General features: G+C 45.3%; 2 protein-coding genes across 10 annotated transcripts in view; both read left to right on the top strand.

Annotated features, from left to right (window-relative positions):
- PRDM2 (PR/SET domain 2) overlaps positions 1-19,329 on the top strand; it is a 31,394-nt gene extending 12,065 nt beyond the window's left edge. For 2 of the 4 annotated variants that reach the window (XM_089534467.1, XM_089534468.1), the window contains 4 exons: positions 4,254-4,380; positions 9,501-9,608; positions 11,459-15,851; positions 17,864-19,329. In XM_089534467.1, the coding sequence (XP_089390593.1) occupies positions 4,254-4,380; positions 9,501-9,608; positions 11,459-15,851; positions 17,864-17,876 (4,641 nt within the window). In that variant the 3' untranslated portion in view covers positions 17,877-19,329. Of the gene's footprint in view, positions 1-4,253; positions 4,381-4,743; positions 4,758-9,500; positions 9,609-11,458; positions 15,856-17,863 lie in introns of those variants that run through there. The other 2 variants (XM_089534471.1, XM_089534469.1) reach the window with 2 other exon arrangements.
- A 4,427-nt stretch (positions 19,330-23,756) lies between these two features.
- Positions 23,757-206,366, top strand: KAZN (kazrin, periplakin interacting protein). 6 transcript variants are annotated; one of them, XM_089534461.1, is made up of 10 exons: positions 23,757-24,496; positions 46,278-46,438; positions 96,811-97,090; positions 178,976-179,167; positions 196,001-196,137; positions 197,284-197,454; positions 197,558-197,747; positions 198,913-199,060; positions 200,787-200,837; positions 202,050-202,136. In XM_089534461.1, exons 1-10 carry the CDS (start codon positions 24,421-24,423, stop codon positions 202,054-202,056), a joined length of 1,413 nt encoding a protein of 470 aa, XP_089390587.1. In that variant the 5' UTR covers positions 23,757-24,420; the 3' UTR covers positions 202,057-202,136. The 6 variants fall into 6 exon arrangements, with proteins under 6 accessions (XP_089390587.1, XP_089390585.1, XP_089390590.1 ...); XM_089534459.1 differs by having other exon boundaries at positions 23,760-24,496; positions 198,913-199,043; positions 202,050-206,366; XM_089534462.1 differs by lacking the exons at positions 23,757-24,496; positions 46,278-46,438 and adding an exon at positions 94,255-94,278 and having other exon boundaries at positions 198,913-199,043; positions 202,050-206,366.
- The last annotated feature ends 2,123 nt before the right edge of the window (positions 206,367-208,489 follow it).

The following is a 208,489-nucleotide window of genomic DNA, read 5'->3' as shown; positions in this document are numbered from 1 at the left end:
TTACTTTAGTGTCACATTTTATCCTCTGATCTTGGGTTAATTTCAAAGCAGCTTGTGAATTCCCAAGGAAAGCATCACAGGAGTTATAAAGAAGAAGGTAAAGACGTTATAAAATGTCAACATTGGCAAGGGATGTTCAATAGTAATTGTGTTAGTAGTCTGTCTCAGCGTTCCTTTATTTATCAGTAGTGAAGTTCTTATTGCTTGGACTGCATTGATGACATAACCACTACCTGTATGGTTCTCTGTGTGTGCATGCACATACATGCTTGCCAAAATCCTGCTATATATTTCTCTAGCCCAATGGGCACATGTTTCAGACCTCTATGGAGTGGAAAACCTGCCCCAGAGGGTTTCCTTGTCCTTCAGATCAAGGTGTTTATGATGTATGTGGGGCCACCAGGGAATGGGAGACAAGCGGGTCTTGTAACAGGAGAGGATCCAATGAAGTACACCTTAGTTATTTGAGAGTAAATGAAGAATCCATATTAATAAATCTGGTGTGTATCTGAGAGGTGGGGAGGGTTGGCGGACCTTTTGGATCGAGCTACCTCTACCTGGCATGTGCAGAGTATATTATGAATGGGAACTGAAGCGGAGGAGCAGAGGTTTAACTCCATCAAGCGGCTAGTTTGTGTGTCACAAACAGTAACACATTCCTTAACACCAACAATAACGTTTCTCCTAAACTGGCGGAGGTCTGTTTCCTTGTGTTTAACGGCCCATGGAGCTTCTTTATGCCTGTTTGTCTATCTAGTCCTGGATTATTTGTTCTAACTGGCAATAACCAACCAGGGTCTTAAAGAGAGCTAGGGAACTGTCATATACTGAGTCATACCAATCAACCATCAGGACAATTTTATAGCAGAAGATACACACTCACATACACACAAATACATACAAAAATCCATCAGGGATACCTTTATTGACCGACCGAAATGCACAATATCCTTGTTGCCTCCCAAATATTTTTATCAATTTTCCAAATATAAAACAATCCAAATACAACAAGTTTACATAAATATTTTCCATAGTACTCCTTAACACAAAAACGTTCATCAATATTTTATCATGAAATTACATCAATACTGCTTCCCTTTGTTTATCTCCAACTCTGTATTTATCCTCCTATAAGCTCTGCTTTCATATTTCTACTTACCATATATGTATTTCTCTCTTTGTGTTAATACCATTCAGATTTCCCATTCTTTCATGTTTTTACCCCGATTTATCTATTTGACATCGCTGTTGCAGTTGTGTTTCAGTCCAGTTACGAAACAGTATCACCTTCCATTGACTTTTTCCTAACAAGGAAGGTTAATTTGTCTTTTTCCACGTATTCATACATTTTAACACAATATACATGTTGCAAGCTTTCGAAGCTCCATGGGCTTCTCCATCAGGCAAGGTGTTACAAACCAGATATTTGTAGACACAAACACACAAACCAAGTCGATAGTCAGTGTTATTTGAAATACACACATCATTCTGGTTAGTTCTGTACACTTGTGTAACTTGGTCTGTAGAAAATATACCGACTAGTTTTCATTGACTCTTGCCCACATTGACTGCTCTCCATGGTTTCAGATGAAGTCTTTTCCCATTAAGATGCCAGGGATTGAACTGGGACCTTCTATATACAAAATGGATTCTCTGTCAGGTGAAATTATTGTTGCATGTTGAAGCTGGGATCATCCGCATGCAAAGAATGCGCTTCCCCACTGAGCGCCTGGACCCTTTCCCAGGTTTACGTGACTTATAGTTAGTAAAAGAAATACACCAAAAACCCTTTCTAAGAAGGGATGCCAGAATAATATTACAAGCTAAATAATAAATGCATGTAGCCAAAAGTGCTCGAAATGAAATATTTGATTAGAGGGGCAAAAAATCAATAAACTTGGTATGATGTGTATAAGCAAGTCTAAAGCTTTCCTTGGAAACGCTGTTCACTAGACCTCTTGCGAATATCTTAAGAGCTGGCCGTTCCTTTCCCTTATATTGCTTAAATGCTTAAAAGAGTGGACTGAGATAAAGGCACTGAATGTCGATGGTGTGCTACTTTTAGTGCGCCGGCAAAGCGGCATGTAGAAATATGCACTTCTTTGCACATAGCCACCTGGCAAAAGTGAATCAAATTCAGATTTTAGAAATTACGGAGGCCATTGTTGCACGGCGTGGTAAGATAGGAAAGTTGTGAATCCTTGATTTCCTATAGGCGCCTGCTGTAGTAGTATACGCTGCCCAGTTGCTCCTGCGTGCAAAGAGAAAAGCTCAACACAAGCACCTAGAAAAGGTTGCTGCTCTTGTGGGGGGGAACTACATCTCACGTTTTTGGACACAAGAGATTGCAGAATCAGTCTGGCTTCTCCAGGTAAAGTCAGGAACCATTTTGCAATCCCAGAGAGCACTGTTGGTCCGGGTAGAAAAGATGACCAAGGATCTGCCATGACAGGTTAAGCTCCAATGTCCTTACATTAAGAGTAGATCCCCCTCCGCAAGACTGCATCCGCTTGTTCCTATTGTGTGCCTTCAAGTCATTTCCGATTTACGGCGACCCTGTCACAAGGTTTTCTTGCAAGGTTTGTTCAGAGGGGGTTTGCCATGGCCGCCTTCCCCTGAAGCTGAGAGAGTGTGACTTGCCCAAGGTCACCCAATGGGTTTCATGGTCGAGCTGGGACTCGAACCCTGGTCTCCAGTGTAGTCCAACACTCAAACTAACTACGCCACGCTGGTTCTCTAACTGCAGAAACAACCCAGTTTGGCACCATTTTAATGTCTCGGCTCCATGCTATGGAATCATGGGGTTTATAGTTTGCTGTGGCACCAGAGCTGTGACACGTTTAACAAAACTGCAGTTCCCATAATCCCATAGCCTTGAGCCATGGCAGTCAAAGTGGTGTCAAACTGGATTATTTCTGCAATGCAGATGCAGCCTGAGAGTGATGTTCTAAGTAGTTTTTTGGTTCCCTGTTTTTTTGTAGCGTGTTTGAAATATCCTTGTGTTGATCCTTCTGTTTTATGTTTATACATTCCATTTGCTCTGGTTTAAGTATAAGCCCCAGGAGAAAGATGGGCTATAACTAGAAATCTTGACTAAGGAAGACTTCCGACATCATGACGGCTTTGGTTGGGTAGATTGCTTTTGTGATTGTGAGCCATTGTGGTGTGAGTGCACACACACACATTATATATGTTTCTCATTTTTTGCTGTTGTGTGACTTCAAGTCTTCTTGGCAAGATTTGTTCAGAGGAGGTTTGCCATGACCTTTTCCTGAGGCTGAGAGAGTGTGACTTGTCCAAGGGTTTCCATGGCTGACCAGGGATCCAAACCCTGGTCTCCAGAGTTGTAGTCTTAACACTCACACCATGCCAGATATATATATATATATATATATAGTGTGTGTGTGTGTGTGTGTGTGTGTGCGCACAATCTGAGCAGGATTCCATTTCCGTCTAAAGGAGCCAGTGCTGCTATTATTATTGTTGTTGTTATTATTATTATTATCATCATCATCATTTATTTATAAGGCGCTGTCAGGTTTCCATAGTAACTGCACTTTCCATAGTAAGGTCCAAATAAGAATTAAAACCTGCCGAGTGGCGTACAGTCTGAAACAACAACATTTTGTGATGAAAATACTTCTCAAAAAATAATAATACTAACACAGTTACTATGTGCATTTGCATTTATCTTGTGTTACTCCGTACGACCTGACGGCTGGCGTGGGTTTGGGTCAGGCCAGGAGTCCTAAAAATAGACTGTAAAGCCCTCCTCTTTTTCTTTTGCATTTTGTGCATTTTTTTAAAAATGTGGTCTTGCAAATGCTCCTGTGGCGAATCCGATGCTCTGACAAATGTGCAAGTCATGCTCCCTTGGCTGGGCCAATGCGGTCCTCCTTCCAGCAGAGGGGTTTGGCATGCCTTGCTCTCCTTCTCCTCCTCCGCCTCCTTCCCTTCTTTCTCCGTTCTCTCTCTCTGACTGAGGCTGCTGCTGCTGCTGCAGTCTGTGGCCTGCTTTTGCCCAAGCCAGGGAAAGGGTTAAAGCCTCCAGAGTCCTTCCTGTTTGGCCAGGCAGGCAGTTAGGAAATCTGCTCCTTAGTGCAGAGTACAGCTGTTTGGGATCCACACCCTCTGGCCCTGAGCCTGGCTCCTCGCCTTCTTCTTCTCCTGCTGCGCTCCCTCTTTCCCTCTGCTAAGATCAACCTTGGGCTTCATTGGTGTCTCCTCTTCCTCTCTTGTTTCCTTTCCTCCAGCCGATTGAGCCGGGCGAAGAGCTCCTGGTCTGGTACAATGGGGAAGACAACCCAGCCATAGCTGCTGCCATTGAGGAAGAGAGGGCCAGCAACCGCAGCAAAAGGAACTCCCCCAAAGCCAAGAAAGGTGAGACCTTTGGCTCTCTTGCTTCGCTCCCCTAAAACCCAAGAAAGGTAAGAAGTCTGGCTCGCTTGCTTTGCTCCCCGAAAGCTAAGAAAGGTAAAGATCTTTGGCCCTATTGCTTTGCTCCCCCAAAAGTCAAGGAAGGTAAGATGTTTGGTTCTCTTGCTTCGCTCCCCCAAAAGCCAAGAAAGGTGAGACCTTTGGCTCTCTTGCTTTGCTTCCCCCAAAACCAAGAAAGGTAAAGGATCTTTGGCTCTCTTGCTTCACTCCCCAAAAGCCAAGAAAGGTAAAGATGTTTGGCTCTCTTGCTTCTTTCCCCCAAAAGCTATAGAAGGGAAGAAGTCTGGCTCTCTTGCTATGCTCCCCCAAAGCCAAGAAAGGTAAAGGTATTTGGTTCTCCTGCTTCACTCCCCCAAAAGTCAAGGAAGGGAAGGAGTCTGGCTCTCTTGCTTTGCTCCCCAAAAAGCCAAGAAAGGTAAGATGTTTGGTTCTCTTGTTTTGTTCCCCAAAAGCCAAGAAAGATAAAGATGTTTGGCTCTCTTGTTTTACTCCCCCAAAAGCCAAGAAAGGTAAGAAGTCGGGGAAGTCAAATCCAAAGAGGAGGATGTCTTGGGAGTTAGTGCACCGGAGCAAGCAAACTTTCCTCCCCCTTCTTCATCTTCCACCAATTTCTGCTTGTGGGATTAAGAATCGGGAGTATCGTACCAACAAATACGTCCCTTTGTGGCCATTTTTGAAGCACCACTGGCTGCTATCTCCATTCCCATTATCATCATCATCATCATCCCACCCTTCTCCCAGGACTGGGACTCAGGGTGGTTTACAAAACACCGTACGGTTAAAAACATACAAAAAAGGTACATTAAAATAGGATTGAATTACTATAATAATTAAAACAAATCCAGTGCTAAAATATCAAATCCTTTAAAATAATAAAAATGCTTACAATATATTCCTATGGCTTCTGGTCTCTTCCAACTCTATGATCCTAGACCTCCAGTTAAAGAAACTTTACTCGGTTGCCCCTAAATTCACCGCTTCAGCCCTCCTCCCTTTCCCTTTAAAAGCGCCCAACTGGGCAGAAACATCCCAGGAAACATGTATTTATGGGGATCACAATTCCTTGTCTGTTCTTTCTCTGGTTTTGAAGCGAGAAATTAGTTAGAGTTCAGCCTTGGGAAGGAGGAAATAACATACTGGTGACTCAGTTTTGTTTTTAGCGTTCTAACGTTGCCCATTTCTTTGCACAACGAAGCAGTCCTTGTTCTTTAGCCGGGCGACAGTATTTTTTAACCACCTTTAACGTGGTTTTACACAGCCCTGCAAAGGGTGATCTCAAAAGATTAGAAAGGCACTACATCTTTCTATTATGCACTTAACAGCAACAAAACCTCCCAAAGGTAGCTGCCGTGAATTCAGGTAGCAAAGGACACCTGGATGCAAGGAGAATTCAAAAGGCTGAATTCAGGCAGGTTGTGCCTGGGATTTCATTTTGGTGCAGTGTGTTGAAACCTGGGCAGTGACTCACCCAGAGACAGCCTTTGCATTTATTCTTCCATTAAGGTGCCTGAGAAAATTGGGGCCGTGTCTTTTAATTGTAGTTTTTTCCCATGGCGGGTGGGGTTGCTCTTTCGGTGGAAGGAGGCTTGGTTGGCAAACGGGTCGACCGTGTCGTGGCTTTCGAAGGCTGGGCCATATTCGGTGGTGGTGGTGTGATCTGGAAAAATAGCCCCGTCTCTGTTTATGAAAGGGCGTGTTTTGATATCTGACGGATCGAAGAAATGTTTTTAATAGCAACAAAATTAAAGTAGGCGAGGAGGAAGGAACCCTGGGGCTTTTCTTTGGTTTTTGACACTGAAAGCGACCCAGTTGTGTCGGCAGGATCTTAAATACAGCACTTCCGCAATCTCTCTTCTCCCTTTCTCCTTTCTTCCCTCTCTCCTTATTGGATCATTTTTAAACATAATTGTATCTAGTGGTTAAAACAAGACCCCCGTGAATATGGGGAAACTGCAAATAACAAAAACGCCATGTTTTTACCTGAGAGGGCACCTCTCTAGGAATCTCTAGGTCCTCCGGCGTAACTCTGTGGTCAACGTCTGACAGACACTGACCATAGAACTGCCCTGGAGGAGCTACAGAGGCCTAGTAGAGTATTATCTCTAGGAATCTCTAGACCTTCTTTCTTCTTGACCCAAAGATTCCAACTCAACGTTATCAATATATACTCTTCCCTCCATATTTGCGGATTTGATTATTCACAGACTTGATTAATATGTTATCTCTAGGAATCTCTAGGTCCTCCAGTGCAACTCTATGGTCAGCTTTAACTAATAGTTGCACTGAAAGACATAGAGATTCCTAAAGAGCCTACTCTACTAGGCCTTTGTAGCTCCTACAGTGCATTTCTATGGCCAGTGTCTGTCAGATGTTGGCCACAGAGTTGCCCTGGAGGACCTAGAGATTTCTAGAGAGGACACTCTACTAGGCCTTTGTAGCTCCTCCATTGCAGTCCTATGGTCAGTGTCTGTCAGACGTTGACCACAGAGTTGCCCTGGAGGACCTAGAGATCCCTAGAGAGAACACTCTACTAGGCCTTTGTAGCTCCTACAGTGCATTTCTATGGCCAGTGTCTGTCAGATGTTGACCACAGAGTTGCCCTGGAGGACCTAGAGATCCCTAGAGAGAACACTCTACTAGGCCTTTGTAGCTCCTACAGTGCATTTCTGTGGCCAGTGTCTGTCAGATGTTGACCACAGAGTTGCCCTGGAGGACCTAGAGATTCCTAGAGAGGTGTCCTCTCAGGTTAAAACCATGGTGTTTTTGTTATTTGTGGTTTTCCCATATTCACGGGGGTCTTGTGTCCCAAACCCTAGCGAATGTGGAGGGACAAGTGTAGTCATAGTTCTGATAGCTATCAGAGCAGAATTTTTTCTGCACATTTAGATACCCCATAAATAATAAATTACATCTTTCAGATTATGAATGCTAAAAGAAATGCCTTCGTTCCTCCCTCACTTCTTCCCTCGCTTGCTTCTTTCTTTTAGGGCCTGCTTTGAAAGAGCCTCAGTTTTATACTCAGGGGCATTGGGAAGAGGCAAAGTTATATCTAACCAAAGCGGCCAAAGATCTAGGGGCAAAAAAGTCTGCATGCTCGGAAGGCATCCCATTGAACAAAGCGGGACTTTTTGTAATCTGGAAGACTATACGGCTAAATAGCCATGCCCTGTTCCTTTCCTTTTTAATGCAGTCGCCACTTGGAGACTGTAGCTGTACATTGCAGGAGCTGTTTTGCGGCCCTTTCGGCTTCAGTCTTCAATTAGACCTAAATCTTACACTACCAAAAACCCTTGCAGATGCTTTGTATACTTGTCAGTATACTTTTCAAATTCTGGTTGTTGTTGTTGTTGTTGTTATTATTATTATTATTATTATTATTATTATTATTATTTTCCTGGGAGGGAGGTTAGCATTGCTCATGATCTCTCATCGGTAGTTTTTCACCTTACCCTTCTTTCCCAGTCATCTTGCGAAAGCCAGTCCTCCTTCTCCCGACTTTTCCAAAGTTCGAAATAAAAGTAATGCTATTTCTAGACACACACACAATAAAACACACACACACACACACACCCCAAATTGGTGTAGTTTCACTGTCGAAGGAAAAACAAATTGCTACACCGCACCTTCCCCTAACAGCACAGTGTGAATGTTTCTTACTGCATCCAAATCACAGCCTTTTGTGCAGCGTTTCACATTCCTACTCACACCTAAGTTAGTGTTTAAAAAGGCAAAAAATGTTGGGGAGGGTTATGGGGAAGAGCTGGAGCAGCTGTGCGGTGAAACCTTTGGGAAACCTGACCCTGGTTGTTGTTGTTGGTGGTGGGAACAGCTACAACGACAACCCAAAGTGTACAGAACCAGTTGGGAGAGTGATGGGAAGCAGCGGACGCAGGGCAGCTTTTGGGTGTTTCCATCTGCTCCTTGGACTCTGATCCGGTGGATCTAAAATTACACTTGCTCTCAAGTTGTCATCCTTTCTGTTTTTAGAAAGCGGGAGCAGCTGCAGGACGAATCCCGCTTCCAGGGTTCATTCTGTGCTAAGGTCAGCCAGGCCTAATGCCACCACTAGCGTTTGAAACCAAGAGACTCTGCTTAGAAGATCTGTTCCCCCCCCAGTTATTATTACTATTATTATTATTATTATTATTCTTTATTTATATAGCTCTCTGGAGCTTATCACATTGGGGCTAAATTTGGCCCTAAGGAGAGATTGAAGCGCATTGAAAGCATCCCATAAATAAAGCGAGTAAATGCACAAAGGAATATCGCACCCAATTGCACAAATAAAGCGATATTGGAAACGCATTGTCGCCGAGATCCCAAAGAAATGTGGTCTCTAATTATATTTTACTGCATTTGGATATAGTATTTCTGTATGGATTGCATTTGTATTTTGTAATCCTGCATTTTCTATATTTTGATACATGATTTTGCTGCTGTTCCTTATTATTATTATTATTATGCTTTATTTATATAGCACTGTAGATTTACACAGCGCTGTACGTACAAACAATAAAATAGATATATTCTGCCATAAGAGAGTTAGAAACATCCCACCTCTATTTATAAAGATACGGATTTTAAATGATGGTTTAGTCTATGTATTGTATTGATAGCGGTTTTACTGTTTTATTGAGTGTATTTGATATGAAATTGTAGTTTTTATCTTGTAATCTTGTCTCTATTGTAATATTGAGAGGTGGGATATATATATATATATATATATATATATATATATATATATATAAATATAATTTATTATAAAGTAAACCTGCCCATGGCGTACAATCTAAGAAATAATAGCATAATACATATAAATAATATATCGGTGTTTCCTTTGGCTATAGCACCTGCTTGTTTGCAAATAACAAATATGAATTCAAGTGATGCCACTGAAGTTATTAATATATAATCTCCAAATTATTTGATGCTAATAATATTTCAAGCTTTTAAACAAAGAGAAATGCACAATACTGATAAGATTCATTCTTTGCTTTTTTTAAAGAAAGAAAATTCAGTGCATTACAACCTAATTTCTGTTGTTTATTTTTTAATCTGTTCAGGGAAGAAAAAATCCCAGGAGGCCAAAAGCAAAGGAAAGAAGGCAACTGATAAAAAGCAGGAGACTGTTCTGGATTTAACTCCTGTCGACATGAGGGAGCCCAATGAAGGTAAGAGCTATGTGCATTTGTGTATTTGAGGGCTTCATTAGTTTTGTTAACATTAAGAAAACAAATACAATGACCATAAATGATTTGCATATCTTCAAAGTGGGCCCTGCAATAGTCCAAGGTTTTCTTTATCTTGGTTCAGTCATTAATAAGAATGGAGACTGCGGTCAAGGAATCAGAAGAAGGCTAGGACTTAGAAAAGCAGCTGTGAAAGGATCAGATGAGATACTGAAACGTAAAGATATATCATTGAATACAAAAGCCAGGATTGTCCATACCATCCTATGTATGGTTGTGAAAGCTAAACAGTAAAGAAAGCTGATAGGAAGAAAATCAATTCATTTGAAATGTAATGCTGGGGAAGAGGTTTGCAGTTACCAAAAGCAAAAAGCAGGTAGATAGGTTCAAGAGCAAATCAGACCTGTTGGAAATGTGCGAAAGAAGTAGATACATGAGGCAGCTAAAAGATAATTATTAATTAATTATAGATAATTAATTATTTTCGTAGAATGTATGCCACAGGCAGGTTTATATTATCTTATTTTAATTGATTCTATGTACAGCGCTGTGTAAATTTACAGCGCTATATAAATAAAGCTTAAGAAGAAGATGATACTGGAAAAGGATTCATGCATCTATAAAGAAAATCTTTAATTTAGGTCACACAGCCCCTAAAATGAATCTGTTGAATATAATAGAAAATGAAGACACTGAAATCAAGTACGGAAAAGTCTTCTTTCATATGATTATCGCAGCGAGGGCATTATATATAACATACTGGAAAAGTGAAGATTTACCTAAACTAGAAGATTAGAAATTAAAATTGTATGATTATTATGAAATGGACAAACTGACACGTTCAATTAATAAGAAGCCAGTGGGAAAATTTCACGCAGATTGGAAACCGTGGGCTAAAGATATCCGAGCGGAAGAAGAGAAATACATGTCTATTGCTTTGGAATAAAAACAAGATCATTTAATAATATGTTAGATAAAAGAGACAGAAAAAGTTATCGAAATAGAAATTTAGGAACCTGGATGAGACCGTTTTGATATATGTGAATAAGATACGAAATAGAAGTGATGATAAAATTAAATATAGAGTAGGATTTATTTATTAAAAAGAAGAAAGTACATTTTATAATTAATAAGAGTACTTATTGGAAGATCAGAACCCACATATTACCAGGCTAATGGCCAATTTTCTGGTGGAGGCAACAAGAATATGGCTTACATTTTATAAGAACGATTGTAAATGTATGTTGTTGTATGCCTAATAAAGGTTGAATGAATGAATGGATGAATGAGAAAGAATAGCCAAGAAGTTTAGGTGTTGTAGAGATAGTGAGTAAGTGCAAGTGTGAGTATAAGGATTTTTGTTAGTGTTTATGTCATGTTTTGGTTAGCCTTTATGTTATACTTTGTTCTAAGTGTTTGTGTTTTTATTTGTATGTCAAGGTCTAATTAATAATAACAATAATAATAATAAAGAGCAAATCAGACCTGAGCTCTCCCTAGAAGCCAAGGTGACTAAACTGAGACTGTCATACTTTGGCCATATCATTAGAAGGAATGGTTCACTGGAAAGGCAAGAATGCTTGGTAAGCTGCAGGTGGATAGACTCAGTCAAGGGAAGTGCAAGACCTGAGCAGATTGGCAATTCCATGTTATAGTTAAGCTTGAAAGACACCAAAAGGGGACCCGGTCTTATCCATGCCTCCAGGTTTGCTTTCAGAATAGCTAAAAGGCAATACTGTCACAGCTGGCAAAGAGCAAACCGCGGCAGTGTCATGCAAATGTACCTAGAGTGCCTTGTAAATTTCAATGTGTTCTTCTTCTCGGTTTCCCAGGCCACAAAGAGGAGGAGGACACACCTTCTGTTTCAGCCGTGTTGTCACTGGAACAGACAGCTGTCATACAAGAAATGGTGAATCAAGATGCACTTCCAGATTTGGTGACATCCAGTCCAGCCAGCGAGCCACATGCGTCGCCCACGAACGAACCCAATCCAGTAACATGTGAATTGGATGTTGCAAGGGAGCAGGAAGAAGAGTCCGAGGATGGCGAGGATTCTGAAGATGATATGGAGGATGAAGAGGAGGAGGAGGAAGAGGGAGAGCCTGAGGAAGAGGAAGAAGACGTTGAGGTACCTACAGAAAATCCTAACATTGACCCTCTCTCCATATGTGAAGACAAGCTGGACTTTGTGGAAGATCCGAGCAGCATGTCTGAAGATTCTCCCGAGAGCTCTCCCAAGAAGAGGCCTGGGGCGAAGTTTCCTAAAGCGAGAGGCGAGGCCAAGAGCAGCGTCCACCGAACGTTCATGTTTCCCTGTCAGCACTGTGAAAGGAAATTCACCACAAAGCAAGGCCTCGAACGCCACATGCACATCCACATTTCCGCTATCAGCCATGCTTTCAAATGCCGCTACTGCGGCAAAGCCTTCGGCACGCAGATTAACCGGAGGAGGCACGAGCGGCGGCACGAGGCCGGGCCAAAACGGAAGCCGTTCACAACTGTGGCTTCAGCCCAGACGGCTGAGGGAGACGCCTCCAACCCAAGGACTGCTGAGGATGGTGCGAAAGAAGAACCGAACGCCAGGCCAAACTTGACACCCGCCGAGCCTGATAAGCTTCCTGCAGAAATGCAGAACCCTGTTCCCGCAGAGGAGAGCAAGGAGACCAAAGAGCTGCACCCTTGCAACTACTGCAGGAAGGTTTTTGGAACTCACACCAACATGCGGAGGCATCAGCGAAGGGTTCATGAGCGCCATCTCATCCCCAAAGGTGTCAGGAGAAAAGCCGAAGAGCCACAGCCCCCGGTTGAGCAGACCCCAGAAGCCTCCAACGTATATGTAGCGAGCTCAGAGCTAGAGGAAGAGGCCGAGGGCGACGACGTGTACATCATGGACGTCTCCAGCAACATATCTGAAAACCTCAACTATTACATCGACGGCAAGATTCAGTCCAACAGTAGCACAAGCAATTGCGATGTCATTGAGGTGGAGTCTAGTTCAACTGAACTCTACGGCATAAACTGTTTGCTAAGCCCTGTCACGGTGGAGATAGCCCCAAATATAAAGGCGACCCCAGTGCAGCTAACGGAAGTAGCGAAAGAGTCGCCGCTCAGTGGAAGCACCGAACTCAAGAAGAGGAGGACGACAAGTCCTCCTCTCCTACCGAAGATAAAAACCGAATTAGATCTGGAACCAATCACATCCTTGTGCTCCTTGACTATTCCTCTCACGATATCTACGGCTGAGAGCTTGCCTTTCCCCAAAGAAAAAAGTATTTATTTATCGTCAAAACTGAAGCAACTTCTGCAGACCCAGGATGGTAATAAAGTGGTGCCATCTCCCCCGCTGCCATCAACGGAAATGCCCAAGCTGGGGCATCCTGCTGGAACTTCTCCTCTTCTGCCCACAGCCTCCAGCAGGTTCAAAAGGAGAACCAGTTCCCCTCCCAGTTCACCCCAGCACAGTCCAGCCCTTCGCGACTTTGGCAAAGGAGGCGAAGGGAAACCCGTTTGGAACGATGCAGGCCTAGGCTCAAAAATTCCCAAACTGGAGAGTCACAGTAACTCGCCCGCATGGAGCTTGTCTGGAAGAGAGGAAAAAGAGACCATGAGTCCTCTTTGTTTAGAAGAGTACAAAACCTCAAAGGACTGGGCACCAAGCCCTCCGTTTGGTAATGTGTGCAACCAGCAGCCCCTGGACTTATCCAGTAGCATGAAGCAACGGACCAATGGCAAGAACCGGGGCCAAGTCTCCTGGGAGTCAGTGTTAGATCTCAGCGTCCATAAAAAGCCATGCAATGATACAGAAGCCAAGGAGAGTAACGTGGCCCTGCCATCGTGTAGCAGTGTCAAGAAGAAGCCAACGACTTCCATGTTACAGAAAGTTTTGCTCAATGAATACAACGGGACTGAGCCAGTATCAGAAAACCCAATACCTGAAACCATAAACTTGTGCCCATTAGCAGAAACTCATCTGGAGCCGGAGGCTGATGCTGGTTTGCTTGTACCAGTTCTCGAGTCAGGTTCCCCAAAGCCCTCTACCGATATGCCTTTACCTCCAGCATCTATTGTCCCTTCATGCCAGGTGCCACCTCTCCTTACTCCAACAAACTCTCCTTCCCCGCCACCTTGTCCACCTATGTTAAAGGTTCCTACACCGCCACCACCTCTGCTTCCAACTGTCCATTCTCCGCTCCCAGAAGAACCTATCAGCATCACTCCAAATTCATGCCCATCTCCCTTGTCAAATACCACCGCTCAGTCCCCTCTTCCAATCCTTTCTCCTACAATTTCAGCATCTCCCATTCCTTCTGTAGAACCTCTTAGTTGTGCTTCGCCGGGGCCTCCGACTCTCTCCTCGTCCTCCTCGTCTTCTTCCTTTTCTTCCTCCTCTTCGTCGTCTTCGTCCTCATCGCCTTCCCCTCCTCCTCTCTCTGTAGTGTCTTCAGTCCTTTCCCCTGGAGATAACCTAGAAAATTCAGTTCCCATAATGTCTTTCAAGCAAGAAGAGGTGGAGAATGAGCATCAGAAGCTAAAGGAAGACCAGCACCACCTGAACGAAGCTGATCCCATTCAAGAAACATTCAACAAGAGCTTTGTGTGCAACGTGTGTGAATCGCCTTTCCTTTCCATTAAAGATCTCACCAAACACTTACTGGTTCATGCCGAGGAATGGCCCTTCAAATGTGAATTCTGTGTCCAGCTCTTTCGGGAGAAAACTGACTTGTCAGAACACCGCTTCTTGCTCCACGGGGTTGGAAACATTTTCGTGTGCTCTGTCTGCAAAAAAGAATTTGCTTTTCTATGCAATTTGCAGCAGCATCAACGAGATCTTCACCCTGACAAAGAATGCACTCATCATGAGTTTGAAAGCGGGACGCTGCGGCCGCAGAACTTTACAGACCCCAGTAAAGCAAATGTCGAACACATGCAAAGCCTCCCTGACATTTCTTCTGAACCTCCAAAAGAGGAGGAAGAAGATGAGGAACTGAATGATTCTTCTGAAGAACTTTACACAACTATCAAAATAATGGCGTCCGGGGTCAAGTCAAGGAACCCAGACGTCCGCATGGGCCTCAACCAGCACTACCCAAGTTTTAAACCCCCTCCGTTCCAGTATCACCACCGTAACCCAAATGGGATTGGAGTCACTGCCACCAATTTCACGACTCACAATATCCCGCAGACTTTCACCACCGCCATCCGCTGCACCAAGTGCGGGAAGAGCGTCGACAACATGCCTGAGTTGCACAAACACATCTTGGCCTGCGCATCCGCCAGCGACAAAAAGCGATACACACCAAAAAAGAACCCTGTGCCGCTCAAGCAGACCGTCCGCCCGAAAAACGGCATCGTTCTCCCAAGCCCTGCTGGCAATGCGTTCAGACGCATGGGCCAGCCCAAAAGACTCAGCTTCAATGTCGAGGTGAGCAGGATGTCCTCCAGCAAACTCAAACTCAGTGCGCTGAAGAAGAAAAACCAGCTTGTCCAGAAAGCCATCTTGCAAAAGAAGAAATCCCAGCAGAAGGCAGAGCTGAAAAACAACGCGGTGGAGCCCAGCTCTCACATCTGTCCCTACTGCAACCGGGAGTTCACCTACATCGGAAGCTTGAACAAACACGCTTCTTACAGCTGTCCCAAAAAGCCCCTTTCCCCTTCCTCGAAAAAGAAAGCTAGAAAGAAAAGCGGGAAAGGGCCCTCTTCCAGCAGCGAGAAAAGCGGCAACCAGCGCCGACGGACGGCAGATGCCGAGATCAAAATGCAAAGCACCCAGGCTCACTTGGGAAAGACTCGTGCCCGAAGCTCTGGGCCCTTACCAATCCAGCTGCCATCTGCCTCTTTCAAAATCAAGCAAAACATCAAATTGGTCCCGGCTGTTAAATCCAAAAAGTCCGGCGCCCCATCAGCAGCAAAGAACGCCAGTTCTGTAAGGGTGACCAAAATGGTATCAGCCGAGGGCAAGAAACCGAAAGGGCTAGCCAAAAATAGCCCCTCGGGACACCCGAGCAAAGGCCCCTGCAAGTTGCACGTCCGGATACAGAGGAACAAAGTGGCTTTGACCAGCAAGGGGGCTGTGGCGAGTAAAAAAAAGCGCGACCGGTTCAGCGCAAAGTCAAGGAAGAGGGTTGGAGGCCCCGTCACCCGGAGCTTGCAGCAGGCCTCTGGTCCAGAGGGAGCCGAGAACAAGAAGGAAGAAGCCAGCGCAAGGCAAGAGCCAAAAGATTTCAGGTAACCTTTTCTCCAGAGGCAAGGTGGCCCTGTGTTCCTAAGCCAGGACAACAGATGGGTGGCTATATCATTATAAAATAAGCCTTATATGAGACAGGGAGGTTTGGGTGGGTGTATTATTATTATTATTATTATTATTATTATTATTATTATTATTATGTTTATATATAGCCCACCTTCCTCACAATTCAGGAACTCATTTAAACCCCACGTAACGCCCCTACCCTTTCATTTCTTTGGTTATTTGCAAACCGTGTGAATTATAATGGGGTTTACATGTATCGCAAGGAAAGTGGAAAATGGGCAAATGAAACATCACTCACTTCGCTTTTGCTCTATAGCAGTACTTCTTATTTATTTCATTTCATTCCCCCCCCCCCATATATTTCCTTGTCATTTGAACCTGTGTAGATTATTTCATTTCATTTTTATGCCGCCTTTATCCCCAAAAGGGAGCCAAGATTGTTTGCTTCCCAAAATGTTGATCCTCCAGGTGATTTGGACTTCAGTTTCCATAATTCCTGACCATTGGCCAAGTTGGCTGGAGCTTCTGGGAGCTGAAGTCCAAACAAATAGAGAACCAGCGAACTAGTAGGGTCACCACAAGTTGGAAACGAATTAAAGGCACATAACAGGAAGAAAAACCTGTCGAAAACTGCCATTTAAATCAAGCATGGTGGGACTCGAGGCCATTTCTTTCCTCCCATCGCCCCACCGGCACCTTTGGATGCATCAGCAGTGATGCAGTATCACTTTTGGTCACAGTGTTTAGCTGGGTTTTCTTTTTGGTGGGGGGAGTGGTGGCTGCTGTTGTTATTGCGTGCCTTTGAGTAATTTCCAACCTAACGCAAACCTAGCGAGGGGTTTTCTAGGGCTGAGAGTGTTTGAAAGGGAAGACGCTGTCTTGGAAAGTGATGGAGTCTTCTCCTTCAGAGTGCTTGGATTGTGACTTCCTGCATGGCAGAATGGGGTTGAAATGGATGGCGCTTGGGGTCTCCAACTCTAGGATTGTATGATCTGCTGCTAGCAAACATGAGAGGGACAGGGTGATATTACACTCATGACCGCCATGTGAACAGTATCCAGCCCAATAGGACTAGATATAACCTCTCTAAGAGCAACTTTCTATGGTGTCCCTACCTTCAGAGGTTTTAGGACAGTGGTGGCAAACCTATGGCACACATGCCAGAGGGGTTACTCAGAGCCCTCTCTGTGGGCACACTTACCACCGTCCCAACAAAGAGTTCACTAGAGTTTGTCACTAGAAAGCCAGAGGGATGTGGCACTTTGTGATAAATAGGTTGGTTTGGGGTTGTAGTTTGGGCACTCGGCCTCTAAAATGTTTGCCATCGCTGTTTTAGGACATACCTACTAGGGTCTAGGTTGTTTGGAGGACCATACTCTCCCCTATGAACCTGGACATGGCTTGAGATCTTTGGGGAGGCCTTGCTCTCTGTCCTGCCACCTTCATGGGCACATTTGGTGAGAACATGGGAAACAGGTTCTTTTCGGTAACATGGGTGAATACAGCCATGGATGATCCTGTGGAGTTTATCACACTGGGGCTAATTTCGGCATTAAAGAGCGATTAAAGCGCATTTAAAGCGTCCTGCAAACAAAGCGGAAATGGCGAGTAGTTGCGCATAGGATTATTGCACGCAACTGCGCAAATAAAGCGATACCGGAAATGCATTGTCGCTGAAATCCCGAAAGTAAAAAGATGCGCGTTGGTGTTTCTTAGTGACCGCTTTAATGGCGGGTTTTGTGCGACATCGTGCAAAATTGTTTTGTGTAATTATCCGATTTTTCCAGTACTTTCGCGGGATAAACTCGCGATCTCCTTCGTGTGATAAACTCCTATATCTGAACCCAAGTTGTTGAAGCAGAACCCAAGTAGCTGAAGTGGAGGCCATGTGCTACAGTTGTGTGAACTGAGTGCTGCTCTTAAGATGCCTTTGGGCTCTTCTCAAGGGTCTTAACCTTCCTTCTCTTCATGTTTTCCACCTTTCTAGGAGCTTGCTCTGATGAACTGACTGGTGAGAGAGCCTCCCAATCATATATGAAATTTCTCAACTGACCGGCTTGAGACGTCTCACTCTTCGCTTGACCAGGATGAGCCCAAAAGCCCAATCCTCCAAGCTCAGAAGACCAAGCCAAGGCCAGACGCAGCGGACCACTGAAGATGGCGGACTCCTTGCCACTGCGCTGGCCTCGGAGCTGGATTTGATATGCGCCAAAAGGAGTCGGAAAAAGAAAGGTGGGCACTCGGCCGCTCCTGCCCCCATCCTATTTGATGTTTTCATTTTCAAAGGATCAAACTCGACCGGAGCAAAGCCTGCTGCGGAGTCTCCGGCGTGCGCCGCCCCTTGCTTTCTCACCTGACGGAAAAGCGTTGTGCCGGAACATAGGCAAAAGAGACCCTCCACATTATTCTGGGGCGAAAGAAACCTTAACTGCACTTAAAAACACATTGGTCGTATATCACGCTTTCTCTCTCAGACGCTGTGGAAAGACTGATCCACGCACCTCTCGGTCCTTTTGCGTTGGGGATGGAAACGTGAACGCAGGTTTGGAAGTTAACGTATTTCCCCCCTCAACCGTCTTGTTTATATTTTGGGAGTTGGGGAGGAGATGTTTTGGAAAGAGGAGGATGCTTTGACCCTTCTGGTGTCTGCGTTTCCTAAAGCGGTTGCCGAGTCTCTCCACAAATTTATCGCGAAATGAACTGTTCATCCTATAAAACTGTATAGCACAGACACATAACACAGACGGAGTTACTGTTCATCAGTTGACGTATCTAACAGCAAGAGCTACCCATTTTTATTTCTCCAACTTGTAAAGCAAGATGATGATGATGATAATGATTATTATTGTAACTATTATTCACCTGAAACTGTATTTTTCTTTTTTCCCCACACACACACGCCTTGGAGGAACTAGCTTTTTCACACACGCATTTTCATTTCATCGGCGCACCCCGTTTTTTAAAACGGCAACAAGACCCGACTTTACTTTGTTCTTGACTTTTTTAAAAAAAAGAAAAAGTGATCTACCTCTTAAAATTTGTAGTTTTAATATTGTTTGGTGACTTTGTGCCACTTTCACCGCCTTCTTCTTTCACTATCATTCCCGTTTTATTGTGTTACGTGTTGTTGTTACCATTCTTTTCCTCCCCTCCTTCCCCTGGTTTACGGGGACTTCTGCGTCAAACCGGTGTATATATACAGCATTTGTAGCAAGTTTGGAAAAAATAAAATATTTAAAATTATTTAAATGGTTTCCCTGGAGACTTCAGTCGCACAATGTGCGATTTGCATTTGGCATCGATTTTTGTTTGTCGGTGGGAAGGAGGGGAAGGCGTTAATCCGGAGAGCGTTCCTGTAACAAATTTTGCTGTTCTGTAGTTTCTTCTTCTCTTTTTTTGTTGGAGAGTGATATAAAGGCTATTCTACTGAAAACATTAAAAATTTCCAATTTGCCATACAAAAAAAAATGTCACCCCAAGGTTGTCGTTGCTTTTGAATGTGGCATTGTTGCATATATGTAAAATATACCAGACAGGTAATTTGTGTGTGTATGAAAGAGAGAGATTATGAACCATCTTATCCGTTTCTTAATCCGCTTGCACTGGGAGGAAAACACTTGAATTGTTTGACGTGAGAATTACTATGAATAACAAGGCGGAAAAGGAAGTTCCCATGTTCAAGAGTCAAGCGTCCTCTATCCAAAGACACAAAATGCAAGGAGGCAAAAAATGGTAGGTGGATGGATGGATGGATAAAGATGGTAGGTAGGTAGGTAGACAGACAGACAGACTATAAAGATGCTGATAGGATGGATGGATGGATGATAAAGAGGATGGATGGATAGATGATGGATACATACATACTGTACATGTGTAAATTTTACAGCGCTCTATAATAAATGTTATAGATAGATAAGCAGGTGGGTGGGTGGGTGGGTGGGTGGATAGATAGATAGATAGATAGATAGATAGATAGATAGATAGATAGATAGATAGATAGATAGGCAAGCAGATGGATGGACGGATAAATGGATGGACAAGAGCCAACATACTGTAGTAGTCTGAGTATTGGACTCTGACCCTGGAGATCAGGGTTCAAATCCCCGCTCAGCCATGGAAACTTCCTATGCTCTCCTTCCAAAAAAGCACGTGTGTGTGGCAGTGGTCCCCAAACTGTGCCCTTTAAGAGATTTTGGACTTCATCTCCCAGAAGCCTCAGCCATGTTGGCCAATAGTCTGGGATTCTGGGAGCTGAAGTCTAAAACCCCTTAAAGAGCCCAGTTTGGGAACCACTGGATGTGATGTGATGCGCTGTAGACTGCAGACTAGCCCTTTGCCGAAAAGAGCGGGCCAAGAGTGCCGTTGTGTGGGGAAGCCTCACTGTTATCCCAAGTAGTTTATTCCTCCAAAATAGAGCAGGTGTAATATTGCTTGGGCTGGGTTTTTAGACCTGGTGTCCATTTCAGATAGAGGAAAACATTCACTTTCTCCACCTGAACCCCTTCACATCATCCAGTTTTGCTCTGAAAATCAGTCCTTGCTTTCAGTGGCTGCTGGTTTTAATAAACAGAGAGAGTCCTAAGCACTGGACTTAGGAGAGGGCTTAAAAATTCATGCCAACAAGCTTTAAAAAGGCATCAGGCGCAGCTGGCACTAAATACTAATGCAGTGCAGCTGGAGGCACAGCCGCCTAAGGGCTGCATTAGCTTCTCAAGCCTTGCAAGAGCAACATGGCTTTCTCTTCTGGTTGCATTTTGCCTTGTCTTTCCATACTCAACCCTTCAGTCTAGCTCCTGTTTCTGGACCATTGGACTCCTGCCTTTGACCCATTGGAGTCCTTGGCTGCCACCTTGCTGTGTTTGGACCTGGTTTGGCTTCTGCCTTTGACCCATTGGACTCTTGAACTTCTGCCTTGCTGTCTTTGGACCTGGTCTGGCTTCTGCCTTTGACCCATTGGACTTCTGCCTTGTCCTCAGCCCTGGCTCAGTACCAGCTTCTGGCTCTTGGACCATGGCCTTGTGGCACCGGTTCCTAGGCTTTGCCTTGCCCAGATGTGTCCTGGTCTATGGGCTTGCCCTCTTCCTCTGGTGACCTGGCCCTGCACCCTCTTAAGCATCACCATCCATGGTCTGGACCTTGGAACGCAGGCCGCCCTTGGACCCTGACATCTGGGATTTAACTGTGAGATGCGGCAGCTAAAAAGGCCAATGCAGTTCCAGGCTTTGTCAGTTGAAGTATAGTGTCTCTATTAAGGCAAGTTATAGTACCACTTTATTCGGGTTTGGTCAAGCTTCACCTGGAATAATACTGTGTGTCCAGTTCTGGGCACCGCAATGCAAAGCGGAAGTTGAGAAGCTGGAACTATGTCCAGAGGAAGGCAACCAAAATGGTGAAAGGTCAGGGCAGCTTAGCTTAGGGAAGAGGAGCTTAAGAGGGGACATGATAGCCTTGCTTAAATATTTGGAGGGATGTCACATTGAGGATGGAGCGAGCTTGTTTTCTGCTGCTCCAGAGAATAGGACATGGAGCGACGGGTTCAAGCTACAAGAGAAGAGATTGCACCCAACATTAGGAAGAACCTCAATATGGTAAGCGCTGTTCAACGGTGGTGGGGAGACTTCTTTAAACACAGGGCTGGTTGGTCATCTGTCGGGGGGGCTTGGATGGTGTCTTTTTGCACGGCCGAATGGGGTTGGACTGGATGACCTCTGGGGTCTCTTCCATCAATGTGATTCTAACAGCGTGCTGAATTTGCAAAACAAAAGGGGGACTCCTCTTGATATGGATGCTATAGTTGATACAGTCCTGGCGGATGTAAGTTTAGCTTGACCGGTCATTATTCTTTTCTGGATGTGCAGCCGGAGGATGTGGACAGAAGGGTTAGTGGTCAGGAGGAAAGGCAACAGTGGCTGGCAGCACCCATTCTCCCTCCTTCCCTTCCTCCCTTACTTCTCCAGTACATTATATTATTATATTAATTTATATTAAAACTTTGTGGGACTTTGAGCCTTCTGTGTCAGAGAGCTCTGGTGCCATGTTAAACTACAATTCCTAGGATTTCCTAACACTAAGCCAAGGCAGTTAAAGCAGTCTCACACTCCTTTTTTCTGTCTCTCTTTTGCCACCCTCTTCTCTCTCTCTCTCTCTTTCTTTCTTTCTTGCTTCATCCTTTCCCCATCACTCACATTTTCTCTCCTCCTTTCATGCTTTCTCTTTCTTGTCGTTCTGCCCACTTCTCTCTTTGTGCCGCCCCTTTTCATTCTTTCCCTCCTGCATCCTTCCCTCTCTTCCCGCCGCCTCTTCTCTCTCTCTGGTTCCTTTCCCATCCCTTTCTCTCCCTTTCCTTTTCCTTCTACCTCTCTCATTCTCTCTCTGGAGTTTATCACACGGGACGAATCCCGTGCAGAAACTAAATTTAAACTGAAAACAAACCTGCAGTGGCGAGTTGGGGGTTTTGAGACGACGTTTGGGTTTAACCTGAACAGAAAGTTGGGGTGGAAACTTTGTTTGCAGGATGTTTTTCAGATGCCGTTTGCGCGAAAGAGAAATAACGCAAACACAAAGCCGTTGAAACCAGCTCCTTTTTACATTCGCTAACTTCCAAAAGTACAAAGGAGCTTTCCATTCACGTTATTTCTCTTTCACACCAACACATCTGAGAAATGACACCCGGATTTTAAAATCCCGTTTCTGCACAGGATTCACCCGCCGTGTGATAAACTGTGTCACCACCATCTTGCCTTTCCGTCTTGCATTCTTCTTTTGGCCGCTTTCCATGCGCTCTCTTTCCCCCAGTTTCTCTCCTTCCCCACCTGGCCATGGGTCTGACCCTATCCCCCCCCCAAAAAAAAAAAAAAGAATGGGGAGATGGAAAGGCCATAGACTACAAGTTCCCCTCTCCTGGTTTTGCAGGTGAGCATCCTTGCGCCATGCCCTTCCCATGCGGCAGGGAAGCGGGCATGTGCCAGCTCTGCAGTTCATCTCGAGCCATTTGTCACACTCACAGCCCAAAGTGCTCCCTCAGCATTTGCGAACGCCATTAAGTCAGACGCCCGAGTTCAGCCAGTGCAAAAAGCTTAATTTAAAATAATGCTGGCCTTTAATAGAGGCGTTAATTGCAGGGATGCATTGCCCACAAAATACCTGCAGATGCATCTGCTAGTGTTAAGTTCTTTCAGATGTTGGTTGGAGGCTGGATGGCCATCTGTCAATGGGGATGCTTTGACTGTGAGTTCCTGCATGACAGAATGGGGTTGGACTGGATGGCCCTTGAGGTCTCTTCCAGATCTATGGTTAGTCATAGAAGAGACCAGTGGGTCCCATGTTGGTGGAGCGATGAATTTACTACCATTTCAGTTCGGATGTCCAAGGAGTCATCCAAGGCACTGAATTGTTTCCCCAAAGTATGGGCTGGTATTGCTCCCAAAGGATTTTGGAGCTGGAAAATGTCCCCCTGAGTCTTGGAGCTTGCCAACCTCTGCAGTACTAGATCAGGGAAAGCTGGACGGTGTGGCTTTAAAATAGAAGCAGAGCTATTCATCCTTCTTGTTAAAAAAGAACCCTGGAACTCCATTGTCCCTTGTGCAATATTGCCACACGCATCCGTCTTTTCCTCCTTCCCCCTTCCATCTTTGACACAAGAGAGATGGGCATTAGGTAGCTAAGAGAAGCTGCTTTCTCCTTCCCTGCTATTTTCCATCTCTTTCTGGAAGAGCATATTTTTTCCTCCTCTGCTTGGGGAAGAGAAGCACACTGCAGCAAGAGGCAGCGCAACTGAATGATGCGCCGAAGCTCCTCCTGCTTCTCTGTTCCAGCTCAGAGCAAAGGAGGGAGAGCAAGGGAGAAATTTGGAAAGGATGCACTGAGGAAGGAGTGATGCCCAACAGCCAGTTGGACTGGGCTGGACTGGTCCGGACTGGGCAGTCAGTGGAAGCCAAAGAAGTGGTCCACCTGAGCTAAGGAACCGACACAGAGGTAGGCCGGGATAGGAGAAGAGGATGCCCTTTTGGCAAAGGTGACCATTGGGGTGGTTGAACATCTCTGTGCCCTATTGCTTGGATCCTCCATCTCTCTGACCACCAGCTAGGACTATTTGTGGTCCACCAACCTTTTCCCAGGAACCTAGGAAACCGAACATAGAGAAGGATTGTGTCAGCTTCTTCCTAGGACCAAGAAAGTTCTCGCCTTTCTCGGAAGAACCCAAGGAGAGAGAAGATGGGGGCTTGCCACCTTGGAAAGGTCAGTCCTTGACTCATTGCAAGGGATCTCTTGGGGGAAATGTCAGAAGGAGAGATGCAAAGGGTGCCTTTGGGGAGGAAATAGCTTTCTCTACGAAGAATCAAGTCTGACAAGCTTCCAAAGAGGTTGGTTCATTGGAGACCTTTGCAACCAAGGCAAGAACGTTTCAGAAACTCAGGAGGTATCTCAGATGAGGAAAAGAGAGGATCAGCTTCTGCCACGTTCCTGTGTTCTCCACCAAAAGGTGTTGGTCAAAAGTATGGAGAGAAAATTTGCATAACTGATCCAGGAGACTTCACCGGAGCCATGACCTCTGCCTCTTCGGTGGGCCCTGTCACCTTCTCCCAGGTTTTTGGGCATCAGTGCCAGCTTCTGGAGGCAGGTAAGCCCAAGAGCATGCTTTCTGAGCATCCATGAAACAAGGCATGTTTGGAGAGGTGTGTCTCTCTCCACTTCCCAGGCGATGCGCTGCGATTGCACGGTGGGACCATTTGGAAAGGAGGGAGACATGTTTTGGGTATGGTTTTGGCACCTTGGATGGCTCCTTAACCTTACTGAAAACCTGGAATAGACTCGCCGCTCCAGTGGTATGGGGAAGATGCTCTGGGCCACCTGCCTAGCAAACCTTCCTCCAGTTGATTTTGCCAGATGGCCTCAAAAGGGTGCGTCTGCACTGTTGAAACAGTGCAGTTTGACACCACTTTAAATGTGTCCGATAGAATCCTGGGATTTGTTGTTTTGTTGACCCGCTTTGGCAGAGAAGGCAAAAGACCTTGTAAAACTACATATCCCATGATGGTATAAGGTGGCACCACGGCATTTGAAACAGTGTCAAACAACATTATTTTGCAGTGTGGATGCACTCAAGGTCTAGGAACATGAGAAATCTTTGTCTATTTTCTGCATAAAATGCACAGTTGTGTAATAAGCTTTGCACTGTGTTTTGCTCCATCACCATTTTGCTAAGCTTTCACAGCCCCATGGTTGTGTTTCTCCAGGCAAGGGCCCTGATCCGATTGTATATCCATGTTAGCCATATAGCAAAAGTGCAACAACACCCAATATCCACAAAACCTTTCTTCTTGCTGTTAAAGTAGTTTCTGGTTGCAGCAACCCTCAGACAAACCTCTCTTGGGGTTTTCTTTGCTAGTTTCTTCAGAGAGGGTTTGCCATTGCCATCCTCTGAGAGAGTGTGACTGTCCCAGGGTCACCCAATATGTTTCATGGCCAAGCCAGGATTCGAACCCTGGTCTTTGGAGTCATCATCCAATGCTCAAGCTACTACACCTTAGTGGCACGTTTATAAGGGCCAACTCAGATGCACAAAATTCACGATGCAAGCTTTCGAAGCTCCACTAGCTTCTTCATCAGTCAGGTTTTGGCTTCCCGCCTCTGCATTGCTTCGGGCTCTACAGCGTCCCCCTTGGGCTGTCTGAGGCCATAATACCCCTGTCCCTGTGTTTTAAACCATGCACTGAGCATCCCTCTGACAGCCAAGGCCTTGTGTCTCCTCCCCAGCCATGCGTCTGCTCAGAAAGTACCAGCCAGGATGGAATGGCACTGGGAAGAAGCAGTCACTCGGGCACAGCATGACTTGAATGGACATAATGAAGCGCTAGGCATTTTGGGCACAGGAGGAGGATATGTGTGTGTGTATGTGTGTGTGTATACATATTGTTTCCAATGTATGGAAACTCTAAGACCAATGTTGTTGTTGTTGTTGTTGTCGTGTGCCTTCAAGTCACTTCCATGTTATGGAGACCCCTAAGACCAACCTTGTTGTTGTTATTATGTGCCTTCAAGACATTTCCAACTTATGGAGACCGTAAATCCAATCTTGTTGTTGTTGTTGTTGTTGTTGTTATGTGCCTTCAAGTCATTTCCAGCTTATGGAGACCCTAAGGTCAACCTTGTTGTTGTTGTGTGCCTTCAAGTCATTTCCAGCTTATGGAGAGCCTAAAGTCAACCTTGTTGTTGTTGTGTGCCTTCATGTCATTTCCAACTTATGGGGACCCTAAGGCCAACGTTGTTGTTGTTGTTGATGATTATGATGTTGTGCGCCTTCAAGTCATTTCCAGCTTATGGAGACCCTAAGGCTAACGTTGTTGTTGTGATGTGCCTTCAAGTTATTTCCAGCTTATGGGGACCTTAAGTCCAATGTTGTTGTTGTTGTGTGTCTTCAAGTTGTTTCCAATGTATGGAAACTCTAAGGCCAACTTTGTTGTTGTTATGTGCCTTCAAGTCGCATCCTGCTTATGGAGACCCTAAGGCCAATGTTGTTCTTGTTGCATGCCTTCAAGTCATTTCCGACTTATGGCAATGCTAAGGCAAACCATCCAGGGGCTTTCTTTGGCACAATTTGTTCAGAGGAGGTTTCCCATGGCCTTCCCCTGAGGCTGAGAGAGTGTGACATATATAGAAATGGATATTTCCCCCCCCCCCCAAAGAATTTTGGTTGTTTCATAGCAGCTGGTGCTACTAGTCCCTATGAATATGGATGAACCCACTGACGCAGAGAGGAGTGCTTTGCTTTGCCCTGAAGAAAGGGCACAGAGGAACGGATGCTGACAAACGGATGAAGACAAGGGAAAAAGGAAAGAAAGAAAGAAAAAGACTTGGTAGAACAGAAGGGGCTTATTTAATTTGGTAGTTTGTTGCTGTTCTTCCTCTGTCCTTTGAAAATCTACAAATCATTGCTTGCTTACGCTTCCTTCTTACATCCTTCCCATGTACAGAATATTTCTGATATCAAATACATCACGGAGTGATGATGATGAGGGCCATGCTCTCCATATTTGTTGCCGTCTAAATAATGCATCTTAAAATGGGACAAAAATGGAAAGTGTTTTCTGTGGGGTGAGAAGAGAAATGGAAGGGATCCAGTTACAGATCCTTAAGAGTTGGAAGGGAAACCCAAAGGGAATCTATCCCAGCCTCCACGGATCCACAATTGCAGCACTCCTGGGTGAAATATTCCTTGAATCGATAGATTTCTGACCTTTCAAGAAAGCGAAACATTGAAAACCAGTTTCTGTATTTGCGCTCCAGAGCCTCCAGCATTTTGCAGCAGAAAACCTGTGACCAAGAGTGTGTCTACGCTGCGGGAATAAATGCGGTTTTGCACCACTTTGGGGCTGTCCGCACTGCAGAAATAATCCAGTGTGACACCATATATATATATATATATATATATATATATATATATATATATTTTCAAGCATTTAAATTTTTTAAGTGCTATGAGTGCTATGGAGTTCTGAGGTTTGTAGTTTGGAAGGTGTTGAGCCTTCTCTGTCAGAGCACTCTGGTGCTGCAATAAACTGCAAATCCCAGAATCCCATAGCATTGAGCCAAATGGCAGCTAAAGCAGTATAGAACTGCATTATTTTTCCTGCAATACAGATGCAGTTTAAGTATTGTCCTTTTCCTCACTCATTTATGCACACTTTGTGCATGCTTTCACCATATATATATATATATATATATATTGTGTGTGCATTTTCCTGCAAACAGTCCATAATGGAACATTCCAGGATTCTGTAGGACAGAGCGACGACGGTCAAAGCGGTGTCAAACTGCGTTAATTCTGCAGTGCAGATGCGCCCTAAGCATTGCCCTGTTCCTCGCTCCTATATCCACTTGCACCTTATATGTGCATTTTTCTGCGGTGGCCCATAATACAAGATCCTAGGATTCTGTGGGATGGAGCCATGGCAGTTAAAGTGGTGTCAAACTGCGTTAATTCTGCAGTGTAAATGGACCCTAAAAGATTCTATGGTTTGGGCCAGTCTTTTACTTTATGGTCCAAATGCAAACCGAATGAAATTCTCCCCGATCTCTCCATGTCCCTGGTTGCATCTACACTGCAGAAATAATCCAGTCTGACACCACTTTAACTGCCGGGGCTGAATGCTAAGGAATCCTGGGAAGTGTAGTTTATTGTGACAGTATAGAATCATAGAATCCTAGAGTTGGAAGAGACCCCAAGGGCCATCCAGTCCAACCCCATTCTGCCATGCAGGAACTCTCAATCAAAGCATCTCTAACAGAGAAGATTAAATGTCTCACCAAAGTCCATAGCGTTGAGCTGTGGCAATTAAAGCAGCGTCGAAGTGGGTTATTTCTGCAGTGCGGAGAGGAGGGAAGGAAGAACCCCGTCACAAACGTGTGCCTCTTGGTGCCGTTTTCAAAATCTCCATCCGAAAGACAAAAATGAGACTATCGTCGCCATTAAATCCTGGATGTTATTTTCAGATTTCCTTTGCTGCGGCAACAGAAAACAGTTTTACAGCCATGCTGCAGGGCAATGATGTTGAAGCAAAGCTTTCGTGACCGTTCCCAGTTTGGGATGATTACGACCGTGGAAAGTCAGCATTAAAAAAGCAAAGGAACTACATTGTCGCTGGTCTTGTTGTGGCCATGCATGCCTGGTTGCAACGCACATTAAGGGTTTCTAATGCGCATTTACTCAGGTATTAATGTTTCATGGTAACAAGATGTTCCTTCCTCCTTTGCCTGCCTTCTTAGGACGTTATCAGACAAGAGAAATTGGGAGTATAATCCACTGGCAATCCAAACGCAATTGTGGGGTTTAACGTTATTGCGTGATAGACTACCACACGCAATTTCGGGCAATGGGAAGCCAGTCCGAACGCAATCATGGGGTTTCAGGCTATTGCGTGAGAGGTGATCACATGCAATTTTGGGCAATGGCAAGCTATATTTGGGCAATGGGAAGTCAGTTCAAACGCAATTTGAATTCACATAAATTCGCTGAACTGGCGAATTCACCTGAATGCGTTCTGGCCCCACTTTCTTTTCATTCGAAATTAAGAGAAATTCCTCCCGTGGGATAAACTCATTAATCTCTTGAGAAAATAAATCCACTCAGGACCTTATCACACCGGCGAGATCCCGCAAGAAAACGGGAGTTAAACGAGAGTTCAGTTAGATTCGAATTTAAAACAGAACTTGCAAATCCGGGAAGTTTGTCACACTGAATTGTGAAATAACGCGGAGTTAATCCAAATGCAGATTTGTTCCGAATTTGAAAAGCTGCCGGTTTGCGTTCGGAGTAACTTTGCGTTGACGGCGACGTTGTGCGATAAACTTTGGGCATCTCTTTCGTGTTACATCGCATTATGTCGCGTTTAGCTCACGTCTTCCCGCTAGTTTCATAAACGAGATATGAGCGAATATGTAACTACCAAAGTTGCTAAGTTCTTTGCAGCTGCTGTTATTTGCCGTTAAAAAACCTTTTTAAAACAGATGCCGTAAATTACTATGAAATAAATGCCCTCGGCTTTTATGAGCTACTTCAGCCGTAAATTGTTTATTTTTTATTTAAAATGATTTTGTCTATAGAAATCTATTGATCCGCATGAATAAATTAATCGCCAAATCTAGAAGGGCAGCTGTCATATCATCTCCTCGCAGTTGTATTTTGATAGTAAACGTGTGCAAAACTTATTCGGTCGTTGACCGATACAAAAATCAATAAAATAATAATTGCACGGTACAGTTATTTAAAAATGGTTAAAATTATTTTGATAGATAATCGATTATTTTTGTATTCCTAAATCGTTCCAGAAACACGGCTCAACGTTTTATCCTTAACATTTGGATGCATTTATATGATATGCTTGAATGTAATGTTTGTATGAAATGCGGGAATGTAAATGTTTCTAACTGGATGTAAGGTCATTTTTCTAAACGTTTTGTTACTTTATGCCATAATAAATTAATTCGTTTACTTTCGAAGCTAGTGTGATAAACGCCAAAGACGAGGTATGTCTTTTCCATTCCTCCATTGCTGGGCTGATTCGAACCCAGGCCTTGGAGTCCAAAGCCCAAACCAAGGATGCCTTTTCTCTTGCACAACTCTTTGACTTGCGTTCAGTTGCTGACCTCTAGCGGGAAAGTTTGGAGAAGCAGAAAATTGTGGAACGTGTCTTTAGAAAAGGAATAAAAATTGCTTTGGGAAACAGCAGCAAAAAAGAGTCTTAGGATGCCTTTAAGACTTTAAACTTTGCTTCTAGCATGAGACCAAATACTTGGAGGACTCAAGTTTGGGATGGTCCTGGAAAGCCCTTCCAACGCTACATCTTTTATTCTTCTGCGATGCCACGACCCTTTTTTCTTCTTGTGAAAGTATCCTTTTCCTTGGAACAAGAACCGTTCTCCGTTTAAAAACCAGGAATCAAAAGCAAATGAAAATATGGACTGAAGATGCCAAAGCCGCAGGAACAAACTCTTCTAGAACATGGCCGCATGGCCCCCCAAACCCACAAAAATCTATGGATGCCGGCCACGAAAGCCTTTGACTTCATGTTGTCATGTTGTTGGGGAGGCAGGGGATAGTGTGTTTGTATATATATATATATATATATATATATATATATATTAGCATTGTTGCAAGCCACCTTGATCCTACGGAGAGGTGGGATAGAAATTTTATTATTATTATTATTATTATTATTATTATTATTATTATTATTATTATTATAGCAGATCGGCAATAAAGGGACGCAAGAGGATAAATTCTAGCGTGACAAGGATGACTTTTGCTCAAGGCAGGGAGCTGTTTCTTTGTCTGGATCCCAATTGCTCCGCAGACCCAGGTTTGACCTCTCCCCTTTCTGACCTTTTTGCATTCGCTGGACCGTTTTTATCGCTAGAACAAATCCTCATTAGAAAAAGATAATTGCAAGGGAAGAGGATCTGGAGCGTCCGTAACGTCAGACCATTTCTCCTAGGGTTGCCATAAGTGAGGACCTCCAAACCGGGACAAATGTAGGACAAATGCAGGACAACATTTTCAAATGTAGGACACATTTTTAAAAAATGGAGGACATGCAAAAAAATTGAGGCTTTTTTAGAAATGTTAATATAAATGCATGTTTCTTAGGCATGATCAAAATGGAGGACATTTTGACATTATTCGTAGACAGATCACGGAAATGTACTTCCCTTTCTGGCCACCCCCCTCTCCCCATTCCAAACAGCACATTTGAGCATTGAACATGGCTTTATTTTAACATTGCCTCTTGCATATTTCAGAGGCTTATTCCACAACCAAACCCTTTGGTCAAGGGACTTTGGTTTTTCTTCATTTTGACTTGTTTTGTCTGTATTCCTCCCCACTAAATAAAGGAGACATGAAATGGAGTTAATGGGTACAAGTTGTTAAACAAAAAAGTCTTGTGAGACTCTGTAGGCAAGAGGTGCACCATGTTAAGAACTGCATTAAGCACACTTAGGCTGCTGCCACACTGCTTTCACTCTCATCACTCCATCCTATGGAATCCTGGGATTTGTAGTTTGTTGTGGTGCCAAGGCTGGGCTTTGAAATCTCAGGCATAAGAGAGGCAAAAGGCTTGGGCTGCATCTACACTGGAGAAATAATCTGGTTTGAGACCACTTTAACTGTCTTGCCTGAATGCTATGGAATTCTGGGAATGGTGGTTTGTTCCAGCACCACAGCAGAATGGCAGTTAACCCCTGGAAAGCTCTCTGACCAAGGTGACCAATGCCCTCACCCCAAAATGTAGGGCACCCAAGCAAAAAATGTAAATAAAAGCTAAAAACACCCATGTAATTATAAATCCATGCTTCTTAGCCATGATCCAAATGGAGGACATTTTGAAATGTGACAGAAGAGGACATGTCCTGGAAAAGGAGGAGGATGCCTGGTCACCTTGTCTCTGGTCCAAAATACACTGCAGGAATAAAACATGGCTGGACTGAAATGCCCAGAGTTCCTCACCAAAGCTGCATCCACACTGAGGAAATAATCCAGTTTGAGAGTGACTTAACTGTCCTGGGTTAGTGCTGGGGAATGCTGGGAATTGTAGTACACTGTGGCCCCAGAGCTATCTCTGACAGGGAGTCCCATAACCCTCCAAACGTAGTTGGACTGCAGCGCCCAGAATGCCTCCCCAGGTGCATCCACACTGAGGAAATGGTCCGGTTTGAGACTGCTCAGTGCTGGGGAATCCTGGGAATTGTAGTCTATTGTGGCCTCAGAGCCATCACTGACAGAGAAGTCTCAATGTCTCCCAAACACTAGCATTCCCAGGATTCCCTAGCACTGAGTTAAAGCAGTCTCAAAGTGGGTTATTATTATTCCTGCAGTGTGTGAGAAAGATATAAAAGCTAGGGACTGGATTCATTTGGAGGATCTCTGTGTCCAAAACACACTGCTTGGACTGCCAGGGCTCAGTGCTATGGAATCCTGGGAATTGTAGTTTATTGTGGCACCAGAGCTCTCTGACAGAGAAGGCCAAATGCCTCACAGACCCCAGAATTCCAGAGCATTGAGCTTTGGCAGTTAAAGGGGTCTCAAAGTGCAGAGGGGGGGGGGAGAGAAAAGCCAGGGAGTGTGAATGAGCTCTGAGAGGAGGAGGAGGAGGAGGAGGAGGAGGGAGGGAGCCAAGGGAAGTGGCCAGGAGCACCAGAGGAGCCCCTGCTTTTCCTCATCATCACAGCCTTCTCACTGCTGGCAAGAGGCTCTGCCCCCAGCCAGGCAACACCTCCATTCAGTCTCCTTTTGTCAAAAGAGCTCTGGTGCCACAAGAAACTACAATTCCCAGAATCCCATAGCACTGAGCCATGGATGTTTAAGGGGGGGGGGGTCAAACTATTTCTGCAGCCTTTGCTACCCCAAAGCCTTCTATTATTTACCAGCAACTTGCAAGGCGAAATCTCTTCCTTCCAAGCCCTTGAAAACCAACCCAAACGGAGGGCTGATTGCTTCTTTCCCATTGGTCAGCTTTGGGAGAAATTTGCATATTACAAGGAAAGGTGTTTAGGGCCTCAAAAACGACCCTGTGATAAAGAATTACAACAATACTGAGCAGTAGACATTTAAAAGATGAGGAGGCATTTAGACTCCCAGGGAAACAGGAACGATTGATGGCCTTTTTTTCTTTGCTCACTGTAACCTGAAAGTAATGCCTTTTGCAGGGTATATATACCAAGTGGGCTGGCAATAGCTCTGAGTGGCAGATGTCTTGAAGACGTGCTCTCTAGGCTAAGCCAGGCAGGGAGGCGGGGAGGGTGGCACACAGCCATGGGGAGGGCTGGAGCTGCCTCCAGGGCCTTGCTGGGGGGGGGGGAGAGGTCCTGGGGGAGGGGCCAAACTGGGGTGGGACCGTGTGGCCCCGCCCCAAACCAGGAAAGTCCCGCCCCCAGGCGGGATATGGCGAGCCTAATTTCTCCCTGAAATCGAACGCTTCCTAATACAGTGGTACCCCGGGTTACGAAATTAATTCGTTCCGCCGCCGCTTTTGTAACCCGGAAACTTTCGCTAGCCGAAAAGCCCATAGGCGCTAATAGCGAAAGCCGCGATTCCGTGTGAAATCGCGCCGAAAAGCACCAAATTTTTGTTCGTAACCCGAAATAACCTTCGTAACCCGGAAATGTTTTTTTCAATGGATTTTTTTCGTAACCCGGAAATTTCGTAAGGCGGCGCATTCGTATCCCGGGGTACCACTGTATATCCAAAGGGACTTTCCAGGCGAATGCATGGCCTTGGCCTTCCAAGGGAACCAAAGAGGAATTGACGAATATAAAAATCATTATTTTCACCTTGTTAATAGTTCATGGCACCCTTTGCTGTCAGGAAAAGCAAAGCACCCGCATGGCTCCCGTCCAAAACTCATCCGGAGACGCAACCCGATGCGTCCAGAATGAAAAGGCTCCAGACGTTTTGCAAACATTTTGCAATTTGCAAATGTGATTGCAAAAGGGAAGTGTGACGTTCCTATGGATTAATCCCTTCTGCAAACCTTAATAGAGAGCCAGCATGGTTTGAGCATTGGATGATGGATTTTGAGCATTGGATGATGGAGTTTATCACGTTTCCACAGGCAAACGGGAGTTAAGCATTTACTGCACTTGGCGCCACCAATTCAGCATGAAAAACTATCCAAATTTACAAGTCTTCTTTAAATTCGAATGTAGTTTAAACCCTGTTTGCCCGCTAGTGTGATAAACCCCGAAAACTCTGGAGATCAGGGTTCGAATCCCTGCTTGGCCATGAAATCTTGGGCAGGTCACTCTGTCTCAGCCTCAGAGGAAGGCAATGGCAAACCTCCTCTGAACAAATTGTGCCGAGAAAACCCCAGGATAGGTTCGTCTTAGGGTTGCCTTAAGTTGGAAACGACTCGAACAACAACAAACCAGCTTTAGTAAGCAACAACAAACAAACCTCAGTGTTGAAATCCAAAAAGCCAAGGCTTACAATTCTGAGTTGTGTATCTGAAGTTGTCTTTTCCTCTCCCAGCCTTTCCAAATCAATATTGCAAGTATTGGCCTTACAGAATGCTAGATCTCTTTTGGGTTCCAACTTGGTAATCTTGACTGGTTTGTGGCTGTGTGCCTTTGAGTTGTTTCTGACCTACGGCAACCCTGAGGCAAACCTCTCCTGGGAATTTGATGGCAAGATTTCATAGAATCACAGAACTGTAGAGTTGGAAGAGACCCCAAGGGCCCTGATCCAGTCCAACCCCCTTCTTCTGCCATGCAGGAAATCCAAATCAAAGCATCCCCATTGACAGATGGACATCCAGCCTCTGCTTAAAGACCTCCAAGGAAGGAGACTCCACTACAATCTTCAAGGAAGGAGTGTGTTCCACTGTTGAACAGCCCTTACTCTCAGGAAGTTCCTCCTAACATTGAGGTGGAATCTCTTTTCCTGGAGCTTGCATCCATTGCTCTGGGTCCTATTCTCTGGAGCAGCAGAAAACAAGCTTGCTCCCTCCTCTGTATGACCTCCCTTCAAGTATTAAACAGGGCTCTCATATCACCTCTTAACCTTCTCTTCTCCAGGCTAAACATCCCTGGCTCGTTCAGTCCTTCCTCATAGGGATTCATGGTTTCCAGACCCTTCAGCATTTTGGTTGCCCTCCTTTGGACACATCGTTGGGTTGCCATAACCCTCCTGGCGGCGGGACATTCCCGGTTTTTCACCACCTGCACGGTTTCCTCCTTGACTCCCGGCCTGTTGCCATTCTGGTGACTTTCACATCCAAATGGGTATTTTTCAGAGCCTTTGGTGTGATTTTGGTGGTTGGTTTTAATAGTAATTTTGAGAGTTGAAATAAGTTCCAATTATTTTTATTCAATTAGGGCTACGTTTTTTTGCCATATTAACATTCCAGGGACTTTCCAGAGATTTTGACTGAATATTTGGTGAAATACGGGGGGATTTGGTGAGTTTTGGCCAAACGTTTGGGGAATTATCTTTGAGGCTTGTTGGCAACAATTATTGCCAGACTCAGGAAGAGGAGCTCCTCCTCTGTTTGGTCCCCTCCTGGACCGGGGCCATTTCCTTTGGCACCAAGGCGAGGATGATGATGAGGAAGAGGAGGAGGAGGTGCGTGGCCATTTTCAATATTTCTTCTAACTTTGGCTGCCAGGGCTCAATGCTCAGGAACTCTGGTGTCTGTGAGGCATTTGGCCTTCTCTGTCAGAGAGCTCTGGTGCCACAATAAACTACAATTCCCAGGATTCCATAGCACTGAGCCCTGGCAGTCCAAGCAGTGTGTTTTGGACACAGAGATCCTCCAAATGAATCCAGTCCCTGGCTTTTATATCTTTCTCACACACTGCAGGAATAATAACCCACTTTGAGACTGCTTTAACTCAGTGCTAGGGAATCCTGGGAATGCTAGTGTTTGGGAGACATTGAGACTTTTCTGTCAGAGATGGCTCTGAGACCACAATAGACTACAATTCCCAGGATTCCCCAGCACTGAGCAGTCTCAAACTGGTGAGGCATTCTGGGCACTGCAGTCCAACTACGTTTGGAGGGTTATGGGACTCCCTGTCAGAGATAGCTCTGGGGCCACAGTGTACTACAATTCCCAGCATTCCCCAGCACTAACCCAGGACAGTTAAGTCACTCTCAAACTGGATTATTTCCTCAGTGTGGATGCAGCTTTGGTGAGGAACTCTGGGCATTTCAGTCCAGCCATGTTTTATTCCTGCAGTGTATTTTGGACCAGAGACAAGGTGACCAGACATCCTCCTCCTTTTCCAGGACATGTCCTCCATTTTGATCATGCCTAAGAAACATGCATTTATATTAACATTTTTTAAAAATCATCAATTTTTTTTCACATGTCCTCCATTTAGTAAAACTGTGTCCTACATTTGAAAATGTCCTACATTTGTCCCGGTTTGGAGGTCCTGACTTATGGCAACCCTATGGCTCGTTTCTCAACGTCCTTTTTGAATTGTTTTGCCCAGAACTGGACACAATATTATTCCAGGTGGGGCCTGACCAAAGCAGAATAGAGTGGGACTATTACTTCCCTGGATCTAGACACTATACTTCTATTGATGCAGCCTAACATTGCATTGGCCTTGTTAGCTCCCGCATCGCAATGTTGACTCATGTTCAACTTGTGGTCTACTTGGACTTCTGGATCCCTTTCACATGTACTTTCATTCAGCCAGGTGTCCCCCATAATCCTATATCTGTGCATTTCATTTTTCTGCCCTAAGTGCAGTACCTTACATTTCTCCGTGTTCAATTTCATTTTGTTAGCTTTGGCCCAGCTTTCTAGTCTATTCAGGTCATTTTGAATTCTGATCCTGTCCTCTGGAGTATTAGCTATTCCTCCTAATTTGGTCTCATCTGCAGATTTGATAAGTATGCCCCCAATTTTGTCCTCCAAGTCATTGATAGAGATGTTGAACAGTACTGGGCCCAGGACAGAGCCCTGTGGGACCCCACTGGTCACTTCCCTCCAGGATGAAAAGGAGCCATTGTTGAGCACCCTTTTGCTTCGGCCAGTCAACCAATGACAAATCCATGTAACAGTTGCCTTGTCTAGCCCACATTTCACTAGTTTATTCACAGGGAGGTTCATCGTGGCCTTCCCCTGAGGCTGAGAGAGTGTGACTTGGCCAAAGTGGTGTCAAATTGCATTATTTCTACATGTTTCCAGGTCTCTGTGAAGTGTTGGAGGCTATGGAGGACAAACCCACAAACCAGTGTGCAAACGTTTTTGCTTTCTGAAATGTTAGCAATGTGGGGATTAGAGGAACATTTCATTCAGGGGAGCTGCAATTGCACATCCCTGGATGGCAAAAGGTTGGGATAAATAATAATAATAATAATAATAATAATAATAATAATAATAATTTATTTATAGACTGCCCAATCACAAATTAATTACAGCAATTACTATACATGGAAAACACAATTCAAAATACACTGGACCCTTGTTATCCGCTGGGGTTTGGTTCCAGGATCCCCCATGAATAACAAAATCCGTGGATGCTCAAGTCCCATTAAATACAATGGCATTGCAAAATGGGGTCCCTTATAAAAAATGGAAAATCAATGTTTGAAATTTATACTTTTTGGGAACATTTTCAAACCGTAGATGCTTGAATCTGCGCATGACAAATCCGTGTATAAGAAGGGCCGACTGTAGTCTCTTCCCAGCCTCTCCATCCCAATACTAAAAGTACAATTAAATAACCACAATTTAAAAACAATAAAATACAATAGTATTAAAATTAGGGGGGAAATTGGTGGACAGAGCAACAAAAATCACAGTATGAGGGGAGAGGAGCAAAGTTGGGAAGGCCCTTGTGGTCCCTATAACTCTTGTTGCATGCCTTCAAGCCGTTTCCGACTTACGGAGAGCCTTAAGGTGACCCTACGATGGGGTTTTCTTGGAAAGATTTGTTCGGAGGAGGTTTGCCATGGCCTTCCCTTGAGGCTGAGAGAGTGTGACTTGAGCAAAGTCACCCATTGGGTTTCTATGGCTGAGCCGGGAATCGAACCCTGGTCTCCAGAGTCATAGTCCAACGCTCAAGCCAGATCCATCCCATTAATGCTGCAGCTCTGAATTAACAGAGTCTACTTTTTCCTCTTGGTGCCACGAAGTAGGTTGCTATAGTAACTTTACACACACACATAAACGCACACTTGCACACTAGACGCATACACACTGCCGAGGCTGAGGTGCCTGTTATCTAACACCAGCCTTGTTTCCTTGTTTTGCAAATTAATCACATTTTAAATTAACACGGAAAGGGGGGCGGATTTGCATAGGAAGCCAGGTTCCTCTTTACTTCTCTCCCTTTTATCTGTCTTTCAATCCTTCTTTCTCCGCTTTTCCATTCCTCCTGTTCTGGGCTGATTTTGTTCCACCAGGAGCCATAGTTGTTGCATTGAATAGGACAGCGTCATCCTTTAGGTCCTTTATTGCGTGCCCCTAAGTTTTACCCTCAACCTATCCAAGGGTCATATCAAAAGCTATGATTTTGCCCCCCCAAACCTGCCCTCGACTTATACATGAGGTCGACTTATATACGGTATTGATATTAATACACTGATACGAATGCAGCATGCCCCAGTGCAACGTGAACTTCTGACACGAAACAGGATAGAAGTACGCAGGATGCTGTGCGAAGGATAAAAAGCAAAAGGTAACTTTATCGTTGCAAAGAAAGCCATCCAAAATAGGAAAGTAGGCAGCAAAAGGAAATGACCTCGGTGTTTATCCTACAGAGGTTTTTGCAGCTCAGATCCAGAGTGACACCTGGTTCGGCTTTGCAAATTCACGTCGTAATGTGAGTGTTTTATCACACCTGATTGCCCTTCCGAATCGAGGGGGAATCGAATCCAAGGCAAGTCACGTGATGCGGATTCACGCAAAGCAGAGTGAGTGCACATTGTGTTACCACAACGGTGCATACCATGCGGATTCAACGATTCTAATTGAGACCCTTGCGCATGCTCAGTGGGGGTCTGAACGCATCCTGACCTTGTATGTTTTTGGAGTGAAAAGGGGCACAAGTTCTTGTTCCCTGTTTTGCGTAATTGCGTGAATATTTGTCTCGTGAATATTTCTGTGTCGTCTTCATCCCCCCTTTTTATTTTCCCTTCCATTTCAGCAATTTCAACACATAGATAGATAGATAGATAGATAGATAGATAGATAGATAGATGATAGATAGATAGATCTGTATATTCACGTTCACACACATCCCAAAAAATGAGTTGCCCTGAAAGTGAAAGGACCACCAAAAGGAAAAGGGGGCAAATTGCAGCGTGGCATCATAGGAAATTTGCAACCGGGGGGTTTGCAGAAGCAAAGTTGCATTCCACACCAGACCAATTCGGAGTAAAATCGTAGTGAGCTTGGAAGCAATTGCTGTGAATTCACTTGTTACCGATTTTGCCAAAATGAGGGGTCACTTTGGAATCACTGGGGAAGAGCCACGGAAGGAATCGCATGTGATAACACTTCATGTTATCGCGCGAATTCGCGCCGTTGGACCCGCAGTCACCTCAGATCTCAGCTGCAAAAACCTCCATGTGATAAACACCCTGGACTTGGTTGGCTGGCCAAACCCAAAGGGCACTCAACAATGTCTCCAGTGTGGGCTAGACATTGCAACTGTGAGGTGGATTTGTGGTTTTGTTGACCGTCTGAACCCAAAGGGTGGTCAACAATGGCTCCATCTTGGAGAGGAGTGACCAGTGGGGTCCCACAGGGGTCTGTCCTAGACCCAATGTCTTGATCAATGACTTGGAGGACAGAATTGGGGTTATACTTATCAAATTTGCAGATGAGACCAAATTAGGAGGAGTAGCTAATACTCCAGAGGACAGGATCAAGATTCAGAATGACCTGAATAGACTTGAAAGCTGGGCCACAGCTAACAAAATTAAATTCAATGGGGAGAGAAACGTAAGGTCCAGTGGGACCTTGGTCTCCGCCGAAGTTTGATTCCAGGACTCCCTATGAATACCAAAATCTCATGATACACAATGGGGTCCCTTATATAAAATGGCAAAAGCAAGGTTGGCTTTGGGGAAATTTATATGCTTTTAAAAATATTTTCAAGCCAGGAACAATTGAATCCATGGATAACAAACCCGTGAATATGGAAGGCCAACTACTGCACCACTAGCAGGAAGATTGTAGTTCAGTGTTAGTATTTTACAATTCGCACCAGGTTTTGTATTATGTTTTTAATGCTGTAATCCCGCTTCGATCCCTGGGAGAAGCCGGACATATACATTATTATTATTGTTATTATCATCATCATCATCATCATCATTATTATTACTGCACTTAGTCAGAAAAATATATATATGAAAGTCTCAGATATGGGATGGGGGGCACCTGGTTTGATGGTAGTACAGTGCGCCCGTGTTATACGCTGGTGCACTATACGCAACTTTGAGCTTATGCGCAAAGCCGCGAGGGAGTGTGTGAGGCATGTGGGGCGGCACATCCCATTCATATTAATGGGGCGCACCCCCATGGCGTGTGCGCATTGCTGCGCCTCTGCATGCACAAGCCCCATTCACTTGAATGGGGCTTGAGCATGCGTGGTATTTGGCTTATGCGGGGGGGGGGCGGAATGGATCCCCCATGTAAGCTGAGGGCGCATTGTACTTGCAATTGGGATCTAGCATCTAGGAGTATTAATAGATCACAAGCTTGAGCCAATAGTGTGGTGCAGCAGCTAACAAGCCCAATGCGATTCTAGGCTGCATCTACAGAAGTGTAGTGTCTAGATCGAGGGAAGTAATCATGCCACTCTATTCTGCTTTGGTCAGGCTCCACCTGGAATAACACTGCATCCAGTTCTGGACAATACAATTCAAGAAGGAAGTTGAGAAGTTGGAGCATCTCTAGAGAAGGACAGCTTAAAATAGCTTGCTTCATCCATTTCTATTTTCATCCTAAGCAATGGAGCCGTTGTTCTAGAAATCCACTCGCATGCACTTTAAAGCGCATCGGATAGACAAGATGGACAGAAGTGGTCAGGGGTGGTTCATTCCTGGAATAATTTTCTCCCTACTTTCTCCACTTGAGAGCATGATTTCTTCGTACCTCGGTTACATCTTTCAAGTCAATTTTAGTATAACAGGGGCAGCAGTGGCGCTTGCGTTCATCTATACGGCATTCATCCAACGCACATGTAATTTTTTTCTTTGCATCATTGCTAGATTCCTGCTTGTCAATACGGCTTTGAACATAATTACTCCGCTCCTGCGCTCAGTATTGATCCCACTGCAGGGTTCTTCAATTATTACTTTGCTTTGCGGAAGATGGATGGAAATGTGCGGACGGAGGGGCAGAGGCGGCTTTGGAATTGAGGATGGATTGCAAAGACATTTTTGGGAGGAGGCGCATCTGTCAAAAGAACTCTTGGGGGGGGGGTGTTTCTTTCCAGACCCACCATTGGGTTGCATGGCGGTTCTTCTTGGAAAAACACCAACATAAGATAAGAAATGCAGGCGTTTCCATCTCTCCTGAAACCTGCTGCATCCGCACCGTGGAAACAGCGCACTTCGGCGCCGCTTTAACTGCCACGGCTCTATGCAACAGAGTCCTGGGATTTGTAGTTTGCTTCTGACAGAGAAGGCTAGATCTCAGTATTTTCTGCAGGAGATTTCATTTTTAGTTGCACTGTGGCCCAAAGGTTTTTAAATGATATTGTGCTTTAAAATCATGAGCTTCTTTGAGTCTCAATTTTGGGAGGAAAGCAGGACCCAAATGTTGCTGTCGTTGTGATTTTCTATGCCAACCAGCAATGCGCAAATGTTGCACAGATGAAATCCCCAATTGCAGCATTTTGTTCTGCCCAGAAAAGGCTGTTTTTGGTGCAAAACGACCACATGAAAAATTCATGCACATTAAGTGCCAAATTGCAAAGGTTCTCTTCGATCCAGGATTCTTCCCGTTCGGGTTTCTCTGCATTCAAGAACCCATGTTTTTCAGCCATTTTCCAGATAATTCTTTCCATCCCGAAGCATGTCACAAAAGGAAGGTAGATTCATCCCAAACTTTGGTCCTCCAAGTGTTTGGGACTTCAGCTCCCAGAATCCCCGACTCTTGGCCAAGGTGGCTGGGGCTTCTGGGAGTTGAAGTCCAAAACACCTGGAGGACCAAGGTTTGGAAATTGTGGTTTATTCTATGAAAAGATAATGTGGGATTTTGGTGCATGTCTCAGCCATGCTCCAGAGGAAGCCATCTTTCATGGAGTTTGCAGCATCCTTGACAAGCCACATCTCACAATGGAGTTTACTTGTACAATGGACACAACCTCTACTTGTATTTAGTTTATCATACTGGGACTAACTTCAGCATTAAAGAGAGACTGAGCGCATTGAAACCATCTCATCAATAAAGCCAAAATGGCAAGTCATTTCACAAATGATTATCACATGCAATTGCGCAAATGAAGCCATATCGGAAATGCATCACCGCTGAAATCCCAAAAGTAAAAAGATGTGCGCTAATGCTTCTTTGTGACCAATAGCAAGATTATTTTCTCCTTCCCGTCTCTCAGCTCAATGGGCAATTCATCTGACCTGGCATAACGCTTCTTACTGACTTCAAGACCAAATTCACATCAGACCAAGCTTTAATTTTTGTCCCTCTTGAATCCTGGCTGCTGGAAGGAAGGCCTCCTTCGTTCGGTTTCTGACCCCAGTCGAGAGCCTTTCCCCCTGGAAGCCTTCTCCAGCAGCTGCATATTTTACAGACCCGACAGAAAGCAATTTCCCTTCCTCGGTTCCACAGCCTTCAATCTCTCCAGATTTATTCTGCAGGCCAGAGGTTAAGAGAGAGAAAAAATCCAACTTGGGCTGACCTCTTGCAGATCTCTAAGGGCAGAAACACACGTCCGGGTTCTTCTTCTGAACGGCTGGGTTGGGATGTTGCAAATCCCGAAGGTGCAACGTATTTGCATGCATCAGAATAAGAATGCAAACAGCAATGCTTCCCTTATAAAAAGTGTATGTAAGTAGACGGACCCACAGTATGGCTCAAACATGTCTTCTTCATTACATCTAGACTAGTACAGCATAGTCAGCCAGCATGGTTTGAGTGTTGGATTATGATTCTGCAGACCAGGGTTCGAATGCCAGTTCGGCCATGGAAACTCACTGGGTGACTTTGGGCAAATCATACACTCTCGGCCTCAGAGGATGCAATGACAAACCCCTTCTGAAGAAACATGCCCCCCCCCAAAAAAAAACCCATGGGTACACCATAAGTTGGAAACAAATTGAAGGCGCATAATGACAAAGTATTGTTTAAGGTGATGTGAAGCATATGTGGCGTACTCAAAGTGTGGCCCTTGAACCCACAAGTCCCAGTATCTATCTATCTATCTATCTATCTATCTATCTATCTATCTATCTATCTATCATCTATCTAATCTACCTGTGACTCAAAACCACAGCAAAATGGAGTGGTTTTGATTAACCCCCCCCCCCCCAAAGCTTCCCAAATGCTCCTCGAAAGCAATTTTTAAAATATGGCTAAAATAAAAACTGAGGGTGAACTAAGATCACTTTTGTATGTGTTGGGCATGTCAAACCTTGAGACAGATAGATGGATAGGTAGATCATATAGATAAACAGATACACATACCAAAATCCATAGATCATACCAAAATCCATAGATGCTCAAATCCCATTAAATATAATGGCATAGTAACATGGTGTCCCTTATATAAAATGGCAAAATCAAGGTTTGCTTTTTGGAATATATATATATGTGTGTGTATGTATGTATTGGAATATTTTCAGTCCATGGATACGGAGGGCTGACTGTACATGTGCCAGTATACATCAGCTACTTGGTTCAATAAATGTAACTGAAGAATGGCGCTTATCCCATGGCTTACTAAATCGATTTACCTTCATCCGGCTTACAGCTTAATTCAGGCATCATCCTGATGTTATCAGAAGGTTTTTGCTGCCGAATTTGCCGTCCAAATACATCCCGTGTGCATCCCCGCTTCCAGGAGCGCTCATTGCGGCTCTTTTTGGATTTGGGAGTTTTCTGGCTTAAGAAAATGGCCGTCGGAGCAGTCCTGGAAATGGGGATGGACTCAGGTGGCAAATTTAGCAGCAAAAACCACCTGAGATGCCAACGATTTGTAGGCAGCTGTCTCAAGACACCAGGTGCTGAATTAGTCTGCATCTCTGGGACTGGCATCATCATTGACAATCTGCCATCTGCAAAGGATGGCAGCATCTCTTTAGCGTCTCATAACTTTCTAAGATGTCTTTCCTTGTTCAAGGGAAGTAAAATTGCAATTTTTTTCCTAAACACCCACAACATTCAACATGCAAAAAAAGACGCACCAGCATTTCAAGGGCCGTCGTTGGTGACGGTTAAAGGCTGTCTGCCCCATTTCCCAGAGATAAAACATATTGATGCTTTACGGTTCAAAATGCAAAGTGAGACTGCTGTTGCAGAGTCTGTCTCTCTCCTTCCTCCTCCACTTAGACTTTTAAGATTTAAGAAAAGAGGAGAAATGACTTCTGTGCAAAAGGCTGTCACCGAGGTGAATTTTTCAGCTTGACTTGTCAAAATTTGGAGCAGAAGCGCTGACAGGGCTTAATTTATAATGCTGCGAACAAAGCCTCAGTAATGGGTCTCGGAGAAGAGAAAGTGTGCCCAGGAGGAGACAGGAGGGCACTTAAATGATGAGGAGGAAATGAAGAGAGAAAGGGGCTGGAAAACTCAGATCGGAAAACGAAAAACGTATTCAGGCTGGTCTGGCAAATACAGTCAAGGCTGTTGATTCTGCGTCCGCACTGCAGAAATAATCCGGGTTTGACCCCACTTGAACTGCCATGGCTCAATGCTATGGAATTCTGGGAAATGTAGAGCTCCGGTGGCACAGCAAATTACAGTTCCCGGAATCCCATAGCATTGAAAAGTGATGTTAAACTTGGATTATTTCTGCAAAGTGGATGCAACCTGAGTCTGCCTGACCTGAGATGCTTGGGACCAGAAGTGTTTTGGACTCCGGTGCTTTTAGATTTTGCAATGTTTCCATATATATATGATGAGATATTTTGGAAATGGAGTCCAAGACTAATCATGGAATTGACTTATATTTGGCCTATCTCTGGTCATGATTCTCCAGGGTTTCATGCAAAGCTATTTCGCAGCCCAAGCGGGAGATTTTAGGGGATTGCGTTGGAGTGCATTTGGGGGCAATATGTGCCGAAACACTTTAGTATGGATAGAAAGAGCCAGACTGCTCTTCTGAAAGCCTGAACTAGCTTGATTCTTCCAGGAAAGCTTTTCTCTCCTTGCAATCCTTCAGGGCAGAAAGAGCTAACAAGCCTGGGAAGCCAGCGGTGGAGGAGGGAGATAAATTAACCAAGACGGCTAATGGTGTTTGTGTTTGGCAGCTCTCCTTGGGATCCCCACTTTGCATAATATACGGATTCTTCTGGCATTAATTTTTCCTAGCAAGCCTTGTGCGCTATGTGAAGTTGAATTAATTTATAACGTTGCGAACAAAGCCCCAGCCATGGGTCTTGGAGAAGAGAAAAGGGAACATGGCCACATAGCCCGAAAAACGCACAAAAAACTTGTGCGCTATGTTTGTCCGATGGATAGAGGTGTGTGCACCTTTCATTAGCAACCATAGATATGGGAGAGACCTTGAACCCAGACCAAGTGAGGCCTGGGTTTCCTTTACACTGTGCAATGATGCCCCTTTGCTACCACTTTATATGCCACTTTTAAGCCTGGTATTTTGTGGTTTCAAGAGATGGCTAAGAATATTCTGCCAGAAAGCTCTCCAAACTACAAATCCCGGTCCATACCGCTGATGTAGTTGAAAGAGGTTGGGAAGGTCTATAACGTACAAAAGCTTGTGGTCTGACTATGCACCACTGTGCCGGTCTTCTAGGGCTGCGTCTGCACTGCAGAATTAATGCAGTTTGGCGCCGCTTTAACTGCTGCGGCTCCATGCTACGGAAAACCTGGGATCTGGTGTCTTTAGGGTGTTGCAAATGTTTTTTTAGCATCTCGGAAGTTTATCACACTGGGGCTAATTTCAGCGTTAAAGAGAGATTAAAGCGCATTTAAAGCGAAAATGGCGAGTAATTGCACAAATGATTATCACATGCAATTGTGCAAATAAAGTGATATCGGAAATGCCTTGTCGCCGAAATCCTGAGAGCAAAAAGATGTGTGTTAATGCTTCTTTGTCACCACTTCAATGGCGGGTTTTGTGCGACGTGGTGTGAAATCACTCCGCGTAGTTACGTGATTTTTCCAGGATATTCACGGGATAAACTCCTAATCTCTTTTGTGTGATTAACTCCTGGATCTGAAAATATTCTTCTCCTTCCTCCACAGCTGTGCAATCTCTCCACACCTTGAATGACCAGATCTCCGACTTCATTGTGGACAAGGCCAAAGTGCTCACCGAAGACGACGAAAATGCTTTCTTGCCCGACGAGAAAGATACCCTGAAGAACTCCATGTCGCTCATGAGACACCTCTTAATGGATGCCCAGGTAAGAAAATCAATACCTTTTCCCACAATAGATGTGCAACGTGTTGTTGTTGTTGTTGTTGTTTTGAAAGGGTAAAAACAGGCTGATGGAGGAACATGTGAAACCAGCATCTTAGCATCGGATGCCCAAAAGAATCAAAACCCTTATATGGATTATTAGAATGTATCAATACAAGGGAACATTGATGGAAGGTATTAAAATCCCAAAAAGAAAAGTTCATACCCAACGATCGATAGTCCTCTGGGTTTTATCTTAAATGCCTCGATGTTGGTTTTAATCTGCAGCTCTTTTTGGATTTCTTTTGCATGCATTTTATTTGTGCGTTTTGTGGCATTAACCTCAAACCCCCTCTGAAGAAATGTGCCAAGAAAACCCTATGATGGATTCGCCATTGGTTGGGTGGCACAGCAACAACAACAATTGTGTCGGTCTGTGTGGCAAAGAAACAACTGGAGACATAGGGCCCAAACAGACAGGCCAAAATAAAGCTGCTTCGGATTACTTTGGTGGTATGCTGTTTAAATGATGCATGCGTCCTAAGAGTCCGGAAGCCGTGCCAAAGCCATGCTCCAGTCCTAAGGACTAGAGCATAGCTTTGGCACAGCTTCTGGCCTCTTAAGATGCGTGTGTCATTTAATCAGCATACCTCGAGAGTGACCCAAAGCAGCTTTATTTTGACCTGTCTGTATGGGGCCATAGATAGGCATAACAGGATCCTCTCTCTCTGCCCTCAACAGAGTCATGAGTGCCCACATTATGCACTATACCTGAGCAGCCAGCCCTTCTGCGATGCCAACAGCGCCCACTTTGTCCTGGGAGGTGTTGGACGCATCCAAAATATTTCTCCTCTTGGCAGCCTTGTTGTGTTTCCAACAAGTTAAAGTGCCAGCCATGCCCAGATACCAAGACTGCCATGTGCCCAACATGGAGATGTGGACAAAGGAGGCCATTCTTGCCCTCATCTTCTGAGCTGGACATGGACCAAATGAGTCGGCGTCCAAAGGAACAAAGTGCCGGAGTGACCTTTGCTGGGAGGACAGTGACTTTGCTTGGCCGAAAGGACAAGAGGGTTTTTCATGAGCTGGAGAAACTCAGGATCGGTTGTGATTGTGTGTGTTTCTGTGTGTGTAAGGAGGGGGTGAGTTGACCTGCCACACTGCAGAATTAATGCAGTTTGACGCTGCTTTAACTGCCATGGCTCAGTGCAATGGAATCTTGGGATGAGCAGTTTTGTTGTGGCCCCAGAGCTCTCTGACGGAGAAGGCTTAAAAGAGCTTGCAAAACTGCCAATCCCAGAATTCCATACCATGGAGCCATGGCAGTTAGTGGGGTCGGCCTGGATTTACTTCTGGAGTGTGGATGCAGTCATTTGTCAAAGGGATAAAAGGGATCAGTCTGTCCAGCTTGCTTTTTTTTAAAAAGGAGGGAGGCAGGGAAGGAAGGAAGGAAGGAAGGAAGGAAGGAAGGAAGGAAGGAAGGAAGAAGAGAGGGAAAGAAGGAAGGTAGGAAAGTAGGAGGGAAGGAGAGAGGGAAAGAAGGGAGTGAAGAAAGAGAAGGAAGGAAGGAGAGAAGGAAAGGAGTGAAGGGAGTGAAGGAAGGAAAGAAGGAAGGAAGGAAGGAAGGAAGTCAGGAAGGAAGGAAGGCGAGAAGGAGAGAGGGAAAGAAGGGAGGGAGGGAGTGATGTCAAGGACACATCACTCCCCAGATTTCTAGCATTACAGAGAATGAGATGCCGAAAACCCTTCATACGCAGAACTCTTCTATTTCCCATGCTAACTCTCCTTTGGTCACTTTGTTGCCCTTTGGGTGACTAAATCATATTTCTACAAGCTCAACTGTATTTTAAGAGACTGCAATGATGGAAAATTGGGGACCGAAAGAAAATACCACTGGTGTGTGTGTGTGTGTGTGTGTGTGTGTGTGTGTGTGTGTGTGTTAATCTTCTCATTTAGGGGACAACGCCTTCATTCCCCCATCTCCCTCGGCAGCAGTACCTCTGGATCTCGATTTTTATATTTTGCAATTGATGCTGAAAAGGTGCTTTTCTTTTTTGGCACAACACAGGCTCAGATTCACACAGCGGTGAACCGTTCTTCTGAGAGCATGCCTTGACACATCGAGGCACACTTCCTTGTCAAGGAGGGAGAGCATTGGTGAATATTCTTTGCCTTCCTAGCTTGAAGCCGGCCTTGCTCACATCCTCGCCGCAGGGTCCATTATTCAATAAAACGGTGCCTTTTCATAACCCGAGCGCCGTCTCGGTTGCCTTCGTTCCTGCGGAGAGGAGAAAGCGAAGGCGGATGCGGCTTCTGTAACCCCATTTTCCTCTGACCACCTCCATGCGAAAGGAAAATGTGCCAATTGCTTGAAATGCTGCTCACCCCATGCAAGAGGCTGCTTTTCCCCTTTCCAATTTCCAATTGTGTTTCCTGCATTGAAACTGATAGTTGCAAAACTCAGTTGTGGTTGCAGAAGGCCTTTTGTCTGACCTGAGTGCATGTGTGTGTGTGTGTGTGTGTGTGTGTGTGTGTGTGTATCCTCTGAACAACCTGCCATAAGGATATGCCCTTGCCAGCCGCACATGTGCCTTCTGCAATACATACATACATATATAGAGAGAGAGAGAGAGCAAAAGGCACATGTGAGGCTGGCAAGGGCCTATTCTTATGGCAAGTTTTCATTGAATAGAGACAAAATGAGTAAATGTAGATGGCTGGAGCTCCCCCCTTCTATATATCTATATCTATATCTATATCTATTATTATTATTATTATTATTATTATTATTATTATTATCATCATCATCATCCTCCTGCCATTTTCCCAAAGTGGGACCCAAGGCACCTAGCAAAATATATATAAAACACATTAAAACTACAACTAAAATTGTACAGTTGTTCAATCGTATATCCTGCAGTTCTTTCCCATGCACCGTGCGATTTGCATTTCTGCAGCGGAGAAATTCAATTAAAAAAACCACTGGGGTTGCTGAAACGTGGCGACGTTTTTGGTTGCGTTGTTGCATTCGTACCCTCCCATGCGCGTTGTGTGCCATCGAGTCGTTTCCAACTTCTTGGGAACCTCTGGTTTTCTAGGCCGGATTTGTTCAGAGGAGGTCTGCCATTGCCTTCCTAAGAGGCCGAGAGAGTGTGACTTGCTCAAAGTCGCCCAGTGGGTTTCTATGAGTTAGCATTCGAACCCAGGTTTCCATAGTCCAATGCTCAAACCGCAACACCATGCCGCAGCGCAAACCACTTTCGCACTTTAAAACGCAGTTTGCAGCCACTGAAATAAGCTGGGGACAAAGTGGGGGAAAGCAGGAGAAGGAGAGAAAACCTGGGCCATTTTAAAAGCAGCTGAAAAAGTGGGATGGCAGAGGAATAATTGGGACTGTCCTTTCCAAACTGGAAGGTACGGGAGCGAAGGAAAATATATATATCCCCCTGATATTTCTCAAGTCCGATTGGGTTTCAATTATATGTATTTTCTCTTTGCTGGGTTCTTTTATCAAACAGATCCTTATCCAAGAAATTGCGAGGCCAAGCTGGGTTGCATCTGTCTTGCAAAATACTTTGTCTGGAAATTTGGAATACTAGTTTAGTTTCCAGCAGAGAGAGCTATTATTCGGGGACGAAGTTGGCATTGGGCTTCTCCTTGCCAAATGCGGACCGACGTAGGCCTTGCTCGGGCCGAAAGAGTCCAATCCGGAAAAGTGATAAATCAACCAAGCTAGTTGCATCAAGTCAAACAGATCAGCGATGGAGAAAGGCTAGATCTGGATCTATAAGAGATTTGCAATAGTTCAGCAAGTTAGACGGAGGGACGTGCCATATTCGTTTCTTATCTCTCCGTGCCTTGCTTCTCTTAATCGCTGCATTTATAGGGACTTTTTCCAAAAAATTAAATATGGTTATGGAAGAACCTTAAATTGTTCTGTAGAGAGCCACGCCGGTCTCTGTTTTCTCAGGGCCACATTTTCATTCCAGTCGCGGCGGCATTATGTCCAGCGCTGGGTTTTTTGTCGCCACTGGCTTCGCTGTCTCTTTTCCTCTGCGTTTGCGCTCTCCTTCAGGCATCGGTGACCATGCTCCTTCAACCAAGAGGGTGCCAAGCAGCTTCTCCATTTACCTGTCATGGCACAGGACAAATGTATGCGCCGCTCCTATGGAAAACACGAAATGCTGGGTATGGGTTTCCTAAAGGGAGAGCCTTTCTCGGTTTGGTTGGTAAACAACAGCGTTCGGTTCTAGGCATCACAGTTTCGGAGGGATGTGGACAAGGTGGAGCATGGCCATCTGTCAATGGGGATGCTTTGATTGTGATTTCCTGCATGGCAGGGGGTTGGACTGGATGGCCCTTGCGGTCTCTTCCAACTCTATGATTCTATGATTCTGTGTCCAGAGGAGCGCCACCAAAATGAGGAAGGTCTGGAAACCACCAAGCTGTTGGGTACGTTTATCCTGGAGAAGATAAGGTTAAGGAGGTGACATGATATCCATGTTTAAATATTTGAACGGATGCGCTATTGAGTATGGAGCAAGCTTGTCTTCTGCTGCTCCAGAGACACATACATAGTGATGGTGACACTGGGCACCTCTTTGGGGGCATCTACGTTGCAGTCATTATGCAGTTTGACCCCGCTTTAACTGCCATGGCTCTCTCCGACAGAACCCTGGGATTTGTAGTTTGGTGCGGCACCAGCAGCCTTTGGCCCAGAAGGCTAAAGACCTTGTAAAACTACAAACACCCGGGAGTCCCTAGGAGAAGAGCTACAAAGAGTGGATTTGCACTTAGCTGCGGTGCCAGAGCTCTCTGCCAGAGAGGGCTAAATGGCTCCCGAAACTACAAATCCCAGAATCCCATAGCACTAAGCCGTGGCAATTGATACAGTGTCAAACCGCATTAATTTTACAGTGCAGACCGAGTCTAAGATGCCGTTTCAGTGCCAAAGCAGTCATATTTGTGTGATCTCAAATAAAAATGTGATGTGTTTTCAACTGGTCCGGCTTTGCCAAAGAAGATGAAAGAGGAATGGCTCTGTTCCAGTATGAAATATTTCTAAATCAATTAGCTTAAAAAGCCAATTAGCAGAGGACATAATTAAACGGAAGATAAAATCCTTGAGTTCAAATGTATACACAGATTATATATATATAGCAGTTTTATAACTTAAAATATAAGTCCAGCATTGCTAGTTGTGAGATTTTAAAGCATAATGCCAATGCAAATTCAGTTACATCAGAACTAGAGTTCTTTAAAAGAAGAAATGGGATCTACTTTTCTCCTCAGGGATGTGCTGCGCATGATAAAGCCTCTAGTTTTTAACATCAATGTGGATCAATTAGTCTTTTCGCTATTCTTTCATCTGGCTGTTTTCATCCCTTGCGTTGTCTCTGATTTTGTAGGCGCACATTGGCAAGGAAACAAGTGCAGTTTTTGCACAACATTTGGGCAGGCCGCCCACCATCTCCCCTTTGTGGCTTTGCTGCTGGGTGCATTGCGGGTGATCAGATGCATTTTTCTGCAGATATGACCACCCATGGATTGCCACACTCCATATTGTTCAATGGCGGAGCTTGCATGCATCTGCACCGATGTGTCTGTGCATGCATCGTTGCTATGGGGTTCAACCATCTGCATTTTTTGCCCTCCGTGGGTGGCAGAACCAAACTCCCATGGATTGGAAGGGTCCATTGCACATGTTCACACATGTTTTGCATAGATAGAACTCCGTGTAACCTAGAATTGCATTGGCTTCTTTAGATCCCAAAAGTAAGGACTCTAGGAAGACTTCTTCGTCACATGCCATCTGTCTGCATGGATGGTGAATGTGTGCTTCTAGGTTATGCAAGACTGGATTTCATACAGGGCTTTATGACACTGAAGTTGCCGACACATGGATCATCATCATCATCATCATCCATGTGTTGGCAACTTCGGTTTCATAAAGCCCTGTATGAAATCCAGTCTTGCATAACGTAGAAACACACTGATGTCCCTCAGTGAGAAAATCCAGCCTATCCATCTAAATAAAATGATTCAACGCATGTGCGAGTGAAGCCATGGAATTCCCTGCATTCTGGGGTTGGGGGGCAAAAGTGTGGTTAAATACATCTTTGTGGGTTTTTCGGTCTATGTGGCCATGTTCCAGAAGTGTTTATTCCTGACTTTTTGCCAGCATCTGTGGCTGGCATCTTCAGAGAGTGCATTCTCTGAAGGTGGAAGCCACAGATGTCAATGAAACATCAGGAATCAACTCTTCTAGAACATAGCCACATAGACCGAAAAATCCACACAAATCTATGGATGCTGGCCATGAAAGCCGTCAAGCTCACAGTGAGATTGTATGTCAGCGTACACGTTTGCACAGTTTATTCAGAGCCGCAGTTTCCTGGGCCCAGCGCACACACATCCAGACCAACGCAACCGAATTTTACAAAACTGCCACCAGCCTGTGGCTTCCCGCTGAGTGAGTGAGAGAAAAATAAAGACAGATGGCTGCGGACGGATGGATGCCAATATGTTTTGCTTTAGTACAGAGGAACTGTTCCCGGTGTCTCCATCGCATGGGCTTTGATGCGCTCCCGACACTTCTGTCTCCCGTAACGTCCGGTCCTTGTCAGTTAAAGGAAAGTGGCAGATGATGCCTCCAAGCAGGTACCACCAAGAGCGGCGCTCGCAATATGGGCAAAGCTTCTCATGGTCCTCTATATGTCTGAGCCAGTCCAGAGCTGATTCACATCCTTCAATGGATTGTGGGATCTTCAGTCTCAAAGAAACTGATCTGATTTCTGCAGATCTGATGACCCATGGATTGCCACACTCCATATCATGCAATGGCGGAGCATGCACGCATCTGCGCTGATGTGTCTGCACATGCATCGTTGCTATTTAATGTGGGGTTCAACCGTCTGCATTTGTTGCCCTCAGGGGGTAGCATCCTTCTAATAGGTTTCCATGGCTGAACTGGGTTTCGAACCCTGGTCTCAAGAGTTGTAGGACTTCGTTGCACAGCCCACCATGGTTGCATTAATGAAAGGAAGTGCGTGCATACTGGTTTGGGAGCAGTCCCTATCACACAACTATTATTGTTGTTGTTGTTATGCCGCCTTTCTCCCAGAAAGGGACCCAAGGTGATATCACAAGGTAAAAACCACATTAAAAGCAGTTGCGCAATTGAGCTGTTGATGGTTGCACAAATGCACATGCTCTCTTCCAGTTGCATCCTTAACCCACCTTTTTGTCATGTGTCCTACCCAGCATGACACCACTTGGCCTGCCGTGGCTCAATGCTATGGGGTTCTGGGAATCATCGTTTTGTGAGAGATTTAGCCTTGTGGCTCTGGTGCCACCGCAAACTACATATCCCAGCATTCCATAGCACTGACTGAGTCATGGCAGCGCAAGCCATGTCAACCTGGATTATTCCTGCAAATGTAGCCAGAGGCTCACAGTTTCATCTCTGCTGCAGCAAACTGAAATATGCAATGCGCATTTTCGGGTCATAAATGGATACATCACTTGTGTGGGTTTTTTTAGTTATTATTATTAAATGGCTTAATGTGCCTATCTTTTTCTGCCCCTGCTGTGAGCGCATGTTCGGAAGCTAATTAAGGTAACCCCTTGCGCTTGGCTGCCAAACGCGATTGGAGTGTTTAAAAATTGAGGAGAGATGGATGGCACATTAATTTGACTCTGGGGCAATTAGTTGTCTTGGAAATATCATGCGCTGCCTGCCTTTGGCTAGGCTAGGAAGCAGTTGCTTGGTCTCACCTCACCTCAGGAAGGTTTCAGTTTTGAGTTCTCATGACTCAGACTACATACGCACTGCAGAAATAATCCAGTTTGATACCACTTGTGAACTCAATGCAATGGAATTCCGGAAAGTGTAATTTTTGTGAGACATTCAGAAAAACGAAATGCACAGATTGGTGGCACCTGGCTGAACTTGAAGAGACTTCTACGTGTGAAAGGGATCTGGGAGTCCTAGTAGACCATAAGTTGAACATGAGTCAAGAGTGTGATGTGGCAGCTAACAAGGCCAATGCAATTTTAGGCTGCATCAATAGAAGTATAGTGTCTAAATCAAGGCAAGTAATAGTCCCACTCTATTCTGCTTTGGTCAGGCCCCACCTGGAATAATATTGTGTCCAGTTCTGGGCCCCACAATTCAAAAAGGACATTGAGAAACTGGAGCCACGTGTCCAAAGGAGGGAGACTAAAATGGTGAAGGGTCTGGAAACCATGAAGCCCTATGAGGAAGGACTTAGGAATCTGGGGATGTTTAGCCTGGAGAAGAGAAGGTTAAGAGGTGATATGAGAGCCATGCTTAAATATTTGAAGCAATGTCATATTGAGGAGGGAGCAAGCTTGTTTTCTGCTGCTCCAGAGAACAGGATCCAATGGAGCAATGGATGCAAGCTCCAGGAAAAGAGATTCCAGCTCAACATTAGGAGGAACTTCCTGAGAGTAAGGGCTGTTCGACAGAGGAACAAACTCCCTCAATGGAGATTTTGGTGGAGTCTCCTTCCTTGGAAGTCTTCAAACAGAGGATGGATGGCCATCTGTCAATGGGGATGCTTTGATGGAGAGTTCCTGCATGGATGGCCATTTGAGTATCTTCCAACTCTGTGATTCATGTTGAGGAGGGAGCAAGCTTGTTGCTCCAGAGAATAGGACCTGGAGCAATGGATTCATGTCCATTAAGCTGTCCAAGCGCTGCTCAAGTGGAGTATAGTGGAGTCCCCTTCTTTGGAGGCCTTTAAACAGAGGCTGGATGGCCATCTGTCAATGGGGATGCTTTGATGGAGAGTTCCTGCATGGCAGAAGAAGGGGGTTGGACTGGATGGCCCTTGAGGGTTCTTCCAACTCTACAATTCTCTGATTCTCTGATTCTCTGGCAGAGAGCTCTGGCGCCGCAACAAACTAAAAACACTACAATTCCATAGCAGTTAAAATGGAGCCAAACTGGATTATTTCTGCAGCGCGGATGCAACCTCTGTGACTATTTGCCATTTTGACAGCTACTTGTAATGTTAATTCTCTTAAGTGACAGCCCCAGGAATGGGCTTTGGAAAGGTAATCCGAAGCAAGAGTGGTTTAGGATGCCATGTATGGTGGCCCAAAAGAAAAACAAATGGGTACTGGAACAGATTGAGACAGAGCTTTCCTTGGAAGCCAGGATGACTGCATTTGAGCTTGTTGTACTTTGGCCACATCATGAGAAAAGACAAGAAGAGACAATGTAGCGGGAACCACGTTTTGATGTCAGATCTATCCATCAATTCGGATCGCACACCGATTTATTTGCCAGTGGGAATGGAACAACAACAATGGAAAGGTTGGTCGGACGCGGGCTTATCATCTTTGGAGGCATTAAAAAGAGCTTGGATGGGTGTCTTTTACGAATGATTCAGTTGCATATTCCTTCATGGCGCATGGTTGGACTATATCAGTGATGGCGAACCTATGGTACGCGTGGCAGAGGTGGCACTCAGGGCCCTCTCTGTGGATACATGTGCCATCGCCCCAGCACAGAGTTTGCCAGAGTTTGTTCCTAGAAAGCCAGAGGGACATGGCACTTTGCAATAAACAAGTGGGTTTTGGGTTGCAGTTTGGGCACTCGGTCACTGGACTATATGGCCTTTGTGGCCCCTTCCAGCTCTGAGATGTTATATTTCTCTCACTGGCAAAAAGCTGTTAGTCTGAGATGAGATTTATGACTCCAGCATTGCAAGCTGCATGGTTTTTCTTCTTCCCTTCGGTGTTTTACACAGCAATAAGCAAATGGGAGCATATTTCACCCAGCTCTGTGGCAGATAAGAAATAATGCTTCCTCCCCCAGCAATGCTCAGAATAATGACCCGCTTTTTCTTTCTCTTTCTCTTTGTTTTAATAATAATAATAATATTGCAAAAGTGCTAGGAGTCCAGGACTGGAAGACGTACGGCCCGGGACACATCTCAACCGTGTTGTCATAACAACAAACAACGGTTTGAAATGCAGATACGGCTCCTTTTACGCCACGCCGCCGCGATGGAAGGCAGGGAGGAAGAAACGGAGGAACGGGGTTGACAGTAAATGGGGGCCGGTTAGAATAGAGCAGTGATAGTAATAATAATGATAAGAGAAGTTGGTGGGAAGGCTGGGAGGAATAAAAGAAGGGATTTATTGGCATCCAAAAGGAATATTATGTCTGCTTTAGAGGTAAATCTTCCCAGTTTTTACTGCTCAGGATGAGGATGGAGCTAGGCTGCTTTGAATGAGGAATATATATATATATATGACTAAACACACACACACACACACACACACACACACATATATATATATGACTGTGTGTGTGTGTGTGTGTGTGTACATACACTAAATGCACCGTTATGTGTAACTAGGTGCGATGTATAACTAGGTACTTCCATACACACACACACACACACACATATATACACACACACATAGACACAGTTATGTGTATCTGTATATACACAGTTACACACATACAGATATACACACACAATTATGTGTATGTGTATATACCCAGTTATGTATTACACAGTTATGTGTAACTAGGTGCTAGGTGCTTCTGTGTGTAACAAGGTGCCATGTGTAACTAGGTGCTTGTGTGTGTGTGTGTGTGTGTGTGTGTGTGTGTGTGTAGAGAGAGAGAGAATTATGTGTATGTGTATATACACAGTTATGTGTAACTAGGTGCTTCCGTGTGTAACTAGGTGCTTCCATATACACACACATAGACACACAGAGTTATGTGTATGTGTATATACACAGTTAGTAGGTGCTTCCATGTGTAACTAGGTGCCATGTGTAACTAGGTGCTTCCATATGTATATGTATATGTATATGTATATGTATATGTATATATACACTCCCATTTATGTGTGGTGTTGTTGTTGTTGTTGTTGTGTCCTTCAATTCGTTTCCAACTTATGGCCAACCCTAAGGTGAACCGATCCTGGGGTCTTCTGGGACTGAGAGTGTGTGACCCATGTAAGATGGCCCATGGCTCTCCAATGGCCAACAGCCAGGAACTCCAGGAGTTAAAAACACCTAGAAGACCAAGGTTTGGGAATCGCTGCTCTAAACTGGCGACGTCTCTGGAAGGATTTGGACAGCGGCCAGGCCAGAGATCCTTCTAATTCTGGGGATGGGAATTGCGTGACCCTCCAGATGTTGAACTACAACTCTTAAATTCTTCATTCTTGGTTCTCCTGGTTCAGGATGCTGAGTGTTGTAGTTTGACAACACCTGGAGCTCCACTTCTGATTCAGGTGGAAGTAAACCCAGCACTTTCTGCCTTTGAATGAGTGCCAAACCCAACGAAATGGGTCTTCCTCTGCAGGAATGCACATGGAAGATGGTCATCCGACCTCGGTTTAAAGACCTCCAAAGACCTCTGAGGTTGTCCATTCCACTATTTGGATCAATATAAAAAATGTATTTATAGTCTAAAAACCTATTAAACCATAGCCTGAATCCTACTAATTTAGTCTCAGTTAGACTAGAGTTGATGGTTGAAGGCTGAGTCAGTGCACAGGGCATCCCCTGGCTTCAATTTATTATTATTATTATTATTATTATTATTATTATTATTATTATTATTATTTCAATGGGTCAACCCTACTCAGGGCTGACAATGCATAGCATCGGGCGACAAATAACACCAAATTTATACAATATCATGTGCACCAGCCACACTCTCTCAGCCTTAGACAGTTGCAAAGCACCTCTGAAGAAACCTTGCCGAGAAGACCCTCGGAGAGTTGGCTTTCAGGCGCATAACAACATATAGACAATGCGCGACAATGATGGTAATGAATCGTCTTGTCGATAGGCTTACAGCAATGGCTCCCTATCTCTTTGTAAACAGTGTCGCATGACATTTTTAAAAAGCAGAATGAAAGTGGCAATTATGAAGCCAGGCTGCCGTCTCGGGGCTGGTGCGGCGCATTGTCAGATTCCCCTTGATGGAATTATAGCCTTATAATCATCTCCTCCTTAGGCATTTTTGATCCGATCTGTAATCTCCCCGTAATGCCATTTTATCGATGTTGACAGTCGCGGCACGTCGGCAAAGGAGGGTCTGCTTTTGATATCAAATTCAGTTGAATGTCGCTCCGGAGGTGACGCCTTGATAACAACATTAAAGACAAGTCCGAGTTCTCCAGAGAAGGACTTAATGGCAAATCGTGAAAACACAAAGCTTGCGCGACTACAATTTGTGCAATTTTCTCTTTATTTTTGTGGTGATTTTGGTTGCGCGGAACTGGAGGGTATCTAAATGTAGACTGCAGGGCTTCCCCCTTCCCTTTTCTTCTCTTCTTTCCATTCTCACCTTCCATGGTTCACTCCGGTCTTGGATCTCTAATCGAATGCGCCTTGTCATGCTCACCCATTTGTGCGCGTGGCATGAAATGTCATTTTGTTTCTCCACATGGCATTTCTGCAAGGTACATGTCAAGACCCGCAGGGTGTTGTTGTTGTTGTTGTTGTTGTCGTCATTGTTGTTGTTAACTGTGTGCCATCAGCTTTGACTTGTGAAGACCCAAGGACCTCCAACAGACTGTTATGAATCAAACCTGCTCACATCATGGAAGCTGAGGGCCATGGCTTCCATGCATATTCTAAAATAATGTTGTTTTATGCCACCTTGAGGTCCTTAGTGATAGAGGGAGGTGTTGTTGTTGTTGTTGTTGTGTACCTTCAAGCCATTTCTCTATGGTGACCTTACTGTGAACAGATCATGGTCTTTTCCTGGCGAATGTCTTCAGAGCGGGTTTACCATTGCCATCCTCTGAAGCTGAGAGAGTGTGACTTGCCCAGTTGGTTTCATGGCCAAGCGGGGATTCGAACCCTTATCTCCAGAGTCACAGTCCAGCGTTCAAACCACTAAACCACACTGGCTCTCATAGCAGGGGATATAAATATTTAAACAGTAACAAACTCTGGCAAACTCTGTGCTGGGGCGACGGCACATGTGCCCACAGAGAGGGCCCTGAGTGCCACCTTTGATACGTGTGCCATAGGTTCCCCATCACTGATATAGTCCAACCATGTGCCATGAAGGAATATGCAACTGAAGCATTCATGAAAGACGCCCATCCAAGCTCTTTTTAATGCCTCTGAAGATGATAAGCCTGTGTCCAACCAAGGCAGACCTTTCCATTGTTGTTGTTCCATGCCCACTTACAAATAAATCGGTGTGCAATCCGAATTGATGGACCGATCTGACATCAGAGTGTGGTTCCCGCTACGTTGTCTCTTCGTGTCCTTCCTCATGATGTGGCCAAAGCACAACAAGCTCAAATGCAGTCATTCTGGCTTCAGAAAGCTCCGTCTCAATCCGTTTTGGCACCCATTTCTTTGTCTTTTTGGCCATCCATGGCATCCTAAGCCTTTCCAAAGCACATTCCTGGGGCCATCACTTCAGAGCGTTAACATTACAAGTAGCTGTCTCACTCCTTTCCTTCTGCCTTCCATTTTACTTAGCATTATGGTCTCTTTCAGTGAGTCATGTGATCTCCTAATCTGCCCAAAATACAAAGGCTGCTAGTGAAGATTCAAGCTTGGTTTGTTTTAGGAACCGTTCAGTCTTTGGGCTTTATCACGCCAGCGAGATCCCGTGGGAAAACGGGGCTTAAACGAGAGTTGAGTTAAATCCAAATTGAAACTGAACTTGCAAATTCGGAAAGTTTATGACACTGAATTGCTGCTAAAACGAAACGTCACGAAGTTAATCCGCAGTGAAAGTGAAGAAAGCCGGCAGCTTTTTCAGTTCGGTTTGTTCTGAATTGAAAAAGCTGCTGGTTTCCTCCGCTTTGCGTTCGGATTAACTTGGCGTTATTTCACGTTTAACTGTGACGCCGTGTGATAAACTTTGGGCATATCCTGGTTATCATCGTGTTAGATCATGTTTAATTCCCATTTTCCTGCGGGATCTCGCTAGCATGATAAACTCCTTTGACAACTCTGGAACAGAGACCTCAATGGACTAGTGGTTTGGCTCAATGAGAAGCTAGTTCGCAGTCTGAATCCTGCCCATTCATCCCAATAAGAGCAGACTTATTGAATCGATGGCAGAGAGGTGTATCAATACATTGGCAAATCCCATTGGTTCTAGTCGGGACGATCAATAGCATTGGAACGCCTATGTCTGCCTAAACTAACCCTCCAAGCCACATTTCTCCGAATGGATATTATTTTATCCAGATTGCTTCTTTTCCTTTCTCTCCTTTTTTTGTGTCCATTTCCTTTCCTTTCTTCTCCAGGTTGCAGCAAAGAGCCCTCTTTCCCCCTTTTATATTTGAGAAGCGTCTTTCTTCTCCCTGGCATTAAATTGCGTTCGCTGCCTCCGCCGCCGAGGCCTTCGGGGTTTCCTTTAACAGGCCTCGGCATCTTTTTGGGAACAAACAAAAGTGGGAAATAATAAAACCTTCCCACTTATCTCAACCTTGAGTTCAGCGTCCCTTTGTGTGTACTTCGCCTTGTGTACTTGGCACACAGGCGCACACCATCCTCCCTTTCACAAGGCTTTCTTCTTAATGCTCTCTGCTTTATGGCTCTCATATGCCTCTTTCATAGCATTGATTACTTTTGAAGCTCCTTGTTCTTCCTCTCTGGTTTCCCCCCTTCCTTCCTTCCTTCCTTCCTTCCTTCCTTCCTTCCTTCTCTTTCTTTTCTGCCTTTCGACTTCATTTACTAACTAGATGTTTGGATCCCGTATGATGGCTCTCTGCTAAAATGCAATAAAGCATTCCCTCCTGATCCGATGCCATTGATGGTCATGTTTGTTTCTCGGTTTCTGGTTTCTTTTTAGCGTGTTACTCCTGTGAGTAGTTGGCCTCGCAACATACTTACTATGCTTACAAGCGGAGAAAAGTCACTGAATTTGTCTAATGGGAGAAAAGTCTCCATGGGTTCTCACCAATAACAGAGGTCTTGTTGTGTGTCTTCAAGTCATTTCTGCCTTCTTCTTCTCCTTCTCTTTTTCCTCCTTCCTCTCTTTCTCTTCCTTCTCCTATTCCCTCTTCTCTTCCTTCTCCTTCTCTTCCACCTTCTCCTCCTCCATGATGATGATGATGCTTCCCCACAAAATTGGGACACAAAATCATAACAATAATAATAATAATAATAATAAGTATTATTTATATTCCACCTTTTACCGAGGGAATCGAATGTCTTGCAAATCATTGTAAGTCATTCCCGACTTACGGCGACCCTTATTTTCTGAAGGAAAGGAATGGCGCTTGAGCCAAGCCCTATGAGGAACCTGTTAGGGACTTGGGTATGTTTAGCCTGGAGAAGAGGAGGCTTGAGACCTGACATGAGAGCCATTTTGAAACACCCAAAGAGATGTCAGGTAAAAGACCTGGGAACCATGCCTTAAGAGGAACAACTGAAAGAGCTGGGTAAGTTTAGCATAAAGAGGAGAAGATGGATAGGTGACCTGAGAGCTGACTTCAAATATCCGAAGGGACGGCATGGAGAAGAGGAAGCAAGCTTGCTTTCTGCTGCTCCAGAGACTAGGACACGAACATGATGGATTCAGATGATAGGATCATAGAATTGTCTGGTGGGCACAATATTGGGGAAGGCTGGTGTTAACATGGACCAGCTAGGTTATGTCAAGCATCCTCTCCAGCCATGAGCCTGAACTTTTCAGATCTCTGTGGACTTTAAAATGGCCAGAACCCTCAAGACTTTTCCTCACGTGATCCTTTTGGATCTTAGATATTCTGGTAGAATCATAGAATCCTAGAGTTGGAAGAGACCACAAGGGCCCTGATCCATTCCAACCCCATTCTGTCATGCAGGAACTCTCCATCAAAGCATCCCCATTGACAGATGGCCATCCAGCCTCTGTTTAAAGACCTCCAAGGAAGGAGACTCCACTATAATCTCTGAGGAAGGAGTTTGTTCCACAGTCGAACAGCCCTTACTGTCAGGAAGGTCCTCCTAATGTTGAGGTGGAATCTCTTTTCCTGGAGCTTGCATCCATTGCTCCATTGGGTCCTAGTCTCTGGAGCAGCAGAAAACAAGCTTGCTCCCTCCTCAGTATGACATCCCTTCAAATATTTAAACAGGGCTATCATATCACCTCTTAACCTTCTTTTCTCCAGGCTAAACATTCCCAGCTCCCTAAGAAGTCCTTCCTCATAGGGCTTCATGGTCTCCAGACCCTTCACCATTTTAGTCGCCCTCCTTTGGACACATGGCTCCAGATTCTCAATGTCCTTTTTGAATTGTGGTGCCCAGAATTGGACACAGTATTCCAGGTGGGGCCAGACCAGAGCAGAATAGAGTGGCACTATTACTTCCCTTGATCTAGACACTATACTTCTATTGATGCAGCCTAGAATTGCATTGGCCTTTTTAGCTGCTGCATTGCACTGTTGACTTGTGTTCAACTTATGGTCCACTTGGACTCCTAGATCCCTTTCACATGTAGAAGTCTTTCCTTAAGCCAGGTGTCCCCCATAATCCTATATCTGTTCATTTCATTTTTCTGCCCTAAGTGCAGTGCCTTACATTTCTCTGTGTTTCATTTCATTTTGTTAGTTTTGGCCCAGCTTTCTAGTCTATTCAGGTTATTTTGATAAATTGTGCACAGTCTTCAGGCAGAATCCTGTTGATGTCGCACCTATGGTTTGCACTTTTTTTAGCCACTGTAGAATTGGTGTTGTATTTACTTTGCGGCTGTGTAAGCGGCCTTGCACAGGTGTAACGACTTCCGATGCCGTGGCATAGTTTTGGCCGGCATGTGTGTTGGCATCTTGAATGCACCACTTCTATCACTGTGCTTGCAGAAACGGCCTTTGTGCTGCTTTCTTTGTCACACAAAGGGACAATATGCAGACACAGATGCACAACTGCACAATGCCAATACCTGGAGGAAGGATAGTGTAGTGGAACCGACACGAAAGTTGTGTGTGATTGATTTAAACTATGCAAGTGTCAGGCAGGATCTTGGCCTTCCTCAGCTCAACATACTAGGGAAGGCCTATCTTTGTTGTCTCCAAGGTACATTAACCACAGGCCTTTTAATCCCACTTTTACCTAGAAAAGGAGTTATTTATGCAATCACTTTGTCTGATGATATCATTTCCCTCTTATTATTTCCTATCTTTTTGCTCACCGGGTGTGAAGCTCATAAGCGGCAAATTGAAAAGATCCTCTTTGGGGGATGAAAGCAACAACAACCAAAGATGTTTTAAGGATGACAGAGTGGAAAGAGACTAGCTCTCTATTTGCAAACTCCGGCAGCTGCAGGAATAACGCGGTTTGACGCCGTTTTAACTGCCATCACTCAATCCTGGGATTTCTAGTTTCATGAAATATTTAGCCTTCTCTGTCAGAGAGCTCTGGTGCCAGAACAAGACATTTCCACGCATGTCCCGTTGTTTAAAAAAGGTGCGCCTGGGACCAAAATGGCCGAGGAAGCTCCAAAAATCTGCTAAAAATTGCCCCATATCTTGTAGAAGACATTTTGAAAATACAGTGTGCCTGCGTCATATGCAGCTTTCAGCATATGGTGAAAGCCACACGGGAGCATAAGAAGTGGCATATCCCATTTGGATGAATAGGGGGCGCGCACGCTGCCACACCACCACGCCACCGCATGCAAGAGCCCCATTCACTTGAATGGGGCTTGAGCATGCTCAATATTTGGCTTATTTGGGGGTCTGGAACGGATCCCCCACATAAGCCAAGGGCAGACTGTCCTTTTGGGTGGCTTTTTCAGGCTATGTGGCCATGTTCTAGAAGAGTTTGTTCCTGACGTTGCGCCAGCAACTGTGGCTTTGGAATCTTCAGAGAATGCCGGCATGGAAGGGAGTTGGGTATCTTTCATGCCAGCATTCTCTGAAGATGCCAAAGCCACAGCTGGCATCTTCAGAGAGTGCATTCTCTGAAGATGCCAGCCACAGATGCTGGCGAAACGTCAGGAATAAACTCTTCTAGAACATGGCCAGGTAGCCCAAACCCCCCCACAAAAAACGATGGCTGCTGGTCATGAATATATATATCCTGATATACCATAGTAGTGTCTCTCTACATGGCCATGTATATATAACCAATTCATATGAATATCTGACTTTAGCTTCTTATTGATAGTCTTAGCCTTTAGATAATGACAGTTTCCTTTAGTCTTTTTGAATGTATGGACCTAGCTATTTTATATGTATTTCAGTATTGATGTATGGGTTTGAACGGACTGTGATCCCGCCTCGATCCATCTGGGAGAGGTGGGGAAATATAAACAAAATTATTATTATTATTATTATTATTATTATTATTATTTATTAATTGACATAGAATCCTAGCTCTGGAAGAGACCTCAAGGACCATCCATTGCAACCCCGTTCTGGAGAAGGACCCAATCCAAGCACTCCTGAGAGCGACCATCCAGCGTCTGTTTAAAAACCTCCAAAAAGGAGGCTCTGCTCCTCTTCCAAGGCATTACTAGAAGTTCCTCCTAATGTTTAGGTGGGATCCGATGTAGTCGCCATCCTGGTGCCGGGTTCTAGTGGAGCGGATAGTCCATTGTTGATCTAAGAGGAGGAAATTCGTATTCATATCCACCAAATTCATTTCCCCCTACCCCAAATGGATGGTTTTATTTGGGTCTAGGGTCTCAGTCTTGGTCAGAGTTTGGATAATTTATGTCCTTGTTTTATGTCCCTGTTCTGCTCCAGAGCTGTGCAATGACTAGCTAACCAACAAAACAGCAAACCTTCTATTATATTACTAATTGCTCGGCTGGCACAGATTTTGCAAGAACGAATATGGCACCTGCTTGGCATGCTTTCCCTTCTAAATGAACTTCGGTGGGCGCTAGTCTTTAATGGATTGATTGGAAATACATTTCCGGATGCGCTCCCAATAACAACGGTGCCGCTTGATCAAAATGCTTGGCCACCAAGTTGCAAATCCAGTCCCTCTGGGTTTTCCTCTCTCTCTCCATTTCTCCGAATTGGTCATTTTCTTGGGTTCCTCCGTGGAAGTTCAGGACTCCGAGTCATTTGTTCTGCCAGCCGCTGCAAATCTTCCTAACTGAGTCCAGAGGCTAGCACCAAGTCGGAAATGGCTATGGCTCCCTTGGGATCCTGCAGTGGCCCTTAAGGGGCTAATGCTTACTTAGCTATATCGCTCCGTAGGAAACCTAACTTCCGTCAATGCAGTGCTCTTTTCTTGGTTTGGCTGTGGCTGGGAATATAGGAAGGACAAAAGGCTGATTTCTAAGAGTGGTTTGGTGGGTTGTCAAGAACGCAGGCAAGCTGGAGCGTATGGATCCCACTTGAAAATGGCACCTTGGGCCTCATTCCCATCACCTTTTAAACTGGATCGCAAATCGGTTTGAACCATGATTCGCACTTGAACTGAATCTCTGAAGCAATTCAGAGAGGGGAGCCATGCTCTAGATCTGTTTAACCTGCGTCTTTTTGACGCTGATGTGTTCCGTGTCTCTTTGGATAAATGGACCGTGGTTCACACTTGAACTGGTTTAAATGACCATGGTTCGCACTTGAACCAAATTGCTGAAGCTGAAGCGATTTGGAGAGGGGGGCATTTGCCAGATCCATTTAATCTGTGTCTTTTTTACGCTTGTGTGTTCCGTGTCTTTTTGGATAAACCGATTCCACGCAAATGTGAACCAGATGCAGATTGGAATCGAGTTAAATTTGCCCTTCGGCCGGCTGGAGCAGGTCCACTTTGAACCGATTCATTCGTCAATGTGATCCACAAGTGGGTTATTTTACAGGGAAAAATGCAATCGGGGCAAATGTAGTGTGAACCACGCTCCGCTGTCAAATTGATCCATCGATTCGGATCACAAACAGATTTATTTGTAAGTGGGAATGAGGCTTTGGATTCACTTGGCATTAGGAGGATTTTGGCAGGGCTGCCTCAGAAAACATCATGCTAGGTTCATCTAAGGCTGCACTGCACTGCAGAAATAATCCAGTTCGACACCACTTTAACTTTCACAGCTGAATGCTGTGACATTCTGGAAATTGAAGTTTTGTTTAGCCATTTCGCCTTCCCTGCCAGAGAGCTCTGGTGCCACGACAAACTTCAGTTCCCAGGATTTCATACCATTGAGCCGTGGCAGTTAAAGTGGTGTCCAACTGGATTATCTCTGCAGTGCAGATGCAACCTAAGGCAGACCTAACATGGGGTCTTCTTCATAAGCTTTGTTCAGAGGAGGTTTGCATTGCCTTCCCTTGAGTTGCCATAAGCTGGACATGACTTGAAGGCACCCAACAACAATTGTGATGGATCCTTGGGCTTGGAAGAAACATACGCAACCAAAGGAGAGAAACAAAGGCCCTAATAGCAGCCCTTTTGTCTGACTGCGCATGGAATTGCAACAATGGAGCATCCAAGGTTTGCTTTTTGCTGCCATGCTCAGCGTGCAAACTGAGCCGGCACTGCCATGGCAGCAAAAAGCAAACCCTGGATTCACCTGAACGCATGGCATCAGTCTCCGGGTTTTATCTCCGGCGCTTTCCGACACTCCAAAAGTTAATCAGATTGGAGCATCACTTGGAGAGCCTCGCAGGCATCAGCGTTGTTTTTACCTTGTTTGCAGGGCAGGCTCCCCATGAATCAAAGCAACGGCTTCTCCAGTCTCCGAAGTGATGGATGTGGAACAAGGGCAAACAAAGGATTAGATATGAAGCATGGAGCCTTCAGACAGTAGATTATTACAGTGTTTCTGTGTGTGTGTTTTTGGAGGCGGAAGCCCCACCTGCAGCTCCAATCCTTGATAGCGCTGGAAATGTTCTAATTTGTGATGCTCTCGGTGCATGACTTGCGACAATAAACCATTGGTCCAGCATGAACCTTTCTGGATGTCTGCAGTCTGTGCCGACCTTAAGAGAATGGGACAGAAGCAACATCGGACAACAAATAACAGGCAGAATTAATGCAAACATAAGCACACCTTTCTAACTTTCCTTTCCTTTCTCTTAGTTCTTATCACTAAATATACTGACTTTTGCATTTTAAATTTTATATTTTCCTTATAGACATTATATACTTAGATTCAGTTTATATATAATAATAATAATAGTAATAATAATAATAATAATTTTTATTTATATTTCCCACCTTTCCCTGCGGATCGAGGCAGGATTACATCACTAAAAAGGATACGATATAGATATAAAAGTAATAAGAAGAAACATAGAATATTAATATTACTGTTAATTCCATGAAATAGCTAGGTCAGTGCCTGGATAACTAAAAACATACTGTCAATGTATATCCTTATATACCATAAGTGTGTGTGTGTGTGTGTGTGTGTGTGTGTGTGTGTCCTTATCTACCATAATAGTACATGTATATACATATACACTTATATACGATAATAGTACATATATATATATCTCCTTATCTACCATAATAGTACATATAAATATATCCTTATAAACCATTATAGTACACACACACACACACACACACACACATCCTTATCTAGCATAATAGTACATATATATATATACTTACATACCATAATAGTACACATATATATATATATATACATCCTTAATACCATAATAGTGTGTGTGTGTGTGTGTGTATATATATATCCTTATATACCATAATAGTACACACATATATATCCTTATCTACCATAATAGTACATATATATGTGTGTGTGTGTGTGTGTGTATATATATATATATATATATATATATATCCTTATCTACCATAATAGTGCACACGCACACACACACACACATATATATATCCTTATATACCATAATAGTGTCTCTCTACATGGCCGTGTGTGTGTGTGTGTGTGTGTGTGTATAACATAAAACCAGTTCATAAAAATATCTTCTTATTGATAGTCTTATCCTTTAGATATAATGACAATTTCCTTTTCGTCTTTTTGAATGTATGTACCTAGGTATTTATATTATCCTTGCCTTTTTTCAAACTGAATTCGGATAAGTTGCTATTTGAAACCAGTCGTTCTCAAATTTTTCAGCTGGTCGATTCCTAAGAAGTTGTGCAGTTTTATCATTTCCCCTCTATTCTTGCAACTTCACATCCGATTCCGATGTATCAGGGCTTTCCTCATCTTTCCAATGTTTCGCATAAACAGTTCTTGCCACGTGATTTAAATTCACGTCTTAAAGAAGCTTTGTTGCTGTTTTGTGCCCAAATTTTTAAGTCATGTCTGACTTACGGCAATCCTAAAGCAATCCTATTCTGGAGATTTCTTGGCAAGGTTCGTTCAACGCTTTGCATCAGTGATAAAAGAAGTCCAACGCTTTTTTTGCGCTCGTTCGTTCTTCTCAAAAAACCACGTTTTGCACATTGGAAAACTCCATAGCTGCAATCTGGTCACATACTAGGCCTTGGATTTCATTATTGGTTCGGGATATATATATATATATATATATATATATATATATATATATATATAGTCCTTGGTAAAGTATATGACTTTTGAGCTTTCTGGTGGTTCCCTATTTTATCTGGAGGCGAGAGCAAATAACATACAGTTCTCCAGGGAGCGAAGGCTACGATTGTTGGGGATTTTAATTATTAAAGGTCCTGGATCGGATATTTGGTGCGGAGCAGAGAAAAATGTACTTTGGGGTTGTGGTTTTTCCCTCTAGTAGCAATAATGAAAAAAGGGAGGGCTTCTCAGACAGCCTTCCAGACTGTTTGGTTGTAATATCACCAAACAGCATCCAATTTTAAGCTGTGCATTTCTTTTCAGCAGACTGTTAGGTTTTTACTCCATGGTCAACTCACTTATGTTCACGTGCGTCACATTCAGATACGCAACATGATACGCGTCACATTGAAATACACATTGTACGTCACATTGAGATGCACAACGCTTTACATTGGGACGCATTACACAGCAGGACGCATTGCGCATTGCGCTGAGACATATTGTGCTTTGGGACATGTTGCGTATCAGGACACATTACCCTGACTGAGCAACAGTAATAATAATACTACTAATTATTATTATTATTACTATTTGTATCCCTCCTCTCCAAGCAGATGGAGGCGGCTAACAATAATAAAACACACTCGAAATGCAATAAAACAGTGATTGTCATTATATCCCAACCCTCCCAGTAATGGATGCTTGATGGAATTAATAGAAACATTACTAGGAAGAGAGATGTCTCGATTGCCTTTTTAAAGCATTCAAGACTGGTGTATGCATGGTGCATGGTGCGCTGTTGCGCATCATTGCAGTTCGCTAGTGTGGTTGCTTATCACGTCAGCAACATGGCTCCGTCATTGTAAATGTACGCATTGTAGCCTCCGATTCGGGATGTGGTCCTTAAACGTTGGCTGGGGTTATGGCTGAAGGATCCCCATGAATGTGGGAAAACTACACCTCTCTAGGAATCTCCAGGTCCTCCAGCGCAACTCTATGGTCAACATCTGCCAGACATTGACCATAGAATTGTGCCAGAGGGGCTACAAATGCCTAGCAGAGTGTTCTCTCTAGGAATCCCCAGGTCCTCCAGGGCAACTCTATGGTCAACATCTGCCAAAGGTTGATCATAGAGTCACACTGGAGGACCTACAAATGCCTAGAGGAGTGTTTTCTCTGGGAACATCTAGGTTCTGTGACACAACCCTATGGTCAATTTCTGGCAGAGTTGCGCTAGAGGACCTAGAGATTCCTAGAGAGGACATATTAATTGAAACTGCAAATAATCAAATCTGCAAAAGTCAAAACCATAAATGTGTAGCCCCTCCAGCGCAATTCTATGGTCAATGTCTGGCAGATGTTGTCCATAGAGTTGAACTGGAGGACCTGGGGATTCCTAGAGAGGTGTGTTTGAACTGTACAAAGGCACATCAAGTATGGAACTTAGGTTATTTGGTCGATAACTAAGATTAATAAATATGTACTTCCTTACAGTATGGATTAATTTCCCATCTTCTCTTACTCATATGGCTCCCTTTGGCCTTTTCCTTCCAGCTTTCAGCTTCTTGTTGCCATGCTTTCCTCCTTAGTCATCGAAGCATGTGCAATGATTAAATGCTCATCCTCGGCTACGGAAGATGTTTCGCCTTATCAGTGTGCCAGAACGCCTTGACAAAACACCACAACAGCGCACTGTCGACGCGATCCTGTCAAGATTGTGTCTTTGCAGTGTCGTCCCAATCATTAGTAAAACACTGGAAGCAGAGAATGATGATGCACCTCCATGCGCTGTGATGTGTTTCCATCTTCTTTTGTCTCATTTTTGCAAGGTTTTATCGTTCAATAATTACCAGAAGAAGGGTTAAAAACCTGGTTGTCGTGTTGCAAGACTCAGCATGGCGCACTGGTTTGAGCATTGGACTGTGGAGTTTATCACATGAAGGAGATCGGGAGTTCATCCCGTGAACATCCCAGAAAAATCGCATCATTATGTGAAACAATTTCACACGATGTCGCACAAAACCCGCCATTAAAGTGGTCACAAAGAAGCATCAACGCGCATCTTTTTTACTTTCGGGATTTCAGCAACAGAGCATTTCCAATGCTGCTTTATTTGCGCAATTGCGGGTTATAATCATTGGCGCAATTACTCACCATTTTCGCAATGCATTAAATGCTCTTTAATCTCTCTATTATTATTATTATTATTATTATTATTATTAACCTTTATTTATAATGCCAAAATTATCCCCAGCGTGATAAACTCCTACAACTTTGGAGACCAGGGTTCGAATCCCATCTCAGCCCTTAAAGCCAATTGGGAGACCTTGGCCAAAGTCACACTCTCTCAGCCTCAGAGAATTGCAATGCCAATCCTCCTCTGAACAAACCTTGCTATGGCCTGTTACAGACTGCCAAAATAAAGCTGCTTCGGGTCTCTTTGGAGGTATGCTGTTTAAATGATGCACGCATCCTAAGAATCCGGAAGCTGCGCCAAAGCTGTGCTCCAGTGCTTAGGAATGGAGTGTGGCTTTGGCGCGACCTCCGGACTCTTAGGACCCATGCATCATTTAAATAGCATACTGTACCTCCAAAGAGACCCGAAGCAGCTTTATTTTGGCAGTCTGTAATATGGAAACCCCATTAAAACAAAAAGTGTTGTATTGTTGTTACTTGTAGTTTGTTAGTTGATAGTGCTGCGTAGCATATAGTCGTTTTCTCCATATATGTTACTTTATGCTCTTAAAAAGTTGTGTTCCAATACGTTTTTCAGACTCATCAGACTCTGCACCTGAAATACAGGTTTACTTTCCAATAACCCGTTTCCTTAACCATTTACGCATCTTATGCTTTTATGGAGATGCACAAATCCATATCGTATGCTTTTTCTGTTGCCGTACGAAAAATTGCACCGCGCACCGTATAATTTGCAGAACGCAATAGAGAGGAAAGCTTGTTTTCTCCCGCGCAAAGAAGGGAATGCAAGTCAGGAGACGAGTGCAATTTTCAGCGCTGAAAATGGCACAGGAAAATGTATATAAACAGTGGAAAGGATAAACAGTCTGCATTCATAAAGAGATGCACAGGGGAGTAGCACCGCATTGAATAGAGTAGGGTTGTGCCTGATAAACATGCATAGAATTGTATTGCTAAAATGGTCCAAGGGTAGCCATGCGGGCCGTATAGCAAAGTACAGCATCATCCCAAATCCCCAAAACAGTGATACTTATTGGACAATCCAAAATGCACATTAGACATGGTGCAAGCTTTCAAAGCTCCATTGACTTCTCCTGTATGATTTTTTAAACCCTTTGCCTGATGAAGAAGAAGCCATTTGAAAGCTTGCAACAAGTCAAATGTGCATTTTGGTTGAGCTAAGAAAATTATTGTTGTTTGGTGGATTTGGGATGATACCGGAAAGCTTGCAACGTGTTGAAAGTGCATTTGGTTGGCCCAATAAAACGATCCTTGATTTGTGGATTTTGGATGATACCAGAAAGATTGCAAGGTGGATAATGTGCATTTTGCGGTTAGCCCTATACAGCTCTCCCTGTTTGGTGGATTTTGGATGATACCGGAAAACATGCAACATGGATAATGTGCATTTTGGTTGGCCCTACAAAGCTAACCCTGTTTGGAGGATTTGGGATAATACTGTATTTTGGATGATGCTGGAAAGCTTGCAGCATAGACAGTGTGCATTTTTCTTGGCCCAATAAAGGTCTCTAGTTTGGAGGATTTTGGATAATACTGTATTTTGTGGAGAGAGCAATGGGGGTAATACTGTGGTCAACCCAGAGCATGCTTAGATGTTGTTTGGGGATGCTGCAGATTCTCGCCCTTTAGTAAAGAGGTTATGATGGGGAGGAGATCTTTTGTATCTTCTACACAACATCCTTCCAAATGTTTTAATAGGGCTATCATATCACCTCTTAGCCTTCTCTTCTCCAGGCAAAGCCTACCCAGATCCTTCAGTCATTCCTCCTAAGGCTTTCCAGACCTTTTATTACAGTCTTGGTTCCCTTGATCTGGAGATGTTCCAGATTGTCCATAACCTCCTTGAACTGCGGGGGCCAGAATTGGGCACGTTATTTTAAGTGAGGCCTGAGCAAAGCAGGATTGAGGTGGCACTAATCCTTGAGTGTTGGGTTACAACCCTGAAGACCTGGGTTCGAATCCCAGCTCGGGTATGGAAACCCACTGGCTCACCTTGGGCAAGTCACATAGAGTTGAATCAATGGTTGAAGTCAACACACAGGTCAGTCCCCTTTGCTTCAATGGGACAACGCTACTCAGGGCTAACAATACATAGCATTGGGTGACACATGGCACCAAATGTATCCGTTCATCTAATGTCAGCCGGTCACGTTTTCTCAGCCATAAGGATAGGCAATGGCAAACCTCCTCTGAACACATCTTGCCAAGAAGACCCCATCATAGAGCTTTATCACACTAGCGAGGAAACAGGATTCAAACGAGGGTTAAATTAAATTCAAATTTAAACAGAACCTGCAAATCCGGGAAGTTTATCACACCGAGTTGCTGCTAATGACGCAAAGTTAAACCGGAGAAAAACGCCACTTCTGTTTCTCTGAATAGGTCAAACAATCTTTTTGATGGGACCATGGATCTATTATACCTCTCATTCGAAACCCTTTGTGCAAAAGCACAGGTTCGCGCATGGCCCCGTCCCAAGGAAAACCGGCTCTCCCCACTATTTAAACAGCCTGCCTCCCCTCCGTTTCATAAACCGTGGTGCAAAGTGGATTTGTTTCCTCCGCAGACGGATCTGTCTTCCCGAATGGCACCTAACAGCTGTTTGGTGTAGCAAACACTGATGGAAACAGACATAAACAGAAACGTTCATTTCTATGGAAACCCAAGTTGGGAAGAAACGGCGCACGAAGGAAGGAGGAGGGGGCTTTGTTTTCGATGCCTCCGGGGGCTTCGCAGAATCCAAGGCTTTTGCACGATTTCAGCAAATGGTCAGCAAAGCCACACTTTTGCAGCAAGGGAGATCCATCTCTACAGAGGGGCCCTCGAACCATACAACATCAAGTATCCCACTCCCATAGACTTATGGGATAAAGACAGGGACACGTGTGGTCAAGGGACATCAGAGTGTGGTCAAGAAGCCAAAAGTCATTAATGAGAAAAAAGGCACAAATTCGGAGAAGATGCAGCAGATTGCTTTTGCCTTCCCAGTTAGGCTGCATCTACACTGCAACATTGGTGCAGTTTGTTACTGCTTTAACTGCCATGGCTCAATGCTACAGAGTTCTACGATTTGTAGTTCTGTGAGATAGTTCACCTTCCCTGTCGGAGGGCTGTGGTGCCACTGCAAACTACAAATCCCAGGATTCCATAGGATGGAGCCGTGGCAGTTACAGCAGTGTCAAACCGGATTATTTTCGCCATGGAGCCTTTAAAGGAAGACACTTTGAACCCTGTTTGCAGCAATTGGGCCTAAGCTGAGGACAAAGGAGAAAGTGGGAAGAAGAGAAAGAGAGGCCGGGGTTGCATCCGCACTGCAAAAGTAATCCAGTTCAACACCGCTTTAACTGTCACGGCTCGAGGCTGTGGAATTTTGGGAGCTGTAGTTTTGTGAGACATATAGAGAGAGAACTCGGGTGTCACAACTAAGTATAGGATTCCATAGCATTGTGCCATGGCAATTAAACTGGGTTATTTCTGCAGTGTGGATGCAGGATGGGATATCTAAAAAGCAGCCAAGAAAGACTGGAACAGCCTTTGTCATATCTGCTTAATATAGCTTGTAAGCCATCCTGAGTCTTAGCCTTGGGAGAAGGGTGGGATGATAATACTAATACTAATACTAATACTAATAATAATAATAGATGCCAAATATTCCCACCGGCAGAAATTAATATCTCGATGGAGATTGGGCAAAAGGAAGCTTCCCTTCCAGGTTTCCTAGCTTTCTAGCAGAGTAAAATGCTTGCTTGCATGAAGTGAATCCACAGCAGATGCTGGCAGCATTGGAAGCCATGCACACTTTTCATTAGCATGTGCCACCCAGCCTCCAAATTGCACAGAGAAGGATGCTTCGGCCCAGGTGACCCCGAGAAGCACCATTAGGAAGAGGCAGCAACGGCGGCGGCTTTTTAATGGCCTGAAATGGGTGAGAGCGCAACAGGAGGGCAAACCCCAGAGCAGATGTTACGGCAATTAGCATCTATTGCGCAGCCTTGCCTCCGGTGGCTAAGTGCGCCCGCCTTGGCGCATCCCAACCAATGGGGCAATGTGGCCACACTTGAGAATCCATTAACACTAAAGGCCTGGAACCAACTTGGGAACTAATTGGCCACAAAAAATGGGACAATGTCCTGCCTCCCATTGCAAGAATATAAAGGCCTGAATCCTATCAACTCGTCATATATATATGTGTGTGTGTGTGTGTGTGTGTGTGTATATATGTATATATGGGACTCATCTGATGATTTGCTAAACTCCTGGAAGAGTTTAACCACTGCCCTAAAGCATCATGTTTCATGGGAGTTTATCACATGAAGAAGATTGCGAGTTTATTCTGTGAACATCCCCAACGGATCGCGTAATTTCACACGGCGTCGCCATTAAAGTAGTCCCAAAGAAGCATAAAGGCGCACCTTTTTATTTTCGGGGTGTCAGGCATTTCCTATGTCACTTTATTTGCGTGTGACAGTCATTCGCGCAATTACTTGCCTTTTTTTGCTTTATTTGCAGGATGCTTTCACTGCTCTTTAATGTCTCTTTAACGCCGAAGTTAGCCCCAGTGTGATCAATTCCATAGTTTATTATTTTAATAATAATAATAATAATAATAATAATAATTTTACTTATATTTTCCTGCCTCTCCCACTGGATCGAGGCCGGATTACAACCATAAAACCACATTTTAGGCTGACAAATGGAGAGGACTGGTCAAACAATCCCTGTTGGCACTGTGGGCTTGGTGGCATCAGTGCGCATTCAGAGTCACACTGGACTTCATAGTCCACATGCGGTCCTTGGGCCACATAGTTCCCAGCCTAAGATTAGATAGATCTATGGAGTCCTTATGTTTCAGTGCCATCTAGGAATTTGGATTGCTTCCAGAGATGGTCTCAAATCTCATTAAATTCTGCCCTTACTAGTGAGATAATGTTCCCATCGGCCAGCCATTTCTAGTAAATAGGCGAGTGGCTGCCTTGTGCATTAATGGTACTTTGCAAACAGATTTCGGCCTCATTCCCACTATCTTTTAAATCAGATCACAAATCAATTTGTACTGGTTCAGATGACCATGGTTCACACTTGAACTGAATCTCTGAAGCTATTTGGAGAGGAGGGCCATGCGCTAGACCCATTTAACCCTTGTCTTTTTGACGCTGATTTTTTTCACGTCTTTATGGATAAATCGATTCCGCACAAGTGTGAACCAGACGCAGATCGGAATTGATTTAAATGTGCCCTTCGGCCGGCTGGAGCGGGTCCATTTTGAATCGATTCATCCGTGAATATGAATCACAAGTGGGTTATTTAGATTTTATTTCGCAGCAAGAAAATGCGATTAGGGCAAATGTAGTGCGCACCACACTCTGCTGCCGAACCGATCCATCGATTCGGTTTGCAAAGCGATTTATTTGTAAGTGGGAATGCACATGGTAGTAGTCCATCCTAGATGTTTTCTAGGGAAGACAGAGCTAGCTGTCGACTATCTCTGAGGCTGCAGGTGCTGCGCTGAATTGAGAACCGGACGGCAATTCTGCAGCTGAGCTTCTCCAGGGACAAAGGCCTTCTCTAAAGAGGAGAATGCAAGCCCTGTGTAGGGCAAGAGTTGCCAACCAAGCGATTTTTGCTTTTCGGCTCCTCCGCCGGTGGTTCCCCTCCCTCTCCCATTGCTCTTGGGTAGTAACCATGTCAACTATCAGATCGATGCGGTTATAGCATTGGACCATCGCAAAGGTTTTGAATGAATCCGTCATAATCCGGCAAAGCAGGGTCTTGTTAGCACTGGCGAGGAAAGTTGGCAGATGACAAAGCCGTGGATTTAGAGCCGGGAGTGGAGGAGACCGCTTGCCATTTAGCCTTCCTGAGGAGCCATTCATAATAACCTTTAGCAGAGAGTGAGGAAGAGATGCTGGCGGAATAAATGAATCTATTAACTTTACTATTAAGAACCGGGAGGTTGCAGAGAGGCTTCTTAACCTGTGCTGGTTTGGAGGCCCTGGACGTGTTTTATCTCTCCAGGGCCAAGCAACCGATGAGAGGGGATGTGCAGACGCATAAATGTTCATAAAACAAAATAGTAATAATAATAAGATGGCTCCAGAGAAGGAGACGTGAGCTCAGACCACAAGCCCTGCCTCACTTAGCTAGGGCTGCCAGGCCTCAGTTTTCTTGGGCAGGAGGCAAGGGTCCAAATCCTCCAGTATTTGGAGGCTCGGCTCCAGACAAGAGGAAAGCTTGGTTGCAAATGTCCATTCAGGCTAGTAGACCAGCAGCTTGCTACAACTGGTTGTGTGTATGTTGGAAGGACAAGCAGGGGGCAACTGTGGTTGCTGCTGTTGCCTTTCCTCCTCCTTCTTTACCTCCTCTTCCTCCTCTTCCCCCTCTATGATCTCCTCCATCTTCTCCTTCTCCTTCTCTTCTTTCTTCTTCTCCTCCATCTCCTCCTTCACCTTCTTCCCTTTGATTTCCCCTTCCTCTTCCTCCTCCTGCTTCTTTCCCTCCATCTCTACTTCTTCCTTCTTCTCCTTCTCTCCATTTCCCCTTCCTCTTCCTCCTCCTGCTTCTTTCCCTCCATCTCTACTTCTTCCTTCTTCTCCTTCTCTCCATTTCCCCTTCCTCTTCCTCCTCCTGCTTCTCTCCCTCCATCTCCACATCTTCCTTCTTTTCCTCCTTCCCTCCATTTCCCCTTCCCCTTTTCTCCTCCTGCTCCTTTCCCTCCATCTCTACCTCTTTCCCCTCCATGTCCTACTCCATCTCCTCCCTCTCTTCCTCTTCTTTTCTTCCCATTCATTTCTCCTTCCTCCTCCTTCTTTTCCTCCATCTCCTCCTCTTCCTCCTCCTTTCCTTCCTCCTTATTCTTCCCCTCCTCCTTGTCCTTCCCAGTTGACTCAGGCAAAAGCAAACTGTTGCAGCCTTTCCTAGCTTTTGTCTTCTTCCTCACTGATAACTCTTTCCGTCTCAACCACATTCTCATGTTGCTTGGCCAAGGGGCGCCTGGCTTTCACCTGTGAAATGTTGAAAGATGATGAGGCAAATTTTGGAGATGCACAGTCTTCCCACAACATGGTTCAACATGCCAGAGACAGATCAATATATTTGAACATAGGACTACGACTCTGGAAATCAAGGTTCGATTCCCCGCTCAACCATTGAAACCCATTGGATAACCTTGGCTAAGTCGCACACTCTCAGCCCCAGAAAACCTCATGATAGGGTCATCTTAGGGTTTCCACAAGTTGGAAACGACTTGAAGGCACCCAACAACAGCAACTTAATAGAAAGTCTGTGGTTCATACTCTCTGCAGACACATGGTTTCTAATTGGCTGTTAGCATCCCTTCCCTACCTTTCCAACCACTATGTTTCAGCCATGCATTATGCATGTAGCAATGCGCTATTAATTGCTCGGTATCTTTTTACCAGTCATTTTGTTGGTTATTAACGTGGAGAACTCCCAAGAAGCTACCAGCGCCGAGATAAAGAGTTTCTCCAGCAAATATTGGACTGTTTGGTGCATTCGCTGCCACCGAAAGGAAATGAAATGCCAGCAGAATTGACCAGAGGTGAGATCTCAAGTGGCAGGAAGGTGGTCAACAACTCCTCCGTCTTCCCTGTAGTTGTGTTCGTTGTGTTAAGACTGGAATTTGTGGTTTTCAAGCTGGATGGGCAAAAAAAGGGTTTCCAAGCTGTTAAAAACAAGGTAATAATCTAGGCAATGAAATGTCTGTCTGTCTGTCATTACTATCTATCTAGCTAGCTATAACTACTATATATCGGTTTCTAATATATCTAGCTAGCTAGCTATCATCCATCCATCCATCCATCCTATCTAGCTAGCTAGCTAGCTATCACTACTATCTATCTGTTTCTACTCTATCTATCTATCTATCTATCTATCTATCTATCTATCTATCTATCTATCTATCATTACTATCTATCTAGCTATCACTACTATCTATCTATCTATCTATCTATCTATCTATCTATCTATCATTACTATCTATCTAGCTATCACTACTATCTCTATACTCTATCTATCTATCTATCTATCTATCTATCTATCTATCTATTTCTGTTTATCACCTCTATCTATCTATCTATCTATCTATCTATCTATCTATCTATCTATCTATTTCTGTTTATCACCTCTATCTATCTATCTATCTATCATCTATCTATCATCTATCTATCTATCTATCTATCTATCTATCTATCTATCTAATTTTCTATTTATCACCTATCTCTCTCTCTCTCTCTCTCTCTCATCATCCATCCTATCTCTCTCTCTCTCTCTCTCTCTCTCTCTCTCTATCTATCTATCTATCTATCTATCTATCTATCATCTATCATCTATCTATCTAATCTTCAAAAAATACATGCAGTGACACATAATGAAAGGAAGATTCGGCGCCACATTTTTTCATCTTTCTTTTTAGTAGTATTAGTATTAAATTTTATTAGACATAAAACCCCCAAGAACGCCCCATGATAAGTTCGTCTTGTTGTGCACCTTCCCATCATTTCAAACTTAAGGCGGCCCTAAAGGCGACCCGATGACGGGGTTTTCTTGGCAAGATTAGCTCAGAGGAGGCTTGCCCTGGCCTTCCAATGAGGCTGAGAGAGTGTGACTTGGCTAAGGTCACCCAGTGGGTTTCCATGGCCAAGCAGGGATTCGAACCCTGGTCTCCAGAGTCATAGTCCAACGGTCAAATCAAGATGGCTCTCAGGTTCGCCTTAGGGTCGCCATAAATTGGAAATGACAACGACAATAATAACAAGGCCATTGACGAGCTGAATTCCAACTGTCATTAGAGAAAAAAGAAACGCCTGAGTTTGGTATACGCCTTTTTGCATTTTGTATCTTTAGTGAAATCCGATTTTGGAGACCGAAAGAGAGCAGTTGGCATTTGCAATGTCTGGTTGTAACCCGATAGAAACGGCACCATTCCGCCTAGTAATTGCATAATATATTTGTTTGAGGGAGAGATCATTCCATTCACGGCGATGGTAATTTCTTGGCTGTTTATTAGCCAACTGGAGGATGAGGTTTTCCCCAGCTTTAATGCTCTGAACGTTTTGTTGCAACTGAGAGGTTCAGCATCATTACATTTAAGTCTTCGAAAAACAGCTTCACAACTTTCTTTATGGGAAAAGTTGGTTATTTTTATAAGACAAGGAAGAATTTTAGGGCAAGCGTTCGCCTCTCTGTTCTGAGCGTTTTGATGATATTGATAGCTGCAAGGATGACGCTTATTTCCATCCTGCCTTCCTCCCAAAATTGAGACTGGAGGCGGCTTACGTTTTTTTAAAATAAGAGCAATATAGGTTAAAAAACAACATACAAAAAGTGAACATTGATGTGGAATTGAACTATATTAAAGTGGTGCAAACCTACCCTTGAAAAGTTAAAATGCAATCGAAAAGATAAGATGCAACTAAAAGTAGTTCAGTGCTCTGCTTTAAAAGCCTGTTGTTGTTACTGCTGTGTTTTCATCTTCTTTTTAAAGATGGTATTGCATTAAAAAGACAAGACAAAAGTCCCACTGCAATAAACACATATATCAATCTACAATTCAACACAACACAAAACATGGCAGCCCTAAGACGAACCTATAAAGGGGTTTTCTTGGGAGGATTTGTGCAAAGAGGCTTGCCATTGCCTTCCTCTGAGGCTGAGAGAGTGTGACTTGCCCAAGGTCTCCCAATGAGTTTCATGGCTGAGCAGGAATCGAATCCTGCTCTCCAGAGTCCAATGCTCAAACCACTGTGCCATGCTGGCTCCTGTAACTTTACACTCACAGAATTGTGCCGCAGTTGTGCAATGCCTCCTTGTCACTGAATTGCATCATGAAACCAAACACACAATGAAAAAGTGCATTGCTTGTCTCCATGCGCAACAATGGATGATGCGCAACTGTGAACCGCCATCCACATCTACATACAACCGTGCCACAATGCACTTTAAGGAGAGAAAGGTCCAAAACACAAGGCAGAAATAATCCAGTTTGAGACTGCTTTGACTGTCCTAGGAATCCTGGGAACTGTAGTTTTAGCCTTTTCTGTGGTGCCACAATAAACCACAATTCCCAGTATTCCCTAGCACTGAGCCAGAGCAGTTAAAGCAGTCTCAGACTGGATTATTTCTGCAGTGTGTTTTGGACCAAAGAAGCTGCATGGTTGTGATGGTTTCTATGCAGTTTGTACTAGCATTGTTTTGCACTGTAAACACAACACAGTCAATGGTGCCTAATGTTTTGGGGATGGAATACGCAGCCTATTCCATTGCATCTGGTTGCAAACGCCAGCCTGACATGGAGTGTGTATGCACTGGCATTGCTAAAGCGATGGGACCAGGATTGTGTCCATGCAACACGGCAGACAGAAGAGCGAACAAGTCTCCCCATTTAGCCAGCAAGCCGTATCGAGCCGAACAAACCCTCCGACGGCTGGAGATGCTTTGCCACCCGAGGCAAAATACGAAGCAGCGTGTCACGTACAAAAGCGCAAATGCCGGCAGCCACAAGGAATCCCCGAGCCAAAAAAGACCTCTTTCTGTGATCTATGGTTTACCCCCGTCTCCTCCAGGAGTGAGAAACTCAAAGCCGCCTTTTTGTTGCTGGCTGTGAATTGTGTCAACCCTGGCTTTAAAATCTAAATGCTTTTAAGCCATGGCCCTGGAAGGGATCAGAGGGCTAGAAGTGTCCCCAAATTCTCCTATTCTATTCCCCTTCATGCCCTTTTTTTAGGAGTTTTTGTTATTTCTACAATGTAAATATCCTCCCCTCTCCCCATTACATCCCATTCTTAACTTCCATGAACCATTAGGCTACCAGTTTGGGGGCAAAATTACTTCTGAGCCCCACAGAGGAGCTGAGCTGATCCATCAAATCCAAGCAATGCCATGGAGGAGTCATTGGCCGTGATTTTCCGTTGTGGCTTCCATTGGGAAATGTTGCGAATCCTTTGCTACAATGCAAAGGTGCAATGAAACCCTGTTAGTGAACTGTGAAAGTCCATATCATGGCACCAAAAAGAGGGTGCATCAGGCACTTCTGAGGCACACTGGGATCTTCTGGTATACATTGGGAACTTCTGACTTGCATTGGGCACTTCTGCTGTGCAGTGGGCATTTCTGATGCACACTGGGATCTTCTGATGCACATTTGGGATCAAATGAATTTCAACACGGAGAAACGTAAGGTACTGCACTTAGGGCGGAAAAATGAAATGAACAGATATAGGATGGGTGACACCTGGCAGAACAAGATTTATATGTGTGAAAGGGATCTGGGAGTCCAAGTAGACCACATGTTGAACATGAGTCAACAGTGCAATGCGGCAGCTAAAAAGGCTAATGTGATTTTAGGTTGCATCAATAAAAGTATAGTGTCTAGATCAAGGGAAGTCATAGTGCCATTATATTCTGCTCTGGTCAGGCCCCATCTGGAATAACATTGTGTCCTGATCTGGGCACCACAATTCAAAAAGGATGTGGAGAAACTGGAGCATGTCCAAAGGAGGGCAAATAAAATGGTGAAGGGTCTGGAAACCATGAAGCCCTATGAGGAGAGATTTAGAGAGATAGGGATGTTTAGCCTGGAGAAGAGAAGGCTAAGAGGTGATATAATAATAATAATAATAATAATAATAATAATAATAATAATAATAATTTGTTTTATTTATATATCGCTATTCCAAAGATCATATGATGATAGCCCTGTTTAAATACTTGAAGGGATGTCATGTTGAGGAGGGAGCAAGCTTGTTTTCTGCTGCTCCAGAGACTAGGACCCAATGGAGCAACGGATGCAAGCTACAGCAAAAGAGATTCCAGCTCAACATTAGGAGGAACTTCCTGAGAGTAAGGGCTGTTTGACAGTGGAACACACTCCTTCCTCGGAGTGTAGTGGAGTCTCCTTCCTTGGAGGTCTTTAAACAGAGGCTGGATGGCCAGCTGTCAATGGGGATGCTTTGATGGAGAGTTCCTGCATGGCAGAATGAGGTTGGACTGGATGGCCCTTGGGGTCTCTTCTAACTCTATGATTCTATGATTGGGATCTTCTGATGTGCATTGGGATCTTCTGATGGGCATTGGGCATTCTTATTGTGCTCCACTACTTCCACTACTATGCATTGGGGAGCGCCCTGATGCCCATTGATGCTCATTGATGCCCATTGTTCATTGGGGCATGGTGCATCAACCACTCCACCATTGTACAACGGATACCCATACTTAGTAACATCACCACAGCCCCAAGGTGAATACGGACATCAGCAATGGATGCAAACTGCAGGACAAGGCATTGGATGACCCTTGAGGTCTCTTTGAACTGTATGATTCCATGTTCGTGACATTGCAAAACTGCTCAGTTCTTGCATGCGTAAGTCCACTTACAAAGACCTAAGTCCCATGCTGAATTCCAGCCATGTTCGCCTCTTATGTTGGTGCTTTGGGATGCATTGGAAAGAAGCAAGGGGAAAGGCACCTGCTCCCAACCAGATCTCTAGCCTTCAAGTGATGGAGGAAAGGCAGTTGTCAGGGTAACCACACCAGCCTTTCTTTTGAGATAGGAAGGTGAGTCATGGCCCTTTCCTGAAGAGGTGAGATGCTGCTGGAAAGAGACGCTTGTTATGCATGGAAGAGGCTCACCTCTTCAGTCAATGGCTTGAGGCAGCCAAGGGCAGGAAGGGTGACCTGTGACTTTTCCCCCTTGCCTTGCGCACACTCCAGCTAGAGCATCAACGCTTTTTGTTTTTAAAGAACGAGGGAGTCTGGGGTTTGCATGCCTAGTCTGGGTGCAGAAGAGGTTGCTGGCAAAGATATGTGCCATGTTGAATACGTAAGGATAGATGCAAAGCTTGGACTGCATTTCCCAGAATCCCCCCACCATCATGGCAACACGATTGTCACCGTAGACTAGAAAAACCTCCTCCTTGAATTGTCATGGTCAGAACTGGACACAATATTCTGACCAAAGCAGAACAGAGTGGTACTATTGCTTTCCTCAGTCTGGACACTATGTTCCTATTGATGCAGCCTAGCATTACATTGGCTTTTTGGGCTGTTACATCACACTGTTGGCTTATGTTTAGACTGTGGTTTTACCATTGATTTGAAGGGGCTACCATTTTTAGGACTCTGAGGATGGATCTGTAGTTTGGACTCGGATGCATCTGAGGAAGTCGACCAAGTTTACGAAAGCTTCTGCTCCAACTTCTTCCACAGTTAGTCTCAAAGGTGCTACAAGATGCCCATTGAGGAATGGTTAAGGGAGATGGGTTTAGCTTGGAGGAGAAAAAGGTTATGAGATAGCCGTCTTCAAATAGCTGAAGGGATGCCATGTTGAAGATGGAGTGAGCTTGTTTTCTGCTGCTCCAGAGATTAGAACACAAACCAGTGGATTCAAATTGAAGACATTCTCTACTTGTCTTTAATGTAATGTTCCTGCAGAAGACACACATTCATAAAGCATGCATATGATCACAAGTGAATCTATATTTCCCTTTCTTCCCATAAGCACAGTTTGGATAGCTAAATATCCTTTTTTTTTTAACTCCTAAAATTGGAAACAATGCAAATGAGCGGCAATGAATCATTTCATTACAAAAACGCATCCGCTTTGTCTCCAGAAATGGGCCAGTGATGTGGAACTCTCTGGAGGAGACATCTTGCTCATCTTCGGCCCAACTCCCTTTTCGGAGAAGACGAGTATTTCCATTTTCCTTCCAAAATTGCAATTTAATATAAGCGAAATTAGGGTAATTGCCAATTATGCGACAGCAAATGGAGTGGAGATTGTAATCTGAAGGCATAGTGGATTGATCCCATTTGTTTAAGATGCTTAAGGATACTCAGTTGTTCCGGTTGCACCCGCTCAGAAAGGATATTTTAGAGTCAGGGGGAAATGTGGGGAACCAAAATATTAAGGGACTGGAGCAAGTTTCTGTTGACAAAACGTCAGGATGGGTGCAGAAATAACACACTTTGGCACCACTTTAACTGGTGACAAAATGTCACGATGGCTGCATCTCCACTGCAGAAATAACACACTTTGGCACCACTTTAACTGGTGACAAAATGTCACGATGGCTGCATCTCCACTGCAGAAATAACACACTTTGGCACCACTTTAACTGGTGACAAAATGTCACGATGGCTGCATCTCCACTGCAGAAATAACACACTTTGGCACCACTTTAACTGGCGACAAAACGTGATGATGGGTGCGTCTCCACTGCAGAAATAACGCACTTTGGCACCACTTTAACAAGCGACAAAACGTCAGGATGGGTGCGTCTCCACTGCAGAAATAATGTGGTTTGGCACCACTTTAACTGGCGACAAAACGTGATGATGGCTGCGTCTCCACTGCAGAAATAATGCGGTTTGGCACCACTTTAACTAGCATGGCTCCAGCCTACAAAATAATGAGATTTGTAGTTTGGTGAGGCACCAGCACTCTTTGCCAAAAAAAAGGCTAAAGACCTTGTAAAGCTACAAATCCCAGGAGTCTGCAGCACTGAAAAGCGGTGTCAAGCTGCATTATTTCTACAGCGGAGATGCGCCCTGAGTAACCCATCCTTTGCCTTTACATTCCTCTGAGGCTTAGAGATGTGACTTAGCCAAGGTCACCCAGTGGGTTTCATGGCTGAGTCAGGACTTGAACCCTAGTCTCCAAAGTCGTAGTCCAACACTCAACTACACCATGCATTAGTATATACTTCACTTTGTACACTTGCTATACTTAACCAAGTACTGATAGAGAATCCCAGCCTTCGTTTTTACTACGAACTTTCCCCAAATACACATATATGTTCATAAATGTGCCAGAAGGAAGTTGTGATTTGCAAAAGCGGAGCGTGCGAGAAAGGGAAACTGACGGATTCACCCATCCAGGCAGAGAGCTTCGAGTGCTTAGCTCTTTTTCACAGATTGGGCTTGAATTGCTTGTGTATTCAACCATGCGTCAAACTAAGAGCAATGCCTATTCCCTGTGCTGCACATATTCCCCCTTCCACAGTGAGGTTTCCTTAGAAAAACGTGCCTCGGAGCAAGCAGACGCACGAATTGATCCCGTGTTTGCCTTCTCAGGGGCAGCCACACAACAGGGCAACGCTAAATGCAACATTCAGGAGTGAGGAAAAGCCCAGCTGTGGCAAACAGACACATTCTTTTACCACTTGAGGGAACACCTCTTTTCAGCACATGCTAAAAACAGCTCCATGTTTGACCCATATTTGCAGCGCTAAATTGAGGCTGCAGCCTCTTGTCTTCTAAAAGGCTGGTTCTTACTAACCAGCCATGTAGCAGACAAATGCAACACGGTCCTCTCTAGTGGGAATAGTAGTAGGTATTAAAGGGTAATGTGGATTATCTCAGTTACGCAAAAACAAGGTACACCAGCCTCACTGCACTGAGAATCCCTTCTGATTCTTCTGCTTCATCGAAGCCCAGGATTTTTGTCTTAAAATCCTGCCCTCTTTGCATAAGGTGGCTGTGGCTTCTGGGAAATGAAATCCAAATTCCTGGAGGACCAAGGTTTGGGAATCACTGCATTAAAACATCCGTGACATTAAAAACATGACTTCAATGACTTGAAGGCACCCAACAGCAACAGCCAGCCTGGGAAAACGAAAATGCCAGTGTCTTTTGCCCTATGGGCAAATGTCTTTTGCCTTGAAAAACCTATGATGATACAATTAGGTGCCACTATTGAAAAGACTCTGTATCCTCAGTTTTCCTCATTTGACAAAGGCACTCGGATGATGAGCTTAAGTTCCAGACTAAGAAGGAGATACTCCTTCAGGTATCTTGATCCGAAGCTGCTTCATGCTTTAAAGGTTAAAGGCAGGACTTAGAACCGAGCTCTCAGTAGTTGTGATTGAGAAAGGAATAATAAACCATGGATACAAGAGAGGAAGGGCTGTTCGATCCTTTCACCCAGCATGTCCAATGGCATCTTGTTTGATGGCTGCTTACTTTGCCATGGAGACTTCCAAGAAGATCCCCGTTTGAGGACTCTGGAGGCCGCTAAACTGCCTGCTATTGATTTTTCCCACTAAGATACTTCATCACTCCTTGTTACTTTTAAAAAGCAATGTAATCTCGTTTGGTGAACTAAGTAAGGTTTATTAGACCAACTGTAGCACAATCATACTACCGCTAGCTACAGGGTGCATTTAACAACGTTTGAGGAGGAGAGGAGGAGGAGAAAGAGGTGGTCATGATCACCATGGCAGAGGGAATGGTGGTGATGCTGGTGGAGGATAGAGGGATGGTGAGGTTGGGGGAAGAAGAACATCTGAAGATGGTGGTAGAGGAGGAGGAGGGTGATAGTGGAGATGGTGGTGATGATGGTAGAGAAAGAGATGGTGGGGTTGGAAGAGATGGTGGTGGAGAAGGAAGAGGAAGAATAGGAGATGGTAATAGTGGAGGTCTTTATGATGAAAGTCAGGAAGGAACAATAGAGGGAAATGGTGGTGCTGGAGAAGAAGGAGGAGGTGGTGATGGTGTAAAAGGTGATGGTGGTAATGGAGGAGGTGATAAAGTTAGTGAAAGGTGGAGACACATGGTGATGGAAGAGATGGGAACGGTAACTATAAAGGAGATGGTGGTGGAGATGAGGGTGATTGTGGTGGTTGTAGTGGAGGAACATCTGAAGATGGTGATAGTGGAGGAGGAGGAGAAGATGGTCATTGTTGAGGTGATGATGGTGGTGAAGGTGGAGAAGGAGGGAGAGGGAGAAATGGTGGTGCTGGAAGAGAAACAGGTGATGGTGCAGAAAGTGATAGTGGTAATGGAGGGGGTCATGATATTAGTGAAAGATAGAGGCACATGGTGATGGAAGAGGTGAAGATGGTAATGATGAAGGAGATGATGATGGAGGAGATGACGAAGATGGTGGTGGAACATCTGAAGATGGCAGAGAAGGAATAGGAGGTGGCAGAGGTGATGATGGTGGTGGAGAACCAACAAGTGAAGATGGTGGAGGAAGAGGAGATAGTGATGGTAGAAAATGTGATGGTGAAAGAGATGAGGAGGATGGTCAAGGAGGAGAGTGATGAAGGGTGGTGGTGATGGAAGAGTTGTGATGATAATGGTGGACTAGGTGATGGCAGTAGTGGAGGAATAATGAAGTTGTGAAGGCGATAGTGGTGGGGGTAGTAGGGTTGAAGATCGCATAAGACTAAGGGAGACAGAGAAAATAAGGGAGCCATGGAAACAGCAAGTCTTGCAAAATTACAAATCCCAGGGTTGCATAGGATGGAGCTAAAGTACCTGAAAGTGGTATCAAACTGCATTATTTCTACAGTGTAGATGCACCTCACATTCAGATTCATATATTATTAGCCCAGAAAGTGTGAGTTAGATTGTTCCACCTAAAAAAATATGGCCCCAAGAAAATTCTCCCCATAGCAAGTAAACGTTTCTCCCAGGGAAAGCTCCCTTTTAGAGAAGCAGGAATGTGATTCGGTGGGTCTGTGGTCTTTGTCGGCACGGATGAGAAGCCTGACCTGGCTGCTAGCTTGCTAGTCCCATAATACGACAAAAAGGTGTGGGTAATATTTTTAAAGGAAGCAAGAAAAAGGTTCCATGCTTCTTGCATTAGCTTGGAGGGTTTAAATAGGGATTTGGACAGCTAATTCTCTTTAATTCCTTTTCGAGGAGCCCCAGGCTGTAGTTTTTAGGCAGTGTGCTAATGAGAAAAACTGGACAATAATAATAATAATAATAAATCAATGATTATTCCCGTTGCTTATTTGTGTCGGCAAAGCCTAACAGCGGAGACTCCCCCCAGGCGCCATCTCAGCCCCAGGCGGTGGAACGCATCATCGTAAGGCTGATTAATGCTACACCGGCAGCAAGGAAAGTCTGAAATGTGCAACATAGGAATCCGGAGCATTGGAGGATGAGGCTTCCTGAGAGCTAGAAGAGTGGGGACCTAAGGGAATCGTTGGCTAGCTAAAGAGAAGCATGGCATCTAACCGCCACTGCTGTGGTCACCGAGGGAGAGAAGAGCATCCAGGCACAACTCCATTGTATCTGGGCCTTTGAAGCTGAGGAAAGGCCCTCTTTCTTTTGCAACTCCCATTGCTCTGGCCTCAGAGGGAGAAAAGAACAGCCCGGCACAACTCCATCAACATGCCTTAACCCTTGTAGCTGACGAAAGGTCCTACCTTTCCGACTACCATTATTCTGGCCTTGGAGGGAGAGAAGAGTAGCCAGGTACAGCTCTAGCATGCATTGGACCTTGCTACTGAGGAATGTCCCTCTTTCTTTTTCCAACTACCATTGCTCTGGACTTGGAGGGATCAAAGAGCAGCCAGGCACAACTCCATCGATCCTTAGCCCTTGTAGCCGAGGAAAGGCCCTCTTTCGTTTCCAACTACCATTGCTCTGGCCTTAGAGGGAGAGAAGAACAGCCAGGCACAGCTCCATCTGAAGGAAAGAAGCTTAGGCAGGCATGTCTTCATCATGATAGGGTTGCTTTATGGTCACTGTAAGTCAAAACAACAACAAAACAACTACTGTTTATTTCTGGTTCGATCTGTTCATGGACCCCTTTGTCCTCTTGCCTATCCATGGTGTCGTCAGCACTCTTTTCCAGCACCCCATCTCAAATGAATTGGTTTTCTTCCTAACCACTTTGGCTCAGTAATGGAGTGGTTAAGAAAATGGTTAGGAAGAAAACCAATTCATTCAGGTTGTGGTGCTGGAGAAGAGTGCTGAGGACACCATGGACAGGCAGGAAGACAAAAGGATCCATGGCCAGATTGAACCAGAAATCCACCTGGAAGCCAAGATGCTGAAGTTGAGGTTGTCGTACTTGGGTCACATCATTGGAAAAAACGATAATGCTAAGAAAGGTGAAGCAGAAAGAGAGGAAGGGTGCATGCTAGATGGATGGAGTCTATAAAAGAGGTCACAGGTATGAATTTGCAGGAACTGAGCAGAGCAGTAGAAGACAACCTCTGGAAGACAACAGAGAGCCATATGAGCTCAGCATCAGGAGAAAAAGGCAGGGCTACCCATATGCCATAAGAAATTGCTGCTCCATTGCCGATGCCCATATTATCTCTATGGGCAGACAGCAAGGGGCATGTTTGACCGCTCCCAGCGGCATGCGCGATCTATGCAACATGTCCGGGATCAAAGCGGATGCTGGCGTATGGCGGCAATTAACAAGAATCCCTTGGAAGTACCGGATGTAACGGAAAGCCACCGTCGCACTGGAGACTGCGGGGAACGTTGAAACACTGTGCCACCTTTGATTGGATTTATCTGTATTTGTCCAGAGACGTATTTGCCTCTGGAAAGGATTCATTCAAAGTGAAAAACACAGTATATTAAAAGAGAGGAGAAGAGAAACCACTCAGATTTTTTAAAAAAGAAACCCATCATTCAAATACAATTGCTGGATCAAGGGAATGTGGCTTCCAGTGCAGAGAACAACATTTCTGCACAGAGCGTGCCATTTTGTGTTCAGAAGATGGAGGCTTTTGCACATAAAAAGTGCTGGCCTGCAAATAACCATTGAATACTGCAGTTTTTGAGGACTTTCTCATTGCGGGGAGCAAAAATCAGTTAAATTCATCATTTCTGCCTACAAGGATGCAAGTTGACAAAGGTTCACATCCGTAGTGCACGGTACTTTGGTCTCCGTTCCAGAACCGTGGTTAGAAATCCCTTGTACCTCTCAGAAGAGCAGTGCGTCATGCACATAAATGTTACTGAAATGTACAACTACACACACACACAACTATCGAATCAATGTGGCACTCAGTTTGTGTGTCCTTATATTCTAAATTTGCTTAATCACTTGGGTGCCTTCAAGTTGTTTCCAACTTATGCCAACCCTATCATGGGGCTTTCTTGGCATGTTTCTTCAGAGGGGGTTTGCCATTGCCATCCTCTGAGGCTGAGAGAGTGTGACTTGTGGGTTTATATGGCTGAGCCAGGATTCGAACCCTGGTCTCCGGAGTCATAGTCCAATGCTCAAACCACACTAGTGCCCTCTACATTTGCTTAATGAATCATGGCAATTCAGTGGACTGTGGATTTGCCCTTTCTGGGGGTTGGCTCCAGCGACTGGCTTTTAAAGGGCAAATCCATAATTCGCCGCTAAATCACAACAGATTCCAGTTATTTTTTGCCTAAGAAAAGCCTTTGAAATTCAAGGCATCGCAACAGGTTCAGAGGAGACTGGAAGGCACCCCAAACCTAACAATTATACAGCCTTGCGTAGCTGCCCAAGGCGTGTTTTCTACCCTCCACTGCAATACAGAGTTTGGAAAAGTTACTTTTCAAGACCGCAACTCCAGAATGCTGGCTGGACTGGGGGGGATTCTGGGAGGCAGAGTTTCCCCAAAGTTACACTTCCCAATTCTGCTGCAAAACCATGCGCGCAGATGGCCTCTGCAAGGGGAGGATTTAAGTGCAGAAAGCCAGCTGACTCCAGCCTCGCGCAGATCCCTCCAGGTTACGCGGGACCCTCTGTTTTAAGTCTTGGCATCCTCCTGTTCCATGGTTTCTGATCCGCTGTGCCAAAGTGGAGTGGCATATGGAGAAATCGACAACTTCTGGAGGGGATCAAAATCCATTTAGAGCCAGGCCAGCTGTTCTCTACTCCGGAGGTGGCCTGGAACAAAGCCATGGAAGGCCTCATTAGGGAACCTTGGAGATGTCAGGCTATGCCACGCATTTCTGTTTTTAGTCTTTGAACATGTCTGTCAATGCGTCCGGTGCATTTAGAAAACACTCTGAAAATGTCTGAATTGCTGCAAGGACATCTCCAAGAAAGTGGGATGCAGCTGAGCGAAATGGTGTTAATGCCCCACAAAATAAAAATTCTAGCCTCCCCATAATTAAACTCCCCTCCAGGCCCCCAATTCCTAGTATTGCACTAACTTCAAAACCTTAGATAAACATTTAGACTTAGGAGTTTATCACACAAAAGAGTTTGGGAGTTTATCCTGTGAACGTCCCAGAAAAATCGCGTCGTTACACATAACGATTTCACACGAAACCGCCATTGAAGTGGTCACAAAGAAGCATTAATGCGCATCTTTTTACTTTAAAGATTTCAGCGACAGTGCATTTCCGATATCGCTTTATGTGCACAATTGCATGTGATGATCATTTGCGCAATTACTCGCCAGTTTTCGCTTTATTTGCAGGTTGCTTTAAATGTACTTTAATGCCGAAATCAGCCCCAGTGTGGTATACTCAGTACAAGTAAAGGTTGTGCCTCCTTTATCCCAAATGCTTGGGACCAAAAAGTGTTTTGGGTTTCAGAGTTTTGCAGATTTTGGAATATTTGCACATAATGATGCAATATCTGGGTGATGGGACCCATGCCTGAGCAATGAAGTTCATTTATGTTTTGTATGCACCTTATACACATAGCCTCAAAGTAATTTTCTATGGGTTGAGTCTCCCTTATCCCTAATGCTTAGGACCAGAAATGTTTTGGATTTCGTTGTTTTTCAGCTTTTGGAATATCTACATTTCTTCTTCATGGTCTCTGTGAATCACACAAATGGGTTATTCTGCGCCTGCGAAGAAAGCTCCAGAACCTTCTTGGAGATATTAGAAGCGCTGTGACGTTTTGCCGTATTGAGTTATTATGGGTAACAATTTGACATCGCACAAAACCCGTCATTAAAACGGCCCCAAAGAAGCACTAATACACATCTTTTTACTTTTAGGATTTCGGCGACAATGCATTTCCGGTATGACTTTATTAGCGCAATTTGGCCGGTTTCCCGCCTTAATCCTCTGTTCCTTTTATCTGCCACGACAGTGGCAGCATCTATGAACTCTTCAGAGATTCATTTTCCTGTCAGGCTTTAACATTTTTGGTGGCGATTTTTTTAACATCATTGTTCATATATATAGAGAGAGAGAGAGAGAAAAGGAGTGCTGCGATTTCTTAGGGAATTGCATACTTTAACGTGAGCTTTAAATTCTGAGGTAAAGTTGTCTCAACGGCAGCTTGCCTTGCCTTCGCATTTGGCAAGGCCTCTTCCTCTTCTGAGGAAATTTTAAAAACAAAATGGCCGCTTGCCTCAACTAGTGAATTTAGCAGATTGCCTTTGTTCTCCTGAGGGGAAAACATGGTTTTAAATGGCCGCCCCCTTCGTTGGCGCACTTTTTAAGTCCCTTTTTAGTCTTCAGGAGAATTTTTTAAAATGGCGCTCGCCCCATTGGCACACTTTATACCTCTTGTCTCTAAGAGAAGGTTTTTGCACTACAACTCCCAGAAGCCCTAGCCCTTTGAGATAATGACCAGGAATCCTGGGAGATGAAGTCCAAGATAATCCAAACCATTTTAGTTGGTAGCCACTCGTCTCACTGGCGCTCTTTATACCTCTTATCTGTAAGAGAAGGTGTTTTGCACTACAACTCCCAGAAGCCCTAGCCCTTTGAGCCAACAACCGGGAATCCTGGGAGATGAAGTCCAAAATAATCCAAACCATTTTAGTTGGTAGCCGCTTTGATTGTCTTGCTACAGAAAAATGGGAGACAAATGAAAGCTTTATTTATTATTGGAGGACCAAAGGTCGGGAAACACTGCTAGCGCATGTGACAAAGTGTGCATTGTACACTGAACGCACAAGTGACACTCTCTCAGCCACCCGTGCAAATTTTGGAATATTTTGGATTTGCAATTCTGGATAAGGAAGACTCAACAGTTAATAAAGTAGTTGTGGCATTTAAGGGAAAATTTGGTGCCAGGGGCAGAAATAAGACACAAAAGGACAGATTTCGTGCAGAATTCATTGCTTCGTTGTATGCTTTTGGTTTAAGAAATGCGACCAGTTATTTTAATTAATTACTTAATTTTATTTATTATATTGATATAAATACTGTAAATAATTATATACATATATATATGAGATCCCGCTTGGATTGACCATCCTCCAGACTTGTAGAGGCAGATCTTTCCAGCTGCGGGAAAGGAAGGAAAAAGTAACTCAGCGGCTCATTGCCGGCAGTTATTTTTAGAGTGTTCCAGGGCAGTGGGGCAGCCTAGTGAGCGGAGCCAGCTGCAGAGAGGGACTGCAAACACCTGGAAGAAAATCACAACCACAACCAGTTCCCGGCTTAAAAATAGCTCTCCGTTCAGACCCTGTAAATAGATATGACAACAAGAAGACTTTAATCCAGCCATTTCATCTGGAAATTAGGGACAGGTGAGAATTTCAGTGCGTTTTTTGGTAACGGAATCCACTTGGCCAAGTCACACTCTCTCGGCCTCAGGGGAAGGCAAGGACAAACTTCCTCTGAACATGGTATTTTGTGGGTTTTTTGGGCGATGTGGCCATGTTCTAGAAGAGTTTCTTCCTGACGTTTCGCTGGCATCTGTGGCTGGCATCTTCAGAGAAGATGATGTTTCTTCAAGATACAGTGTGCCCGCGTTATACGTGGGTGTGCTATACGCAGCTTTGAGCATATGCGTTCAAGCCGTGTGGGAGCATGTGGGGCACAAGGGGCAGTGCGTCCCATTGAAATGAATGGGGCACACGCCTATGGAGTTTGTGCACTGCTGCGCTGCCACGCACACGAGCCCCATTCAAGTGAATGGGGCTCAAGCATAGGCGGAATTCACCTTATGGGGGAGGGTCCACAACGGATCCCCTGCATAAGGCGAGGGTCCACTGTATCTCATTCTCTGAAGATGCCAAAGCCACAGATGCCGGCAAAACATCAGGAATGAACTCTTCTAGACCATGGCCTCATAGTCTGAAAAACCCACAAAAAACTATGGATGCCGGTCATGACTCCTCCGAACACATCTTGCCAGGAAAACCTACCCTGGTTCTAACCATGGTTTGCCGTAGAGTCACCATAGGTTGGGAATAACTTGAAGACACAACAACAACAACAACAACAACAACAACCAGAGACTCCCCATTGAACCATCCATGGGGAACTGGATTTGCCAACAAGGGTCATGGGCCCATTGCTACCATTGGCTTTTGTGGGGAATCTGGATTAAAATCCTGATCAATAAGGGTACACTTGGTTCTCCTCATCCACTGATTCTTTATCCATGGCTTCAAGCATCCACATCATTAAGATATGCATTCCAAAAACCAAACCTTGATTTTGCCATTTCATATAAGAGGCACCATTTTGCTGCACCGTTCTATTGAATGGGACTTGAGAGCATCCATGGATTTTGGGGATCCAGGAACCGAACCCCAGCGGATGCCAAGGGCCCACTGTACTTTGAATTGCTTAAAGAATAATCTTGTGGGTTGAATATTGAATAATATGGCTAAAGTGGGGAGTGAAAAGCATGGATTGCTAGCCTGATAATATTAACTATATTTCTAGAGGGCCAGCATGGATTGTGCATTGGACCAGGACTATGGAGACCAGGGTTTGATGCCACTTTGACCGCCATGGCTCCATGCTATGGATTCCTGGGATTTGCAGTTTGTCGTGGCACCAGAGCTCTCTGACAATCTGACACAAAACCACAGCCCCCAGAATCACATAGCCTTAAGCCATGGGTGCCAAACTGGATTATTTCTGCAGTGTGGACGCAGCCAAATTAGGCTGAAGTCTATGCAAGCTGATGGCACCAACTCCTTTCTTGCTCTCAGTCAGTCTTTGCAAAGGGCCACAATATCCCTTTGCGTCAACCATGTTGCTAGCTAGAATACACACATAATACATACATTTAGCAATAGCAAGTACATTGAAGCTGATGCCAATGAGGATGATTTGTTACTATCTAGATGGTGTTCGCAGAAGGTAAATGTGTTGCTACACTTAGGTTGTGTTGGGCTTTTCCAGAAAGGCGAGAAAAGGAGTGTAAATCTCTTTGTGGTCCCAGTCAAACAAGCATCATTGGGTTAAATATATTTCCCATGGGCTCCTTCCCAGTTTCACCAGGATGCTTCTGCTTCAGAGCTTGAAAACGGTTTCTTTTTTGGGGGGGGAGGGGGAACCCCACAACCTCCAAGTCACAAAAAAGTAAGACGTTCCAGTTTCCAAAGTCTGGGGACATCAGTCTGCAAAGGGAGCTTGTGGCCCCTCTGAGACTCACTGGAAGGAAGAAGTTGCTTTTGTAGACTTAAGTCTACTTCCTCAGATGCATTTGGAGGCATCTGATGCATCGGAGGAAGTGGGTTTAAGCCTTGGAAAGCCCCTGCTGCCCATGTCTTTCTTTCAGTGAGCCTCAAAGGGGATGCAAGATCTCTCTGCGTACTGATCCTACAGACTAACACGGCTATGTCTTTGGAGTCCAACTGGATGTGTGTTGGGGCCCTACTAAGGCTGCCTTTGTAAACCGCTGTGAGTCCCAATGGGCTGCTGCCCTGCTGCCAAAGCGGGCTCCAAATCCCAACCCAAAGCCTCCCCAGGAGCTGCGATCTGGGAGCGGCCTCTAGGGGGCAGCAGATGCTGCGCCGCTCTTGCGCTGCAGAGGGAGAGCCAAACCTGGGGGGGGGGGGATTGCGCCTCTAGCTCTGCTCCCCCCGTCCCTCCCTCGCAAGTGGTTGGCTCCATTTAAAGAGCCCGGGCTCCTTTCCGGGGCTGCATTGCTTGCAGAGCCTTGCAATGCGGGGCTGCGGGGGGTTCTGAGCGTCCTGCCCTTCCTCGCTCCAAGCCATGGGGGGGCCCCGGCCTCAGGCGGCCCCGGGGGCGGCGGCGGCGGTGGCGGTGCTGGGGCCCCGGCTGAGCCCTGTCCTCCTCGCTTGTCGCCCTCCTTGCAGGCCAACATCCAGCGCATGATGGAGGGCAACCAGCAGCTGGCCTTGCGGATCGACGGGGCCCTGCAGGCGGCCGGGCAAGAGGTGGGCGCCCTGCGGGCCGAGCTCAGCGCCACCAGCCGCCGCCTGGCCGAGCTCGGCGCCCCTTCAGCCGGAGCTGCAGCAGCCGGAGCCGGAGCCGGAGGAAGCGGCAGCAGCCCCAGCAGCACCAACGGCAGCCCCAGCGCCCAGGAGATGGCCGCCTCTGCCTCTTCCGGGGATGCCAGCCAGCCTACTCTCCAAGGTAAGACACAACACACACACAGACACACACACACTGCAACCTGGGAGAGGGAGGGGGCTCTTTGCCAGGAAGAATCAGGCCCTTCAATAGGACGGATCGGGCCCCTTACTAGGATGGATCGGGTCCCTTCCTTGGTTCCTCTGATCGGGGGTTTGGAGGGAGATCTAGTACCTCCCCCCTTGCCCCCCAGTTTAGTATTGTCTAGCTGCCTCTTCTTTCTGTTAGGGCGATCCACAGGCTGACTCGCGAGTAGACCCCCTTGGAGTGGCCGAGGGGAGATTTGCTTGCTAGGAAGCAAGCGCATGGGGTTGAGCAGAGAGGTGCATACACACATACCCAGGCACCCCTCCTGACTGCTTGCTTGCTTGCTCACGAGGAGCTCCACTGTGTTGCAAGGGGACTGGCTTTGTAAGAGGCGTGCATGGTAGAGACATAGAGAACTCTCCTGGGCCAGCCTCTTGCTTACCTACACTCGAGTAGCCCCATTGGTTTACATTTTGGGAAGCCTGCATGGATGTGATTGTTATGTATCCAGATCCACACAAAGGCGCACACCGAGCTCTCCCTGGACAGCCGCCTTCTTGCTTACTCACAAGTAGCCCCGCTACCTTGCAAGGCGTTTTGTTTTCTAGTAAGCATTAATGGTACTTTAATGCACACACATAGTGGATTGCAGCCTTACAGTCTGGGAATTGTTGCACTTTCCTGTCCCATGTGGTTCTGGGACTGCAGCCATGCAATCTGGGAAATGTTGTACATTCCTGTCCCATGTGGTTCTGGGACTGCAGCCTTGCAACTTGGGCATTGTTGCACTTTCCTGCCCCATGTGGTTCTAGGACTGCAGCCTCACAACCTGGGAATTGTTGTAGTTCCCTATCCCATGTGGTTCTAGGGCTGCAACCTTACAACCTGTGAATGATGGCACTTTCATGCCCCCCACGGATGCTTTCTGTGAGGTAAACCACACAGGCCTCCATCCTATGGGGAGTCCCAGTTAGAGTAGACCCATGAAGCCCATTTAAATAAACCAAAGTGTATTGGCACTGAACCTCTTGGTCCCACTCGGGTGAGTGATCCCAACTCAAGTGGACTTGTTCAATCGATGGGGTGGGCTAAATATTGACTCTCCATTCAGTGATTGATTCAGTGGGTCTCCTCAAATTGGAACTAACCCATAGGATCGAGGCCGCTGTGCCCCAGGGGGCTTACTCCCAGTAAACCATGCAAGGTTTGCAGTCACAGGGTTGATCCAGACTTGAACCAAGAAAGTGGGACCCTGTAGCCCTATTGGTGTCTTCTGAGTAGGATGACAGCCTGGATCTGGCCTAGAGGATGCCAACTTTTGCTTGCCTTGTGTGGATTATGCCTTCCTTGTTTATGCTCTGAACGCATGTGGGGGGGGGGGGCGGGTTCCAAGTGGAAAGGTTGTGCTTGGTTTATGGGCGCAGTGGGTTTGCTGCATACAAATTCCTGTCCATCACTTTATGTTTTGGTAACCCCTGATCCCTTGAAACCTTTATTTCCCTCTCTCTTCCTCACCTTGCGTTGCTTCAGTTCAGCTCAAACCAGCTTTGGTTGAAAGAATACCAATCCTTTGCTTTGGTGGAGAAGGAGTTGTGGCACAGGATTGTTTAGGCACCAGAAGCATGGCCCGTTTTTGCAAGACTTTGGGAATAATGGATTCCCGTGTGCATACATCTGGGTGTAATGTCATGTTCAAATCGTGATGCCATGGATAGATTGGGGATGGTTGCCTGTCCTGGATCATTCCTTCCGAGCCTGACTCGGTTTGGATCAAGTCCAATGGTACCAGCGTTCAAAAGTGGCCCCGCGGAGGAGAGGGCTTCTGGCTTTTGTCCGACGTGTGAGGAATTTTTCTCCCCCTGCTCTAGCGCACTTGTGCATGGGTGATGTCAGCTCTGTGAGAGGTGTGACATGTAAACCTATGGCTGCAGGAGCCTTGGCAATGCTTTGTGTCACCGTGATCCATAAATGCCGCTTGAGATCCCAAACCTCCCCTGAATGCATGCTTAAACCGTGGCAATGGAATCCTCCCCATGCTAAAAAGACGAAGAGGGAGTTGTTCGAACATGAAACCGGAACGGTGATGTCATGACAATCTCTCCCGGTGTGTGAACTGTGTGCCCTCCCTTCTGCCTTTCTCTTCCCCACTGACACTTTTTTGCTTGACAAATGCGATCGAAACAGTCAAAATGTTTAAGGGGAGACATGTTACAACCGTTTTCCAGACCCCTAACCCTCCTCTCTCCCTTTTTGTCGTGTCACAGCCTCGGTGTTGTGGAATCGGGCCATGCTCTGTGTTTGCTTTTGCGCTCAATCCCAAATCTGTTCCCTCCGCGTTTCGTGTGGGATTTTGCATCTGCTTCACAAAGCGTTAAAAATCTGCTTTATCTGTTGAGCGGGGAATTTTCTTTCTTTCTTGGGGTGGAGGAGAGAAGTGCCGTCTTGGCAAAGGGCTTTGGTATGAAAACAACGGATGATGTGCTAGGGTTGAAAATATGTGCAAGATCCATGTTCGGTGAAGAAGGCTTGAGACTGTCTTTATATATGGGCTGTAATGAGGCTAGAAATGGGAAAGCCTGCATGTTTAAAATACTCCTCGTTCGAGTCAAATAGTATGTGATCCAGCCAGATGCAATTCGCAAAAGTTCGGGGGGGGGGGTTGCAAGGCCCCCCAAGAAAACTCCTTGAACACTGCAAGGAAAAAGCTTTGTGGTTTTTACCAGTGCATTGGTTGAAATCTGCAGAAAAGTGCATTGTTTTTACTGGCGTATTGGTTGAAATCCGCAGAAATGTGCATTGTTGCATGCATGGCACTTGTCTGCATTGCAAGCATTTGGATGGCTGCACATTTTTGGCGAAAGGAGGGTGAATTGATGCAAATTTGCACAGGGAAGTGAAGGCCGTGGATGCAAATGTGCATAAATGCACCCCAGTTCGCGTAGTACACTTAGTGTAGACTAGCCCCTAGTTGTGTTGAAGGAAATGAATTTAAGGAGAGTTTTAAGCACTGTGTCTTACACATTGCACAGCAAGTACTTAGAGGTATAACTCAGGCTTGTTCTGTCTAAGTGAGTCCCAAACTTTGGTCTTCTAGGTGTTTTGGACTTCATCTCCCGAAAGCCCTTGCCAGCTTGACCAGGAGTCCGGAATTTTGGGAGCTGAGGCCCAAAATATCTGGAGGACCAGAGTTTGGGAACCATTGGTCTAAGCCCTGCAATGGAAGGAGTAGAGAGGTCTGGCTGATCATTTTGGTCCCTTAAGGATTGTGGGAGCATTCAGTTATTTTGAAAGACAGATCTCCTGATGCAAGAAACAATGATGGATATTTGGTCCTCCAGATGTTTTTGATTTCCGTTCTCAGAACCTCTGGCCAAGCCAAGCCAAGGGATAAGGAACAGCCTCGCCACAAGGATGTGAGAATTGGTAAGGCTAGACCAGTGATCCCCAAACTTTTGTCCTCCAGATGTTTTGGACTTTAGCTTCCAGATTTCTTGAGCTGACTGGAGCTTCTGGGAGCTGAAGTCCCAAACACTTGGAGGACACAAGCTTGGGAATGATTGGGCTAGACGACTGCAATGGGGTCTGTGTGGGGCTGCCCTTGGAGCAGGGGTGGGAAACTGTGATGGGGGACCATCCTCCACCATGTTACACAAATGCTTTCCACTTCACCAAAGGCATCTGCAGAAGTAGACTTAAGCCTACGAAAGCTCAGGCTGCCAACTTCTTTCTTTCAGTTGGTCTCAAAGGAGCTACAAGTCCTCTCTGCTAATTGATTCTAGGGTTACTCAAAGAGGTGTCACATCACTTTGGGGGTTCCAAGATCCAGCCTTTGAATGAACAACTAACACAATGAATTTCAATGGGGATAAGTTTAAGATACTGCTTACATTGGTCTGGGTGGCCCTTGAGGTGGTCTCTTCCAATTCTATGCAACATGGGATGGGGGGCACCTGGATTGAAAGCAGGAGATCTAAAAAGGATCTTGGGATCTTAGTAGGCCACAAGCTAAGCATGAGTCAAGAGTGTGATACAGCAGCCAAAATAGCCAATACAGTTCTGGGTTCCATGTTGCAAATAAGCGCACCCAGCTGCACCAGGATCTTTCCTAGCTCAAGGTTTATTGAATTGTTTACTACTGCAACCCAACATAGATATATTCCACCTGTTTTGTCAATGCACCTAAATACCTGAAGATCTTCCACTTGGTGTGGCTTGTGTGCTGGCCTGGATGGACGTGTCGGTAGCTAGTGCGAATCCATTGGGCTGCAGTCCGCTGTGTTCCTTCCCATCAGCTGCGCCTGCTTTGCTAATGCTGTCAGTTCAAATTGATTTAGAGATTAGGTGAGGGGGATTCATTCCATCACACTTGTAATATTTAGTCCTTTCTGGTGGACGGGGATTTCTAGCCATTTGAACAAACTAATCCAGGTGGTTTAGCGCTCCGCCAGGATTTCCCCAGCAAATATTAGGCCTTTGCGCTGTAAATTGGTGAGTGTGTTGGCAACAGTAGCGGTGGGAGCATTGCAGAATGGCTGATGAGCGCGCATGGAAACATAAATAAATAACGGTTGCTTTTGTTAAAATGGGCAAATGGTCTTTGGGGATAAATGGATCCATGGTGGGACCTGGCACTGTAGAACAGTGGTTCCCAAAAGTGGATCAGAGAGTGTGTCTGAACTGCACACTGACACTTCTCCCTCCATATTCGCTAGGGTTAAGGGCACAAGACCTTCGTGAATATGGAGAAACCACAAATAACAAAAACACCATGTTTTTACCTGAGAGGACACCTCTCTAGGAATCTCTAGGTCCTCCAGTGCAACTCTATGGTCAACGTCCGACAGGATACTCTAGGAATCTCTAGGTCCTCCAGGGCAACTCTGGCCAACGTCCGATAGACACTGACCATAGAAATGCGCTGGAGGAGCTACAAAGGCCTAGTAGAGTGTCCTCTCTAGGAATCTCTAGGTCCTCCAGGGCAACTCTGTGGCCAATGTCCGACAGACACTGACCATAGAACTGCAATGGAGGAGCTACAAAGGCCTAGTAGAGTATCTTCTCTAGGAGTCTCTAGGTCCTCCAGGGCAACTCTGTGGCCAACGTCCGACAGACACTGACCATAGAAATGCGCTGGAGGAGCTACAGAGGCCTAGTAGAGGGTTCTCTCTAGGAATCTCTAGGTCTTTCAATGCAACTTTTAGTAAAAGTTGACCACAGAGTTGCACTGGAGGACCTAGATATTCCTAGAGAGAACATATTAATCAAATTAGCGAATAATCAAAGCCGCAAATATGGAGAGATGAGAGTATAGTAGGTTGGCCCAACTTGAACTGCACCAGCTCCATCCTATGGACTGGAGTTTTTCCTGTGGTTTGCTTGGCAAGAGCTGTTGTTCGGAGGGGGTTTGCCCTCGCCGTCCTCTGAGGCTGAGAAACCAGTGGGTTTCCATGGCTGAACCAGGATTCGAACCCTGGTCTTCAGAGTTGTAGTCCAACGCTCAAACCACAACAGCCTGACCCTGCTTAGCATCCAAGATCTGGTTTGTGGGATTTGTTTGCAACCCTGCTAGTTTTGAGTTGGAGTGCATCCTTTTCGGGAAAAGAAAGTGGAGGAGGCAGACTTGCATTACAAATAAAATTTCGCTGCTTATATCTTAATCAGTTAATTGTGTCAATTAATGCTTTTTCAGCCCTAATTATGACTCTCTTTTCTCTTTGCACACCCCTTCGGCAGAGAACAAGCAAGAGGCGGCAATTGATCTCTTTAATCTACCCTTTTGGCTGCCAGGGTTGGTTACTACCTGCAGTGCCGGTGGCCAACACCTTTATTAACTAAGTTTGCTGAGTGCTTTGAAGACGGAATGGGTAATTGTTGTTCTAAAGAGGGAACGCAAGACCCTGATTTACTTTTGGGATTGTTTCAATATTTTATTCTCTCCAGCTTCCTTCCTAAGAGTAGGGTCGGCTTTCCATCGGTCTTGGGCCAAGAGCCATCTTATTCCATGCCAGAAAAGCATTTGCCTTGAGCATGGATGGGGAGAGAGAGGTTGAATGGATGCACGCAGCTTTTGAATGCCACTTTTTGGCCTGCAAAGTCCCCCTGGGGTCCTTTCCACAATCTCTCTTCCTCCGGTCTTTGAACCAAATTTGAACCAAAACCACCTGTAAATGCCATGGGTTTACCTTGTCCATCCAACTCTAGAATTCTATGGTTCTAAGTAAAGAAGATCCAAGTATTGAATGGCAAGTCAACATGTCGATAAAACCAACGGATTCAATGGGTCTTCCTGAACTGGGCCTTAGCTAGGATTTAAGTCAAGGATTTGTTTTTCAGTTAGTTCTCTACAGAGGATGTCTGCAGAGGAGCATATCAGGTTCTTTGAGAGTTCTGGTGCAACAAAATGTGTGAGTCTGTTCCACACCGCACAATCAGAGCACTTCGATATCCTTTTTGCTGCCCCTGGTTTGTCTTAGTGGGTTTCCATGATGGAGTGGGGATTCGAACCCTGGTCTTCCAGAGTCCAGAGTCCAACACTCATATGTGGTTCTAGGCATGTGAAGGAGTGCACTGTCAAAACACCCCTGATAGATGGCCAATTGGTCATCCAACTTCTGTTTAAAAGCCTCCAAAGAAGAAGAATCCAACACTCTCCGACACTGTTGAACATCTCTTATTATCAGGAAGTTCTTCCTAATGTTTAGTTGCAGTCTCTTTTCCTGTAGTTTGAATCCATTACTCTGAGTCCTATTCTCTGGAGCAGCAGAAGAAAAGCTTGCTCCATCCTCAGTGTGACATCCCTTCGAATATTTAAACAGGGCTATCATATCACCTCTTAACCTTCTCTTCTCCAGGCCGGAAGATACCCAATGTCCTAAGCCAATCCTCATAGGGACTGGTGGTTTCCAGATCGCCATTTTGCTTGCTCCATTTGCAATGTGACGTCCCTTCAAATATTTAAACAGGGCTATCATATCACCCTTTAAATTCCTCTTCTCCAGGCAAAACGTACCCAGCTCTCTAAGCCACTCCTCATAGGGCTTCAAGGTTTCCAAATATGCACATGGCACCTTTCCTTGCTCTCTTCCTCCATGCTACCAAATGCAATTTTGGAGATAGAACTTGGCCCTTGGGGTTATGTATTTGAAGTTTAGACTTAAACCCCGGAATGGAACTGTTCTGGTGTGGAAAACCACCATCCGCATCCTCCGGCGCTTGCTGGGAGCATGCAACCTCTTAAAATTCCCTTCTCGTCATTTTCCATGCTGACGGCGGAGGTGGGAGATGAGAGATGCTGATACCGCCGCAGCTCCTTGCAAATTCCAGGCATTTGTAATCTGACAAACGATGTGTGTTTTAGTGCCAGCCTGCAATTACTTTTCTATTAGACAACGTGATGAATCGGATCGGGCGGAAGCCGGTTTTTCCAGACAGCCCGGTGGGTTTTTTTGTCTGCCTGGGTGACTCTGCCCCCAAGATTTATTCCACCTTATATTCTCAAACCTTAAAGGAGGTCTCCGAAGTGCTGAGCCACAACCTCCCAGTGAAGTTTGGTACCTTGGAGAGATCCTACAGTGACATCCTGAACTCGCCGCCCACCTTCTTCACAACATTCTTGAGATTTGGGGGAAATGCTGAAGAACTAGCAAGGCCAGAGAGAGACTTCTGGCAAAGGAACAGAACTGCTGGCTGCGGTGCCATTTTATCAGCATGGTCGCTCCACGGGTGCATGTGCGCATGGATTGGCGCACACAATTAACAACACATCCCAACAGCATTAAGAAACTTAAAGCCATCTTAGTCCTTTTTAGAAGAAGAAGCATTGTGCCGAGGGGAGAGCGCCGTTCACTTATTTATCCAGCGAATGGTTTGCTCCTGTTGGGGAGTCCCAACTAGAGTAGGCCCGCTGCCAAGACGTCAACCAGTAGGTAATTCCAAGTGATTCAGTGGGTCTACTTTAGTCAGAATTAGTCATCATTCTTCCTTTCTGTGAATAGTGTTTCCTTGGTATCTACTGGAATGTGGTTCCAGGACCTTCCATGGATACCAAATTCCATTGGTGTTCAGGTCCCATTGAATACAGTGGCCTATTAAAATGGCCGAGTCAAGCTTTGATTTTTGGCATTTATAATTTTTTAAAATTATAACATGTTACGGAACAGAGTCAGCGTGGCGCAGTGCTTTTGAGTGCTGGACAACAGCGCCTGGAGACCAGGGTTCAAATCCCTGCTCGGCCGTGGAAACCCACTGAGTGACCCTGGGTGAGTCACATTCTCTTAGTCTCAGAGGCAAACCTGAACAAAGCTTGCCAAGAAAAAAACCCATGGCAGGTTTGCCTTAGGGGCACCATAAGTGAGAAATGGCTTGAAGGCACACAACAACAACCATTTAAAAAAAATATTTTCAAGCCATGGATGCTTGAATCCATGGATAAAGAATCCTTGAATACAGATAGACAACTGTATATCTCTTACACACAAAACTATAGCGTCGGAAGAATCATTCCATCATTTTATGGAAGTACTACCTGAGAGCCAGTGTAATGTAGTGGTTCAAGTGTTGGTCTATGACAGTGATGGTGAACCTTTTACAGATCGAGTGCCCAAACTGCAACCCAGACCGCACTTATTTATTGCAAAGTGCCACGTCCCTCTGGCTTTCTAGTAAGAAACTCTGGCAAACTCTGTGCTAGGGTGATAGCATGTGTGCCCACAGAGAGGGCTCTGAGAGCCACCTCTGGCACGCGTGCCATAGGTTCGCCATCCCTGGTCTATGATGCTGGAGACTAGGGTTTGATTCCCTGCTCAGTCATGGAAACTCACTGTTTAGGCATGTCACACACTCTCATCCCTGGAAAACCAATCTGGAAGCCATATTAGAGAGTTTAAGGGGAGCTGGTATTCAGTATCCGAGGAGGAATGACAGAAGAAGGGACCAAATTTTGCCTTTCCTAAGAGGTGCGGGCAAAAGTAAACTGCTGCACCCCTCTTGTGTGTCTTTCCACGCTAATAATTGTTGCCATCACAACCACAGTCTGATGTTGCTGGGCCACACGGGTCCCAGTTTTCATCCACGAAACATTGGAAGCTTTGTGGCATCTCTTCTGCCTCTCCTCCCTCTGCACCGTTGCCTTAGTTTGCACTGTCGTTGTGCAACCATTTCCTAATTTTGGTTTTAGAGCCTCTCAATGTGCATGTAATCATCCTAACGACCCTTTTAATTGGACATTAAAGATTCTTAATGACTTCTTTGGGGGTCAGCAGGGAGTGCCTTACTTGGAAATGTGGCCGGTTGGCATCCTCTTCTAGCCCTGGGTGCCTTTTGCAAGGAGGGCAGGTGAAGCTGGAAGGAGGGAAGGTTGGTGCAGATGATAAAACTAATCCCCGAGGGTGAATGTTAAGGACTTTGCAAACATTCGGAGGGTGATGGGTCTACCTTGCCCTGAAATGAACTCACACACACACATACTCTCTCTCTCTGTATCAGCTTCCCACCCGATTTGCAAACCTTGTGCTTTCGGTTTGCTCATGTCACTGATGAAACACGCTGGTTTTTCCGCTGCAAAAACTTTGGATTAGGGATGGAAATGTTTGGATTTTCTCATCCTTGCTAAGAAAAGGCATCTCAACATCTTGAGACAACCTCCTGACAGAACGATCGAGCGCTGTGACGTTTGTGTGTTTTGCATTTTGGAATTTTTCTCCCCTTTAAAATGTGGGAGGAAAGCTCGTTGTTTGGGGCGGGAAACTGTACTTTGTGCAAAACGCCACTATCTGTACAAGCGTATTGATTTTGCACAGTGGTCTTGTGCATGAAATGGCACGTTTGGTGCAAAAGACAGTTGTTTAGAGACATGTGCAAAATGTGTAATGAAATGTTCAAATGACCCACTGATAGGGAAGGGTAAGATTTTGCCTCTTCTGAGTGCCAGTTCCTCCCAAACTCTTTAGAATGGCTTCCAGGTTGTTGTTTGTTAAGCAGAGGCTGGATGGCCATCTGCCGGGGATGCTTTGATTGGGATTTCCTGCATGGCAGAATGGGGTTGGACTGGATGGCCCTTGGGGTCTCTTCCAACTCTACAATTCTGTGATTCTGGGCTGAGAATATGTGACTCACTCATTTGCTCACTAAACAAATGCAAAAATACACAGCTCCCTAAACCGCTCCTCATAGGGCTTGCTGGTTTCCAGACCCCTCACCATTTTGGTCAACCTCCTCTGGACATGCTCCAACTTGTCAACATCCTTCTTGAATTTTGGTGCCAAGAACTGGACACAGCATTCCAGATGAGGTCTGACCAAAGCAGAATAGAGTGGCAATATTACTTCCCTTGATCACTATATTTGTGTTGATGCAGCTTAAGATCCTATTGGATCATGTTGGCTTTCTTAGATAGACAGAAAGTGGTAGACGGCCATTCTGATGATTATGTTTTTCCCCATTGCCGCTTTGACACTAACCAAGTGTCCAGCCATTGCTACATCTTGTGGCAGTGAGTCCCACAGTTTAACTATGCCCTTTGTGAAGAATAGCTTCCTTTTAGATGCCCTGAATTGCCTACCCTTCAGCTTCATAATAAGATGGGAAGTGGAGGGTCGCCATGGGTCAGAAATGACTTGAAGGCGCACAACAACATCAGCCACATTCCATGCTCAGATTGACTATTTTTCTCTCTTGAGCGGACTTCTTTTAAATAAATAAATAAATGATATAATTGAAAAAATGCTCAAATGCCTGGAAGACCTTCAGGAAACTGTTGAGTTCTCTGAAAAGGAAGTAGTGCTAAAGATAGCCACTGTGCGCAAAAATATTCCATAGGGATGGCAGGGGAGGGGAATTTTGTTTGGTCCATGTTTTGGTGTATAGCGACCTAGTTTGCACTTCTTCGACGAATATTGAAAACAGGAAACCATTGGTTTTCCCGCTCCTTCAGGTTTTGCGATGTGGTTCTGCGGTTTGTGGAGAAGTAGCTCCAACATGTGAAGGAGATGCTTCCCAATACGATGTTCAGTAGTTTTATTTCTTTTTTATAAAGATGTATATGCACTAGCGCATATGCACACGCACAGGTTGATTCTGCCCTCTCCACAATGCTTGGGACCAGAAGTGGTTTGGATTTCTGATTTAGGCCTCGTTCCCACTTTCAGATAAATCAGTGTGCGATTCGAATCGATGGATTGATTCAACAGCGGAGCATGGTTTCCACTACATTTGCCCCGATCGCATTTTTCCCCTCTAAAATAATCCACTTGTGGTTCACATTCATGCATGAATTGATTCAAAATGGACCCGCTCCAGCTGGCCGAAGGGCAAATTGAAACCGATTCCGATCCGCATCTGGTTCACACTTGCGCAGAATCGGTTTATCCAAAAAGACACGGAAAACATCAGCGTCAAAAAGACGTGGGTAAAATGGGTCTAGTGTATGTCTCCCCTCCCTGAATTGCTTCAGCGATTCGGTTTAAGTGGAAACCAGGTTCATGTGAACCAGCTCAAACTGATTTGTGATCCAGTTTAAAAGGTAGTGGGAATGAGGCCCCAGTTTATCTCTTCGGGGAAGTATATGGAAATGCAGACTGTCCAAAACCCAACAAAAAAATCAATTGGAAATCCAAACCATTTCTAGCCCCAAGCGTTTTAGAGAAAGGAGAATCAACCCAATTATAAATCCTGAAAAGCAAACCTTGATCTTGCCATTTTATATAAGGGATGCCATTTTACTGTCCATTGCAGTCGATGGGGCATGAGCATCCATGGATTTTGGTGTGTTTTATCATTTTGGTGTCTATGGAGCCAAACTCCAGCAAATACCAGGGACCCACTCTGTATGCAATGTATTTTTTCCCTTTTATGCAAGGATACAATTGTGAGTTTGTGTGTGTATTTTCTAGCCATGGATGTGTGGAGACAGACTCCGTGGATGCGGAGGACCAACTGTCCTTGGGGTCCCTTCCGACTCAGTGATTCTAGGATATTAAGGCTTTTACGGGGAGGCTTTCCGAATGCGTGCCTCCGCTTGTGTTGACTTGCCATTGTCTTGGCAACTGGGCCGAGGGTGGCCAGTGTGTGTCAGTTCTAAATTAGTGGGATTATCCTAGGAGCATTTGCTGCCGGATCATGGAAAATTCCTATGAGAAAGCAGCTGTGCTTGATCGGATGCCAAGAGAAACAGGATGAAGCCAACGCTTTGTCCGTAGGGGTACTGGCCGCCGGAGATGCCTTGGCGCATCTTCCCCCAGCTGCAGAGTACTTCTTGCCAGCAATTCTTGAGATCTGTGGCTCCTCTTTGCCACACAAGGCAATGGAAAGGGGACAGCAGCAGAGGCTCATCTACTAGAACCATCACAATAGAGTTGGGGAAGGATTTGGGGGGGAAATGTTGGTGTTTTTTCCTCTGTCGGACCTGCATCACTTTGAGAGGAGAACTGCTTTAACTGCCACGGCTCAATACTTTGGGATCCTGGGATTTGTAGTTTCTTGCAGCTCTCTGACAGAGAGGGTGAAATATCTCACTTAGCTCCAAGTCCCAGAACTCCAGAGCATGGAGCCATGGCAGTTGAAGTGGGGTCAAACTGCAATATTTAATGTAGTGTGGATGCAAGCCCTTGTTTGAAAATAGGTGTTTTGGGGGTTGAATTTTTCCACTTATTTTTTGTCTAAAAATTCATCCAAAAATGAAGAACGGACTAATATCTGAATTTGAGGAAATGCAACCTGGGCTACAGAAGTGGCAAGTTCCCATGTTTCCACCAGATGTACCCTAAAGGCGGGACAGAGAGAAGGTCCTCTCCAAAAAGCGATCTCAAAATATGGGCAGATTTCTATGGGAGAGTTGTTGTTGCTGTTGTTGCGTGCCTTCAAGTCACTTCTGATTTATAGTGACTCTAAGGCGACTGTATAATGGGCTTTCCTTTGCTAGATTTGCTCCAAGGAGGTTTGTCATTGTCTTCTCCTGAGGCTGAAAGAGTGGGACTTGCCCTAAGGTCACCCACTGGGTTTATATGGCTGAGCTGGGAATCAAACCGTGGTCTCCAGAGTCATAGCCCAGTGCTCAAAACCACTATCCCAGACTGGTTCACAGGGGAGAGTACGGTCCATCAAATAGCATGAGCGGTACAGGATTGTAGATCATCACTTTGAATTATTGAAGCCCAGCAACATCTGGAGGGACGGCACACTGCTCACCCCAAGCCTAGGAGAAGCTTTTAAAATGCTCTTCAGCCTGACCATCCTGGAAGGGATTTCTCTGCCCTGCGGGCAGCAAGCCAACCCTTAAGTATCTCTGCTTTGATCTCCTGCACCGATAACCCCTGTTTTCATTTTCTTTCCCTTTTTGGAAAAAAAATCTTTCATTAAATTTTAATGAAGATAAGTCCACCAGGTTTTTATTTTTGGACGGTCAGATCAATGATGCATTTCAGTTTCAAATTCTTCTCTGGCAACGCAAAGAGCCCTGACTATCATCTTCGCTGGTCCCCCAAAACATGGACCTTCCGCCCCTTTCATTTATTTCCCAAACTCTTAATGATCTTCTAAAGTTATATCTCATCATGTTGCTCCTTATTGTTATTATTAGTATTAGTATTATTAGTTTTATTCTTATTTTGTTTTATTTCCCCACCTCCTTCTGATAGATAAGCTCATTACAGATAATCTTGTTTGCTGGATTTCATCTCTGCGGGGCGATTTTTATTAATAGCTCCCTTTCAGGTTTGGAGTTGATTTTATTTTCAGCGAAATTCCACTACTGCGCAGCGACGGCCTGCATTTCTTGATCTGGATTATCTTAAGAGGAGTCGCCTTAGATCAGACGAAAGGTCCACCTCGGCTAATATCCTTTTTCCCACGCCGATGTCTCTGTGCAATCCATAAGCGAGATGCAAAGCTCTCCAATGTATTATTCGGAGGTTTACGGCTTTGGGACGTGGATCCTGCATTGCTAAGTATGATGGCAGAGAGGAACGTAAGGAAAGACCAACAAGGTCCTTCGGCTCCAATGTGCCTCCTGGAAAAGTAGCCAAGGATATGCTTATGGACAGAACTTTGGAGTTGTGGATCACCGTTGGAGTCAGAAGGGATTTTGGGTAGAGATGGAACAGGTAGAAATGTGCCAACTCCAGTTGTTGTGCCTTCAAGTTGTTACTGAGCTACGACAACCCTAAGGCAAATCTCTCCTGGTGTTTCCTTGGCAAGATTTGTTCGAAACGTTCAAATCCCCACAGCAATGGGTGACCTTGCCCAAGCCATACCCACAAGAAAGGCAGTGGCAAACCTCTTGGCAATAAATCTTACCAAGAAACCAAACTCTCTATGAATCTCTAGGTCATCCAGGACAATTCTGTGGTCAAGATCTTCCAGACGGTGACCGTGAAATTGCACTGGAGGACCTACGGATGCCCAGAGAAGTGTTCCCTCTAGGAACCTCAGGGTCCTCCAGTGTGACTTTTGGCAGATGTTGACAACAGGGTCATGCTGGAGGACTTGGAGATTCCTAGAAAGAACGTTTCGATTAAACCCTTGAATAATCAAATCTGCAAAAGTCAAAACTGCCAACGTGGAGAGCCGGTTGTAACAGTGAAGTGTGGACACGCTTCCAGAGAAGTCATCCAACACTGAAACCACGACGTCACCCTCATTTGCCATGGTCACTGGACCTATTTATGGACCGTTGTTAAACATTTTTGGAGAGCTTCTTGACAAGTGTGCCACCTTACTGACATGGAAACCACCTGTAGCCCTTTAGCAATGGGAAGTAGCTTTTGCCCAAGAAGGGGGAACATTCTCCATCTTTGGAGGTTCAAAATCAGAGAATGATAAAGTTGGAAGAGACCCCAAGGGCCATCCAATCCAACCCCCTTCTGCCATGTAGGAAGACACCACCAAGACCTATAAAGAGACGGGCATGAGTGCTGTTGTTGTGTGTCCCTGGGTATGGACTAGGTGGACTTTGTGGTCCCATCCACCTCTAAGATTCTGCTATTCTATTAATCTTTTAGGGCTAAGAGAAACAAATCTTTCTGCTAAAAGCAAAAGGGAAATTTGACTGGGTCTTTCCTCAAGGACACGAATTTCAGGCCAGCTTCAATGATCCCCTCTGCCTTTCTCTACATGCAAAGCTTTGCAAATGACTCTTTTTGACAGCTCTTTCTACACACATATGTATATGTATTCCCCCCTCCCTTTAAAAAATCCACCAGCAAAACCTCTCTCATTAACATAATGACTTTTCTGTTAATGGCATTAACATAATGATGCTAAATACAGACTGTCTAGAAAGGAAGCCAACGCAGAGAATGACTCCTCTTTGACCTTCCTCTTTGATATTGCAAGAGAGAGGATAAGCGGGGAAGCTTTGATCCTCTGTTTCTAGACCTATCGTCCTCCCTTTGCATTAATGATAAAGCTGGGCACCTTGGTAGTTCATTGATGCCATGGTCCTGCCCTGTGGAATGCTAGGATTTGGAGTTGAAGGAGGGATGTTTAGAATTCTCAGCCAGAGAGCTCAGCGGACTACAAACCCCAGAATTCCACAGGAGGCAGCCATGGTGGTTAATGGAGAATCATGGTACTGTAATTGTGTCGTGTGAAAGGACTCCACGGATGTCCAAAGAGGCAAGCTGGGTTGGAAGGTAGGCCTAGCAATCCTGGGTTGATAAACTAGGTTTAATGCAAGCTGGCCAACTGGTCACATAGGATATCCTACAGGAGAGGAGGACCCAATGGCAAAAAGGGCAGTGGGTTCCCATTCGACCTGAGAGGGGGGGAGTCTATATCTCCAAAGGGGGATTCGAACCCTGGCCTCCCAACGCTCAAACCATTATACCATGCTGACTCTGCCTCCACTATGTTCGTTCTGTTGACCATCACTTACTGGGTGTCACGAGCCATACATTGGGATGTGTTGTTATTATTCGGTAAGCCTGCTTTCTCAGCCCAAAAGGAAGGCCATAGCAAACCTCTTCTGAAGATATCTTGCCAAGAAAACATTCTGATAGGTTCACCTTAGGATACACAACCACAATGGAAAGTACAGGATGTACAGCTGCAGTGGAAAGTATAGGATGCACAACCTCAGTGGAAAGGATAAGATGCACAGTTTCAATGGAAAGGATAGGCTGCACAACCACAGTGGAAAGTATAGGATGTGCAATTGCAATGGAAAGTATAGGATGCACAACCTCAGTGGAAAGGATAAGATGCACAACCACAGTGGAAAGTATAGGATGTGCAATTGCAATGGAAAGGATAGGATGCACAACCTCAGTGAAAAGGATAAGATGCAGAACTGCAATGGAAAGTATAGGATGCACAACCTCATTGTACAACATACAACTTACACAGATAAGGCACAGAGGTATATTCTGTTTGCACAACTCTGTTGCTACTACTAGCAGCAGAATTTGCCTGTTGTGCGCAATGGTGACTTTTTGGCATCGCACATGTAGTGTGACGTACGTGTGCATACGTCCCTAACTGAGTTCCAGACACAGTGGGACCTGGACTGGGATTTGTTCCTAGCAAGACATTTTCTGGCCTATCCAGCACAGCATCCAAATAGGACTTCCTCTGTAAGGAATCTGTTAAATCTCTGCTCTCCATTATAACCAGATGTAGTCACCCATCCAATTTGCCGCGTTCGGTGAATGTATATCTGCAAAGATCTTCATAGCTGTATCTTTGCATGCTTGAGATTCTTTCAGCTAGCTCTGCGGCGGTGATAAAACTGAACCATGTGTGGATGTGTGACGGTTGCCAAGTTGGCCAGTTCAACTCTATTCCATGGCCCAGAGCATGGGAAAGTTCCATGTTTGGACTGCAACTCCCAAAATAGCGGTGGCTGGTCAATCCAATGGCAATGAGATGGTGAATCTGCTCTGGGTTTTGGTCTGAACTTTGAAAGGGCTGTCCAAAATGCTGAACCTATGTGGTATACTTAGGCTTGAATCATTCCATTAAAATTTGGGCTAAAACACAGAGTCCCCATGCCAACCTCCCATACCTCATTGAACTCAGTGGGACTTACCTCTCAGGAGTCACAGAAATTGATCTAAGCAACTTGTTGTTCATTGCCATCAATGTCAGCTTCAGTTTATGATGATCTTCATGGTGTGAGACCTCCAACGCTCAGTCTTAGCTCAGGTTTTGCAAATTCGGGGGCGAGGAGCCCTTGACGGAGTCTACCCATCTGTACCATGGTCTTCCTTTTTGCCCTACTGCCTTCCACTTTGCTAAGTATTAGTATCTTTTGCAATGAGTAACATCATTTCATGACATGTCCAATGTATGACAGGCATAATTTGGTCCTCTTGGCTTCCAGGGAGAGTTGAGGCTCAATTTGCTCTGTGAAGTTGAAGGCTTTCATGGACAGCACCATAGATTTTTGTGGGGTTTTTGGGATACGTGGCCATGTTCTAGAAGAGTTTATTTCTGATGTTTCACCAGCGTCTTCTCTGAAGATGCCAGACACAGCTGCTGGCGAAACATCAGGAATAAACTCTTCTGGAACATGGCCACATAGCCCGAAAAACCCACAAAAATCTATTAATTTGCTCTTGTTGATAACTGCTATCAAGTTGAGCTCCTCCTATGGTAACCCTATGAATGTGAGACCTCCAAGTCTGCCTAACCTCAAAAGCCCTGCTTAGGTCTTGCAGCTCAGGGCTGTGGCTTCCATCCATCTGGACTGTGGTCTTCCCCTTTTCCGACTGCGTTCTGCCTTGTTGTTGCATGCCTTCCAAGGTGTTTCCAACTTATGGTGACCATAAGGAGGACCAATCACAGAGTCATCTGGAGCTGAGAGCATGTGTCTTGTCTAAGGTCACCCAATAGGTTTCCATGGCTGGGCAGGGAATCAAACGCTGATCTCCAGAGTTATTGTCCAGTACTCAACCTACTGCTCCGCAATGGCTCTTGTCTTCTACCTTACCTTGGTCTTTTCTAGGGAGTCATGTCTTCTCATAATATGGCCAAAGTACAACAGTCTTCATTGAGTCATCTTACTTCTAGGAGGAGTTCAGACTTCATTTGCTCTAGAGCAGTGGTTCCCAAACTTCGCTCTTCTAGGTGTTTTGCACTTCAGCTCCCAGAAGCCCCACTCGGCTTGGCCAACTGTCATGAATTTCTGGGATCTGAAGTCCAAAACATCTGGAGGACCAAGGCTTGGGAACCACTACTCTAGGGCCATTGCTTTGCCTTTTTAGCAGCCCATGGTATCCGCAGAACTCTTCTCCAGCGCCGCATCTCAAATGAGTTGATTTTCTTCCTACCTGCTTTCTTCACTGTCCAACTTTCGCAGCCAGGTGTAGAAATGAGAAATACAATGGCATGGACAATCCTAACTCTGTGTTAGGTGCCTTGAAGCCATTTCCAATTTACAGCAACCCTAAGCTGAACCCATCATGGGGTTTCCTTGGAAAGATTAGTCCAGAGGAGGTTTGCCATGGCCTTCCCTTGAGGCTGAGAGCATGTGACTTGGCCAAGGTGACCCAATGCGTTTCATGGTTGAGCGGGAACTGAACCTTAGTCTCCAGAGTCATAGTCCAACACTCAAAACACACAGTGATATATTTTTACACTTCAGGATCTTCTCTATTTCCGCCATAGCTGCCGAGTCTTCTGATTCCTCGACTGCAGTTTCCACAGCCATAAAGAGAAAGTGGAACCGCAAAGGTATGGACACTCCTCACTTTATATACTAGCTCCTCGCAAAACAGGAGCTTGGAAATGCGCAGCCCAGCGTATGGCCATAAATTTGATGGGGAGGAGAGCGCTAAGGGTACCCTGGAGGGCCTTGTAAGAGGAGGCTGTTTTTTAAACTGCAGCCAGGATTTATGTGGTTTGCAGTCTTAAACACCCATGCTTGAGCAAAGATGGAATTAATTCCTGAGCAAATGTATGTAGAATTGCATCATTATTAATAATATTATTTAAAAAAGAAACTAATATATGTCTCAAGTGTTTTTTATTTACAGTTTGAATTCAGAAAGGGAGCCTTGTGTTTTACAATGCACTTTTTCAAGCGTTGAGGAACCCTGATAAGAGGAATCCTAGATTGACCAGACTCAAGTTTAGGGTTTATTCTGTGTAAGTTTCTCATGTGGTTGTTTTGCGCAGAACATTTCGTTCTCTGGCCATAAGGCATCATTTATGTGCGGAAATATTGTTTCCAGTGCAGGAAATGATTTTTTTCGGTACAAAATAACCACTTACCAATTTTACACCGAATAAGTCCTGCATTGCGAATCAGCTTTGAAAGCGGCTTGGTTTTTGAATGTTTAACTGTAAGCTGTTTTTGGCTACATCTACACTATGGAAATAATCCAGTTGGTCAGTATTTCTACTGCTATGGCTCCTTGCCATGGAATTCTGGGAACTGTAGTTTTGGGAGGTATTTAGCCTTCCTTGTCGAAAGGTGCAACAACAAACTACAGTCCCTTGGATTCATAGCATGGAGCCATGGCAGTTAAAGCAGTGCCAAACTGGATTATTTCTGCAATTCAGAATGCAGGCTTCGAATCCTAGGCTTTGGGAAAGAGACTAGTCCTCATGATGGATGAATTGATTGATTGGTTGATTGGGGACATGAAGCACCCAAACTCTAGACTGCAGAGGTTGTGTGCTGTCCTTGCTTGTGTCACCACAATACCCTTTTCGCTTTGTTTTCGCGTCGTGTTCTGCAGACGTGAAATGCAACAGCCCTGTCCAAGATTCGGGTCAGCAAAACTCAACCAGATTGTGCAAAACGTAGAAACACGAGCGAGTTGTGTACGTTTAACAAGCACAGCCTTTCATTTCTTTTGGACCCTGGGAGATCGTGTGTGTGCCATTTAGCGATAAAGAGAACAAAGTGTGGCGGGGGACGGAAAGGGATCCATTTGTTCCTCTGAAGGCAACAGATGTTTTTCTAATGCTCTTGTGGGCAAGCAGATCCTTTCTTGTACATCTTTGTTTAAAAAAAGACGCTGCAAAGTGTGTTTGATTTCATGTTGAAGTCTCTACAGTGGGACAGTCAATGGACAACGGAGTGAAGATCTTCCTTTGGCCAATATATTATCCAAGACTCTGTATCAGATGTGAGCAAGTATAGGGGATAGGACCCTCTTTCAGTTGCCATGTCTGTTTTAATTGATTGTATGTACGGCGCTGTGTAAATTTACACCGCTATATAAATAAAGCTTAATAATAATAATAATAATAATAATAATAATAACAACTGCCTCAGCTCGATGCAATGGAGTTCTGGGAAATATTGTTTTGTGTGACATTTCCGCCTTCTCTGCCAGAGCGCACCACAAAAGTTCCCAGAATGCCATAGCATTGAGCCGTGTCAAAATAGACTATTTCTGCAGCCTTAGACCGTCTGTTGCATTCCTGAGCAGTTCTTGCGTTTGAAAGAAGTGCTTCCTGGCGTTTAGGTGGAATCTCCTTTTTTCTAATGATGCAGCAGCATATATTTTATCCTCATCCTTGGCATCTTTACTTCATGGTTAAACCTTGGTTCTGTGTCTTCCTAGCACCGTCTAGAGAAAAGGGAGGTGAGGTGAGGTGAGGGGCTGCGGAGAGGAGAAGAAAGAACGAAGGAAGAAAGATGACACCGGAGGAGGTTTGACCTTTCCAGCTCTGAAAAGCCTTTTTTCCGCAGCAAACGCTTGCTGTCATAACTCAGTGAATGTGAGGCGGCCCAGGGATTTTGCGAAACCAACAATTAGATGAAAGGTTGGCCATGGCTCTACCTGGCTGGCCGGGCTCAGCTGACATTTCGGAGCAGCCGGGGGAATTGTTTTCACAGCGTTGCCTTTCCAAAAGGGTATCGAGTGAGAGAAGAAGGGGGGGAAAGGACATTGATCGTAGGATCTTAAGAGTTGGAAGGGGACATAAACGGTCATCTAGTCCATCCCTTTGCCCATGCAGGAATACATGACCCCTCAGCCAGAAAAGCAATGGGTTTTGCAAATGTGCCAAACCTCTGCTCTTACTCTCAGCATTGAAGAATCACACCTTTTTGGTGAACAGTCAATCGGTAAACAAGAATTCAAAGATATAGCAATGTTAGTCTACAGAATTGGTACGTGGAGAGATCTTGTCGCACCTTTGAGACTCACTGAAAGAAAGACATTGGCAGCATGAGCTCTCCTAGACTTTAGTCTGCTTCCAACAGTTTGACTCTTGCCAAGCGTGCAAGCTGTGCAAACGTTATAATGACATTAATTTTTTTTAAATCACACATTTTTCCTCTTCGCGCAATACATATCTGTGTATTTCATGATGGCGATGAAGTAGTTGCAGGAAACGTTTCCGATCACGAAGGTGGCTGCAAACACTGCCTTGCATCAACCCACGTTTTGCGCTTTCAAAGAAATCATAGCCTTGTTCTTGGAATGAGAAAGCCAAGGCACCCTCCGCCTTCTTTTCCTCTGAAACAATGGAAGGGGGTAGATTGCTCTTTTGAATCCGTCTTCCTCGGTTACTTTTCTCCTTCCAGCCCTCGGGATTCAACCTCTTGTTTCTCTAACAAGGTAGAATTCATTTGCTTTCTCTGGCCCAAAGCAAGAACCCGCAAATCTGCCCGGCAGAAATGTAAACTTGCTGCGAGACCCGAGGATATAAACTGCAGCCGTAATGCGTTCGCTCGAGATCTGCCCAGGCAGGAGGCAATTTGATTTTGGGTTTTAATCTTGTCAAACGGGGATTATAACGCTCCAAAGTGAATTTGCCAAGCCGCCGTACGTTTCTGAGTTCTTTCTTTGGGACGGTGTGTTTGCGTTTCAGTTTCCGCCCATTCCCCCCACCGTTTGCCGTATATACTTGACTATAACTCGACCCCGTGCATAAGTCGAGGGCAAGTTTTGGGGCTAAAATTATGGATTTTGCTATGACCCATGGATAAGTTGAGGGGTTGAGGGTAAAACTTAGGGGCAGGTAAAGATTTCAAGGATGCAGCAAAGGAAAGCAATGCCAAAAAAATTACAAAATTCTATTAGACCTAACTATTTGCCCTCATAAGGTTGGATGGATGAGCGAATGGAAGGCGGTAAGCGCTTTCAGGGCAGATTAAACTGTTGCCTTTCACCAGAGGATGATTATATATACACTTATCCCTCCATATTTGCAGCTTTGATATTTGCAGATTTCATTATTCATGGATTAATATGTTCTCTCTAGGAAAATGTAGGTCCTCCAGTGTAAGTCTGTGGTCAACTTTAACTCAAAGTTGTACCGAAAGACCTAGAGATCCCTAGAGAGGATACTCTACTAGGCCTTTGTAGCTCCTCCAGCGCAGTTCTATGGTCAGAGTCTGTTGGACGTTGACCATAGAGTTGCCATGGAGGACCTAGAGACTCCTAGAGAGACTACTCTATTAGGCCTTTGTAGCTCCTCCAGGGCAGTTCTATGGTCAGTGTCTGTCGGACGTTGACCACAGAGTTGCCCTGGAGGACCCAGAGATTCCTAGAGAGGACACTCTACTAGACCTTTGTATCTCCTCCAATGCAGTTCTATGGTCAGAGTCTGTTGGACGTTGACCATAGAGTTGCCATGGAGGACCTAGAGACTCCTAGAGAGACTACTCTATTAGGCCTTTGTAGCTCCTCCAGGGCAGTTCTATGGTCAGTGTCTGTCGGACGTTGACCACAGAGTTGCCCTGGAGGACCCAGAGATTCCTAGAGAGGACACTCTACTAGACCTTTGTATCTCCTCCAATGCAGTTCTATGGTCAGTGTCTGTTGGACGTTGACCACAGAGTTGCCCTGGAGGACCTAGAGATTCCTAGAGCAGTATCCTCTCAGGTAAAAACATGTTGTTTTTGTTATTTGTGGTTTTCCCATACTCACGGGGGTCTTGTGCCCCTAACCCTGGCGAATGTGGAGGGACAAGTGTAATGTGTGTGTGTGTGTACACACACACACACACACACACACACACACGATTTAAAGTACAGTATTTACTTTGACCCGTGGAAAAGTCGACTCAGTTTTTTGGCGTCAATTTTTTAAACTGAATTTCTAGACTTATACAAGAGTATATACAGTAAATCCTTGACTTTGAAAGAAATAACATATTCAGGATAGCTGTGCAAAATGAAACAAAATACGAAATTCACATTTTATTTTAACTCTGTACTTTGCTATCAATGTAACAGTTATATAAATGCAAAAGAAAAAAGGACTTGAAACAAAAACTGACGCTCAAGGTGTGACAGCTTCTAATATGACATGAAAAAATAGGGATTTGAGGTTTCGCTTGGAAGTTCCCTACTGCTTTGAGGTCAATACCATGGAAGATCACCTCTCACAGGAAAGCCTTTAGCGATACCTTTATTGGCCAACTAAGGTGCACAAAACACACTATGCAAGCTTTTGAAGCTCTGCTGGCTTCTTCACCAACCCAAAGAGGTTTTTACAAAATCATACTGGAGGACTAAAAAGTGACGGCCGTTGGAGCTGGACGCCAACATTTTGTATAGTTGTTGCCTCTTCCGTAGTTCGGTTGGAGGGATCTCATGTAAGCTTAGGGTGCATCCACACTGTCTAAATAATACAGTTCAAAACCACTCCTTGGAGGAAGAGTTTGGTACCATGGATAGCGCTGTTACAGTCAAGGCTGAAACCTGGAGGATGCGCCACTTTGCTGGCTTCGGAGTCACCATTGGAGCTGGGAATGCCTCTGGAGCAGTGGTTCTCAACCTTCCTAATGCCACGACCCTTTAATACAGTTCCCCATGTTGTGGTGACCCCCAACCATAAAATTATTTTCATTGCTACATGTTTTCCTAAGGTCGTAGGCAACCCCTGTGAAAGGGTCATTCTACCGCCAAAGGGGTCCCGACCCACAGGTTGGGAACCACTGCTCTGGAGGAAGGTTTGGGTGCGAGAGACGGCTTCAGAGGGGCAGCGAGTCCACATTCAGCTTGCATGGCAGTAGTTGATGTTGCTGTTGCGTGCCATCAAGTTGTTTTCGACTTGCGGAGACCCTAAGGCGAACCTGTCGCGGGGATTTCTGGGGCTGAGAGGGTGTGACCCATCCAAGTGTTTCTCCATGGCTGAGTGAGGATTCAAAGCATTTATGAAGACATTGCAGAAAAATAGAGGAACTTGCGGGAAAGGTTTGACACACCGACTCCAAAGTCCTCTCCATCCAACTTGATGGAAGATACCAGAATGCGTTGTTTGTTGGTCTGTGGTTCTGGGTGCGCCTTGTGAGGCTGCACATTTTCTGAGCTTTTTGGTCAGTCTTCTCTCTCTGTGCACCGATTGTGTAGCTGTGGGACAGTGTGTTTCGTTCAGAGGCCATAAACGACATGGAAAGGTTGCGCCGCCACAATCTCCCTCAATGCAAAAGGCTTCAGGGTTTTCAACTCCTCCTTTTCCAGCCATCATCATTGGCTCATTGCAAAAGCATCTTAATCCCACCCGGCATTAATAATATCATTTGTCCAGGGCCTTTCCCTCCTTGCAACCCCAAGTCGATTGTGTCGGTACCTTTCCCACACGCCGCACCCCGGCCGTTCCTTCCAAATGGTTATAATTAATACCCGCCAGGAGTTAGCAGCCGACGTGGGAAGGCGTGTCGGTGGCAGGTTGTTAGAGCCTAATGCTGCTCTATTAGCCTGGCCTTTTTGTATATTCATTTCGCAGGGAAGGTAATTTGGATGCAACAGATCTGCTGTTTTTACTGGCGGGAGCACCTTTTTTTGGAGGGGATTTGCGCTACTTAGAGCCAAGATGGAGCACGGCGGGGCTGGAGTATTCCTTCTTAGCTTTGCACATTCAGAGACAAATAAATAAATCCATTGGGGGTTTGGCACCCGCCACGAATTCCAAAATCTGTGGATGCTCCATCCCATTCAATACAATGGCAGAGTTCAGCAAAGCTTGCAATGGCACCGTCGCCAGCAAAAGCACATTGCCTGGCTGGAGGGTTGAGCAGGGAGCGTGCGGAGGGTTCAGAAACAGGACGTCTAATTCATATTCCATTTTTCTTCTATTCTTTTTCTTCGGGGCTCTGGTGCATTTTTGATCAGCTGCCTTTTCCAGGCCGCAGATGGCTTTGCAAGAAGGGACCAAACCCACCCCAAGGCTGGTGGCCACTTTAGGTCAGGTTGCTGGTGGCGGGTTGCGCTTAGTGGAGACGCTTTGGAAACGTTCAGATGCGGCCATCCGCTCCAGGCCCCCTTCGAAAGCGAACAGGAGGGGACAGGCCATTTAATCCCGTTGACAGACTTTTTTAGAGGGTGTCGTTTTTTAAAAGAAAAGCCCAGTTTTAGCTCTTGGGCTGAAAAATCTGGCCATCAGATTCATGAATCGGGAGGAACTGGCAAAAGAGGAGGAAATGTGACTTTCCTCGGGCTGCTAATAGCAGGAGGAAGCAGGGCCCTAGTAAATATTGAAATGGTCTCGGTTTACTGGAGAATATACATCAAGTCTTCAGGGGTTGTGCTCTGGTGAGGGCCTACCACTATTGTTGTTGTTGTTTTTGTGTACCTTGATGTCGTTCCTGACTTACGGAGACCCTATTGTGGGGTTTTCTAGCATTGCCTTTTAACTTCCATTACATTTTTAATGTAATATTTTTAATTGTTTTTAGGTGATTTTTAACCGTTTTCAATTTTATTGCAATGCTTTTTTAGTTCAGTGAGCCACCTTGGGTCCCTTCTGGAAGAAAAGTGGCATATAAATGAAATTAATTAATTAATTAAAATTTCTTGGCAAGATTTGTTTAGAGGAGGTTTGCCACTGCCTTCCCTTGAGGCTGAGAGTGCATCACTCATTGGGCTTCCATGTGCCTCCCATACTTTTGTTAAAGCATCATTTTTGTTGTTTGAATAAGTTTTTGTTTGTATTAATATGTATTAAGTTTAATTATTTTCATAGAACATAACCCATAAGCAGGTTTAATTAACTATTTTAATTGATTGTATGCACAGCGCTGTGTGTATTTACAGCACTTTATAAATAAAGCTTAAGAATAATAATAATAATCAGGATGCAGTTCCTTATTTATTACTAAAGATGAAAATTGGCCTTGGACAAGTCACATTCTCTCAGCCTCAGAGGATGGCCATGGCAAACCCCCTCTGAAGAAACTTGCCAAGAAAGCCCTGTGATAGGGTTGCCTTAGGGTCGCCATAAGTCGGAAACAACTTGAAGGCACACAACAACTACAACTACTACAACAGTAACTAGTACAGTAACTACAGTCCGCCTTTCTTTTACACAGGGGATCCGTTCCAGACACACACACACCATGTAAGAGAAAAACCGCAGATGCTCAAGCCCCATTCAAACAAATGGGGCTCGTGCCCACGGCAGTGCCACATTGGTGCACAGGGCACACGCCATGGGAGAACGTCCCATTCATGTGACTGGGACACACCGCCCCTTGCACCCCATGTGCTCCCGCACGGCTATGAACTTATGCTCAAAGCCGCGTATAGTGCACTGTACTACAACATATATACTGGGTTTCCTTTTGTGTTTTGTGGAACCTTCCATTCCTCCAAGGACACCTTTGCTTACCAGAACCCTCCCTGACCGTACGATGGAAGAAATGCTACCGTCGATCGAACCGGAGGGCATTGCAATCCCGTTTCCATGGGTCTGTCTTTGGATCTTTGTTTGCAGCAATGATCCCTGCCTGGTCTCTGGGGGTCATAGGCCGGCGCATTCATTAACCTAGCCATGGTTCACCTATATCCCTCCTAGCCTCTTACGTCTCATAAATATGGAACCAGAGGAAACAAGAGGGGCTGGGATAGCATGGATACATGTGAGGAACAATGTCTGAGTAGCAGGTAGGGGCTTATAGGATGGGCAGTTGCAAATAATCTAGAGGCTAAGAAAGAAATAAAAGGGGATATAACTCTACTTTAAGTAGAGGCACTCTAGAACATGAGACCATGGATCTGAGTTTTAAGAAAGGAAACTCCACCTAAACATTAGGAAGAATTTATTTTTACTGTAAGAAATGTTTGACAGTGCGATAGACTGCCTCAAAGGGTAGCTGACTCTCCATCTTGGAGGTCTTTCAACGGAGTTGGATTGGTAACTTTCAGGATCGCTTTACTTGAGTATTCCTGCGTGGCAGAATGGGTTTTGGACTATATGGCCCTTGGGGTCCCTTCCAGCTATTAGATTCTATTACAACTAGATAGTTTTGTGTGTGCTCAGGTATCCAACTGCTTTAACCACAAGAACAAATTATCTCCTAGCCCTTAAATTTGGGATGGGATCCATGTGGCACTCCAGATATGGTTGAACTGGACCCCCCAACATTCCTCGCCATTGGCTGCTAAGGCTGCTGGGAGCTGCAATCCAGCAACACCTGGAGGGATCCATGATCCTCATCCCTTCCTTACTTCAGGAAGCTGTTCTACAGTGAATTCATACTGCAGTGTGCTCTGGTGGCAATTGTAAAGTCAAATACAGTGCTTCTTTTTTAAGGACGTGGCACCTATTCTTTATTGGAGAAATGTCAGAAAGGATATAATTTGTAGAAGAAGCATTAAGCAGTATTGGCAAGGAGTTGGATATTGGTTCGGATATGGCCTTGTCGGAGCTGGCTGTGTTTCGCCTGGAGAAGAGAAGGCTAAGAAGTGCTATGATAGCCCTGTTTAAATATTTGAAGGGGTGTCACATTGAGGATGGGGCAAGCTTGTTTTTTGCAGCTCCGGAGACTGACACGGAGCAATAGATTCAAACTACAGGAAAAGAGATACCACCTCAACATTAGGAAGAACTTCCTGAGGGTAAGAGCTGTTTGTCAGTAGAAGATGCTGCCTCGGAGCGTGGTGAGTCTCCTTCCTTGGAAGTTTCAAAACAGAGGCTGGATGGCCATCTGCCAATAGTGTTTTGATGGAGTCTTCCTGCATGGCGGAATGGGGATGGATCAGATGGCCATTGGTGTCTCTTCTAGGATTCTGTGTCTTCCCGCATGGTAGAATGGGTTTCTCCTCCAACTCTAGGATTCTATGATTCTTACTAAAGAGGATCCAGTTTTTGAATGGTGAGTCAACATGTTGACAACATCAGCTCGTTCAATAGGTCTACTTGAATTGGGCCTTAGTTAGGGTTTCAGTCAAGAATTAGTTCTCCCATGCGTTGTTGGACAGTGGAGTCTCCTTCTTTGGAAGTTTCCAAACAGAGGATGGATGGTCCATATCTGCCAAGACGGAGGGTGTCTTGTAGAAAAGGCGTTGAGCATGTTAGGATCTTGGGGGTGAAAGAACCCATTCTGCGCTGCACAATTGCAGCACTTCAACATCCTTTCTAGCTGGCCGTGGCTCACCTGATGAGATTTGCCATTCCATGAGGCGCCCAGAATTCTCCCTGAAACTCCCGATCCCGGGTTTCTCTCGGATGCGGCCTTGGCAATTATGGCTGTGTCAAAACGCTGTCCCTATTGTGTAGGAAGAGATCATGGCGATATGATGGGGAGGCTATAATGGGCCTGGGGCTTCAGCCACTGGGAAGGGCTTTCTCTCCGTGACGCGTTGGGGGCTTTGCCTCTTTTCCTCGGTCGTCCCCCCCATCTCTGCCTGTTCGGGTGGGTGCTCTATAACTCCCCATCGGAGACCTGACAGGTAACCAATGAGCTGCCTGTCAGCTCTCTGTCCTCCGGCTGCCCCACGGGGAGAAAGGACCCTCTTTCCCCCGCTCTGGTCCATGTTGGAGCCTGTCTTCACTGTCGCTCGATTCCTCCCCGGGAACAGATGGCCGCATTGTCTCCCCTGTTTATCATCATCCTCTAAAGTGCAAGGCTCCGAACCAGCCATGGAGGAACAAGGTTTGCTCCTTTGTTATCCCGTCTGTTTCTCTTGTCACTTTTGTTCCCCTCCTTCCTTTGCTTCTGATCCCTTTTGTGTCTTGCTTGGTTTGGGGAGAGGTGGAGGGACGATGGGGATATGGGAAGACAACAACAACAACAACAGAAGAATGGTTGAAATGCAAAATTGAAGGATGCTATTAAATGCAGACAAGGGGTCGAAGTAGAGGATTAATCCCTGTCTGATATTGTCCCCCCCCCCCTTAAATATTTTCATGTTAGCGTTGCGGCCATGAGACAAGGACGCATATGTATTAATTCCCCGTGTCTGATTTTATCGATGGGTCTCTGGCCTTCAGCCTCGCGGCTAACATGGATGAATCGATACAACACCATTTGCTCCACACAGCCTCTCTTGGCACCTAGGGAGAGAGAAAAAACGGGTGGCTCTTTCTGCCGGTTTTAAAAGGTGGATCTCATAGATTTGTTCCATTTTTGTCACATCTATATCCATTTGGGGTCTGTATTTTTCCCCCCCCCTCCCCTTCTGTCCAGATCACACCCTGCTTCCATCTCCAAACTTATAGGACCAAACCTACATCGCTGTTAAGCCTGCTTTCAAGTATTTCCTCCAGATTTCTCCCTGGGCTTCCAAGTTTCCACTGGCTGGTCCTTCTTTCCAAAGTGTAATAGAGGCAATTAAAAAGCAACAATGTTTTGTTGTGAAGTCGAATATTTTGTTGGTTGGTTGCAAATGTGGCACAGGCCACTGCGCATGGCACACTGCTCCTTGAAGCTTTGGTTTCCCTTCCGTTCTGTTGTGTTTTTCCTGTTAGAGATGCCCATGTGTTCATTGATACAACACTGCAAAAGTGCCACCATGATGCACGTTGTCTATGGTGGCGTCAGTTTTCCTTTTTGTATAGAGTTTTGTCAGAATATGGGAAAATACATGCAAATCATTAGGGGAGAAATCAGGACAGAGGATCTGGGTGGAGCAGCAAATGCAATTGTATCAAGATGGCTTTTTTGCAGTGTTTTATCAGTGACCATCTATGTATCTTGCCTTGAATCCTATTGTGGGAGAAAGGCAGGAGGATATAAATCCTTGAAATTAATTAATTAATTAATTAATAATATCTTTTCCATAGAGTCGGGAAAAGATGCTATGAAGTGGACAATTCCTAGGAAATGACGATCCCAAATCCAGAGTGACGTCTGGGCTATCTCTTTGTTGCCTTTATTGTTGTGTGCCTTCAAGTCATTTCCAACTTATGGTGACCTTAAGGCGCATCTGACATTGAGTCCAGAGGTTTTCAACCTTTGCTTCTCCATTTGTTTTGGACTTGAGCTCCCAGAAGTCCCGGCCAACTTGGCCAATACTCAGGAATTATGGGAACTGAAGTCTAAATCATCTGGAGGACCAAAGGTTGAGCACCATTGATCTAGTCCATCATGGGCTTTTCTTGGCAAGATTTGTTCAGAAGCCTTTGCTTTACTTAGTTAGTTAGTGAATGTGTCTCCAGAATTGTGACTTAGTGGTCTGAGCATTGGACTCGAACGTAGGGAGGCCAGGGTTCAAATCCTGGCTTAGCCATGTAAATCTACTGGATGACTCTCTCTCAGCCTTAGGCCATGGCAAACCTCCTGGGAACAAATCTTGCCAAGGAAACCCCATGATAGGTCTCACCTTAGGATCGAAATGACTTGAAGGCACCCAACAACAAAGAGAACAAAGCAAGAGGAGAACCAGTGGAAAGTGGGAAGTTCTCCTCTTTGTCCTGAGCTTCATTCATTACGTACTTCCAAAACATCATTTCTAGCCCTGCTACAGACTGGAACATGCGGAGCCATTTAATTTCTTTCCCCTCAGTACTTAGTTGTACTTCAAACCTGCAGCGCACAGCAGTATAGTAAATTCAAAGGCTGGGAAAGAATTGATGGGCCACTAATGTGTGCCTGCATCTCCAAGGCTTCCAAACAAGGCAGGAAGAGGACTTAGCATAGCTATGATACTTTCCAAACAGGGGGTCAAGTGGGCATCAGTGTGTTTTAAGTTATCAATTATGTCTATCCTTTGCCATTTTGCCTTGTAAACACAGAATGCCTTATTATCTGCTCCCTGAATCCAGCGGCCTGCCAATCTCCACATATAACTTTTTAAGAAGCTTCTTTATTAGCAAATGCAAATCCTTGCTTGTTTCAGAGGGAGGATTTCACCAACAGAACACAATTGCAAGAGTTTTTCTTTGGCATTCATTTAGGAAATGAAAAAGGAGGAAATATCTTCTGGTCACGGGGCTATTTTTTCATGGTGTTCGGATGTGTCCATGTACCTTTCCTCTTAAGGACGGGTGTATTTGCAAATATCCTTTATATTTTTGTCTGTACGGTCATGCAAAATAGGCTTGGGAACAAAAAATGCCCATTACAATGGCAAAAGATCAATTGATGGAGAGAACAGCTGGGATTTCTGATGGTGAGGCAGTCTGGCTCTTTGGATCCTAGCAGAGAAACCATACATCATGCTAAATGAGCAAAGAAATGCAAATCAAGTTGATTTTGCATAATGTACACTATGTTATGCCACCGTTGTCTCCTAAAAAAATCTTCTTTTAGCAAAATACGTTGATGTAGATCAGGTATTTCAGCATGTAGACATGAATGTTTGGGCTGCTGTGGGTTTGTCCTGGTTTGCTGTAAGGGTCTGTCAATCTGCTTGGCTGCAAAAACCCATTGCATGACATTGAATAAGTCACACTTTCTCACCCTCAGAGGAAGGCAATGGCAAACCTCATCTGAAGAAATCTTGATAAGAAAACACTAGGACATAGGGTCGCCATAAGGCAGAGCCACTTTCAAGGCACGTAACAAGAGAGCCAATGTGGCAAAGCGGTTTGAGCATTGGAATAGGACTCTGGTTCAAATCGTGTTCAACCATGGGAACCCATTGGGTGGCCTTGGGGAAGGCGCACTCTCTCAGCCTCAGAGAAACGCAATGGCAATTGCCCCTCTCAACAAATCTTGCCAAAAAAAACCCACACGATAGGGTCTTCGGAGAGCTAGCATATTGCAAATGACTTGAAGGCAGACACAAAAAATGATTTTTCAGCAACGTGTTCCTATCATCCTTGGAAAACGGTGCGTCGAGGGTCACGAAAACAGCTTTGGAGTCCATTTGGGCTTCAAGAGACCCATCTGTTTGCATTACTCTGACTAGCACACTGCTGCCCTCCCCGGTACCAGCGCAAAACTGGCCTCTGGTTCTTATAAATGATGGGATCTGTCGGCCGCAGAAAGAACTACAGTAGGATTATTTATTTTTTAAACTGAGTTGGCAAAAGCAGGACAGAGATGAATTGCCGCCAGTTTCCACGGAGCTCAGCCAAAGGTTTAAGATGATGAGATGTCAGGAGAGCTTTGAGCTGTGACTTAGTAGCTTAGCACACACCTACCCTGAGCGAACCTGTCTGGGTAATAAACGGCTCCTCTCCCCAAATGCTGATCCCTCACTTTCTGAGATATATTGGAAACGGGACATGTCCTCTCCGATTAGACGTTGACCCTGCAATGTAGCATTCTGAGGAACGAAGAAGCACCAAGCCTGTGTCCCCATCGTGATGCGGGATAGGGTCAGCTAAAGCCGCTTTGTTTCCTAAACCCCTCTTGAAAAATCTGAGACTGAATCCTGGTGTTTCCTAACTCACTCAGAATTTGGACGCTGGCATGTTCCCCAAGATGTGCATATTGCGATAGAGTCCACTTTGTAAATTCTTCAGCCGCTGCAAAATCCCACTTCTATACATCTACTCCATCCTTTTCCCTACAACTTAGCTGGTTGTTGTTGTTGTCATGTGCCTTCAAGTCATTGCCCATGGGCATCCATGTGGCATCATTGCCCATGCAACCATAGGTTTCGGGCATCCATGTGGCATCATTGCCTATGCGACCATATGTTTCAGACATCCATGTGGCATCATTGCCTATGCAACCATACATTTCGGGCATCCATGCGGCATCATTGCCTATGCAGCCATACATTTTGGGCATCCATGTGGCATCATTGCCTATGCAGCCATACATTTCGGGCATCCATGTGGCATCATTGTCCCTGCAACTATACATTTCAGGCATCCATGTGGCATCATTGCCTATGCAACCATATGTTTCAGACATCCATGTGGCATCATTGCCTATGCAACCATACATTTCGGGCATCCATGCGGCATCATTGCCTATGCAGCCATACATTTCGGGCATCCATGTGGCATCATTGCCCCTGCAACCATATGTTTTGGACATCCATGTGGCATCATTGCCCATGCAACCATAGGTTTCGGGCATCCATATGGCATCATTACCTATGCAACCATAGGTTTCGGGCATCCATGTGGCATCATTGCCCATGCAACCGTAAGTTTTAGGCATCCATGTAGTATCATTGCCCATGCAACCATATATTTTGGGCATCCATGTGGCATCATTGCCCATGCAACCCTTGGCTTGGTTAACTTCCATGATGCTCAGACATTCCATAGCCTCTTTAATATAATATAACATGTGTGATGCATTTGGAGAGGGAAGGCGTCACCCATCACAGGCGCAGGGTATCCAGACTTCGGTCGGCTTCCATCTCAGAGCAGTAGACAAAAGGAAGGAAAGGACACCCATGCTATTGTTCATCCAAGTTGACGCATCCCATTAATAACCCTTGGCTGGAAGCGTAGTGGCGTTTCCTTGCTCGAGAAGATGAATTTAAAGTGGCATTGATTCTTGATGGGTCGGGGCTTCGCTCCCCTCCCTCCCGTTGTCACCGGAGGGTAGAAACCGTGGCCATACGCAGCACCCGCTTCTTTGTCTCCTTGCCTGTCACTTCCAAAGTGGCCACTCGGTAGGAGGTGAGGAAGAGCCAAGGGCAACATTACACATGCATGAGCCCATGCGCTGTGCTCATTGGAGTCTTCATTGCACCTTCCTCCTCCAGTCTTGCTTTTCCCCTTGCGTAGCATTCAAGGGACGGGGCTTTTCAACAGTCTGACGGTGTCTCGGGAACGTCTTCCGTCTCGTCCCTGTGGATCTGCAGGAGCAAATGAGGTTTCCTGCTTGATTCGTCCCCACCTGCTCTTTCATTGTTGTTCTTGACTTATTTAGCAGTGTATTATTTATTCATTTGCCATTGTCACATACTGCACAATGCACTTCATGGCCACCCAGGCCAGGGCGGGTAGATGCAGATATCAAAGATATCAAACACTTGGATGTGTTGTCCAGGTAGCGATAAGCAATGCCAGGCCTGGCTTATTTTCATGCAAACTTGAGGTTTTGTGACAGACGTGCAAAGGCTTGTTTGCTCAAAAAGGAGATGGCTGCACAGAGGATAAGGCTTTGCACAAAACCCAAACCAGATATTTTGCTCAGCACTTTTGAGCAATACATGCATACTTTGCTCATAATGGCAGGTTAGGCTCCAGACCCATGGTAGTAAAGCAAATGTCCCCTTAAAGTGCGTCACGGTAGTTTTGTGAGACGACATTTAGCCTTTTTTTCTCTGCTGCCACCACAGACTACGATTCCCAGGATTCCCGAGCACTGAGCCAGGGCGGCTAAAGCAGTGTCAAACTGGATTATTCCTGCAGTGCGTTTTGGACCAATTGTAGAAACCGCAGAGTTGGAAGATGTGACTTATTTGTTTTAAAAAGACCATAATGGCAAGATGGAAGGCAAGATAAAAAGAAGATAAAGGCATTACAGGTGGATTGTTTCAAACAGGGAAGCAGCAGCCTTGACATCGCAAGGCTGTTGATAGCAGGGAGGCTTGGGGTGCATCCACATTAGAAATAATGAGTTTTGACACCACTTTAGGTGCTGTAGCTCCGTCCTCTGGAATCCTATATGTGTGCCATCCTAGTTTCAGACTGGCACCAAAGGGCCATGGGAACTCCCTTGGTGAAACCCACTAGAGTGCCCCATCCCTTTGCTTCTGGGAGACAGCGCATCCCATGGGTCTCTCTGCCCTGTCCGCTCAAATTAGGGGGAAATGGACATGAATGCAATGGTGGGAGACAAAGGGATGAGTCAGTCATCCAATTTGCCCATCTAAAATGCATGAGGCCGTTTCAGGGTGGAAGGCACTGACCTGGAAACGGCAGACGGACCACAGAGAGTCAGACGTCGGCAACTGCAGCGTGGTCCAAGCAGGTGTTGCAGAAAAGGGGGACTCCTCTCCGGCCAAAAGATCTCAGGACTAGGGAGTGATGAGTAAAGGGGACTGTTATTGTTGCTGTTGTTGTTGTTGTTGTTAACTACCTTTGCCTCAATCTCGATCCATGGCAACCCTGCAAAAGGGGCCTGTAGACATCTCTGGGGACACATGCAGCCTTGAAAAATTATACGTCCGTGGAAAAGAGATATTGTCTTTCTGCATGATCAAGCCATGGTTGTTGTTTTTTTTACTTTATTCCACCCTGTAGATCAGTGGTTCCCAAACTTTGGTCCTCCAAATGTTTTGGACTGCATTTCCCAGAAGCCCCAGCCAGCTTGGCCAACAGTCAGGAATTCTGGGAGCTGAAGTCCCAAACATCTGCAGGATCCAAGTGCTGTAGATTGACTTCCAGTTCAGTTCAGCTCGTCTTTGTTACGGTCATAGACTGGCACAGAACTTCCAACTCCAACTGCACTCCAACTGCCATCATCCCCAGCTGGCATAGGGATCTGTAGGCCCCTAGTTTGGGGAAGAAGGTTCTAGGAGGAACGCACACAAACACACACTCAGAGCGCCTTGCATGCCTTGCCTATGGAGCAACAAAGCCCTTCTCCTGCCTGACGTTGCAGCCTTTTCATGCGCCTCTAGTGTTTGCAAAGGCCAAGAGGTTACACAACCTGCAGGCAGCAAAGTGTGGGGCTTGTGAAACCAGCGTCCCAACCCACCACCTGCGACGTGCGCCTTATGATCTCTTGGCGTCCCCGCGTTCGGTGCATCTCCTCGATCCCACACCTGCTACACCCGGCGTGTTGCTTTTTCCCCAGCCATGTTGTTTCACTCTGAGCTTGAATAATTTCATGTGCGTATGTGCGCTCACACATGCGTATGCCTGTCTTTCAAAGGCCTTTGTGTAGGATAGCCGGGTGGAATAGAGAATTCATCTCTCTCAACAGATGGATGGATAGATAATAGACAGACGGATCAACCACATCTAGCTGTTGCATCTAGTTTGTTGTTGTTGTTGCATGCTTTCAAGTCGTTTCTGATTTATGCCAACCTAAGGCAACCCTATTGTGGTGTTTCCTTGGCATTTTTCTTCAGAGGGGGTTTGCCATTGCCACGCTCTGAGGCTGAGAGAGAGTTCCTCCAGAGCAATTCTGTGGTCAACACCTGCCAGAGGTTGAGCATGAAGCTGAGAGAGTGTGACTTGCCTAAGGTCGTCCAGTGGGTTTACATTACCAATCTGGGATTCGAACCCTGGTCTTCAGTCATCCAATTTCCCCGTATCTCTTAGAGGGCACTTGGGGCATAAAAGGGGGTGTTTTGTTTTGTTTTGTGAATACAGTGATCTAGTTCAGTTTTGTTGATGCGACTGTCAGCATGTCTCCAGGGTTTATTTCTGATCCTACTTGAAGGCGTCAAGGATTGAATCCAAGATCTTTTGCATGCAAAGCAAGGGTTTGATATCCTATTCCGCTTCTTCTTGTACATAGGATTAAAACAACAGCAACAATAGTGTGACTTGGTACACATGGTTGTGTCAGGCCAGAGAGTAGGAAAGTTAAATCTGGGACTATAACTCCCAGCATCCCCAGCCAGCATTTGGAGGATTGTAGTCCAAAACGTTGCTTTCTCAAACACTGGAGGATCGTCCTCATAAACTTTGTGTTCTCAGACATTGGGGGATTCTATGATTTGAAACACCCCACGGAAAGATCCATTGCAAATATTCTCCGTTCGAGACGTGTTTTGGGGAGGCATGGAGCAATTCCTCCCTTCCAAATCACATTAATAGATCCTGGGAGTAAGAAAGTGGGGATTTTAAAAAAAGAAATGCATACCAAGGAATGGTTTAGGAAGGGGAAAGGCACATGTTCCAGATCTGGCACTAATTTTAGACATTTGCCTGAGTGAAACGGAGGAGGAGTGGAAGGCTGATTTATGGGAACAATAAAGGAGCGGAAGGAAAGAAGCCTTCTTCCCGGAGTTCCTCTCACCTCTTCCTTTCTGGGGTATTTTGGTCTTTTTTGCTGCAATGCAAAATGGTCTGCATCCTCACAGAGGCTGCAGACGGATCCAATTTTTCATCTCTCGATGGATTTAATTTTGCATATCTCCTTTCCTCCGTCGGTCCTCCTTTCTTAGGATTGTCTTCTGCCATTCCTTAACAGCTGTCGCTGACCCTCCGGCTGACCTTTCCCTTTGATGTCTTCTAGGGAATTTTTCTTTCCGCTCTTCTTCTTTTCTTATCATTTTCCCCCTCTCCGCATCAGCTTGTCATTGCAGAGGCCCTCTAGCCTTTTCAGGGAATCCATCTTAAGGCTCCCTCTGCTGTCCTGAAGAGACCTCTCTGGTTGTATTGTGCCTTTGAGTCATGTCTGACTTATGGCGACTGGTTTTCTTGGAAACATTTGTTCAGAGGGGTTTGCCGTTGCCTCCTTCTGAGGCTGAGAGAGTGTGACTTGCCCAAAGTCACCCAGTGGTTTAATGGCCAAGCTGAGAATCGAACCCTGGTCTTCAGAGTCGGCGTCCATTTCCCCGTATCTCCTAGAGAGCATTTGGAGCATAAAAGGGGGCTGGTTTTGCTTTGTTTTGCTGAAGCGAATGATTTAGTTCAATTTTGTTGATGCAACTGTCAGCATCTCTCCAAGGCTTGTTTCTGATCCTAGTTGGATGTGTCAAGGATTGAATCCTTTTGCATACAAAGCAAGGGTTTGGCATCCTCTGTTTATTCTGCTGCTGCTTGTACAGATGATTGAAACAACAACAAAAACAGTGTGACTTGGCTGAGCAAGGATTCGAACCCTGATCTGCAGAGTCGAAGTCCAACACTCAAACCACTAGGCCGCGCTGGCTCAAAAGCCCTCAAATAACACCAAAAAAAGAACAGCGCCATCCTCATCTTTGGAAAAATCAGAGCGGTCCCCAGAAGGAGAAAAGTAACTTGCTGGTGTGATGTTCTCGGTTGCAAATGGGGAGGGACTCAAAAAGTTTGGCCAAATGGGAACCAATCCAAACTGGAGCGCACCTTGTTCAAAGAGAGGGATGAGAATAGGATGGAGCAAGCTTGTTTTCTGTTGCTCCAGAGACTAGAACACAGAACTATGGATGCAAGCTCCAAAAACAGAGATTCCAACTTGACGTTAGGAGGAACTTTCTGACAGTAAGAGCTGTTTGACAGTGGAAGTTCATTGGAGGTCTTTAACCAGAGGCTGGATGGCCATCTGTCAGGGATGCTTCGATTGTGAGTTCCTGCATGGCAGAATGGGGTTGGACTGGATCAGGGCCCTTTTGGGTGTCTCTTCCAACTCGTATGATTCTATGATTGTACTGGCAAAAGGCTAGAGTGGAAAGGAAGGGCAGGAGAAGGATGGCAGAGGCAAAGATGCAGATCTCTCTTGCCCACCTTGCCATTTCTTCTCTGCAACATTGTGAATCCTCTCGTTCTCGACGTGTTCACAGCTACCAGGCAGTCTGTTCTCTCTGCGCAAAAGGAGGGCAAGAACAGGAGATGCTAATGAGGAAATATATACCCTCTAGAGTTTCGCCGGATGAATAAAACAAGTACACTTTTCTACCGCGGGGCTGACATGGCAGCGTCCAGGAGTGAAGGAACACAAGGAGGTCTCTGTGTGTCGAAACCTTTAGATCTCAAGGGCTCCAAGCAGGGATTTTTCTCAAATGTACTGGGAGATCCAACGGTGGATCAAACAGTGGCTCTTGGGCATGCAAAACTAGTTCTTTACCTCTCATCCACAGCTGATGATGATGATGATGATGGTGATGATGATGATAGTGGTGGTGATTGTTATTATATTAATGCTTGTCTGCGTATTAATGCATAAAATGCCTGCCAGAATTTTGTAAGTTCTTAATTATATTGAGTTGTGATGGCTAATAGCTTTTAGCAAGAAACAAACTCAGACTCATATATATGTTCACAATAGCTTTTAGCAAGAAACAAATTCAAACTCTCATTATATATATATATGAGTTTGAGTTTGTTTATTGCTCCTGGATACACTCACACACACACACACACACACACACACACACACACACACACACACACAGTTGTTCCCTCTGTTTTCGCAGGGGGTCTGTTCCAGAACCCCCCCTGCGAAAATGGAAATCTGCAGGTATTCAAACCCTATTGACTTGAATAGCAGCGTGCCCCATTTTAAGCCCTCCATTTGCCCCTCACAAGTAAGCGAGAGACGCAGATTCAAAGTCTGCACAAACAGAAGGACACACACACACACACACACACACACACATATATATATATATATATATATATATATTTTTTTTTTTTTCCAGGAAGCAAACCTTGATTTTGCCATTTTAAGTTAGGGGCACCATTTTTCTGCACCATTGCATTTAATAGGACTTTGGTGTCCATGGATGATTTTGGTATCTGATCTGGAACTAAACCTCAGCAGATGCCAAGGGCCCACTGTTTGAAGATGACGGCAACAACTAAAAGTCCCGCACATTAGACAAGGCCTTTGTGCACATTTGGGTCCATTATCCAAAACGGGGATGAGTTTGCAAGATAGGGAGGAGTACAAAATCCAAGGTGTGTTTTGCATTCTGGTATCAGCCCCAATCTCAGAAGTCCAAAACAAGTTGGTTTGCTTCCAGGCGCAGAGGGCATTAAATCCTCAAGCATTCCCACTCAAGCATCTCATTCCAGTGTTTTCCAGAAACAGTTTCTCTTTTTATTCCCCCCTCCTTTAAAATAAAAACCCCCAAACAGTACATCTGCTGCTTTAACCTCCTGGGGCTTTCCTAATGAGCTGTGATACTTCCATCCTGTCTTTTCTCCTTTGTAAAGAGTAGATAATAACCAGTTCCAGGGCGCTGTCTTGTCATTAGCCCAGTCTTGACGCTCCGCATTCCAGCGAGCCAACATTGGAGTTAATGCCGAAATGCTTGGCTTTTGTTCTGTTTACTCTCTCTTCCTCTGCCCTCCTCCCCAGATCTCCCTCTCCCTTTTTTGACATGTTGCTTTAGGCTAAATTAATTTCTTAACAATTTCCCTGGCAGCGAATAGGCCCCCAGAGGACTGTGTCTTTAACATCTATGCATAGTTCACAAGGCTGCCGTCTACACTTACTAAGGAGAAGGGGGGGAAACAAACCCTAATAGACAGGGAAGAGAAAGTGGGGTGTTTTGCGGAGGGCAGGAGCCAAGGAAGCATTATCAGATCATTTGGAGCCTTCTGCATTTGGAGCGAATGGTTTTTCGACTGCCGTAGCCGTTCCAAAATGTCTTTACCGTTGGCCCTGCATATCCACGGATTTTTTTGTATCTGTGGATTCAAGCATCCACAGATTGAAAATATTCCAAAATAATACAAATACCAAAATGCAAACATTTTATATAAGGGATACCATTTTGCTATACCGCTGTATGTAATGGGACTTGGGCAGGCAGGGATTTGGGGATCCACGGGGATCCTGTAACCAAACCCACCGTACTAAAAACTGTTTGAAGATGAACCTGGTTCAGTTCCAGGTTTCCCTATCACTTCATTAGATACTGGTAGAATTTAAAGATATAGCCATGTTGGTCTGTAGAATCAGATCTCTATCTTGTAACCCCTTTGAGACTAACTGAAAGAAAGACGCTGGAAGCAAGGACTTTCGTAGACTTCACTTGACTTCCTCAGATGCATCTGGTTACTGTTATTATTGTTCGAAGATATGGCCATGTTAGTCTGTAGAATCAGTATGTAAAGAGATCCTGGAGCCCCTTTCAGACTAACTGAAAGAAAGAAGTTGGCAGCAGTAGCTTTCGTAGACTTCAGTTGACTTTCTTAAATGACATCTGCGAAATGCATTCAAGTCTATGGAAGGTCATGCTACCAACTTCCTTCATTCAGTTAGCAAGATCTCTCTGCATATTTATTAGGCACTGACATACATCATGGCTATAGGACAGCATGACTTCTTCCCTATTTGTTGCCTCCTGTTGGCTTCACAAAATCCATTGGCTTTCAGTGCCACCTCTTTAATGCCAATGTCTTTCAACTGTGCCGGTCTAACCTTGAGTTGTCTCCATCGTCCCATCTGCCATCTCCAAATGCCACTCTGATATTTCTGCATGGATGCTTTGTTGTCATCTCAAACCCAGAATGAATTTGTCCTCATCTCCACCTTCACTTTGTTGAAGACTTTCACTCTATTGAGCAGGCCCATGTCCTTCTCCTTATGTGCATTTTATGTCTTCTTGTATCACTTTCTTTTTCTCCCCTAGATTCGTTCTTCTGCTAAACCCTTTTTGGCTTCTCCCTTTATAACAGGGATGGACAATGTGCAGCTTGTGGATCAAATGCGGCACTTGGGACCCCAAAGTGTGGCCCTTGAAGTCACCATTTTGTTGTGCAGGCATTTGTTCTTCCAGAATTGGTCAAAACTACATCTGGAAGTAGCATGGCAATGAAATGTGAAAATGTGGCTTTCCAAGGGAATGACACTCTCTGCAGTTGTCCATCCTTCTTTCTAATGTAGAATATATTCGCGGTACTGTGTTGGTCAGGCAGCAAAATACAGGTTGAGTCTCTGTTATCCGAAATGCTTTGGATCAGAAGTGTTTTGTATTTTGGAGGTTTGGAACATTTGCATATACAGAATGAGATAACTTTGGGAACAGGACCCAAGTCTAAGCATGAAATTCACTCATTTGCACCTTATATGCATGGCCTTAAAGCAGTTTTATAGAGATTGAGTCTGCCTTATCCCGAATGCTTGGGGACGGAGGTGTTTTGGATTTTGGAGTTTTTCAGATTTTGGAATATCTACATATTCATGGTGAGATATCTTGGACGTGGGACCCGAGTCTAAACATGAAGTTCATTTATATTTTGTATATACCTTAAGAAACATTGCCTAAAGGTTGTTTTATAGACAATATTGTGAATACTTATGTCATGCAGTGTTTCCCAAACTTTGGTCCTGAAGGTCAGATATCTTAGTGAGGCGACCCAAGTCTAAAGATTGAATTCATTTATAGCGTTTTGTGGGGTTTTGGGCTATGTGTCCATGTTCTAGAAGAGTTTGTTTCTGACGTTTTGCCAGCTGGAAACAAACACACAAACTCTTCTAGAACATAACCACATAGCCCCAAAACCCATAAAAAACTATGGATGCTGCCCACAAAAGCCTTCGACTTCACATTGAATTCATTTCTGTTTTATATGCACCTTGAAGGTGATTTTGTGTGCGATATTTTTAATAACGTTGGGCGTGAAGCAAAGTTTGTACGCAGAAAGCAAAAGTTGTCTCTTTCTGAAGCATCCATGCAGACAATTTTGGATGCTGGAAATATTTCGGATTGCACAATTCCAGACAACGTGCCTCGCGGTGACGCCTCGGTTTGGCCGACCCAAAGGTGCAAAACGTGTGAATGCTGGCTTTCAAAGCTCAGTGGCTTCTTCGACAAGCAGAGATATTCAAAATCATGCAGGAGAAGAAGAAAAGCGACGGCTGGCGCCGGAGTCGCAGGGCCGTATCTGGTCTGAGATGTTTGCTTAATGAGCTGCTGAAGGTTGGGAGGGTTGGCGCTGGCAGACGCTCCACCTTTTTCTGGCCGCGTGGGGACCAAGGACAAAGGCAATAAAAACGAGGTAATAAAATTTCCATTTCTATTAGCAGCAGCAAAGCAACTCCATCTGAGATCCAGACCCCCTCCGTCTTGTGCGAGGCTGGAAACCACTTTATAGGTAGAGTGCATTGAGTCTCTCCAGAAGCCTCTGTACAGCCGCATCCAGAGATGCATTTAGGTGATGTAAACAGACATAGTGGTTTGAGCATTGGACTCTGGAGACCAGGGTTCGATCTCATGTTCAACCATGTACACCCACCTTGGGAAGGTCACACTCTCTCAGCCTCAGGGGAAGGCAATGGCAAACCTCCTCTGAGCAAACCTTGCCAAGGAAACCCTTCAACAGGTTCGCCTTTGGCTCGCCATAAGCCGGAATTGTCTTGAAGGCACGAAATACACATACACGCACAAACAGGCAATATCTTGCCAATGATAGCCAAGTTCAGATTAAAAAGAAATGGCCATGTTAGTTTGTTTTTGCACAAAATAAAAGGCACAAAGGAACCCAGCAGCACCTTTGAGAAATGTAAAGTGTAAATGGTTAAAGAAATGGAGAGTTGCCCATTGGAGAAATGTAGAATTTTAATATAGCTGGGATTGAACAACCACATTTTCCACACATACGCACCATTGCTAAAACAGGAGGTTGTCTCGTTGTTGTTTTCTTAACAACATGGGAGATGCATGCATTTGAAATATCTCAGTTTGCGTCAAAACGGTGCAGTTTGTAGACAGGGGGGTTGGAGAGATGCCAGTTAGGCAAAACAGACAGATGTGTGCATATATATACAACAAATATATGCAACAATTGTGCATCTCAGTTTTATAAGACTATGGCAGAGCCAGTTTGGGTTATAGAATATCAGAGTTGAAGGGTTCCTGAGGGCCATTTAATCTGACCCCTGTGAATTCAGTTCCAATCCATGAAGACAACTTCGCTCTCCATTTCTCCATCACTTTGATATCCAGAGGTGCCTTGCCTCTGCATTTGTTGTTGTTATTGTCTACTTTAAAGCAAATGTAAATAATCTGCAACCATTTTTTTTTGTTTCGTTTTCCTAATGCCCAGCTGTAAACCTGCCTTGGCACTTTCTTCCTTGACTTTCTATCTCTACAAAGACAGGTCCATTTCTTGCAACACAGTAAATGCCTTTGGTAACCTTTGATTTATTGCTTTGCAGAGAAGAAGATTTTCTCTACTCTGTGTGTGTGTGTGTGTGTGTGTGTGTGTGTGTGTGTGTGTGTGTGTGTTCTCCAGACAGATGGTTTTACTACTCGGTAGTAACAAGGGATGCTATAAAAATTGCATTAGTCAGAAGCCTGCTATTTTGATAACCTTTGCTGTCGGAGAGACGCTCCTCTCCTGTATTTGCTCGCTGCAGAATAACGTTCCCTGTGATCATAGCACTCTGAGCGTTTGTGTAAAGTTACACAGTTACACAGTTCCTGGGTAGGATCACAACCCCTCCTTAACTTTTTCCCAGTTTAAATTCTGGGAAAGGTGTGCTCCTATGAAATGTTTGGTGTGTGTACACTGCAGGCAACTTGGTGCAATGGTTAGCGTGTGGAGCTAAGCCTGGTGAGATCCAGTTTCTCATCCCTGCTGAGATGTGAAACGCATGGAGGGACCTTGGGCTAGTCTCCGACTATCTCTCAGCCGGAGCCTTCCTTGCAGGGCTACTGCGAGGGCAAAGCAGAGAGCAGACCTCCTTTTACTCATCATGGAAGGAAAGTTTTAAGTTTCAGAAACAAATACAGGTCCGCTGGATGACTTTAACCGAGTCGTATGGACATCTAATGCAGGAATGAGAACATGCTTCCCATCAGTATGTAGAGAGATCTTGTATCACCTTTGAGACTCACTGAAAGAAAGAAATTGGGAGCATGGACTTTCTTTCAGTGAGTCTCAAAGGTGCCCCAAGATTTTCTTTCTATGTACCGATTCTACAGACTAACAGGGCTATATCTTTGAATGCTCTCCATCAGCCACTGAATGACCATGAAAAGGCTGTATGGTCTACCAGTGAGTCTGGCACTGAGTGGAGAGATGTAGAGTAGTTCCCTATACATAGTAACCTGTAACTTGCACATTATGTGTGCATATAACTTGGCTAAGGTTAATGGATTTCCATGGCCAAGCTGGGAGTCGAACCTGGTCTCCAGAGTTGTAGTCCGATGCTCAAACCACTAGGCTGCATAACAGGCAAGAATACCAAGTGGCTTCTCAGTACCAAAACGCCATGGCTGGGCATGGATATCTCCCCCATAGCAATCTTACAACCTTTTACTGAACGTCTTTAGAGCAGTGGTTCCCAAACTTTGCTCCTCCAGATGTTTTGGACTTCAACTCCCAGAAGCCCCATCCAACTTGGCCTACTGTCAGGAATTCTGGGAGCTGAAGTCCAACACACCGGGAGGAGCAAAGTTTGGGAACCACTGCTTTATAGGGTTGCGCTAGACCGGTGTTTCCCAAACTTTGGTCCTCCAGATGTCTTGGACTTCAGCTCCCAGAATTCCCGATTGTTAGCCAGACTGGATAGGGCTGAGAGCTGAAGTCCAAAACATCTGGAGGCCCAAAGTCCAGGAACCACTGCTTTAGAAGGTTGTGCTAGAGTCCTGCTCGAACTTTGGTCCTCCAGATGTTTTAGGCTTCAGCTCCTAGAATTCCTGATGGTTAGTCAAATTGGTTAGAGCTTCTGGGAGCTGAAGTCCAACACACCTGGAGGACCAAAGTTTGGGAAGCGCTGTGCTAGAATATTTCCATGGGCAAATAGCTTTTCCTTCCGGGAGGGATGCTCCATCTCCAAGATTGAAAAGGTGAAGCCGCTCTGCTTTCTTCCACTGAACACATCAAGGTGCCCATTTTCTTGGCTTCTGGAGAGTCGCTTCCCAATTTGTCCTGATTGTGCATTGAAGAGAAGAAAGGGAGCTGATTGTAATCGCATTGCAACTCTGCGCCATGCTTCGTAATGCGTCCAGTTGGTGTGTTACGGCTTGCCGATAAGAACGAATGGAGGCAGGAATCAGGCTGTGGCAGCTCACAACGTGAGAGTTTACCAAATTCAACATGTCACCGATGCATTCTTTAAATCGTACCTCAGACTTGGGTTTGTTCCTTCTTGTGGCTTTTTGTTTCTCGGCTGCTCCATTGAAAACCAACATTTTTTCCAATCCGTAGCAGGCAATATAATAGTCTTTCTCTGAATGGTTGGATGTGGAAATCTGCCAGTTCCATTTTTGTCGGTTCCTCAAAACCCTGCCAACAACAGCAACTGGTGACACTATTATGGGACATTGAATCAATCATGTTTTGTCTTCCAAGCTCCAATACACACTGCAGGAATAATCCAGTTTGAGACCGCTTTAACTGCCCTGGCTCCCTATGAGATAAATCTGGGAACAATAGTTCTGTGAGACATTTAGCCTTCTCCATCGGAGAGCTGTGGGGCCACAATGAACTACAATTCCAAGGATGGCCTGTTGGTTTTCCCTGTGAACCGTGTGGGATCAGAGATGGCTCCCATCTCAACCGAAATCAGGAATGACTTTAAGGCACACATCATCAACAACAAATAAATTAATATAGTGAGTCCTTGGTCCTGGAGGAAGAAATTGAACTAGAATAATTTATACCCCGCTTTTCTGTTGCCAAACAATCAAAGCGGCTTACATCTAAAAATCTAGAAGACTTTGGGATGGACCGGGTGACTTCTATGATCCCCCTGAACTTTGTGAGTAGTCAGTTGGAAAACATGACTTGGGGGGAATAAATCACAGCGAGGATGAAAAACTTTGCAGGCAAGGCAACTGGGCGAGGATGGCAATTGCACCTTGTGTGAGAGTTGTGGCAATTGAGGGACTGTTTTAAGAGAGCTCTCGGGAGATTAAGCAAGGAGGCCAAAAGGTTCGCCTTGGAATTAAATGAGGGAGTGCGCAGCTCGAAGGGATTGTAATGGGATATGGAGGCGTTCAGCTCCAGGTCAAACTCTCACCTGGGATGTTAATCGCTTGCCGTCATTCACGTTCCTCCAAAAATGGCTTTGCCCCAAATGGATCTGGGGAAACCTCTTAATAAAAGGAGGTGGGATAAGAAAAGTGCAACCTAGTAGGGATACTAGGTCCCCCCTGTTATAATGGGCATCCCTTGTTTGAGAGCTGGGAAACGCATCCTTTCGGTAAGGTTTTGACCTCAGTGGAGGACCAGGAGGAAGAAATATTTTCAAAGTGACCTTCTTGAGGACTTGGAGGAAGAAATTGCACTAGGTCAGCGATTCCCAAACTTTGGTCTTCCAGGACTTTTGGACATCAGCTCCCATGAGCCCTAACCAGTTTGGCCAGTGCTCAGGAGTCCTGGGAACTGAAGTCAAAAATCCCAACAGTCTGGGAATTGCTGCCCTAGATGATCTTGGGATGGACCAAGTGAGCTCCAGGGTACTCTTGAACGCTGTGCATGTCAAATACACAAGCCAGTGATGATAGATAGATAGATAGATAGATAGATAGATAGATAGATAGATAGATAGATAGATAGATAGATAGATAGAGGTAGAGGTATTTGTAAGGGAAAAAAGTATAATCACAGGTCAGAGGGTAAGCAATACAGTCACAGTGCAGAATCCCATTCCCTCTCCAAACCAACCCCTGCAAACATGAAAAATCAAATATTGTGAATGTTCCGCATCGAATCTTGCGGAGAATAATCTTAAGCAAGATGCATTTTTTGGTACTTGAAGCTTGGCCCTAAAGGAAGCCTGCTATCACCCTGATACTAACAGGCCCGTTCTGTGTCTTGTGCAAAGGCGAAATGCCAAACGGAACAGCTTAGCAGTGAGCCGTTGGTTTCTCGGGGGCGTCTCCGCTCTACCTTTTCCCTCCGTTCTGACTGTTAACCTGCCGCACGTAGAGGAAATTAAGGAGATGCGTTTGCATGGATAATTGCAGCTGACTCATTCCTTGGGGGTCCAAGGCGTGCTGGAACCAGCTGTGCCTTGCAGCGGAATCGGATGGATGCTGCGCATTTGCATTACATCAGGCTCTGACGCCTGGGAGAGGACATGTTTGCATGTTGCATGATACTCACAGTGATTTCCTCCTGCTTTCCTTTCCTACACACATGCGTCCCGTTTTTGCTGAGCTACCCGTCTTGTGCTCCTCACTGAATTTGAAATATATTGCATTGCACTGCATTGCTTGGCACCTGCTTTGGGACCGTTCCCTAGAAGGTCTTCCCATCTCCTTCCCAAGGGTGGGATGCATAGAATCAGAGAGTGCATCTACACTGCAGAAATGATAGTTTGGCAACACTTGACAGAGAAGGTAAAGCAACAAAGCTCAGGATTCCATATGACGGAGGTTGTTGTTGCTGTTGTTGTTGTTGTTGTGTGCATGCTTTCAAGTTGTTTGCAACTTGTGGCAACCATAAGGTTAACCTATCATGGGGCTTTCTTGGCAAGATTTGTTCAGAGCGGGTTTGCCATGGCATCCTCTGAAGCTGAGAGAATGTCACTTGCCCAAGGGCACCTGATGGGTTTTCATGGCAAAGCCAGGAGTTGAACCCTGTTCACCACCTTGAGTCCCTATATTGGGAGAATAATAATAATAATAATAATAATAATAATAATAATAATAATAATGTCATACTCCAGTGCTCAAACCACTATGCCACACTGCCTCTGGATGGAGTTACAGCATTTAAAGTGGTATCAAACCACATTATTTCTACAATGTCGATGCACCCATAGAATTGGAAGGAGGATCCCAGGCCATCAAATCAACTCAGCCCTGGAAAGCTAGTGGGCAATTTTGGACAAGTCCCACTCTCTCAGCCTCAGACGAAGGCAATGGCAAACCCTCTCTGAAGAACCTGCCAAGAAAACCCCAAGATAGGTTGCCCTTAGAGCCATCATAAGTCAAAAATGACTTGGAGGCACACAACAACAGCAAATATGTATTTTAATTCCAAATACATTTCTGTATTCCTTCTTCCAAAGGCAGTCTAGAAACAATACTTATCCCTCCTTTTGCTTGCCTACAGAGATGGCCCAGTCGCCTATTATGACCCGTCGTTTTGCAACAGTCCCATGTCTGCGCTGGCACAGCTTTGGCAGGGAAGCACGCTCGGTGGCATGTTGCTTCCAGTTGTGTGATCCTCCCAGGCTAATACGTTTTGCTTCTGCTTGTCCACCTGTCAAGATGATTCTTTGTCAACGCCGTTGGAGTCCATGTGGCGGGAGATGAGCAGCGGAAGCGACAGCCACTTGGGTTGCGCTCTGAGTCAGATTGCGTGAAGTTGTTGCGTGTCAACTTTGCCTATTGCATGGTAGTTTTATGGGGTGGAGGTTGAGAGGTTGCAATATTGTGGTGTGCTGCTGTCAAGCCCAACAGCTGCACTGAAGGAGGAGAAGGGGATTTATATTCATCCCATTGCGTTGTCTTCTCCCCCTTAGGATTGTGTCTTCCTGCATGGCAGAAGAGGTGGCCCTTGGAGTCCCTTCCAACTCTTGAGATCCTATGATTCTATTTTGTTGCCATTGTTGTTGTTGTCATGTGCCTGCAAGTTGTACCTGACCTATGATGACCCTAAGGCAAACCTATCATGGGGTTTTCTTGGCAAGATTTATTCAGAGGTTTGGCATTGCCTTCCCCTACGGCTGAGAGAGTCTCACTCACCCAAAGTGACCTAGTGGGTTTCATGGCTGAGCTGGGAATCGAACCCTGGTCTCCTTCCCAGATGTAGCAAAAAGGGAATTTATGGTGACCCATCAAGGGTGATGCCAAGCTTGAAGTGTGGGTATCCAGCTGGTTTGATCCCCTTCCCAAAGTTACCTCCCTTTGCAACACCGAAATAATGCTCCTGGACTGGTTTCCAACATTGCACTGGACTGAATTTAACCACTTCCCATGGAAGTCTTTCTTTACGGTCCAGAGAGAAATGGCAACCCGCGGAAATAAGGGAGTGCATGCTTTCCAACTTGTCGCCTTTGCCTTGATTCCAGATGCTCTGAGAAAGCAAAACGGGGTGATTATCTCTAGACCCACCTGGTTATTAGGGAAGAAAAGAAGGTGTAAAGATGTTGAATCCTGTCCTTTCTCTCCCTTTCTGCAAGGTGTGATTTGCCTTAACTCCGATTTTGGGCATCTTTTGATGCATTTGAATTGCAGTCTGTAATTGAAAAGGGAGGAGACAGCAGAGCGAAGGGAAATTGATCTCGGCAGCGGAAATAGATTTGGGGGAAGTCGACGACTGCTCTGTTTCTGAACCTGCAAATGTGGAGAGCAAATGTATGTATTTATGGCTAGACTTTGCATCCAGCCTTTCACTGCAGGATGGTCTCCACAATTTGCAGGAGCAATGAATGAGGCAGGTTGAAATCTAGGGGGACTTTGCCTCCATAGGACTTTAGAGTCCGGGAATCCTTGCAACGCCATCGCCAAGCAAAAGCAGATAGGAAGAAAATTAACCAAGTTCTATGGATACTGTGGGCCACCAAAAAGACAAATAAATGGGGGAACTGGAGCAAACTACCCAAAGTTTTCACTCAGGTTCAGCATTAGAGTATATAAGCCAGCTCTTGGGGAGCTGCAGTTGTGCAAGTTGTTGTGCATACATTTTTATGGTCACAACTTTTCTGGGCAGTGTGACATGGGACTTGGATCCAAAAAGTATAGTGTGGGCAGTTGGCGGGTCCAATGCACTAGCAAGGGGTTGTTTGTTATTCCACATATTGGCTCACTGACCAACAGGTGGGTTGGTCGATATCCGGGTTCAGTCCCATGGCAGCATCAACCTTATGGACATCTGCAACCAGTAAAAATTGTGGCCTCGTTTTCTCCAAAATGGTGGACTCTGTGGTTTGTTGGTTGGTTCAGTGGCACAAGCATTGCCTCTTGGGTTGGCAATGACAATCCCAAGAATATCCTTCAACAACAGGATTGTTTTCGGGCGACGTTGGATGATGTTGCCATTATCCTGACATTAACCCGGGAAAATCCTAAAAAGAAAAAGCGGCATGATTTTGCTGCTTTATTCATGGGTTAATGTTGGGATAATGACGACGTTGTCCAAAAACAATCTCACTATTGCAGGATATTCATGGATTTAATTGCCATTTAATCACGGGTTGTGGGTGCTTCACTCTCATGTGATAAACTCCTAGCATAGGGTCTCTATGAGTCAGAACAACAACAACAAGGTCCCTTCTAATCTATTCACAGCCACTTTTGTACCCTTGAACTGCCAGCTTAATGCATCAGCTGTGAATTTTAAATATGAATTTTATATTTAATTATTGTTCTATGTACTGTAATGTAAATATTGCGTAGATCTCTTAATATGTGTATTTTATGTAATGATTGTGTTTTAACTATGTTGTAACTCACCATGTCCTATGAGGAAGGACTTAGGGAGCTGGGAATGTTTAGCCTGGAGAAAAAAAGGTTAAGAGGTGATATGATAGCCCTGTTTAAATATTTGAAGGAATGTCATATTGAGGAGGGAGCAATCTTGTTTTCTGCTGCTCCAGAGAATAGGACACAATGGAGCAATGGATGCAGGCTCCAGGAAAAGAGATTCCAGCTCAATATTAGGAAGAACGTCCTGAGAGTAAGGGCTGTTTGACAGTGGAACACACTCCTTCCTCTGAGATTATAGTGGAGTCTCCTTCTTTGGAGGTCTTTAAGCAGAGCCTGGATGGCCATCTGTCAGGGATGCTTTGATTGGGAGTTCCTGCATGGCAGAATGGAGTTGGACTGGATGGCCCTTGCAGTCTCTTCCAACTCTACGATTCTATGACTCTATGAGGAGAGGCAGGTAAGAAATAATAATAATAATAATAATAATAATAATAATAATAATATAATAATAATAACCCTTCTTATGCCACTGATAATGTTTGGCCAGTCATGCAAACCCACTGAGTCACACTCTCTGAACCTCAAGGGAAGGCTGTGGCAAACCTCCTCTGAACAAATCTTACCAAGAAAACCCCATGATAGGGTTGCCTTAGGGTTGCCGTAAGTTGGAAACGACTTGGAGGCACATTACTACTACAGCGTGCCTGCATTATACACGGCTTTGAGAGTGTGCGAAGTGCAAGGGGTGGCGCGTCCCATTCATTTGAATGGGGTGTGCGCCCGTGGCACCGCCCCGCCACCATGCACACGAGCCCCATTCAAATGAACGGGACTTGAGCATCAGCGGAATTTGCCTTACGTTGGGGGGGGGGTCTGGAATGGATCCCCCGCGTAAGGCAAGGGTCCACTGTACTACTACTACTACTACTACTACTACTACTACACATTCTGCTAGATTCTACTCTTCTCCTTAGGAATTACACCCGCACACCACCTCCAGGGCCTTTCACCATTGCAGGTTGTTGGGAAACAACAAAGAGTTAGATCAGTGCATCAGGGTAGCAGTTGTTAGCCAGAGGGATGGCTTTGGACATGGAGATGGTGATAAGTGTCATTAAAAAGATAAATAAATAAAGAGCCCCAAAGGCTTTTGGGGGAAAACAAGCTTCACAAGCCAGCAGGCTCCCTAACCCACGGGAAGCAGTTTTGAAGTCTCATGGCAGGAGGGATTGCAGAGTGACAGATCAAAACACTGAGTTGGGAAAATAATGGGTTGCTGGGGTGCTGGCGGTGTCGATGGTGCTGCTGTTCTGCTTCTAATGATTTCAGAAGACGGACAAAGAAGGGAGAGACGAAGGAACTGGCGGACTATAGCGGTGTGGATTTGCAAAGGAGTTGCAGAGTCAGAGTTGCTGTACTGTTGTTTAGAGATCTTTTTGCACCTTGGAGGCTAATGGAAAGGAAGAAGTTGGCAGCATTGAGCTTTTGGAGACTTAAGTCTGCTTCCTCAAATGCTTCTGAGGAAGTAGACTGAAGTCTACGAAAGCTCACACTGCCAACGTCTTTCTTTCAGTTAAAGGTGCGAGAAGATCTCTCTACATACTGATTCTACAGACTAACATGGCCATTTCTTTGAATTCTATGTATATTGTTGCTGTTGTGTGACTTCAAGTTATTTCTGACTAATGGTGACCCTAAGACCAACTTATCCTGGAGTTTTCTTGGCATGTTTGGTTCACGTGACATTTGCCATTGCCTTCCTCTGAGACTGAGAGAATGTCGCTCAGTGGGTTTCAGCGGGGAATTGAACCCTGGTCTCCAGAGTCATAGTCCAACACTCAAACCACTATGCCATGCTGGCTCTCAATAACCCTCCTTAAATGGTTTAAAATAACTCAATTTTTGCTCTGAAAGTTTCCAGAGGATCCAGTGCCCTCCTTTGCACAACTGAGCAACACATCTTGCTGTGCTGCCTGTTGCTGCCAGTACAGAATCAATTGCTCTGAGCTCAGAACAAGGTGCCCAGCCATGCGATGGATGCTGGGCACCTTGTTCTGACTTCAGAGCAAGCTGCTGGCACCAGTGGTTTTGGTGCTATCTGGCTGGCACTGTGGGATGTGCATGCAAACATTGCAAAAGAGGGAAATTGCAAGGCAGTGGTGGGAAATTGGCATAGCTCTGGGGGCAGAAAGCTTCGGGCTGCTCCTGGAATATTCTGACCAGTGTGGACCCAACCTGGCACTGAAAACCCCCTGGAAAAGGGCTGCAACGACACACGGTTCTGGAGCTAGGCAGCCATGTTGCAAAACCACAACATGATCTGGATTGCTTAGTGCTCCCCTCTGCCTCTTCCGTATTGAATATTGGCGGGTTTTTTGTTCCTCCGAACAAACCTCACCATGAAAACCCCAGGACAGGTTTGCATTAGGGTCACCATAAGTTGGGAACATTGTGCCCGGTCCCCCGTGGTTTGGAGCTGGGCCCTGGGAAATATTGGTTGAAGTTGTGTTCTTGGAGATTCCACTCGGAAAGGAAGACTGCAGTAATTTTGCAGGCTTCGGAGATGTCACGCTCCATAATGAATGGCTCCTTCCTGCTCTCACGCGTCCGAGAGGAAGACGACGGTGCCGGTTGTTGCTGCGTTGTTATGCCCCGCTGCTGCCTGCACTCTCTGCGCCATGCACGGAATGATGTACTTGCAAGCTGCAAAGGCCTCTTGTGCCGTTGACAAGGAATAATTCCCTCTCCCCTTCATGGCTTTGAGAAATCCCGATTTCACGGCTGTTACCTTAGAAGGGAGAGCGCCTCTTGCGCGACAGGTCTCCGTAATTTGCATGAAAAATCCAACAAGGACGGGGTGGGTGACCCTTGGGGACCTTACACTATCTGTAGCAAAGGAGTGACAGCTTGACATATTTCTGCCCTGGCGTTGGCGTCTGAGACAGATTTGGACGCAAGGCAAACCAGATAATGGCATTACGTTTTTTTCCTTCCAGTCTGAAGCCTTTTCCGTAACTAGGGGTGCCCCAAAGATCAATATTGGGTCCTCTTCTTTCTTTCTTTCTTTCTTTCTTTCTTTCTTTCTTTCTTTCTTTCTTTCTTTTTCTTATACAGTGGGCCCTCCACATTTGCCAGGGTTAGGGGCACAGGACCCCATGAAAGTGAAAAATCTGCAAATAAAAAACTACTCTTCTTTAACCCTCTCTTGGAATTTCTAGGTCCTCCGTTACAACTCTGTGGCCAACATCTGATAGACGTTGACCATTGAATTGCACTGGAGGACCTGGAAATGACTAGCAAACTGACCTCTCTAGGTGCTCCAATGTGACTCAATTGCTGGCAGCGTTGCGCTGGGGGACCTAGAGATTCCTAGAGAGAACATGTCTTCTCTTACACACATATTATTCTCCCTTCGCCATCGAGCAATTAATGCTTACATACATTCCACTTTAGTTTCCCTGTTTCTTCAGATTCTGAGCCTCGACTACAATTCATAGTACTTTCTCATATTTTTACACTCCATTGTATCATAGTATTCTCTTGTCTTCTTCTGTTTTTCTGTATAGACCCATAAAGTCTTATATACTTTTGGTTCTTTAACCAAAGACAGTACCTACAAAATTACCTGTATTTTCCTCTAGAAGGTCCAGGTTGACTCAGCCTTCCGTCCATTCCTAGGCTGGTAAAAATGGAAGCCAGATTGTGGAGTCAAAGGCTTTCATGGCCGGCATCCATAGCTTTTGTGGGTTTTTTGGGCTATCTGGCCATGTTCTAGAAGGGTTTATTCCTGACGTTTCACCATCATCGGTGGCTGGCATCTTCAGAGAATGCTGCCATGAAAGATACCCAGCTCTCTTCCATGCCAGCATTCTCTGAAGATGTCAGCCACAGATGCCGGTTAAACATCAGGCATAAACTCTTCTCGAACATGGCCCCATAGCCCAGATTGTTGGGGGAAATCGACTTATGCGTTGTAAACCACTTAGAGAGTGCCAAGTTCACTATGAAGCGGTATAGAAATGTAAAGTGCTATTGCCCTTGTCTCTTTTCCGGTGGGTAGTTTTGTTTTGTTTTTATTGTCGCTGCTGATTTTGTTCTGCAGTGTTTGCAGTGTTTGCATGCCAAGAGTGGAATAAGAGATTGCAAGGGTTAAAGGCGTGAAATTGCAAGGGTCAAATACCATATTCAGTTCCGTCGGAGGTGCCGTTTCGGGACAAATGTGTTTTCTTTTAGATTTCAAATGTTTGCCATCCCACAGGGACTGTGCCCTCCAGGTCACCAGCCCTCTGCTGGGAAAGGAATGTGTGTGGGGGCTGTTTCCATTGAAAAATGTCCTGGTTGTGTGCCTTAGCTAGTAGAAAAATTGGAAAAGGACATGGCTGGCCTTTCTTTTCTTACCTGCATTGCTATCCGCTTAATTCCCAGAGATTGGGAAAGTGATGGGTTTTTACAACTCCCAGGGTATAAATCAGAATGCAATGAAAAGCTATCCCAAATGAATCCTCAGATCGGCATACCTGCGACGATCCCAGTTTGCCGGGCATGGTCCCAATCCTCTGCCATCCCACTTTTTCAGCTGCTTTTAAAATGTCCCAGTTTCTCTCTCCCCCTTTGTCCTTCCATTGCTGCAAACTGAGGAGTTTATTATACTAGCGAGATTCCGTGGGAAAACGAGTTAAACTAGATTTAAACCAACCCCACTCCTGGCAATGCCCAAAGTTTATCACACGACGTCGCAGTTAACATGAAATAACGTGAAGTTAATCCAAACGCATTGCAGGGAAAACCAGCAGCTTTTTACTTTTGGAACAACCTGAAAGTAAAAAAGCTGCCGGTTTTCTCTGCTTTGCCTTCAGGTTAACTTGGCATTGTTTCACTTGGGCAATCCCTCGTGTGATAAACTAACTGAATTTGCGAGTTTGGTTTAAATTCAGATGCACTTGAAATCCCATGGGATCTCCCCTAGTGTGATAAAGGCCTGAGTGTAAAGAAAAAGCAGTTTGCATTCATTGGGTTGCAAAGGAGAAGAGGGAGCAGTAATCTTGCCCTTCCCAGTCAACTCTGGCAAAAGCACACTGCTGCATCCCTTCCTAACTTGTGTGCTTTTCCGCGTTAATAATTTTTGCCATCATGTTGCCTGGCCAAGTGCGACCTGGTTTTCGTCTGTGAAAAGTTGGTGGGTATCTTTCCATCAAGGCAGAAATCTCAGTGGGAATCAGTCAGGCAGGATTCCCAGGTCCCTATTCAGAGAGTCTGCAAAGGTGGTGCCATTTGAAACATAACCCGATGCGCTGTACAGTGCGCTCCCTCTGGACTTGCGGGGAATAAAAAAAGAAAAGCTTTTATTTTCCCCCTGCAGCGAACTTTTGTTGGACCGTGAGAAAACTTTGCAAACAGATTGCTGTTTACAGAGAGTTCTTGGTGTGAGGCTGAGAGGGAAACGCATTGGAAACAACTAGTGTTTACAAGGAGCGGGTTTTAGACAGAGGGGAAAGTTGTATACTTGTTGTGTCAAGACTTGGAGAAAGGAGGCTGTGTGTTCTTGATTTAATTAAAAATGCAGCCGTGTTTCCGCAAAACTCTTTCAACTTGAGTTTTCCCGGCATCAGCCTGGAGGCTATTCCACACATAAAAAGGATCATGAAACCCCCACATTGATATACAGAATGGGGGCAGCTCCGTACCCTCCATCTCTCCATCTGTCTCGATTTCACGAGGACAATCCCGATTAATCCGCTGCAATCCCACATTCCCAGCAGCCTTTAAAATGTCCCAGTTTCTCTGTCCTCCTCCCGCTTTCCCCCTTTTGTCCTCGCCTTGCTTCAATTGCTGCAAATGGATTTCAAATTGCAATGGTAGTTTTTATCCATGCCTGCATTGCAGTACAGCTGCATGCGAGAAGCGTATTGATGCAACCATTTGCAAAAACTTGGAAACACGACCTCTTTTTGGACTGTCTGCAAAGGAGACTCCGGAACATGGCTTACCCTTCGCTGTATCTGAGCCTTATGTAATATCACTTACAAATCCACAAATCATGGGCAAATTGCACTCTCTCGGCCTTAGAGGAACACATTGGGAAGCCTCCTCTCAACAAATCACCATGCTGCAGTGTTTTGCGTATTGGATCCGGACGCCAGGAGACCAGGGTTCGAATCCCTGCTTAGCCTTGGAAATCCACTTGGTGGCTTTGGGCAAGTCACACTTTTTCAAGGGCCATGCCAAAACTCCCCAGAATCAACCTTGCCAAGAAAACCTTTGGAAAGGGTTGCCATAAGTTGGAGCCAACTTGAAGGCACGCAACAAAAACAAATCCCTCTGCCAAAAACACACGCAAAATCCCCAGCAAAACCAACTGGGATCCCGAAAAGCTAAGTGCAGAGCACTGTGATGCTGGGTCGCTCTTCTCCTTCTCGTCATGCATTACTTAAATATATATTTTAAAAGGGAATTATGAAAAGCACGTTCGTCGGGACCTTGGCTGGAGAGACTTGGAAGCGTTGCGCCGATTTGAATTTGAAACAGCCTTGTTTCATTCCCCGCTTTGAAAGGCCCTCTTCACTCGCCGAATGAAAGCTTGCAAGAGGAGACTTTTCTCTCTCAATCTCTCCCTCTCTCTCTGTTTTTTTTTACCCATTCATGTCGCATCCAGAACATCAGACCCAGCTGCAGGAACAATTAGGTGTTTTGTGATCATTAATTCAATCGTTACCTTATTTTTTAAAAGAAGAAGGAGAAGGAGACAACAAAGCTAATTTTTTTCAGGTCAGGCTTCTTTGGAGCTACCTAGAGACAGGGAAGTCTATCCCTTTCCACAAAGCAGAGAGGAAAGGTAAAGTCTATATTGTGGAGTTAGGGAGATGAGGATGAGGATCGTGATGGTGGTTCCTTCTCCCTCTCTTCCTCCTCCTCTTCCTCTTGTCCTCTTTCTCCTCCACTTCTTCCTCCTCTTCTTCCTCCCCTCCTCCTCTTCATCTTCTCCCTCTTCCCTTTCTTCTTTCTTCTCTTCTTCCTCCACTTCCCCCTGCTCCTGCTTTTCATCCTCTCCACTTCTTCTTCCTTTTCCTCCCTTCCTCCTCCTCTTCCCATACTTCTTCCTCCCCTCCTTCTTCCTCCCCATCCTGCTGCTCTTCATCCTCTTCTCTTCCTTGTCCCCTCCTCCTCTTCCCTTACCTCCTCACCTTCTTCCTCCTTCCTTTCTTCCTCTTCCCCTTCTTCTTCCTTCTTTCTTTCTTCATCCTCTCCTCTTCCACATCTCCTGCTCCTCTTCCCCTTCCTCCCCTTCTTCTTCATCCTCCTCTTCCTCTACTTGTTCCTCCTCTACTTCATCTTCATTCCCCCTCCTCCTCTTTTCCTCCTCCTCTTCTACGTCTTCTTCCTCCTCCCCCTCCTCTCCATCTTCTCATCTGCTTCATCCTCTTCCTTCTCCTCTTCCTCCTCCCTACTAACCCTACTGCTATTTCTTGTAGACCCTCGCAAAGGGATGTATCAAAGGAACTGCCTAGAAGCCCTCTGTGGATGAAGGAGTCTATCAGGCTTTTCTCTTAACTTCCTCCTCCTGATTTGGAGATATATGGTACCTAGTGTCTGAAGATGGCACTTTGAGCTGCGGAGACATTGTGATGAAATGAATGAAATTATTTTAAAGGCAAAAACAGTCTCAAATCACCACTTTAGGCTCGCCAGAAGTCTAAAATGACCTGAAGGCACAACCAGATATTGTTGGACTTCCATCTTCCAGCAGCCCTTGCCAGCCACCGTCAATAACAAACAATGCTGGGATTTGCAGTCCAACAGCATCTGGAGGGTTGGACCATTCTCACCTTCTCATTTTCTCTCTTCCACTTTTGCTTCACCTGGCCTCCTCCTTGTCCTCCTCTTCTTCTTCTTGGTAAAAATATAACCTTCCACTATTTTGTTCTGGAAATGTCCCTGTCCATAAAAAGAGCAGCCTTTTTGCCCTTCCTTTTCCTGCCAGTGGCTCAAACAAATGTTTTAGAACCAGGCATGTCCTTGTTTGCCCAGAGTGCCAACGCGTTATGGATTCCTTTGCTCCCTTCCTAATGGCATCTAAACATTTTGCTGCCTTCATAACACGAAGGGGGTGTTTCGACCAGAAAAGGAGGAGGACTCCCCGCCACTCTGGAGCCCAAACCGGAGCCTGTCAGGAAGACAGACAATCCCATTAAGTGGCAGCCCTGGCTGGGGATGAGTGATGGCACTGTCAGGAGCCTTCACGGGCATCATGCATCATGTCATTGCCTTGGCACCTCAACAAAAGCGGGGGATTCTTGCGCCTCTTGGCTTTCACCCCAAATCGGGGAAGTGAGTCCAGCCATAGTGGTCATCCTCTGCTTGTTTGGGCCCTTTTTTGGGCTTGGAATTGCCTGACTCTCCAGATATTGCTGAGCAAGCATGGTACAGGAGTTTTAATGCTGGATTGGGACTCCAGAAGATCTGGGTTCAAGTCCCTGCTCAGATATAGTGACCTGAGGCATGGCACTCTCTCATAGGCTTCATTGGCATTGCTGAAATAATGCAATTTGATGCCGCTTTAACAGCTATATAAGTCTGGGATTTGTAGTTTGGTGAGCTACTTAGCCTTCCCTCCAAGAGAGCTCTGCTGCCACAACAAACTGAAGATCCCAGGGTTCCATGGCAGTTAAAGCAGTGTCAAAGTGCATTATTTCTGCAGTGCAGATGCAGCCAAAGCCTCAGAGGAAGGCAAGAGCAAAACCACCTCTCAGCAAATCTGTCCAGGAAAACCTCACAATAGTTTCATTTTAGGCTCACCAGAAGTGTAAAATGACCTGAAGGCACAACCAGATATTGTTGGATTTCCAGCAGCCCTCACCAGCCACCCTCAATAGCAGACAATGCTGGGATTTGCAGTCCAACAGTATCTGGAGGGCTGGACCATTCCCACTGTCCATAGAGTGGGTCCAGATCTCCAAACAGTATTTGTTTTGGAAGGATAAGATCATTTTGCAGTAACGTGACAGTAAAGATAAGAATACAGCCAACTCCACCCCATAAAAAGATGCTTCTGCGCAAGCAGTTGACAGTTTGAAGGCAATGGTTCCCACACTTTGGTCCTCCAGATGTTTGGGACTTCTGCTCCCCAAATTCCTGACTGTTGACCAAGCTTTCTGGGAGCTTAAGTCCACAACATCTGGAGGACCAGAGTTTGGGATCCACTGGTTTAAGGTGTTAATGGTTTGCCTCCAGGGATTGACCTTCCTATCCTTTTCCACTCCAGCCCTAGGCAGTGGATTCAAATGATAAAGAGAGAAGGAGAAATTCCAGCTAAACATTAGGAAGAACTCCTTGGCTATAAGATCTGTTCAACAGTAGGATAGACTGCCTTGGAGGGTAGTGGACTGTCCACCTTTGGACATCTTTAAACAGAGGTTGGATAGGTATCTATCAGGGGTTGGACTAGGAGGCCCTTGGTTTACCTTCCAGCTCTCTGCTTCTTTCTTAAAAGAGCAATTTCCTCCAAGAAGAAAAACGATGGGCCACTGTCTTATTTCAAAGAGATGGGGCATTACCTAGCCTTCATAGGGTTATGTAGTGGCTTGCACAGTGCCATCCTGTAAATGCATTCTGATGCCAAATACGCACCCATTGCACTCCATCGCCATGCACAATGGGACTCCATGTGGAGCCACTTCTGCAACTCCAAATGGATTATGTCTGTTTCACAACAGACAGAAACGTTCCTCCTCTTCTCTGGGTATGTAAGACGACAACAAAGCTCCAGCCGGCAATGTTTGCATTTCCACCTTATCTCCCAATCAAGAAAACATGTTTGCAGAGGAGAATCTTCGAGAGCTGAAGAACCGTTTTGCTTTTGAGTTTGGGGTGGCGCATTAATTTATTTCCTCATCCGTGCGCTTGCTGTCACCATGGGGTTGGTGTGCCGGCGTGCTGAAGATGCCTTTCAATGCTCTTCAAACGCTGGGCTTTTCTCTTCCCGTTTGATCCTCCGCACGGTGCCGACACCGACGTTGGCGGCGTGAAGTGTAGCGTGACAATCGGAGAGCGCGAAATGCATTTTCACGGACGGCGAAAGGAGGCACGTTATCGGAGGCTTACACACAGTCCCTGAGAATTAGAGGCGCTCAGCCGTGTGCAGCCGCAACATGCACACAGGCAGCAGTAGCGCACCCTCCAGCATTTTGTACAGTGGAAAACAGAGGCCTTTTTGTAACACCATTCTCATAACAACCATCATTGCCCAGGGTCTCCCAGCTCCACCATGACACTCAGCAGAAGGCTCCTGTTGTGCCATATCTGGAGGAAGCTTCCTCAGATGATGAAGGAGAAGAGTGCCAGGAGTGTGAATCTGCAGATATGGAGGAGGCTTTGCACCCTGTTGTAGGTCAACCGCTGTGAAACGCCAAGGCCAGAAACGCTCTGGACCAAGTGAATGGAGCCAATCGTGATCATTTAATGCCATCCATAAATTAGCGCAGCCAAGGATATTCTGGTGCTGCAGACAATAATAGATCCCATGCTTATTATTATTATTATTACGTTTATTTGTATAGCGCCATAGGCTTTACATGGCCTTTTACAATGTAGCGCTTCTTGCCGGCCTGGTGTGATTTCCTCTCCATTCTGCATCTCTGAAGTTTGGCTCGAATTTGGACCCTTTTGGTTTGGTTTTCGCCTTTGCTTTTTTTGACTTTGGACTGTCTGGATCATACTTCTGCTTCGACAGACGCTGGTATCAACAGATCGAAGCGGAAATTCCCATGGGAGCCAAAGTGACCAAATTGAGGCTGTCGAACTTTGGCCGCATCTCTCTTCCACCCTTTTGTCCTCAGCTTACTTCAACTGCTGCAAATACGTTCAAAGCACAAAAATAGCTTGCAGTGAATTCAGCGGAGGCATGAAGAGAGAAAGGGGCCGAATCTTGCCCTTCCCAGTCGGCTCTGGCAAAAGCCAACTACTGCGGCCTTTCCTACCTTGATTTTCTCCATCATTCATGGCTTTAGCCATCTTGACCGCTCTCTGCTGTTGCTTGACCACACAAGTCCTAGTTTTCATCTCTGAGAAGTCGGGAAGTATAAGGGTCACCTCCCTGTCTCCTATTTGGAGACATTTCCACAGCAATTACGCATTACATTTTCTGCTTTATCAGGAAAACTAGCGCAGCTTAGCCCCTCTGTTCAAAAACCAAAAGCGCTGACAAGAAGAAAAAGGAGAGATGCAGTTTCTAGGCCACAGGGAAGTCGGTTGCGGCGAACGTCATACATTTATTTTTGCAGGTTTCAGTGCTTGTCAGGAGATGCAAAATTGTGGGTGGAAGGAAAAGGGACCTCAGGCCGGGTGTCGCAAGGCAGAACGGATGCCATCCGTGATAGAAAAACTCCATGGGGCTCAGCTCGAAATAACCTTTTACTGACCTGTTTGCAACCTAAAAGGTTGGATGGGAGATTGCTCGGACTTTCTTAATAGTATTGGCATCCAAAAACCAATTGGCAAGGTATAGAGTAATGCTTACTTGGCTTAACAGCAATACATGGGGAAAGGACCTTGGGGTTATTGCTGATCGTAAGTTGAACAGCCCCCAGCAGTACGATGCTGTAGCAAAGAAGGCAAATACTATTTGTATCTGCATGAACAGAAATGTAGTTTCCAAGATAAAGGAAGTGATAGTCCCTCTATATTCTGTGCCAGTCAAACCTAATCTGGAGTACTGTTTTCAGATCTGGGGTGCTGCGTTTTCAAAGGGATATATAGACGAAGTTGGAGCAGGTTTAGAGAAAGACTGGGACGGAGGGATGGAGAACAAAACGTAGGAAGAAAGGTCCAAGGAGCTGAGTATGTTGAGTTTGGTGTTGCCCAGAAATAAATTTGGTTAGGAAATCCAAAGAATATGCAAGCGTTAATTTATGTTATGTTAACTCTTGTGCATTCACTTGGCTTGCGCATAAAACTATATTCAGGTATGTGAAATTTAAATGAAAATTGCACATTTATCAACTCAGTTTTCCTTCCCGGTGGCTTTAAATGTTCTTGCCAACGGAGCCGCAAGCTGCAAAAGCCTTAAGAATCAGTACCTTTCCTCGTTTTGGAGAAGCCATAAAACGCTGAAGCTGAAAAGGCAAAGAAACTATCCGTATTACGAGGAAACAAAGAGAAAGATTGTGTATTGGTAACTTTGTCTCCTCCGCCATCTCAAAGCTTTTCACGCTTCGGGAGGAAAATACACAAAAAGTAGAGACGGGAAGCAAAGAGTCATCAAATATTAATTTTGTTTCACCAAATGTTTGTCTAGCGCCGGGTGCGATTTCTGAGCTGTCATGCTCAGTAGTGTCTGCTGTTTCTCATCCTTGATTCTCATCATTTCCTTGGACCTTTAAAAATATATGAAGGCTTGCCTAGATTGTAGGTTTACTCAGGGTACCTCTATGCCAATATTCAGTTAATACCCTGCTTTTGGGAGCCAGCCTAGTGTAGTGGTTTGAGCCTCGGACTTGGACTTTGGGAGATCCAGGTTCAAATCCCCGCTCAGCTCTGGAAACGCAGTGAATGACTTTGGGCAAGACGCTTTCCCTTTAGGTGCATCAACATTGTAGGAAATGATGCAGTTTTGCGCCACTTTAAGCACTGTCACTCCAACCTTTGGAATCTTGGGATGTGTAGTTTTTACACAGCACTTAGCCTCCTCTGCACAAGAGTGCCCACCAAACTACGTATTCCAGGATCGTGTCGGACGGAGCCACGGCAGTTAAAAGTGGCGTGAAACTGTGTTATGTCGACCGTGTCTCCCAATATTTTGGTCCTCCAGACGTTTTAGACTTCAGGTCCTAGAATCCCTGACTGTTGGCCTAGGATAGTTGAGGCTTCTGGGAGTTGTAGTCCCAAACACCCGGAGGACCAAAGTTAGGGGAGACACTGGTGTAGATTTCACGCTCAACTGGTGCCACTGGTTTCAACTCAAATCACTTACTCTAGGTTCAGCTTAAACTTATCCAAGAGTAACCTGGCTGGAAATTATACAATTTCCTGAAGCAAGAAAGAGGAAGAGGAGACAATGGACTGAATCTTGCCCTTCCCAACTGACTCCGGCAAAAGCAAACTGCTGTAACCACTCCTTACATATTCTTCCTCATTAATTATTTTTGCAATCTTGATGAAACCCTGACGTTTCTCGATCCCACGAGTCTCGCTTTCAAATGTCGACGGATACGGATGTAGCGCCCATGGACGCATCTAATCCTTTCTATGTAACTAGGAAATGTATTCAGTGCGTCTTGGGTTATTGTAAATGATTTGGCTCAGGATTAAATTACCTTGGTTAATACAAATTAAATTATTTCACTAATTTGATTATCAAAGTGTATCGCGGTGATCATTATATCACTGTCTTGCCGACGAAATCTTATCAGGGAATTGCAACCGTTTTGCCGGCAGCGCTTGCCGGCCATGAAATTGGCTTTTCACACCAAGTTCTCCTCCAAATGGACCAAAGCTAGACATTTTTTGGACCGGGGGGGGGGGGGAATCCAATGTTTATGAATCAGTCCTGAACATCTGCAAAAATATTCAAGCTATTGAACAAAATGGAAATGCCAAGTTTGGTCAAAGCGGGTTTGTAATTGTGAGGAGGTTTGAATAATACTGTTATTAACATTGGCCGCAAAAAGTCAATTTTGCAGCAATTTCTGGTTGTTAGCATTTGCTACTCAATGGATTGAGCCCCATTTAGAAGACCTTCTAAGGAATTTAATGTAAAAGTGGTGCAATGTATCTTACTTACTTGTCACTAGAAAAAGTCGAACAGAAAAGCCTAGGAGATACGGACTCTACTGATCCATCGCTGCATGTTTTGTTGTTGTTATTGTCATTGTTGAGGTTGAGGTTGTTGTTGTGTGCTTTCAACTTGACCTTATCCTAGTGAGATGAGGGATGTTCAACTTCCCATTACCTTCCTCTTAAAGTCTCCTTCGCATTCACAGTTATAGCGCTCTTGCTCCATTTTAACTGTCATGGTTCCATCCTGGGATTTGTAGTTTACTTGTTGTTGTTGGTGGTGGTGGTGGTGGTGGTGGTGGTGTGTGTGTGTGTGTGTGGCCTCTCAGGTAGCCTCACCCAACTGTTGTCACAGCAGTTATAGTGGGATCAGAGATCGGAGTGCAACAGTGCTGTACTGTAATATGAAAGGAAACCCAAATCTGGGAGTGCATCTACACTGCAGAAAGAGCGCACCGCTTTGGAAGCATTGGATGGCGTTGGTTAGGTGGATAAGAAGCGCCAGCCTAAGTTTCTTCCTTGGCTGGGAGCAGAAAGCGGTTGCTGACGGACCCGCTGCCTGATCCTGTTTGACAAGAGGGCAGCGTTTTGAGACATGATGGGTCTCCGATCTGATGCAAAGCGACATATCTCATTGCCCTGAACAGCCGTGCCAGGGATTTGCAAAACGTCTGAGACCAAACTGCTCCGGGAAAGAGCTCGGGATCAGATACACAATATGGAGCCATACAGTTGGGCCAATAATTTGTTTCCCTTTGGGGAGAGCCAGTGCGCGTGTCTGCTTGCAAAATTAACACAGTTTGACGCTGCTTTAACTGCCATGGCTGCATGGGTATAGAATCCTAGGGTTTGTCATTTCGGGAGCTGTTCAGCCCGGTTTGCATAGCACACATTATACACTCATCCCTCCATATTTGCGGATTTGATATTTGCAGATTTGATTACTCACAGATTTGATTAGTATGTCCCCTCTAGGAATATCTAGGTCCTCCAATGCAACTCTATGGTCAACTTTAACTAAAAGTTGCACTGGGGGAAACCTAGAGAGAACACTCTACTAGGCTTTTGTAGCTCCTCCAGCGCACTTCTTTGGTCAGTGTCTGTCAGACATTGACCGCAGAGTTGCACTGGACGGTCCTAGAGATTCCTAGAGCAGTGTCCTCTCCTGGAAAAACATGGTGTTTTTGTTATTTGTGGTTTTTCCATATTCAAGGGAGTCTTGTGCCTCTAACCCTAGTGAATACGGAGGGACAAGTGTATATTCTTTGTATGAATGATGGAAGGTGGAGACGCGCCAGTTCCGTTTTCATTACGTTCCTCAAAACCCTGCTAACAACAGCAACTGGGGACTTTGCTTATCAGTGAGACATTGAATCGGTCATGGTTGGACTTCCAAGGCTTGAAAGACACTCATAAGGAATGGCTTCCAGACCCTTCGCCATTTTGGTGGCCCTCCTTTGGACACTTTAATGGAAGCGAGGATGCGAAAGCTGCAAAATGAGTGCTTTTAATTTGGATGCCCCCCTAAAACCTGTCACCTGCAGCCCTTTGATGGCTTTTGAGGTGGAAATGACTCCGGATAGCAATGTTTTCCAACATGGATGAGGCTGTAATTGGAAGAGAGGGGGGACTTTTGGCACATCAACTTTGATCCTTCCTCATTTGTTTCGGCTGCAAAGAGGACGCTGAAATTAATGAAGCTTGTGGCTTGTCTGTCGCCTAACCGTCTTCTGATGGATGCAAGGCCCAATGCCCTTTGCAAAATAATTACTAGCTATCAGGGTTGTGAATTTTTTTCCCTATTCTTGTTGGAAGCTGGAAGATGTGCTTTGCAGCATTTTTGTGCATGTAAAAATGATGATTGTCTCTCCTTGAATTGTGGTCAGTATAGATTACCCAGAACCAAAACAGAAAGCCCAATGTTTTGATCCAGTTACTACTACTACTATTATCATCATTAATGCAACATACTGTATACTGATTTTCCAGACGAAGATGACTATGAAGATCCCATGGGAAAACGGGAGTTAAAAGAGAGTTAAGTTAAATGCGAATTTAAACAGTACTTGCAAATTTGGAAAGTTTATCACAGTAATTGTTGCTAAAATGAAATGATGCAAAGTTAACCTGCAGTTAAAGTGCAGGAAACCAACAGCTTTTTTAATTTGGCTTGTTCCAATTTTAAAAAGCTGCTGGTTTCCTCCGCTTTGCGTTCGGATTAACTTTGCGTTATTTCACATTAACTGCGACGCCGTGTGATAAACTTTGGGCATTTCCTGGTTATCCTCACTAGTTTCGCTAGTGTGATAAACTGCTATGTCTTTGAACATTGTTGTTGTGTGCCGTCAAGTCATTTCTGACTTATGGCAACCCTAAGGCGAACCTATCATGGGCTTTTCTTGGCAAGATTTGTTCAGAGGAGGTTTGACATTACTTTCCTTTGAGGCTGAGAGAGTGTGACTGCCTAAGGTCACCCAGTGAGTCTCATGGCCAAGCGGGGATTCGAACCCTGGTCTCCAGAGTCGTACGCCGATGATCCAACCACTGCACTATGCAACCAACACAATCATTTATTACGGCACACGGCCAGCACAAAATAATCAAATGCGCTATTCTGTCTTGACACGACGGTGGAGGCAAAACAATTTTCTCTGCATTACTCACGTCGATGGTTTCTTCGGTTTCTTTTATTATTATTCTCTGTTCCTCCTAAACCCGCAAGACCAGCGTTTCCTTAGAGTTCAGGGCCTTGCAGCTTCCTTCGTTGGGGAAAAAAGCAAAGCAAACAAATAAATCAATAGACACTTTAAAAAGTAAATTCAATCTGTAGCGACTGCCTGACCAAAATGCGCTTTTAATATAACTCTGTGCCAAGCCAAGCCATTCCTTACGCAGTTTGTGTTCCAAAAGACACAAAGCGACTTCTAGGTGGTGTGTCTGCACTGCAGAATGAACGCAGGCCAACACTGCTTTAACAGCCACACTGCTGTGGAATTCTGGGATCTGTACTTTCAGATTTACAGTTTTTATGCAAGAATTCTAGAGCCGCAGGAAACCACAAATCCCAGGATGCCATAGGATGGAGCTGTGGCAGTTAAAGCAGTGTCAAACTGTGTTTATTCTGCAGATTCAGTCTGTAAAAGGTGATAAGAGCACTATATATAATATAATATAATATAATATAATATAATATAATATAATCCCCCCCACCCAAAATAGCTTCACAGTTGCTGGAAATTTTGCATCTCTACTCAGGGTTGCATCTCTACTTGGGGTTGATGGGACTTGCAATGCAAACACATTTTGAGGAATGGATGATTCTCATCCCTGGAACTCAACAGATTTGGGATAGCGACGACCATGTAATATTAGACTGTCATCTCCATCTCTCTCTCTCTCTCTCTCTCTCTCCCAATTCTTTGAAGCAGAAAAACAGGTGATTCTGGCGTCGCCCGCCATCCACCGTGGCATTCAGTGGAAAAAATCATTATAATAATTCCCCTGCCTAGCCTTTAAGGTTTTGTTTCCTTTCTTTAATAAACCGGTATGGCCAGTTTACTAACATACCTTGTTTCAAAGGCCAGGCAAGAAAGGCTGGAATTAGCCGCAGATGAAGAATGCCTTCAGCAAAGTCCCATCATGCGAGACTCGGACACCGGTTCCGGGTGGGAGAATAGAAGTCTTTGGAAAGATGGGGAAAGCCATTCTGTCTTTTATCTGTTCGGCATCTGTCTCACCCAAAAGGCCATCTTGTGGCACAGTCTCTCCGGTTGAGAATGGTAGAGCTGCAAGGGACCTTAGAGGTCAGCTAGTCCAACCCGCTACTGCTCTGGGGAGGTTTTGTAATCCACGTTGACACCACTTGAAGGCTCAGTGCTATGATATCCTGGGACCTGTCATTTTGCAAGATATTTAGCCCTCTCTCTGATGCCACTACAATGTTCTGAACTTTCTAGCATTGAGCCATGGGTGTTGAGATAGTGTCAAACTGGATTATGATGCTTAGGAACACAGCCATGCCAGGCTGGAATATCAGTCTGCAAAGGGACCTTGTCCCACCTTGGAGACCAGCTGAGCAAATAGGGGTAAAGCATACGCTTTTGCGTTGGTATGCTTCCTCAGGTGCATGGAGTGAACTGTTGTCCAGGAAGGATCTTCATAATCTGACATTTATATAGCCATTCATACCGTCTAACTATAAAGATCCTTCCTGGGCACCATGCGGAAGTAGATTCAGTCTACGAAAGCATATGCTACAGCCTCTTTTGCACAGTGAGTCTCAAGATCCCTTTGCATGGGATGCAATGAAAAAGAAAAAGTCCTGCCAGTGCAAGAAATTAAAATAAAAATGGGCCGTGCCTCCATTTCTGCTTCCTTTTCCTTGCTCGAATTCAAAGACATAGCCATGTTAGTCTGTGGAATCAGTATGTTCAGAGATACTGCAGCCCCTTTGAGGCTAACTGGAAGAAAGAAGTTGGCGACATGAGCTTCCCTAGACTTAAGTCTACCTCCTCAGATGCATTTGGTTACTATTATTCTTACTGTTATTCAAAGATATAGCCATGTTAGTCTGTAGGATCAATATGTAGAGAGATCTTGCAGCACCTTTGAGACTCACTGGGGAAAAAAAGTTGGCAGCAGGAGCTTTCATAGACTTGCGTCCACAAAATGCATCTAAGGAAGCAGACTCAAGTCTACAAAAGCTCATACTGCCAACTTCTTTCTTTCCTTATCCTGCTCATTGTTCTTGGTTCAGAGCCCTGGCATCTCTCCACAAGAGAAAGAGAGAGAGAGGGAATGCCGGCACCTTTGCTGAGCACCTTGGAGGAAGAATCTGGTGCAGGAATCCAGCCGGGCCACCTTGAAACATTTTGGTTGGCGGCTTGGCGGAGCAGGTAAGCCAGCTTTCCAAGGAGGAACGCCTCTTTCCTGGCTATGAGTGTGCACCGGAGATCTCCGGCACCTGCAACAAGGTCAGGTTCCAGGTGGTTCAGATAGTGCGGACGGCACACGGCACTTCCTGTTTGGAAGGAGAGGAGGAGCTGCCAGGAGAAGAGAAGGAGAGAGAGAGAGAACAAACAGAAAGAGAGGAAGAGAAGGAAGAAGGGGTAGAAAGCAGCCTCGGCCAGGCCTTTGGAGCTGCCTTTCTCTCTCCTCCTTCTCCAGCATGAAATCGGACAAGGAAGAAACCAAACCTGGTAGGTGGGAGAGGTTGCGCCCGTGTTTACCTGGGCAAAGGTGGCATGGCTCTTTCAGGCCTGTACTTTGGGTTGGTTTGTTGTGTGCCATGGGTATTTGAATGCAAAAGAGGTGCCTTGCAATCCATTCCAGGAGGAGGTTGTGGGTCAGGATTGTGGCGGGTGCCTGGATGTATCCAAAGAGGGACCTTATATGGGCACCCAGACAGATGCCAATGTTTCGAAAGTAGGAAAAGTGGAAGACCAGATTCCAGGGGGATAGACTCCTCAATCAAGGAAGCCACAGCTTCCAAGACTCTTGAGCAGGGCATTGCCCCCTGCGTTTTTGGACTGTTTCAATGGCTAGGTTTTTGGGAAAGAGAAAGGAGACGCAAGGGAAAAAAGACAGAGGTGCCACAGGGCAAGAGGGTTGGTTTTCTCTTCTGCCAGGGAGGCTAGCCAAAACCATCCCTGGCAGAAGCATCTGAAATGTGAAGGGCCTTTGGGAAGGTGTGGTTGAAGCGTTGCTAACACACCGGGATCCAAACACCCGGTGGGTTGGAAGAGATTGTGCCGCGGTGGATGCTGGGAGAGGCGGATGGGTGCTGTGTGCGAGAGATAATGGTGAAGGAACCCGTGCCCACATCAGATTGCAAAGGGTGCTGAGAGCTGGATTGGCATTGGGCTCCAAGGTTGCCTTGGCACCTTTTGTATGGCGGATGAAGGCAGTACATTGGCAAACCGGGTGGAAAAGAGGGCTTTGCAAGTGCCAAACCAATGGGGGGAGTAATTGCTGGAATGCATGGTCCTGCTATATATCCCTCCAGGACTTGTTCCAGAAGTAAACAAGCAGGAAAAGAGAGATACACAAGAGCACCAAAGTTGTGTGGGTGAATTGGTGTGCAAAACATTTCTTTCATACATAACACACTCCTCCGTTTTAGAGTAGGTCATGCAAAACCCAAAGCATGCAACACTAGACAGAAGGGAAGTTTCCTCTCATAGGAAAGTGACTCTATATCCAGGAGCAAACAGTGGCTTCCATGTCAGTGGGAGCAGAATCTGCTCCAGGTTTTGCTGCACATTTCACCTTTCCAAGGGGGCAAAAGCCTCATGCCAAAATGCGTTGCCCACCATGGACAGCTCTTCGACAGTTGGGTCTAAAACCCAAAATGGATGCAACGCACACACACAGAGGCCATCTATCCACAGCTGCCCACGTCTCTTTTCATAGGGGCTGGTCCACAGTGAGTTTCCAGGACAAGAAAGAAAGCATTGCAGTTGGAGCTGGTAGAAATGTAATCCTTTCCAGTTGGAATTGGAGCCATTAAAAATGCCATTTTTAATTCTCCGACTCCAGTTGCAAAATAACAACTTAGTAAATTCTTAGTTTTTTGTGTACTTACTTCTGTGTGAATTTAAGGAAGATTTCTTGGTTAGATTTCTTGGGAATTTAATGGACGTTTTTCTTCCCGTTTGCTGTGGAAATGGTAGCAGGTAGTGTAATAATAACAATAACAGATAGTGGGCAAGTCACACTCTCTCGGCCTCAAAGGATGGCCATGGCAAACCCCCCTTTGAAGAAACCTGCCAGGAAAATGCCATGTTAGGTTTGCCTTTTGGTTGCCATAAATCAGAAATGACTTGAACGCACACACAACAATAACAAAACATAAGCTGTTGTTGCTGAATGAAGCGATCATTTGATCTTGTTCGGCTCATCTATCTATTGCTAATTTTACCCATTTTCCATGTCTGAGGTTGCAAAGAGGATGATAACGGACTCAGAGGGGAATTTTTTTAGTTTCTGTATCTTTCCATACGGACGTTTTCTGTACAAAACCACGAGGACCGGATCGTTGGAACGACTCCGAAAACTGAGCCACGTCAGCCCAAAGATCAGCAAATGTTTGGGAACTCATGTCTGGTTCGTATTGCAGCTTCTTTCAAACCATCATTAAAAAATAATAATAAAGGCAAATTAAATCAACCCCCCCCCCCCCAGACACACAAGCTGGTGTAAATTAGGTGAGAAGTTTTACTTTTCCCTCCCGTCTTTGAGACGTCTGTGACCTATTATATTAATGCAAAGTAATAATGGAAAGAGATCTCACGTTCTCAAGCGGAGTTACAATTTAACTCTCGAACGGTGGACTTTGGCCTTGCAACGGCCGGGACCCTACAAAGATCTGAGTTTGGGATTGCTGGAAGAAAACTGTGGAATTGGCTTAGCTGGGGGAAAGACACCCACCTTTGCGGCCAATGATAATAAATCCCCACATTACAAAAGTCCCAATTTGATCAGAAAAGGTCATTCTCTTCTTCCGTCTTCCTGGGAAAACAGTCGCCATGTCTATGTATTGCCTTTATTTTAGACTTGTTAAAGAGGAAAGAGCCAGCATGGTCTGAGTGTTGGGCTATGACTCTGGAGGCCAAGGTTCGGATCCCAGCTCAGCCGTGGAAATCCCTTTGGTGATTTTGGGTGAGTCACACTCTCTCGGCCTCAGAAGATGGCAATGGCAAACTCCCTGTGAAGAAACCTGCCAAGAAAACCCCACAATAGGTTTGCCTTGGGGTTGCTGTAAGCTGGAAATGACTTGAAGGCACACAGTGATGACAATGACACCAATGTTGCTACAGCATTGTATATCCTGGGACTTGAGCATCCATGGATTTTGGTATCCTGCCAGTGATGTCCAAACTCTGGCCCGCCAGGTGTTTTGGACTTCAGCTCCCAGCATCCCAGACCATTGGCCAAGGTGGCTGAGGCTTCTGGGGGCTGAAGTCCCAAAAAACCTGGAGGGCCAGAGTTTGGACATCGGTGCCTGGGACCAAAGCCCAGTGGATACCGAGGGTCTGCTGTATTTGAGGGTGTCCATCGCCTGCTTTAAAGTTATGCAAATCATTGGTGGTCATTATTTTTTGGACTCCGTTCCTTGACTGTCTTTTACCATTGTTCCAAGTCTTTGCTGTTTCCTACAAGTAACAGAGGGAGAAAGAGAAAGAGAGATGAATATGCATGCAAGGCGTCTTTCACACAACGTAGTTCATTGCGCTGTGATTCTCCCTTAGCAGCCATGGTTCCATCATATAAAACTCTGGGATGTGTGGTTTAGAGAGTTTAGTGCATCTTTTGTTGTTACTGTCGCATAGCCAAGTCCTTTCCGACTTACGGAGACCCAAGAGCAAACTCGTCATGGGGTTTTCTTGGGCAAGATTGGTCCAGAGGAGGTTTGCCATGGCCTCCCTTTGAGGCTGAGAGAGTGTGACTTAGCCCAGGGTCATGGAGTGGGTTTCATGGCTGAGCTGGGAATCGAACCCTGGCCTCCAGAGTCGCAATGCAATGCTCAAACCACTGTGCAATGCTGACTATCAAGCTACAAGTTTCCATAGGATGGTAGCCATGATGGTTGAAGTGGAATCATAACGCAGTAATCTTGTGTTGTATGAAAAGGGACCTTAATTATAGATGATGACGATGATGATGACGATGATGATGATGATAGCAACTAGGAATGCACTTCAGCTTTTGAGGATGGATTTTTGCCCGGCGGATTCATTTGCAATTTACTTTTCCTTTGCTTGTTTTAAACCAGGGAAGCTCACCTGTTGCAATGGTGGGTCAGATTAAATCTCCTCCTGTTTTTCTCTTTGAATTAGTTGCTAGCCTGGGTTATTATAGGTACCTGTCATCTTCCTCCCCTCGGGACAGATTACTCAGACAAGGGCAGAAAGAGGTGGAGAAAAACCCATGTTATTTCCTTATTTCGTGGTTATTTTTGATCTGATCTTTCCTGCACAACAAGAGCAGCCTCCCCGCAGTAAGTAACTTATCAGAGCCATTTCTGCCTCCGGTTACAAGATGCCAAGTATCTCTTACTGACCTCTGGTGATAAGTGGCCTCCTTTTAGTGCCTTTGTTGTTGTGGTTGTGTTTTATTTAAGCAGGGGGTGAAATTGCACCCAGATGAACAGAGTGCGCCAACATCATGAAGTCATTTCCGTATTTCATAAATGTATTCATGTTGGCCGTATTGCAAAGTGCAACAGCATCCAAAATCCACAAAGCACTGATACTTTTGTTAGGCCAACCCAAATGTACAAAATGCGCAATGCAAGCTTTCCAAGCTCCACTGGCTTCTTCATCAGGCAAAGGTATTAAGAGGAGGGATATATGTATGTATGTATGTATGACGGCGTTTGCATTTTCTCAGGTGGTTTCTTGGAGGTATACCTATGCAAGCCGGTGCCTCCTCTTTCTGACTATTGGTGGGAAAGGCCTTCCAAAATCCATGTGATAACATGTGAACACCATTAGCAATGCAAAAAATTACTTCTCCTGAGGTCCCAGGGGTGTCTCCACCCTTTTATTAGGTTGCAAATATAGAAATATCACAGTCCCGATTAATTCTTTGCCATCCCACTATTCCCACTGCTTTAAATTGTCCTGGTTTCTCTCTCCTTCTTTCCCCTTCCGCCTTCGTTTTCAGCTGGCTTTCCTTGCTGCAAACTGAGTCCAAATTGCAAAAGATGGTTGCGCTCAGTTAATTCAGCATGGAAAAAGCCGAGAATTTGGCTTCTGAAAGGGTTTGTGTTTGCCTTCTCTCTGAGTCTGAGAGAGTGTGACTTGCGTACAAGGTTGCCCGGCGGGTTTCTAGGGCTGAGCGAGGATTCGAACCCTGGTCTTCAGCGTCATAATCCAGTGCTCAAACCATTGCACCACGCTGGCTTGGTTTTTCTTATTTGTTAGATAGTTGCCTTCTCTGGACATGCCTTCCTTGAGCAGTTGGGATATTACTTCTTCTGTTATAACCGCCAATGCAAAAGCTTCATGGCCACAAGTGAAGGTTTTGTGCTTTTCATTGCTAAGGGGGAAATGAACATTTAGCAAAGCAAGTATCCCCATGAGAGAATCCCTCCCTTTCCCGAAATGAGCCAGAATTTCACGTTCCTTGTATCCTTTATGGATGATCGGGAAAGAGAGAAGCCAAGGAGACCCAGGTGAAGCATGCATGCCAAACCCAGAGGTAAAGAAAAGCAACGGGAGGCCCTGGTCTCTTTTCTTCTTCTTATAAAAGGGCAGCATCTCTTTTGAAGAGGAAATTGGGGAGTAAAACCAAAAAGCTGCCAAAAGGGGAGAAAGTGAGAGAGCATATCCTTTACATCTGCAAACAGTTTGGGATGTTTATAGAAGGCCCAGATTCTTCTGTGGAGCCGTTCGAAGCAGGAGAAGGAGGAAGAAAATGTGACATTTTATGGCCTAATGGAAGACATTTCAAAGCCTTTTCCCCCATTCAGTTTGCAGCCATCCACTGAGTTTTAAGAGTAAGCACAAAGAGTTATGTCTGCAGAATTTGGCACGTTCTTTGGCATTGTATTGCTTTGCTTCATCCTTTAGGTCCCTTGCTATGGGACCCTAAATTTTACCCTCGACTTAGACACGGATCATAGCTAAATCCATAACTTTGGTCCTAAAATTTGCCCTCGACTTATACATGAGGTCGATTTATAGTTGAGTATAAACCAAAGATAGATTTCAGTATAGATAGATGGATGTTGGTTTATCGCTTATTGGATCATGGAATCAGAGTTGACTGAGCATTGACTAATGTTGACTGAACTGAGATGGATAGATAGAAAGATAGATAGATGTCAAACAATGTATTGCTCATTTGATCATGGAATCAGAATTGACTGGGTATTGACTAACATCGACTGAATTGTAATAGATAGATAGATAGATAGATAGATGTCAATTTATCACTCATTAGAATTAGAGTTGACTTAATGCTAATGTTGATTGAACTGTAATAGATAGATAATAAGAGATAGATAGATAGATAGATGATAGATAGATAGATAGATAGATAGATAGATAGATAGATAGATGTCAATTGATCACATAGGAACATGGAATCAGAGTTGACTGGATACATTGACTGGCTGTAATTAATAGATAGATAGATAGATAGATAGATAGATGATAGATAGATAGATAGATAGATAGATAGATAGATAGATAGATAGATGTCAATTTATCACTCCTTGGACTTTATGTTGACTAATATTGACTGAACTGTAATAGATAGATAGATAGATAGATAGATAGATAGATAGATAGATGTCAGTTTATGACTCATTGAACTTAGAGTTGACTTGATGTTGACTAACATTGACTGAACTGTAATAGATAATAAGAGATAGATAGATAGATAGATAGATAGATAGATAGACAGACAGACAGACAGACAGACAGATGTCAATTGATCACATAGGAATCAGAGTTGACTGGATACATTGACTGGCTGTAATAGATAGATAGATAGATAGATAGATAGATAGATAGATAGTTGACTAATATTGTCTGAACTGTAATGGATGGATGGATGGATGTCAACTTACCACTCATTGAATCATGGCATCAGAATTCACTGATGCTTCCTAGTCCTTCCTAATGCATAGGAGAGGGTCTCTTTTCTTGTCATTTGAACCCATTGGTTCTCATTCTAGTCCGCTTCCATCATCTACATGACATCCTTTCAGATATTTAAAGATGGCCATCATGTCACCTCTCAGTAGTCCAAAACATTTAGTCCTTTTCCAGTTGTCACTATGCTGTCTGGGAGGGATGGAGCCCAGAGCGCTACCGCTTTCCTGGCTTTGGGTTTAGTGTAAGAAACAGGTGGCAAGTTGGGCAGAACATGCCCTCTGGGTTGGCGAAACAGGAGCACAACGACAAAACAAGGAAGCCCAACCGACTCTGGAACCCGTGACTTGTCTTTCCGGCTCATGAGCTCAGCCTCGACTAAAAGGTTAATTGTCAGAAAACAGCTCCAGGTCATTTTTTGCAACGCTTGGAAGGAGGAAAATAACAACTGGGGCAGTGATGCAGGTGGCAAAACCACCTGCAAAGGTTGGCAATTAGGGGCAAGACTTTGACTTTGTCGGTGAAGGAGACTAGGATGGGTATTTGGGGCAGGAGAAGGATTTGGGGAGATCCAGCGTGGCCTAATAATATAATGTATATTAGGACACTTGGTCAACACTTTGGGTGATCTTGAGCAAGTTACACTCTCTCAGCCTCAGAGGAAGCCATTGGCAAAACTCCTCTGAAGAAATCTGGCCACAAAAACCCCAGGATGGGTTATAGGATCAGTGTGGCATAGTGACTTTGGAGACCAGGGTTCGATTCCCAGCTCATCCATGGCATCCATTGGGTGGCCCTGGGCAAGTCACACTCTGTCAGCCTCAGAGGAAGGCCATGGCAAACCCCTTCTGAAGAAATGGCCGAGAAAGCCCTGTGATAGGTTTGCTATAGGGTCACCATAAGTCGGAAACTACTGCGAAGCCCATTTGCTCCCTTCCCAGCTGTCTTTCCTCTATGTTTCTATCATTCCATGATGGGTTTGCTCCCATAAACAGTTTTGTTTCAAAGAGTTTTAAACTTTAAATTTTAATAATGCAATGTTTTTAATTGTTCGAATTGTTTAATTGTTGTTTTAAACTTGTATTTTGCACATTTGTAGTGTTTTAACTTGGGACTGTTTTAGATTTGTAAGCCGCCTCTTGAGTCCCTGGGAGGAAGGTGGGATATAAGTAAACATAATAATAATAATAATAATAATAATAATAATACAGTTAACGATGCCCTTTCCATTTAGGGTCCCCAAAATGTGGGGGCAAAATGGGTAAATGTGGTACAGAGCCAGGCGGCAGCAGCCAACAAATAATGTTCACCTTAGGGTTGCCATAAGTCAGAAACGACTTCAAGGCGCACGATACACGGAGACGCAGTCGTGAAAACGCTTGGATGTTTGGGCTGCATAGTTTTGCCCCCCACACACACATGCACAAGCAGGCCCGCTTTGCGCACGCATGCCCCCTCCGGCGCATGCTTCCTTGCTCTGGGTGGGCAGTTTTGCAAGTGACGTCCTTTGCTTGGGAATTCTTGTATAGCCCAAGCGTGGGAAAATTGCAAACCGCTTTGCCTCCTCCTCCTCCTCCTCCTCCTCTTCTTCCCTCTGTGACTTGGCACCTGCCCAGGGATCAGCTTCCAGATGAGAGCTTCGGTTCCAACGTGTTTGGATTCGAACATGGGGGCTGGAGGGCGTTTGCTGTTGGTGAGCTTCCCTCTGAACAAAAAGACCGACAGAATATATATATATATATATATATATATGTATATGGAAAGATGTCTAAAAACAGAGCCAGAAAGAAAAGTGGGGGGACGTGAACATTGCATTTGGGGGTGCTGATCTCTGCATCCGAGCGTTTTAGCAATCCCCAGACTGAGCCATTTCTGGGGTTTTTTGGCACGGCTGAATGGTGTCATTTGTTGGCAAAAGCCCTGCAACAGTTTTTTTTGGATTTCGTTCAAGGCTCTCCATTACCCAAGTTCCCTCTGTCCCAAAGCGCCAACGTTCCCTTTTATTGCAGGGTGTTGTGGGGGGAGGCCATTTGCAAAATGTGCACCAGGCTTCATAAGTGAAGCATTTGAAGAATGTGCAAAGGGAGGGAAGTGAGTGCAGTTTGGCGCAGCTGGGAGCGGAGAAGAGCACATAATGCAGAGATTCATTGCTTGTGCATGGATGAAACTAGAACCACAGTGTTGTGGTCCCCAAAGTGAAGCATGGGACTGTGTTTGCCCATCGTGCAACATGCATTTGGGGCTGTTGGTTTGGATCAGGGATGTGGAGTCAGTACGCTAAAACTTTGACCCTAACTCTTTCGTAAATAGCAAACATATATTAATCAGTAATAACTAATTTTGGTGTGTGCTGACTTATTGCAGTTTCTGACATATTGCAGCCCTATGGTGAAGCTATCACAGGGTTTCTGAGAACATGCAACTCCCCTAAGGTCACCCAGTGGGTTTCCATCCTGGGATTTGTAGTCTGTGGTGCTAAAAAGAGTGAGTGTCACAGCAACTCATGTTAGAATGTTTGCTGGATCGGGAACTCCAACATATCGTGAAACGATGACGTCCGCCTGTTGAAAGCGCTTGGGTAACCAGCGCATAGCTTGTGGTTTACCCTGAGCCACAAAGAATCCCATCTGAAAGATGCAGCTTCAGGCCAAGCGAGTCCTTAGCAGAGCAGAGATGCCTGTCTCTAGGCCAGCTTTCCCCTATCTGCAAACTTTCCTCTGGCTCTCTGCAAAACTCTTCCCATTTCTAGGCCGGCTTTCCCCTATTGCTCTGCCATCTTGTCCCTATCTCTTTGCAGTCTCTTCCCTATCTGCCTGCAATCTTTTCCCCTTTTCTAAGCCATCTTCCTGCAATCTCCCTGCAATCTTTTTCCTATCACCCTGCAATCTTCCCTCTATCTCTTTGCAATTTTACCCTTATTTCTAGTCCCATCTTTCCCCTATCTGCAACCTTTTCCCTATTGCTCCGCAATCTTTTCCCTATCTCTCTGCGTTCTTTTCCCCATTTCTAAGCCATTTCCCCTCAATCTCTCTGCAATCTTATCCCTCTCTTTAGGCCATCTTTCCCCTATCTCCCTGAAAATTTTACCCTATCTCTAAGACATCTTTCCCCTATCTCTCTGCAATCTTTTTCCCATTTCTAGGCTTGCCCAGGTCCTCTCTTTATGGGATGATTGTAAATCAAATCTAGATGAATGTCAGTTTAGTGGTTTAGTGGCAGGGGTGAGACTAGGTGACCCTTGGAGGTCCCTTCCACCGGAGTCTATGGTTCTCAACTTCATGGGCACCCGTCTTTGTTTTCCCTTGAGCCACAATCTCTTCCCCAGAGACGTTTCATCCTCTGGCGATTGGCATTAAAAAATACTAGGCGCATTTTCAGTGCTTTGCCTTGGAGGGAAGGGGCTTAAGAGGGAGGACTGTTTTTCTTTCCTTGCAACGTACCTGTTCATCATAGCTTAGCTTGGAGTGTTTTCCCTCCTTGCCGTAATTAGATGGTGGCGAGATTAAAAGATCTGCTTTCGTTCGATGCTCCTGGAAGGCATTGAAGGGGGAGAGAAGGATTAAAGTTTTCATTTCCGTCTTCTTTTGGTTATTACCTTTCCAGGGTCCCAAGAGGTTGAGTGCCGAGTTGTTAAGCGGCAGCAGGAGATTTTGGGCTGGTGCTTCAGGCCAGTTTAATCGGGCTATAAATCCCGTGGACTTAGTACAAGGGCCGGGCACACGGGGACTTGAAATGGCGGGATCGTGACGGGCGCAATCAGCGATGCCATGTTCCTGAGCCAGTTGTATGTTATGCCAGATCTTGGACGTGGCGCAGGATGTCATGAGTGCATGGAAATGCCGTATCAATGCCATATCGCAAGTAAAAGACTCATTTTCTAGGGAGCAAACGTGAAACGTTCTCTCGCTGCCCCCGATTCTTGGAATCGCCTCTTCGTAAACTTGCTGACGGCTCCTCCTCTCGCCGTTTTTGTAATCCAGTTTGGAAACTTGTATTGTTTCCTAAAACTTTTGGACCTTCAGTTCAGTGCTTTATAGTTTTACTACAATTGATTATCCATTTTATTCTGTATTTCATGTTCGTGTGTAGGGGTGGCTTTTTTTGCCGTTGTATTTTTGCAACGTTGCATTATTTTTTTGCAATGCATTTTGCATTATTGTATTTTACCGTTGCATTTTTACTATTGTATTTTAGTCTGGGTCAACAACAACAAACCAAAAACTTGAGTCTTGTCTTCTAGTCTTGTATTTCAGTATTTTACATTATTGAAGTAGTTCTGAATGTGTTCTTCCGTCATAAAGTGCCATGTACACAGATGACACTGTATACATAAACAACAATAATAGTAATGATAATAACTAAATTATGTTTCAAAAGTGCCATGACTTTCAGATGTTGTTTTGCAATGGAGTTCCCCAAAGCCCCAGGTATCCAGTTCCGGATTTGGGGGCACAGTAGCTGAAAACATCTGGAAGACCATCTGACTGGTTTTAGATTAAGATATTTTCCAAGACTTCATCCACACTGTAGAAATAATTCAGTTTGACACCACTTTATCTGCCATGGCTCAGTGCTATGATATTCTGGGAACTGTAGTTTGGTGGAGCACCAAACCTTGGCCTTGCTTGGTAGCATGAGGCCAATGTGGAAACAAAAGGAACCTGCCCATTTCCCAACAAGCCTGGCCCATAAGTGTTGGGGTGTTGTGTGTTACTTTGCAGTGATTGTCGTTCTGCATGATATAAAAAGAACTCAGTATCTCAGCTGCCAATCGAGAGAATTGTTTCCTGAACAAATCTTGGCTCAAACTTGCGGCTTGGATCGGTTGCTGGAGCTTGCCCAGTGGGTTGTGGGTCAGAAGGAGTGTCAATGTAGGCTTTGCTTTGTCTTCCTTTGAAAACAAGGCTGGACCCAATTGGTATTAGTTTCTCAGTGTGTTGAAAAGCACGTCCACATTCCCATGCCTTGTTAAACATAGTGGGCCCTCCACGTTTGCTCGGCTTGGGGGCACAGGACCACCATGAAAGTGGGAAAACAGCAAATAAAAAACCACTAGAGAATACCTCTCTGGCACAACTCCAGTGCAACTCTGTGTTCAACATCTGCCAGAGGTTGACCATAGAGCCATGTTAGAAGACCTACAAATCTTGAGGATCAACTAAGACAGTGGTTTCCAAGCTTGGGTCTTCAGCTCCCCCGGCCAACTTGGCCAACTTGAGCATTGGCTCACGACTCTGGAGATCGGGGTTCGATGCTTTGCCGTGCCATGGAAACCCATTGGGTGACGTTGGGCAAGTCACACACTCTCAGTCTCCCCAAAAACCCATGGGTTACCATAAGTCCAAAACAACTTGAAGGCACACCCCAATAAACAATGGAGGCGTTTACTTTTCTTGATAACTTAAACGCTATTCCATTTAGATCTTCCTTTCCAATCTGAGGAAATTTTGAGGACTTCCAAGCTGTCCTCTTGCTGATGGAGGCCATTCCTTAGACTCGATTGGCCCCTTGGTTCCTGGGTTGCCAAGGGCTAGCCATTCACTCTCTCCTCTTGTGTTTCCTCTCTCTCCTCAGTGCTCCTCCGAGAAGAAGTCTCCCAGCTCCAGGAGGAGGTCCACTTGCTCCGACAGATGAAGGAGATGCTCACGAAAGACCTGGAGGAGACGCACGGCAGCAAGTCGACGGAGATCCTCTCGGCCACTGAGCTCAAGGTCCAGTTGGCCCAGAAGGAGCAGGAACTAGCGAGAGCCAAAGAAGCCCTCCAAGGTAAGTGCAAATAGTCCGTGCAACACTTAACATGCAATACAACCCTCGCATCCACAGAATACTTTCCTGGACTTACCATGGAAATAGTGAAATGAAGGTCCTTGGGTGACAGTTGACCATAGAGTTGCACTGGAGGACTTAGAGATTCCTAAAGGTAATACCTCTCTAGGTATGTTGGGCTATAAATCCCAGAATCCCCTGACTCACATAGTTGCTGAGGATGCTGGGAACTGTAAAAGCAACTCTTCCAACGCTCCAGAAAGGACAGGATTGTGTCTGCTGCAGAGCTAAAACTTCAGCAGGGATGTGATGCTTCATAGCTGCCCCAAAGTGACAGTCCGGATTGTCCCCATCGATCTGAATTACCTGCACAACAAAGGGACTCACAGCAGTACATGCTGTCACTGCGCGGACTCTAAATATAGACTCAAAACTCCCAGTGAACCACATGTAGGCTTTGCTCGGCCTGGTACCGTTTCCCAGAGATTGCTCATAGATGCCGTCAAAAGAATTTCAACTCGTCCGCTGCAAACGCAAAGCGTGTTTAACAAGCGGGCAGAAAGCAAGATGGGAAGGGAAAACAGATTGCCATCTGCGGCTGCGGGGACAGCTTCCAAGGTTGCGACACCAGATGTGACACCAGATCTCTGCGGGGAAACTTGGAAAAGCTCCTTCTGGGGAGACAGCAGTTGCCAGAAGAGCCCAAGTGGCCACTGGTCATCCTCACTGGGCATGCAGGGATGTTCCAAAAAGAAGAAGCCATTGGCGGCTGGTGGTTCCCGTGGCAGTGGAATGGTGAGTCTGTTCCAGGTTTCAGTCCGATCTAGAGCCTGGATTTGTCTTCTGCATAGAAAGCACCACTTTGCAAAGCAAATGGCATTGTTTTCTCCCAAAGACCCCGGCTTGAATCCTCTGGGCTAGTCCTCGCTTGAGGTTATTGAATGGCGAATCAACATGGAGGTACAGATTGAATCTCTTTTATCGCAAATGCTTGGGACCAGAAGTGTTTGGGATTTGGGATTTTTTCAGGTTGTGGAATATTTGCCTATACAACATCAGGTATCTCGAAGAGGAGGCCCAGGTCCAAAGCTGAAATTTATTTATGGTCCATATGCACCTAACGCACATTTTATATATAATCTTTTTAACAACTGTGTTGCAAAGTTGCAAAAGCAGAGTTGTCCCATCAGTGCCATTGTGTGTGCCGGTGTGCATGGCACATAGGTGCTTGATGCACATGGATGTACATCATGTGTCGGTGAGCATTGCACATGGATGTTCATGAATACTGAATTGCATGTTGGGTTACTTGCCTGAGCTGTGGGCAGTTGCACTTCAACGCATGGGTTGCATGGCCCAATGAACACATAATCCTATGAGCAGAGGTTTATGGTAGAAAACCGATGTGGGATTTCCCTGTTCAAAGGTTTGGGTTCAGCATTGGTCAACATCAAGGGCCTCTGATAATGGCTTTTCTTGAAGACTCCTGTACTTTGCTGCCTTGGATGTAAACTGTATATATATGCTGAAATGTTACTTTTTCCTTGAGCTCCTTAAACTGCAGCGATTTGCTGAAGAGGCGATTACATGTACGGCAGCCTGAATGCAAAACAGGGATTAATCGTCGGAGCCTCTGCAATACATAAAAACACATTTCTGGCGAGGGGTTTTTGATGGCGCGTTTACTGTAATGCAAATAATATGATAAGCTTCCCTGCGCACTCTCCTGATTCTTGCTGGGATGGCGGAGTTGCGATGCGGGGGCGGGCGTCTTATAACGGGAGGAAATAGTACAAATTGGAGGGAAATTGTCTGTTTTTAGGATAGAATCACAGAGTCTGTTGGCGAATTTCAGCAAAAATAGGCTCATTCCATCTATGGTTGGATGGTGGGCCGACTTCAGATAAATCCCATTGGTTCATACTCTACTCTAGTTGAGACAAACAGCAGGATTTAGGCCAAAGTCTTGTTCTTCGATGGTCTTAGGCAGTGATGGTGAATCTTTTAGAGGCCAAGTGCCCAAACTGCAACCCAAAACCCACTTATTTATTGCAAAGTGCCATGTCCTGGCGTTCTAGTAACAAACTCTGGCAAACTCTGTGCTGACGGCACATGTACGGCGACGGCACATGTGCCCACAGAGAAGGCTCTCTGAGTGCCACCTCTGGCACGCATGCCATAGGTTCGCCAACACTGGTCTAGAGGGTAGTGGTTTGCAAACTTTGGTGCTCCATATGTATTGAACTTCAATTCCCAGGATTCCTGACCATCAGCCATGCCAGCTGGGGCACCTGGGAATTGAAATCCAAAATATCTGATGGAAGTTTTGAGGTCTAGCAGATCTAAGTTAGAGGAGATATCTTCTTTAGGGTCTATACTCCATGGACTATGTTATGCATCGGTGACTATAATCTACCAAGTAGTTTTACCTATTTAGCTACATGTTGGTTTATTCATAGGATTATAGAGTTGGAAGGGAACCTAGGATCCCTCTAATCCAGCCCATTCCCATGAAGGAATATGCAACTGAAGCACTTGCAAAAGATGGCCATCCAACCTTTGCTTGCTGTTGTTCTTGCATGCCTTCAAATTGTATCCAATGTATGGATCCTAAGCCAGGGTTTGATGCCCAGCTTGGCCATGAAACTTACTGGGTGACCTTTGGCAAGTCACACTCTCTCAGCCTCAGGGGAAGGCCCTGGCAAACCTCCTCTGAGCAAATCTTGCCGAGAAATCCCAGTTATATGTTTGCCTTAGGGTCACCATAAGTCGGAAATGACTTGAAGGTATACAACACACACAAGTATTGGGAGACGTGGCCTGTAGATAGCCTGCATCTTGGGCAGGATACAGACTGCCCAAAAAGGGCGGCCTGCTGGTGCCTGGATTTCCACCTCAGCCACCAAACCACGAGGCTTCCTGCCAGCGGGTTCTTTTTGTGTCGTGCTTGTGATGCCCAAGTGTGCAAATGGCACACTCATGACGTCATAAATGCGATGCGACGTGCGGATGCTATGCGTTGGTCACATCGTAATGGCGGCGCCCATGTAGACAGGGCGCCGCCATTTTGATGCCACCAGTATGTACTAGGGTTAGGGAGCGTGTTCACGGTGCCTCTCCCTAACACTAGTGACGACGATGCCACGCCACATTTGGACAGTCTGTACCGGGCCTTAGCCATATAGAAATATCTGTGTTGCAGTCCCATGTTTGGAATTCACCTGATCTTGGGCAGTTTGAGAAAAGATGTGAAGCTGATTTCTTTTATTCGTTGATTTGATTTGCATCCCTCCTTGCTCCCGATGAAATTAAAAGAGAGAGGAAAAAATAAAGCCGCGGTAAAAACGTACAGAAGGTTGCGGCATTGAAACATGACAAAGCAAACTATAATGCGAGACTCCTGTCGAATGAAAGGAGAGCCATTTAAAAATGCGGTTTTTTTAGAAAGCACAGCAGCAATTCTGAAAAGTCGGTTGGTTTGTTTTGGGAAAAGCCTGTCTGTGAGCCTGGTTGGAGTTGTTCTGCCTTCTGTTAAAGCGGCTGCTGATCATTTTATTATGCTTTTCTTCTTTTCTCTTGGATTACTTAATGCATTTTTGTTTTGCTATTAATCTTGCGCTCCGCCGAGAATTTGTTGAGTCAATTATAAACTGGACTTCTCTTCCTTGCTATTGAACAAACTGCGGTGAACAGGTTGTCTAAGGCAACGGCAACAACAGTTATCGCAGTTGTCTGGATATTACTGACCCCCTTCTGCCATGCAGGAATACACCATCAAAACACTCTTGACAGATACCCCCAAAAATATATATATTGTGAGATTTGTCCCCCCAGCAGGACTATTTACATCCCTTTGGCTGCCCAAAGGAACAAAATGGCACCCAACAAAATGGCATTCAACACCTACCTGTCGAATCTTTCTTCAGTGTGAATAATGGGACACAGACCCAATGAGTGGGAAGGTGTCGCCCAGTGATGCCCACACTCAAGTTCTCCAGGTGTTTTGGACTTCTGTACCCAAAAGCATCAGTCATCTTGGCCAGTGGTCTGGGATTCTGGGAGCTGGAGTCCGAAACGCCTGCAAGATCAGAGTTTGAGAATCACTGATGGGCACCATGTGGACCTGACTCTCTTTTTGTGCCTCTTGGTGCCCCCCAAAATTGGGGTCCCAGTCCTTCCAATTCTTCGCTGTTGATTTAAAAGTATAATTTTTAATTGTGTTGATTATGTCACAACTATTATTGTTACATTCAGTTATGTACAGGAATTATGAATTACGAGTAGCATGAGTGCAAAAATACCATTCTTAAGGATTCTGTATGGCAGTGATTCCCAAAGTTTGGTCCTCCATGTGTTACAGACTTCAGCTCCCAGCAGCCCCAACCAGTTTGGTGAACTGTCAGGAATTCTGGGAGCTGAAGTCCAAAACATCTGGAGGACCAAAGTTTGGGAACCACTGCTGACTGGTATGCTATGGGAGGAGATCAATGGTGGGGTGACACCATGATGTATGGCACCGGGTGATGCCAACCCCAGTGATGCCACTGGTCCCTAGGCCAAGCATTTTATACAAACACCTTCTAGTTGGCATTGCAGGAGTGTCCCAGTTCTTTATGGCTTTGCTAATTAGGAAAAAAGAGGCTGCATTTCTATGGGTTACCAGCTCATGAATGGCATTCATTGCCAGGCTTCTGTTGCTACAAGCCTGGAGGAATCTGCATACAAATGAGGTTTTGCTCAGAGGTTTTTGGTATTCAAGAGAAGGGTTTCTTTTCTTTTTTTTCCTTCTTAGGGAGGAAAAGGGAGAGGATAGGGAAAGGTCTGCTTTTCTAAGGTTCCAGGCTTAATGGGAGAATGCAAAGTCAGGGGCTTGAATTTAAGTTAAATATACTCAGGGGTGCATCTGAGTTTCTCTTCATGTTGGAAGCATAGTTGGGGGTCACATCTCCTGCTCTGAGATTGTAACTTCAGCAGAAGCGCAGCTACAAATGGACAGAAAGGGATGGACTATTAGACGGTAGGGGCATCCTGATGCCATCCACCTCACCGGCCCTGATGGACAACATGGTGGCAATAGTGGGCCACATTTGGAAAGAATAACTGAACATCTTCCTACATATTGCTACATCCCTGAGTTCAACCAAGGACCTCAGTGGGCAATGAAGGCCTCAAAGGATCATAGAGCTGGAAGGGCACTCCAAGGGTTATTTAGTCCAGTGATGCCTAAACTCTGGTCTTCTAGGTGTTTTGGACATCGGCTCCCAGAAGCCTCGGTCATCTTGGCCGACGGTCTGGGATTCTGGGAGTTGAAATCAAAACACATGGAAGGTCAGAATTTGGATCTCAAACTGGGTGATTTCAACAGTGTGTTCTGGACCATCGTTGCAGGAACAGAATTGCCACGGAGTGCGCAAATGCGGTCAGCTCACTGTAGCCACGGATTTTGTATACCAGGATCCATGGCTTGAAAATGTTCCAAAGGTATGCACAGTCAAAAAGTAAGCCTTGGTTTTGCCATTTTGTATAAGGCTCGCCGTTTTGCTAGGCCATTGTCTATAATGGGATTTGAGCATCCACAGATTTTGGTACCCACGGCGTGTCCTGGAACCAAACTCTAGTAGATACCAAGGGCCCACTATAATGCGAGATTTGTAGCCTCCGTTGCAAACATCCTGGCTAATGTTAAGAGATTGCGCGCACACACACACGCACGCACATATATACACCTTATGCAGTCTTTGCCAAGCAAGCTCTAAATTGCTAAGCAGGTATCGGTGGCAGGCTGTTTAACCATCCTGTGAAGTGGATAATTTAAAGGGCACCGTTGCAAATTTGTTTAGGGTGCGCAAGCCCACCCTCCCTCTCCCTTCTCTTGCACAAACAGCTCTTTTGACTCCTTCCCGACAAATCTGAGCCTCGATTAATAAATATGCATAAGGAATTTGTTCTCGGCGGCGCTCTTGGGCGGAAGCGTTTCCGCATGAAGGCACCAAACGTTGCCGCCAACGAGTCGCGATGCCCAGGCAAACGCGATGCATCACAAGACCATTCCTAGGTCGTGCGTGCACTCAGTGCATGCTCAGAGAGACAATGCGGTGGTGTTCACACACTCTCATACCAAACTGGGAGCTTTCCTCCACAAAGCTGGGGAAAAGTTCCTTTTTTCCTGCAAAAATCCAGTTGTTGGCCCATTAGAGTAGCCCTGGTTAAGTAGGTAGGTAGGTAGGTAGGTAAACAGACAGACAGACAGACAGACAGACAGACAGGATTCTATGAATATCGCGGGTAGGAGGGACTGGAAAGAACATATCGGAAAAGCATGACTTACTTAAATGTTGAAAGTGTTTTATGGAATGATAGAAAATTAGTTAAGATGTGATAGGATAAGCCTTGTTGTGTAATCCTGGGGTTCGTAGTTTCGTGAGATATTTCGCCTTCTCTGCCTTGATGCTATGGGATTCTGGGATTTGTCGTTTCGTGAAATATTTCATCTTCACTGGAGTTTATCACACGAAGGAGATCGGGAGTTTATCCCGTGAATGTCCTGGAGAAATCACGTCATTACGCGAAACAGTTTCACACAACATCGCACAATACCCGCCTTAAAGTGGCCACAAAGAAGCATTAATGCACACCTTTTTACTTTCGGGGTTTCAGCGACAACGCATTTCCGATATCGCTTTATTTGCACAATTGCGTGTGGTAATCCTTCGTGCAATTACTTGCCACTTTGACTTTATTTGCGGGATGCTTTCAATGTGCTTTAATCTCTCTTTAATGCCAAAATTAGTCCCAGTGTGATAAACTCCTCTGTAAGCACTCCATGTGTTGGAGCCATGGCAGTTAAAGCGATGCCGAACTGCATTCTATCTGCAATGTGCAGAAACCATGCATCCCTCTGGATGTTTTTGGATTACAACTCCCAGCATTTTCTGCCCTTGTCAAGGCTGCTGGGATTTGCAATCCAACAACCTTGAGAGGGCCATGCGCTTCTCAGTCATGTATTAAACAGTGAGGACTCCTCTTCCGGAGCTGAGTAGATGGAAAAATGGTTGTTTACATGGGAAAGAAGTAATGTAAGGCCTTCGCATGGAATACTCTGCATATTTATGGCCGAGGCAAAGCAACGCCACCGTGCCTCGCTAATCAGGCGCATTTGTCACAAGCACAGAAACAACGCAGACGCCTTTTCCCCGCCTTCCCGGATTCCTCTTTTCATTTTTCATCTCCGTCACCTGTCCTCCCTTTCTTCCCCTCCCCAAACCCACCAAGTTGGGCTTCAGTATTAAATTAGCTCATTTAAAATCAGGTGTTTAAATTACGGAGACTGGCCGTGCATCATTGCGACGCAACGCGCCGTTCTTTTTCTCGCAAGGATTACCTCCAGGTAGCTGAAAACAACGCTGGAACAAAACCCCATTATAGGACGGGAGCTGGCAGTCCTCATTTGAATGTGAATTAACCCCGAAGGGCAGGGCAACGGGAAAATTAAATGTTTCGGCTGTTTTCTTTCCCTAAAGGTAGTCCCCTATTTTATTTAGTCATCCCTTTCCCCCAAATTATCCCTGGCCTATTTTGCGTTGTGCATAGAGCTTTTTAAAAATGATGTCGGAAAATTACGGATCCGGGTTTGCCAAGGACGGTCTCAAGCCCGAAGGGACTTAATTCTGACAAAGGATGCATATGTGTGGCTATTTTCACAGCTAAATCCAGTCTTTGAGTGCATGCGTATGTGCTTTTCCCACATGTGTGTGTTGTGCACCTTCAAGTCATTTCCAACTTACTGCAACCTGAGATTTCTTCAGAGGGGTTTTTCTTTTGCCATCCCTGAGGCGGAGAGAGTGTGACTTGCCCAAAAGTGGGGTTTCGTGACTGAGCCAGGAATCGAATCCTGGTCTCCATGCCCATTTACAAAGGAAGGTAGTTGGGGCGTTTAAGACCCAAGTACCCTATCCTATCTGATCTTGGAAGCTAAGCAGGATCATCCCTGGTTAGTACTTGAATGAGAGGCCCCCAATGAATCAGGTGCTCCAGGCTTTATTTCAGTGGAAGCAACTTGCAAAACCACCTCTGAGTATTCCTTGCTTAAGAAAACCCTAAAAAATCCATGGGATCACCATACGTTGATAGGCGACTTGGAGGCACATACATATATTCACATGCACACACAACTAAATACCCTCAAGGCGCCAGATCCTCTCCGATCTTGCACGCTAAACAGGGTCAGCCGAGGTTAGTACTTGGATGAGAAACCACTAACAAATCCCCGATGCTGTAGGCCACCGAAAAGCCTCGGCCATCTTGGCTATCGATCTAGGATTCTAAGAAGTCAAATCCAAAGCACCTGGAGGGCCAGATTTTGGGAATCACGGCTGTAGGCTCTGTTTCGGAGGAAGCAACTTGCAAAACCATCTCTGAGGATTCCTTGCCAAAGGAGATCCTATGAAAGTCAGGGTCAACAGGCAACTCGACATTCAAAAACACACACAATCTGGAGCCTGCCTAAGTCTTAAGATCTTGGGAGGAGGAGAGAGGTCCTTTTTCTGCAGCGGAGATGCTCACGAAAAGGATGAGGAATATGAGGCAATTGCTTCTCAATCGGCATTGGAGTGGATCCCCGCGGCTGCTTATTGATAAGTGTGGTTTTTGTGGGGTTCACACCAGAATTCACTATGTAGCAATGTGATTATGGTGCTGCATAGTACATATATCTCTTCTGGCAGGCAGTTTTTAATCATGAATTTTATATTTAATTGCTGTCCTACGTATAGTAATATAAATATTGCGTAGAGAAGCGGCTTAATATGTGTATTTTTATGTAATGATTGTGTTTTAGCTACAGCGGGTCCTTGTTATCCACTGGGGTTTGGTTCCAGATCCCCCGGGGAGACCAAAATCCGCAGAGGCTCAAGTCCCATTAAATACAATGACAAAGCAAAGATGGTGTCCCTTATATAAAATAGAAAATCAAGGTTTACTAGTTGGAATTATACTAGTTGGATGCTTGAATCCATGGATAAAAAATACAGTGCGCCCGCGTCATACATGGACGCACCATACGCGGCTTTCAGCATACGCTGAAAGCTGCGAGGGAGCCAGAGGGAGCACGTGGGGCGCAAGGGGCAACACGTCCCATTAAGATTAATGGGGTGTGCAACCATGGTGCATGTGCGCCGCCATGCCGTGCACAAGCCCCATTATTTTCAATAGGGCTCGAGCATACGTGGGTTTTTTTTACGTGTGTGGGGGGGTCCAGAATGGATTCTTCCAGCAAATAGCAACAGCACTGTATCAACCTCTTCTGATGGCGTCTTCTGGGCACAGCGAGGATTGCTCAGACATGACACATGGATGGAACAATATTGGTATCTCGTGCCATCTCTGCTTTTTTCACCATCTTGGACTTTTTTTTGTTAGTGCCGGAATAAAGACCGAAGCCTTCTTCCGCACGGATGAATTCTCTCCGATGAGTCCATTTCTACCTTTGCTTTCCTGCAATCAGTTGGACGTTTGGACATGCCTAATAACGGTGACATCTTACAAGCCATTAGCCGGCTGATGTTTAAACGGCGATCGTAGTTTGGGGCTTTGACATTTCTGCTGCCATTTTAATCCCTCCTAATGGTACTCTTGCCGAGTGCAGAGTTCTCCACCTTACTATTACCTTGTCCTTCTCTACCTCTGAAGAAACCTCCATGCTATGGTGAATAATAATAATAATAATAATAATAATAATAATAATAATAATAATAATAATAATAATAATAGCAGCAGCTGCCTTGACATTTAATAATAAGAAGTATTCTTCCCGGCACTTGTTCTTCTTGATACTGGATATATTTCCATCAGGGCTTAACGGCGAATGCTCCAATTTAATCGCCAGCAAAAGGCAGGTAGGCTGTTGACCGATTGCAGGTTGCAGTTTCTTCCCTTAAATTGCTAAAGAATGCCTTTGTGACAAATGGAGGCACAGAGCAACGCCTTTGGAAAGTGGACATGTCAGAAGTTGAGTCCTTCAGCTTGGATGCCATGGTTAGATTTGTTGGGCATAGCTTTGTATTTCTTGCTCGCCATGGGTTATAGAGTACTGTTGCCGAATGCTGGGATGTGTTGTGGTGTGTTCATTGCTAAGCCGGTTGCAGAGATCCAAGGTATTGAGAGCGGATGCAGTGAAAGCCAAGGGAGAAAAGGGGAATTGGGTTCATGAGGAATAGGAATGTAACCCACTCGACATCTGAAAGGATGCAAAGTTCAACTAGGCTTTGCTAGCTGTTTAATCCAAACAACGCATGTCTGTGGGGAACATCGAGAGTTTCCAAACAAAGCTTGACTGGTTTTGCAAATGAAAGCTTGGGTTTCTGAACTTATTTGTTCCTCTACATGACAGGGCATGGTTATGCAGTGGTGATGGTGGTTGTTGTTTTGGACCCCATTGCAAATGGGCATTGAAGGACAATTTCTAGCAATTGTTAGACCCAAAGAAAATTGTGGGTTCTTCAATGTGCCTTAATGTGGGCACTATGTGCCCCCTTTGGCCCAAGCCATCCAAGGCCTTCGATTCCATACCCAACCATCGGAGACCTCTTTGGCAGTGCAAAATTCAATCGAAAAGTTAAATACTAATGCGCTTTTGCGCTTTTATTCCCTTTTCTAAGCAAATGGGGAATGAAGCTCCCGGTTGCTTGCACCCCATTATGTCCACCTTCCTTCCTTCCTTCCTTCCTTCCTTCCTTCCTTCCTTCCTTCCTTCCCACTCTGTCCTTTCCTTCTCTTCCTTTTCTGATATTCCTCTGTTGCATTCCCTCTTTCAAGAGGTCGAGATGAAATAGACCCGATTTCGGCAGAGCGCACAGATTCCAGAGCGCATGGTTTCTGTGGCAACCGTGGCTCCAATTCCCCCCATCTTTCTCCGGAGAGCTGCTAACACACGAGACATTGCTGGTGGTTGCAAAATAAATACACACACACACACACACACCTTATTTTGTGTGTTTGTCACTATTTTAAACCAACCATAGATGTAGTGGGATAGAGTCAAATGTTGCCGCTTCTTGCAAGCAAGAGTTATATACTGTTGGGATGGCCATCTTCACCGGAAGGTTCTTCTCTGAGGCTGAAAGAGTGTGACTTGCCCAGAATCAGTGGGTTTAATGGCTGAGCCAGGATTCAAACCCTGGTCTCAGGCCAACGCTCAAACCACTATGCCACACTAGCTCTATATTCCAGTGAAGAGACTTGCCAAGAAAATCTTGTGAGAGGGTCGTCATAAGTCAGAAACAGCTTGAAAGCCCACAACAACAACATAATACTTCAACTTGGGGTTGAAATTTGAGCCGAAACCAATATATTATGTTGTTGTTGTTGTTGTTGTTGTTGTGTGCTTTCAAGCCCTTTCTGACTTATGACGACCCTCTCACAAGGTTTTCCTGGCAAGTCTCTTCAGCGGAAGGTTCCTTCTCTGAGGCTGAGCGAGTGTGACTTGCCTAGGATCAGTGGGTTTCATGGCTGTGATGGGACTTGAACCCTGGTCTCAGGCCAACGCTCAAACCATTATGCCACATTAGCTCTATATTATATTATACTGGGAATCATAAGCAGTATCGACCGTTGGATCAATGGGCTGTGCTCATGTGTTGACTCTCATTTTCAGTAGGTCTAATACCAGGGTGGGCATAATGCAACCTGTCTTCTGGATGCTGCTTCTAAACCCTGCATTGGGGGGCTCTGAAATACCCCACCAGTCCCCCAATGCCTCCAAAAAACCCCATTTTTGGCAAACCCCCCCCCTATTTTTGGACAATTTTCTGCAAAAACCACACAGAAAGCCTCCCAACGTGTGAAAACATGTGAAGAAAGTCCCATTTGGTTCCACCAAGCACTCGAAAACTTCACTTCTCCTCTGCAGCCCTTCTCAAAATGGCAACAAGAAGGGATGCTGTGTTGGTGTCACCATTTTGAGAGGGTCCACAGAGGAAAACAGAGGCATTGGGGCTTGTTGCGGGGTGCTAAAGATCCAGACCTTTGTGTTTTGGGTTCCTGACACAGCATGAAGAGCATTGATCCTTTCAGTCTCCATCGCAGATGCAAAGCTTGGCAACGGTGGACCGTCCTGTCGATGGGGTTTCTTGGCACAGCTGGGAAAATTCTCATATACTCTTTAAGCACCTTCTTTAGTTTCCTACATCCAGAGAGATGGAGGAGGGAAAAAATTCACATCCTAGCTAAGTCGTCTCACTTGAAACGCGGCGGATCTCTGCACACACCAGATATGTTGCTTTATGGAAACTGACAAGGGACCTAATTAAATGGTGCTGGATTCGGCGGCGAAGTCAGTTTTGTGCATTTAACAAGCCCCGGCCAAAGAGACGGACCAGAGCATCACAGCGGGGGCTCGCCTCGGACAGCGACTCCCACGTCTCCATTTTGCCGCAGAAATCGCAAAGGTTTCGGGGTGGGAACGTATTTGCGACCTCGCCTCCCATCAAAGTCTGGGAGAAGAAAAGAGAAGCGACGCCTGGGAAAGTTGGTCCAGATTGCCTGTTGTCATGGAGATGGGATGATATATAGATATAGATATATTCTCGACTGTTTTTGCAAGCAAACATTGCCGGCGGGTCTGCATTTCCGCTCTCAAAGAAATCATTTTTTAAAAAGGAGAAAGAGAGAAACTGAATGATGCAAGATGATGCGAGGGGAATAAAATAAATAGATGCGACTTGACTTTGTTGCTTTGCAGAAGCAGGGATTTCTGGTTGCAAAAATGGAGAGCGCTCCTGAGCAAGAAATGTGTCAGGAAGAGCAACAGAGGTTGGAGATCATAAAGGCATGGAAACTTAAGAGGTGGAAGGGATCCCCCAAAGGCCATGTAGCCCAACCCTCCGCCAGGCGGGAATGCAGAGTCAAAGCATCCCTGAATGATGGCCATTCAGCCTGTGTTTAGAGAAGAGCCCACCATTTTCAGAATTATAATCTTAGAATTGGAAGGGACCACAAGGGACCCCATTCTGCCATGCAGAAATACACAAAGCCAGCACTCCTGACAGATGTCCATCCAACCTTTGTTTCAAGAACCACCACCAAAGGAGAGTCTCCCATCCTTAGAATCATAGAGTTGGAAGAGACCCCAAGGGCCGTCCAGTACAACCCCCTTCTGCCATGCAGGAACTCTCAATCAAAGCATCCCCATTGACAGATGGCCATCCAGCCTCTGCTTAAAGAACTCCAAGGAAGGAGACGCATAGAATCATAGAGTTGGAAGAGACCACAAGGGCCATCCAGTCCAACCCCCTGCCATGCAGGAAATCCAAATCAAAGCATCTCCACCACAATCTCCGAGGAAGAAGTGTGTTCCACTGTCAAACAGCCCTTACTCTCAGGAAGTTCCTTCTAATGTTGAGCTGGAATCTCTTTTCCTGGAGCTTGCATCCATTGCTCCATTGTGTCCTAGTCTCTGGAGCAGCCGAAAACAAGCTTGCTCCCTCCTCAATATGGCATCCCTTCAAATATTTAAACAGGGCTCTCATATCACCTCTTAACCTTCTCTACTCCAGGCTAAACATCCTCAGATCCCTAAGTCTCTCCTCATAGGGCTTCATGGTTTTCAGACCCTTCACCATTTTGGTCACCCTCCTTTGGACACATGGTTCCAGTTTCTCAATGTCCCTTTTGAATTGTGGTGCCCAGAACTGTGGTGGGCAGTCCATTCCCCTCCTGAACAGCTCTTATACTCAAGAGCATTTTGAAATGCAATGCTCTAGGAAGACAAGCCTCCATAGCTAAACCAAACAAGGAAGGACCAAAACTACGGGAAGCTCCACCATTTCAGGTCAGCTAAAATAGGAGTAGTTTGCTGTGGGTTTTTTGGGCTGTGTGGCCATGTTCTAGAAGAGTTTATCCCTGATGTTTCACCAGCATCTACAGCTGGCATCTTCAGAGAATGCTGGCATGGAAGTGAGTGAGGTATATATATATACCGTGCGACCCTGGGTTGGGAGGAACGATTTCCATGTCTGTCTATGTAATATCATTGCACCCTGAGGCCTTGTCATTCAACAACAGAACAATACACAGATTAATATGGAAATCACTGTGTGTGTGTGTATAATACACACACACACACCACTCTCTTCCATGCCAGCGTCCTCTGAAGGTGCCGGCCACAGATGCTGGCGAAACGTCAGGTATAAACTCTTGTAGAACATGGACACATAGCCCCGAAAATCCCACAAAGTATGGATGCCGGCCATGAAAACCTTTGACTTCACAGTTCTAGGAGTATCCCTCTCTGACGAAAGCGGGTCTTTTGTAAAGCTACTGCGTCTTTAGCAAAGCAGCAGCGCTTTGCCAGGTTGCATCTTCCAGCCACTTGAAGGGGATTGTTGGCATTTGCTGGTAAACGTCTGTGCTTTACGCATACATCTCTTGCTGGTGCAGGGTGTCCCTACGGGTGCATCCACACTGCAGAATTAAAGCAGTTTGAGACCACTTTAGCTGCCATGCATCTATCCAATTGAATCCTGGGATTTGTCGTTTGGGGAGGAATTCAGTTTGGCTTGTTGGAGAACTCTGATGCCTCACCAAAGGACAGGTTCAATAAGACAGAGTCGTGGCAGTTAAAGTAGTCTCAAATTGCTTTAAATCTGCAGTGTGGATGCACCCTACAACACAGTTGCGGTAGCAAGCAAACAGTAAGTCCATCCATATCATAATCCCTTGGGATAAATAGCTCTCAAAGCCGCTTTAGGAAATGTGCTGTTTATTCCATGGAGCTCATCAATAATATAGTGTCAGGTGGAGACTTTACGTGATTTGCCTTTCAATCTGAGATCTCCCCAGAACATTTCATTTGCCGGCAGTTCGCTCTCTGTAGGGAAAGCACCTTGGTTTAAGATGGGATTTTTTCCAAAAACGAACACGGAAAATGAAAAACGGGCGCATGCATAGCATAGCAATGGCACACCTGGCACGGAAAGGAATTGGAAGAAGCAAGTAACTCTGCCTTGGAAAGCAAGGAAGGAACTGGTTGATTTGGAAGGCAAGGAAATACAAAGTGAAGGGCTTCCTCTGCTGGCAACCAAGAGAAATACAACATTAATCCCAATGAGAACCAACCAGGAGTTGGTGAAGATGGCATCATATGCTTCCGAGGGCAAAATCAGGGCAAATAAGAAATCTGCTTCCCCAATGAAATTTCCCACCAACATTTCCAGCATTGCAGAGACTGAGTCACTGAAAATGGTTCTTGCCTAGGACTTTTCTACTAGCTGTGTTTCCGTTCCCTTAGTATCTTCAGTTGCCCCTTTTTTTTGGGTGCCCACAATGCATTTCTAAAAGCTCAGGTGAAATCTGAAGTTAACTGCATTGCTAGTAATTGGGCCAAGAGTAAAAGTAGTTTGCACTCAATAAACACAGCAGTGAGGACAAGAGTGGGCAGGATCCCACACACGTTCTGGTTTTCGTCTGCAAAATGTCAGGAGGTTATACACTTTAATTTGTTGCTTCTCTTCTGCACCTCTGCCAAAAAGAGCTCTGCACACAGACAGACACCCACTCATGCTTCCACCCTTCTGGCTTGCCCTTGCTTCATGCATTTGAGATCTCCAGCAAACCTCGGACCAAATGCCCTGCATCCTCCGCGCCAGGTCAAAATGCCAAGTTCGACTCGAGGGGAGAGCTCCTCTTAAGCTGCCGTGTGCCGTGGGATTTCTGGAAGGCATGCAATTATTGGAAGGGTAGAAAGAGGAGACTGGGTTGCAACACGCTGGTTTTAGAAAATAAGTGGATGTGGAGGTGCAGAGAGCTGGTGAAGGATGGAGAAAACCTGCAGGAGGTGGATCGTCTTTATAAACCGTGCCCATATTTTAACAGCTAGAGCTCAGATAGTTCCTTTTTTCCCCCCTTCCTTTATTTTTTCTTCTTCTCCTTTCTACTCTGCGTCTCTCGCTTCTGCTAAACTCTGGTTGAGTGCGTCTCCACTTTGGAAATAACACAGTTGGACACCACTTTTTGGCACCATGGTGCAATCCTGGGATGCGTTGTTTTGCAAAAGAGGGCTGGTGCCTCACAAAGCTACAAATCCCAGGGTTCTGTAGGACAGAGCCATGGCAGTCAAAGAGGAGTCACACTGCAATGGAGATCTGTGGTTCCCAGACTTTGGTCCTCCAGATGTTTTGGACTTCAGGTCCCAGAATGCTTGACCATTGGCCACTCTGGCTGGGGCTTCTGGGAGTTGAAATCCACAACACCTGGAGGACCAGAGTTTGGGAATCACTGGTGTAGGTGCATTCGCCAGTTGTACCTACTTCATACCACTTTGATATCCATGGCTTCACAGATGCAGCATTTCCCAATGCTGAGTCTTGGCCAGAAATGCATACACACCTTGTGAAGTCAAACTACTTATCCCAGGATTTGATAGCAATGAGAGCTGAACATTAAAGCAGTGTCAAACTATTTTATTTCTACAGTGTAGCAGCAGAATAATGCAAAATAATGCATCACCACGATTAGAAAGAACTAATGCAAAATAATGCACTGGCGCTGTTACAAAGAAAGCCCTGTTATGTGTGCCCACCAACCTCACTTGGCAAAGTGTAGGGACACACAACACAGTCTTCATATACAACACACAGGTTGGTATTAAAGCCTCGGGTTATGAAACCTATTTATACAGTTGTGGGGTAGGATGCAATAGGCTCCGGAAAAGTGCCAAGTGGGATCTTCTTTGCAAAAATGCAATTGAAAAATTGATAATTTGGGGCTTAGTCTGATTTCCTTCTGTCTCTCCAGCAGTTGAATAGTTTTCACCCAACTCTGTCCTTTACTTCCTTCCAGCCATGAAAGCCGACCGGAAACGTTTGAAGGGGGAGAAGACGGACTTGGTGAGCCAAATGCAGCAGCTCTATGCCACTCTGGAAAGCCGGGAAGAGCAGCTGCGAGACTTCATCCGGAACTACGAACAACACAGAAAAGTAAGGACAGGGGCCAGGATTGGCAGTTGGATTGCTTTATTGCTATATTTATATCCCAACTTATATCTAAAGAGAGCGAGTGTGGTGGGCCAGGACTACGGAAGACCGGAGAGGCATCTAACCTGTTTGATACCAATTTAGCTGCCATGGCTCCATCCTACAGAATCCTGGGATTTGTCGTTTTGTAAGGCACCAGCATTCTTTGACAGAGGAGTCTAAAGACCTTGTAAAACTACAAATCCCAGGACTGCATAGGATGGAGCTACAGCACTTCATGTCAAACTGTATTATTTCTACAGTGTAGATGCACTCCAGGATTTGAATCCCTGCGCAGCCTTGGAAACAAACTCCTATTTGTGAAGTCGAAGGCTTTCATGGCCGGCATCCATAGTTTTTTGTGGGTTTTTCCACTATGTGGCCATGTTCTATAAGATCTCTGAAGATGCCAGCCACAGATGCTGGTGAAAGATCAGGAATAAACTCTTATGGAACATGGCCACATAGCCCGAAAAACTCACAAAAAACTATAAATTCCTATTTGACTTTGATCAAGTCACACATTCTCGGCCTCAACTGAAGGCAGGTGTCCTCTGAATAAAACCCTGTAAGATACAGAGTGCTTTACAGATTGGACTACGACTGGAGACCAGGGTTCGAATCCCAGCTCAGCCATGGAAAACCACTGTTTCCATGCCCTTGGCAAGTCACACTCTCTCAGACTTAGAGGAAGGCAATGGTGACCCTGCTCAGAAACAGACTTAAAAAATCTGAACGAGAGTCTCCATAGGTCAGATCTAAACTGAAGGCACATAACAACAACCATTTTGACTGTCATGGTTCCCACATCCTTTCCAAAATGCAATCAGATTGAGCCATGACAGTTATAGTGATATCAGTGCGCTATAACTAGTGCAAAAGTACTCTACAAACCATAAGATTCCCAATGGACAATCTTATGGACAAGCCGTGACAATAAAGGTGGTATTAAAGGGCTGTAGGAGCATAGTGTGGATGCATTCAAACAAGCATCATATTATTCAGTGGTGATAATATGTGTAGGGATATTAGAGATAATATAAGTGCAGATTTTGGATCTTGTCCTCTGCTTTTCTGTTGCCCCCTGACCCTTTTTTGCCCAACCGACAGGAGAGCGAAGACGTCGTCAAAGCGCTTGCGAAAGAGAAAGACCTCCTGGAGCGAGAAAAGTGGGAGCTGCGCCGGCAAGCCAAAGAGGCCACGGACCATGCCAGCGCCCTCCGTTCCCAGCTGGACCTGAAGGACAACCGGATGAAGGAGCTGGAAGCCGAGCTAGCCATGGTGAGCCTTCCCCAACCCCTCTGCCTTTGGGGTCCCTTTTAATATTAGGAACCAGGGTGGGATGCATCACCCTCTCTTGCATTTCTCCATGTTGTCCATCCAGGCGAAGCAGTCCTTAGCAACCCTGACCAAGGATGTCCCCAAGCGGCACTCGCTAGCCATGCCCGGCGAAACGGTGCTCAACGGCAACCAAGAATGGGTTATGCAAGCCGACCTCCCTCTTACGGCTGCCATCCGGCAGAGCCAACAGACGCTCTATCATGGCCACCCACAGCACACGGTGGACCGGCAAGGTGAGTCCCCATAGGTCCCCCCAAGTCATTGTATCATCATCATCATCATCCCACACTTTCCCCAAAACTGGGATTCAGGGCAGCTTACATTATTTTAAAAAAACACTACAATTAAAAGCATGCAAGAATGGTACATTAAAACAGAATGAAATTATTACAGCATTAAAACAAATTACACATTATTATTATTATTATTATTATTATTATTATTATTGTTATTGTTATTGTTATTGTTATTGTTATTATTACCCTGCCTCTTCCCGTAAGATCGAGGCGGCTAACAATCACATTAATATCGAATGCAATAATACAGCAATAAATCCAATACACAAATAAAACACAACACACCTCTAATAGATGCATACAATATAAATAAATCCCCCCTCCCTCCTTACATATATAACATAATTTCTAATATCTAACATTCCAAGATCAGCCAACTTTTACGGATCTGAAGTCCATTTTTCTGCACCTGGGACCCTCCGGGAATGCCACAAACTGTCCAGACCTTTCCAAAGGGGCATCTACACTGTAGTAATAATACAGTTTGACACCACTTTAACTGCCGTGGCTCCATCCTACAGAATCCTGGGATTTGTTGTTTGGAGAGGCACTAGCGCTCTTTGGCCAAGAAGGCGGAAGCCTTGTGAAACTGCAAAACCCCAGGACTCCATAGACCGGAGCTACAGCTCTTAAAGGGGTGCCAACCTGCATTATTTCTAATAGATGCACCCCAAATTTCATTTAAAAAGATATTGTTCAGTGGTCTATATCCCATCTCCCTATGCAAGTGAGAAACAATAATCCCCTAGTGTCACCTTGACTTGCTCCTTTAGGTCTTAAAATTTGGGGAGGGTGGTGATAAACAGTGAGCGACTGTGGTTTGTAATGGTTTGTTGCAAAGTCTCAAGTTTTGGCCCAAAAACCTGAGAGCCTGGTGCAATCCCAAGTTGGCAACCCTGTTCATTGTCCAGCCGATCATGGCTACCTGCTGCCATCTGCCTCATCCCCAGTCCTTACCTGTCCAGACGAAATGGTGGCAGTTGTGCACTGGGAGCCCATTCCAACTTTGCACCTTGGTTTTGCCCCCATTTTGTTGCTTCCAGCAAGATGGAGACATGATGGAGAAACTCACCCACCGTCTCTTGGCTCTTTGCTTTTCCAGCGGTCCGAGTCAGCCCATGCCATTCCCGGCAGCCTTCCATCATCTCCGACGCATCAGCGGCGGAAGGGGACCGGTCGTCCACGCCGAGCGACATCAACTCGCCGCGGCACCGAACGCATTCGCTCTGCAATGTAAGGCGCCTCTGCAGGTCATTGGCTGTTCCTAACACGGTTCTCTTCTCTTTCTAACCCCGCTTGCCTGCTTTGCTGGTTGATTCTCCCATCGTCCTGGGAAAGGAAGGGGGATGCTTGGCTGCTTGTTTTGGCTGCTGCTGGTGCTGTCACTGCTGCTTCTGAACATGCACTCTTTTGAAAAGGAGAAATTTTATGTGCAACAAAATATTGCAGCATAAATGTCCCACTATATTTTGCACTAGTCTGGCCTCATTTGGTGTACTGAGTTCAATTCTGGGCACCTCATTGTAAAAAGGATATAGGGTACATCTACACCAGGGATTCCCAAACTTTGAACATCAACTCCGAGAAGCCTCAGCCAGCTTGGTCCACAGTCGAAAATTCTGGGAGCTGAAGTTTAAAACATCTGGAGGAGCAAAGTTTGGGAATCGCTGAAGAAATAGTGTAGTTTTGACGCTTTTAACTGCCATGGCTCCATGCTACAAATTCCTGGGACTTGTAGTTTGGCGAGGCGCCGGCCCTCTTTGGCAGAGAAGGCTGAAGACCTTGTAGAATGACAGATCCAAGGATTCCTTAGGATGGAGCCACTGCATTTAAAGTGGCAGCAAACTGTATCAATGGGGCAGATTCAGGGAAGAGCAACTAGGATGATCAGAAGTACGGAAAACAAAACATGCAAAGAAAGGTTGAAGGAGTTGGGCATGTTCATCCTGGTGATGTTTTGAAATATCTCTGCGGCTCCAGAGGGTACGACCAGGACTAATGGTTTTAAGTTAGGAGGGTAGGTTTTGATTCAACATTTGATTCAACATTGACAGTAAGAGGGTTTCAGTAATGCAACCAATGACCCAGAGAGGTGGCATCTTCCAAAAGAGGCTGGCCACCAGTGACCTGCTGGAGATCCTTTAGCATTGAGCAGAGGGTTGGAACTGATGACCTTTGGGTTCCCTTCCAACTCTACCATTCTATGATTCTCTACATCAGTGGTTCCCAACCTTCCTAATGCTTTAATACAGTTCCTCATGTTGTGGTGACCCAAACCCATGAAATTATTTTCGTTGCTACTTTATAACTGTAATTAAATAGGTGTTTTCCAATGGTCTTAGGCGACCCCCATGAAAGGGTCATTCGACCCCCAAAGGGGTCCCGACCCACAGGTTGGGAACCACTGCTCTACATAGAGAGATCTTGTAGCACCTTTGAGACTAAGCGAAAGAAAGAGGTTAGCAGCATGAGCTTTCATAGACTTAAGTCTACTTGCATCAAATGCATTTGGCATCTTTGAATTTGATAATTCTGCGATTCTATGGCTACATGCGCACAGGAATCCAGACCATCTTGTAGTATCTTTCAGGTGCAAGCGGGGAATGAAGTGGGATGGAGAAAAACACACATACACACCAAAGTGTGTTGTTGTCCCTTTAGCATGCGCTGCCTGAGTGTTTCTTAACCTTTTGCAAAACCTGCCCTGCTGGGGACTTTCTTTGCTGTCTTAGGAACAGAAGGCTCAGAAGGCAACATGTTTCTTTTTTCTTTGTGGAACAATCTCACACTATGTTTCCTCCTAACCCTAATTCTAACTCACCCACCCACAGCCTTTTAGAGGGAAGTCCAGGTTTTGGGGAGCTTTGGTGCTGTTGGATGCTTGCAAAACTGTCCCGATAGCAAGGCATGTACTTTGTCTTTGCCACCTTTGCCCGCCCTGGGCATGCACTGAGACCGTCTCTTTTCTCCTGGCAGGGGGATAGTCCTGGACCGGTACAGAAAAACTTGCACAACCCAATTGTCCAGGTAAGAAATAACAGCGGGGCCTTGGTCTCATTTGGCATCTGCTTCCAGGGCTCCCTGTGGATACCAAAATCTACTCAAGTCCCATTAAATACAGTGGTATAGTAAAATTGCCATATATAAAATGGCAAACTCAAGGCTTGCCTTTTGGAATATTTTTTTTTTTTTTGGGGGGGGGGGGGGGATATTTTCAAGCCATGGTTGGTTGAATCTGTGGATGCAGAATCTATGGATACGGAGAACCGACGGCACTTAAAATATGGTTATGTGAGAGGCAGCATGGTGTAGTGGTTTGAGTGTCAGCCTACGATTATTCCCAGCTTGGCCGTGAAACCCACTGGGTGACTTTGGGCAGGTGACACACTCTCAGACTCAGAGGAAGGCCATGGCAAACCTCCTCTAAGAAATTCTTACCCAGAAAACCCAAAGATAAGGTCACCGTAAGTTGGAATCGAATGGGAGGCACACAACAGCAACAACAAATACTTAAGTGTACTTAATTTAGTTGCTAATGGAGAATATAGATACAGTTGTCCCTCCATATTCGCCAGGGTTAGGAGCACAAGACCCCCTTGAATATGAAAACAAATGCAAATAACAAAACCATGTTTTTACCTGAGAGGACACCTCTCTAGGGATCTCTAGGTCCTCCGGCACAACTCTGTGGTCAACATCCGACAGACACTCACCATAGAGTTGCGCTGGAGGAGCTACAAAGGCCTAGTAGAGTGTCCTCTCTAGGAATCTCTAGGTCTTTCAGTGCCACTTTTAGTTAAAGTTGGCCATAGAGTTGCTCTGGAGGACCTAGATATTCCTAGAGGGAACATATTAATCAAATTCATAAATAATCAAAGCCACAAATATGGAGGGATGAGTGTGTGTGTGTATGTATTGGTTGAATTCGGGGATGCAGAATCTGCAGATATGAAGAACCGACTGCACTTATAAGAGCCATGGTTGGTTGAATATATATATATTGCAATATCTATATTGCAAGAGGACTGATATTTGGGTTTAGGGATTGTATGGACTGATATATAGCTTCAGTCCATACAATCCCTAAACCCAAATATCGGTCCTTTGCAATGACAGCCCTCTGCTTTTGCAAAGTGTTTGGAAGGTTTTGCAGGCAACACGGTCGCCTTTGGCCAATGTGGACAAAGCAATCTCACCTGTATTCTTCTCTCTCTGTTTCCTTCCCCACTTCCTTTTCAGTCTTTAGAGGACCTCGAAGACCAAAAACGGAAAAAGAAGAAAGAGAAGATGGGCTTCGGGTCCATTTCCCGGGTCTTTGCCCGAGGGAAGCAGCGGAAATCGCTCGACCCGGGCCTCTTCGACGGTACCACTCCCGATTATTACATAGAAGAGGATGCCGACTGGTGACGGCCCGCCTTCCCAAACCCCCGCTTCTGGTGTGCGTGCGTGTGTGCGAGTGTCTGTGTGCGCGAGCCAAACGCCTCTAAACCCGAAACCCGGCGGATCGTGAGCCTTTCTCGCTCTCTTTCTCTGCGTTGCCTCTTCTGTAACTCGCTGTACATAATTCCCCCCCTTAAAAAAATCCCGTATGTGAAACCCCACTAACTGTTGTCTATGGAGCGATGCCAAGTCGTTGTTGTGTAACTTCCCCTCGTTCTGTTCTGGGGTGTGTTTTGTTAACCTTTGCGTTGAGTTTTCCTTCTCTCTCTCTTTCACTCTCTTCCTTTATTCTATTTCCTTTCCGTTTTTAAAGACCTCTCCTTCCTCTCTTGTCCCTGCTCTTCTTTTTACAAAAACTTGAAAAACTTGAAGGACTGCTGTGTATTTGTACATAACAAGGACAACAACAACGAATATTGTGCACTGTGTTCCCATAACATGTCTCTCGTCCCCCTTCTGGGGCCGAAAGTAAAACCCCGCTGATCTTCCTGCTCTCTTTTCCCCCCGATGCCGAGATCGCTGGAGTTTTTCGGATCACGCGGTTTCCCCCAAGATGGCTGCCAGGAGCAAAAAAACTCCGTACAGACCTCTGTTTTCGTGTGATGGACCAACTTTTGCGTAATGCGCCACGTCTTTTTACGCAGGAATGAGCCACGGCTATCGAGAGACGAGAGATCCAGCCGTCAACGCAAACCTCCCTGGTCCAAACTAGACCTTTTTTTTTAATTTTCCATTAGCAAAGTAGGGATCTGTTATTTATTTACTGTCAAAGAAAAGCGAATTGCCGTTTGGCGATACCAAAATCTGGGTTCCATGTTGGTGGCGCATGCTTGTTGAACCTCCTCTAAATTGTTTAAGGAGGATTTCAAGAGAGATCGGTTTATTTTAAGGTGCTAAACCTTGCTAAGGGGGACGCCATTTGGCATCTTGGTCGTTGGTCCTTGGATATTCGGACTAAACCCTGGAGCAGATTTCCCTCCCGATTCCCAGCAGAGCCTCCGTTGGATGAGGCTTTAATTGGGAGGAAAGTTCCCATTGGTGTGAATTGTCTGTTATGTGTTAACTGTTTTTAACACATACAAATAGGCGAGGAGTGTATCTCACACTTGCTATTTCCGTGCGCGGCATCATGCTGTGCGATCTTTTTGCAGATGGATGTGCAAACGTAGACCTGAATCCTATTGTTGATCCCAACTGGAGAAGGGCTGTTGAATCAACAGAGGTCCAGAATACTGCCCTGGCTCAGTGCTAGAGAATCCTGGGAATTCTAGTTCATTGTGGCACCAGAACCCTCCAACAGAGACGGCTAAATGTCTACCATTCCCTAGCATTGAGCCAGGGCAGTTAAAGCAGTCTCAAACTGGATTATTTCTGCAGTGTGTTTTGGACCAGAGTTAACCTTTGATTCAACCATCCGTGCAAATCCTGCTCTGAGTCTGGATAAGCAAAGCCCCATTGAACCGTTCACCTAAATCCTAGTTACCTGACTCACCTCTTACAGTCAATTCAGTGGGTCTACTCCAGTTGGGACTGAACAACCGGAACCTGGCTGCTATGCGCAAAGCAGTTCCAAATTTCCAATTTGAAAACAAGTCCTCCCTTACCCCCAAAAAAGATCTAGTTGTCTGACTTTTTTCAGGCCAGGATCCCCCAAAACCATACGGATGTGCGTTCCTGCATTCCCGCTCTCTTCCTAATTTTCTTTTCTGTTGTTATTCTGTTTGTGTGTGTGTGTGTGTTTTAATATATATATAAATCTCTCTATATATATATATATGTCATGCATACTCATCTGGAATAATTTCTTAACCCTTCATTCTTCCTTCTTCTTCTTCTTCCCTCGTTGTTTAGTTTTTTAATTTATTTGCACAATACAGAGGATGTATTCTAACTAAATTATTTGCATAAATATTGGGATTTATATTTTTCCACGTTGGGGGTGCGGGGGGGTGTTTGGGATGGTTGCTGTTTTTACTCCTCTGTGCTCTTGAGCGTTGTCGCATTTGCAGAGGGGAAGGTGTGATGGATTCGATGCCAAGAGAACAAATGTGACTTTGCTCCCTTTTCCTATGCCCCATCTCCACCCTGGTCCCATCCGATCCTGTAAAAAAGACGTTTTGGGGTATCCCACACGCAAAATATCATAGGTATAGCTCTCTTGCAGCATGGCAATTTCTGGTTGATCTCGCCAGATGCTACCACTGAGAAGATCGCAGTTGTTTACTGTTTTCCATAGCTCTTGGTGCTTCAGAGGGTCCGTTTTGAAATGGCAGCCTCTTGAGCATTTTGGCATAGTTGATGCCCAGGATTGGCAAAAACACCCAGACTGAGACCTGCCATCACAGTCTAGATTTTGTAACTTTGGGCCCAAACAGACAGGCCAAAATAAAGCTGCTTCAGGTCACCTTGGAGGTATGCTGTTTAAATGACGAGTCCGAAAGCCACACCAAAGGACTAGAGCGCAGCTTTGGTGCAGCTTCTGGCCTCTTAAGTTGCGTGCGTCTTTTAAATAGCATACTTCCGAACTGACTCAAATAGCTTTATTTTGGCCTGTCTGTTCAGGCCCTTTGTGAACCTGCAGCTACATTGCAGAAATGCAAAGAAGCCCTGTTAGCAAGTAGCAAAGATGTACATTTGGGCACCGGCAAGAGAGCTCCAAAGCACATTGGGGATATTTGCACATCAGGAACCACCATGTGGCCCTCAAGAAGTCCAAAAATAACTCCAAAATGCCCTTAGGTTTCCTCCAATGTATGGGGGACTTAAAGCCCAGGAGAGGCTCTTTTTAACATAGGAAGTGACTTCTGCTCACTTGTTGCTTTTGTTGTGTGCCTTCAAGTTGTGTCCGACTTACGGCGATCCTATCTTGGCGTTTTCTTGGCAAGTTTCTCCAGAGCGGGTTTGCCATTGCCATGCACTGAGGCTGAGAGAGAGTTCCTCCAGAGCAACTCTATGGTCAACACCTGCCAGAGGTTGAGCATAGAACTGGGCTTCAAAAAACCCGGAGAAGTGTTCGCTCTAGGAATCCATAGGTCCTCCAGCACAAAGTCTGGCGAACATTAGCCATTGAATCGTGCTGGAGGACCTAAAGAGTCCTAGAGAGAACAACCTGTTCATCGAATCCGTGAATAATCAAAGCTGCAAATGCGGGGGGGCCAAGCGTATTTGCGTTTCAGCGGTGCCCAAAAATATCTCGGCGGAGCTGCCCTTTGCAGTGCAAGGCGCCCCAAAAATGCCTCTCCGGAGCTGCTATTTGCATTAGCCCCCGTTCCAAGATGGAGCACTTCTTTGCAGAGTTGCGATACAATCTCCCTCTCCTTCGCCCCGTCTTTTCCCTTCCCTTTTTCCAATTCCAAATTGAAGCAGCTAAACTCCTGGAATATATTTAGTCATTTCTTTTTTTGTTGTCGTTATTATTCTTGTTGTCTGTGTTATTATTGTTATTGTTTCAGCTTTCTGTCTTTGTTTCTCTCTCTCTCTCTCTCTCTCTCTCTCTCTTTCTCTTTCGCTCTCTTTTTTGTAAATTAGGAAATAATTATTTTAAAAAAACAAAAACTAAGAAGGTGATTTATTTAAAAAGAGAACTACCATTCAGATAGCTTACGAATGATGGGTAACCTTAGATTTAACGTCTCCCTCCCTTCCACGGTTGTGCGGAAGGGAGAAACAATTCCTCGAAGGCATGGATGCAAATATGAAAATATTAAAAAAAGAGAAAAAAATACACACACACAACTAAATAAAGCTTATTTTAAAGTAATTGTGGTTCTCTGCGTGTCTGACTTGTTGGTTTGCGGATCCCGGCGTGCCAGAGCTCCAAGGATTGTCCACGAACTAAAAGGGCCCTGTATATCTGTTAAGATCTTTGCCACGTAAATTGGATTTGATCACTAAAGACGGATACCTTTTTCTCAATGGGTCTGGGAGGTGACCATTGGAAAGCCCCACCTTGGGTCCTATGATGCAGGGAGGACCATCTCTGCAATTTCTTCAAGCCTGGCATTGTTTGGGAACGTCCCCTTTTGGAACTACACCTCCCAGAATCCCCCTCAGCACAACCCAGCCCCATAAGCGCCCTTCCCAAGCACTGGTTCGTACGTATTTCTGTCATGGTTGCCCATGTCGGTGGACCCTGTCATCCCTCTCTGGTGTTTGGTGTATCCACTTTGGACTTTTTTCTAGCTTTGCAAGGAACTGTCCAGAGGGCTGAGCTTGAGATCGGCTGGAAAACCTAGAACAGCGCCTTTCAAATCTGGAACAAAACTTGTAATGGGAGTTTTCTAGGTGTACCCACACAAACACACTTCGATGGTGGTGGCCACCCCTGACACAGCTGGAGAAGGAAGGTGCCATCTTTCTATTCACCACCATCTTAGATGGCCAACTATTAGCCAGATTTCTCTGTCATGGTCCACGTTGCATAATGTTACACATGCCTACGTAGCAGAGGTGCTAAGGAACCTTGTTTGTGAATTGCAAAGGTGTGTAATGGGACACCGGCCAGACTTCCCCAAGGGGCATCAGCACTCCCTCGGTGGTGTCCTGTTGTGCTTTAGTCTTATTGTGCATTGGTACCCATTGTTTGTTGGTCCTGTTGTGCATTGGTACCCATTGTTTATTGGTCCTGTTCTACATTGGAACCCATTGTTTGTTGGTCCTGTTGTGTATTGGCACCCATTGTTCATTGGGCCCGTTGTGCATTTTCACCTTATATGCATTGGGCCTGTTGTGCATTGGCACCCATTGTTCATTGGTTCTGTTCTACATTGGCACCCATTGTTGGTTGGTCCTATTGTGCGTTGGCACCCATTGTTCATTGGTCCTGTTATGCATTGGCCCCCATGTTCTTTGGGCCTGTTGTGCATTTTCACCCTATGTTCATTGGACCTGTTGTGCATTGGCACCCATTGTTCATTCATCCTGTTATGCATTGGTACCCTGTTGTGCATTGGCACACATTGTTCATTGGTCCTGTTATACATTGGCACACATTGTTCATTGGTCCTGTTGTGCATTGGAACCCATTGTTCATTGGTCCTGTTGTGCATTGGCACCCATTGTTCATTGGTCCTGTTATGCATTGGCACACATTGTTCCTTGGGCCTGTTGTGCATTTTCACCCTATGTTCATTGGGCCTGTTGTGCATTGATACCCTGTTGTGCATTGGCACACATTGTTTATTGGCCCTGTTCTACATTGGTTCCAATGTACGATGGTCACTTTTCTGGTTTCCCTACATAGTAACGCAGCAGCAGCCCCTTGCTGAATACAGACTGCGAAACTGCTCAATTCTGTGTCCTGCAAATGTAACTCTCCTTACGAAGCCGATGAGTCCCCAAGTGAAGTCTGGCCATGCGTCAACCACAGCCAGGCTATGAGTCTACTCTGGTGGGAAGATGCTAATTCCCCAGATCCCGCTAATCTGCCTCTGACAGCGTGTTGACAGCAGTGGAAATGTGGAAACTAGGTCCCCTGCCTGTGAGGAGCAGAGAGTGTCCTCATTCTATCAGGGGGATATAATTGTGCTTTTGTAATTGTGCCTTTTTCTGAAATAGGTTGCTAAGGAGCTATGATGCTATCGGGTTGAGAAATCCTAAAGTCACGTTGATGGATGCTGGGATTTGGAGAGGAATCTCTGGAACGGCCTCAATGGGACTTAGCTAATGCTTGAGCCCCTATCAGAGAACTTGGGGGGGGGGGGGGTTGCATTCCTTTTCTTTTCCCACATTAGGTTGCCAAAGAGCTAGGGTGCTATTGGGTCAAGAAATCATAAAATCATTTTAATGGATGCTGAGATTTGGAGAGGAATCTCTAGAACAGCATCAACAAGATCTAGCTAATGCTTGCACCCTTATCAGAGAACAAACTTTTTGTACATGCATTTTTGGGCGTGCCTTTTGCATTCTTTTTCCCCATTAAGAAATGGGAAGGGTGGGGAGTGCCCACATTTGCTTCCGCAACCCCAAAGAGTTTCCAAATTTACCCCGGTGTATTGCTTTCGTTGTAGGAAAGTTGCAAACAATGACACCGCTCAGCAATCCGACTGGCACAAGATCACTAAGTATGCAGTCAAGGTAAGTTCATGACTGGCACAAGATCACTGCGGTTTGGAAAGGGGTCTCTCTCTCCCATTGCTCCCAATTAAGGTTCAAACTAAGTACACGGCGTTGGTGATGGGTAGACTGGATGACCCTTGGGTTCCCTTCCCAACAGTTCTATGATCCGATAGCTGAAATCC

Source organism: Sceloporus occidentalis, unplaced genomic scaffold (genome assembly GCF_023333645.1).
Source record: "Sceloporus occidentalis isolate IW3139 unplaced genomic scaffold, rSceOcc1.0.p SCAF_8, whole genome shotgun sequence".
Taxonomy (NCBI): Eukaryota; Metazoa; Chordata; class Lepidosauria; order Squamata; family Phrynosomatidae; genus Sceloporus; species Sceloporus occidentalis.
The sequence above is the reverse complement of the archived record's forward strand: the minus strand, read 5'-3'. Positions and strand labels throughout refer to the sequence as shown.

Excerpts from the sequence above, each read along its gene's own strand:
- KAZN (XM_089534459.1), top strand. The coding sequence starts at position 24,421 with ATGACCTCTGCCTCTTCGGTGGGCCCTGTCACCTTCTCCCAGGTTTTT. Across the intron at positions 179,168-196,000 it reads AGCCAAAGAAGCCCTCCAAG|CCATGAAAGCCGACCGGAAA; the intron begins GTAAGTGCAAAT and ends ACTTCCTTCCAG. Across the intron at positions 200,838-202,049 it reads TGCACAACCCAATTGTCCAG|TCTTTAGAGGACCTCGAAGA; the intron begins GTAAGAAATAAC and ends CTTCCTTTTCAG.